The sequence below is a fragment of the Narcine bancroftii genome, chromosome 7, assembly GCF_036971445.1.
Source record: "Narcine bancroftii isolate sNarBan1 chromosome 7, sNarBan1.hap1, whole genome shotgun sequence".
NCBI classification, from domain to species: Eukaryota; Metazoa; Chordata; class Chondrichthyes; order Torpediniformes; family Narcinidae; genus Narcine; species Narcine bancroftii.
In genome coordinates, this window is record NC_091475.1 from 209,960,291 (window position 1) to 210,207,473 (window position 247,183).

The 247,183-nt window shown below is 46.0% G+C and overlaps 2 protein-coding genes across 4 annotated transcripts; both read right to left on the reverse strand.

The window, feature by feature from the left end:
• Nucleotides 1-15,359: 15,359 nt before the first annotated feature.
• Nucleotides 15,360-19,482, reverse strand: LOC138740163 (P2Y purinoceptor 3). The gene has a single exon (XM_069892561.1). It carries the CDS (start codon nt 19,380-19,382, stop codon nt 18,384-18,386), a length of 999 nt encoding a protein of 332 aa, XP_069748662.1. The 5' UTR covers nt 19,383-19,482; the 3' UTR covers nt 15,360-18,383.
• A 65,710-nt stretch (nt 19,483-85,192) lies between these two features.
• On the reverse strand, nt 85,193-204,382 carry rsf1a (remodeling and spacing factor 1a). 3 transcript variants are annotated; one of them, XM_069892158.1, is made up of 16 exons: nt 204,225-204,382; nt 153,880-153,971; nt 153,187-153,279; nt 145,564-145,769; nt 143,998-144,152; nt 140,250-141,589; nt 136,499-136,678; nt 134,705-134,809; nt 131,136-131,215; nt 125,555-125,609; nt 123,827-123,912; nt 123,308-123,375; nt 105,204-105,411; nt 98,399-98,595; nt 95,976-96,161; nt 85,193-85,677 (listed from the first exon to the last, which is right to left on the reverse strand). In XM_069892158.1, the coding sequence occupies exons 1-16, from the start codon at nt 204,352-204,354 to the stop codon at nt 85,208-85,210; spliced, it is 3,651 nt and encodes a 1,216-aa protein (XP_069748259.1). In that variant the 5' UTR covers nt 204,355-204,382; the 3' UTR covers nt 85,193-85,207. The 3 variants fall into 3 exon arrangements, with proteins under 3 accessions (XP_069748259.1, XP_069748258.1, XP_069748260.1); XM_069892157.1 differs by having other exon boundaries at nt 140,250-141,592; XM_069892159.1 differs by lacking the exon at nt 95,976-96,161 and having other exon boundaries at nt 140,250-141,592.
• Nucleotides 204,383-247,183: the final 42,801 nt, after the last annotated feature.

Consider the following 247,183-nt stretch of genomic DNA (forward strand, 5'->3'; position numbering starts at 1 on the left):
AAAACCCCTGTTTTAATCGTCCCTCATTGACTCGTTATGTGCATGGTTTCAGAACTCCAAAGGAAATGGGCCAATGACCATTTTTCTCAAGCGAAATATTTCAGTAACAGCTGGGACTAGAGCAGTGATTCTCAACCTTCCCTTCCCACTCACAACCCACCTTAAGCAATCCCTTACTAATCACAGAGCACCGATGGCATAAGGATTACTTAAAGTGGGATGTGAGTGGAAAGAAAAAGGTTGAGAACCACTGCTCTATTCCCTGCATATTTTCATGTGTCAATCTCGAGGTCTCTGCAACTACCCCTGGCAGCCTGTTTCAGATGCCCACCACTCTGCATTTCTGAACTAAAAACTTGTTCTGGGGATCTCCTTCAAACTTTCATCTCTCACGTTAAATGCATGACCCATAATGTTTTTCACTTTTATTCTGGGGGGAGGGTGGATAGATTTTGGCTGTCAACCTTAGAAACGTCCCTCAAAGTTTACAAACCTCTATCATGTCTCCACTCAGTCCAGAGACAACAATCCCTACTCATTCCTTCTAATCCAAGCAACAACCTGGTAAATCTCTTCTCCACCCTTTGCAAGCCTTCCATAGGATGGGGGGAAAAAAAAAATCAGAATTAGGTCATTTAGCCCATTGAATCTGCTCTCCCATTCAAATCATGGCTGATGCATTTTTCCTCTCAACCCCATCTTCTGCCTTCTCCCCATAGCCTGACTAATTAAAACCAAAGATGGTCTCCACAGCTGTCTGTGGCAACCATTTCCACAAATTCACCTCCCTCTAGCTGAAGAAACTTCTCCTCTGCCCTAAAGGAACGTCCTTTCATTCTGAGGCAATGGCCTCTGGTGCAAACTCTCCCACTGCTCAAAACATCTCCACAACCACTCTATCCAGTCCTTTCAATATACAGTGGGCTTCAATGAGATTACCCGCTCCCCCCCCCCCACCATCTTCCTAAACTCCAGCAAGTTCAGACCCAGACGTAAACCCTCTCATCTGGGATCCTTCTCGTAAACCTCCTCTGTACCCTCTCTCGCACCAGCACATTCTTCCTTAGATATGGGTTCCAAAACTGCTCACAACACTTCAAATAGTCCCTGTTACAGACAGTTTTCGTTTTAGACATACAGTGCAGTAACAGGCCAGTTTGGCCCATGAGCCCGTGCCACCCAATTACACCCAAATGACCTACAACCCCCAATCGCTGGCCCTTCTAACAGCTAATCGCTACCCCGACCATGCCACCTTAATTATTTTATTCCAGATTTATTACATCAATTGACTTTACTGTCTCAGGAAAGCAGCCTCTATCCTCAAAGTGTGAATCTGTGGAATGCTCTGCCACAGAGGGTGGTAGAGGCAGATTCGCTGATTATGTTCAAAAGAGAGTTAGATAAGACTCTAGTGGGCAAAGGAGTTAAGGGTTATGGGGATAAGGCTGGAAAGGGGTACTGATGGTAGTGATCAGCCATGATCTGTAAAATGGCGGTGCTGGCTCGACAGGCCGAAGGGCCTACTCCAGCTCCTATTGTCTATTGTCAAAGACCCTGACCACCCAGGTCATGCCCTCTTTGCCCTGCTACCATGAGGAAGGAGGTACAGGAGCCTGAAGACAAACACCTAGTGGCACAATGACAGCTTCTCCCTTCTCCCATCACATTCCCGAACGGACAATGAACCACAGACTCTGCCTCATGTTTCTTTTGCACCAATTAATTTCTTAAAATGAATTTAAAGCAATTTTTGCACTTGCAATGCTGCCGCAAAACAACAAATATCGCGGCAGGTGATCGTGACAATAAATTCTGGTTCTAAATTTCCAGAGAGCTCTGCTGGGGGATACAACTTGATGCACTTCTGACATCAGCAAAGTGACGACTTTTGAAAAATACTTCACTGGCTGCAAAGTTCTCCGGTGCCTCATGAAAGATGCAAGACGATTCCACCGGTGCCACATTCACAGAGAGAATTAGTGGTCCAGCGACACGCTTCCATGAAAGTGGCAACGTTGGCAAACAGGGTGGTGAAGAAGGGAAGGGAAGGTTGAGAATCACTACTCTAGACCCAACTGTTATTGAAATATTTTGCTTGAGCAAATTGGTCATTGGCCCATTTCCTTTGGAGCTCTGAAACCGTGCACATAACGAGTCAATGAGGGATGATTGAAACATAGTTTTCAAACTTTTTCTTTCCACTCACATCTCACCTTAAGCAATCCCTTACTCATCATAGAGCACCTACGGCATAAGGATTACTTAAAGTGGGATGTGAGTGGAAAGAAAAAGGTTGAGAACCCTTGGGCTAGACACTCTGATTGCAGTTGACACAAAACTGCTGGACTAGTTTAGACCAGCTGCTCTCAATCTTTGTATAAATTACATGCACTTAATTCAAATTATTTGGTCAAATGTTTCAGATGTAACAAAGAAACAGGAAACTTATTACATGCAGTTTGGTCTTGTGAAAAAGTGGGAAAATTTGATGGAACTTGAATATATTATTGGGACAAATACCAAAATATCCCAGAATACTTTTGCTTGGTGATTTATCACTGATCCTAAATTGAAGTTAAACAAATATCAACAAAAAATTTTTTGAGTTTAGCAATAGCGGTGGCACGGAAATGTATGGCAGTAACATGGAAGTCAGATCATTTTATAAGGTTGGATAGATGGCCTATGGAAATTCAAAATTGTATACATTTGGAAAAGATTCCTTATAATTTAAGCAATCAACCTGAGAATCTTTATACGATTTGGAAACCATATATGGATTTCATTAGTAAGAGTCTATCCACATCGTCCATAACACCTGCATCGTCCCAATTAATATGTACAGGATAGAATAATATGTTAGGAATATATGGATAGTGAATGATAAATAAATTCAAGTTTTTTTTCTTTTTTCTCTCTTCTATTTTGGGAGGGAGGGGATAAAAAGAAAAAAATTATACATCATTTTATACAAGTTTTTATTACGTTGTATTGTTATATGATGAAGAATTTATATGTACGTATTGATGCAAATGAAAAATAAAATTTTCAAAAAAGTTTTGGTTTCTTCTCTCCCACCCACGACGTAATAAAAAATCACTTTTAAAAATCTTGATGTTACATGAGGTGAAAGGGAAACGATGCTTTTACTACAATGTGCTATGACCGCAGGGCCCCCATTGAGAATGGTTAATAAGTCTATGGTCTAAGAGTAATAGGGACGAGATTTGGTAGACAGCTGAGATAGCTCAGTGAAACATGATGGGCTGCAGACGCTGTGGTTGTAGTAAACACGGCGAGGAAATGCTGGAGGAACTCAGCCGGTCTCTCCACCATCCATAGGAGGCAGATGTATTGCCAATGTTTCGGGCCTGAGTCTGAAATAGCGGGATTGAGTTCAGGAGTAGAGAGGTCATGTTGCAACTCTACCAATCTCTGGTAAGACCACACTTAATCACAAAGATTTGTAGACACCATGTAAAAACACAAACTCAGCAGTGTCCTTTATGTAGCCAAGGTGAAAGTAAAGATACCATTGCAAGCCCAAAACGTCAGTTCTGTATCTTTACTTTGGCTACATGAAGGACACGGCTTGGCCTGCTGAGCTTCTCCAGCAGTTTGTCTTTTTCGTTTTAACTTAAGAATATTGGTTCTGGTTACCTCGTTATAGGAAGGATGTGGAAGCTGTGAAGAGGGTGCAGAGGAGATTTACCAGGATGTTGCCTGGATTGGGAAACGAGTCTTTGAGGCAAGGTTAGCAGAGCTGGGACATTTTTCTTTGGGGTGTAGAAGGATGAGAGGAGACTTAATAGAGGTCTATAAGAGACTCTTAGACAGGCACATGGATGAAAGAAAAATAATGGGTTATGGGATAGGAGGGTTCAGTACTTTTTTAAGGAATATATGGGTCAGCACGGCATCAAGGGCTGAAAGGCCTGTTCTCTGCTGTAGAGCCTGAGACAACTCTTTGCCTCCATTTTGCATGTTAACCATATAACAATTCCATCATGGAAACAGGCCATCTGCACTGAATTTAGACTCCTCCAGCCACACCTACCTGCACCCTGCCCATAACCCTCCATTCCCCTCCCATCCATATACCTATCCAATTGTCCTTCTGTGACAAAATGGACCCTGCCGCCACTACTTCTCCCAGAAGCTCATTCCAGACTCCCACCATCTCTCTGAGTGAAGAAGTTCCCCCTCATGTTACTTCTTAACTTTTTCCCCTTAGCTTATGACCTCTTGTTTCAATCTCTCCTACTCTCAATGGGTAAAGCCAATCCACATCAACTCTGTATCCCCTTCATAATCTTAATACCTCTATCAAATTCGCCCTGAACCTTCTATGCTCCAAGGAATAAAGGTCTAATCTGCTCAATCTTTCTTTGTAATCTAGATTCTGAAACCCAGATAACACTGTAGTAAATCTTCTCTGCACCCTCTCTACCTTGTTGAAATCCTTCCTATAATTTGGTGACCAGAACTGCACACTCTATTCTAAATTTGGCCTCACCAATGCCTTGAAGAGTCTCAATATCACCTCCCGATTCCTGTATACCTTGACTTATAAAGGCCAGCATACCAAAAGCCTTCTTCGCCACCTTAGCCACATGAGATTCTACCTTCAGGAAATGATGAACCATTATTCCTAGATCTTTCTGCTCCACTGCATTCCTCAATGCCCTCCCATTTACTACACATGTCCTGTTTTGATTATTCCTTCCAAAATGAAGCACTTCACACTTAAACTCCATCTGCCATCTTTCATCCCACTCTTCTAAGCATCCAAATCCCTCTGCAATCTTTGAAAACCTTAATTCCACCAATTTTAGTATCATCCATATATTTACCAACCCATCATTCAGATCATTAATGTAAATGACGAACAGTGAGGGACTCAATACAGATCCCTGAGCCACTCTGCTGGTTACCGGCCTCCAGCCTGACAAACATTTATCCACTGCAACTCTCTGGCATCTCCCTTCCAGCCACTGTTGAATCCATTGACTATCTCAAAGTTAATACCTAGCACCTGAACCTTCCTAACTAACCTTCCATTGTAGAACCTTATCAAAGGCCTTTCTGAAGTCCATATAGACAACATCCACTGCTCTACCCTCATCAACATTCCTAGTCACCTCTTCAAAAAATTCAACAAGATTGGTCAAGCATGACCTTCCCTGCACAAACCCATGTTGAGTGTTCCTGATCAGACCCGGTCTCTCCAGAAACTTATATATATTATCTCTAAGAACACTTTTCATTAATTTACCTGCCACAGACGTCAAACTTACAGGCCAATAATTGCTAGGCTTGCTCCTCGAGCCCTTTTTAAACAAAGGAACCACATGCGCAACACGCCAATCCTCCGGCACGATACCCGTCTCTAATGGCATTTGTAAAATCACTGGCAGAGCCTCCGCTATTTCCTCAGTAACTTCTCTCAAGGTCCTGGGGAAAATCCTATCGGGACCTGGAGACTTATCCACCTTTATATGCTTCAAGAGCTCCAGTATTTCCTCTTTCTTAATCACAACATTTTCCATAATTACCCTCTTTGCTTCCTTTACCCTGTACAATTCAATATCCTTCTCCTTAGTGAATACCAAATAAAATAACTTGTTCAAAATCTTCCCCCATCTCATTTGGCTCCACTTGTCTGTTCTGATTCTCTAATGGACAAATTTTATCCCTCACTCTCCTTTTGCTATTAACATATTTATAGAAACCTTTTGGATTTATTTTCACCCTGTTTGCTATAGCCACCTTTTATCTTCTTTTAGCTTTTCTAATTTCTTTCTTAAGATTCTTTTACATTCAATGTATTCTCCACACATCTCCTTTATTCCTTGTTTCTTATATTTATTGCAGGTCTCCCTCTTTTTTCAAACCAAGTTTCCAATATCCCTTGAAAACCATGGCTCTCTCAAACTTTTGACCCTGTCTTTTAACTTAACAGGAACATAAAGATTTTGTAACCTCAAAATCTCCCCTTTAAAAGACCTCCATTTCTCAACTACATCCTTCCCATAAAACAAATCATCCCAATCCACCCCTTGTATATCCTCTCATCTCCTCAAATCTAGCTCCCCCCCCACCCTGAAAACCTGAACCCTAAGCCCTGAACTATCCCCTTCCATAATTACATTGAAGCTGATGGACTATGATCACTGGATCCAAAATGCTCCCCAATACATACCTCCATCACCTGCCCCATCTCATTCCCCAACAGGAGATCCAACACTGTCCCTTCTCTAGTTGGTACCTTTCCTTATTGCTCTAAAAACCTATCCTGCACACACTTTACAAACCATCCAGCCCTTTCACAGAATGAGTTTCCCAATCTATATTTGGAAAATTAAAATCTCCCACTATCACAACCCTGTGCTTATTACAAATATCTGCCATCTCCCCACAAGTTTGCTCCTCTAGTTCTCGCTCCCCCATTAGATGGTCGATAATACATCCCTACAAGTGTGACTACCCCTTTCCCATTCCTCAATTCCACCCCTCAGCCTCCCTGGATGAGCCCTTTAATCCATCCTGCCCAGGCACTGTGGTTACATCTTCCCTGACCAGCAATGCTACCCCACCCTTTCTTGTCCCTCCAATTCTATCACACCTAAAGCAATGAAATCCAGGAATATTTAGCTCCCAATTACATCCCTCCTGCAACCATGTTTCACTAATCGCTACAACGTCATCCTGCCAAGTGTCTATCCACACCCTCAGCTCATCCACCTTCCTTACAACGCTCCTAGCATTAAAGAATATGCATTTCAGAGATTTCCCACTACTTATGGGAAACCCTCTATTTGCCCTCATCTATTTTGTTCTTTTTCCATCATCTCCCCTCCATCTTCGTACAGAGCATCCCTTCTCTATCACTTGCCTATCCACCCACAAACTTTGCCTACAAGGTTTCTCTGTGCAATCTAACCTTCTCCTTGCTGTTCTCCTTCGCTTGGTTCCCTCCCCCCCAACCATTCTAGTTTAAAGTCTCCTGAGTAGCCTTAGCAAATGTCTCTGCCAGGATCCTGGTCCCTCTGGGATTCAAGTACAGCCCATCCATTCTGTACAGGTCCCACCTCCCCCAAAATAGGTCCCAGTGATCCAGAAAATTGAATCCCTGCCCCTTGCCCCATCCCTTCAGCCACACATTCATCCTCCACCTCATTCTGTTCCTAGTCCCACTGTTGCATGGCACAGGCAATAATCCCCAGATTACTCCCTTCGCGGTCCTTCTCTTCAGCCCTCTACCTAACTCCCTAGACTCACTTTTTGGGACTTCTCCACTCTTCCTCCCTACATCATTGGTACCTACATGTACCACAACCTCTGGCTCATTTTCCTCCCACTTGGACATGAGCAGCAACATCCCGGACCCTGGCATCAGGGAGGCAAACTCCTATCTGGTTCTCCTTACTGTGTCCACAGAATCCCCTATCTGTCCTCCTAATTATTGGGTCATCTATGACTATTGCTTTCCTCTTCCTTTCCCTACACTTCTGAGCCACAGGGCCTGATCCTGTGCCAGAGGTACAGCCAATGTTGCTTTCCCCAGTTAGGCTGCTCCCCTGCCCCCCCACAACAGTACTCAAAGAGGAATACCTATTATTGAGGGTTATAGCCATAGGGGTCCTCTCTAGCACCTTACTCTTCCCCTTCCCCCCTTCTAACTGTGACCCACTTATCCTCCATCCGTGGCCCTGGTGTAACCACCTGGCTGTAACTCAGGTCTATGACTACCTCATTTACCCTGACCAGGGCAAGGCCATCAAGCTCCAATTCCCTAACACGGTCTTCGAGAAGCCGCAGCTCAGCACAACTGGCGCAGATATGGATGTCTGGGAGGCTGGAAGACTCCAGGACCTCGCACATTTGACACTGCTCTCACACTTATTCTTTCTCTCTCCCCTTCCTCAGCAGCAAAAAAAATAAACAAACAACTAAACCAGCCTTACCTTAATGCGAACAAGCTCGACCTCAGCCTCTGCTCGCCGAAGCCTCTCAAGCCAAAGCCTTGAAGTCCATTCCTTCACTAGGCCACTCATTTACTGTGCCGCTCCTTTAGCCAGCCCTCCTTTTTATTGGTTCCTTTTCATTTTCTTAATTTCCCAATTAATCCCTCCCACAATAATCAATTACCAGCTGAAGATTCCACACCAAGTAAACAGCAAGGTGTCTTCCCTTTTTAAATTCTACGGCCCAGCCAACATCACGTGCCTGCGGACTAAGGCCCCCACCTGACTTCTAAAATCAACCCAGAAAATTAAATAAACAAATAAACAGCAATAAATAAATAAACAAATCAACCCTTAGAAATAAATTAATTAATTAACACCAATGACTACTCACGGATAAAGGGGTTTCTCTGTTTAAAAAGGGCTGCAGGTGTAGGCCCAGCAATTATAGGCCAGTAAGTTTGACGATGGTGGTGGGTAAACTAATGGAAAGTATTCTTAGAGATAATATGAATAAGAATCTAGAGAGGGGCATGGTGCTGCAGGATTGGCGTGTTGCAAACGTGGTTCCTCTGTTTGAAAAGGGCTCCAGGTGTAGGCCCAGCAATTATAGGCCAGTAAGTTTGATGTTGGTTGTCAGTAAACTAATGGAAAGTATTCTTAGAGATAATATGTATAAGTATCTAGAGGGGCAGGGACTGATCAGGTACACCCAGCATGGGTTTGTTCAGGGAAGGTCATGTTTGACAAATCTTGTTGAATTTTTTTGAGGAGGTGTCTAGGAAGGTTGATGAGGGTAGAGTAATAGATGTAGTCTACATGGATTTCAGTAAGGCCTTCAATAAGGTTCCACATGGAAAGTTGGTAAGGAAGATTCAAGAGCTAGGTATTAATGTTGAGATAGTCAGATGGGTTCAACAGTGGCTAGAGGGTAGATGCCAGAGAGTCATGGTGGATAACTTTCTGTCAGGATGGAAACCGGTGACGAGCGGTGTGCCTCAGGAATCGGTGTTGGGTCCCTTGTTGTTTGTCATTTACATTAATGATTTGGATGATAGAGTGGTAAATTGGGTTAGTAAATATGTGGTCAAATCAAAAATAAGGGGAGTTGTGGATGTGAAGATGGTTTTCAGAGACTGCAGAAGGATTTGGACTGATCGAAAGGGTGGGCTAAAAGGTGGCAGATGGAGTTTAATACCAATAAGTGTGAGGTGCTTCATTTTGGGAAGATTAATCAAAACAGGATATATACAGTGAAGGGAGGGCATTGAGGAATGCAAAGGAACAGAGAGATCTTGGAATAACGGTTCATCATTCCTTGAAGGTGGATTCCCATTTAGATAGGGTGGTGAAGAAGGCTTTTGGTAGGCTGGCCTTTATAAATCATAGCATAGAATATAAGAGCTGGAAGGTGATGTTGAGACTTTTCAAGACATTGGTGAGGCCAAATTTGGAATACTGTGTGCAGTTCTGGTCTCCAAATGATAGGAATGATATCAATAAGGTAGAGAGGGGGCAGAGAAGATTTTCTAAAAATGTTGCCTGGATTGCAGTGTCTAGAATACAGAGAAAGATTGAGTAGACTGGGTCTTTATTAATTGGAGTGTAGAAGGTTGAGAGGGGATTTGATTGAGGTATTTAAGATTATGAGGGGATAGATAGAGTAGATATGAATAGGCTCTTGAGGGTAGGAGAGATGGGAACGAGGGGTCATGAGTTAAGGATTAGGGGGCAAAAGTTTAGAGGTAACATGAGAGGAAGCTTCTTCACTCAGAGAGCGGTGGCTGAGTGGAATGACCTTCTGGAAGAGGTGGTCGCAGCAGGGTCAATTTTGTCATTTAAGAGAAGGTTGGATGAGTACATGGATGTGAGGGGGTTGGAGGGTTATGGGCAGGGAGCAGGTAGGTGGAACTAGAGGAGATCACTTAAATCAGTGCGGACTAGAGGGGCCGAGATGGCCTGTTTCCGTACTGTAATTATTATATGGTTATAAATAACCAGCGACTCTCGAGGCTGAAGGCTCCTCACCAAGTGCCCATATCTTTCTGTGTTGTGCAAAAACACAAATGCTGGAAAAACTCAGCAGGTCTCACAGTCTGGATAACGTGAGACTCCAGCATTTCTGCGTGTTTTGACAACAATCACAGTGTCCCCAGATTTTGTTTTCACCGGAGGTGCTATGTGAGGATCGCACCACTAGAGAGCCCCCCAATCCCATTGTTAAGCCTCTGTCCTGTAATGAAGCAGGAAAGTCTGCGGATGCTGTGATTGTCATTGAAACATACAGAGGCGCTGGAGGAACTCACCCGGTCTCGCGGTGCCTATAGGAAGTAGAGGTACATTACCGACGTTTCGGGCATGAGCCCTTCTTCAGGGTATAAGCAAAGAACAGGAAGGCGTCTGAATAAAGAGTGAAGACTGGCAGGGGAAGGAGTCCAGACCAACAGGGGGTATTCATTGGAAAGATGAATCATATGAGACTCTGTAATTTTAAAACTCTATTTATATGAGGTATGAAATAATGTTTCTATATGAGCCTTGGAAAAATTTAAATATTTAAAAAAAAGGAAAGATGTTGATTGATTTTGGCTCTGTGAGAGGAGACAGAGGAAAAAAGGGGGAAGAAAGAGAGAGAGAGAGAGAGACATACGCCTTTTACACAGCAATCCAACTTAATTGGCATGTGAACGACCCACATTTGAAACCAGGTCAGGTCGTCACACTGAACCAAGAAAAATCCGGGTCAAAACGCATCAGCTCTGATACTACCTGCCTTAGTGAAGTAATGCACAGGATAAAAATGACACCCTCCCCCCCCCCCACCATCCCGCGTTCATTGCATTCACACAGGTAAATGAAGTGGTTAAAAGGTGATTTATTCCCATCTTTTAATAACCATATAACCCTATAACAATTACAGTACGGAAACAGGCCATCTCAGCCCCTCTAGTCCGCACCGATTTAAGTGATCTCCTCTGGTTCCACCTACCTGCTCCCTGTCCATAACCCCCTCACATCCATGTACTCATCCAACCTCCTCTTAAATGACAGAATTGACCCTGCAGCAACCACCTCTTCCGGAAGGTCATTCCACTCAGCCACCTCTCTCTGAGTGAAGAAGCTTCCTCTCATGTTACTTCTAAAATTTTGCCCCCCTAACCCTTAACTTAAGACCCCTCATTCCAATCTCCCCTCCCCTCAAGGGGAAGAGACTATTCACATCTACTCTATCTTTCCCCCTCATAATTTTAAATACCTCTATCAAATCCCCTCTCAACCTTCTACATTCCAATGCCCTCTTTACCTTATTGATATCCTTCCTATAATTTGGAGACCAGAACTGCACACAATATTCCAAACTTGGCCTCACCAATGCCTTGAACAGTCTCAACATCATCTCCCAACTCCTATATTCTGTGCTTTGATTTATAAAGGCCAGCCTACCAAAAGCCTTCTTCACCACCCTATCTACATGAGAATCCACCTTCAAAGAACACTGAACTGTTATTCCAGTGGCTATGTAAAAGGGGTATTAGAGAGAGAGGGAGAGAAAGAGAGAAAGCTGGGGGAAGGCAACACAGAGAGGTGGGGGGGGCATTGGTTTAATGGAAACTGGAGAAGTTGATGTTAATGCCATCCAGGCAATCTAGGAGGGGGCCAGATGGAAGATGAGTTGTTGTTCCTCCAATTTGCGGGTGGTCTCAGTCTGTCAGCGCACGAGCCCTTGGACAGACATGTTGGCAAGGGAATGGGGTGGGGAATTGAAATGGCTGGCCACTGGGATCCCCACTGTTCCGGCAGACAGAGCCGAGGAGCTCAATTATGCGATCCCCCGGTCTGCACCCAGTCTGTCTGATGTAGAGGAGACCACAGTGGGAACACCAGGTATGGTCGATGACCACCACAGATTCCCAAGTTAAAAAGTTGCTTCACTTGGGGTCCCGAATGGTGGTGAGGGAGGAGGGGTGGGCACAAGTGGAGCATCCCCTGCGCTCACAGGGGGATAGGTGCCAAGGGGACGATTGGTGGGGAGGGAGGAGTGGACGTCACAGAAAGAACGATCCCTGCAGACGGTGGAGAGTAGAGAAGAGGACAATATGTGTCTTGTAGTAATTGGCATATTCTTTGAAGAAGGGCTCAGGCCCAAAACATCGGTAATGTATCTTTACCTCCTATGGACACTGCAAGACCGGCTGAGTTCCTCTAGCATTTCTGTGTCTTTTCTACAGGCAAACCAATTCTGAATATACACAGTCAAGGTTTCTTGGATCCCCTGCTTCATTAGTTTCTATAAGAGCCATAGGGGATGTTGACAAAATGTCTTATGCCATACCCACCACAATTTCTTTTGACACTTTCTCGAACAAACTCAATTAGTCTTGTGAGCCATGAAGCCAATCCTGACAATTTGGGGAGTAAATTTAAGATGGAGGAACTGAATCTGCAGAAAGCAGGAGAGGCCGCCTTATTGACTGTATTTGGGCCTCATATGGATCCATTTTTGAGTAGTGGGGGAATGAAGGTTTATGGGGAAATGGCAGGTAAATGGAGCTGAGTCCACAGCCAGATCAGCTGTGATCTTATTGAATGATGGAGTAGGCTCGATGGACCAAATGGCCTCCTCCTGCTCTATTTGTTATGTCTTCTGTCCTCAGTCACAGGTGCCCGTCTCTAAATGCCACAGAAATAGATACATTTCATTAATTTCCAGTGTATCAAAGATGTTATGCAAGATTTGCCATAATAATTGCTTCCAACGCTAAAGGGAACAGCAAACACCGGAGGACACTGGGGTGGGGCTGTTGGTGCAACAGCCAGTGCAAGGCCTTTACGGTGCCAGCGATCTGGATTGGGGTTCGAATCCCGCGCTGTTCGTGAGGAGTTTGCACGTTCTCCCCATATCTGCGTGGGTTTACCCCGGAGGGGGGCTCTGGATTTCCTCCCACCATTCAAAACGTAACGAAGGGGTATGGGTTAATTGGGTGCAAATTGGGTGGCGCGGACTCGTGGGCCCAAATGGCCTTAAATTTACAAATTTTAAATCTGTACAAAGTGAGGGGAAGGAGAATTAGGGGAGATATCAGGGGTAGATTTTTTTTTGTTGCTTTGCCAGAGGGTAATGGTGGTGCCTGGTAGGGACATTTAAAAGAAGCAAAATAGAGGGTATGAGGTGGGGGTTGTTTTTTATTTGGTAGGTGTACATAGGTCGGCACGACATTGTGGGCCGAAGGGCCTGTACTGTGTTGTAATGTTCTATGCTCCAATCCTGCAAAATGATGTCTAGTATCGCCGATATCTGGGAGTTGTTCTTGTGGGAAGGATCCAGGCTCCGTAAGCCAAGGGCCTTCAAACATGCCCCAGTGTTCAACGTGATCTGTCCCACACCTCATCTCCTCCAAGTGGAGGAGGCAGGGGCATTAGGATCTTCTATAAATGACGAGATGGACAGGAGGGGACTGGAGTGGTAGGGGCCTAGTGCCAGAGGACACGTTGTTCGGGATGGACAAGCTGATGCTATTTCTGTGCTATAGGACTCTCTGATGTCTGTCAAACCTGATTCTCAGGGCCCTTAATGTACTGAATGTGTGTAATAGCCGTAATTTTGTGGACAAATTTTTCGGATAGAATTAAGGGGGGGGGGGGGGAAAACGACTATTACACGCTTTCCACTTTTGGCCGCAACAAGTACACGCATCGATCGAGGTGTCAGGAGCTCGGAAGGGCAGGAAGATGGCTGGGACCGGGGCATAGGGAGCTTGGATGGGCAGGCGGCCAAGGCCAAAAATAGAGGGGTCATCTTTTCCATGGTATCGACTATTACACGCGTATATACGGTAACTCGGGTAGGGAACACCTGGGCTCTGTAAGGGTTCCACTTGTGAGGACTGTCCACAGGCAGTTATTTCTGCAAGTAAGAAACAGACCATTTTAATGATTAACCTTTATTTATTGACTTCACTTACAACCAGAATGTTTAGAAAGCCTGCAGATATCGATAGATTTGGCATCGGTGGATGAAGTTGCCTTGTCAGTTTCCAAAGCAAATGTCTTGAGTGTCCTCCCATCGTTATCTGGCAGGGGCAGCCAAATATCTCAGGTGCAAGTTCAAGTTTATAGTCATCTGATTGCACAAGTCCAACCCGATGAAATGGCGTTCTCCGGTTCTCGGTGCAAAACCATGCAGGCACACCACCAGACATAGCACACATGCAGACAAATGACACATGTGCAGGATATGTATAAAAATAAATAAATATTGATTTATAGTCGAGCCTCGGGGTGGTGGTGGTGGGGAGGGGGGGGAGTTACATGAGCAGTTCAAGACCATTACGTAGATAGGAGCAGAAACAGGCCATTCAGACGGTCAGGTCTGCTCCACCATTCCATCATGAGCTGATTCATTTTTCCACTCTGCCTCATTCGCCTTCACCACCGACTCAACCAAGAGGTGAACCTTGAGGCTGCCCTGCTCAAGGACTCCCAAGTCCCTTTTGCATCTCTGAATTTTGAATTCCACCCCACCCCCCACCCCCAACCATCCAAATGGTAGTCTGCCCCGAAGTGCACGATCTTACACCTGCCAACATTGAGCGGTAAACCCCTCCTCCCCGGAATCTGGCACCTGCGGGTAAATACCTATGGGTATTTTCCGGTTGCTTGAGGTTGTCATACTAACGACAAAGTGCGCCAATTTTAAATATAGGGATTTTCTACCTATCTGGGGGCTTGGATTCCAAATACCGGGAAATTTACTGTATTTCATTTCCCACTTCTCTGCCCTTTCTCCTAATCTATCTGAGTCTCTCCGCAGTCTCTCCACTTTCTCCTCACTGCCTGCCCCTCCACCTACCTTGGCATCTGCAAACATAGCCCCAGAGCCACTTATTCCACAATCTATATGATTGCAATGCAACATCAGAAGAAATGGCCCCCAACACTGAATTCTGTGGAACACCACTGGTAACTGGTAGCCAACCAAAATCGGTCACGCAGGGCAGCCGTTTACACACAAATAACTTTCTGAAGAGCTGCTACTTTAATTCCATTACCCTGGAGGTGTTTGCATCTCTGTAAGTGACATATAAACAGCGTCTTCATTGATGAAGACGCTGTTTACATCCGGTACCGCACGGAGGGCAGTCTCTTCAATCTGAGGCGCCTGCAAGCTCACACCAAGACACAAGAGAAACTTGTCCATGAACTACTCTTTGCAGATGATGCCGCTTTAGTTGCCCATTCAGAGCCAGCTCTTCAGCGCCTGACGTCCTGTTTTGCGGAAACTGCCAAAATATTTGGCCTGGAAGTTAGCCTGAAGAAAACTGAGGTCCTCCATCAGCCAGCTCCCCACCATGACCACCACCCCCCCCCACATCTCCATCGGGCGCACAAAACTCAAAACGGACAACCAGTTTACCTATCTCGGCTGCACCATTTCATCAGATGCAAGGATCGACAACGAGATAGACAACAGACTCGCCAAGGCAAATAGCGCTGAAGATCCAGCTGCGCTGGGTGGGTCACGTCTCCAGAATGGAGGACCATTGCCTTCCCAAGATCGTGTTATATGGCGAGCTCTCCACTGGCCACCGTGACAGAGGTGCACCAAAGAAAAGGTACAAGGACTGCCTAAAGAAATCTCTTGGTGCCTGCCACATTGACCACCGCCAGTGGGCTGATATCGCCTCAAACCATGCATCTTGGCGCCTCACAGTTTGGCGGGCAGCAACCTCCTTTGAAGAAGACCGCAGAGCCCACCTCACTGACAAAAGGCAAAGGAGGAAAAAGCCAACACCCAACCCCAACCAACCAATTTTCCCCTGCAACCGCTGCAACCGTGTCTGCCTGTCCCGCATCGGACTTGTCAGCCACAAACGAGCCTGCAGCTGACATGGACATTTACCCCCTCCATAAATCTTCGTCCGCGAAGCCAAGAAGAAATGACATATGCAGGGAAGGGGAGGGCATTGAGGAATGCAGATGAACAGAGAGATCTTGGAATAACGCTTCATCGTTCTTTGAAAGTGGAATCTCATGTGGATAGAGTGGTAAAGAAGGCTTTTGGTAGGCTGGCCTGTATAAATCAAAGCATAGAATATAGGAGCTGGGAGGTGATGTTGAGACTGATCGAGGCATTGGTGAGGCCAAGTTTGGAATATTGTCTGCAGTTCTGGTCTCCAAATCATAGGAAGGATATAAATAAGGTAGAGAAGGTGCAGAGAAGATTTACTAAAATGTTCCCTGGATTGCAGTATCTGGAATATGGAGAAAGATTGAGTAGACTGGGTCTTTATTCTTTGGGGCGTAGAAGGTTGAGGGGGGATTTGATAGAGGTATTTAAAATTATGAAGGGAATAGATAGAGTAGATGTGAATAGGCTCTTGAGGGTAGGAGAGATTGGAACGAGGGGTCATGAGTTAAAGGTTAGGGGGAAAATCTTTGGAAGTAACATGAGAGGGGGTTTCTTCACTCAGAGAGCGGTGGCTGAGTGGAATGACCTTCCGGAAGAAGTGGTTGCAGCAGGGTCAATTTTGTCATTTAAGAAAAAGTTGGATGAGTGCATGGATGTTAGGGGATTGGAGAGTTATGGTCAGGGAGCAGGTAGGTGGGACTAGAGGAGATCACTTAAATCGGTACGGACTCGAGGGGCCGAGATGGCCTATTTCCACACTGTAATGGTTATTATAGTTACATGTAGTTTGAAAGCCTTAGAGAGGGTTCAGTTGGCAAGAATGGTTCCTGGGCTGAGCGATGGAGTTGCCAAAATACGCAAGTTGAAAACGCCCTGCATAACCGATAGACTGGGGAGGATGGGGGCGAACACTGAGGGTAGAAAACGATGATGGAGTGGAAGTAAAACACAAGGAGAGAGCAGCAGTAGGTACCTCAGATCCTTGCGGGGGCCAGACTGGGTGACCTGGAAGCCACGAGATACAAGATGGTGGCCGAGGCAAGCAGAGAGGAAGGCAACATGGCTGTGGGAGTTAGTTACCTCAGACCTTTGCAAGGGCCAGACTGGGAGATGAAGGAGTGAAGTCTCTTACTGTAGGCGGAAGGGTCAGGGACAAAAGGGTAGAGAATGAATAAGGGCGCAAGATTAAACCTCTTTGCGCAGCTCACTGGCAGAACGAGGAATGCATAAGGTGGAACCAGGTTCCTGTGTGCGCCCCTCCAAGTGGGAATTGGTAGAGAAAAATGGACCAAGAAGCAGGGAAGGAATGAGAGTCTTGTCCGGACTCAGACACAATGGCCAAAAGGCCTCCTCTCGCGTTGTTACCACTGATTCAGAGTCTCTCCTCACACGCTGATTCAGAATTTGAGGGGGGCGGGTCAGGGGGGGGAGGGTGGAACATTAGAATGGGCGTTAATTGGGGTATGTAAAGGTCGCATGCCTGTGACCAGCTCAGAATCACACAGCGTGGAAACAGGCTGTGTAATGTTTCACTTGAAATAAGGGAAACAAAAAAAAAGAACTCTATGGTGACCTGAAAGAAAGAGGTTATCATCTGGAAAACCCTGAGGGGAAAGTTTCTTTGGCAAGGCACTGAAGTGACTGATCAGAAGAAATCAGTTGTAGGTGTCCAATGAGCAACAAATCTCTCTCTGAAAACCAACAAGAACCTACCTGAGGAGTAGGTAACCATTTACCTTTCAAGCACCAAAGTCTGGTGAAGATTCATAAATGTTAAATTCTGTGCATACTATAAGAATTGCCTGCAACCAGTGAACTTGGAGGAGTGAGAAGTGAGATTGGGCTGTGAACCAAAGAACTTTCCTGAACTTATACACACATTATATACACATGCACTTAGAATTAGAAGGAGGTTAAGTTAATGGTAATAAGTTAAAGTTTGATCCTGTTTTCATGTTTAAAGAAAATTAAAAGTAACTTTTGTCTAAGTAACCATTTGTCTTGGTGAATTTCTAATGCTGCTGGGTTTTGGGGTCCTCTGGGCCCATAATACCCTAAATCAGTAGTTTTCAACCTTTTTCTTTCCACTCACATCCCACTTTAAGTAATCCCTATGCCAACAGTGCTCTGTGATTAGTAAGGGATTGCTTAAAGTGGGATGTAAATGGAAAGAAAAAGGTTGAGAACCACTGCTCTTGGCCCATCCTATCCATGTATCTGCCTGAATTCTTCTCAATTATTGATTCAAACACATCCTCCAGCAGCTCATTCCATACACTCACCTCCCTCTCATTTATTTCTCCACATCTCCAGTCCTGCTGACCATTAACCTTCATAAGGAGCATTGGATGGACACTCCTTGTCCAGGCTGAGCAGGGTTGAGATGAGAGTATTAGACCTTGCCCCATTGGTCATTGAGTAGAAGCTGCCACAACTCCTGATTGCAATGACCACTGATCCGCCAGTCAACCCCCCGCCCTCACATGCCTCAATTGAAAGAGCCTTCACGGTGTGGCCTTCTTGTCTACGTCAACCCTCTTATGGCGGTTGACTGTCTGTACCACCCTCCTGGTTCCCAGCCTGAAGTCCTTGTGGGTGAAGTAGAACAGGATGGGGTCCAACACACAATTCATGCTGGCCAGAGGCCTGGTGGACTTGTAGGCCCGAGCAAATCTTTGCAGTGTGTGGCAGGGCACAGAGTGCTGGGCGCGCACGGTGAGGTACATGGTCTTGGTCAGGTGGAAGGGCACGAAACTGACCACAAACACCACGGCCACTATGACCACCATCCTGAGGGCCCTGGTCTTCCTCTGTTGGTTGACGAGGCCCAGGAGCCGGTTTGGCTTGGCCAGCACCACCGCCATGGCGCCGTAGCTGGCCAGCAGGCTGACAAAAGGGATGGTGAACCCCACCACGGTCAGGGTGATGCCATAGGGGAAGTACTGGCGGGAGAACTCCGGGCTGCTCAGGTCGTAGCACACAGTCCGGTTCCTCTGCATGCCAGTGGCGGCGTATCTCCAAGTGGGAACGCACACCACCACCACAAAGGTCCAAACCAGGCTGCAGACCGTCCAAGCAAACCGCGGCCCGTGTTTCTTGTGCCATAGATTGAGCGGGTAGCAGATGCCAATGTAGCGCTGGAGGCTGATGCAGGTGAGGAACAGGATGCTCCCGTGCATGTTGGCATAGAACAGGAATCGTACAGTCTTGCAGGCCACCTCACCAAAGGGCCAGTAGTCCATGTGGATGTAGTTGTAAATGAGAAGGGGCAGGGAGCACACATACAAGATGTCAGCCATGCCAAGGTTGAGCATGTAGATGGTGTTCTTGGTCAGTGCCTTCGGAGAGAGCCAAATGTCAACCACCATGGTCAAGTTCAACACCATCCCAAGGGCCAGCACCACCGTGTAGGTGATGGGGAGCAGGATGTTCTTGAACTTCTCATGAAATGTGCAGCTGCTGTTGCCCAGGATGGGCTGAGGAGCAGTGGTGGAATTCTCCATGTCCCGAAACCAGCTCACATCTTGGGACCGGCACCCACCAACGTAGGACGTCCAAGGATCTGGAGGCCCAGTCGAGGTCTGGTCACCAGCATCTAGGTCCTTCAGCTCACCTCTGTCAAAAGGTAAAGCAAAATTAGCATAGGCCGGGCAGCGGAGTTAGTGTGCTGCCATTACAGCACACTACAACCTGGGTTTGAATTCCATGCTGTCTTGTTCATCTCCCCGTGTCTGCATGGGTTTCCACCGGGTGCGCCAAACTCAAAAATGTAAGAGGTTAATTTGTGTTTTTGGGCAGAATGTGCCTGAGGGATGGAGGGGCCTGTTACCTAAATGTAAAAGTTCCAGACCTCAGGAGCACCCCATGCAATCCCTCCATAATGTTCTCCCCTTTAATGAGAGTATGGTGCTGGTATAGTGGTGACATTACCACACCATAGAATCGTAAAATGTTACAGCGCCAGGGGTGCCAGAGGTCACTGGAGCGCCTCTGTTAAAAAAGGCAAAGTAAACAAGCAAGGAATTTAACTAGTGGGAAATTTAACATTTATCTCCAGCATCTGAAAAATTAGCAGTTCATCGCTGTACAGTACAGAAATGGGCCCCTTTGGCCCTTCTAGTCTGTGCTGAACCACTTTTCTTGCCTAGTCCCCCTGACTTTCCCCTCTCCATACCCCCCCCCCACTCCGTCCATGTACGTGTCCAATATTTTAAATGTTGAAATTGAGCCCGCATTCACCACTGCAGCTGACAGCTCGTTCTGCACTCCCAGTCATCCAGAAATTCCCATTCACAATCCAGAGAACCACGTTGGGGGCGGCACAGTCAGCGCAACACCTTTACAGCACCACCGATTGTGACTGGGGTTCGAATCCCTTGCTGTCTGTGCGGAGTTTGTACATGTCTCCCCGTGTCTGTGTGGGTTTTCCCCAGGGGCTACGGTTTCCTCCCACCATTTGAAACATACCGGGGATGTAGGTTAACTGGGTGTTAATTGGGCGGCACGGACTCGTGGGCTGAAATGGCCTGTTACCGTGTTGTACGTCTAAATTATTTTTTTTAATTAAAATGTAATATTACTGTGGAATATTAACGAAATTGTGTACAGTTTTGGGCCCCCTATCTTAGAAAGGATGTGATGTTGTTGGAGAGGGTGCAGAGGAGATTTATTAGGATGATTCCGGGAATGCAGGAGGTGGCGTATGAGGAGAATTTGACAGCTCTTGGGTTGTACTCGCTGTGGTATCGGAGAATGAGGGGGGTTCGAATATTGAAAGTTTTTGACAGAGTGGATGTGGATAAGATGTTTCCCTGCATGGGTGAATCGAGAACAAGGGGTCACAGTCTTAAAATTAGAAGTTGTCCAGTTAGAACAGAGAGGAGGAAGAACTTCTTTAGTCAGAGGGTCATGGATCTGTGGAACTCACTGCCGCACAAAGCAGTGGAGGCCGGATCACTGGGAGAATTTAAACAGGAAATGGACAAATATCTCATTAGTGAGGGTATCAAGGGATCTGGGAAATTGGAACTAGGTGTGAGCATAATTCAGCTTAGTGTAGAGTCACAGAACAGACTCGATGGGCCTAGCGGCCTGCTTCTGTTCCTTTAACTTGTGGAATCTAGAGAAACTGGTGCATAAATAAGAAAATCTGCAGGTGTTGAGGTTAAGGGAAAGCAGATGGAGGGGTAAGGAAAGAGATGGACACTGGGGAGGGAGTTAACAGAAGCTAGAGAAGTCGATGCTAATGCCGTCTGGTTGGATTCACCCCATCCGTGACCTCCACATTTTCTACACTCCACGCCAGTCTTTGGTCAATGGCAACCCCAATTTAGCAAAGATACGTTTCGGGTTTGAGCCCTTCCATCGAGGTGTGTGTATCTCCGAGGATCTGTCCTGGAGCCTCCATGTCGCTGCAATCACAAAGAAGGCCTGCCAGTGGGAGAGAGGGCGATCTGGCCGCAACATCTGTCACCCCATTGATCGCTAGGCATGATTCGGCTGATCTGGCTGACGGGGTGGGGGGGATGTGTGTGACCCCTCCCTCACAGCTCCATGTGTGTCGCTCCCGAACCTCAGCGCTCGGTCATAGAGGATGGCCCCCTAGAAGAGGACTGCTCTGCCGGTCTAAGGTATATGACATATCTACTCCCCTGGTAACTTAAACCTCAAAGAAGACTCGCCAGTGGCTATACTTTGTGAGATGTCTGAGGAGATTCAGTATGTCACCGCAAACGTCTCGAAAACCTCTCAATCAAGGAAAAGGTACAGGAGCCTGAAGACATGCCCTCAGCGGCACAAGGACAGCTTCTTTCCCACTGCCATCAGATTCCTGAATGATCAATGAACCAAAGTCACTTTGACTTTTCGTCCACTATTTTGAGTGATTGTTGTAAGGTGGTTTATATGAACATTTACCCTGTGATGATAACACAGAACAACAAATTCCGTGACTTATTCGTGACAATAAATTCTGATTCTGATAGGAAGGCTCATAACTTGATGGAGGGCTCAAGCCTGAAACGTTAATTATGTACCTTTCTCTTTGCTACATAAAGTACTCTGTTTGATCCGCTGAGTTTCTCCAGCGTTGTGTTTTTATCCCAATTCCTTCTTCCCACTTGGCTATTTTGTTGATTTGCCTTGAATCCCACAGGAATATTCATTAACAAACCTTTCTGGGACCTACTGGAGAGGCTGTGGGAATGAGAGCTCGGCTGGAGTTCAGCCCTGGGGAATCAAAGAGCAGAGATTTGGCAGCTGAGTTTCCTACTTATAACATGTACACTTGCTTAGATTGCACACATAGTTTTAATTCTGTCTGCAGTGGTGAACCTTTACAGAGCTGACGGCAATCCAGCTGGTTTGAAAGCTTGTCTTCCAATGTTGAGCATTTTTAAAATGATTTCTTTGAGCGTCTGAAGTGCCCGTCATATCAAGCATGATCATCCATCACGTATGCTTAGGCAGTTCAGACACAGCGGCGACTTTGTGACTGCTTATGCCTTGGTAGCCACGGAGTTCTCTTCTGAAGCAAGGTTGACAGAGCTGGGGCATTTCTCTTTGGAGCAACAAAGGGTGGGAGGTGACCATATAAACTTAGGAGGGGCTTAGACAGGGTGGACAGGCAGAACCCTTTTTCATAGAATATCAGAGCATTACACACAGAAAGAGGCCCTTCAGCCCTTCCAGTCAGTGCCAAATTATTATTCTGCCAAGTCCCACTGACCTACTGCCCAAACTTACCATAAATCTCAAAATAGTATGTTACATCACAAGATAGAGGAACAAAAGTAGGCCATTTGGCCCATCAGGTCTTCTCAAATCCACCCTGAGCTAAACTGTTCTCACCTCTAGTTCCAAATTCCGGCCTTTTCCCCATATCCTTTGATTCTCTAATTCGATACCAATGAATCTCTTCCTTAAACTCCCCCAGTGATCAGGCCTCCACAGCTGTATGTGGCAACGAATTCCACAAATCCACGACCCTCTGGCTAAAGATATTTCTCCTCATCTCTGTTTTAAATGGGTTCCTTCTCATTCTAAGACTGTGCCCCCAGGTCCTGGATTCACCCCCAATTCCGATTATCCAAAATGGTCAGGACCAGGCCTATTTTGGATAAACTAATGGTTCTCAACCTTTTTCTTCCCATTCATATCCCACTTTAAGTAATCCCTAGGCCATCGATGCTCTGTGATTAGTAAAGGATTGCTTAAAGTGGATGTGGGTGGAAAGAAAAGGTTTGAAAACTACCGTTTCAATTGTCCCTCATTAACTCGTTATGTGCACGGTTTCAGAACTTCAAAGGAAATGAGCCAACTATTTCAGTAACAATTGGATCTAGAGCACTGGTTCTCAACCTTCCCTTTCCACTCACATCCCACCTTAAGTATTCCCTGTACTCTGTAATTCAAGGCCATTGGTGCACTGATTAGTAAGGGATTGGAGGAAATCAGTTTGTGTGTCCAACGAGCGACAAATTTCTCTAAGAAACCAACAAGATTCTTCCTGAACGGTAACTATTTAACTTTAAGCACCAAAACCTGGTGAAGTTTCATAAATGTTAAATTCTGTGCACAGTCTAAGAATTGCCTGCAACCAGTGAACTTGGAGAAGTGAGAAGTGAGATTGGACTGTGAACCAAAGAACTTTCCTGAACTTATACACATTACACACACGTGCGCTTAGAATTAGAAGGGGGTTAAGTTAAGTTAATAATAAAAAGTTTAAAGTTTGATCTTGTTTTTATGTTTAAAGAAAATTAAAAACAACTTTTGTTTAAGTAACCAATGTCTCGTTGAATTTCTATTGCTGCTGGGTTTTGGGGTCCTCTGGGCCCGTAACGCTAGTCACCTTATTATCTTTTATCTCATTGTTTTGATTTAAATGGATAAATATTCACAGTTGCAGTCAGTACAAAAGAAAGGTGATATTGCAGTTAGTGCAGACAGATCTTTTGGGGATATGGAGTAGTCGATAGTTCAGGTCAGGGTGGTACAGGGAGGTTCAAGAGCCTGATAGCTGTTGGGAAAATCCTGCCCTTGAACTGAGAGGTGCAGGTCGTCAGGCTTCTGTACCTTCTGCCCGAAGGGAGTAGTGAGAAGAGGTTGTGACCAGGGTAACATGGGTGGGGCAGCGCCTCACATCAACATCTGCAGTGGACAAGAGGTTGGAGCCTGTGATTGACTTGGTGTATGAAAATTAACAGTAAAGCCACTGGTATCCGGCCCCTATGGGGATTGGTAGATGCCAGATAAGTTAATTTTCTGGTTGCTTGAGAATGCATGTTGAGTGACTGGCAAACTCGCGGTGAAGTACGCTGATTTTAAACCTATAATTTTTACCTGTTTATTTTCCGTGATATTTTTGCCGGTTGCTTGAGGCTGTAGGTAGCTTGAATTCCGGATAGCAGGGGTTTTCTTGTATTGCAAAGCCACATCTTCCTTTACAAACTTCCCTCTGCCTGGACTGAATAATCCGTGCATGAAGCCCTTCTTTGAAACCTTCTCTCTTCAGTTGCAACAATAGTGTTTGCCAACACATTGGACTTCTTCCAATCTTCCCTTAAGCCCTGACGTGCTCATGTCGGATCTGCAGACGAGACTGACTAAGTTTTCCCTCGAGGTCTGACTGCACACCCACCAGTTGTACATTGACTCTATCTCCTGTTATCTCCCAACTTAGTTTGACCTTTCCTGACCATTTTTTCAGTGTTTTCTATTTTTATTACATATACTTTCCCTTGAGCCATTATCTCCCTGCAGTTCCCTCCTGAAAGTCCTTGGTTGCTCTGGTATTCTGCCAGGAAGCCTGTAGATCACCCCCACTCTGCATGGAACTTTCCCCTTACACTCTCCAATGACTTTTTCCCACACTAATGCAAATGTTTGAAAGCGTACGGAATAGGAGCAGGGGTCGGCTATCCGGACAGTTCAGGTTTGCCATTCAATAAGGTCATGTTTGATCTGGCCGTGGACTCAGGTCCACTTACTTGCCTTTTCAGGTTTCAGGTTTATTGCCAGAGTACATACATGACATCACATATAACCCTGAGATTCTTTTTCCTGCGGGCGAGGCAGAATTACCACTTATTGGTAGTCCAAAATAAAATAGACATGTAAACAAACTGTAAACAGATAACGAATGTCCAAATAGTTATTAAATATCAAGTTGGAGCCTGTATGCAGTTGGCAGCTTGTTCCACACTCTCACCGCTCTCTGCGTGAAGAAGTTCGCCCTAATGTTACCTTTAAACTTTTCCCCTTTCACCCTTAACCCATGACCTCCAGTTTTCCACTAACCTCAGTGCAAAAAGCTCACTTGCATTTACCCTGTCTACCCCCCTCATCATTTTGTATGCCCCCATCAAATCTCCCCTCATTCTCTGACACTCCAGGGAACAAAGTTCTAACCTGTTGAACCTTTCCCTATAACTCAGTCCCTGAAGTTCAGGCAACCTCCTAGTAAATCGTCTCTGCACACTTTCTATCTTATTGATTTATTTCCTCTATTTAGGTGACTAAAACTGCACACAATGCTCCAAATTTGGCCTCACCCATGTCTTATACAATTTTACCATAGCATCCTGTACTCAATACTTTGATTTTTGAAGTTGAAGACAGAGGAGCAGTTGAAGAGGAGAAGTTTGAGAAGTACAGAGTTTGTACGTTCTTGTCAGGATCAAAAGGCAAGGTTAGAAAGCAATGGGAACCTTGTTTTTGAGGGATATTGGGGTATCTGGTTCAGTAGAAAAGAGAGGTGTATAACAGGTATCGGCAACATGGAGGAAATGAGGTTAGTGAGGAGTATAAAAAATGCAAGGAAAACCTCAAGAAAGAAATCAGGAAGGCTAAAAGAAGACACGAGGTTGCTTTGGTGACAATGTGAAGGAAAATCCTCAGGGTTTCTACAGGTATATTAAGAGCAAAAAGACAGTAGGGGACAAAATTGGTCCCCGTGAAGATCAAAGTGGTCGGCTTTGTATGGAGTCAAAAGAGATGGAGGAGATCATAGATGGTTTTTATTCATCCGTATTCACTCAGGAAACAGGCACGGAGTCGTGGGAAGTGAGGAGAACAAGCACTGAGGTCATGGAAACTATACAAATTAAAGAGGAGGAAGTGCTTGCTGTCTTAAAGCAAATAAGCGGGGATAAGTTTGGGTGTGACAAGATATTCCCTCGGACCTTGAGGGAGGCTAGAAATTACAGGGGCTCTGACAAAAATATTCAAAATCTCCTTAGCCACGGGTGAGGTGCCGGAGGATTGGACAGAAGCTCATGTTGTTCCGTTGTTTAAAAAAAGCTCCAAGAGTAACCCTGGAAATTATAGGCCAGTGAGCCTGACATCAGTCATAGGTAAATTATTGGAAGTTGTTCGTTGGAGCGTCGAAGGTTGAGAGGGGATTTGATGGAGGTATTTAAAATTATGAAGGGAATAGATAGAGCAGATGTGAATAGGCTCTTTCCCCTGAGGGTTAGGGAGAATAGAACAAGAGGTCATAAGTTAAAGGTTATGGGGCAAAACTTTAGGAATAATACAAGATGATGCTTCTTCACTCAGAGAGTGGTGGCTGAGTGGATTGATCTATCGGACGAGGTAATTGTGGCAGGGTCAATTCTGTCATTTAAGAGGAGGTTAGATGAGTACATGGATGTGAGGGGGTTGGAGGGTTACGGGCAAGGAGTTTGTAGGTTTCATGTAAATCGGTGCGGACGAGAAGGGCCGATATGGCCTGTTTCCATACTATAAATTGTTATATGGTTATATGGAGATTGGATATACAATTTTTTGGACAGCCATGGACTGATTAGGGATGGTCAACGTGGCTTTGTGCGTGGTAGGTCTTGTTTAACCAATCTTATAGAGTTTTTCGAGGAGGTTACCAGGAAAGTTGACAAGGCCTTGGATGTTGTCACATAGACTTTAGTAACAAGCGCCACCCACATGGGAGGTTAGTCAGAAAGGTTCAAACACTCTGTATTCGTGGTGAAGTAGTGAACTGGATTCGACAATGGCTGGACGGGAGAAGCCAGAGAGTAGTGGTGGATGATGGCTTCTCAGACTGGAGGGCTGTGACGAGAGGTGTGCCTCAGGGATCAGTGCTGGGACCATTGTTGATCTATCTATCAAAGGGGCACCTGCAGTGGTTAGATCGCCGGCACCACGACTAGCTTTGGGGCTTGGGGTGGAAGGGGGAAGTCCGGTAGAGGAATAGTGGGAGAGGATGCGAAGGCTCTGAAGTCAGAGGTAGCAGCTGCAAGCGAGATTCCAGGATGGTGCCCGGCCTTAAAGAAACTCTGCAGGACACCAACATGCTGGAGAAATTCAGCAGGTCACCCAGCATCCATAGGAAGTAAAGCAGACCAACATTTAAGGTATGGAAAGAATAGGAATATGCCTGAATAAAATAATGGGGGAGGGGTTTTTCTCTTTGATCTTCCCACCTGTATCCACCTATTCCGGGTTAGCCTCTGTTCCTTCTTCTTCCCCTTCCTCCCTCCCCACACCTACCACAGAAACTTGCTGCATGGCCAACACAACCACTACCCCCACTTGGAGTCACAAGATGAGACAAATCTCTGTTCAGTCCATATTCAGAGTATCGTGTTCAGCTCTGGTCACCATACTCCAGGAAGGATGTGGAGGCTATGGAGAGGGTACAGAGGAGATTCTCCAGGATGTTGCCTGGATGGGATAGTGTGTCTTACGAGGCAAGGTTAGCAGGGCTTTTCTTGTTGGAGCAAAGGAGGTTGAGAGGTGACTTGATAGAGGTCTACAAGATTATGAGAGGCATGGATAAGGTGGACGGCCAGCACCTTTTTCCCAGGGTGGGAGTAGCAAACACCAGAAGATGTGTGTGCAAAGTGAAGAGAGGGAAGTGTAGGGGAGACATCAGGGGTAAGTTGTGGGTGCCTGGAATGCCTTGCCAGGGGTGGTGGTGGAGGCTGAAACATTAAAAGCATTTAAGAGACTCTTAGACAGGCTCGTGGAAGAAAGAAATATGGAAGGCTATGAGGTAGGAGGTGTTCAGATTTTTTTTTGGGGCGTAGACATTTATAGGTCAGCACTACATCATAGGCCGAAGGGCTGTGCAGTACTGTAGTGTTCTAAAATGAGCCAAGCACTACAAAGATGGAGGTCCCAGATGCTGAAGGGCAGTGTGGAAGAAATCTTATGAAGAAAGGATTGACACTTTCTAATTAACATAATTGGCAAATAGTCTGTTTTAATATCGCATCTGTCCAGTGAGATATTATCTGGAAGGCAAGTTGCAGCCTTAACCATCGTCAAGAACAGTAACAGTGGCCACTGAAGGAGTCTTCTTCAAATGAGGCAAAATTAAGGTTCTAATATATAAAAATTGTACTAAAGGTCTTGATGTAGTTTTCAATAGGTTTATTTCATGATGTAATCCTACTATCTGCAATAGTTTGTCTCTCTGCATAAATATACATGACTGTAGAAGTAGATTTCGGAGTTGGTAAGCAGTGGAGACTGCCGCCGGCTCACCATAATAAAGTAAAACCCCTGTTATCCAGAACCCCTGTTATCCAGAGCTCAAGCAACTGGCAAAAAAAATTGGGGAAAATAAATAATACAAATTAAAATAAATAAGAATAAAATAATAGGTAAAGAATATGCAAGTTTAAGTTGTAAATGTTCTCTAAAGTAACACATCAACCTTTGGCGAAGATGGGAGCAAATCTCCAGCCACCGGAGGGAGTGCCTTGGTCCTAGATTGAATTAAAGTTGTGTGAATCAGCAATGGATGATGGCCATTGGGGTGACTCAGTCTCCTTATTCTTGCTTGGTAAGCCTTGGGTCTTTACCTATAAACTTGGGGGAGGTGGGGTTGATTATCTATGATATCATTGTTCGTCTTTCGGGTGGCTCCATGGAGAGGGGAGGAACCTGCAGATGCAGCAACGGTTAAATGTTTTCACAGAATGTGACTGAAAAGAAAGTAAAATGCTTCGAGGTTTGTATGTTCACGCAAGCGAAGTTTGTTCAGTGTAAATACAGTCTAGTATTTTTGTCTTTTAAACTGTTTCTTCTTAATGCAGGTTTATGAGTGAGGCATCGTAAGAGCAAGTCTCAGGCAACACTTTTTCGGCATCTACCAATCCCCATAGGTGCCAGATACCAGGGGTTTTACTGAAAATCACATGAAATAATGTCTGAGAAACGGTCTCTGATCTGTTAATTTCGTTTCCACCCAGCCACCAGTATCAATTCTCCCTTTGCCCAACAGCCGATCCCTTGAGCTCCACTACATCACTCCCTGGTAGTGCACAGCCCAGCTGGACTTCATTGGGCTGCCACAGCTGTGATAAATAATAAGCAGATTCTTGTGGGTCTGGGTTCTCAATGTTTCATACAAGATAAGGTTTAGGCGAATGTCCCAGGAAACTAAGCTGGCTTTGTGCAATAAAATATTTCTTCCTTAACTTTATACCCTGGAGTGTAGAAGAATGAGGGGAGATTTGATAAAGGTATTTAGAATTATGAGGGGGACAGACAGAGTAAATGTAGGTCGGCTTTTTCCACTGAGGGTCAGTGAGATACAAACCAGAGGACATGGGTTAAGGGTGAAAGGGGAAAAGTTTAGGGGGAACTTCTTCACACAGAGAATGGTGGGGGTGTGGAACAAGCTGAAGTGGTGAATGCGGACTCAATTTTAACACAAGAGGAATTTGGGCAGGTACGTGGATGGGATGGGTACAGGATGCAGGTCAGTGGGACTTGGCAAATAAAAATGGTTCAACACAGACTAGAAGGGCCGAAGGGCCTGTTTCTGTGCTGTAGTGTTCTTTGGTTCACCGCTGAGGAAAAAAGTAACCGACAGAGATTGCTAATAAATCACATCAATTCTCCTTCGATGAAGAATGTGTGTAGTGTTGGTCCCTTATCAAAGGGACGGCATTCTTGTATTGGAGAAGGTGCTGCCACAGGAGGGGGTAAAAGTGGGGACATATTGCAAGATTCCAATATTACATGAAATTGCATTTAGTCTGTGGTAAGGCAGTCAAAGACTCACCATTGATAGAAATTGCCTAGCACCCCTTTTACAGTATGAGAGAGAGAGAGAGAGAGAGAGAGAGAGAGAGAGAGAGAGAGAGAGAGAGAGAGAGAGAGAGAGCCCCCCCCCCCAGAGTCATTGAATGTCCGTCGAGTCACCTCCAGCCCAAAACTATTCATCTTCCCGGACGTGGCCCAAAGCGGCCTCATACCGGCACTTCTTAGCCAGCGACCGCAGATCCAGCAGGAGACGTCAACCAACTCTTCGAGCCATTGGCAGCGTAGGGTGAGCCAGTGCCTCGCTAGGACCTCATTTAGGGCCTTCATGTAGTGGGCCTTCAGCGCTTCGACGGTGGCCTCGTACATCAGGCAGTCTCGGATGACTGTGTACCCCTTCATCCCTACCCTCAGGATGAGTGCCGACCTCCAGAGCTTGTCTGTGTGGAAGACGTATCTAGTTGCATTCAGGTAGGCCTGGAAGCAGTCTAGCCAATATGCGAACTCCTCAGCCGGGTTGGGGGACTGGGGGTCTTTTAGCAGCAAACTGGGCTTCAGTAACAAGCTAATAAAATTGCAGCGTAGATGAAAGCCCACACTCGACTGGAGGGAGAACTAATGCTTTCATTAGCTTACAACACAGGTAAGCTTCAGAGGGGTTCAGAGGGGTTCTGGGTTTAGGCAGGAAACCAGGGGGGGTTAGAGAATCTTGTGATGTCAAGTCTGACAATAAATCTGAAATCTGACCATAACAGCAACAGAGAGGATCAATGGGGTCTCCCTCGCCCCATCAGTGGCATTTTCCGAGATCATTGTTCAAAACAAAAATCAGGGAGGTCCCCTTCCACCCCACATGCAACATCTTCCAGCTGCCTCCGTCGGGGACGCAGGAAGATGAGAGCCAGCACCACCAGGTTGAGGTACGGCTTCTTCCCACGGGCAGGGAGGACGCTGAACGGCTACTGAAACAACTCTCCGAAACTAGTACTTATTTGCGATATTTATTTTACTATGTAATGTGTATATGTATCGTTTGTCTGCGTGTGTTTGCACTGTTTTTGCACCACAATGCCATTTTGTCGGGTTCTACTGGTACAATCGGATGACAAATGAACTGGAACAGGGAAATAAGTGAGGAGCAAAAGGAAATGGCTCTACATGATCCTCCTAGCTGGGAGCCAGACGAGAACTTGGTGTAGTGCCCTGCACACATTCAGATGAGTCGGCCGTTCATCATGTTACTAACTGCAGGTTCTCGCTGTGCACTGACGGGCAGCTGCGTCCATGACAGAGCGCTTCAGTCCAAAAGGGAGTCCTTGGCTGGGGTCCTGACAACCCTTCAATGAAGCCCAGAATTTCAAGAGCATAGGCTTGAGGTAAGAGGGGAGAAAGGACTTAAGGGGAAACCTGAGGAGCTACATTTTTCCCCCTCAGAGGATGGTCCGCATCTGGAATGAGCTGCCGGAGGAAGTGGGGCCACTTCTGACATTCCAAAGGCATTTGGACAAATGAATGGATGGGAAGGGCTTGGAAGGAGATGCACAAGAAAAACATTGGAGTCATACAGGGTAAAGCAGGCCCTTCGGTTCGACTTGCCCATTCTAACCAAAATGTCCCATCCACACTTGTCCCACCTGCCTGCGTTTGGCCCACATCCCTCTAAATCCATCGATAGCCACGTGTCCCTCCTGATAATTCTTGAACATTGCAATAGCACCTGCCTCAACCACCTCCTCCAGCAGCTCATTGCACACCCCCCACTGCCCTCTGTGTGAAAACGTTACCTCTCAGGCTCCTGTTAAATCTCTCCCCCGCCCTCACCTTAAAGCTGTACCCTCTGGTTACTGATTCCCCGACTCTGGGCAGAACACTCTCTGCGTTCACCTGATCTTTTCCTCCCATGATCTTGTCCACCTCTGTGAGATCTTCCCTCACCCTCCTGAGCTCCAAGGAATAAAGCCCCGGCCTGCTCCACCTCTCCCTGTAGCTCAGGCCACCCCGCCCCCCCCCCGAGTCCTGGCAACACCCCCGTAAATCCTCTCTCCCCCCACTCCAGCTCAACAACATCTTTCAGGTAGCACGGTGACCAAATCCTGAGAACAACGCTCCAAATGGGGCCTCACCAACATCTGGTACAACTGCAGCATGACCTCCCAACTTCTACAATCAATATCCGACTGATAAGGGCCAATGTGCTGCAAACCTTTTTAACCACCGTATCTACGTGTGATGCGGTACTATGTACCCATACGTCTGGATGACTCTGTTCTACCACACTCCCCAGATCCCTACCATTAACTGTTGGTGAGGCCACATTTGGAGTATTGTGTGGTCACCTAACTACAGGAAAGATACCAGTAAAATTGAAAGAGTACAGAGAAGATTTACGAGGACGTTGCTGGGACTTGAGGAGCTGAGTTCCAGGTGAGGACTTTATTCCCTGGAGCACTAGAGGATGAGGGGAGGTTTGATAGTTATTTAAAATTATGATGGAGATAGATGGAATAAATGCAAGTAGGCTTTTTCCACTGAGGGTAAGTGAGATACACATAAGGCCTCCCAAAGCATGACACCTCTCATTTCTACAATATGAATTCCATCAACCTGCCCAACTGAAAAAAGAAATAGTGTATATCATGGCTAATGTGATTTATGGTGTGAAAAATAAAAAAATTTAAAAAAAAACAAAAAAAAACCTGCCCAACTGACCAAGATTCTGCTGCAAATTTTGGCAACCCCCTTCGCGAGACCAGACACTTTAGTGTCATCTGCAAACTTGCTAATCACACCCATGTACGTTTTCATCTAAATCATTGATACAGATGGCAAACAGAATTGGGCCCGGCAACGATCCCTGTGGGACAGCACTAATGAAAGGCCTCCAGTCCAAAAAAAAATAACTGTCCGCCATCACCCTCTGCTTCTTTCCACGAGGCCAAGTTCCTGTCCTGTGGACACGGGAACATGCAAGCGACGCCGTTGGAGGAGCTCAGCAGGTCGTGGGGAGAAAAGGGATTATCAGCGTTCCAGGCCAGGCCTCTCCAGGACGAGAAGGAATGTGGACTGACTGCGGGCAGATGGGACAAGCCCAGAACGTCCACTTGGTCATTAGGGGCAGGTTGGGCTAAATGGCCTGTTCCTTACCATCTGACACTATGAGAACAGAAGGTTGGCTGGACGGAGGGGAGAGAGTAAATGTTCAACTTGCACTTCCTTGTAGGGGGTTCTCAGTCCAACGTCAAGCTTCTGGTTTCTGTGTCTTGTTGGCAATAGCAGATCATTGGGAAATTGCTGTCATTTCACTCATAAAGGAGAAGTAACAAAATTTTAGTTCCTTACAAAGTGAAACAAGGGTCAGAGGAAGGAAAAGATTAAATAAAGCAGTCCATTCACGTGGGACTGTGTAATACCCTGCTTGGTGGTGATGCTAAGTTCTCGAAAACATACACTGAAATTCTTCCTTGCTGCAGCTGAACACGTTATCATTACATAACATTACATACAGCACAGAAAGCAGGCTCTTCGACCCTTCTAGTCTGTGCCGCATTATTATTCTTCCTAGTTCCACTGACCTGCACCCAGTCCATTGCCCTCCATACCCCTTCCATCCATGTACCCGCCCAAATTTTTCTGAAATGTTAAAATTGAGCCCGCATTCACAACTTCAATTGGCAGCTCGTTCCGCACCCCCACCCCTCTCTGTGTGAAGAAGTTCCCCCTAAACTTTTCCCCTTTCACCCTTAACCCATGTCCTCTGGTCTGTATCTCACCTGCCCTCAGTGGAAAACATCTACCTACATTGACTCTGTCTCTTTCCCTCATCATTTTAAATATCAAATCTCCCCTCATTCTTCTACGCTCCAGGGAATAAAGTCCTCACCAGTTTAACCTTTCCCTGTAAGTGAGTTGCTCAAGCCCCGGCAACATCCTTGTCAATCTTCTCTGTACTCTTTCAATCTTATTGATACCTTTCCCGTAGTTGGATGACCACAACTACACACAGACCTCCAAATTTGGCCCCACCAATGACCTAGGTTGAGAGGTAATTGCTCAGGCTTGAAGCTGTTCGATTGAGACTGGTACAAGGATAGGAAAGGCTTTGGGGAACATGGGCAAACCTAAGGAAAATGGGATGAGCTCACCTAGGCAACTGGGCTGGCATAGTCAAATTGGGCTGAAAGGCCTGTTTCTATGTTCTATGACTGTTCTGTGCATTCCAAAGATCCGAACGATGTCAACGTAGAACGTTCAAGTCCAAGGGTTTGATTATAGAACATTCCATAACATTACAAGCCCTTCGGCCCATAATGTATACTGACCCATATAAATCTTTTCCAATACAATCTAGCCCTTCCTTACCTCACACCCGTAACCTTCTATTCTTCTTCCATCTAAGAGTCTTTTGAATGTCCCTCTTGTACCACCCTCCATCACCACCCCTAGCAATGCATTCCAGGCCCCTACCCCTCTCTGTGAGAAAAAACATACCTCAGGCATCTCCCCTAAACTTTCCTCTATTCACCTTGAACAGATGTCGTCTGGTATTTGCTATTGTCACCCCAGGTAAAAGCTGTTAGCTGTCCATCCAATCCAAGCCCCTCATAATCTTGTAGACATCTATTAAATCACCTCTTATCCTTCATCGCTCCAAAGAGAGAAGCCCTGGCTCTGTCATCTTTGATTCATGAGACATGTTCTCCAATCCAAACAACATTGCAGTGAATTTCCTCTGCACCCCCTTTATAAGCTTCCACATCCTTCCTGTAATGAGGCCACCAGAACTGAACACAATATTTCTGATTGTGGTCTAAGCAGAGTTTTATAGAGCTGTGACATTACCCTTGGCAATCCAGCACCTGCCACTCTGTGCAAAAAAACCTTTCCTCAGTAAGTTCTCCAATCCAGTAAAGGGTGAATCAAGAAGGTTCACCAAGAAGTCCTTGAGAGGTGTTTGAGGAGATTTGGGACGTCACCAAAAATTTCTACAGGTGTACCATAAAGAGAACTCTGGTGGCATCACTGCCTGATAAATCTCCTCTGCACCCTCTCCAAAGTTTCTACATCCTTCCTGCAATGAATGCAACACTTCATATGTGGCCTAACCAGAGTTTTATAGTTCAAAACACAGCAGGTCAAACAATGTCCTTTACATAGCAAAGGCAAAGATACATACACCGACGTTTTGGGCTGGAGCCCTTCATCGAGGTGTAAGAAAGTGCCGGCAGGTGTCTGAACAAAAGGGTTGGGGTGGGGGGGAATAGGGACGGCGGCAAAGGCAGGAGATGATAGGTGGAGAGAGAGAGGAGGAAGGGGACAGCAGCAATGAGGGGGAGGGGGTGACTGGGTGGGTAGAGGAACTGGAAAGACTGGAAAGGGGGAAGGGAAAGAAAAGACGAGAAAGTTTAATGGAAGACAGTAAAGCCCATGTTCACATCACATGACTTGAGGGCACCCAGAGGGAAAATAAGGTGTTGTTCCTCCAATCTGCGGGTGGTCAGGGTGGGACAGGACATAAGGCCATGGACAAACATGTTGGTGCAGGAGTGTGACCCAGGACAATACATAAGGCCATGGACAAACGTGAGCGTGGGAGTGTGACCTGGAATTGAAATGGCATATAAACATGCATTAATAAAATAAATATATTGTTAAATAAATAGTGGAGTCCCGAAGGGTGTAGATGACCAAATGATTCAGTCCCGCTGCCTGTTCCTCAGCCTGGTGCTTCTGACTCCTAACACTCCTTCATCTCTTTCCTGACAGGAAGAGCTGGAAGATGATGTCTTCTGGATGACAGGGTCATCAACAATTTTGCACACGCTCTTCAGATTCTTCAGAATCCCTGTAGATTATGTTGATGGAGGGGTGTGAAACTCCAGTGATCCTCTCTGCCGCTCTTGTAGTCCTGTGGATTGGCCTCCGATCCATTTCTCTGCAGCAACCATACCACCGGCCAGGATGCCCTCGATAGAGCTCCTGTAGAAAGTCGGCAGGATGGCGGCCGGTAGCCTTGTCCTCTCAGGAAGTGCAGTCGCTGCTGCGCCTTCCTGACAAGTGAGGAGATGTTGAGCGTCCGCAATAGGTCACTTGTTACGTGAACTCCAAGGAACTTGGTGCTTCTGGTAAACCACTGTTATATTGACTTGTCTGGTTGGGCACACCCATTGGCCTGCTGCATCTGTGGCCCCTCTCACAGGCTCCTATACAAAGGTGACTGTTCCACAGCCCCTTTAGTGCAAGACAGTCAAGCAGCATGGATGCGACTTTGTTCTTTAGTGATTATTAGTTCTTCAACCTCAGTCTTTGAGTAATTGAGTACTCAGTGCTCTCTACTCTCTCCACTGCCGCATTATTAATGTAGAGTGGAGGGTCGTCCCTGGTCCTCCTGAAATCCACGATCGTCTCCTTTGTCTTGTCTACATTAAGACTCAGATTGATACTCTCACACCCTTTCACGAGACTTTCCATTTCTTCCCTGAAGGGCGACTCATCGATGTTGCAGATGAGGCCGACGACTGTTGAGTCACCTGCAAACCTGATGACACTGTGGGAGCTGGTGCTGCAGTCATGGGTCAGTAGCGTGGATGGGAGCTTTGCACTACTGTTTACAATGGACATGATGTTAGAACTGCAACATTACCTCACAGCTCTTGAACTCAAGCCCTCGACCAAAGGCAGTCAGCAGACCACGCCTTCTTAGCTACCTATCAATCTGCGCAGCGACCTTGAGCGGTCCATGGACATAATCAACACAGACACACCTCAGGGACGCGTGCTTAGCCCACTGCTCGACACTCTCATCACCCATGACTGTGTGGCCAGCACAATTCAAATGCCATCTACAAATCTCCTGATGACACCACGGTCGTTGGCAGAATTACATACGGAAATGAGGAAGCATATGGGAAAGAGAAAGATCAGCTGGCTTAATGGCATCATGCAACATCCTTGCGCTCAACATTAGCAAAACTAACAAAACCAGGCCAGTCCTCATTGAGGGCTCAGCAGTGGGAAAGGGAAAATAACTTTGAATTCCTGGGTGCCAACATCTCTGAAGATCTGTCATGGGCCCTTTATGTCGATGCAATCAAGAAGGTTCACCAGGAAGTCCTTGAGAGGTGTTTGAGGAGATTTGGGACGTCACCAAAAATTTCTACAGGTGTACCATAAAGAGAACTCTGGTGGCATCACTGTCTGGTATGGAGGTGCAGCAGACAGGAACCAACCGCAGAGAGTTGTGAAATCAGCTAGCGCCGAGAATTGTGAACTCATCTTCTCTCTATCAAGGACATCTACAAAAGACAGTATCTCAAGAAAGCAGACTCTATCCTCACACCACACAGGCCATGCCCTCTTCACTCTGCTGCCATCAGGAAGGAGGTAGAACAGGGGATCAGACAGAGATGGGAGATGGATTTAAATATTAATATTGATGAATGAAATCAGAGTTCTGTCGAGACAGTATGACAAATACAGTAACTGTTAGATATAGAGTATAATTTTCTACCTCAATTATATCTCACGCCACAGAAATTAAATAGATTGAAATCAGATTTATCAGATCAGTGTTTTAGTAGAGGTCAGGAGATGGGTATCTTTCAACACTCTACTTGGTCCTGCCCAATGTGAGAACCTTTTCGATAAACTTGGGAACATTTTTTTAAGAACAGGAACTAAATTTCCACAAAATCCAAATGTTGTTTTTATTAGGTGATATTGTAGGGATAAGACCGAAACTGAAACCAACTATATATCAAAAAATATTTGTAGAGATTGTGTTGGCAGTAAGGAGATGATGCATAATGGTAACATGGGAATCGGACTCTCATCTGGGTATGGAGAGATGGGATGATTAAATGCACAGTTGCCTTCCCCTTGAGAACAATGACATAATTTAAGAAATAAATTTGAGATATTTTTGAAAATTTGGCATCCGTATTTACAAATTGTGGGAATTAATTTACAGATATTTTCCCGAAACTTCGAGAACCTCCTTGGAAGAATTAAAAATATGTAAATGGTTGGAACCGTGTGGTGGGAGGTGTAACAATATTGATATTTGGGGAGAATTTATAAGATTTAGAGTAGGTCACAAACATACACACATTTTAAAACAGATCTTATTTAAAAGACTGAAGAATTCACATTGCAGGATCTCTGGAGAATGGAAGCACCTTTCACAAGTAGGTGTTAATTGAACTGCCAAATCATAAAATGATTGACCATTGTCTTGCTGGAGTCATACTGTCTATCAGTACCCTTTCTACAAAGTGCTCATAGAAAGGTCACTCCTGGGTTTTGTTTATACTTAAGATAACAATAGATGGAGCAAAAGGAAGAACTCCTGTTCGCTGGAGAAGTTGAGGGTTTTGCAAGACATGAGTCACATGCTCTCTTTGGAGTTTCAGTTGGAAAAGAGAGAGAGTTGAGTTAACAGCTCAGTCAGTGTGTGGGACAAACAAGCAACTGAAAAGTGCAATCCAGGGAAAACTGTTTGAAACTGATGAAAGCAAGTTCCAGAGCAGTAGATGGCTAGAAGTGCTATCTGTCTGATGTTTCTTTTGAAATAGAGGAAGGAATGGAACTCTGTGGTAGCTCAAAGAAAGAGGTTACCATCTAGAAGACCCTGATGGGGCAAGTTTCATCAGTGAGACCCTGAGGTGACTAGTGGTGGTACCTCAGTTGTGGAAATCCTGGAGCAACAAATATCTCTTTCTGCAAACCCTACAAGAACTTTCCTGAGCGGTAAACATTTACCTTTCAAGCACCAAGCCTGGTGAACTTTATACATGTTAAATCCTGTGCACAGTATGGTGATTGCCTGCAACCAGCGAACTTGGAAGAAGGAGAAATGAGGTTGAACTGCGAACCAAAGAACTTTTCTTGAATTTACACACACATTACATACACACGTGTGCTTAGAATTAGAAGGGGGTTAAGTATAGAGTTAAGTTCATGTTTAATTCTATTTTTATGTTTGAAGTTAATTAAAAATAACTTTTATTTTAAAAGCCACTTGGTGAATGTCTATTGCTGCTGGGTTTTGGGGTCCTTTGGGCTCGTAACATTTTATGGGGATTCGTCCAGTCGATTGAACATGAGTTTTGTGGGTTATTACTCAATTGGTTGTTTTTCTCATGCTAATTTAAAGCTTGAGTGTGGAAAATAGCGGCAATGGATGTTGATAAGTTTTTTGTCAGAACCGTCACTTGCAGAGCTGAAAAGCAAGAAAAAAGAGGAACTGATGGTTATTTCTGAGGCATTAAAACTGACTGAAGTTAAATATTGGATGAGGAAAATACAAATTCAGAGGATTACAGTGAAATATTATATAGATGAGGGTGATTTTTTTCAGAAGGACTTAGATTTTCCGGAGGATAGATCTGGTGAGTTCCAATTGGAATTGGAGAAATTGAGGATAGAAGCGGCTGAGAAACAAAGACAGTATGAGGCAGACCAAGCTAAAAGGCAAAGAGAAGAGGTTAAAAGACAAAACAGAGGATCTATGACTTAGAGTTAGTTGAAAGACAGTATCAATTAGAGGGAATGAAAATTGAGATGGAGGGGGGTAAGGGAATTGAGGCTGGAACTCCTGGGGAGAGGTTTCTGCCTAGTCGAGAGGTCAATCTAGTCCTTCCTTTTGATGAGGGAGATATAGGTACCTATTTACAGCTTTTTGAAAAGGTTGCTGAGAGCTCAAGTTGGCCAAAAGAGAAGTGGACTTTGATGCTCCGAAGTGTATTGAAGGGAAAAGCACAAATTGCATCCTCTAGCTTGACTGCACAACAAGTGGCCAATTACGCTATAGTTAAAGAAGCTGTTTTGAAAGCTTATGAGTTGTACAGACAAAAATTTAGGAGTTTGATAAAAACATGGAATCAATCTTATATGGATTTTGCTTTGAAGAAATCTGTATGGTTAGACCATTGGTGTACTTCTAAAGGAATAAATAATGATTTTAAAATATTGAGAGAATTGATTTTGATTGAAGAAATTAAAAGGTGTGTTCCGAAGGAGATTAAATTATACCTGGATGAGAAAGATTTGCCTACGTGGCAGGATGCAGCTTGATTCGCAGATCAGTTTGCTTTAATTCATAAAAAATACATTTCAAAATGGTAAATATTTTCAAAAAGTTAATGTAGAGCAAAGTAATAAACCTGAAATTAATTCTGGAGAGAAGGTTAGAAAGGACAGAACTTCTGGATTTGTGTAAAAAACCTGGCCATGTTATCGAAAATTGTCTAGTATTGAAAAACAAAAAAGAAAATAAGGTTTTACCAGAAGCATGTATTCAAACAGTTGAATTTAGGCAGATTCTAAATCTGATAAGGGTGACATGGATGTTTTCAAACCTTTAGTTTGAGTAAAGGAGGGAGAATCACAGGTTCCTGTTAAAATTCTCAGGGATACTGGTTTAACACAATCCTTGTTAGTACAAGGAGTTTTATCTCTGGATCAAACAACTGACACAGGGGAGACAACTTTGATTAAAGGTGTTGGAAATGGAGTCGAGTTCCCTTCACAAAATAGTTAGTTAAAGGACCTGTTGTGGTAGGAGTAATTTCAAAGTTACCTATGCAGGGGGTCTCAATTCTATTAGGGAATGATTTGGCAGAAGATAAAGTTGGGTCAGTTTTGAGATTAACAAGCAGGCCTAGGAAAGATGAGGTAGAAGAGAATTGTGAGATATATCCTGTGTGTGCAGTAACAGCGCTTGACGTCCTGCTTTGCGGAAACTGCCAAAATGTTTGGCCTGGAAGTCAGCCTGAAGAAAACTGAGGTCCTCCATCAGCCAGCTCCCCACCATGACTACCAGCCCCCCCACATCTCCATCGGGCACACAAAACTCAAAACGGTCAACCAGTTTACCTATCTCGGCTGCACCATTTCATCAGATGCAAGGATCGACAACGAGATAGACAACAGACTCGCCAAGGCAAATAGCGCTTTTGGAAGACTACACAAAAGAGTCTGGAAAAACAACCAACTGAAAAACCTCACAAAGATAAGCGTATACAGAGCCGTTGTCATACCCACACTCCTGTTTGGCTCCGAATCATGGGTCCTCTACCGGCATCACCTACGGCTCCTAGAACGCTTCCACCAGCGTTGTCTCCGCTCCATCCTCAACATCCATTGGAGCGCTTTCATCCCTAACGTCGAAGTACTCGAGATGGCAGAGGTCGACAGCATCGAGTCCACGCTGCTGAAGATCCAGCTGCACTGGGTGGGTCACGTCTCCAGAATGGAGGACCATCGCCTTCCCAAGATTGTGTTCTATGGCGAGCTCTCCACTGGCCACCGTGACAGAGGTGCACCAAAGAAAAGGTACAAGGACTGCCTAAAGAAATCTCTTGGTGCCTGCCACATTGACCACCGCCAGTGGGCTGATCTCGCCTCCAACCGTGCATCTTGGCGCCTCACAGTTCGGCGGGCAGCAACCTCCTTTGAAGAAGACCGCAGAGCCCACCTCACTGACAAAAGACAAAGGAGGAAAAACCCAACACCCAACCCCAACCCACCAATTTTCCCCTGCAACCGCTGCAACCGTGTCTGCCTGTCCCGCATCAGACTTGTCAGCCACAAACGAGCCTGCAGCTGACGTGGACTTTTACCCCCTCCATAAATCTTCGTCCGCGAAGCCAAGCCAAAGAAAAGCAGTAACAAGGTCCATGTCTAAGAAATTATGGAGAGATGAAGATCCAGTTGACAGAGATTTGCCAAGTGATTCTGAAATGGTTTTGAAAGAGAAGGGTAATTGTGAGAGCAAGGATGTTTCTTTGTCAAGGAAAGAGTTAATTTGGCAGCAAAAAGCTTGCTGAATTAGCAAACAAAGCAGTAACTGAAAAAAAGAATTTAGAAATGGCTCAGGGTAAAATGAAGTGTTTATTTGACAGGAAAGCTCAAGTGAGGAATTTTAAGGTAGGAAGTAAAGTTTTGATTTTGTTTCCAATACATGACAATCCTTTGAAAGTTAGATTTTCTGGTCCATACACAGTTAAGTCAAAATTGAATGATGTTAATTATGCTGTTAACACTCCAGATAGAAGGAATAAAATTCAGGTTTGTCACATAAATATGTTGAAATTTTATTGTGTTGAATGTCTACCAAGCTGCCTGTCTCCCCTCTGGCAAGCCTTGCTGAACTAACATTGACTGTGCATTATCTCTACCCAAGGACACTCTCCTTGGGTATAACTGCTTATCCACCAATTGTCTTTCATTATTGTACCATGAGTTTCTGATAAAAAAAGCCATGATTATTGTTTGACCACATCGTCTTTGCCTACTTCATCAACTGACACTTCAATTTTATTTGCAGGAATGGATGCAGCCCTCAAGCCAGAGCGGCTGATAATCGACCAGTCTGCCCTGAGGGCCAGAGAAATTTTCAACCACTGGATTGCTTGTTTCGATTACTACATGGCTTGAAACAACGTGGTCGATGAGGCGATACAGTGGGGCCACCTGAATTCCCTCCTGGGTGAGGTTCCTTTCGCCATAACGCAAGGAGCTACCATTCTGGCTATAGCCCGGGAACAACTGACCGCTTACTATGCAGCGCCACGGAACGTGGTGCTTGCTCAATACCAGTTGCTGACTAGACGCCAGAAACCCAGAGAAAGTGATGCTGCCTATGCACTGGTTCTCGACTCACTGGCAAACAATGTGCAACAACACTGCAATGCCTTGAAGCTGGATGCTTTTGTCAACAGGATTGACTCCAGTTACATCCGACAGAGGCTGCTGGAGACAGAGCCCTTAACCTACGACCGGGCAGTCACTCTAGCCAAAACACTGAGAAGTGCCATGCATTCCAGTGAAATGCTAGTTTCCTATTCCCAACAATAAGAAGGCAGTGAGAAGGTTTTTAGGAATGGCAGGGTATTATGGGAAGTTTTGCAGAAATTTTGCTGAGGTTGCTCTTCCTTTAACCAACCTTTCGAAGAAAGGGGAGAAATTTGTGTGGACTAAAGAGTGTCAGTTAGTTTTAGAAAATTTAAAGGAGATGCCATGCCATTATCCTGTGTTAAAATCTCCTGACTTTGATAAACCTTTTTCTGGAGCAGTGTTTGCGAGTGAGGGAGCAGCAGGGTCAGTTTTATTGCAAAAACATAACGAAATCGACCATCCAGTTGCCCACTTTTCAAAGAAATTCAATGTTCATCAAAGGAACTATCTATTCTACTACTGAGAAAGAATTATTGGCAATTGTGTTATCTGTGCAGAGTTTTGATGTGTATCTCAGTACATCTCAAGGACCCATTGTGGTATTTACTGACCACAATCCTCTGGTGTTTTTCAATAAAATGAAGAAAAAGAACAGAAAATTGTTAAACTGGAGTTTGATATGACAAGAATATAATCTGCAAATTGTTCATATCAGAGGGTTCAATAATATAATAGCGGACTGTCTATCAAGAGTTAAATTTTATCTTGTATAAAATGCTCTCAACATTGTTACTTTATCATGACATGTTTATATTGTGAATTGTTATATTTTTAGAGGTTTTAAAGACAGTTTAGTTATTACTGAATTTTAACTCAGAGTTAAACTTCCTTTAAAGAAAGGGAGGTGCAACAATATTGATATTTGGGGAGAATTTATAAGATTTAGAGTAGATCACATACATACACACATTTTAAAACAGATCTTATTTGAAAGACTGAAGAATTCACATTGCAAGATCTCTGGAGAACTTGGGCGGCTGCATTCAGATGGCTGGGGAGGCCACTGTGCTGTGGCGATTATCCCTCTTGGAGGAGGGTTACAAAGTTCGCTTTGCAGGTGCCTCCTGCACATTCACGTGGCCTCCCAACAGCCGCATATTGCCAAAATATGCGGCTTTACAAGCAGGGCAATTGGTCACCTAAAAGTGCCTTCAGATAAAAACAGGTGGGAGCAGAAGGAAGAACTCCTGTTTGCTGGAGAAGGTGGGGGGGGGGGGCGGTTTGCAAGACATGAGTCACATGCTCAGTTGGAAAAGAGAGAGAGTTGAGTTAAGTCAGTCAGTGTGTGGGACACTGACAAGTAACTGAAAAGTGCAATCCAGGGAGAACGTTTGAAACTGATGAAAGCAAGTTACAGAGCAGTAGATGGCTGGAAGTCCTATCTGTCTGATGTTTCTCTTGAAATAGAGGAAGGAATGGAACTCTGTGGTAGCTTGAAGAAAGAGGTTACCACCTTGAAGATCCTGATGGGGCAAGTTTCATCAGTGAGACCCTGAGGTGACTAGTGGTGGTACCTCAGTTGTGGAAATCCTGGAGCAACAAATATCTCTCTCTGCAAACCCTACAAGAACCTTCCTGAGTTGTAAACATTTACCTTTCAAGCACCAAGTCTGGTGAACTTTATACATGTTAAATCCTGTGCACAGTATGGTGATTGCCTGCAACCAGCGAACTTGGAAGAAGAAGTGAGATTGAACTGTGAACCAAAGAACTTTTCTTGAATTTACACACACATTACACACACATGTGGTTAGAATTAGAAGGGGGTTAATTTGGATTAGTTAAGTATAGAGTTAAGTTAAAGCTTGATTCCATTTTCATGTTTGAAGTTGATTAAAAATAATTTTTGTTTTAAAATCCACTTGTCTTGGTGAATGTCTATTGCTGCTGGGTTTTGGGCTCCTTTGGGCTCTGGGAAATCAGGTCTCTTTTTTTTCTTTACTTTTTTTCTTGTTACTTTCTGTAGGTGTACCCACCCTTCGTTCCTCGGCAACTTTGATGGGTGCTCCATTGGCGGGGTGTGCCCCGGCACAGGACGGGAACTGCTCCGCCCAAGGCCACAAGGAACAGCAGAGAGTTGTGAACGGGGCCCAGACCATCACCTGCCCACCCCTCCCCTCCGTCGACTCTGGTTTACACCCCACTGCCTTGGATAAATCAGTCGGCCTGTTCAAAGACTCATTCCACCCTGCAACAAATGCTATAAACAGCTTTTAAAAATAAATAAATAAATAAATTTGTGCAAACAAGAGAAAAGTCAGGTAAAGCTAGGTTTTCTAGTTGGAGTCTCACCACTTCGCTAACTGAACCTTAACGATTCTGTTCTTAATTTTACGCTTCCAGAAGATGCAAGTGAGAATTTTGGAGTAGACGCATGAAGTACATGGTGAGTGGCAATAAACTCTTCGTCGTCATTACAAAAGGTCTCATCCTTCTACCCGCGAGTAGTGTCAGTCATTTCACTGCGCGCCCTTTTCTCACGGCTGCCATCAGGAAGGAGGGGCAGGGGCCTGAAGACGAGTTCCCAGTGGCGCAGAAACAGCTTGTTCCCCCTCCGCCACCAGATTCCTGAATGGGCCATGAACCACAGACATGGCCTCACTTTTTTTTTCACTGATTTATTTAATTTATTTTTAAATATGTGATTTATAGCAAATGATACTGAAAAACAGCAAATTATGTGATGGGCTCATGACAATAAAATTCTGATTCTACCTGTGTTCTTGCCCCTCTATTTTTAACAGCAAGTCATCCGTTCAGAACCAGGCCTAATCTACCCCAGAGGTTCTCAACCTTTTTCTTCCCACTCACATCCCTCTTTAAGTAATCCCTGTGCCATCGGTGCTCTGTGATTAGTAAGGGATGGCTTAAGGTGGGATGTGGGTGGAAAGGGAAGGTGGAGCACCACTGAAATATTGTTACTGAAATATTTGGCTTGAGAAAAATTGTCATTGGTCCCTGTGGTGCGCTGAGGCAGCAGTGAGCAAAGCACTAACTCAGAAATGACTGTACCACAGGCTTCATTCCAGTAAAAAGTCTGAACGCCAGTTCAAGTCTTGATGGCTCCCTGGGTTCAGGAGGGACCGGCTCAGGTCAGCTGATTGGCAGCCAGCGCCTTAGGTGGTCTTCCTGCAGGTATAGAGATCACCCCCTGCAGTAGGCTGGTGGTTGTATCACCACACTTACCCCCCTTCTTAAAAATTGTCTGGGGGTGCTGTGTTAAATGGTGCCGAGTGGTATTTAGAGATTCAGGCTGCCGTTGGAGTCTCTGGGACCGTCGCAGGGTTGGCTCCTGGTCAAAGGTCGGTGTGGATGTAGTTGCTGCCTGAGGGCTGGCTGGGTCCAGTGTAGCCGTGACAGGCATCAGTGTGGGCAGCTTGGTGTCTACCTGTACGTCTGTCCACGGGGTGGGGGGGGGGGGTGGGGGGTGTGGCTGGGTAGATGTGGACCCCCAGGAGTGGGGTTCTCTGGAGGGGCGGAAGGTGGAGGACGGCCCCTGGATCCTGGGTGAGCCAAGGGTACCCAAGGTCAAGATGCTGGTGGGGGGGGGGGGGGGGGGTGGGGCTCCACCTGGTGCCAGATTCCTGGTCAAGATGGTGTCCTCACAGCTACTGGGTTACCTGATGTAGGTGTAGTTCTGGATGGCATGGAGGAGGAGCACCTGGTCGAACAGCAGGCCTTGTGGGCCTGCATATGTTTGCGGAGGAACACCGGTTCCGGGGATGTGAGCCAAGCTGGGAGGGAGACCCCAGTCGCTGATTTCCTGGGCAACGAGAAAAGGCGTTCGTGAGGGGTCTGATTAGTAGCCATGCACAAGAGCGACCGTATGGCATGGAGTGCCTTGGGGAGCGCCTCTTGCCAGTAGTCAGTGGATCAGCCTTTGGACCTCAGGGCCAGGAGGACTGCCTTCCCGATCACCCCGTTTTCACATTCCACCTACCCGTTGCCCCTGAGGTTCGAACTACCTGTACGACTAGTCGCAATGCCTCATGCTACCAGGTACTGGCGCAGCTCCTCACTCATTAAACCGATCACTGTGGATGAAGACTGGGTATTCAAACATAGTGAAGATTTGCGTCAGAGCCCTGATAACGGTGGCTGTGGTAGAAATATTCGACTACGACCACGAGGAAGTAGATGTTCTTATTCATGGAAGGCAGGGGGCTCTTGAAGTCTATGCTAAGCTCTTCAAAGGGCCGAGTGCCCTTGACGACGTGGGTCTCTGGCAGGCAGAAGAAGCACAGTTTGCATTCCCAACAGACCCTACATGACTCGGTCATGGTCCTGACTTCTTGGGCGGTGAAGGGGAGGCTCCGGGATTTGATGAAATGGTACAGGCACGTGACAGCTGGGTGACAAAGGGGGTCGTGCAGTGCCTGCAGTTGGTTGGACTGCACCATGGTGCAGGTCCAGGACAGGGCATTGAGGGAGTCATTGAACTTCCCCGGTCTGCACTGGATGTCATAACTGAGCATGACCAGCTCAACTCTCCAGCACAAGATCTTGTCGTTCTTGATCTTGCCCTTATGGGTGGTGCAGAACATGAACGCCACTATGCGCTGGTCGGTAAGGAGGGTGAACCTCCTGCCTGCCAGGTAGTGGCGCCAGTGGCGGACCACTTCCACAATTGCCTGGGCCTTTTCTTCAATGGTGGAGAGCCCGAGCTCGGAACTGAGGAAGGTCCTGGAGAAGAAGGCCACGGGTCGGTCCCCTTGGTTGAGGGTGGCCGTGAGGGCAACATTTGAGGCATTGCACTCCACTTGGAATGGGGTGTCCTCGTCCACCACATGCATCGTGGCATCAGTGATGTCCTGCCTGATGTGAGTGAAAGCAGCTTGCACCTCGGGGGTGTGGAGGGGGGGGTGTGGGAAAGGTGGTGGCCTGGTCTAGTGGGTGGACCTTGTCTGAAAAATGGGGGTCCCATTGGGAGTAATAGGAGAAAAGCCCAAGGCGCCTGCAGAGGGCCTTGAGCATGTGAGGAAAGGACAGTTCCATTAGTGGACACATTCATTCTGGATCAGCGCCGATGACACCATGTTCCATGATGTACCCCAGGATGGCGAGGCAGGTGGAGCTGAACACACACTTCTCTTTGTTGTAAGTGAGATTCAGCTCCTCAGCCATCCGGAGAAACCTCTCCAGGTTGTCATCACGGTCCTGCAGATGGTGACATTGTCCAGATATGGGAAGGGCGCTCTTAGATTGTGCCGATCTACCATGTGGTCCATCTCCCGCTGGAAAACAGAGACCTGTTAGTGACCCCAAACGGGACCTGACAGAACTGGTAGAGGCGCCCGTCTGCATTGAAGGCAGTATATGGTTTATCCCTGGTGTGAATAGGGAGCTGTTGGTAGGTCAACTTTAGATCAATTGTCGAGAAGGCCTTATAGCAGGCTATCTCATTGACCATGTCAGCTATTCAGGGTAGGGGGTAGGTGTCCAGTTGGGTGTACCGGTTTATGGTCTGGCTATAATCGATGATCATCCTCGGTTTGCTACACCCTTTGACCACCAGGGATTGGTGCTGGGCTCTACGATACCTTGCGCCAGAAGCCGTCTCACTTCTGCCTTAATGAAGGCCCTGTCAGCCTTGCAGTAGTGCCTGCTCCTGGCAGCTATGGGCTAACAATATGACGTAAGGTTGTTGAAGAGAGATGGAGGGGTTACCTGTAGTGTGGAGAGGAGGTCGCTGGGCTGTGTGCTGTGGAGTGTGAGCTGGGGGCGTGGTCCGCCGAAGGTGAGGGTGAGGCTTTGGAGGTGGCAGTGGAAGTCCAGCCCTAAGAGGATTGGGGCACAGAGCTGGGGCATGACCAGCAGCCTGAACCCTTTGTATAATCCCCCCCCCCCCCACTGTCAATTCCACTGAGGAGCGCCTGAGGGCTGTGATGGAGCATTCCTAGGCAGCGAAAGCGATGGAAAAGTTTGTGGGATAGATTTTGAGCTTTAGTGTCTGGGCCACATTCGGGTGCACGAAGCTCAGTACTACTGCTATCGAACAGGCATTTTGTTACCTTCCCTTTGACAGCAATGTCCATTATTGAGCACTCGAGGCCATAGGGAATGTCCCTTTTTAAAGTGGTGGACACAAGGACCATCTCAGGTTCCGAGTCACTGCTTCCCGATGGATGAGGCGAATAGCAGCCAGTGGCTTCCTTCCAGGGTGATTGGGTATGCACCCACGTTAGACACATCGTCCCGTCGATGTGGAGCACGCATTATGGCAGACGGGGGCCGGCTGGCCCAAGATGACGGCACCCGGTGAATACACATGGCGTCGGTGCAGTCAGACAACCCAACCGGCAGTGAAGCCAGAGGTGACATCATCCGTGCGGCCGAGGAAGATGATGGTGCCAGGGGTAGCACACTGCAGTGGTGCGGGTCGCTGGCTGAGCTGCAAGTGATGTCGGCAGTGAGGGGGGAAGTGGCGGATCAAGTAATGGCGTTGCCTAGTTCTTGCACATGGCGCCATTTGGGAGGGCTCCCAGCTGGTCGTGGAGGGCCACAGCATTCCCGATGGGTCTGGAAAGGCACACCTTAGCGAAGTGGCCTTTCTTCCCACTTTGGGAGCACATGAGTTCCTTGCTGGGCAGTCTTGGTGGGATCATCTGTCTGACCCACACTGGACCCGCCAGTGCTTACAGGGACAAGTTGCGCTGGCAGCTGCGATCGTTTCCTCCACATAGGGGCCTTCGGTGACGGCGGTCATCTGCCTACCAGGCCGGGCATTGTAGCCTCCAGGGAGCAGACAACCTCCATTCTCCTGGTAAGTGAGGTCATGTGTTCCTCCAGCAGCTTCTTCCTGGTGCTCCTCAAGTGCAGTCCTCGCAAGCAGGTGTCCTGGATCAGTCACTCCACTTCCCCTTCAGTCACCCCCATCTCGGTCAGGCACAGGCGGGCTAGCTCACACAGGACCCCAGATAGGCATCTGCCGTCCCACCTGGCTGCTGGGACCTGTTGCTGAGCAGGTACTGGGTGTAGATCATGTTTGTCAGGGGCTTGTACATGTTCTCCAGGACGGGCATCGCAGGTTCGTTGTCCATGCAGCCCTTGATGGCCTGGAAAGCTCGGGGGCCCAGCTTGGTGCGAAGCACCATGAGCCGTTTCTGGTTGGTGTTGATCACCTCAATCTTGAGCTTCCAGATCTCGAAGTTTGCCTGGGCATCCGAGTGTTGGGGGTTGATCAACAGGCTCCTGATCGTCAGAAACTTCTCTATGGTCTCTCTTTAACATTTTTACTGGAATAATTGTGGTGCGCTGAGGTAGCAGCGAGCAAGCACAAAACTCAATAGACTGTACCACAGGCTTTATTCCAGGAAAACTCTGAACACCAATTCAAGCCTTGGTGGCTCCCCGTGTGACTGGCACAACAGGGGCTGGCTACGGTTTATATTCAGGTCGGCTGATTGACAGCTGGCCAGGTGGAGTCAGCCCCTTAGGTGGTCTTCCTGCAGGTACAGCGATCGCCCCCTGCAGTCGGCTGGTGGTCATATCACCACAGGCTAATTTCCTTTGGAATTCTGAAACGGTCACATAGTGAGTCAATGAGGGATGATTCAAACAGGGATTTTCAAACTTTTTCTTCCCACCCACATCCCACCTTAAGCAATGCCTTACTAATCACGGAGCACCGATGGCCTTGGGATTACTTAAAATGGAATGAGAGTGGGAAGGGAAAGGCTGAGAATCGCTGCTCTACCTTTTGCCATCCATAGCTCTTCAGAGCCTCTACTTCCTCAGGAACCTGAGGAAATTCGGCATGTCACCTGCGTCCCTCATCAACCTCTGCAGGTGCACCGTGGAAAGCATCTTGCTGGGGTGCGTCATTGCTTGGGACGGGAACTGCTCCGCCCAGGACCGCAGGAAATCGTGGAGGATTGAGACCATCACAAGCCCTCTCTCCTCCATCAACTCCATCCATACCTCATAAGACAAAGGAGTAGAAATAGGCCATTCATCCCATTGAGTCTGCCCCATCATTTAATAGCGAGCTGATTCACTTTTTCCATTCATCCCCACTGCCCGCCTTCTCCCCAGAACTTTTGATGCCCTAGATAATCAAGAACCTATCAATCTCTGTTTCAAATACACACAATGATTTGGCAACAAATTCCACAGATTCACCACCCTCTGGCTGAAGAAATTCCTCTGTTCTAAGTGGACGCTCTTCAACCCTGAAGTTATGCCCTGTTGTCCTAGACTCTCCCACTGTGGGAAACAACCTGCATACATCTACTTTGTCCATGTCTTCCATCACACACCCCTACCTTTCATCCGCACGTCTCAGTGCCTTGGAAAAGCAGCCAACATCCCACCCCAACCCCACTCTCTTCACCACCCCTCTCCTGTGGAAGAGAAGGTACATCAGTTTGAACCCTAACCCTAAAGTTGACCTGCTAGAAGGGTCGCTAAAGAACCACCCTACCGGGTGTGTGATATTAAACTTGAGTGAAATATGAAAGTCTACAGATGCTGTGATTGTAGTACAAATACACGGGAATGTTGGAGGAACTCGTCCCGCCTTGCAGAAGATTAAAATACATTGCCGTCTTTTCGGGCCTGAGCCCTTTTTCAAGGAATAAAGAACAAAAAAGAAATCTCAGAATTCAGAGAATGCCGGCTGGAGGAGGCGCCCAGACCAACAAAGGGTGTTCATTGGATATGATAAGAAGAGAGGTGAGAATTCATTTTGGCTCTGTGAAAGGAGGCAGAGGGAAAAGGGAGAGTCAGAGCTGAGGAAGGTGATGGGGGAAGAAGTGAGGGGGAGGGGTGGTTTAACGAAAGACAGAGAAGTCAATGTTAATGCCAACCGGTTGGAGGGTGCCCGGACGGAAGGTGAGGTGATGTTCCTCCAATTTGCAGATGGTCTCAGTCCAGCAGTGTACGTGACTACGGACAGACAAGGGAACGGGATGGCGATATTGAAATGGGTGGCATCTTGGTCTGGCAGTGCATGAGACATCAATCGTCCCCTTGGCACCTACCCACTGTGACTGCAGGAGATGCTCCACTTACGCCCGCACCTCCTCCCTCTCCATTCAGGGCCCCAAACAGTCCTTCCGAGAGAAGCAACATTTCACTTGTGAATTTGCAGGGGTCATCTACTGCATCCGGTGCTCCCGCTGTGGTCTCCACTACATCTGAGAGACTGGACGCAAACCGGGAGATTGCCTCGTTGAGGGCGCAGACTGGGAGATCGCTTCATTGAGCACTTTAGCTCCGTCTGTCCCAATAGCACGGCTCTCCCAGTGGCCGCTCATTTCAATTTCCAGTCCCATTCCCTTGCTGCCACGTCTGCCCATGGTGTCATGTACTGCCAAACCGAGACCACCCGCACATTGGAGGAACAACTCCTCATTTTCTGGACACCCTCCAACCGGATGCCATTAACATTAACATCTCTGGCTTTCATTAAACCACCCCCCTTCCCTCCCATCTTCTCCCCCCCTCCCTCTGTTTCCTTTCTCACAGCCAAAATCAACTCTCACTTCTCCCCTCATTGCAGACAATTAACACTTTTTGATGGCTTGAACTCATCCACCAGTCAGCACTGAAATTTCCAGTTTTTTGTTTATTCCTTGAAGAAGGGCTCAGGCCCGAAACGTCGACAATCTACCTTATGAATGTTGCAAGACGAGTCGTGTTCCTCCAGCATTTTGGTGTGCTTTTATTTTAAAAATATTAAACTTGAAGTCATGAATGAAAAGACATTTACCTGCTTGCTTTCTGAGCAGCTCAGGGAAGAGGGATCCACTCACCGGCAGCCCGATTTCCACAAGAAAGTTTAGTCAGCCCTCATCTCCCACAGATGCTGTGTGACCGGCCGAGCTTTAGGATTGCTCCCGTTTGCAGACCCTTCTCGGTTTTCTCTTTGAGTCTCTACACTGAGAAAGATCCGGATACAGCAGCCGTCAGAGCGACTTGCCGTTCACCTTTGACCACTTCTGGTCTGGGATGCAGTTTCCATTAACTGTGGAACGTGCTCTCTGCTTGTCTGAAGGGATCTATTAAAAGCTCTCAGATCGAGCCTGGTTCAAAATGAAACATTCTCGAGGCACCGATTCTAATCATTTGGCTGACTTGGTTTCAAATTCCTCCCAGTAACTGCACCAGACTTTCAGGAAAGCTTTGCTCAAATTGCCATATTTAGACCGCACAATGCCCCCTGTTGATTTATTCTTGTAAACTAAGAACAGTCTGGGTATCCTGGGTTTCTTTCACCAGTGCAGTGCAGACCCAGGTCCACTGTCGACAGGATCCCTTCCAGCCACGGAGAGAGGGCAAGAGCCAAAAACAAGTGGGTCTCGACAAGAGGTCTCTGGCTTCAAATCAGTCATGTGAGAGATTGCTGATCACCGGGTTCTCTCCCTTTCCTCTATTTTGACTGCGAGCTCCCCACTCCCTTCAGAGACCGATCCCCCTCCCCATTGCAGTCCGCCAAGGTAGCAGCGAGCAAGGACAAAACTTGAAAGACTGTACACAGGCTTTATTCTGGTAAAAAGTCTGAACACCAGTTCATGCCTTGGTGGCTCCCTGTGCGACTGGCTCAGGAGGGGCCAGCTCAGGTCTGTCTTCGGGTCAGCCAATTGACAGCCGGCCAGGTGAAGTCAGCCCCTTAGGTGGTCTTCACGCAGGTAGAGATTTCCCCCTGCAGTCGGCTGGTGGTCATATCATTTCTCAGCCATTTTGTCATGTGCCCCCCCCCCACCCCCAATGTCCTGTGTTCCAGCCCCCGTCAGGCGCCTGAATGCTTTTAGCTTACACCTTGGCGAAGGGTTCAGGCACGAAATGTTGGTTATGTTCCCTCATCCTTGCCACATAGAAAATGCTGTGTGATCTGCTGAGTTTCTCCAGCAATTTTTTACATTTTTAAATTTGTTTTTTTTTGTAATTCTTTATTTATCGCACTATGAACCATATCAACCAACATATCTAAGATTTATCTCTTTAAATATTCACAGTGACATTTTCTCCTTTTTTTCACCCCATCCCTCCCTTCCCCCTTCCCACCCCCTCCAAAAACAGTAGATATTGGACATATAAAATACAATAAAACAATATCTTTTACAAAAGGAATACAGACAAAAAAGACGTATCATCTACTTATTCACATTAAATCTGATCGTGTTTATCTTCTTATCATTTTAGGTGGTGGTGGTCTGAGGCCTGCTCTTTCCGTTATGTTCCATATCTGGTTCCCACGTTTCCCCAAACATTGTAACTTTGTCTTTTCAATTGTATGTGATTTTTTTTCCCAGTGGGATACACTTAAACTTGGTTATATATTCCATTAATGTTTATCGTCATATAGTCCAACGTGGCCATCTTATATCTTTATTTTCACTTCTTTTCCGCCTCTTCACCACCTCCATCCCTTTAATCCATTACTGTTTTTTAAGTTTTCCTTTTTAATCTCAACCTATGACAACGCATTTAAGACATGAAATACCCCAACAATCCCCACAAGTAATAACCCTTTAACCCCAAATGAACCTCCCCTCCTTGGATTGTCCCTTGTCCCTTGACGGCAACCACAACTCCTCTTTACGTTCGGTTTGCGAACTTACTCGCAAGTGTCAACCGATTTCGCAGTGACCATTATTCTCCCCACAGCCCCCCCCAGAGAAGTATTTTCCTATACTGATAACAAAGCTCTCTCTTTTTTCCCCCTTCTTCCCCTTCTCTCATCCATCTTTAAATCCTTATATATACATTATCTTTAATTTATATTTTTACATATTTTTGTATATTTTCTTGCCAGTCTTCCTTCTTGTCACTTCTCTTCTCTTCTCCTGTCCTGCAAATGTTCAGCAAATTCTTGGGCTTTCTTTGGGTCCGAGAACAGTCTATTCCGTTCCCCAGGAATGAATGCTTTGAGTACTGCTGGATGTCTTAATATAAAGTTATACCCTTTCTTCCATAAGATTGTTTTCACCGTGTTGAATTCCTTCCTCTTCTTTAAAAGTTCCAAGCTTATGTCCGGGTAAAAAAATATTTTTTGTCCCTTATATTCCAACGACTTATTGTCTTCTTTAACCTTCTTTCTTGCCTGCTCCAGTATGTTTTCTCTTGTCGTATATCTTAGAAATTTTACCAATATGGATCTCAGTTTTTGATGTGGTGGCGGTTTCGGTACTAGCGCTCTATGTGCCCTTTCGATTTCTATTTCTTCATGTGAATCTGTCGTTCCCAACACCTTCGGGATCCATCCTTTTATAAATTCCTTCATATCTGACCCTTCTTTGCCTTCTTTCAGGCCCACTATTTTTATGTTGTTTCGCCTACCGTAGTTTTCCAATATGTCAATTTTTTGTGACAATAAATCTTGTGTCTCTAATTTTTTTTCACTCTCTTCCAACTTCCCTCTTAAATCATTTATCTCCATTTCTACAGCAGTTTCTCGTTCCTCCACATTTTCTACTCTTTTCCCTATTTCAGTCATGATCAACTCGAAGCTCTTCAGCTCTTTTCATTTTTCTTTTGATTGAACTAAATTCTAACGATAGCCATTCTTTTAATGACCTCATTTGTTCTTCGAAAAAGTTTCTTCTAAACTTTGTCCTTCTATTTTACCTTCTTTCCTTTGAAATTCTTGGTCTTCTTCCTCCTCTTCGTCTGTGTCTATATCATCTTCTTCTCTTCTCTGTATCTGGGTATCTTCATCCTTCTCTGGTGAGCTGCTTCTGTATCCTTGCTGGGCCTCCAGCTGCTGTCTCCTGTTGTTGGGCCCCCTGCTGCAGGTCAACCCGCTGCTGGGTCTCCTGCCACAGGTCGTCCCCCTGTCAGTCGCCCCATTTCCACTCGCCCTCTTCCAGCCCTTCATTCTCTTTCTCACCACTCTTCTTTCTTGTTTACTTCCCCCAGCCGAATACCCCAATACTGGGTGTCTCTCAGCTGGCCGCTCTGCATCTGGCCTCTCCTCAGCTGAGACCCCCCTCCCATTGGCGTTAACCTTTTCTTTTACTTGCACACCTCTTTTTGGTTCTGAGGGTCATTTTTGAAGTCCGCCGATCGGGAGGACACCGCTCCTCTGGGGACTCACCAACACCAGAGATCGGCCGCTCCTCTCCACGGTGGCTCTGCTCCGATGTGCAGGTAAGGCCTTCTTTCTTCTCCAGTGATTTTCCTTCTTCCCTTTTCTCTGTTATTCTTACATTCTCTCTTTTGAGTGCCATCTTCTGTCTCTTCTCTGTAACTTTATCTTTCTCTTCCTTTATTTTGTTTATTGAGTTCTGCTTTTTCACACATTTTTTTCTTTTCTCTGGAGAGGGCTGTTTCCACCCGACCAGCCACTACTCCATCACGTGATTCCATCTCAAATTTATGGTTTTTTTTAAATGATAAGTTGACCTACAGCGCGGTAACAGGCCCTTTCGGTCCACGAGCCCATGCCGCCCAACTTACACCCAAGCACCCTAGTACGTTTCGAATGGTGGGAGGAAACTGGAGCACCCCCCTCTGGGAAAACCCACGCAGACACGGGGAGATTTGAACCCCAGTCCCGATCGCTGGCGTTGCGCCAACTGTGCCGCCCCATCTCACTATAGTTTCACGGAGAAGTCCCTTCAAGGCAATGTTGGCTTTGAAGTTGACATCTGACTTTTCGATCGGAACTGTCAGAGCCGCTGTAACAGCAGCGTTAGTGTGGATGCGCGGGGAGCGAGGAGTGAAGACAGTGCTCCCACGGGGTCCAACCACCCAGTTAATTACCACCAGGTCCCCACAGGCTTTGAACAGCCGGTTAAAGGACCCGATGCCAAGATGGCAGCACCTCTGATTGGGGTCAGTCACGAGGGGGCTGCAGACTCCAGGGGAGCGGAGGACCGGCGCAGGGCACCAGAAAACGGGGAGACCATCCCCTGTCTGAGAAGGAGAAGCAGAGGAGACGTCCCATGGGACAGTGACCACGGCGGCGGACCAGTGAGGGGACTCCACGGCTGAAAGACCCAAGCATGTGGTGGACCGCTGGCGACGGGGATGAGGAACCCACGGATGCTGGGGACTGTTAGAGATTGGCTGGAAGGGTACAAGGTATCGTAACTGGGATGCGAGGCCGTGTCGAGGGGCTGAAGAGTTCCTGACCGTGTTGGATGTTTGGATCTAGAGGTCAGGTCGCCAATGGTTTAGACTGGACTCTGTGTGGCTGTGGTGGGGGGGTGGGAGAGGCTGGAGGTGAATCCACAGACACGCGGTGACTCTGGGAGGGGCTCTCTTCTGCTTCGCTTTCTCTGACTGTAAGAGGTGCTTCAGACAAATTCTGCTGATGGCGAATCTGTCTGCCCTACAGCAAACAAAAGCAAATTTCATGTAATATGACACTGTTTTTATTACATGGCGATAAATTGAATCTTGAAGTTTCTCTCCTCTCTTTTTTAAAAAAGTGTATAGATAAATCCTGAAAGTAAAAACGCTGATAAAACTACCAACAGTCAATGGTTATATTTAATGCTCTTCCATTTTATTTCAGATTTTATTTATCCATATTTAACTCATGGATGCAGGCAAAACCATCGAGAACATCTACAGGGAACGCTGCCGTCGGAGAGCAGCAGCGATTATCAAGGGTCCACACCACCCGGCACACGCTCTGTTCTTGCTGCTGCCATCAGGAAAGAGGTATTGGGGGCACAAGTCTCGCAACAGCAGGTTCAGGAACACCTGCTACCCCTCCACCATCAGACTCCTCCACGACAAACCCAATCAGAGACTCGTTTAAGAACTCTTTTCACATTATTTATTACTAAATATTTATTTTCTGAATTACACAGTTTGAATACATTTCTTTCTTTGTTTACATTTCTCTCTTTTGCATACAAATCTTTTCTTGAGTAGAGTTTTGTTTGCACTACCAATAAGTAGAAATTCTGCCTGGCCCGCAGGAAAAAAAATCTCAGGGTTGTATGTGATGTCATGTATGTACTCTGAGAATAAATCTGAACTTTAAACTTTCTAATCACATCGAGTATTCAGAGGGCAAGGGCTGAGACCTGGATAATGGTTCTTGAGCACAAGACAATTCCTCTCCTCCATCTGGCTCCATCTCCCCAAAGGGAGTCACAGGTGGACAGGGTTGTAAAGAGAGCTTTTGGCACACAGGCCTTCATAAATCAAAGTACGAGTACAGGAGTTAGGATGTTGTGGTAAAGTTGTATAAGACATTGGTGAGGCCAAATTTGGGGGATTGTGTGCAGTTTTGGTCACTGAACTACAGGAAAGATGTCAATAAGATAGAAAGAGTGCAGAGAAGATTTGCTAGGATGATGCCCGGACTTCAGGATCTGAGTTACAGGGAAAGGTTAAACAGGTTAGGACTTTATTCCCTGAAGCGTAGAAGAATGAGGGGAGATTTGATAGAGGTATACAAACCTGTGGTTCTCAACCTTTTTCTTCCCACTCTCATTCCACTTTAAGTAATCCCTGTGCCATTGGTGCTCTGTGATTAGTAAGGCATTGCTTAAGGTGGGATGTGGGTGAAAGGAAAAAGTTTGAAACCCACTGTTTTAATCGTCCCTCATTGACTTGTTCTGTGCATGGTTTCAGAACTCCAAAGGAAATGGGCCAATGACCATTTTTCTCAAGCAAAATATTTCAGTAACAATTGGGTCTAGAGCAGTGATTCTCAACCTTTTTCCTGACTCACCTATCACCTTAAGTAATCCTTCTGGGAGGATATGGGGGACATTCACGATAAAGGAACAGAAACAGGCCACTAGGCCCATCAAGTCTGTTCCATGATTCTACACTAAGCTAAATTATACTCACAGCTAGTTCCAATTTCCAGTATTTTCCCCATACTCCTTGATACCCTGACTCACTCCATTTCCTGTTTAAATTCTCCCAATGATCTGGCCTCCACCACTGTATGTGGCAGTGAGTTCCACGACCCTCTGACTAATGAAACCTTTCCTCGTCTGTTTTAAATAGACAACTTATAATTGTAAGACATTTTGAAAAAATTTACAAAGGTGGGAATTGTATCTTCTGGGGAGATACTGGGGATGTGTGTTTTAAACTGTCCGAGAATCAAATTCAGAGGGTCACCTCAGTGGTAGCCAGGAAGGGTATAGCGGTGACGTGGAAGTCACCTAAATTCCCCACACGATGAAATATGGAAATATTTTCCCCTGGAGAAAATCACTTATAATCTGTCGAGGAAACATGGACACATTCGTTAAACAGAAATACATGGGCGCGCAGATTGGCTAGTTCCCCCTCCCCTCAAAATACGGACACTATAAAAAGCTGCCCCATTAGGTAAAGGTGTTGAGGCAGTGGGATGCGGCGCAGGCGATGGGCTTTTTTATTTTAGTTTGATTTTTTTGTCTTTTCTGTTTATTCCTTACCTGTGTCATGTAGTTAATGGGGTTGTTTTTTGCTTAGGTGTCGGTGGGGGCTGTGAACCCCACTAGTATTTATATTACCCGAGTTACAGCTGAAGACTTTATTCCCTGAAGCATAGAAGAATGAGGTTTACGAGCTCACGATAGGTATAGACCAGAGTAAAGGCAAGTGGGCTCTTTTCTTTATCCCTTCACTGAGGTTGGGTGAGATAAAAACCAGAGGACATGGGTTCAGGGTGAAAGGGGGAAAGTTTAAAGGGAACATGGGGGGGGGGGGGTTGGGGTGGGGGTTAAATACAGACGCCGTACATTACATGAATGTTGAAGAAGATGGTGTTGGATGTTGGAATTGCTTTTCTGAGTCTATAAAAGCCAAAATAAAAACTTGAATTACTCGTATTTGGCCCCTTCTTATTTGAAAGATTAAAATCCAGGCCAAGCCTTTATTTGTTCACGGCAGTAGTTTGCACACAGGAGACCATGTTCAGCAGTCCGCCGTTCCAACCTGGCTGCATTCTGTGCCAAGGGGAACGTGGGAACACGATCTTCCCAGGACGGAGATTCCAAATCCCAAGGTCCTTGCATAGGGTGGGCATTAAACCTCAAGTCAATGAGCACTCTTGCTCTCAGCAAAATAAATAAAAAAAAATGTTTAAATTGCTGGTCGGAGAGGAGGCAATCCCCCCCCTCAATCTGTAAAATACAGGTAAGGAACGGTTGGCCGGGGTGAGCAACGCACGCTGTTGTGAGCAAAACATGGAACACAGTACAGGCCCTTCAGCCCTTGATATTGTGCCGACCCATATATTCCTTCCTTAAAAAATGTACTAAACCCTCCCTACCCCGTAACCTTCTATTTTTCTTCCATCCATGTGTCTGTCTAAGAGTCACTTAAATGCCCCCAAAGTTTCAGCCTCCACCACCATCCCCGGCAAGGCATTCCAGGCTCCCGCAACTCTCCCTGTGTTTGCGTGAGTTTTCCTCAGGGGCTCTGGTTTCATCCCACCGTTCAAAACGTACCGGGGGTGTCGGTTAATTGGGTGTACAATGAGCAGCATTGACTCATGGACCAAAAAAGCCTGTTAACGTGCTGTATGTGTATGACTAACTAGGTTGTCTACCTGAACTGGTTCCAATTGCCTGTGTTTGGTCCAACCTTTCCAATCCATGTATCAGTCTAAATTTCCTTTTAAGTGTTGTAATTATCCCTGGTCTACCCCTTCCTTGGGCAGCTCATTCCATACACCCACCAACATCTGTGCCAAAGGGTTAGCCCTCAGGTCTGCTTCCTCTCTTATCTTGAATCTTTGCCCTCTAGTTTTGAAGTCCCTACCTTGGCAGGAAAAAAACTGTGAACATTCGCATTATCTATTCCCCCTCATGATTTTATAAACCTCCAGCATTTGACAAGTTCTCTCAAGGGTAGGACATCCATGACTCCCTCGCCCACTCCTCCCTCCCCACCAATTGTACCCTTGGGACCTACCCCTGTGGACGCAGAAGATGATCCACTTACACCCTCACCTCCTCCCTCAGCGCTGTTCGGGGCTCCCAAACTGTCCTTCCAAGGGAAGCAACCTTATAAATATCCAGGGATCACCTACTGCACCTGGGGTTCCTATTATGGCCTGCTCTACACTGGAGAAACTGGACACAGACTGATCATGTCGGCTCTGTCTGCCGCAAGCAGCGAACACCCATTTCAATTCCCTGTCCCATTCCCTTGCTGACGTGTCTGTCCATGGTCTCATGCACTGCATAGACTGAGACCACCCGCAAATTGGAGGAACAACACCTCATCTATCTGGGCAACTGCCAACCAGATGGCCTTAACACTGACTTCTCCATTAGAACTCCCTCCCCTCACCATCCCAATCACCTTTCATCCAGCTCTCTCTCTCTCTCTCTCTCCTTTTTTCCCCGGTTGCCTTTCAGAGTCGAATCAATCTGTCCCTCTGATCATATCCAATTAGCACCTGTTAGTTTGTTCTCCTTCCCTTCCTCAGCCTTCACTTCTGACCCTGCATGTTTTTACTCATACCTTGACGAAGAGGTCAGATCCAAAACATCAGTAACATATCTTTACCTCCAATGGATGCTGCGAGACTGGCTGAGATCTTGTATAAAATACTTGAACTCTGCCCCATGGTAGACAAGTTGGGGCCTCAGAGCCTTTGCAAAAGCTTTGGAGAGTGTTTAAGAGACTTCAGTAACGGATTGTTGTTTACAAAAAGGGAACAGATGAAAGAACTTCTCAGAGCTGCAAATTGTCTGGAGCTGTTCTAAGAAGATCATATAGTTTTTTAATCAGAGAGAGTGTGTGTGAGAGAGAGAGAGAGAGAGAGATCAGTTCTACATTCAGCAGCAGCAGTTGGGACTGGAACAGGACAAGCTGGCAAGCTTGTGGAAAAACCCCATTTTGAAGACGGGTTGTGAGTTCTTAGTTCAGCCTGGTCAAAACCCTTGTGGTAAAATACAAGAGGAGAGGACTGGTTGCCTAATGTTTCACTTGGAATAAGGGAAACAAAAAGGCACTCGGTGGTGACCTGAAAGAAAGAGGTTATCATCTGGAGAACCCTCAAGGGGGCAAGTTTCTTCAGCAAGACACTGAAGTGGCTCATGGAAGTACATCAGTTGTGGGTGGCCCTGGAACAACAAATCTTTCTCTGTGCACAGTATAAGAATTGCCTGCAACCAGTGAACTTGGAGGAATGAGAAGTGAGATTGAACTGTGAACCAAAGAACTTCATGAGGACTCCCAGGTCCCTTTGCATCTGGCATTTTCAATTTTCTCCCCATTTAAAAAAATAGTCTGGCCCGTTTATTTTTCCTGAAAGGGTCGATGAAAAATGAAGAAGAATTTCATTATAAGGAAAAGTTGGATGGGCTGGGACTTTTCATCCTGTAGTGTAGGAGGTTGAGAGTGGACAGTAAAGAAGGCTTACAAAGTCACGATGGGCATGGATAAGATAAACAAAGGACTTTTGCCAGGTAGGAGAATCTAAAATTTGGATGCAGTCAAGATATTTCCCTTGGTGCGTGAATCGAGGACAAGGGGTCATAGTCTGAAAATTAGAGGTTATCCATATAAAGCAGAGATTAGGAAGAACTTCTTTAGCCAGAGGGTCGTGGATCTGTGGAACTCGCTGCCACCTATAGCAGTGGAAGTCAGATCACTGGGAGTATTTAAACCAGAAATAGACAAGTATCTCATTAGTGAGGGCATCAAGGAATATGGGGAAAAGACCGGAAATTGGATCTAGTGTAGAGTAGCTTGGTGTAGATTTACAGAAGAGACTTGATGGGCCTAGTAGCCTGGTTCTTGTCCTTTGTCTTGTGAGCTTGTAAGTAAAACACGAAAATCTGCAGACACCACGATTGAAGTAAAAACACTGAAGAAACTCAACAGGTCAAACAGTGTCCTTTATGTATCAAGGTCTTGGGTCTGAGCCCATCATCAAGGCATGAGAAAAATGTAGGCAGGAGTCCGAACAAAGTGGGGGGGAGGGGGGGAAGAACAGGGAAGCACAGCCCCACAGGCAGGAGGTGGATAAGGGAGAGAGAGCACACCAGCAAGCAGGGGGGGGGGGGGGGGAAATGACTGTGAATGGAGAAGGGAAGGGGTTGGAGAGCTGGAGGAAAGAAGACAGAGGGATGGGGGAAAGAGGCAGAATGGGGAGTGGGCCAGCAGAAACCAGAGAGGTTGATGTTAGTGGAGAGGGCCCAGATGGAATATTAGGTGCTGCTCCTCCCTCCAATTTACATGTGGTCTTGGTTTGACAGCACACGAGGCCGTGGACAGACATGACAGCATGGTGGTGGGGTGCAGAATAGAAATGGTTGGCCACTGGGAGATCCCTGAAGGTACTCAGCAAACTAATCGCCCAGTCTCTCCAATGTAGGGGGGGGGGAAGAGTTTAGAGTGAATGGGTGAAGGTTAAGATGGAGACAGTGGAATCAGATGGGGGGGTGAGTATTGTTAGGTCTGCTTTGTTCATGAATGAGTGAGACAAACACCAGGCTGAGTCGAAATCAGGGTTCTTTGTTCTTTATTACCGGATTGTAACACTTGCGACTAACAAAGTTAGTCGGAGAATGCATTCTGCCGTTATCAGCAAAATGGTGATTTTTTATACCCTTGGATATGTGCTTAGAACATCATCATATCATTACTTGTCCAATGACTAAAACTGTTGCTATCCTTTCCCTGCTAGCTTCCTGCCTCTCAATCCATCAATGTCTCTCTTATCTTGTAAGTACAAGGATGCATTTACATCTTGTTACAGCCCTGTACATTCCCATCTCATGATGTTTTACCTAACAGGAGTACAAGGACACCTCCCCTTCTTGTTACTGCCCTGTACAGGGTAACTCCCTACACATTCCCATCTCATGATGTTTTACCTTACAATATCCACCTACAACTGGAGAAATCAATGCTCAGGCTGTGGAGTTTAGGAACGTCCAGGAGGAATATCAGCTCACACCCAGGCAGGTTTGCTGAAAAACTGTAAACCTTAATGGAATACATCTACCCTCACATCTCATAGGAACATAGGAAGTAGGAACAGGAGTCGGCCAAAAATGGCCCATCGAGCCTGCTCTGCCATTCAATACAATCATGGCTGATCCAATTTTTGACCTAACTCCACCTACCTGCCTTCTCCCCATATCCCCTAATTCCTCTATCATGTAAAAATTTATCTAACCGAATTTTAAATATCTTTAATGAAGCAGCCTCAACCACTTCCCTGGTTAGAGAATTCCAAATGTTCACTACTCTCTGGGAAAAACTACTTTTCCTCATCTCTGTCCTAAATCTACTCCCCCGAATCTTGAGACTGTGTCCTCTCGTTTTAGTTACCCCGGCCAGCTCAAAAAACCTTCCTACATCTATCCTATCCATACCCTTCATAATCCTATATGTTTCTATAAGATCTCCTCTCATTCTTCTGAACTCGAGCGAATACAATCCTAGACGATTTAATCTTTCATCATAAGTCAACCCCTTCATCCCAGGGATCAACCTAGTGAACCTCCTCTGGACCGTCTCCAAAGCCAGTATATCCTTCCTCAAAGATGGAGACCAGAACTGGACACAGTACTCCAGGTGCGGTCTCACCAGTACCTTATACAGTTGCAACATGACCTCCCTACTCCTGAATTCAATTCCTCTAGCGATGAAGGCCAACATTCCATTTGCCTTCTTAATAACCTGCTGCACCTGCAACCTAACATTTTGCGATTCATGCACAAGCCCTCCCAAGTCCCTCTGCACAACAGCATGCTGTAGTTTTCACCCTTTAAATAATATTCAGCTCTTTTATTTTTCTTGCCAAAGTGGATAACCTCACACTGACTAACATTGTACTCCATCTGCCAGCCCTTTGCCCACTCATCCAGCTTAACTCTATCAGTCTGCAGACTCTCCACATCCTCATTACAATTTGCTCTTCCACTCAATTTGGTGTCATCCACAAACTTGGCTCCACCACATTTTGTCCCCTCCTCCAAGTCATCAATGTAAATGATGAACAGTGGTGGGCCTAACACTGACCCCTGCAGCACCCCACTTACCACTCTCTGCCAACCTGAAAAACTCCCACTTCTCCCGACTCTCTGCCTCCTGTCAGACAACCAATTTTCAATCCAGGCCAATAGACTTCCCTGGACTCCACTTTCCTGTAACTTACTGAGAAGTCTTTTGTGTGGCACCTTATCAAATGCTTTCTGGAAATCCAAATATACAACATCAACCTTTTCCCCTCTATCCACCGCACCCATTATATCTCAGTTTCTATACTAACTATACATTCTAGATGAGCCCCACCCCTCCCCCCATCTTTTCCATCCCTCCCTTAATATCACCCCTTCCTACTGTTATCTCGATAAAGGCCCGCCAGGCCTGAAACACTGATGGACCATTTCTACCCCTGATGCTGCCTGACCTGCTGAGTTCCTCCAACCGATTGTGTAAATATGATGCTGTGTCTTTTAATAGAGAACCGGATTCCTTAGAGATGCACAATTCCTGTGCCAAAGATGATGCCCCGATGAACTAAATCTCTTCCACTTGCACATGACCCATATCCCTGTCTTCTGTAGTCACATGTCTACCCAGGAGCCTCAAACGCTACTGTCATATCGGCTTCCACAAGACAAAGGAGCAGAAAGAGGCTATTCAGCCTGTTGATTCTGCCCCACCATTCAATCACAAGCTAATTCACTGCCCCACTCAGTCCCGCTGCCCGGCCTTCATGCCCTGACTAATCATGAATTGATCAATCTCAGCCGTCAATCCACCCAATGACTTTTTCCAATATTTTTATTAACATTGAAATTTCACATCCAAAAATACAGAGTACTTACAGGGCTGTTAAAAGATACATAACATTATATCATTTCATCCAAGGTTCCCCACATTTTAATCCAACAGATTATTTTGTATTGATATTTCTTTATTAAAAAGAAATATCTGAAACCACTACCAAGAAATACACAGTTTGGCCAAAAAAGGAAGGCAGAATTCTTATATAAATTACCTCATTAGTCAATATTTCCACCTTCATAACAAATCAAAGGTTATAACAGTAATTCAAAAAGGGTCCTCACAGTGTTTGAATTAAAATCAGAAATTGAGCATCTCATCGTCTGTAAGTTTAAACATGACGTTACGTAGCCATTGAGCATGAGTAAGTGGGGTAACATTCCTCTGTCTGAGCAACACCGCCCACCTTGCCACGTGAGAAATAGAAGCTAATACGTGGAGCTCAGATACCGATAACGTTACATCACTCTCTCCAACAACAGCAAATAAAGCAGTTAAAGGATTAGGTTTAAAATCAACAGAGAAAGTTTTAAATACTTCATTCCAATATTTCTCAAGACCCGGACTTGTCCAGAACATATGAATTAATGAGAAGCATCTCCATTGTTGCATTTACCACAACGAGGAGATACATCCTCATAAAAACGAAATCATTAATACACCCAGGGATTTGGCCTCCACAAACGCAGGTGGCGACAAATTCCACAGATTTGCCACCTTCTGGCTAAAGAACCTTCTCCGCGTCTCTGTTCTAAGTGGACGGACTTCAATCCTGAAGTTGTGCCCTCTTGTTCTAGACCCTCCCATCGTGGGGAACAACCTTTCTACATCTACTCCGTCCACACCTTTCAACATTTGACATGTTTCAATGAGATTCTTCCCACCCCCCCCCCCCACCGATTCTAATAAATTCCAATGAGTACAGGCCAAAAGCTGTTAAAATTCCTCGTATGATAACCCTTTCATTCCCAGAATCATCCTCTCTCTCTTCCATCATTAAACCAAATTCGAAGCACCCACCACTCTGGTTTAAAAATAAAACTGCCTTGCGAAAACCCTTTTAACTTTGCCACTCTCGACGTAATCCATGCCCTTTACTGCATAACATTTTTACTCTGGGGAAATAAGATCTTGGGGTCATTTATCCATGCCTCTCAATCTTTATAAGCTTCAATCAGGTCTCACCTCGGCCGCTGATACTCCAGGGAGAAAGCCCCAGCCTATTCAACTGCTCAAGGCTGGACCTATCGGCATTAGTATGGGTTTGGATTAGGTCCTGAGCATGTGCACGTGGCAATAAGCAATTCAAGAGGATTCCAGCAGACTCCCCACTGCTTCTGCAAGAGATGCCAGTGAAGCCCGTAGTGAAATATGTGCCCCCTCCCCCCCAAGCCCAATCCAGCACCATACCTCCTACACACTTCCCACTACAACAGCCCCTCATCGCCAAGGATGACCTGCTGCTGAAGGGTCAAGTTAGCACCAACCAGAGCCCAAGCAAGAATCAGGCGATTGAAGGCGAGTCTTTGTGTAACAAACAAAATGTCATAAAGCCAATGGTTCTTCCTCGACTGTCGAACAGTTCTTCTGGTGGTCATTGAACTTCTTTGAGAAGGCTGCCACAGGACGGTCATCCTTGCCACCTTCCTTCTTCTGCCCCAGGGCTTCGTCGCTGATGTCCACAGCTAGAGTGAAAGGTTTCCCCAAGACCAGGTTGGTGGCATAAAATTAAAAGCCGTTAAAAGCAATCCTCCGACCAAACAAACTTCTCACCCTTCCTTCACAGTTTCATGAAAGGGAGTGCAATATCAGCGAGATTTTTTACCAAGTTTTCGGTAATAGCCAAATCATTCCTAAAAGTCTTCGAATGCTCTTTCTGTTTGTTGGAACAGGGAACTTAGAAATTGTTCCACTGGTGCCATTTGTCCCTGTCCTACAATACATGACAGTCGCCTGCCCAAACTCGCACTTGTTCAAATTAACAGGGAGATTTGCTTCTGACAGATGAGTAAATAATTCTTTCAATTCCGCGATATGCTCTTTCCAGGTGTGAATTCCAACAACCATATCATCCAGGTTAGCACCCGTGTACCTCAATCCCTGAATTGCCAAATTCACCATTCTCTGGATAGTCCCTGGAGCATTTTTCACCCCGAAGGCCATCACATTATACTCATACAGCCAGGATGGGGTTACAAACACCAAAACCTCTCTTCCTCTTTCTGTTAACGGCATACACATTTAGCAGATCTATCTTAGTCACAAATTTAGCTCCTTCCACTTTGGAGTTCACCGTGCGTGTTGGTACCCAAGGCAGATGGCATGGTTAGACTATAGAAAGGTTAACACTGTGAGGAAAACAGATGTCTATCCGATTCCTAGAATAGATGACTGCATGGACAAAGTGGAAGGAGCTAAATTTGTGACTAAGATAGATCTGCTAAATGTGTCTAAATCTGAAGTTGACTTTCAGATCATTTCATTCTTTATCAAATAGTCAAGTTCCTGATTTGTTCATTTACTCTTTTCCAGGTTCATCTGATAAGGATGCTGCTTAATAGGCCTAGCATCACCTATGTGCACACTATGGAAGTTCATTGGGGTACATCTGGAAACAAGTTCTTGAATTTTAGAAGTAATTCTTTTATTTCTTCTCTTTCCACAATTTCAAGATGACCCAATTTTGTTTCCAGATCCCGTAAAACTATACAATTCTTCGGTCTCAGACTTGCAATTTTCTCTGTCCCATTACCTTCTTTGAAACTAGGTCTGCATGATCCTTCCTGGTTAATCACCATCACTTCTGGCAAGGGTTTCCTCTCATTGGGAAGTGCCTGCTCGAAATATGGCTTGATCATATTTACACGGCAGATTGGCTCTCCTGTCGGCGGTCAGATGCTTTAATTACATAGATAACTGCAATAATTTTAGATGGAACCTCATATGGTCTGGAAAACCAAACCATAAGGGGATTCAATTGGGTAGGAAACCTGTCACCAGGTTTGAAACTCTTTACGATCATACCAGACTTTCATTCTTTGCAGAGTGGCTTTCAAATTTTCTTTTGCCATTTCACAGACTTACTGTAAATGTTCTTTAAATTTAGAGACATAATCCATTAAGTTCAACTGTACATCCTGACTAATCCATTGCGACTTCATCAACGTTAGAGGTCCTCTCACCTCATGTCTGAAAACTAGCTCAAATGGACTAAAAACAAGTGATTCTTGAACTGATTCTCTTACGGCAAATAAAAGTAAGTGAAATCCTTCATCCCGATCTTTATTGTTTACGGAACAATAAGCTCTCATCAGATTTTTCAGGGTTGAATGAAATCTTTCCAATGCTCCCTGGCTCTCTGGGTGGTAGGCAAAAGACACGACCTGTTGGATCCTCAGCTCATAAAGCAGTTGTTGAGAATATGCCTGTCACGAAATTGCTCCCTTGATCTGATTGGATTTCCCTGGGCAGACCAACTGAGGTGAAAAACCTTAAAAGGCTTCACTATCATCTTGGCTATAATATTCCTCAAAGGAATGGCATCTGGAAACCTTGTAGCAGCAGACACAATTGTCAGTAAATGCTGACTTCCAACATTTGTTCTCGACAATAGGTCCACACAATTACCTTGGAAAATAGTTCCTTAAAAGTGGAGATAGGCTGCAAGGGCATCACTGGGTTTACCAACCATTTGACAGAGGTGACAGACCTTACAAGTCATGCAGTACCCTTCATTACAGTCAGCCAATAAAATTGTTTGGTGATCTTATTTACAGTTTTATTCACCGCAAGGGGGCATACAAAAGAAGTCCTATGAGCCAAAGTCATAACTTTATTTCTGTAGGGTCTAGGTACCACAACCTGTTGCAACACTGCCAAGCCTTCACTGGCAGGAATATCAGGTGATCTCCCTTTTCTCATTAGCACTCCATCCCTAACCTAATATCCTACCGACACCTTCTTTAGTTCTTCCTCGGAGAGGACCCTTCTTCTTTACCTCTGCAAGTTCTAGATCCTCCTTTTCTCAGAAGATCAATTATTATCTGGACAATGACAGCTCGGGACCCTTCAATCTACCATCAGGATCGGGATTGGCGAACAGTGATTTCTCAGTTTGAACCAGGTCAGTTTTACTCTAAACCTGTTCTAAACCACTACCAATTGCATTTTGGTCCACATTCTTTTCCACTGACTTATCTCAGCTCATGATCTCCTTAGATATCACTCTAGTTATCACACAGGCAGGGTAATCCAAGTCCTTCTTGGACACCTCATTGACTGGCTTAGCTAGCAATTGCACTGTGGGAACAGCCTTTCCTTCCACCAAATCATTACCCAGTAACAGTAAAACTCCATCCACTAGCAGGTTTGACCTAACTGCATTGACCATGTCTGATTTTAGCACTATTCATTGTAAAGGTATCACTCCTGGTACCTTGAATTAAGTTTATCTCACCCTGTGTCAGTTTCCTCATCAAAATCTAAGACACTATCCAGCTTGAGTGACGGAGCAACTGCTGTATCTCTCAAAATTCTTAATGGGCACTGAATTCGACTCTTCTCTGATTGACACTGAACCCCTCTGTCACAAAAGGTTTAAATATTTCCTTAACCTCATCAACACTGAAAGCCACAAACTCTGTGATCTCCCAGTCTGCACCTTGTCTCCCCGATGTACTGAAAGCCACAAACTCTGTGATCTCCCAGACTGCGCCCTGTCTCCCTGATGTACTGAAAGCTACAAACTCTGTGATCTCCCAGTCTGCACCTTGTCTCCCCGATGTAATGAAAGCCACAAACTCCGTGATCTCCCAGTCTGCGCCCTGTCTCCCCAATGTACTGAAAGCCACAAACTCTGTGATCTCCCAGTCTGCGCCCTGTCTCCCCGATGTACTGAAAGCCACAAACTCCATGATCTCCCAGACTGCGCCCTGTCTCCCTGATGTACTGAAAGCTACAAACTCTGTGATCTCCCAGTCTGCGCCCTGCCTCCCCGATGTACTGAAAGCCACAAACTCTGTGATCTCCCAGTCTGCGCCCTGTCTCCCCAATGTACTGAAAGCCACAAACTCTGTGATCTCCCAGTCTGCGCCCTGTCTCCCCAATGTACTGAAAGCCACAAACTCTGTGATCTCCCACTATTATACTTTTTGCCATGGTGGAAGTTGATAAATAAAGAACCAGTGCCAAGTTTAAACATTTCCCAAGGTCTAAAACACACAAAAGCTTAAGAAACTGTCATACAGATTATGCAGAATATGTTCATACAGATCATATTTTCATGCGGAGCAAGTACTGGAATGACTCCAGTTAGAGTGCCAGAGGGCACGATACATACAGCAGCTCGTTAGATAGTTCCAATGCAGTTTTAAAATTAGAAAGACCACGACAGTTAATGAACGTAAAAGAGCGACAAAATAACACGGTTGGGGAACTTTTTTGAAGTTAAAGGATTCTGAGGCAGAAAGTCATCATTGGTCAGGGAGGCACAACAATGACTGCATTCCCAAAGATTGAAATGGGCAAGGCAACCTGCTACCCTTATGACAACCATCTTTAGGAGGCTCCATCAGTATGGTACAGTTGCTGCAGAGAAGGGCAATCCACAGCGGCAGAGGTGTTCACTGGGGTCTCCCTCCAACCGCCCCTCCTCAATCGACGTGTTCTAACCAGGATCGTTGTTTGAAAAGGGCGTGCAAGATCTTTGAGGACCCCCTTCCACCCCACACATCTTTCAGGACAGAGATACAGGAGTATCAGAGCCAGCGGGTACCCGGCTGAGAAACACTTCCCACGGGCAGGGAGAAGGTTGAACGATTGATGAACTGCTCATACAAATCCTCCGTGACGCTACTATTTAACAATATTTGTATACGTGCCCTGTGCATATGTATCATTTGTCTGTATATGTGTAGGGTTTTGTGCCGAGGACCAGCCAAAGTTGTTTCATCGGGTTGTACTGGTATAATCGGATGATAAATAAACAAACTATTTTTAATGTTTTACAAATGCACAATAGCACTAACCCATTTTTCAGAAATTTATCTTTTAGGCCACAAGGCAATTCATTGCAGGAGTTGCCATGACAGAAACTCACACACTTGCCGGATTAGGACTGCTAATACACCACAGATCTACTGTCTCAACACTACCAAGGTGAAGACCAACACAAGAAAGGCAGAGAATATGTTGCCTGGGTTAAAGGATGGCTCAAAATGGGGCTCTCAATCTGAGGTGCTATTGATGAAGTACCTTGGAATTTGTGAGGTACTTACCAATGAAGGTGGAAGCAGATACATCATTTCCATGACAAAGCCTGCTACACAGTACATTGACGGTTAATACTCAGTTGTCATCATTTCCGGTTGACTCATTCAACAATTGGACCCTGTACTTTACAGCAGAGGGGCGTGGGAAAATAACAAATAAGCAACATGTTGACTCATGAAACTCCACTACTCCAGTCAGCTGGACAATTCAAGGGAATTACAGGTTATCTTCAGATGCCACCATATATTCTTGGACTCTGCAGATCATTTTCAAGATCAGCTCAAATATTTTAGGGTTAATAGTTGCTCATAGTTACATGACATGCTGAATGTGCCCAGCTTCCAGGGTAGTTCCATCAACCCCATTCGCCATGTCTACTCCCCACTGCCTTTCATGCTCAACTCTCCTGACCCAGCCTTAATTCACAGTAAACATAGAAAATAGGTGGAGGAGAGGGCCATTTGGCCCTTCAAGCCTACACCACCATTCATTTTGATCATGGCTGATCATCCACTCAGTACCCTGTTCCAGCTCTCTCTCCATATCCCCTGATCCCCCTAGTCACGTACTAAACCTAAATCTCTCTTAAATATAGCTATGGAACTCAATCACTTCCTGTGGCAGAGAATTCCATAAATTCACCACCCTCTGAGTGAAAAAATTCTTCCTTATCTCAGTCCTAAAGGACTTCCCCTTTATCCTTAAACTGTGACCCCTGGTTCTAGACTTGCTCAACATTGGGAACAATCTTCCTACATCTACCCTGTCAAATCCCTTAAGAATTTTGAACGTTTCTATTAAATCTCCTCTTAATCGTCTAAACTCCAGCGAGTACAAGCCCAGTCACTCTAGCCTTTCTTCATATGCAAGTCCCGCCATCCCTGGTATCAATCTGGTCAACCTTTTCTGCACTTTCTCCATGGCAATAATGTCCTTCCTCAGATAAGGAGACCAAAACTGAACACAATACTCCAGGTGAGGTCTCACCAAGGGCCTATACAACTGCATCAATACCTCTCTGCCCCTAAAAAGGAGTCACGCGATGGAGTAGTGGCCGGACGGTGAACTCCAGCCCTCTCCAGAAAAGTCGGGAAAAACAAGAGAAAACACAAAGGCACAGAAATAAAAGTTACAGAAAAGTGAGTATAAAGGTGGAAAGAAGATGGCGACAAAAAAAGAAAAATCGAAAGCAACGGTAAGAAGAGAGGAAGAGAAGACAACGGAGGAAGAAGGAGAAGGCCTTACCTGTCCGAAGAGGCCCGCTGCGGAGAGAGAAACCCGCTCCCTCAGGTCGGTAAATAATGGACTACAAAAATGGCTCGCAGAGCCGAGTAAAAGTGCGCAACCGCGCATGCGCGAAGTTTCGCGCATGCGCGATGCGAATGAAAAAAAACACACCGACGGGAGGGGGGACCAGCTGGGGAGTCGATCTCCACAGCCGGCAACGACAGCTGCAGAACACCTGCAGCAAGAAGAGACCACAGAAGACAACAGAAACAAGAAAGAAGAGGAGGAAAGGGCAACAAAGAAACAACAGATGGCCAACCCAGAGGAAGAAGAAGAGGAAGAGTATGGTGAAATAGAAGAAGAAAAGAGAGGCAAGGTAAAGGATATACTTGCTCTTATTAGAGGATACATGGAATCATTTAAAGAATGGCAAACACAGGAATTTAAGGATTTAAGAAAAAGAATAAACAACACAGAAGAGAAAATAAATAAAATGGAGATGACCTTAACAGAAATGGGAAAGAAAATGGACAAGATGGAAGAGCGGGCAGTAGCAGCAGAAATGGAGGTAGAAGACTTAAAAAAGAAATTGGAGAAATCTAATAAAAAAACTAAAGAGACACAAGAACTACTAGCTCAAAAAATAGATACAATGGAAAACCATAACAGAAGAAATAACATAAAGATAGTGGGCCTTAAGGAAGATGAAGAAGGCAAGAATATGAGGGAGTTTATAAAAGAGTGGATCCCTAAGACCCTAGGATGTCCAGAACTACAGCAAGAATTGGAAATAGAAAGGGCACATAGAGTATTGGCCTCTAAACCACAACCACAACAAAAACCAAGATCTATTGTAGTAAAATTCCTAAGATATACTACAAGAGAAAAGGTACTGGAGAAGACAATGGAAAAAGTAAGAGAGGGCAACAAACCACTGGAGTATAAAGGGCAAAAAATCTTCATTTATCCAGATATAAGTTTTGAACTCCTAAAGAAGAGAAAAGAGTTCAATACAGCAAAGGCGATTTTATGGAAGAAAGGGTATAAATTTATACTAAAGCATCCAGCGGTATTGAAAATATTTATTCCAGGACAACAAAACAGACTATTCTCGGATCCAGAAGAAGCACGAAAATTTGCAGAACAATTACAAAAATAGACTGAGGGAGGAAGACGGGTAATGAGAGTTAAGATGATCACAATTGATATGTATGTGGGTAAAGACAAAAATAGACTGAGGGATGAAGACGGGTAATGAGAGTAAAAATGATCACGATTGATATGTATGCGGGTAAAGAGGTATAAGAGTGAATAGAGACAAGGAGCATACGTGAATGTATCTGTACTTAGAGGAAAATATAGATAGTATAGACAAGAATTAATAAGGGAAGGTAATGGAATAGAGAGAATAAGGAGGGAATTAAAAGAGTGACCTTTGTGACATATGAAAAGTGAAATCTTTTCTGGGGGAGGCGGGGTGGGGGGAAATAGCGGTCACTGCAAAATCAGTTGACGCTTGCGAGTGGATTCGCAAATCCAAATGGAGAGGGGAGATGTGGTTGTCCGACAAGGGATAAAGGACAACTCAGGAGGTGAATGGGAGATTGGGAATAAATAAGATAGAAATAGGAGAATAAGGAAAATGTTGGATGTTGTAGGAATGTTGTCTTATAAAGAGTTGAAAATAAGAAAACAGAAATGGAAAAGGAGGAAAGGTAAAGATGGAAAAACGGAAAGAGAAGATAAACAAAATATAAAAGGGCTACGCTGAACTATATGTCTTTAAATATTAATGGAATACATAACCAAATTAAAAGGAATAAACTACCAAATTTAAATGAATAAATGTATTCCATTAGAAAAAATAACATATTGGTTAAGAAATAATATTGAAATATTCGAACAAGTATAGGAGCCTTACATTAAATACAATAGCGAAAACCTACCGGGGACAAACATTACCTAAGTTGATGGAAGGAGAAGGAAAGAAAAGAATGGACTCAGTAGAATTTCTGGTGTAATTTTGTTGAATGACAACATTGTCTGACTGGATTAATGCAACCTAGATTGTATACCTAAAATGGATGAGAGGGGGGGTGGGGGGGTGGTTTGGGAGGAAAGGGGGGGGGGAGAAAAAGTCACTGTATATGTGTGAAAAAGAAATTGTGTATATCATGGCTAATGTGATTTATGGTGTGAAAAATAAAAAAAATTAAAAAAAAAAAAAAAAAAACCTCTCTGCCCCTGAACTCGAATCTTCCTGATATGAACGCCAACATACCATTCGCCTTTTTTACTGCTTGCTGCACCTGCCTGCCCACTTTTAATGACTGATGCACAGCAACACCCAGGTCTCTTTGCATCTCCCCTTTTCCTGATTGGATACCATTAAGATAGTCCTCAGCCCTCCCATTCTTTCCTCCAAAGTGGACAACCACTCACTTATCCACATTATATTGCATTTGCCCACTCACCCAACCTGTCCGAGTCACACTGCACACTCTTAACAGCCTCTACACAGCTGACAACGTCACCCAGCTTCGTGTCGTCTGCAAACTTGGAAATGCTGTTTTCTAATTCCTCATCAAAACATAGAAACACAGAAGATAGGAGCAGGAGTAGGTCATTCGACCCTTCGAGCCTGCTCCGCCATTCAACGAGATCATGGCTGATCTTAAAGTTCAGTACCCCGACCCGCCTTCTCTCCATAACCTTTAATACCCTTATACTGAAGAAATAGATCTAATTCCCTCTTAAATATATTTAATGAACCTGCCTCTACTGCCCTCTGTGGCAATGAATTCCACAGATTCACCACCCTCTGGGTCAAGAAATTCCTCCTCATCTCGGTCCCGGGTTCTGGGTTTTCCCATCCTTGGAAACATCCCATCTGCATCCATTCTGTCCAGTCCTGCCAGAATTTTATGTCTCTATGAGTTCCCCTCTCAATCTTCTAAACTCCAGCGAGTACAATCCCAATTTGACAATAGACAATAGGAGCTGGAGTAGGCCCTTCGGCCCGTCAAGCCAGCACCGCCATTTTACAGATCATGGCTGATCACTACCATCAGTACCCCTTTCCAGCCTTATCCCCATAACCCTTAACTCCTTTTCCCACTAGAGTCTTATCTAACTCTCTTTTGAACATAATCAGTGAATCTGCCTCTACCACCCTCTGTGGCAGAGCATTCCACAGATTCTCCGTCCTAAAGGGCCTACCCTGTATTCTTAAACTATGCCCTCTAGTCCTCGTCTCCCCCATCATTGGGAACAAGTAATCCGACTTCACCCTGTCTATCCCCCTGATGATTTTGTATACCTCAATCATGTCCCCCCTCATCCTTCTAAACTCCATCGGATACGTCCAGTTTTTCTAGCCTTTCAGCATATGTCAACCCCGCCATCCCTGGAACTAACCTTGTAAATCTGCGCTGCACACCCTCTATAGCTAGTATGTCCTTCCTCAAAATTGGAGACCAGAACTGGATGCAATACTCCAGGTGGGGTCTCACCAGGGTCCTGTACAACTGCAGAAGGGCGTCTCTGTTCCTATACTCCAATCCCCTCTTTATGAAAACCAACATGCCATTTGCCTTCTTCACAGCTTTCTGAACCTGCATGCTAGTCTTCAGTGACCGGTGAACAAGTACTCCCAGATCCATTTGCTCCTCCCCACTCCCTAGCTTGTCTCCATTTAAATAATACTCAGCTTTCCTATTATTGCCCCCAAAATGGATAACCTCACATTTGCTTACATAGAACGTCATTTTCCATTCAGCAGGCCACACCCCCAACCTGTCCAAGTCCCTCTGCATTTTCCTGACATCCTCCTCACACCGCCTCCCAGTTTTGTGTCATCTGCAAATTTGCTCAAATTATTAATAATCCCCTCATCCAAATCATTTACATAAATTACAAACAACTGAGGACCCAATACCGATCCCTGCGGCACTCCACTCGTCACATCCTGCCATCCTGAAAAAGACCCGCTTACCCCAACCCTTTGTTTCCTATTTCTTAACCAATTTCCTATCCATGTCAGCACCTTACCTCCAAAACCATGCTCCCTGATCTTGCCCACTAGTCTCCCGTGCAGTACCTTATCAAAGGCCTTCTGGAAGTCCAAATACACCACATCCACTGGCTCTCCCAAGTCCACCCTCTTTGTCACATCCTCGAAAAATTCCAGAAGGTTAGTCAAGCATGACTTACCCTTAAGGAATCCATGCTGACTAGCCCTTATACTATTATTTCTGCCTAAGTGTTCTGCTATTACTCCTTTTATGATAGACTCCAATATCTTCCCCACCACTGACGTCAGGCTGACCGGTCTATAATTTCCCGTTTTCTCCCTCTCTCCCTTCTTAAAAATCGGCACCACATCAGCCACTCTCCAATCCTCAGGGACCTCCCCCGAATCTATGGAACTTTGGAAAATGTCGACCAGTGCTTCCACAATTTCCATAGCAACTTCTTTAAGCACCCTGGGATGCAGCCCATCAGGCCCTGGGGATTTATCAGCCCTCATTCCCAACAATTTACTGACAACCTCCTGTTTCTGGATCCGGATATCCATTAGATCCCCTACTTCCCCAGGAAAGTTCCCCAAGTCTCTTGACACCGCATGACCATTACCCCCTAGCTGACCATAACCTATATCCTCCTTGGTGAAGACAGTTGCAAAGTATTTGTTAAATTCCTCAGCCATCTCCTTGTTTCCGGTAATAATTTCACCCTTTTCCATTCTTAATGGACCAATTTTGGACCGAACCAATTTCTTTCTCTTCACATATTTTTCTCATAAGTCATTCCTGCCATTCCAGGTATCAGCCTGGTGAATCGCCTCTGCACTCCCTCCATTGCAAGAACATCCTTCCTTAGATAAGGTGACCAAAACTGCACACAATACTCCAGGTGGGGTCTCACCAAGGCCCTGTACAGCTGCAGTAAGGTATCCTTGTTCCTAGACTCAAACCCTCTTGATATGAAGGCCAATATACCATTTGCCTTTTTAACCGCCTGCTGTACCTGCATGCTCGCCTTCAGAGACTGGTGTACAAGTACTCCTAGGTCTCTCTGCACTTCCCCATCTCTTAATCTATTGCCATTCAAATAGTAATCTGCCCTCCGGTTTGTATTACCAAAGTGGATAACCTCACATTTATCCACATTGTAGTGCATTTGCCATGCATCTGCCCAGTCCCTCAATTTATCCAAATTACACTGGAGCTTCCTGACCCCCTCTTCCGTGCACACAACCCCTCCTAGCTTAGTGTCATCTGCAAATTTGGGGATATTACATCCAATCCCCTCATCCAGATCATTAATGTAAATCATTAATATATATCGTAAATAACTGGGGATCTAGCTCTGAGCCTTGTGGTACCCCACTAGCAACTGACTGCCATTCCAAAAAGTACCCGTTTATTCCTCTTTGCTTCCTATCTGTCAACCAATTTTCTATCCACCTCAATACCATATCCCCTATACCCTGTGCCTTAAATTTGTATAGTAATCTCCTGTGTGGGACCTTATCAAAAGCCTTCTGAAAATCCAGGTAAACCATATCTACTGATTCTCCCCTATCTACTCTACTAGTTACATCCTCAAAAAATTCAATAAGATTAGTCAGACACAATTTTCCCTTCATAAAACCATGCTGCTCTGACCAATGAATTCACCACTTTTCAGATGTGCCGCAATCACATCTTTACTAACTGACTCTAACATTTTCCCCACTGCCGATGTCAAGCTAACCGGTCTATAATTCCCTGATTTCTCTTTCCCTCCCTTTTTAAAAAGTGGAGTTACATTAGCCACCCTCCAGTCCTCAGGAACTACTCCAGAATCTAAAGAGTTTTGAAAAATTATCAACAATGCATCCACTATTTCATGGGCTACTTCCTTTAGCACTCTGGGATGCAGACCATCTGGCCCTGGGGACTTGTCTGCCTTTAATCCCTTCAATTTATCCAACACAACCTCATAACTTACACTTATTTTCCCCAATCCTTCCGTCACATTAGCCCCATGGTCCCCTATTATTTCCTGAAGATTATTCATATTTTCCCTAGTGAAGACCGAAATAAAGTAGTTATTTAATTGGTCTGCCATGTCCTTCCTGTGCATCTTTAAGGAAGGACCACGTGGAAACTTTACACTAGAAGACTGGAGGTCGTTGGGAGCTTCTCCCTCAGTCTCCCAGTGACAATAAGGTGTGTTGTCCACTTGCAAATATGGTTCAGCAAACGCAATAGAACTGGAGTCCAAGAGGTTTTGCTCCTGGACCTTCCCTTGCCACACTATACTGCTCTGACACCACAAAAGGACTGTGACTTAACTTTCATTTTTGCACCAGGAATACGGTGAATATTATTATATTGTCTCTTTTAATTCAAATAGTTCGCCATTATAGTTTTGCTTTGAAAGTGCCTGTTTGGCTGCACCAAGTAAGAATTTTGGTGCACGTGTACGCTGCACAATGTGTATGACAATAAACTCATTACCATTATCTTGCTGCAAAACAAGAGTGCAGAACAGATTCCAGAGTTTCTGTTAGTAATGTTGGCTGTTGAGACTCAAGTTCAGAGTATTAATAACCACTGATCATGATTTGAAAGACTGGAGAATTACAGACATAATGAGCTCAAGGCTCGAGAACCCATACAAAGCCTGCGCCTTCCACCGAATAACCAGAGAACCACCTGAGTGACACCTGTCCTTTTTATGATGCATCCCATCTCACTCCACCCCCTCCTGTGGAAAAGCACAATACTTTTGAGCCTTCCTCCATCTCTAGCTCTGAGTTTTATCGCGAGTCGGCATGGGGGCCTCATCATTGGAACAGCCCAAAGGTCAATCAGTAGAGAAGTTTAAAGCAATTGGTCAAAGAACCTCAATTAATTGAATGGCTGGGATTCAGAATCCAGAGGTGCAATAGAACGTCAAAGGAAATTGGGGGCAAAAAAAATTGAAAAGTGAGAAGGAAATGAACTCTTTGAAAGAGACCTAATGGGCCAACTGGATTCCCTCTGTCATTAGTACAGCTCACATAACAGCAGCAAACACTGATCAGACTTCTCCTTCATGGATACCAGCTCCCAAACCCCATCCATTACTAAGCAAACATTCAGTCCAGTGGTTCTCAACCTTTTTCTCTCCACTCACATCCCACTTTAAGAAAAAGTTTGAAAACCACTGTTTGAATTGCCCCCTCATGACTTGTTATGTGCACGGTTTCAGAACTCCAAAGGAAATGGCCCAATGACCATTTTTCTCAAGCCAAATATTTCGGTAACAATTGGATCTACAGCAGTGATTCTTAACCTTCCCTCCCCAATCACCTTTAGTGATCCCTTACCAATCACAGAGCATCGATGGCACAGGGAATAATTAAAGTGGGATGTGAGTGGAAAGAAAAGGTTGAGAACCACTGGGTTAGACAAATACAATATTCTCATTACAAAGGGATGAGAACAGTTTTGAACATGGGGTGGGGGGGGGGGGGGGGGTGTCACCCAACTGTTTTCCTGATGCATTAACATTGAATGTGTGTCATCAGTCACATAATCGGCAGAAGATATTTTAGAGGAAAGCAACTAAAACAAGCCACCAGGTGTCCCTTCTGATATGATTGTGGTTAACTTACTGAACATTAAATCCTTGTGAACATCACACAACCCCCCACCCCTCACTCCCTGTCCATCATCTACAAGTCTTGCCTTGGAAAAGCAGACAACGCCTTGAAAGTCTCGTCCGTCTTCACCCCCACTTCTCCCACCCATCAGTTTCTTTCCTGTCGTTATTGTTCGAATCTAGGGGTGAAAACATTATGAAAGAAATGATTAATTAATAATTTTATATTTACTGCATGGTTCAGGGAAAAAGAGGAATGTGATTAAGTGGCAATCACAGCATGGAGCAAAGTTGGCTGAGCAAAATTGTCTGCTCGCAAAATACAGGGAGAGGAAATGCATAAAACGATTTAGGAGGAATGCTCCAACTGAAGGAGGTGGTGAGTAGCACAGGAGACACAGGCCAGACCAGAACAAAGAATGGCCTGCAAGAAACAAAGGGAATGGAAAACCAGACTAGGAGGAAGATTAAGGCAGGAGGAGGTGTTAAAGAGAACAGCAGAAATTGGCCAGACAGGGACAGAATGGTGATTAGAAATATCTGGGGATGAATTAATTTCTGATCAAAACAACAGGATAGTCTGGCCTGGAGGATTAAGATGGGAGCGCTACACCCCAGATATCTGCAAAACAGGAGATGACTTGTGATAACCCTTATGCAAAAAGATCTAGCAAAAGAAGCCAACTTTTGTTCTGTATGATAAGGTTGATCTATATAAACTGAGCCAACTGGACAATAGGGGTCAGTCTTGGGGAATAGCTCACTGTGCAGGTGACCTATGAACTAACGACTGATCCAGAGCTCTGTTAAGTTTTATTCTTGTGCTGTATAATAAACTGATTGTTGAACCGAATACCTTCTCCTATCACTTCATTCAACGAGCACGCTGGACTCAGACAACACATAGACTAAATTGAGGGTAGGGTAAAACCAGAGTCCGACATTATCAGAGTCCTGAATGAAACTCACGGGTAAAAATGACGCTGCCTTTGCTCTGTTCCAAGTGTCACTCCGCACTCGTTTCCCCGCTGGACAATGTTGACGAGCTGGAGTGATCGCAAAACGAGCTGTCGCACTTCAAGGGGCAATAAACTTGCACTGGACTGAAACAGAACAGATACAGGCGTTTGACATCCTACCCCTGGTGGGGGGGGAATCAAATTCGAGCCATTAAACTAATTTCAAGGAGGAAAACATCGAGGAGCCTCACGGTCCAGAAGTAAAACAGAGAATGCTGGAGAAACGATATAGCAAAGATAAAACTACAATTTGGCTTTCAGCCCTTCATCAAGGCATCTGCGATTTTCCCGACATTGAGGTGGAACAACCCTAATCTGGTCCGGCATCCAAGCAACTCCAGAGTTCAAGCGGATTGTCACATTCGGGGTTTTGAGCCTGCTGGCATGTCACAGCGCAATCAAAGAATGTAACCGTCTACAAAGGAATTTGGGGTCCATTCCTGCACCGCCATTCATCCGGCAGAACCCCCTGCAACTTTTATGGGGGGGGGGAGCCTGCAGTGTAAATCGCACTGGTCCAATTCATTGTCAGTTATCGACTCCACTGCACGTCCAACCCCCAGTTGCACTCACAGTGTAAAAAAGGAGCCCAGTGTGAACAGGCAGCCGTGCCGTTATTTTCCCGACATTGCAGTCTAAAAAAGGCGTGCAGAGACACAACAGGATTCGACGCGTGTTAAACCACATGGAAGCAAAAAGGACGTGATCTGAGAGGAGCCTTTGAAGAGACAGCGGAGTGAGAGACGGTCTGAGGCACGCTCACAAGCCGCTGCAGTTTCCTGGGCGAAACGCACCGTGACAGTAAGCCAGCCACCGGTGGGACGTGGGTGGACTAGAGACGCTTAGGAGGATCTTAAAGCTGTTTACCACCTCCTACTCCAGAGACAATATGGTCAAGCCTCAACTGTCTATTAAAATGATTTAGCAAACCCTAAGCTGAAGAACATGAAGTCAGGCAAATGTGGCATGAACAATGACATCCAGATCCCATGATAGTTTTTAATAGATTGACCTTCCACCTTTTTTTTTTCACCTTTCTTCCCTTCTAGGATATCCAAGGTCATCCTTGGAGAATACCGTGGCAATTCTTGCAATGTTTTATCACAAATTGGAATTTAAAACCTCTTTCATTTTGAAATGCAAGGACACATTTAGGCACTGGTGAGGGATGTCAAGTCAGTAAGTGCGTTCAAGATTGAAAGGGAAAGCATATGGGGGAGGTCCAGATCAGAGTAGCCAGGGTAAGTCTGCGTGTCCCTGGTTTTTTGGGGGAGAGCCTTTTCATACCTTGATGAAGGGCTCAAACCTGAAACATTGATAATGCCTCTTTATCTCTGCTCTATCCAAAACACAGTTTGACCTGTTGAGTTTCTCCAGCGTTGTGTTTTCACTTCAACCATAGTCTGCAGACTTTTGAGTTTTACTTGTTTGGAACGACCTCGCGTTAAATCGAGGTCTACAAGATTATGGGGGGGGGGGGGGGGGCTTAGATAGGGTTGGTCAGCTGCCCCTTTTCCCCCAGAGTGACAATAGCAAATACCAGAGGACATCTGTACAAGGTGAGAGCAGGAAAATTTAAAGGCGACATCAGAGGTTTTTTTTCCACTCAGACTGGACAGTGCCTGGAATGCATTGCTAGGGGTGGTGGTGAAGGCTGCTACAATAGGGTCAGTCAAAAGATTCCCAGATAGGCACATGGATGCATGAGAAATGGAGGGTGATGGGTTTGAGGGAGGAAAGGGTTAGTCTACATAGGTCGACCACACTGTGGGCTGAAAGGCCTGTACCGTGCTGTAATATTCTATGAAACGGCCGACACCGAGATCTTCTGCTGGAGAGACAGGCACTGTGGTATCAAAAAAGGTCAGCACCATATGTCTAATGAACACAAGCACCACATGTCTAATGAACACAGAGTCAAGCAAAACGCCAGGGCAAATGGAACTGGGGAGAAGTTACACGAGGACGACTTCCACGTTCTGAAACCAAAATTCAACTTGCACTTTTTTTCTTCAATACAGGGATAATAATTTCATCGAAGAATACAAAGATGGATTAAAGAAGCCTGTATACAGGACAACGGATTTACTGTCACTCCACTAAAAAAAGTCAACTGTTAACAACAAGTAGAATCAACATTCATCGTATTCCTTTTTGGTACCCAGATTAGACAAATGTTTACTCGAAGAGCAGAGTCAAAGGGGACAAACAAAAATCACTTTGATATGGCGGCTTGTATCAGCATTTGATGCTGTCTAAAAATGCTATTCTATATTATATAGTGCACCATTCAGATGATATGCAAGCAAAACCATAAAGAAACGTCCCTGCTTTATGAACTTCAGGGACTGTGGAGGCAGTTACCAGTGAACATACCGTTGACACTCACCTTCTTGGTACAGGGGAAGAAAATTTAAAAAAAGACCAGTGATGCTTTGGTATAAGGGAGAGAGAAGGGTTAAATTGTAACTCAGGTCCTTCAACTCCCACAGGTCCAATGGATTATGCCCCCAACTTCTATTCTTTTATAAGTACCATTGGATGAGGTGGGTAAAATTGAGCTTTAAAAATGAACTGTGATCCAAAACTCCCAGTCGGTTTGATGCACCAGGGCTTCTTAAAATGTTCATACAGAGGCACCAAGGAAGAAACATTCTTGTGTGTGTGTATATATATATATATATATATAATATATATGTGTGTGTGTGTGTGTGTGTGTGTATACATATACATACGTACATATACATACGTATACATATGTGTATATATATGTATGTATATATATACATATACATACATATACACATACGTGTATATATACATATACATACGTGTGTATATAGACATATACATATGTGTATAGAGACATATACATATGTGTATAGACATATACATACGTGTATATATACGTATACATACGTATATACACACACATATATACATACACACACACACACACACACACACACACACACACACACACATATATGTATATAAAAGGAAATTTAAATCTAAAAAGCATATCAGGGATTTTACAGCACAGATAACCAATCATTACACCAGGAAACAGGGTTATTGCAATCAACAGTAGTGCCAACAAGTAGAAAGTGAACGAGTGAGCATCACAGGAGAGTTTGTTGGAGATAGGTCACATTGGGGACTGTCTGCACATGGAACCTGGCGCACTTTTTAAGTTCGAAGCATGATCTGTAGCTTAAATCTGTTGTTCAAAACCAAGTACATAATGAACCGAGTGGTGACAGGACTCTGCACAACATACTTAAAAAGTCTTTTTTTTTTATGTATAGATATATATATATTTTTTTCTTAAAAAAGACAAGACATAGGAGGGTCAAAACAATCTTTCCGGAATGAGGACAAGTTTCTTTCCACAGGCCCACCAACCCACCCCACCCGCTTCGGGAGCATTTTGGGCAAAGAATTCATTGTCAATGTTTTTTTTAAAAAAAGAGGAATCTCACACAATAGAACTATCGTCAACTGAAATTGTACAGGACATAACAACAACAAAAAAAATTACTAAGGCGAAATAAAAACAGGTTAAGGAACCTACCGTGTTAATTGCCTCATAATTAATTGGTCACTTTATGAGAGTGAGGGTCGAAGGGGAAGTGGATGCAAGAGAAGGCTTGCTCTCTGCTGTAGTGAGGTTGGGGAATACAGCCCAAAAAATAGACACAATAACCGGCCTGATGTACAGCTACTATGGAATAAATTATTTAAACTAGTGTAAAAAGTTTTTATACTTGTTCATTATTACAAACATATTCTACAAGGTCAGTTACTCCCAAGAGATCATCTTCTTCTTCCTCCCCTCCTTCAGCAACTCCTCCTGTAGAGGCCGCGCTAGCCTCCCCAGCGCAGGCTCCATTCAGTGCCGGGCTGGGGCTGCTGGCAGTGTCCTTGACCACTTGGCTCTTCTCACTGGTTCTGCTGATCAGGTTCTGTCCATTGGACGAGGGCAGCTCCGCCAGGCCACAGTCCAAAGAGCCGACGTTTTTCTCCACCTCCTGCAGCTCTTCCCCCTCCTCCTCGTCACTCAGCAGCCGGTAGGGGGGCTTCTTGCTGTAATCTCGGCACGGTCTGGAGGAGAGCCTGCTCACCAGCGCCGGCTCTTCCTCGTCTTCCTCGTCCTCGATCCTGTTTGGGCGCTTCCGTTGAGGTCTGTCTTCATCCTCCTCTTCCTCAGAACTTCTGCTCCCGGAGCTCTCTGGAAACACAAGAACATTAACTTTGCCTTTGGTTCAGTTCAGGTGTACAGAGGTGCAGCAAAAAAAAGTCTCATGAGCAGTCCAACCAGTCAATATAGGCAGCAGCGAATGTAGAGATACGAGTCTGATAGAATATTACAGCACAGTACAGCCCCTTCAATCTATGGAAACCTACTCCACAACAATCTAATTTATCCCCATCTCACACCGATAAATTTCTAATTTTAGTACAGTAAGAACACCGCAAAAACAACATTATTTAACTAGTGTGAAGTTCGTTCAGGAATCTGGTAATGATTCCCTCATCTTTTTTAAATTTTTAAAATTTTTCACACTATGAACCATATTAACCAAAATACACACAAACATTTCCCTCTTGAATATACAGTGTCATTTTCTCCCCTTCCCCCCCCCTTCCTTCCCTCCCTCCTTCACCTCCCCTCCCCACCCACTCAATGTTCAACATACATGATACATTATACCCATTAAGCAATTGTCATCACACAATGAAAATAAACAAGAAAATTGTGTCATCTACTGTTACACACTGGCTCATTTCATCTTCTTCTCATTCTATCATTTTAGGGGGTGGAGGTCCAAGGCAAGCCCTCTCTGTTGTGTTCCATGTACGGTTCCCAAATTTGTTCGAATACTGTGACGTTATTTTTTAAATTATATGTTATTTTTTCCAATGGAATACATTTATTCATTTCCATGTACCATTGCTGTATTCTCAAGCTCTCTTCTGATTTCCAGGTTGACATTATAGATTTTTTTGCTACAGCTAAGGCTATCACAATAAATCTTTTTTGTGCTCCATCCAAATCAAGGCCTAGTTCTTTACTTCTTATGTTACTTAGAAGAAAGATCTCTGGATTTTTTGGGATGTTGCTTTTTGTGATTTTATTTAATACCTGGTTTTGATCTTCCCAAAACTTTTCCACTTTCTCACATGTCCAAATTGCATGTCCTGTTGTTCCCGTTTCCTTCTTACAGCGAAAACATCTATCTGATTCTGTTGGGTCCCATTTATTTAACTTTTGTGGCATGGTGTATAGCCTGTGTAACCAATTATATTGTATCATACATAACCTCGTGTTTATTGTATTTCTCATAGTTCCGGAGCATAGCTTTTCCCATGTTTCATTCTTTATCTTTATGTTTAGATCTTGTTCCCACTTTTGTTTGGGTTTACAGCTTATTTCATCGTTTTCTTTCTCTTGCAGCTTAATGTACATGTTGGTTATAAATCTTTTAATTATCATTTTGTCTGTAATCACATATTCAAAGTTGCTTCCTTCTGGTAACCTCAGTCTGCTTCCCAATTTGTCCTTCAAGTAGGTTTTCAGTTGGTGTATGCAAACATTGTACCGTGAGTTATTCCATATTTGTACTTCATTTGTTCAAAAGAAAATAAATTATTTCCCAAAAAACAATTTTCTATTCTTTTGATTCCTTTTCTCTCCCATTCTCTAAAGGAAAGGTTATCTATTGTGAAAGGGATTCGTTGATTTTGCGTCAGTAATAATTTTGGTAGTTGGTCATTTGTTTTTTTTCCTTTCTACATGAATCTTCTTCCAAATGTTGAGCAGATGGTGCAGTACTGGTGAACTTCTAATTTACACCAGCTTTTCATCCCACTTATAAAGTATATGTTCTGGTACCTTCTCCACTATTTTATCTAGCCCTAATCTGGTCCAATCTGGTTTTTCCCTTGTTTGATAAAAATCTGATAGGTATCTTAATTGTGCGGCTCTAAAATAATTCTTAAAGTTTGATAGCTGTAAGCCCCCTTGTTTGTACCATTCTGTTAATTTATCTAGCACTATCCTCGGTTTCCCCCCCTTCCATAGAATTTCCTTATTATTTTCTTTAGCTCATTGAAGAATTTCTCTGTTAAGGGAATTGGTAATGATTGAAATAGGTTTTGTATCCTTGGGAAGATATTTATTTTAACGCAATTTACCCTTCCTATCAGTGTTAGTGGTAAATCTTTCCAATGTTCTAAGTCATCTTGTAATTTCTTCATTAATGGTTGATAATTTAATTTGTATAGATGGCCTAGATTATTATCTAGTCTAATACCTAGGTATCAGATTCCTTGTGTTTGCCATTTAAATGGTGATTCTTTCTTAAACTTTGTGAAATCCGCATTATTCATTGGCATCGCTTCACTTTTATTTGCGTTGATCTTGTACCCCGATACTTCTCCATATTTCTTCAATTTCTTATGTAATTCTTTTATTGATAATTCTGGTTCTGTTAATCTCCACAACAATCTAATTTATCCCTATCTCACACCCATCTGCAAATAGATCAATCATCTGCAAATAGATTGATTTTATATTGCTTTTCTTTTATTTTTATCCCTTTTATTTTATTTTCTGTTTTTATCAGTTCTGCCAAGGGTTGTATAGCTAAAGCGAACAGTGAGGGAGATGGTGGACATCCCTGCCTAGTTGACCTGCTTAATTTAAATTGGTTCGACATATATCCATTTACTGTCACCTTCGCCAATGGTCCCTTATATAATGCTTTAATCCAATTAATATATTTCTCTGGTAGGTTTAACCTCTGTAGTACTTTGAATAAATAATTCCATTCTACCCTGTCAAAGGCTTTCTCTGCGTCTAAAGGAACTGCCACTGTTGACGTCATATTTCCTTGTACTGCATGGATTAAGTTAATGAACTTACAGATATTGTCCGTTGTTCGTCTTTTCTTAATAAATCCAGTTTGATCTAGTTTTACCATTTTTGTTACAGTCGGCCAATCTCTTTGCTAATAGTTTAGCTATTATCTTATAATCTGAGTTAAGTAGAGATATTGGTCTATATGATGCTGATGTTAGTGGATCTTTCCCCGTCTTTGGTATTACTGTAATTATTGCCATTTTACATGAATCTGGCAAGTTTTGTGTTTCTTCAATCTGGTTCATTACTTCCAGGAGAGGAGGAATTAATAAGTCTTTCAATGTTTTATAGAATTCTATTGGGAGTCTGTCCTCTCCAGGCATTTTATTGTTCGGTAGCTTTTTTAATATATCCTGTGTTTCCTCTATTTCAAATGGTTTTATCAATTTGTTTTGCTCCACTTCCTGCAATTTCGCTAGTTCAATTTTAGCTAGAAATTCATCTATTTTGTCTTCTTTCCCTTCATTCTACGTTCGGTATAATTGCTCGTAGAATTCCTTGAAGTTTTCATTGATCTCTGTTGGGTTATATGTAATTTGTTTGTCCTTTTTCCTTGATGCCAATACAGTTCGTTTAGCTTGTTCTGTTTTAAACTGCCAAGCTAGTATTTTGTGTGATTTTTCTCCTAGCTCATAATACTTCTGCTTTGTCTTCATTATGTTCTTCTCCACCTTATACGTTTGTAGTGTTTCGTATTTTATTTTTTTGTCTGCCAATTCTCTTCTTTTTGTTGTATCTTCCCTTGTTGCTCATTCTTTTTCTGTACTTACTATTTCCCTTTCCAGCTGTTCTATTTCCCAATTGTAGTCCTTCTTCATCTTATTTACATAACTTATTATCTGCCCTCTGATGAAGGCTTTCATTGCGTCCCATAATATAAATTTATCTTTCACTGATTCCGCATTTATTTCAAAGTACATTTTAATTTGGCGCTCAATGAATTCTCTAAAATCCTGTACTTTAAGTAGCATGGAGTTTAATCTCCATCTATACGTTCTCGGTGGGATGTCCTCCAGCTCTATTGGTAATAACAGGGGTGAGTGATCCGATAACAATCTAGGTTTATATTCCGTTTTCCTAACTCTCCCTTGGATATGGGCTGACAACAGGAACAGATCAATCCTTGAGTATGTTTTATGTCTACTCGAATAATATGAATATTCCTTCTCCCTTGGGTGTTGCCTCCTCCATATATCCAAAAGTTGCATTTCCTGCATTGATTTAACCATAAATTTGGCTACTTTGTTCTTTCTGCTAGTCTTTTGTCCAGTTTTATCCATCTTTGAATCCAAATTAAGGTTAAAGTCCCCTCCTATCAATATATTCCCCTGCGTATCCACAATCTTCAAAAAGATATCTTGCATAAATTTTTGATCCTCTTCATTAGGTGCATATATATTGAGGAAATTCCAGAATTCTGCATATATCTGACTCTTTATCAGTACATACCTCCCTGCTGGATCTATTATTTTGATTGGTACATTTTTATTGATTAATATAGCTACACCTCTAGCTTTTGAATTATATGACACTGCCGTTACGTGTCTTACCCAGTCCCTCTTTAATTTATTATGTTCCACTTCAGTTCGATGCGTTTCCTACACGAATGCTATATCTATTTTTTCTTTTTTCAGTAAATTTAATAGCCTCTTCCTTTTGATTTGGTTCTATATTCCATTAATATTTATAGTCATATAGTTCAACATGGCCATTTCATACTTTGTTTACATCTCATTTCCGCTTCCTCACCACCACCTTTCCCCTTTTCCATTTCTCAGTTTTCTTTTTATGAACGCACTGTATGACAACACTTCTAAAACATAAAATATTTCAACCATTCCCACATATAAAATTCCCTTAACCCCAAGTGTCCCCCCCCCCCACTCTGAGTCGCCCCTGGTCCCTTGCTGGGCAACCACAACTCCCCTCTCCATTCGGACTGCGTTCGCAAGTGTCAACTGATTTCGCAGTGACTGTTATTCTCTCCCACCCAACCCTCTCCAGAAAAGACTTTTATCTTCCCATTACAACAAAGCTCCCCCTCATTTCTTCTTTTTCTTCTTACGTATTTTTTTTAAAACCCCTCCTCCCCCCCTTCCCATCTTTAGTTCTTACTTATACCTTATTTTTACTTCTTTATATGTAGTTTGTCATCGTTCTTTGTTCTTGTTACATCTCTTCATCTCTCTTTCTGTCTTGCAGGTGTTCTACAAATTCTCGTGCTTTGCTTTGCTTTGCTGTTTTGCTGCCCTGGGATAACTATTTTAAGCACCGCTGGATATCTTAACATAAATTTATAGCCTTTCTTCCTTAGGATCAATTTTGCTACATTAAACTCCTTCCTCTTCTTCAGGAGCTCAAAACTTATGCCTGGGTAGAAATTTTTTTTTTTTTTTACCTTTGTATTCCAGTGGTTTTTTGTCTTCTCTCATTTTATTCATTGCCTTCTCCAATATATTTTCTCTTGTCGTGTATCTCAGGAATTTTACTAAAACAGATCTTGGTTTTTGTTGTGACTGTGGTTTCGGGGCTAATGTTCTGTGTGCCCTTTCTATTTCCATTCCTTCCTGCATTTCTGGCATTCCCAGGACTTTTAGGATACATTCTTTTATAAATTCTTTCATATCTTTGCCTTCTTCATCTTCCTTTAGGCCCACTATCTTTATATTGTTTTACCTACTATAGTTTTCCATTATATCCATCTTCTAACAACTCCTGTGTTTCTTTAACTTTTTTATCACTTTCTTCCAATTTTCTTTTTAAGTCGTTCACTTCCATTTCTACCGCCATTACTCATTCTTCCTTGCATCCGATGAAATGGTGCAGATAGACAACAGACTCGCCAAGGTAAATAGCGCCTTTGGAAGACTACACAAAAGAGTCTGGAAAAACAACCAACTGAAAAACCTCACAAAAATTAGCCTATACAGAGCCGTTGTCATACCCACACTCCTGTTCGGCTCCGAATCATGGGTCCTTTACCGGCATCATCTACGGCTCCTAGAATGCTTCCACCAGTGTTGTCTCCGCTCCATCCTCAACATTCATTGAAGCGACTTCATCTCCAACATCGAAGTACTCGAGATGGCAGAGGCCGACAGCATCGAATCCACGCTGCTGAAGATCCAACTGCGCTGGGTAGGTCACGTCTCCAGAATGAAGGACCATCGCCTTCCCAAGATCGTGTTATATGGTGAGCTGTCCACTGGCCACCGAGACAGAGGTGCACCAAAGAAGAGGTTCAAGGACTGCCTAAAGAAAGCTCTTGGTGCCTGCCACATTGACCACCGCCAGTGGGCTGATATCGCCTCAAACCGTGCATCTTGGCGCCTCACAGTTCGGCGGGCAGCAACCTCCTTTGAAGAAGACCGCAGAGCCCACCTCACTGACAAAAGACAAAGGAGGAAAAACCCAACACCCAACCCCAACCAACCAATTTTCCCCTGCAACCGCTGCAACCGTGCCTGCCTGTCCCGCATCGGACTTGTCAGCCACAAACGAGCCTGCAGCTGACGTGGACCTTACCCCTCCATAAACCTTCGTCCGCGAAGACAAGCCAAAGAAAGAAGACTCATTCTTCCACATTTTCTAATCCTTTCCCTACATCTGTTATGACCAGCTCTATTCTACTCACTTTTTCTTCTGTACTTTTTATTTTACGAAATTCTAGAGTCAGCCATTCTCTTAATGCTTTCATTTGTTCTCGAAAATTTTTTTTATCTATGTATTGTCCATTCATTTTACCTCCTATTCCTCTGTGCAGAGCTTGATCTTCTTCTTCTTCTGTGTCTGCTCTAGGGTTTGTATTTTCTATTTCTCTTCCTTGAATCTGTGTCTCTTCTGACTTTCTTGTTGAGCTGCTTGTCTCCGTTGGTTGGGTATTTTTTTCCATGGTGTCTTGATGTTGGTTCTCTTCTTCTGGGCTGGTTATCTGTTGTCCCTTGCTTCCTTTTTTCTTTCTCACCCCCCTGTTCCCATTGTTTTCTTTATCTTCCAGCTGGGAGCCCTGCTGTCGGGCATCTCTCAGCTGTTCGTGCTGTGTTGTCTTTGTCATGTGCAGTTGCGCACCCCTGTTTGGCTCCGTGAGCCATTTTTGCAGTCCTGCGGTCGGTGGGTCACGACCCTGCAGGGTCTCCACTATCCTCGGGGAGCGGGCTCCTCTTTCCATGGCGGGTCCCTGCTTTTTCGTGCAGGTAAGACCTTCACCTTTCTCTTCCAGCGTCTTTTTTTCTTCCCGTTGTTTTTGGTTTTTCTTTCTTAGGTGCCATTTTCTCCACACCTTTATTTTTTATTGGTTGTGATTTGTGTGTCTGGGGTTTTGCTTTTTCTTCACTTTTTCCTTTTCTGGAGAGGGCTGGTATTCTCCTACCGGCCACTACTCCATCACGTGACTCCTCCCAATCCCTCATCTTCATCAACCTTTCAGTTGCAAGGGGTAAACATCTCCAATGACTTGTCCTAGTCCACTGATGTTGAGGCAATGGCTTAGAGAGCACACTAGTGCCTCGACTTCCTTAGAAGCCAATGAATGTCCAGAATGCAAGAAACTGCAGATAGATGTGAATGTGGCTCAGACTATTACACACACTCTCTGCACCTCCCCCCCACCCCCCCACCCCTCCCATGACTCCATCTGTAACTGGAAAAGCAGCCAACATATTAAAAGACTCATCCCACCACAGTCACACCCTCTCCAGTCAGGAAGACCAGTTTATTTCCTACCATTCTCGGACTCCTGAATGTTCCCCAAAATAGTAAAATTATACTGCCTTTGCACCACGCTAATTAATCTCCTTCTGCCACACTGTACTTTTGAACTTTGCTATTTTGTCCTATCCCCTCTTGTTTTTGATACACAGCATTGCAAGGTGGAAGTAGTTCACAACATGGGCTCTTGATACTATAAGGAAGACCACAGAGAGACAGTGATGGCAGGTAATGCCAAGGAAACTGAAGAGATATTAAAGTGGGAAGGAAACTAAAAGGGGATGTAAAGTGGGCCCTGATGGTGAGATCAAGAGGAGATTAGGTGATCGTGTTGCTGAGCACTTGTCCCCTATCCGCAGTGGCCATTTTCAGCATCCAGTTGCCGGCCATTTTAACGTTCCCAATCCCATGCCCAGTAAGTCTGTCCCTGGCCTCCTCCACTGCTAGAAAGAAGCCCCAAAGTAAACTAGAGTCAGAGGGAAAAAGGAAGAAAGAGAAAGAGATAGAGGAGGAAAGGAGACATAGGGAAAGATGGGGTGAGGGGCTAAAGGAAAAAGGGGAAGTCAATGTGAATGCCATCCCGCTGGAGGGTGCTCAAACAGAATACGAGATACTATTCCTCCAATTTGCAGGTGGTTTTATCCTGGCATTGCATATACTCCTCATCCGCTCTTTAATTCAGGCATCTGCCTACTTTTTGTTCATCCCTTGAAGAAGGGCTCAGGCCTGAAGCGTTGGTGATATTATCAGTAACTCTTATGGATGCTGCACGACCTGCTGAGTTTTAACCTCCAGAACAGATATTCTGGCTATAACTAACATGGTCCCAGATAAACAAATTCCATAATCAATCCAGGATAAATGGCAGGGCCCTGGAGAGAATTGCAAGGCCAAGAGGAACAGGTCCATAATTGCATGAAAGAGGTGACTCAGATGGACAGGGTAGTGAAGATGGGTTTTGGCATATTTGCCTTTATTGGGTGGGATACGGAGTACAACAGCTGGGACCCCGTAATTCAGCAATATAAAGCACTGTACTGCGCAGAGTTCAGGTCATCCAGCTACAGGAATGATAGCAATAAAGTTGAAAGGGCTGCAGAGGATATTCACCAAGATGTTGCCAGGACGGGGCTTCACTTTTAGGAGAAGTTGGTGAAAGTTGGGTCTTTATTCACCAGACCAGCCATTCTCATCCTTTTTTTGGCTATGGCTCCCTTTGGACTCTGCTCAAAGTTTATGGGCCCACTTCCCTGTGAAGCAGTCGTTAAGTTGGCTTCATTCTGTGCCCCCCCCCCCCTTAATGTGGCGCCTCGGGAAAAGGGCTGGGGGTGTACAGCCACCCTTGTGAGTGGATGTCCTAGAATATAGGAAACTAAGGGATGACCTTATACAGATTTATTAAGAATCACAAGGGGAATGGATGACCAGTGGTGTGCCTCAAGGATCTGTATTGGGCCCATTGTTGTTCGTTATATACATTAATGATCTAGATGATGGGGTGGTGAATTGGATTAGTAAATATGCAGACGATACTAAGACAGGTGGAATAGTGGATAATGAAGAAGGTTTTCAAGGATTGCAGAGGGATTTGGGCTGCTTAGAAAAGTGGGCTGAAAAATGGCAGATGGAATTTAATGCTGATAAGTGTGAGGTGCTTCATTTTGGTAAGAAGAATCAGAATAGGACATATGTGGTAAATGGGAGAGCATTGAGGAATACAGAAGAGCAGAAAGATTTAGGAGTGACGGTACATCGTTCCCTGAAGGTAGAAACTCACGTGAATAGGGTGGTGAAGAAGGCTTTTAGTATGCTGGCCTTTATCAATCATTGCATGGAATATAGGAGTTGGGAGGTGATGTTGAGACTGTATAAGACGTTGGTGCGGCCTCATTTGGAGTTCTGTGTGCAGTTCTGGTCGCCTAATTATAGGAAGGATATAAACAGAGTGGAGAGAGTGCAGAGAAGGTTTACCAGAATGTTGCCTGGGTTTAAGCATCTAGAGTCTAGGGAGAGATTGGACAGATTAGGTCTTTATTCTTTGGAGCGTAGAAGGTTGAGAGGGGATTTGATAGAAGTATTTAAGATTATGAAAGGGATAGACAGAGTGGATGTGGATAGACTATTTCCGTTAAGAGGAGGAAAGATTAAAACAAGAGGACATGAGTTAAGAATTAAGGGGCAGAGGTTTAGAGGTAACATGAGGGGGAACTTCTTGACTCAGAGAGTGGTAGCCGTGTGGAATGAGCTTCCGGGAGAAATAGTGGCGGCGGAGTCAATTGTATTATTTAAGAAAAGGTTGGACAGGTCTATGGATGAGAAGAAGATGGAGGGTTATGGGCATTGTGCAGGGAGGTGGGACTAGAAAGGGGTGTTTGGTTCGGTGCGGACTAGAAGGGCCTAATGGCCTGTTTCTGTGCTGTAATTGTTATGTTATTATATATTATATGTTATGAAGTCAAAGCTCAGTTATAGTACTAGAGGAAAACCCAGACACTCAGGAACCCTCTCTCACTTCTCTCTAAGAGCACCAGGTGACTCTTAACAGCAGTCAGAAGACAATTTTGCGTAATATTACACATTCTGTACTATTACATAATAAAGGGATCTTAAGTATTTCCCCCCAGGTACACAAATCTAGAACTGGAGGGCACAGGTTGAAGGTGAGAGGGGAGTGATTTAAGAGAGACCTGAGGGGCAGAGGGTGGTCCGTATCTGGAACAAGCTGCTAGAAATGGGTACAACTGCAATGTCCAAAAGTCATCAGGACAGATACGGTTAGTAAGGCTTGCGAAGGATATGGACAAAATGTAGGCAAGTGGGATAAGTCCAAACGGCCGACTTGAGACAGCACGGATGTGTCAGGTCATGCTGTGCAACTTCACGATTGATCACCTTACCATCGCTCATTGTAATGTACAATCGCCGCTTGTGCCCTCTCAGCCTTTCCTTCCTACTCGCACCACTCTTCATTGATTTCTCCGACTCCGAATCTTCCCTGTAATTGACTTTTTTGGCCTGGTTCCTTTTTGATCGTCGTCTCCTCATGTCCAGCAGGTCACTGTAACAACTGGAAGCATCACTCTCTGCCGAAGGAGAGGGGCACTTTAGTAAACCTAAAGCCTTAAAACACACCAGGAGAACTCAAGTTCATTATCATCCGACGCACAAGTACAAGCCGATGAAACAGCGTTCTCCGGTCCTTGGTGCAAAACCTGCAGATGTAAAACCAGGCATAACACAATATAGACAGGTAATACATATGCAGGACAAGTATTTCCTCTACACCAATAAATACTTATTTTGTACAAACAAAAGTCTCGGATGGTTAGTGTGAGCAGTTCCTTTCTCGTTGAGCATTCTCACTACCTGTGGGAAGAAGTTGCAAAACCTGATTCAAGATGTCAATTAAAAAGAGAAGCCTATAGTTCCTGGAGAACTGGAATTTCACACAAAAGGAGTGGAGGAACTCAGCAGGTCACATAGCATCCATGGAAAACAATAGGCAATTGAGTTTCAGGCCTGAGACCTTCATCAAGGATGCTGACGATTAGGCAAATACCCACCTATGAAGGTGGTGGGGAGGGAGAAGCACATCATGTACAGGTGGACCCCTAATTATGATAAGTTGGGGTCTACATCTACAGGCAGTTTCATGAGGCACTCCTGGCACCAGGCCGATGTCCTTGATCCTGCCGGGAATCACCCGAGATGGTGTCTGGTAACTCGAGGCAGCGATGTTACTTTGCAGCCGATGTTGTGATTTGGAACGCACGTACAGTTTGCCATTGTGCTCTCTCCCTTCCCAGCGATGGCAATCTGCGCGTGCATTCCAAATGACCTTTATTTTAAAAAAAGGGCAATGGGTCTGACAAAGCACGTTTCCTTGACGTCACTACAAAAGGAGCACTGAAATGATGATGTTTGGGGGACGAGGGGGTAGCAGCTGTGGGAGGCAATCTCCCTCATGGACTCATCCCTTCCCACTAATCGCTCCCTTGGTATCCAACATGATGACCACTGTAAACACTTGTGCCCAGGCCTCCTCCCTCATCATCACCACTCTGGGTCCCAAACAGTACTTCGAAGAAAATCAACAATTCACTTGTGAATCTGAGTGGGCCATCTAAAGCATCTGGTGCTCCTGCTGTGGCCTTCTCTACATCAGAGAAGGAAAAAGTAGACCCTGACTTACCTTTATTCAAAAAGGATTCTGATTATCACAACTTCAAAATATCGTAAGTCAGAACATTGTAAGTCGGGATCTACATTTCCAGTCAAAACTCATGGGGATTGGTGGATACCAGATGAGCCAATTTTCTGGTTACTTGAGATTCACTCTAACTAATACACGTGCATTACGAATAAACAGTTTAGAAGACAAAAATACTACACTCTATTTACAATGAACAAACTTTATTGCGTGAATATATAAACCTTAAAGCAACTTACTTTATTTTCAGTCACATTCTCCTCCCCCAGGTTTTATCTCTCACCTGGGCAACTCTTACTAAGCAGGGATAAGGAGACGCTTTAAGAGCCATCCCAATGGCGAGCGGCATCAACCAGCTCCTCATCCCGGGCAACGCAATTGCAGATTCACACAACAGATGCTCCCAGCAAAGCACGACCAAGGCACTCCACTGGCTGAACATTTGCTCCCATCTTCAAAGGTTTGTGTTACTTCAGAGAACATTTACTTTTACAATTTTAAACTTTTATTTTTTATTCCTATTAATTTTAATTTTATTTATTTATTGATTTTCCTCGATTTATTTTGCCAGTTCCTTGAGATGGCCGGTTGCTTGACTTCCGGAGAATGGGGTTTGAGTGCATATTACATTTTTAACGAATTATTTAGTGACTATAAAAGGAATCTTTTAATGCTTGAGAATTCACTCTCTCAGGATTTGGCTGATGTTCGCAGGGAGACGCATTGACCTTGATCAAAAATAAAGACTGAATGCAAGCAAGATCCACAGTTACCTCACTTGACAAGATACACGGTGTCAGTACTCAAGAGAACAGGACAAATCACCAGAGATTTGCAAGGATATTGAATAAGGAATTGTTTGTATTTTAATCTGCAAGAAAAATTGTCTCGGCCTCATTCATCACAACCAAACACTTCAAAGCGAATAAATTGGGTGTAAAGTGTTTCGAGATATTATGCCAAGGGAGACGATACAAAAATTAAGTTCTCTTTTAAATTACCCTTGTGCTTGGTTCCTCTGGATCATAAATGCAGCAGCACTTAGAAGCTGTAAGGAGGAAATTGAAGGGAATGTGGAAGAGAGAAAATAACCAATGGAACATTTTTCACCTGCTCGTTCATCTTCATCCTCTTCATCCTCGTCTGAGTACCGTTTAACTTCTCTTCCTCTTAACCGTCGACTCCGCCTCATCGGCTCCACGTACTTCTGGTGTCTCCCTCGCCGGGGGAAGTCAAAGCCATCTTCGTCGTTTGAGGCAACATCTGCCTCGCTTTCTCGGTCAGAGATCTCAAACTCTTCTTCACTGCTGGATGTAAAAAATATTCAAAGATGAGACTCGTTCTTCAAAAAAAAAACAAACATGGTTTGCCCTCTACCACCATCAACTCAGCCCTTAACAACATCTCCTCCATTTGTGGGGTGGCACCACTAGTGTAGTGAATAGCGCACTGCTATTACAGCACCAGCGACCCAGGTTTGAATCCAGCGGTGTCTGTAAGCAGTTTGTACAATTTCCATCTTTCTGTGTGTTCTTCCTCCAGGTGCTCTGGTTTTCTCCAACTACTCAAGATGTATTGGGGGGGGGGGGGTTGTTGTATTTGGGGTAACACAGGCTTGTGGGCCAGAAGGGCCTTCTACTGTGCTGTATGTCTATATTTAAAATACCCACACATCTGCCCTGGCCCCCTTTATCCCTAGACGCAACAAGCCCAGGATTCCCCTCGTCTTCACCTATCACCCCACCAGCCTCTGCACCCAAGGTACAACATGATCCCATCACCAGACACATCTTCAACTCTTCTTCCCTCTCTGCCTTCCACAGGGACCACTCCCTCATGGACTCATCCCTTCCCACTAATCGCTCCCTTGGTATCCAACATGATGACCGCAGGAAACACTTGTGCCCAGGCCTCCTCCCTCATCATCACCACTCTGGGTCCCAAACAGTACTTCGAAGAAAATCAACAATTCACTTGTGAATTGAGTGGGCCATCTAAAGCATCTGGTGCTCTTGTTGTGGCCTTCTCTACATCAAAGAGATGAGATTTGGATTAGGAGATCATTCCATTGAGCACCTTCGCTCTGACTGCAGCAATGGTGAGGATCTCCCAGTGGCCGATGTAACAGATTTGTGTTAATCTTTAGTTTAATGTTAAACTATATTTCTCATCTATAAAAATGTCTTAGTATAGTCAATTATATAGTTAAAATATTGTATCTGCATTCGTTGTTGTGGACTGGTACAGGGTCACAAACAGGTCACAGCACATTTATAGAGATCTATTGTTTTCAGAGAAGAGAGTTCATTCTCAGAGTCGAAGTGTCTGGGAAAGATTTGAAGTGGAGTTTGATTACTCAATAAGACCTGCCAAGGAAGTCATCTGTTTTTAATCAAAACCACTTCAGCCTCTCAAACAGAGATGAAGTCAGAGGTTGTTACAGATAGGGAATGGTTTTGAAAAAGAAACAGAATTTTGGTCGAAATAAAACTGATGGACACGTGGTTTCCAAGAATTGGGGCTCATCTTGGCGATGATGTAACAGTCTCATGTTTTGGAGAGCTACATTATCGAAAGAGAAACAAAGAGTCCACTCAGTGTGGAGAGTATAGAAGTCAAAACCCTGTGGCACAGGAGTTGAAACCTTGTGAAAGACAGGGTTGAGTTACAGTAACCATAATTGGTGCTGTTAGGTATGACGCCATCATGTGGACGTGATGATGTGGCGACACTTTGATATATGCATGCCTGTTAAAACACCATTTTAGAATGTAGTAAAGTATCAATGAATCAACAGCTTGCTGTCTCTTTTCCTTTTACAAAGTGTGCTAAACGTAACAAGTACTGTTGTGTGTTACTCCTGGGAAAAGGGGAATGCTTCGTAATAGGAAAAGACACGGCAGGCTGTTGATTCATTGATACTTTACATTCAAAAATGATGTTCTAGCAAGCATGCACATATCAATGCGTCTCCACATCTTCATGTTCACAAGATGGCATCATACCTAACACTCTCCTCCCACCCCCCACCCCCACCAAAAATGGTGTTATTGTGTTACTCCTGGGGAAAGTGGAACACAGAATCAGTGGCTTTTGAAACATAGAAAATAGGTGCAGGAGTAGGGCATTAAGCCTACACCACCATTCAATATGATCATGGCTGATCAGTACCTGGTTTCTGCCTTCTCCCCATAACCCCTAATCCCCTTAGCCACAAGGGCCAAATCTAACCTACTCTTAAATATTGACAAGGATCCTGCCTCAACTACTTCCTGTGGCAAAGAATTCCACAGATCCACTAAACTCTGAGAGAAGAAATTTTTCATCTCAGTCCTAAAAATGTTCCCCCTTATCGTTAAACTGTGACCCCTGGTTCTAATTTTTCCCAGCATTGAACACAACCTTCCTGCGTCTAGTCTGTCTAAACCCTTAAGAATTTTATGTTTCTATAAGATTCCCCCCCCCCTCAATCTTCTAAATTCCAGAGAATACAAGCCTAGTCTATCCAACCTATCTTCATATGCGAACACCTCCATCCCCGGTATCAGCCGAGTGAACCTTCTCTGGACCCCCTCCATGGCGAGGATATCCTTCCTCAGATAAGGTGACCAAAAACTCCAGGTCTGGTCTCACCAAGGCCCTGTTCAGCTGCAGCAGGATCTCCCTACTCCTGGACTCAAATCCTCTCACTATGAACTCCAACATACCATTCGCCTTCCTCACCACCTGTTGCATCCGCACACCCACTTTCAATGACTGATACACGACAACACCCAAGTCTCTCTGCATCTCCCCTTTTCCTAAACAGATACCATTTAGATACCATTTTGAAATAAGGAAGACCATTTTGCTGTCTCTTTGGAAAAGAGGACAGATTTCTACTGGGTCTATCTTTGCATGGCTACTTCATTTAACCCTTGTCTGGTTTGTGACTTCATCATGAAAGAAGATAGCCACTTCATTTAACCCTTGTTTGGGTTTGTGAATTCATGGTGGAAAATAGCCACAATGTGAGAAAAGAGGCCTGAAGCTATAATGTTTAAATGTGCTTTATAATTATTTCTGAACTGAGAATTTAAGACCTTCCAACAAAAATGATGCTGAACTTTTAAACAGTGACTTTTCAGAGTGGGACTTTAATTGTACATACACACACGCATTTACATTTGCATATAGTGGGAGTTAAATTAGCTTAAATCGACGTAAGTTTGAAGATGAGTAAGAAATGTTAATAGTTTAATTAAAAATCTATTATTTTGAATTGACCATTGTTTTTTTTTTAAATGTTTTTTTCTTATTTTCACACCCCCCCCTATGATTTGGATATTAGTTTGCATATTACACAGAAATTAATGGTGTTGCCCATGGACAAGAACATAATATCAGGTGACAGTGGATACCAGTTGGTCTCCCACAACATAACAATTTACAGCACGGAAACAGGCCATTAGGCCCTTCTAGTCCGCACTGAACCAAACACCCCTCTCTAGTCCCACCTCCCTGCACAATGCCCATAACCCTCCATCTTCTTCTCATCCATAGACCTGTCCAACCTTTTCTTAAATAATACAATTGACTCCGCCGCCACTATTTCTCCCGGAAGATCATTCCACACAGCTACCACTCTCTGAGTCAAGAAGTTCCCCCTCATGTTACCTCTAAACCTCTGCCCCTTAATTCTTAACTCATGTCCTCTTGTTTTAATCTTTCCTCCTCTTAACGGAAATAGTCTATCCACATCCACTCTGTCTATCCCTTTCATAATCTTAAATACTTCTATCAAATCCCCTCTCAACCTACTACGCTCCAAAGAATAAAGACCTAATCTGTCCAATCTCTCCCTATACTCTAGATGCTTAAACCCAGGTAACATTCTGGTAAACCTTCTCTGCACTCTCTCCACTCTGTTTATATCCTTCCTATAATTAGGCGACCAGAACTGCACACAGAACTCCAAATTAGGCCGCACCAACGTCTTATACAATCTCAACATCACCTCCCAACTCCTATATTCCATGCAATGCATTGTCTGGTGAATTTTCTATTGTTAGTGCTAACAAAGTCCCTTTAGTCCCAAACAAAATTTAAAATGGTTGTTCGTTTGTAACACCAACCATTTCAATTCTCCACTCCACACCCACCCCCCCAACACCGAAATGTCTGTCCATGACCTCATGCACTGTTAAACTGAGTCCACCCTCAAATTGGAGGGACAGCATCTAATTTTCCGTCTGGGCACTCTCCAACCGAATGGCTTTAACATCGACTACTAGACAGCTCCCATCTCCCCCTCTTTCCCCATCGCTGTCTCCTTGCCTCCAGCTCTCCATTCCTTCCCTCTCCATTCAGACAGCTAGCTCTTCCTCCTATCACTTTTCAGATTTTTTTCTCTTGTGTCCTCCCACCCATATCCACCTATGACCTCTTGCCTGTGACCCTGTGCTCCACCCTCTGCCCTTTCCCCACCATTTTATTCAGGCACCTGGCTGCTTTTTGCTCAAATCTTGATAAAGGGCTCAGGCCTGAAACTTGGGTCACGTAGTTTTATTTTGCTACATAAATAATGCTTTGTGACCTGCTGAGTTTCTACAGCATTTCTGTGTAAACTGCAATCACGGTGTATGCAGACTTTCTTGTTTAAATCCCCTTGAACTAACCATTAGCCTCTGAGACCTGGAATAAACCCTTTGAGACACACACAAATATTAAATATCTGTAAATATTAATTGCATCTTAAATTCATTGATTTTTTTAAAAATTCCAGTTAATTATCAGATGCAGTTAATAAAATGACTAGTAAACCAATCTATCATGTCGAAGGGAATCGCTGGTTAGTGGAGTCTAGATCATTTGGGGCAGCACCAACGACCCAAGATCGAATCTAGCGCTGTTTTAAGGAGTTTGTACATTCTGCCCATGTCTGAGTGGGTTTCATCTAGCTGTTCTGGTTTTCTCCCACCCTCTAAAATGTTCAGGGCATAGTTTAATTTGGGTGTAATTGGACAACATGGGTTTAAATGTCTGGAATCGGGTTCTTCTATGCTGTAAAGTTTTACATTTAATTTTTAGAAATTAATTAAATAAGCTGCAGATAGAGAAATACTGTTTTACAAAGATCAACGAATTGAGGACTATGGGGAACTGGGACAGGGGAGGAAGTGAGGCTAGTGTTGATCAATTGTACTGAATAGTGAGGGAGCATTTAGGAGCCTTGGGCCTACTCCTCTCCTATTTCTTGTGAGGGGGTTATATTTGTACTCACTTATTTTTCTTACAAATGTAGCGCAATTGCTCAACGAACACCAAGGGCAGGGGAGTCAAAAACTAGAGAGCATAGATTTAGGAGGAGAGGGGAAAGATTTAAGAGGACCACAGACAATTTTTCACATGGGTGCGTATGAGGAACAAGCTGGGAGAGGAAGCAGTAATAGGTGGGTGTAATTATAATATTTAAAAGACAGCTTAATGGATAGGAAAGGTTTGAAGGGATAGAGACCAAATGCAGGCAAAAGGGACTAGCTCAGGTAGGCAACTTATCTCGCATGGAGGAGTTGGACTGAAGGGCCTGTATGCACACTGAACGAATTGAAGGCTCACACCTGCTTTTATATTACAATCAATGGCCAGTCTTATTTCTTGTTGCAGAGAAACATTTATATGCTTGGTAGCGAGGATATTTCTGTAATGGTATTAAATCCTGAAAAATTATCACTTACAATGTGCACTGGGGAACACCAGTAATTGTGGAGCTATTAAAATTATTGGTAGGAGATTGCAACACAGAAATAGGCCATTCTGCCTGTCTGGGCTAGGATTTAAACTCTAAATGTCCCTGCATTCACAGATTTTCAGAACAGATTTCAATCCAGCTTTATTATCCTCTCTCAGACGAGATGTTTCCTTCAGAAGACATTTGAGAGATTTGCCTGCCTGCTCCATTGCATTTTTCTTTCTTTCACCACAGAATCGGAATCTTTTTCTATGTTTTGTATTTGTTAAACTCTTTTTAATTTAGTTCATGATTGTAGTTTTTTTAAAAAAAAGAAATGAAATTCTTGTTTCGCAGCAGCAAGAAGGAAATTTGGTGCGGATACACCAAAATTCTTGCTTGCTGTAGCTAAACACTCCATGTTTAGAGGTAGCAAATTTTAGAACCATAGCACAGCACAGAAAACAGACCCTTCAAGTCTGTGCTGAACTATTATTCTGCCTTGTTCCGCTGACCTGCACCCAGTCCATATCCCTTCATAGCCCTCCCCTTCGTGTACCTGTCCAAATTTTACTTGAATGCAAATTACTTACATTCACCACGTCAGCTGACAGCTTGGTCCATTCTCCCACTACTCTCTGTGTGAAGAAGTTCTCCCGAAACTTCACCCCCTTTACCCTTGTCCTCCGATTGGGATCTCACCTCACCACCAGGAAAGAGGTAGAGGTTTAGATTCCACAAGACTTGCACCACCAGGTTCAGGAACAGCTGCTTCCCCTCCACCATCAGACTCTTCAATGACAAACTCAATCAGAGACTCATTTAAGGACTCTGACTTGTGCACTTTATTGATCTCTTTTCTCTCTGTATTGCACAGTTTACTTACATTTCTTTATTTGTTTACAAGCGTATGTGGAGTCAGTATTTTTTTTTGCACTGGCAAGAACTGGTAGTTCTGCCTCGCCTGCAGGTAAAAGCCTGCTTGCATTTACTCAATCTATCTCCCTCATAATTTTCTACACCTCTATCAAATCTCCCTCATTCTTCTACATTCTAGGGAATAAAGTCCTGACCTGTAACTCAGTTCAAGTCCCAGTGACATCCTAGTAAATCTTCTCTGCACTCTTTCTGTCTAATTGATATCCATCCATCAGCTGAAGTTCCATCCCGAACTAGGAGGGAACTTTTATGAGAACGGTATTTCACCTTTCACTTATTTTGAACTCCTCCTCACTTTCTTCATCTTCAAGCGTGCTATCGCTGTCAAGGTCATTGAGTCTTCGCCTTTTTTTGCGTCTGCAGGCAGCATCTCGTGATGGTCGCTTGCTCTCTTTTGATTCAGCGAGGATTGTGGAGATGTCTTTCCCAATTGATTGTCCAGTGATGTTTGCCATGTCCTTCCCTCTGCCAGAACCTAGTGAAAAAAAGGTGCAACGAGAAAAAAAATAACTTGTCGGGAAATGAGTTAGGTCTCTGAATGATGGTAGAACAAAGAGTAGCTGCAATACAAGAGCAGGGATGTGATGTTGAGGCTTTATAAGGCACTGGTGAAACCTCACTTGGAGTATTGTGAGCAATTTTGGGCTTCTTATTTCATGAAGGACGTACTGAGGTTGGAGAAGGTCACAAGGATGATTCTGGGATTGAAAGGGTCAACATACGAGGAGTGATTGACGGCTCTGGGCATGTACTCGCTGGAATTTAGGAGAATGAAGGGATCTCATTGAAACGTTTTGAATGTTGAAACGCATGGACAGAGTAGATGCCGAAAGGTTGCTTCCCACGGTGGAAGAAGAGGGCACAACTTCAGGGTTGAAGGGTATCTGCTTAGAACAGAGATATGGAGAAATTTCTTTTGCCAGAGGGTGGTTAATATGTGAAATTTGTTGCTGCATGCGGTTGTGGAGGCCTGCTCATTGGGTGTATTTAAGGCAGAGATTGATAGGTTCTTCATTAGCCAGGGAAGAGGGGGGTGGGTGAAATGAAAGGTTTTTGGGAGAAGGCTGGGTAGAGGGACTGAGTGGGAGAATGGATCAGCTCATTATTGAATAGCAGGGCAGACTCAATGAGCTGAATAGCCTATTTCTGCTCCAAAATTTGATGGCCCAGCAGGTCAGGCAGCATCCGTGGAGAGAAACAGTCAACGCTTCATGTCAGGACCCTATCTTGTGTTTCTCAGGAATTTTCAGATACGTGTAGCATTCAAGAGCTTTCAATTTAGTCCCCATGCAAACAGGAAGTGGATGAATAGGTATCTATCAAGTAAAAGCAGAATTTTGGTATCCTGTTCGGTGCAGATATGTGGGCCTAAAAGCCTGTTCCTACACTGCATTGTTCTATGCTCGTCTTCTTGCATGGCCATGGTAGATTTTCTTTGGATGTTATCACAAGATATATATCCAAATTGGATTAAGAAGTCTGAAATCAAACAATCTTTATTTGTTCAAACACTCGCAATAATTCTAATTCCTAAAGTTATATTCAAAGAAGGGGTGGTGAGATGGCAAATATTTATGGTTAGACAGTACCAAAGCTTGGATTGATGTTTTTTTAAGATGGAGATTAAATCCAAAGGACACAAGTTCACAGTAGGGAAGAAAATAACAAGAATAAAAGCAGTTATGCAGCTTTTTTATCAAGATCCTTTGGGTTTAAATGTGATTCATCTGGTTAAAAAGATTTTAAGAATACAACCCCAATTTTAATGTCTTGTCTCTTTGACTACTTTTTCAGAAAACCTTTTGGTTGACCATATTCAGTGTACTCTGTGGTTGCCCCATTACAGGAGGGCTAAAAAACACAAACCTTCTGTCCATTGATGCAAGGTGCTGCCAAAAGAAGGCAGCCAGTGTCACAAAGGACCCCGTCACCCTGATCACACTCTCTTCTCGATGCTCCCTTCAAGCCTGAAGTCCAGCATCTCTCGTTTCAAGAGCAGTTTGTATCCAACAGCTGTCAGCTTCGAACTTCCCCAAGCATAAACTGCTCTGGGGCTGGCAAAAGATCGATAGAACATTACACCCCAGAAAACAGGCGACACAGCCTTCTAGTCTGTGCCAAATTAGTTTTCTGCCTAGTCCCACTGACCTGCACCTAGTCCAGAGATTGAAACATCACTGTCAATACAATTGAAACAGGGGAGATGCAGTGGATGTTGGGTATTTGGACTTTCAAAGGCCCTTTGACAAGGTGCCACACACAAGGCTGCTGAACAAGACGAGGGCCCATGGAGTAACAGGAAGGATACTAGCATGGGTAGAGCATTGGCTGATGAGCAGGAAACAGAGAGTAGGAATAAAGAAATCCCATTCTGGTTGGCTACTGGTTACCAGTGGTTTTCCGCAGGGTCAGTGTTGCAGCTGCTTCTTTTTACATGTATACAAATGATTTGGACTATGGAATAGATAGCTTTGTGGCAAAATTTGCAGATGACACCAAAATAGGTGGTAGTGGAGGTGGGGCTGAGGATATCGAAAGGCTGCAGAGGGGTTTGGATAGATTAGGAGAATTGGCAAAGAGGTGACAAATGAAATACAATACTGGAAAGTGTACACTCATCACTTTGGAAGAAGAAATAGGAAGAATATTCTTTATCTGGGGAGAAAATTCAAAATTCTGAGGTGCAAAGGGACTTGGGAGTTCTTGTGCAGGATACCCAAAAGGTTGACCTGTAGTCAGTGGAGAAGATGACAAATGCAATGTTGGCATTCATTTCTAGAAGAATTGCATATAACAGCAGGGACGTAATGTTGAGTCTCTATAAAGCACTGGTGAGACCGCATTTGGAACATTGTGCACAGTTTTGGGCACCTTATTTGAGAAAAGATGTGCTGACATTGGAGAGGGGTTAGAGAGACTTATTATAATTATACCAGGAATGAAAGGGTTAGTATTATGAGGATCGACCTCCTCATCCTTCTCAACTCATGGAGACGGGGGAGGGGAAACCTCGGAGGAATTTCAAATGCTGAAAGCCCTGGATAGAGTAGATGTGGCAAGGAGGTTTTCCATGGTAGGGTGATTCTCGAACAAGAGGGCATCATTTCAGGATCAAAGGACGTCAATTTAAAACAGGTGCAGATTTTTTTTTTTAAAAGTCAGAGGCTCGTGAGTCTTGTTGCCAAAGGCGGCTGTGGAAGTGAGGTCGTTGGGTGTATTTTAGATAGAGATTGACAAGCATTTGATTAGTCAGGGCGTCAAGGGTTACAGATAGAAAGCCGGGGAGTGGGAGGATGAATCAGCTCATGATTAGGATGGCGGAGCAGACTTGATGGGCTAATGGGCCTACTTCTGCTCCTATAATCTTGTGATTTTATTTTTCTTGCATTAAGTACAACCGTGACTATTTATTTAGCTATCATTTTATATTTTTGGTTATGGCATATTATGGTCATTTAAATTATGCTAATGTAGTTGTTTTGTCTTTTGTACCCGTTTGGCTACAGAAAGCAAGAATTTCAGTGCATTGACACAATGGATGTGACAATAATATCTCACCATCACTGTAAATTTTATATTAATCAAGTAATTTTGCTTTGAGGTTTTCAAAATGCAAGAACTGTGTATAGCTAGTCGACTGATTGGTCTGCTTTGTTAACATGCTGACTGGTGAGGTGACTGGTTACTCAGGCAGCATAGCACTGGATAACTTTACTGGATAATATTATCATTATCAGTTTAGGTGCAAATTTTGACAAGAATCAGAAAGAGGGTACACTTTTTAAAACAATCACAAATACCTAATTTTGCTCAAAAAATCCCTCAAATTATTCTAAAAATAACAAACAAAAAAAATTTCCACTGACCTTTTGCCTTTCTTCACCTCACTTATCCTGCTACTGAAACATTTATCAGTCTCAGATTTGAATATACTCAATCCAACCCCCCTGAGACCGGGATTCACAATTAACTGATCCCACCTGCCTGTGCAGGTGGTCTGTACCCACCTGCCTGTGCAGGTGGTCTGTACCCACCTGCCTGTGCAGGTGGTCTGTACCCACCTGCCTGTGCAGGTGGTCTGTACCCACCTGCCTGTGCAGGTGGTCTGTACCCACCTGCCTGTGCAGGTGGTCTGTACCCACCTGCCTGTGCAGGTGGTCTGTACCCACCTGCCTGTGCAGGTGGTCTGTACCCACCTGCCTGTGCAGGTGGTCTGTACCCACCTGCCTGTGCAGGTGGTCTGTACCCACCTGCCTGTGCAGGTGGTCTGTACCCACCTGCCTGTGCAGGTGGTCTGTACCCACCTGCCTGTGCAGGTGGTCTGTACCCACCTGCCTGTGCAGGTGGTCTGTACCCACCTGCCTGTGCAGGTGGTCTGTACCCACCTGCCTGTGCAGGTGGTCTGTACCCACCTGCCTGTGCAGGTGGTCTGTACCCACCTGCCTGTGCAGGTGGTCTGTACCCACCTGCCTGTGCAGGTGGTCTGTACCCACCTGCCTGTGCAGGTGGTCTGTACCCACCTGCCTGTGCAGGTGGTCTGTACCCACCTGCCTGTGCAGGTGGTCTGTACCCACCTGCCTGTGCAGGTGGTCTGTACCCACCTGCCTGTGCAGGTGGTCTGTACCCACCTGCCTGTGCAGGTGGTCTGTACCCACCTGCCTGTGCAGGTGGTCTGTACCCACCTGCCTGTGCAGGTGGTCTGTACCCACCTGCCTGTGCAGGTGGTCTGTACCCACCTGCCTGTGCAGGTGGTCTGTACCCACCTGCCTGTGCAGGTGGTCTGTACCCACCTGCCTGTGCAGGTGGTCTGTACCCACCTGCCTGTGCAGGTGGTCTGTACCCACCTGCCTGTGCAGGTGGTCTGTACCCACCTGCCTGTGCAGGTGGTCTGTACCCACCTGCCTGTGCAGGTGGTCTGTACCCACCTGCCTGTGCAGGTGGTCTGTACCCACCTGCCTGTGCAGGTGGTCTGTACCCACCTGCCTGTGCAGGTGGTCTGTACCCACCTGCCTGTGCAGGTGGTCTGTACCCACCTGCCTGTGCAGGTGGTCTGTACCCACCTGCCTGTGCAGGTGGTCTGTACCCACCTGCCTGTGCAGGTGGTCTGTACCCACCTGCCTGTGCAGGTGGTCTGTACCCACCTGCCTGTGCAGGTGGTCTGTACCCACCTGCCTGTGCAGGTGGTCTGTACCCACCTGCCTGTGCAGGTGGTCTGTACCCACCTGCCTGTGCAGGTGGTCTGTACCCACCTGCCTGTGCAGGTGGTCTGTACCCACCTGCCTGTGCAGGTGGTCTGTACCCACCTGCCTGTGCAGGTGGTCTGTACCCACCTGCCTGTGCAGGTGGTCTGTACCCACCTGCCTGTGCAGGTGGTCTGTACCCACCTGCCTGTGCAGGTGGTCTGTACCCACCTGCCTGTGCAGGTGGTCTGTACCCACCTGCCTGTGCAGGTGGTCTGTACCCACCTGCCTGTGCAGGTGGTCTGTACCCACCTGCCTGTGCAGGTGGTCTGTACCCACCTGCCTGTGCAGGTGGTCTGTACCCACCTGCCTGTGCAGGTGGTCTGTACCCACCTGCCTGTGCAGGTGGTCTGTACCCACCTGCCTGTGCAGGTGGTCTGTACCCACCTGCCTGTGCAGGTGGTCTGTACCCACCTGCCTGTGCAGGTGGTCTGTACCCACCTGCCTGTGCAGGTGGTCTGTACCCACCTGCCTGTGCAGGTGGTCTGTACCCACCTGCCTGTGCAGGTGGTCTGTACCCACCTGCCTGTGCAGGTGGTCTGTACCCACCTGCCTGTGCAGGTGGTCTGTACCCACCTGCCTGTGCAGGTGGTCTGTACCCACCTGCCTGTGCAGGTGGTCTGTACCCACCTGCCTGTGCAGGTGGTCTGTACCCACCTGCCTGTGCAGGTGGTCTGTACCCACCTGCCTGTGCAGGTGGTCTGTACCCACCTGCCTGTGCAGGTGGTCTGTACCCACCTGCCTGTGCAGGTGGTCTGTACCCACCTGCCTGTGCAGGTGGTCTGTACCCACCTGCCTGTGCAGGTGGTCTGTACCCACCTGCCTGTGCAGGTGGTCTGTACCCACCTGCCTGTGCAGGTGGTCTGTACCCACCTGCCTGTGCAGGTGGTCTGTACCCACCTGCCTGTGCAGGTGGTCTGTACCCACCTGCCTGTGCAGGTGGTCTGTACCCACCTGCCTGTGCAGGTGGTCTGTACCCACCTGCCTGTGCAGGTGGTCTGTACCCACCTGCCTGTGCAGGTGGTCTGTACCCACCTGCCTGTGCAGGTGGTCTGTACCCACCTGCCTGTGCAGGTGGTCTGTACCCACCTGCCTGTGCAGGTGGTCTGTACCCACCTGCCTGTGCAGGTGGTCTGTACCCACCTGCCTGTGCAGGTGGTCTGTACCCACCTGCCTGTGCAGGTGGTCTGTACCCACCTGCCTGTGCAGGTGGTCTGTACCCACCTGCCTGTGCAGGTGGTCTGTACCCACCTGCCTGTGCAGGTGGTCTGTACCCACCTGCCTGTGCAGGTGGTCTGTACCCACCTGCCTGTGCAGGTGGTCTGTACCCACCTGCCTGTGCAGGTGGTCTGTACCCACCTGCCTGTGCAGGTGGTCTGTACCCACCTGCCTGTGCAGGTGGTCTGTACCCACCTGCCTGTGCAGGTGGTCTGTACCCACCTGCCTGTGCAGGTGGTCTGTACCCACCTGCCTGTGCAGGTGGTCTGTACCCACCTGCCTGTGCAGGTGGTCTGTACCCACCTGCCTGTGCAGGTGGTCTGTACCCACCTGCCTGTGCAGGTGGTCTGTACCCACCTGCCTGTGCAGGTGGTCTGTACCCACCTGCCTGTGCAGGTGGTCTGTACCCACCTGCCTGTGCAGGTGGTCTGTACCCACCTGCCTGTGCAGGTGGTCTGTACCCACCTGCCTGTGCAGGTGGTCTGTACCCACCTGCCTGTGCAGGTGGTCTGTACCCACCTGCCTGTGCAGGTGGTCTGTACCCACCTGCCTGTGCAGGTGGTCTGTACCCACCTGCCTGTGCAGGTGGTCTGTACCCACCTGCCTGTGCAGGTGGTCTGTACCCACCTGCCTGTGCAGGTGGTCTGTACCCACCTGCCTGTGCAGGTGGTCTGTACCCACCTGCCTGTGCAGGTGGTCTGTACCCACCTGCCTGTGCAGGTGGTCTGTACCCACCTGCCTGTGCAGGTGGTCTGTACCCACCTGCCTGTGCAGGTGGTCTGTACCCACCTGCCTGTGCAGGTGGTCTGTACCCACCTGCCTGTGCAGGTGGTCTGTACCCACCTGCCTGTGCAGGTGGTCTGTACCCACCTGCCTGTGCAGGTGGTCTGTACCCACCTGCCTGTGCAGGTGGTCTGTACCCACCTGCCTGTGCAGGTGGTCTGTACCCACCTGCCTGTGCAGGTGGTCTGTACCCACCTGCCTGTGCAGGTGGTCTGTACCCACCTGCCTGTGCAGGTGGTCTGTACCCACCTGCCTGTGCAGGTGGTCTGTACCCACCTGCCTGTGCAGGTGGTCTGTACCCACCTGCCTGTGCAGGTGGTCTGTACCCACCTGCCTGTGCAGGTGGTCTGTACCCACCTGCCTGTGCAGGTGGTCTGTACCCACCTGCCTGTGCAGGTGGTCTGTACCCACCTGCCTGTGCAGGTGGTCTGTACCCACCTGCCTGTGCAGGTGGTCTGTACCCACCTGCCTGTGCAGGTGGTCTGTACCCACCTGCCTGTGCAGGTGGTCTGTACCCACCTGCCTGTGCAGGTGGTCTGTACCCACCTGCCTGTGCAGGTGGTCTGTACCCACCTGCCTGTGCAGGTGGTCTGTACCCACCTGCCTGTGCAGGTGGTCTGTACCCACCTGCCTGTGCAGGTGGTCTGTACCCACCTGCCTGTGCAGGTGGTCTGTACCCACCTGCCTGTGCAGGTGGTCTGTACCCACCTGCCTGTGCAGGTGGTCTGTACCCACCTGCCTGTGCAGGTGGTCTGTACCCACCTGCCTGTGCAGGTGGTCTGTACCCACCTGCCTGTGCAGGTGGTCTGTACCCACCTGCCTGTGCAGGTGGTCTGTACCCACCTGCCTGTGCAGGTGGTCTGTACCCACCTGCCTGTGCAGGTGGTCTGTACCCACCTGCCTGTGCAGGTGGTCTGTACCCACCTGCCTGTGCAGGTGGTCTGTACCCACCTGCCTGTGCAGGTGGTCTGTACCCACCTGCCTGTGCAGGTGGTCTGTACCCACCTGCCTGTGCAGGTGGTCTGTACCCACCTGCCTGTGCAGGTGGTCTGTACCCACCTGCCTGTGCAGGTGGTCTGTACCCACCTGCCTGTGCAGGTGGTCTGTACCCACCTGCCTGTGCAGGTGGTCTGTACCCACCTGCCTGTGCAGGTGGTCTGTACCCACCTGCCTGTGCAGGTGGTCTGTACCCACCTGCCTGTGCAGGTGGTCTGTACCCACCTGCCTGTGCAGGTGGTCTGTACCCACCTGCCTGTGCAGGTGGTCTGTACCCACCTGCCTGTGCAGGTGGTCTGTACCCACCTGCCTGTGCAGGTGGTCTGTACCCACCTGCCTGTGCAGGTGGTCTGTACCCACCTGCCTGTGCAGGTGGTCTGTACCCACCTGCCTGTGCAGGTGGTCTGTACCCACCTGCCTGTGCAGGTGGTCTGTACCCACCTGCCTGTGCAGGTGGTCTGTACCCACCTGCCTGTGCAGGTGGTCTGTACCCACCTGCCTGTGCAGGTGGTCTGTACCCACCTGCCTGTGCAGGTGGTCTGTACCCACCTGCCTGTGCAGGTGGTCTGTACCCACCTGCCTGTGCAGGTGGTCTGTACCCACCTGCCTGTGCAGGTGGTCTGTACCCACCTGCCTGTGCAGGTGGTCTGTACCCACCTGCCTGTGCAGGTGGTCTGTACCCACCTGCCTGTGCAGGTGGTCTGTACCCACCTGCCTGTGCAGGTGGTCTGTACCCACCTGCCTGTGCAGGTGGTCTGTACCCACCTGCCTGTGCAGGTGGTCTGTACCCACCTGCCTGTGCAGGTGGTCTGTACCCACCTGCCTGTGCAGGTGGTCTGTACCCACCTGCCTGTGCAGGTGGTCTGTACCCACCTGCCTGTGCAGGTGGTCTGTACCCACCTGCCTGTGCAGGTGGTCTGTACCCACCTGCCTGTGCAGGTGGTCTGTACCCACCTGCCTGTGCAGGTGGTCTGTACCCACCTGCCTGTGCAGGTGGTCTGTACCCACCTGCCTGTGCAGGTGGTCTGTACCCACCTGCCTGTGCAGGTGGTCTGTACCCACCTGCCTGTGCAGGTGGTCTGTACCCACCTGCCTGTGCAGGTGGTCTGTACCCACCTGCCTGTGCAGGTGGTCTGTACCCACCTGCCTGTGCAGGTGGTCTGTACCCACCTGCCTGTGAATAGATAGTCTGTACCAGCCTGCCTGTGAGTGCAGGTGGTCTGTACCCACCTGCCTGTGCAGGTGGTCTGTACCCACCTGCCTGTGCAGGTGGTCTGTACCCACCTGCCTGTGCAGGTGGTCTGTACCCACCTGCCTGTGCAGGTGGTCTGTACCCACCTGCCTGTGCAGGTGGTCTGTACCCACCTGCCTGTGCAGGGTGGTCTGTACCCACCTGCCTGTGCAGGTGGTCTGTACCCACCTGCCTGTGCAGGTGGTCTGTACCCACCTGCCTGTGCAGGTGGTCTGTACCCACCTGCCTGTGCAGGTGGTCTGTACCCACCTGCCTGTGCAGGTGGTCTGTACCCACCTGCCTGTGCAGGTGGTCTGTACCCACCTGCCTGTGCAGGTGGTCTGTACCCCACCTGCCTGTGCAGGTGGTCTGTACCCACCTGCCTGTGCAGGTGGTCTGTACCCACCTGCCTGTGCAGGTGGTCTGTACCCACCTGCCTGTGCAGGTGGTCTGTACCCACCTGCCTGTGCAGGTGGTCTGTACCCACCTGCCTGTGCAGGTGGTCTGTACCCACCTGCCTGTGCAGGTGGTCTGTACCCACCTGCCTGTGCAGGTGGTCTGTACCCACCTGCCTGTGCAGGTGGTCTGTACCCACCTGCCTGTGCAGGTGGTCTGTACCCACCTGCCTGTGCAGGTGGTCTGTACCCACCTGCCTGTGCAGGTGGTCTGTACCCACCTGCCTGTGCAGGTGGTCTGTACCCACCTGCCTGTGCAGGTGGTCTGTACCCACCTGCCTGTGCAGGTGGTCTGTACCCACCTGCCTGTGCAGGTGGTCTGTACCCACCTGCCTGTGCAGGTGGTCTGTACCCACCTGCCTGTGCAGGTGGTCTGTACCCACCTGCCTGTGCAGGTGGTCTGTACCCACCTGCCTGTGCAGGTGGTCTGTACCCCCTGCCTGTGCAGGTGGTCTGTACCCACCTGCCTGTGCAGGTGGTCTGTACCACCTGCCTGTGCAGGTGGTCTGTACCCACCTGCCTGTGCAGGTGGTCTGTACCACCTGCCTGTGCAGGTGGTCTGTACCCACCTGCCTGTGCAGGTGGTCTGTACCCACCTGCCTGTGCAGGTGGTCTGTACCCACCTGCCTGTGCAGGTGGTCTGTACCCACCTGCCTGTGCAGGTGGTCTGTACCCACCTGCCTGTGCAGGTGGTCTGTACCCACCTGCCTGTGCAGGTGGTCTGTACCCACCTGCCTGTGCAGGTGGTCTGTACCCACCTGCCTGTGCAGGTGGTCTGTACCCACCTGCCTGTGCAGGTGGTCTGTACCCACCTGCCTGTGCAGGTGGTCTGTACCCACCTGCCTGTGCAGGTGGTCTGTACCCACCTGCCTGTGCAGGTGGTCTGTACCCACCTGCCTGTGCAGGTGGTCTGTACCCACCTGCCTGTGCAGGTGGTCTGTACCCACCTGCCTGTGCAGGTGGTCTGTACCCACCTGCCTGTGCAGGTGGTCTGTACCCACCTGCCTGTGCAGGTGGTCTGTACCCACCTGCCTGTGCAGGTGGTCTGTACCCACCTGCCTGTGCAGGTGGTCTGTACCCACCTGCCTGTGCAGGTGGTCTGTACCCACCTGCCTGTGCAGGTGGTCTGTACCCACCTGCCTGTGCAGGTGGTCTGTACCCACCTGCCTGTGCAGGTGGTCTGTACCCACCTGCCTGTGCAGGTGGTCTGTACCCACCTGCCTGTGCAGGTGGTCTGTACCCACCTGCCTGTGCAGGTGGTCTGTACCCACCTGCCTGTGCAGGTGGTCTGTACCCACCTGCCTGTGCAGGTGGTCTGTACCCACCTGCCTGTGCAGGTGGTCTGTACCCACCTGCCTGTGCAGGTGGTCTGTACCCACCTGCCTGTGCAGGTGGTCTGTACCCACCTGCCTGTGCAGGTGGTCTGTACCCACCTGCCTGTGCAGGTGGTCTGTACCCACCTGCCTGTGCAGGTGGTCTGTACCCACCTGCCTGTGCAGGTGGTCTGTACCCACCAGCCTGTGCAGGTGGTCTGTACCCACCTGCCTGTGCAGGTGGTCTGTACCCACCAGCCTGTGCAGGTGGTCTGTACCCACCTGCCTGTGCAGGTGGTCTGTACCCACCTGCCTGTGCAGGTGGTCTGTACCCACCTGCCTGTGCAGGTGGTCTGTACCCACCTGCCTGTGCAGGTGGTCTGTACCCACCTGCCTGTGCAGGTGGTCTGTACCCACCTGCCTGTGCAGGTGGTCTGTACCCACCTGCCTGTGCAGGTGGTCTGTACCCACCTGCCTGTGCAGGTGGTCTGTACCCACCTGCCTGTGCAGGTGGTCTGTACCCACCTGCCTGTGCAGGTGGTCTGTACCCACCTGCCTGTGCAGGTGGTCTGTACCCACCTGCCTGTGCAGGTGGTCTGTACCCACCTGCCTGTGCAGGTGGTCTGTACCCACCTGCCTGTGCAGGTGGTCTGTACCCACCTGCCTGTGCAGGTGGTCTGTACCCACCTGCCTGTGCAGGTGGTCTGTACCCACCTGCCTGTGCAGGTGGTCTGTACCCACCTGCCTGTGCAGGTGGTCTGTACCCACCTGCCTGTGCAGGTGGTCTGTACCCACCTGCCTGTGCAGGTGGTCTGTACCCACCTGCCTGTGCAGGTGGTCTGTACCCACCTGCCTGTGCAGGTGGTCTGTACCCACCTGCCTGTGCAGGTGGTCTGTACCCACCTGCCTGTGCAGGTGGTCTGTACCGACCTGCCTGTGCAGGTGGTCTGTACCCACCTGCCTGTGCAGGTGGTCTGTACCCACCTGCCTGTGCAGGTGGTCTGTACCCACCTGCCTGTGCAGGTGGTCTGTACCCACCTGCCTGTGCAGGTGGTCTGTACCCACCTGCCTGTGCAGGTGGTCTGTACCCACCTGCCTGTGCAGGTGGTCTGTACCCACCTGCCTGTGCAGGTGGTCTGTACCCACCTGCCTGTGCAGGTGGTCTGTACCCACCTGCCTGTGCAGGTGGTCTGTACCCACCTGCCTGTGCAGGTGGTCTGTACCCACCTGCCTGTGCAGGTGGTCTGTACCCACCTGCCTGTGCAGGTGGTCTGTACCCACCTGCCTGTGCAGGTGGTCTGTACCCACCTGCCTGTGCAGGTGGTCTGTACCCACCTGCCTGTGCAGGTGGTCTGTACCCACCTGCCTGTGCAGGTGGTCTGTACCCACCTGCCTGTGCAGGTGGTCTGTACCCACCTGCCTGTGCAGGTGGTCTGTACCCACCTGCCTGTGCAGGTGGTCTGTACCCACCTGCCTGTGCAGGTGGTCTGTACCCACCAGCCTGTGCAGGTGGTCTGTACCCACCTGCCTGTGCAGGTGGTCTGTACCCACCTGCCTGTGCAGGTGGTCTGTACCCACCAGCCTGTGCAGGTGGTCTGTACCCACCTGCCTGTGCAGGTGGTCTGTACCCACCTGCCTGTGCAGGTGGTCTGTACCCACCTGCCTGTGCAGGTGGTCTGTACCCACCTGCCTGTGCAGGTGGTCTGTACCCACCTGCCTGTGCAGGTGGTCTGTACCCACCTGCCTGTGCAGGTGGTCTGTACCCACCTGCCTGTGCAGGTGGTCTGTACCCACCTGCCTGTGCAGGTGGTCTGTACCCACCTGCCTGTGCAGGTGGTCTGTACCCACCTGCCTGTGCAGGTGGTCTGTACCCACCTGCCTGTGCAGGTGGTCTGTACCCACCTGCCTGTGCAGGTGGTCTGTACCCACCTGCCTGTGCAGGTGGTCTGTACCCACCTGCCTGTGCAGGTGGTCTGTACCCACCTGCCTGTGCAGGTGGTCTGTACCCACCTGCCTGTGCAGGTGGTCTGTACCCACCTGCCTGTGCAGGTGGTCTGTACCCACCTGCCTCTGCAGGTGGTCTGTACCCACCTGCCTGTGCAGGTGGTCTGTACCCACCTGCCTCGTGCAGGTGGTCTGTACCCACCTGCCTGTGCAGGTGGTCTGTACCCACCTGCCTCTGCAGGTGGTCTGTACCCACCTGCCTGTGCAGGTGGTCTGTACCCACCTGCCTCTGCAGGTGGTCTGTACCCACCTGCCTGTGCAGGTGGTCTGTACCCACCTGCCTCTGCAGGTGGTCTGTACCCACCTGCCTGTGCAGGTGGTCTGTACCCACCTGCCTCTGCAGTGTGGTCTGTACCCACCTGCCTCTGCAGGTGGTCTGTACCCACCTGCCTGTGCAGGGTGGTCTGTACCCACCTGCCTCTGCAGGTGGTCTGTACCCACCTGCCTGCTGCAGGTGGTCTGTACCACCTGCCTCTGCAGGTGGTCTGTACCCACCTGCCTCTGCAGGTGGTCTGTACCCACCTGCCTCTGCAGGTGGTCTGTACCCACCTGCCTCTGCAGGTGGTCTGTACCCACCTGCCTCTGCAGGTGGTCTGTACCCACCTGCCTCTGCAGGTGGTCTGTACCCACCTGCCTCTGCAGGTGGTCTGTACCCACCTGCCTCTGCAGGTGGTCTGTACCCACCTGCCTCTGCAGGTGGTCTGTACCCAACCTGCCTCTGCAGGTGGTCTGTACCCACCTGCCTCTGCAGGTGGTCTGTACCCACCTGCCTCTGCAGGTGGTCTGTACCCACCTGCCTCTGCAGGTGGTCTGTACCCACCTGCCTCTGCAGGTGGTCTGTACCCCACCTGCCTCTGCAGGTGGTCTGTACCCACCTGCCTCTGCAGGTGGTCTGTACCCACCTGCCTCTGCAGGTGGTCTGTACCCACCTGCCTCTGCAGGTGGTCTGTACCCACCTGCCTCTGCAGGTGGTCTGTACCCACCTGCCTCTGCAGGTGGTCTGTACCCACCTGCCTCTGCAGGTGGTCTGTACCCACCTGCCTCTGCAGGTGGTCTGTACCCACCTGCCTCTGCAGGTGGTCTGTACCCACCTGCCTCTGCAGGTGGTCTGTACCCACCTGCCTCTGCAGGTGGTCTGTACCCACCTGCCTCTGCAGGTGGTCTGTACCCACCTGCCTCTGCAGGTGGTCTGTACCCACCTGCCTCTGCAGGTGGTCTGTACCCACCTGCCTCTGCAGGTGGTCTGTACCCACCTGCCTCTGCAGGTGGTCTGTACCCACCTGCCTCTGCAGGTGGTCTGTACCCACCTGCCTCTGCAGGTGGTCTGTACCCACCTGCCTCTGCAGGTGGTCTGTACCCACCTGCCTCTGCAGGTGGTCTGTACCCACCTGCCTCTGCAGGTGGTCTGTACCCACCTGCCTCTGCAGGTGGTCTGTACCCACCTGCCTCTGCAGGTGGTCTGTACCACCTGCCTCTGCAGGTGGTCTGTACCACCTGCCTCTGCAGGTGGTCTGTACCCACCTGCCTGTGCAGGTGGTCTGTACCCACCTGCCTGTGCAGGTGGTCTGTACCCACCTGCCTGTGCAGGTGGTCTGTACCCACCTGCCTGTGCAGGTGGTCTGTACCCACCTGCCTGTGCAGGTGGTCTGTACCCACCTGCCTGTGCAGGTGGTCTGTACCCACCTGCCTGTGCAGGTGGTCTGTACCCACCTGCCTGTGCAGGTGGTCTGTACCCACCTGCCTGTGCAGGTGGTCTGTACCCACCTGCCTCTGCAGGTGGTCTGTACCCACCTGCCTCTGCAGGTGGTCTGTACCCACCTGCCTCTGCAGGTGGTCTGTACCCACCTGCCTCTGCAGGTGGTCTGTACCCACCTGCCTCTGCAGGTGGTCTGTACCCACCTGCCTCTGCAGGTGGTCTGTACCCACCTGCCTCTGCAGGTGGTCTGTACCCACCTGCCTCTGCAGGTGGTCTGTACCCACCTGCCTCTGCAGGTGGTCTGTACCCACCTGCCTCTGCAGGTGGTCTGTACCCACCTGCCTCTGCAGGTGGTCTGTACCCACCTGCCTCTGCAGGTGGTCTGTACCCACCTGCCTCTGCAGGTGGTCTGTACCCACCTGCCTCTGCAGGTGGTCTGTACCCACCTGCCTCTGCAGGTGGTCTGTACCCACCTGCCTCTGCAGGTGGTCTGTACCCACCTGCCTCTGCAGGTGGTCTGTACCCACCTGCCTCTGCAGGTGGTCTTGTACCCACCTGCCTCTGCAGGTGGTCTGTACCCACCTGCCTCTGCAGGTGGTCTGTACCCACCTGCCTCTGCAGGTGGTCTGTACCCACCTGCCTCTGCAGGTGGTCTGTACCCACCTGCCTCTGCAGGTGGTCTGTACCCACCTGCCTCTGCAGGTGGTCTGTACCCACCTGCCTCTGCAGGTGGTCTGTACCCACCTGCCCTGCAGGTGGTCTGTACCCACCTGCCCCTGCAGGTGGTCTGTACCCACCTGCCCCTGCAGGTGGTCTGTACCCACCTGCCCCTGCAGGTGGTCTGTACCCCACCTGCCCCTGCAGGTGGTCTGTACCCACCTGCCCCTGCAGGTGGTCTGTACCCACCTGCCCCTGCAGGTGGTCTGTACCCACCTGCCCCTGCAGGTGGTCTGTACCCACCTGCCCCTGCAGGTGGTCTGTACCCACCTGCCCCTGCAGGTGGTCTGTACCCACCTGCCCCTGCAGGTGGTCTGTACCCACCTGCCCCTGCAGGTGGTCTGTACCCCACCTGCCCCTGCAGGTGGTCTGTACCCACCTGCCCCTGCAGGTGGTCTGTACCCACCTGCCCCTGCAGGTGGTCTGTACCCACCTGCCCCTGCAGGTGGTCTGTACCCACCTGCCCCTGCAGGTGGGTCTGTACCCACCTGCCCCTGCAGGTGGTCTGTACCCACCTGCCCCTGCAGGTGGTCTGTACCCACCTGCCCCTGCAGGTGGTCTGTACCCACCTGCCCCTGCAGGTGGTCTGTACCCACCTGCCCCTGCAGGTGGTCTGTACCCACCTGCGCCTGCAGGTGGTCTGTACCCACCTGCCCGTGCAGGTGGTCTGTACCCACCTGCCTGTGCAGGTGGTCTGTACCCACCTGCCTGTGCAGGTGGTCTGTACCCACCTGCCTGTGCAGGTGGTCTGTACCCACCTGCCTGTGCAGGTGGTCTGTACCCACCTGCCTGTGCAGGTGGTCTGTACCCACCTGCCTGTGCAGGTGGTCTGTACCCACCTGCCTCTGCAGGTGGTCTGTACCCACCTGCCTCTGCAGGTGGTCTGTACCCACCTGCCTCTGCAGGTGGTCTGTACCCACCTGCCTCTGCAGGTGGTCTGTACCCACCTGCCTCTGCAGGTGGTCTGTACCCACCTGCCTCTGCAGGTGGTCTGTACCCACCTGCCTCTGCAGGTGGTCTGTACCCACCTGCCTCTGCAGGTGGTCTGTACCCACCTGCCTCTGCAGGTGGTCTGTACCCACCTGCCTCTGCAGGTGGTCTGTACCCACCTGCCTCTGCAGGTGGTCTGTACCCACCTGCCTCTGCAGGTGGTCTGTACCCACCTGCCTCTGCAGGTGGTCTGTACCCACCTGCTCTGCAGGTGGTCTGTACCCACCTGCCCCTGCAGGTGGTCTGTACCCACCTGCCCCTGCAGGTGGTCTGTACCCACCTGCCCCTGCAGGTGGTCTGTACCCACCTGCCCCTGCAGGTGGTCTGTACCCACCTGCCCCTGCAGGTGGTCTGTACCCACCTGCCCCTGCAGGTGGTCTGTACCCACCTGCCCCTGCAGGTGGTCTGTACCCACCTGCCCCTGCAGGTGGTCTGTACCCACCTGCCCCTGCAGGTGGTCTGTACCCACCTGCCCCTGCAGGTGGTCTGTACCCACCTGCCCCTGCAGGTGGTCTGTACCCACCTGCCCCTGCAGGTGTCTGTACCACCTCCCTGCAGGTGGTCTGTACCCACCTGCCTGCAGGTGGTCTGTACCCACCTGCCTGCAGGTGGTCTGTACCCACCTGCCTGCATGTTCTTGTGCCTGTTGAAATGACTCTTAAACTTTGCTATTGTATCACCCACCATCATTTTCTCTGGAAACACATGCCAGGCATTCTCTCGGTGTTAAAAAAAAACTTGCTTTGTTTATTCCTTTAAACTCCACCCCCACTCCCACCCACTATCCAACATTTGACATTTTCACTCTGTGGGGAGGAAAAAAAGACAATCTACCTCTGCTCTGATGATTCTGACGCACCAGAAACCAAAATTTGTCAATCTTTCCTGACAGCTAATAGTCTCCGACGAGACGATGTACAAAAAGTGCTGTAATTTCTACATGGTCAAAAAAATGTACACAAATACTGTTTAATAAAATCTGGAATGTGCACTTTAATCACGTGAATTATTTGATTACAAATTTAAAACTGGAGCACAGGGGCTAATAAAATAATGTGTCTTCCAAACATTATGGAGGGCACTGTAGGAGCAGAAATAGGCCATTCAGCCCATTGAATCTGCCCTGCCATTTAATCATGAGTTGATCCATTTCCCCATTCAGCCCCACTGCCCGGCTTTCTCCCCAAAACCTTTGATGTCCTGGCTCATCCAGAACCTGTCAATCTCAGCCTTCAATGGAGATGAGCAGGATCTCCTTTTCCCAGAGAGTAATAAAACGAGGAAGCAGTGGGAGCTGCCTTTTTAAACGTGTTTAAGACACAATTCGATAGATTTTTCTTGATATAGTAGGGGAATTGAGGCTTCTGGGGAAAAGGCAGATCAGTGGAACTGTCCAAAGCCAGATCAGCCAAGATCGGGCTCCTGCTCCATTTTCTTCTGTTCTCAGTATTCAACGCCAATTCCTTGTGGAATATTTTATACTGTTCGTCTCTTTCAAACTCCAGTGAACAAAGAATCATTCTACTCAATATGTTCTCTCATCCCAGGAATTAATCCAATGAATCAACATTTCCAAGGTATTGACAATTGGACCGTGACTTCAGTTTTCTGGATCCCGGATCCTTTTGTAATAAACGGCAATTTGACATTCGCCTCCTAATTGCCTGCTCAAATCTGCACAGTTAGTACAAATGTGAAAAAGATTTAGCCAGTGAACACAGTTCTAACCTTTGCCCTCTGCCTCCTGTATGTCTTCATGTATTGCTTCATCAATTGCATCATCAAATTCATCAAACCTGCAGAAGGAAGGAAGACAGGCACTGAAGCTTACTGGGCTCTTCATAAATCCACAATGTTTCAGGCTGATCAAAACAAGCAAAATCTATCAGGCACCATGCACTCATTAAAATAGTAGTTAAAAAGGACCCCCTCAACCTGTAGCCAGATTTTAGGGGAAGAAAATTGTTATTCCAGACCAGACAGTTGAAGTACCAGCCTTGGAACAATGGCAGAGGCTCTATCACAGCTCTGCAAAATATCTCAAGGTACACACATCACTGTAACTCAAAAGACTCATGTTAATACTCCAAATTCTTGCAAACATTTAATTGACTTGGGGCGGGGGCGGGGGTGAAAATCACTTGTCTTTATGGATAAAGACCACGATACAGAGTGCATTACCAAATGGGAGAGAGGTAGGACTGCTCTTTCAAGCATTGGTCATTATACACTGAAAAATAATAATACCTATAATTGATGGATCTCCGTGTCCTCCCTGACCGTCTTTCCAAGGATTTGAAGTCTTTTATTTCTGGTTCTTCTGGTACTAAATCCTGAGAGAAATAAAAGCATTAAACTGTGAGAGTTTGATGGAAACAAATTGTGACTAACATAAAGATCCATTACATCAGATCACAAGAATCAGGGCCTTTCCAGCTTGGTGTTTCTGCATCTTTCTCCACTGGACGGACAAAAATCAGATCATTTTTGTTTTTGGAGTTTTCCCTCTTCCCTTCACCTCCCTCTCCAATCCATCTCTTCTTTCCACTCTCAACCAGTCTGACCAGCGTGAAAGTAAGTTCTGTCAAGTTTAGACTGATGCTGATTCATACAACTGGATTAATCCTTGTATCAGTCTAAATGAGAGAGACCCTTGTGAGCATCAACAAAATGATGAGCATCTGAGCCATGCCTGATCTTATTCAGACATCCTTCTGCTAAACAACAGACATGACTGACGTTACTTTTATACTCAGTGCCTTGCCCGACCAAACACTCTACCTACTTGCATGGCCACTTTCAATGAACCATGGGCTAAGACCCCCACAAATTGCTCTGCATTTCAATGGTTTTAAGGCCTTCCATCATCTTGTACATGTTCCCTTTATGTTTTATCTTCCAAAGTACAATACATCACACTTATCTAGATTAAACACCATCTGCCACTTCTCTGCCCACATCTGTAACTGATCCAGATCCTGTCATATCATTTGATGGCCCTCAACCCTGCCTACAGCTCCACCGATCTTAGTGTCACAGAACCATGCAAGGCCCTTCAAGTCTGTGCTGAACTATTATTCTGCCTAGCCCCACCGGTCTGCACCCAGATCATAGCTCTTCATACCCCTCCCATTCAGGTAATTGTCCAATTTTTTCTTCAATGTTAAAAATGAGCCTGCATTCACCACTTCATAATTCCCACTACTCTCGGTGAGGCAGCTCCACCAACTGTATTCCAGTGCTCTACTTTTACAGTGAGACGGTTTTCAAATCCTTTGCTTTTTAATGACATACAACATAGACCCTTCTGGTCCATGAGCCCAGGCCCCCAAAATTGACCAATTGGCCTTCAACTTCTGTACACTTTTGAAGGGTAGGAGGAAACCGGAGGAAATCTGCGCAGGCACAGGGAGAAGGTACAAACTCCTTACGGACAGCACCAGGTTCGAACCAGGGTCACTGGTGGTGTAACAGCAGCGTGCTAACCACTACACTAGCCATGACGCCACTCTGGGAGCTACTTTTTTTTGTGTAGGGATGTAGCAATATAATCATCACCTAAAAATTTTGTATGAACTGAGAAAATACAATGGTATAACAGTCAATGTTTAGAAGAAAATAATCCTTTTTTTAAAATTTAGACATAGAGCATGGCAACAGACTCTTCCGGCCCACGAGCCCGGGCTGCCCAAATAACCTACAACTCCTGTATGTTTTGAAGGGTGGGAGGAAACCTGAGCGCCCAGCGTAAACCCAAGCAGACACAGGGAGAACGTCCAAACCCCTTACAGAGCGGGATGAAATCTGGGTTGCTGGAATCGTTACCCTATCCACGATACCCTGTGAACGATACAGGTCAGGGCAAAGTCCCATCAAACAATCTTTCATACAAACCAATCCCCTCACTTTGAAAAAAATAACCACTGGAGTTCGGCTTTGATTCTCGCTCTGTTCCATAGTTAAAATGTAACTTACTTTTGGAGTAATGATATTTTCAACGTTTATTCCTACAAACGCCAACCTCTCTTTCCTGGAAGGGAAAAACATCAGTATTATCATTCTTTACAATTAGAAGGCGCTTCAAATCAATGTTTCATTAAACATGTTTTTCTGAAGGACAACACGAAGCTTGGAAAGACTTCAAGGGAGGGGATGTTTAGTATTTGAATAGGTCTATGGAATGACCACGAAAACTGCCAGCATTTTAATCTGAGACCACAGATTGATTACTTCCTCCTTTAGAGTTACAATACTTCATTTCTTCTAGTATACAAGGAGTGGAATAATTACAAATGTATAATGCTGCTGCTTGTAGATATATGGTCGCGTTTGCTGGGCGAACCCTTTGAAAACATGACCAGTCTTAGAGTTTTTGAAGTGGGAAGTAATATTGGATTTTCTCCACTCTCCTTACTGCAGCAGGAACAAAAATGCCATTAGTGAGCACACTGGGGCAGATCGTTTTCTCCCTCAGCACTGATGCTGGGATTGGCCCACATATCACCAAGGTCATCCCAATTTCAGTGCTGGCATCCAGAGCAGCAAAAGTTTCTGCAGATTTCCAAGCTCTCAGGCTGGAAAACCTTTACTAAGTTGAATCTAATGCAACAAGACATCACCCCCCACCCCCCCCCCATTCAAATGAATGGCAGCCATTGGTTCAAGGGAGAAAGCTAATCTATTATGTTTTCTGCATTTGTTAAATTTTGATTTTTAACACTTTTAGCATTGCTTCAGCCTTTAAAATTCAATGAGTTAAATAAATCGTATTTTATTCTTTAACACTAAGTCATTGTTATTGACTAATACGGGGTAGCTCCTCACTGATCATCAACACAGGCGGACCTCAAGGATGCGTGCTTAACCCACAGCTCCACTCATTATACTCCCATGACTGTGTGGCCAGGCACAATTCCAATGCCATCTAAAAGTTTGACAATGACACCACAGTTTTCGGCAGAATCACAAATGTCATGAGGAAGTGTACAGGAGGGTGATAGATCAGCTCGTTGAATGGTGGAAGACAACAACCTTGCCTCAATGTCAGCAAAACTAAGGAGATGATTGTGGCCTTCAGGAAGAAGTCAGGGGAACATGACTCAATCATCGAGGAATCAGTAGTGGAGAGGGTCAAGATTTCAAATTCCTGGGTGTCAACATCTCTGAGGGTCTGTCCTGGAGCCTCAGGTTGATGCAATCACGAAGGCGGCTCGCCAGCGGCTGTACTTTGTGAGGTGTCTGAGGAGGTTCGATACGTCAAAGGCTCTTGTAAATTTTGTGTACCATGGAGAGTATTCTGGCTGGTTGCATCACTGCCTGGTATGGAGGCGCCAACTCTCAGGACTAGAGTAAACTCCAGAGGGTTGTTAACTCGGCCTGCGACATCACAGGCACCAGACTTCCCTCCATCGAGGACATCTACAAGAGGCGGTGGCTTAAAAAAAAGCAGCCTCTATCCTCAAAGCACCCAGGCCATGCCCTCTTCACTCTGCTACCATCGGGGAAAAGGTCCAGGAGCCTGAAGATGAGCACTCAGCGGCAAAAGGACAGCTTCTTCCCCGCTGCCGTCAGATTCCTAAATAATCAATGAAGCAAAGACACGGCCTTACTTTTTGTGCAGTTATTATTATTTTATTTTTGATAGTTATAAAAATGAATGTTTGCTCTAGGATGCATGACTTAGTCATGAAAAAAAAGTTCTGATTCTAATACAGACTTCCTGTGAACAATAAAGCAATGTGGGAACCATTCAGGATGCAATCATACAGATAATTATTTGAAACATAATGCATTCCTGAACCGAAACTCAAGACACAAACTAACCCACACTCTTGACCTCCCATTCCCTCGGTAGCCTTGTTTTGTCCCTGGCTCCAGCTGCACAATAATTACATATATTTCACAAGACATCCAATGCAATCCATGTCCGACACCACAGGAGAGAGAGAGCATAGAGTTCTACAGCTCAGAAACCAGCCACACTTGTCCATGCAAGCCTGCATCCCTCTAAACCTTTCCTATCTATTATTACAACCTCCTGTTTCATGCAGTAGGTGTTACTTTAAGGGTTAGTACCAGTTGCAAACATTCACAGCTGTGGAGATGCTGGTGGCAACATCTAGGACAGAATATGCCCGAAAGTTGATACTCGCCAGGAAGAGAAGGAACATTTTGTTGCTTTGTCCTGGAACACAGGTGAGGAGAGAGATACACGAGTGGGACACTTAAAGGAAAGGAAGATTTGACCACCAGCCATCTAATGAATAGAGGTGGAATGACTTTGTGTGAAACAGACAATTCAGATGATTCTCCTCTTCTCCTTGACCAAAGAAGAAGTCACTTTGATTGATCCGTATCTGGGTAAAGGAAGCAGTAGAATTCCTGCACTGGATCTTGACCATGTTGTGATGGTCATTTCGACTGTCCTGAGTCTGGATTTTGGAACCATCATGGAAGTCACACATTCCGTTTCCCCTGCGCAAGGAAAAAGGGAGTTGTGACAACCATTTGTAGGAAAGGACATTTCTCAAAAGAAACTCGACCAGGATTCAGGAGCTTCCAGCAGTCCCATCGCTATCTCTCCCACCTCCTTCAAAATTATTTCTGGGCATCAGATGAAAAGCCTGAGTTTCAATACAAAATTTCTAAGACGGAACTGTGAACCAACTTTCCAGAATGGTGCCTAAGCTGTAATGGCTTGGGTATTATACACACGCACACACACTCTATTCGCACATAGTTGAGCTAAGTTTAGATAAGTTGTTATATTATTAATAAATAGAATGTTTTAAAAGAAAACAATCAACAATCCCTTGGTAAATTTTTATTGCTCCTGGTCTGCGATGTAACAGACCACGTACTTGCATAGTCTGCACTCTTCCTCCTCCCGTTCTTCCCCCTTTCTTTCCTCAGCCTTTAATTCAGTCGCTTGACCTTATTCACTCATTCCTTGAGGAAGGGTCCAGGCCCGAAATGTAGGTAATACATCTTTAGCTCCTATGGATGCTGCAAGACTGGCCGAGTTCCTCTGGCTTTTGCCTACATGTCTTCTGAACATTAACAATTGACCCTGCCTCCATCACTTCCTCTGTCAGCTCCACTCTCTTCACACCTATGGCTGTGTGGCTTGGTACAACAATAACACCATGTACCAATTTGCTTACAATACCACAGTAGTGGGTTGAATAAATAAAGGTAATGAGTCAGCATACAGGAAGGAGATTGAAAACTTGGCTAAATGGTGCACCACCAATAACCTTGCACTCAATGTCACCAAAACTAAGAAGCTGATTGTTGACATCAGGAAGGGAAGGCCAGAGGTATACAATTCAGTGACCATTGGTGGATGAGAGATGCAAAGGGTTAAGTTCTTGGGAGTCACCATCTCAGAGGATCTTTCCTGGACCCAATACACCAATAGCATCGTAAAGAAAGCCTCTACTTCCTCAGGAGTTTGTGGAGGTTTGGAATGACACCAGAAACCCTGGCAAATTTCTACAGAGGTGTGGTGGAAAGTGTGCTGACTGCCTGCATCTCAGTCTGGTACAGGAACATCAATATCCTGAGTGTTAAGCTCTCCAAAAGTTAGTGGACACAACACATCGCAGGTAAAACCTTCCCCACTATTGAGAACATCTATAGGGAATGCTGCTGTTGGTCTACGCCACCCAGGACACACTCTATTCTCGCTGCTGCCATAGGGAAAGAGGTCTAGGGGCCACAAGACTTGCACCCCCAGGCTCAGGAACAGCTGCTCCCCCTCCACTATCAGACTCCTCAACAACAAACTCAGTCAAGGACTCATTTAAGGACTCTGACTTGCACACTTTATTGCTTTTTTCCCCTCGGTATTGCACAGTTGGTTTGTTTACATTTGTGATGTTTACATTTCTTTTTTTGTTTACATGAATGCGCTGTGTACACTTTATTTTTGCACTACCAATTAGAGGTCCTTCTGCCTCGCCCACAATAAATCTAAATTTAGGAGCAAACGTAGGCTATTCGGCCCATCGAGTCTGTCCCGCCATTTAATCACGATCTGATCCATTTTCCCGCTCAGCCCCATTGCCCAGTCTTCTCCCCATAAACTTTGATACCCTGACTAATCAAGAACTTGCCAGTCTCTGCCTTTAATGCAACCAATGACCTGGCCTCCACAATCGCCTGCGGCAACAAATTCCATAGATTCACCGCCCCCGGCTGAAGAAATTTCTCCACATCTCTGTTCTAAAGCAGACACCCTTTAATCCTGAAGTTGTTCCCTCTTGGGCTCGACTCCCCCACCGTGGGAAACAACCTTTCAACATCTTCTTTGTCCATGCCTTTCAACGTTCCAAATGATTCAATGAGATCTCTCTCCCCACCCCGCCCCACTCATCCTCCCAAATTCTGAGTACAAGCCAAGAGCCGTCATATGTTTCTCATATGATACATACTTTCATTCCCGGTTTCATCCCTATCAAGTGGTGCTGAGTCAGCAGGCCCAGATCAACCATGACTTCACTCAAATGGCGGAGCAGATGTCCAACTCCTGCTCCTGTTTCTCGTGTTCTTTTATCCTGTTTGCTGTCTTTTAAAAAAAAATCACTGGCATGAAAAGTTTATTGATGGTGATGTAGCTTCCTGCTCCCTTGACCTGTCTGGCAAGGAACTGCCAGGGTGAAAGGGTCAGATGCTCCAAGATCGTATCTCAAGATGAATTGAATTCCAGGTCCCCTCCGCCCCCATTCTCATAAATTTCCCTACCTTGAGAACAATCCAATGACTACCTTAAGTCCACCCCTTATATAATCAATGAAGGAGTCTGCCTCTTGTAATACATGACAAGCCTGCCGATCCATGCATTGAGATCTTGAGTACATGACCATCAATGGCACCAAGATTTCTGAGAGCTTCTGGGTGTGGGACCGCTGTCAAAGGGGTTCTGAGAATGCATCTGGCTCCGTGTCAATAGAGACTCCCGCCACAATGATAGTTGGGAGGCAGATGGCCGGCACACACCTGCAAGGGAAGTCACTCTGGAACAAACAAACTGGTACAGGTTGGTGAATTTGAAGCAAGCGAAGATTTGCCCATGGACTTTAGGTGGAAAGGAAGAGGAAGGGATTCTAGAAGAACAGGAAAACACTGCAGGCAGCAGATTGCAAATACATTCAAACACAAATGTATAAGGCAAAGGAATGCATGATCCAAACAGCAAGGATGCAGCACAGTTTTAACCCAATACCGAGGGTAATATCGAGCAAAGTGAGGCAGGATTGGAGAAGCGGCGAAAGGAAATTCAAAACAGAAAAAAAGAACGTTAAATGCAGATGTGGGAATCTTGAGCAGTCAATAAGAAGCTGGAGGATCAGCCTTGGTTAGTCAATGTCTCAGATCTGACGCTAAATGTGGCCTGACGAATTCTGTACTTGGTTGCGGCTCAACACGTAGAATCCCTACAGCTACTCTTTGTAAATTCAAAACAGGCCCTGGTAAATCGTCCACCCAATTTGGATTTGTACCAACATTAGAAGTTGCAGGTGTCTCGAAAAATTCCCAGATTTTCTTTTATTACCTTCTCTCGGCTCTTTCCTTCTTTTTTATCATCACGTCTATGCTTTGCAACTGTTCTTCTAGTTTTTCGCACAGAAATTTCTGCAGAAAAGGGGAATGGATTAAAAAAGGAGCAACTTTTATATGCAATCACACATTCACCCCATCCAGAAATTAATACCAATTGCACACTTTCGAGTTTGGAACAAGGGAATTGTCTTTGTTGGTGATCGAAAATGTTTATTCAAACCATCCCTGTGGTGGCTGTCATTGCACCAATACCAATATCCTAGCAACTTTCCCAAACACTTCCCAAATTTCAAATCCATGCTTGTCAGACCGTAGAACAACTTCTTCATTTTTGTGACTGATCTGAAACAGAGCTTGAATGTCTTTTCTTTTTCAAAATTAAAAAAAAATATTTTAGATACAGTGCAATAACAGGGCCTTCCAGGCCACACCACTCAAAATCACCCGATTAACCTAATAGCTCTTTGGAACATGGAAGGAAGCTGGAGGAGCTGGACGAAAACCCACGCAGACATGGGGAGGACAAAGAAACTCTTTAGAGACAGTGGCAAATTCAAAACTGGAATTCCATTTTTCACTCATCTCTCTTTGCTAGGTATTCAATAATTCAATTTAACGTAGTCCATTGAGCACACTTTCTTTAGGTTCATTTAGCTAAATTTTATCCTAATATTTCCTCTAAATATGATAAATGCAAAACTGAGGAAGGCATGTTGTATCGTATGTTTTGGCTATGTCCTCTCTCTAATTTTTGGCAAGGGGCATTTTGCATCTTATCATTAGTTCTTAAAATTAATTTGACTCCTAACCCTTTCATTGCTATTTTTGGAGTGGCCTTTGTTTCCCTCATGGCTCAAAGGGCTATTTTGCTGAGATGGAGAGATGCTGTCCATCCCGCTCCTACTCAATGGATGTCGGATGTGATGGCATGTCAATCTTTAGAAATAATAAGGTGATCTGCTACTGCAGTGGATCTCAACTTTCTTTCTCTTTGGGGTCCTTTTCTCAATTCTTTCAACATTTGTAGATTATTAATTTCTGATTTTTTTTAAATGACCGCATAGTTATTATTTGTAATGGCTTTCTTAACTTGGCTAGCAACCCTCATAAGGTGGGGTTTGATTATTAGTTTAGGAATATATGGGATTTTTTTCCCATTTAATAACATGGGTTCATATTTAACTTGTTTATTGGTACTTGATAGTAACTTATTTTATTATTATTTTGCATACATGTATTTTGCATATATGAAAACCAATAAAAAGACTGAAGAAGAAGAAACTGGAATGTTTGCCTTTTCAAAGTATGAAATTCCTCTCATGTTACAACTGTTGTCATTTTTTTTAAGGGGGAAAATCGGTGTTATAACTGGAGGTGCATTTTGTCACCCATTGAAGTAAAATATGTTCAAAAGATTTGAGCTCTTCTGGATAAATTCTCCAGACCTCTGGAAAAAGTGGCCTTAATGCTGTCTCCACCACCTTACCAATCCTAATGTGAAAATTAATGGAATAAATCTGGGGGGGGGGAGAGAATAAAACCAGCTGAAGACAACAAATATACAGTTAAAACTCCTGGTTAAGACAGAGATGAGGAGAAACTGCTTCTCCCAAAGGGTACGAAACTGTGAAATTCTCTGCGCGAGGAAGTAGTTGTGGCTGCATCATTAAATATACTGAGGAGAAAGATTTTTGCAGAGTAGGGGAATTAAGGTGGGTAAGTGGAGCTTAGTCCAGGTCCATATCAGCCACGATCTTGTGAATGTTGGAGTAGACGCCACGGGCCAGATGGCCGTCTCTTGCTCCTTACGTTCCCTATCCTTCAAGTACCTGAAATGAGCTACTCAGCGATACTGTCTTGCCCTCACACAGGACAACAGATAGAATTGCTCAATGGTCTGGAAAGCTACTCGGTTGGAAAATAATTACTCCAAATACAATAATGTCCTTGGGGCACCAAGAAAACAAAAAATAACATACTTATAAAGGCACGGTTAACATAGCAGTTTGCACAATGCTGTTCCAGGGCCAGCAACCAGGGTTTGAATCTGGTGCTGTCTGTAAGGAGTTTGTATGTTCTCCCAGAGTCTGCATTGGTTTCTTCCAGGCACTCCCATTTCCTCCCACCGTTCAAAACACACCGACCGGGGTTGTAGATTAATTGGGTGTAAATGGGGAGCACGAGATCATGGGTTGCAAGGGCCTGTGTAAATCTTTTTTTGTTTGGACTGCTTAGACTATTTACACTTTTATGTTTATTGTATTTTACTTCTCTCCATAAGACCATTAGGAGCAGAAACAGGCTATTCAGCCACGTAATCAAGAGCTGATCCATTTCCCTATTCAGTCCCACTGCCCGGCCTTCTCCCCGTAACCTCTGATGCCCTGGCTAATCAAGAACCTGTCAATCTTGGATGGGGGGGGGGGGGGTGGCTTGGGAGGAGGGAGGGGGGAGAAAAAGTCACTGTAAAAAAATATGTGTGAAAAAGAAAAAGTGTGTATCATGGCTAATGTGATTTATGGTGTGAAAAATAAAAAATTTAAAAAAAAAAGAACCTGTCAATCTCGGCCTTAAATACACCCAATGACCCGGCCTCCACGACCGCAAATTCCACAGATTCTCCACCCTCTGGCTACAGAAATTCCTTTGCATCTCTGTTCTAAGAGGACACACTTCAATCCTGAAATTATGGCCTTGAATCTCCCACTGGAGGAAACCACCTTTCTGCACCTTCTCTGCCTTCAATCCTGAAATTATGGCCTCTTGTCCTTGAATCTCCCACTGGAGGAAACCACCTTTCTGCACCTTCTCTGCCTTCAATCCTGAAATTATGGCCTCTTGTCCTTGAATCTCCCACTGGAGGAAACCACCTTTCTGCACCTTCTCTGCCTTCAATCCTGAAATCATGGCCTCTTGTCCTTGAATCTCCCACTGGAGGAAACCACCTTTCTGCACCTTCTCTGCCTTCAATCCTGAAATCATGGCCTCTTGTCCTTGAATCTCCCACTGGAGGAAACCACCTTTCTGCACCTTCTCTGCCTTCAATCCTGAAATCATGGCCTCTTGTCCTTGAATCTCCCACTGGAGGAAACCACCTTTCTGCACCTTCTCTGCCTTCAATCCTGAAATTATGGCCTCTTGTCCTTGAATCTTCCACTGGAGGAAACCACCTTTCTGCACCTTCTCTGCCTTCAATCCTGAAATCATGGCCTCTTGTCCTTGAATCTCCCACTGGAGGAAACCACCTTTCTGCACGCACCTTCTCTGTCCATGTCTGGCAACGGTCTAAATGTTGCAGTGAGGTTCCCCTCGTTGATTTTTTTTTTTTGCGGGTGTATTTTATGTACCTGCATAGCTGTAGCATGCAAGAAATTTAGTGGATTTGTACATTGTAGTTAAATGCCTGACAAATTCATGTGCATCATTGTTGTCAACCGATATCACTTGGCAGGTATTACTCACGCTCAGAGAGCAAGTGCATGGGGACGGGAGAGAACAGGTGGCTATGGAGACATCGGCCAACGTTAATCTTCATTGCAGAGGAAGTGGGAAAGTGCTTACATGTTGGCAAGGAGGGCAGAACCATTCACCATCTGGGATGGTCATCAGCGGAGGTCTCAGGCAAGCTGTATGATAACCACTGTCACAGCAGTCACACAACAGAATCTTGGGAAAAGAACATTTTGCATTATTTATCAGCCAACAGCTCCCAAGCCCAGAAACTCCAGCGTCGTTGATAAGTGCAGCAGGAACATGGTCACACATGCCCTGACAGTTCGTACGCGTCCAGACTTGCTATCAATCACCCCATGCCAGCCACGTTCTTCATCATCCCCCCCACCTCAGCAAGTGAAGAAAATCCGTGAGTGCGAGATCCTACGCCTCCAGTTTATTTCCTGCTATTGTCAGACTCCTGAATGAACCTCACCCAAGTAAAATAATATTACCTGTGCTCGGTACTAACTGATGTCCCTGCTTCTGCACTCCCTACTGTGTATTTCTTGCTTTACTACATATGGAGTGTCTCGCTGGACTGCTTGCAAAGTAAACCTGCTCACGTTAAATGCGAGCTTGGCGACGCAAGTATAAAACTGCGAGAGCAAGACATCAAAGCAAATAATCTTTATAGGGCTACGTAAAGATTATTACTTGAAGAGAACCAGACAGCAATCAGAAGGAAGCCATTATACCCTCTCGATGTTGGTCTAGTGCAGTAGATCCACTTGAGAAAGTTCACCTTTACCTCAGTATATTGGAAACTTGTTAAAACTTTGCAAGCTCTACCCAGAATTGAGAACGTGGAGACCTACTTCCTGCAAGGACTTAAGAACTCTTGAAACTGCTGATTGAGCTGGATGTCAGGGCATCTCATTCAACAACACAGATTACATATGATCATGGAAGTTAGAAGCAACTTGCCCAACGTGCTCAGTCCCGATTTTAACCTCAACGTATTTCTGCTTCCCCCTGATAACCTTCTTATCAAGATTTTATCTACCTCTGCCTCAAAATCATTTCAAGTCCCTGCTTTCTCAGCTCAATGAAGTTCTAATAACAGACAAAACACCCCACTTCATCTGCCTTAAACAGGCAATCTCTTATTTTGTAAATGGTGGCCATTAGTTCTAGATTCTCCCACAAAAGGAAAGCCATCCAAGCTTGCCTGGTATTAGTTTATCCAAACGCCGTACACAAATACTCTCACTGTGATCGTGCCAATGGGACCCTCTAAAAATATTAGATTTAATTCCCCTTTCAATAAATGCTAACATACTAGTAGGTTTCTTAATTACTTCTTATAACTACATACAGTAAAACCCCTGGTATCCGACACCCAAGGCGATTGGTAGATGCCGAATAAGTGAATTCTCTACTTGCTTGAGGTTGCACGTTGTGTGGATTGGTGAACTAACATCAAGGTTCGCCAATTTTAAGATAACGTATTTTTTAACCTATTTATTTTCTGCATTTTTTTTTAACCAGTTGCTTGAATTCCAGATGTCAAGGTATTAGCATCATTGTTCATTTCCGGACACATTTAACAGTTTCTCTCTCTGCAGATGCTGCTCGACCTCCTGTGTATGGCGAGCATTTTCTGTTTCTATTTCAGAATCTAGCCTGTGTATTTTTTTTTTGTTTTATATTCGATTTCTTTTACAATTCGCATGTTAAATATGCACGGTATTTATAACAGATCATCCCCCTACTACTGCAATTATTAAACTGAAGAACGAGTGTTCCTCTTCTCATGAATCACAAATATTCACTACGTTGCTCCGGGATACTTTTTGAAAATACAATCTTCAAAGAACAGCAAGAGACACATGAGAAAATAGCCCAGATGCTAACACCTACCAGTTCAGGATGATTAGACAAGCCACATTTTTTACAGGGCTCGTCATCTTCTGCCTCCTCCTCCTCCTCTTCATCCGCTTCACCTTCCTGGTCACTTTCACTCTCTTCGCTTGATTCGTCCTGTCTACGTCTGCCCCTCGACTTGGTCCATCTAGCTCTTCTACTGGCTTTTGCCTTGCGCTGCAACATTAATAACGAGCGGCAGAAGTAAAGGCAATTCTCCAATGAACCAGCACACGAATGACCACATGAATCACCAAAAGAAAACATGAACAGGAAGTTCAGTCAGAATCGGTGACGAACCCTCTCTCTCTCTCTCTCCCCCCTCCCCTGCAACTTCTTGAGGACCACAGCATAGTGGCAAAACTTGCATAACGCAAGAGCCACATTTGTGAGAGCCGCAATAATCACACGATCACAAGCCACAAAATTAAAACTACCATTGTGAGCAGTGGCCTCTACAATTCCTGTCTTAGCCAACATAACGTATACATCGTTGTATACGATGACCTGCAATTTCCACCCAAAATGTTGGTTTTGATTGAAACCCTTTGAATAAGACGACCCCACCTAAAATCTAGCACTTATTGCTGACCAGTGGATGCTGTTAAAAGCCAATCACGATGTTTTAATAACAAGTGATCATTTAAGGGTTTAAATTTTATTTGGATATTGTGAAATAAACCACTGGCAGGTCCTGCAACAGGCTGTTTAAAGCCTGCACCAAGCCAAGAGCAATTGGACTGGGCAGATGGACCGAGCGGAGGAGTGCTGAGACTTTGCAAATAACTTTCGAGGCACGCACAAGATTGCTTCGAAGCTGGCAGGAAGATGGCGGCGGTGTTGCGACTTCGTCAAGGTAAGAATTTTTAGATTCTTTGTATGGGACTACCCGATTTTAAGGTAAAATTTTAAGTTTCGAGGATCATCCTATACAATGGCATTTCCACAAGCTGCGGTTTGGCCTCCCCGACATAGTGTGTGGCTACAGACAATATCATTCATTTGGTAAGATGATGGAACAGAGCTGTTGGAATTTAATCCTAATTGGCAGGTGATGAACTAGAAGAGTTCTAACAATACACAATGCAGGGCAAGACCTTAGGCAATATTGAGGAACAGAAAGACCTTGCTATACGAATCCAAGGACCCTGGTAGCAGCACAAGTAGCTAAGATGGCATACAAAATTCTTGTCTTCTTTAACTAGGAATGGAATATAGGATCATAGTGTGTGCTACAGGCTCTTCAGCGCAACAGGGGTAGTCCTATTTGCCTGCATTTGGTTTAAACTTTTCCTGTCCATAGATCTGTCCAAATGTCTTTTGAATGTTCTAATTGTATCTGCTTCTATCTTTTCCTCCACCTGCCCATTCCAGATACGATCACCCAGATGAAAAAAAAATTATCACTCAGGTCACCCCTTAAATCGCTCTCCTCTCACCTTAAACCTATGTCCTTTTGTTCTAAAATGATCTACCCTGGAAGATTATGGAACAAGTTTAAGTCAGATGGCTTAGGCTACAGCTGTAGAACAGTGAGGTCACACGACAGAATGGACATCGTTGTACGGGAAATGATGCAGAGGATCTATCGGGGTGTTGCCCGTGATGGAGAGTTTCATTTACAAAGAGAAAGTGAACATGGTGAATTTGCTTTCCTTGGAGCAGATGAAGCAAAGGGAAGCTTGATATATGTAAACAAAATTAAAAGGGCACACATGTATAAGACGCTGCTGAGGCCAAATTCGAAGTACAGGTAGTCCTTGAATTCTGACCTACGTGAGTTACGTCCACCCACACATACGACTGAATTTTTTTTTTTAAAAAAGAGAATCTTTATTAAAACTACTGAACAAGTACGTTTGTATTAAAAGTATTGTATACAGCGGTTCCCGCTCCTGGCGGCAGCCCGCGGTCCCTGTATTACGACTGATTCGAGTTACGACAAACTTGTCGATCTCGATTACAGTCGCAAGTCGGGGACTCCCTGTATTGTGTGCAAGAAAGGCATCTATACGACTGAAAGAGGACAGAGAAAGTTTAGAAGGATGTTGCCAGGACTTGAAGATTAGTTATAGGGAAAGGTTGAACAGGTTACGATTTTATTCCTTGAAGAATCTGGAGCTCAGGTTGTTGACGGTTTGGAGTGAAGGATGTGTGGCTGCAGGAGTTCTGGAAGTGAATCCATCGACACTCTGGGAAGACTCTCTTTTGCTTCTCTTTCTCTGACTGTAATGGGCACCGGGCAATTTTCACTGATGGAGAATCTTATGGTTTTTACAGAGCCAATGTGAAATGGGAAATTTTCAAAAATTTCCCACAAAGCAGGTTGTGTAAAAAGTTCAGAACAAAATGAGACTCATTCCCATTACAAAATTTTTCCTGTGGCAGCCCAAGATATTTTTGCGGATTGCCTGCAGTCTAAACTGAATTGCAGCGTGTCCGCAACAATGGGCTGAATGAATAGGATGATGTCGACGTTGTGACGATGTCATACATTGCTCACAGGGTCTACGTCACCATTGAGACCGACCCTCGTCCAGCCAGCAACTCAGGTATTCAGTGTAAACGTTCTTCCTGTGTGAACAGCCACTACGGAGGGTAAGTGTGAAAATTATCGATGGGAAATTATCACAACAGCTGTGTAAAAACCGTATTTGTCTACCTTATGGCAGGCTAAAGTCTATTCTGTGCAATTTTACATGACATTAAAAGAATCCTAATGAGGGGATATTTGATGGTGGTATCCAAAATTATGAAGGGTATAGATAGCATAAACAGGCTTTTGCCACTCCTGTTGGGCGAGACAAGAACGAGAGGACGTGAGTTAAGGATGAATGGTGAAATGGGGGAGGGGGGTGGGGGAGAGACACTTCTTCACTCAATGGGTGGTGAGAATGTGGAACAAGCTTCCAGCAGAGATGGTGGATGTGGGTTCAATTTCAACATTTAATAGAAGATTGGATAGTTACATGGATGGGAGGGATATTGTGCGAGTGCAAGTCAATGGGATTAGGCAGAACAAACAAATTTGGCCTGAACTAGATGGTCCAAAGAGTGGATGTATTCCATGCTTTACAAACAGGATTGATGGTAAGGAAGTTTTCCTGCAGAAGAGGTACTTAAAACAAGAGAGCACAGATTAGGAGCAGGATTGTTGGGATAGCAGTTAGCGCAACGCTGTTACAGTACCAGCGATCTGGACTGGGGTTCGAATCCCGCGCTGTTTGTAAGGAGTTTGCACTTTATCCCCGTGTCTGCATGGGTTTCCTCCCAGTGTTTGAAACGTACTTGGGGTGTAAGTTAATTGGATATAAATTGGGCAGCACGGACTCGTGGGCCGAAATGGCCTGTTACTGTGCTGTAGGTCTAAATTTGAATGTGAAATTTAACTTGAAATGAGAGGGATTTAAGTAGATCAGAGAGAATATTTCCTTGCAGAAGATGGCTGGAATCTGGAGGAGTGCCCGAGGTAGATACTCTCATAACATTTCAGGAACATCTCAATTAGTACTTGAATTGCCAAGGCAAAAGACGGCTAATGAGCAACTACCCCCAAATGGGATAATGTAAACGTTTACTTGAAAGTCAGCATGGACATGAAAATTCTGTGTTCAATGCTTCCCAGTCTGGCAACAGCTTTCTGTAAGATCGATTAAGACCTGAGTTTCAGATCAAATTGCTGGCTCTCTGTTCACTTATCAATACAAGACAACAATGTTGGAATTTTGAGAAAAAAAAGCCACGATACCTTTGTTCCTCTTGACAGAGAGGAATCTTTCTCCACTTTTCTCTGGTTATCATCCTGATTTGGACTCTGGGGTGCAGGCACATCTTCTTTCTTGCTTGCTCTTTTCTCCTGATTCTCAGTCACTTTCATGGTGGGTTTGGATATTCTCAATGACCTTCTTAAGCACCTGGCTCCACTTTGTTCAGTCTCTTGCTTTTTCTCCTCCACTGGTTCTACTTTCTGTGGTGTTTCTTCCACCACAGCCTTCTCTGATACCTGCTGTCTCATAGATGACCTTGTTCTTCTCAATGGAGCCTTATCTTTACAATCCTCCTCTGTACCTTTGGCACAATCTGCCTGTTTTTTGTCAGGTAGTGTCTTATCAGAGAGATTAGTGTCGATGGAGCATTTTGAAGAATTTTCATCCTCATACTTTGCTCTTCTTTCCTCTGCAGACGTCCTGACTTCTAGGAGGTCAGGATCTGTCCCCTTCTCCTTCGTCACACAGTTCTGATTAACCTCAGCATTTATTGTGCTAGTATGATTCTCCCTGGTAATACCCGCTGCCAACTCAGAACCTTTTGTGCCAGGGCCATCAATCCCATTTTCTTCCTCCTTCACTGGGCGCGTGTCTTCGGGTTCCTGTTTGTTCTTGGGCTCCTCAGTCTTTCCTGGAGCAGAAGCCTCTGCGTTTCCCTCCTCAACTTTGTGCTGGCTCGCCTGCGATCCAGTGGTTACCTCCCCATTTACTAGCTGTTTTCCGACCTCCTCTGCGATTACTTGCTTCACTGCCTCGCCCTCTACTTTCATTCCTTCTTTCAATAGCTCTTTGACAGGGGTCACAGGTTTGCTTACGGGGCCTTTGTCATAATCTTCGGCTAGTTTTATTTCACGCTTTTTCACAGGGAGCTTCGCCTGCTTAACATTTCTCAGTGCCCTCTCAAGCTCTTCTGAGGATTTCTCCTTGATGCTGTCCGTTGGTTCCACCTTGATACTGATTTCCAGCTTTTCACACTCCACAGCCGTCAACCTACCAACACAAGCCTTCCCCTCACCCGAACTTTTCAGATTCATGAGATCCACCTTACTGGCTCTGCCTTCTCCGCCAGCGCTCGTTTTCTCAAGGCTGCTCTCTTTGGTTAGTTTGGTTGCATCAGCTTTCTCATTATTGTTCTCTGATGCAGCTTCCTCGACCTTCACCGTCTGCTCCTGCTTGATCCCATTTTTGTCCTGCTGATTTTTGACTGGACGTGCTTCCTCCTGGTCTTCTGGAGAGGTAGATGCGAGAGATGACACTGGGTTTGACATTCCGACCGCTTCGGTTTCCTTCTGTTGTCCTAACACCTTCTCCATTTTCATTTCTTCTGTTCAAAAATTAAAATGATGCTCAATTTTACCCAGAGAATAAAACCTTCAGCCATTAAGCTCCTCACTTTTCTATGTCAAAGTGGTACACGTAAAACAAATTACTTTTCAAATAGTACGGCCAAAAAAAGTTGCAAAACTTCACTCCGTTAATTGCCTTTAGTGTCTTCGTCTTCAAAATAGTTACTCACCTCGGCTACTTCAACAGCAACTCCCAAACCCACAACCTTTACCATCTCAAAAGGTCAAGGAGCAGCAGTGCGAAAAAAAAACAGGTATTTGGGTACACGTCGGCCCCTAACTTTATACCTGGCCACCACAAAAGTTGGCCTCATCCGTTACAATGATGTCGCACTACAGAGAAGCAACAACTAGAGTCTCAATGTGGACAAAATGAAGGAGATGATCGTGGACTTCAGGAGGACCAGGAATGACCACCTTCTACTGCAGTGGAGAGAGCAGAGAGCACCAAGCTCCTTGGAGTTCACTTAACTAGTGATCTATCGTGGACACACGACATCTCCTCCCTTGTCAGGGAGGCGCATCAGCAACTGCATTTCCTGAAAAGACTGAAGCGGGCAAGGCTACTGACCTCCATCATGTGAACATTCTACAGGAGCTCTATCGAGAGGATACAGTGTGGTATGATGGCTGCAGGGAAATGGAATGGAGGTCAATTGACAGGACCATAAGAATGGCAGAGAGGATCACCACCCCCCAATCGATGTGATCTATTGGGGTAGTTGTCTGAAGAGGGTGCATAAAATCATCGAGGACCCCATCACCTTTCAGCTGCTCCCATGGAGATAGAAGTATTTAAAATTATGACGTGGATAGACAGAGTAAATGTAGATAAGCTTTTTCCACTGAGGATAGGTGAGATATAAACCAGAGGACATTGGTTAAGGATTTAAGTTTAAGGGGAACTTCTTCACATAGAGAGTGGTAGGAGTATGGAACGAGCTGCCAGCTGAAGTAGTAAATGCAGTCTCAATTAGGGGGAAAAAATGGTTTGGCACAGACTAGAGGGGCCGAGGTTGCCTTTTTCTGTGCTGTAATTGTTCTGTGGTTCTAAAAGAGATCCAGGAGGATCAGAGCCAGCGCCACCAGGCTGAGGAACAGCTTCTTCTTTGTTCTTCTCATGGGAAGTGAGAATGCTGAACGACCAAAGGAACTGCTACACATGGAACAGTGTTGTTGTTGGTTTCAATTGCACATATCTTATCGTAATGGATAAATCTTCCAGTCGATGCTGATTGTATTTCATTTGGCTGGTTTTACTGGTCCAATGACAATAAAGTGAATCATTATCGTAACCTTCCGAGACTCTCATGAGACAAAATCCCCATTATCTGACAAACAATCAACTGGAAACTCAAACAACCAGCAAGAAAAATAAAGAAATAAATAAATGTTTTTAGAAAATAATTAAGAATAAATAAAAAAAATTTTAAATTAAAATTGTAGAAGTAACTGTTCTCCGAAGCAACACACAACACCTTGGGAGCAAACATTGTCAGCGGAATTCGTCGATTGTTCCCACCCACAGCAGCTATTTGAATAAAGTTGTGTTTGAATAAAATGGCAGCGCCTATGAGTCCCCAGTCGTTGCCACTCGCCACTGGGGCGACTCTCCCAAAGTGTCTTGCTAACCTTGCCCAGTTAGTCTTTACCCTTATTAGTATATTATTAGGAATATTAGTAAGGCACAGTGATGGTGGTGCAACACTGTTGTCTGAAGAGGGTGGATAAAAAGAGGGTGAGGAGGTGAGATGGGTGGTCAACATGGGGAAGGTACGCAGAGGGCCTGATCGGGACACATGCATGGAGGTGATTTGGGGTGAGCAAAGGGCCTGACTAGGACATTGGTGTGGAGGTGAGCCGGGTTGTCAGCGCAAGGAAGGTGCACAGAGGACTGACCAGAAACACTTGCGTGGAGGTGAGCTGGGTTGTCAGTGTGAGGAAGGTGTGCTGAGGGCCTGACCAGGACACTGGCATGGAGGTGAGCTGGGTTGTGTGGAGGGCCTGACCGGGATGCCAGGATGAAGAACTGGTTGATGCTGCTCGCCTCTGCGGCGACTCTCCCAAAGTGTCTCCCTATGCCTGCTTAGTAAGAGTCTTTGTTAGTATTAGGTACATTAGTAAGACTATCTATAAACCAGGTTGGGGGTGGGGGGGGGGGGGGAAATTAATTATGACAACGGAGTAGCGGCTTCAGCAACACTGTTACATGACAATGATAGAACCTTTACCTAATGATCCTCAGCAGTAAGCTTGTGCACATGCATTCGTGGAAGGAAAGAATCTATCCCCCCCCCCCCCCATTACATATCAAACAATCAGTTCCAAGAGCCCGCATAAATGTTCACCAAGATTAACACCTGCAGAGGAAAATAAACAGTACCTTCTAGGTGTTCTTCAAGTTCTTTCTTACTCTCTTCTTCTTCTGGTGTAGGGCTTGTCCGAGAGGACCCATCTTCCTGGATGAATTTGCTTAGCAACGCTGGATCTATCTGAGCCTTCAACAGCTCTAAGGTTTCAGCCAATTCATTGCGGTCCCTGAGAAAGAGAGAGATACAGGTAGTCCCTGACTTACGACCGTAATCAGGACTGACGAGTTGGTCGTAACTCAGGGACCTCGGGCTTTTGCGGGGACCACTGTAGATTTTTAATACAAAATATATACTTGAACAGTAGTTTTAATAATGATTTTTTTAAAATTGGTTGTACGTGCAGGTGGACGTAATTCGCATAGGTTGGAAGTCGAGGACTACCTGTATTTATCGGTGTACATAATAACCACATCTCTTGGATTCAACAGTCTGACACAACTACAGTACATTCCCCAAAACACCAAGGGATCTGGGTGTTAGTGTGGGGAAGGTAATGTACCATTCCTGCTATTTGTTCTTCTCACTTTCCCACCAGCCAAATGAAAAAAGATCCCATCATAGTTAAAAGCGAGGGTATCCTATTATAATTACACATCCAACTAACTCAATTGTTTAGAAAAAACAAAGCAGCTTTTGTTCACGTGCATCAAAATTTGTTCCACCTTGAGCTGGTGGTCCTCAACAGTCTGAAACTAGGAGTTCTAATCCAAATGATTCTATAGTCTCCTGAGCCATCTATCATCTTTCAATTACCATTTTTTTTTTAAAAATTCATTACTTTCACAGCATGGTAGAAGCTGATTCAGGCCATTTAAACTCGTGTTGGGTTCATCAAAATGTCTTCAGGCAAAGCCCCATCTAATCACAATTTATGCATTGAAGCAAACTGACTCCAGGTCCAACAATCCTCATCTTTCCTTGAAATCCCATTGTGGCTATTTCTTCTCCTCAACTCCAGAACCTCTTCCATCCCATGCTTAACTCCTCAGAATTTTCTTCAATCTTCATTTTAATAGCTCTGCCAATGGGAGACTGGTCTTCAGCAGCCTGTGTACCAAAATCTGGAATTCACTCATGAAACCTCTCCCCACTTCTGCTTTTACATCAATCTAAAAAAAAAAGTCTTCTTTGACCAATCTTTTCATCATTTACTGCTGTGGTTCCTGGCAGTCCAGTACCTGGGGTGCAGATACTGGAGGTGTAGGTTAATGGGTGTAAACTGGGCTGCACAGGCTCATGGGCCAAAGAGGCCTGTTACTATGCTGTATGTCTAAATTTAAATTAAAAATATTAATTTTGCTTAATAATTCACCCTTTGTTTCCCAAATGACTAAATTAACTACAAGTTTTAGATACAGCCCAGTAACAGGTCTTTCCAGCCCACAGGTCTGTCCTGCCCAAATACACCATTTAACCTACAAACCCCAGTTATCTTTAGAGGACGGGAGGAAACTAGAGCACTGGAAGAAACCCATATAGACAATGCTCAATTTGAACCTGGGTCACTGGCGCTGTAAGTGTTACGCTAACTGTGCAGACCCAAACTGAAACCGACAATTTACTCTTCCCAAATGTACCTTACAATGAGTTTCCATGAAGTGCCATCTTGATCATCTTGTTCCTCCGTGTATAATCGAACATTCAGTTCTTGGTCCAACTGGTACCAGTACATGAGGCCATCCTTATCACAGCCAATCGGATGGATGCGCATAGCATCTGGCTCCTCTTCATTCAGCACATTCTTGAATTTTAAATTGTCATCAAACTGACATTCACAAAGGTACTGAAACAAAAAGGGGCCTCTTAGTAAGGTGCCTTTAGGAAATCACAGATCATGTTCATACACAAGGAACTGATATTATGCAAAGATTGATAAGCCGAAATGGTGGAGAAATAAATAAGGTGCATATGCTAGAGTCATGAGCAAAGGATGTTGCCTGGATTGGAGAACAAGTCCTACGAAGCAAGGTTGACAGAGCTTGGGCCTTTCTCTTTGGAGCGACAAAGGATGAGAGTGTTAATAGACATATAGAGGATCTGGAGGCCCAGATAGGCTGAACAACCAGCAGCTTTTTCCTGGGGCGACAATAGCAAATACCATCTTTTTAAGGTGAGTGGAGGAAAGTTTAGGGGAGATGTCAGACACGTTTTGTTTTTTAGACAAAGTGGTAGGTCTTTGGAATGCATTACCAGGGGTAATGGTGGTGGAGACTGGTACAATAGCCTCTTAGATGTTTGGTTCTGAGACCTTTTATCTCAACTAAGACAAAGTCGGTAAAATTACATCTAAAAAAAAGGAGAAAAATTTCATAGATTCTTTTTATAATCCTGGAAGAAGGGCCCAGGCCCAAAACGTTGGTTATCCTTTACTTATAATAGATGCTGCATGACTTCAGCACGTATGTGTAAGGCCGAAGTTACAGAAATGATTTAGTAGCCCTGACTTAAAGAATATTGGGGAATGAATGTGGAGAGGAAGAGAAATAGGGCCAGGAATGAAGGGAAGGAGGAGAACTATTTTGGCTCCTTGTCATATGAAATGCACATCCCTATTCCTTAAGGATGCCAGGACCTCGGCAGAGGGTGTGGCACGTGCTTTACTTCAACCAAATGGCCCTCAGTCTATAAAAGCACCAAAGATCAGGTTGCTTTGTCAGCACAGTCAATAAAAAATGTATTTACATCAGTGGGACAGCAAGGAGGGACCCAGATAGGCATTGGCCAGACATTGTAAACTCAACAATAAAAATAGACGAGCACTGTTGATCCAGCTCAACCAATAATAAGGATACCAAAGCTGGGCAACTGCTCACCGCTGCCTCCGACGACCATTAACTGTATATGGATAGTCATTAGAAACGAACAGTAGAAATCTGTGCTATGATAAGCCGTTTTTCCACAGAAATCCAACAATACGGCTGTAAAAAGAAGACCCATCATTAAGTCGGCTTTGCTTTTTTCTTTACACTGACCAAACAATGCTGGCATAATGTGATTCTGCTCTGTGACTACCTCCTCTGCCGGCTTAAAGGTGGGTCTACAATTACCCCCCATTCCGTGTTCATATCTTTTACACAGAATGCTGCAGAGCAATAAAGGCGCAATATTTCTGGCTTGAACAGACTGTGTAAAAGGGGCTATAGATTCCCAATCAGGGAAGATCAGATACAAATACTTGCCCTCACTATTACCACCTCCTGAAAGACCACAAGATACAAGGGCAGAATTAGGCTATTCAGCCCATCAAGTCCGCTCTACCATTCCATCACGAACTGATCAATTCTCCCACTCCCCTGCCTCCTCTCCATTATCTTTAATAACCCTGACTATTCGGATACCTAGCAATATCTGTCTTAAGTACACCTAGCGACCTAGCCTCCACAGCCTCCTGTGGCAGCAAATTCCAAAGGTTCATCACACTCTGGCTATAGCAATTCCATTGCATCTCTGTTTTAAATGGACACCCTTCAATCCTGAAGTGCCCCTCTTGATATGTTGCTGACCTAGAAAGAATAGGAAATGCAATCGATCAGCTGGGGACAGGCTATAACCGGGAAATGAGACAAGTTTCAGAAAAAAGGAAGCAGGGTAAATCGCCAGCTCACACCGATCTTTCCATATGAAGTGAAAAAAAAACCCACACGACTCAGAGGACAACTAAAAGCACGTCTGCATGGGTATTTCGGTTTGATTATGACCACTGGAAGAATATGGAAGAACAACAAATCTCTGAAAACTGACAAGAACCTTCCTAAGTGGTAACCACTTACCTTTCAAGCACCAAAGCCTGGTGAAATTCATAAATGTTAAATTTTGTGCACAGTACAAAAACTGCCTGCAACCAGTGAACTTGGAGGAATGAGAAGTGAGATTGGACTGTGAACCAATGAACTTTTCTGAACTTGCATGTTACATACACATGCGCTTAGAATTAGAAGGGGGTTAAGTTAAGTTAGTTAAGTTAATAGTTTGCTCCTGTTTTTATGTTTAAAGATAATTAAAAGCAACTTTTGTTTAAGTAACCATTTGTCTTGGTGAATATCTATTGCTGCTTGGTTTTGGGGTCCTCTGGCCTCGTAACACCACAATTTCTCATGCATTTTTATTTTCTATTTATATTTAACAAAACAGGTTTAATCCTATACAAGCTATATTCAACATTTTCTTCTTTGGCTTGGCTTCACGGACGAAGATTTATGGAGGGGTAAATGTCCACGTCAGCTGCAGGCTCGTTTGTGGCTGACAAGTCCGATGTGGGACAGGCAGACACGGTTGCAGCGGCTGCAGGGGAAAATTGGTGGGTTGGGGTTGGGTGTTGGGTTTTTCCTCCTTTGCCTTTTGTCAGTGAGGTGGGCTCTGCGGTCTTCTTCAAAGGAGGTTGCTGCCCGCCAAACTGTGAGGCGCCAAGATGCACGGTTTGAGGCGTTATCAGCCCACTGGCGGTGGTCAATGTGGCAGGCACCAAGAGATTTCTTTAGGCAGTCCTTGTACCTTTTCTTTGGTGCACCTCTGTCACGGTGGCCAGTGGAGAGCTCGCCATATAACACGATCTTGGGAAGGCTATGGTCCTCCATTCTGGAGACGTGACCCATCCAGCGCAGCTGGATCTTCAGCAGCGTGGACTCGATGCTGTCGACCTCTGCCATCTCGAGTACTTCGACGTTAGGGATGACAGCGCTCCAATGGATGTTGAGGATGGAGCGGAGACAACGCTGGTGGAAGCGTTCTAGGAGCCGTAGATGGTGCCGGTAGAGGACCCATGATTCGGAGCCGAACAGGAGTGTGGGTATGACAACGGCTCTGTATACGCTTATCTTTGTGAGGTTTTTCAGTTGGTTGTTTTTCCAGACTCTTTTGTGTAGTCTTCCAAAGGCGCTATTTGCCTTGGCGAGTCTGTTGTCTATCTCATTGTCGATCCTTGCATCTGATGAAATGGTGCAGCCGAGATAGGTAAACTGGTTGACCGTTTTGAGTTTTGTGTGCCCGATGGAGATGTGGGGGGGCTGGTAGTCATGGTGGGGAGCTGGCTGATGGAGGACCTCAGTTTTCTTCAGGCTGACTTCCAGGCCAAACATTTTGGCAGTTTACGCAAAGAAGGACGTCAAGCGCTGAAGAGTTGGCTATGAATGGGCAACTAAAGCGGCATCGTCTGCAAAGAGTAGTTCACGGACAAGTTTCTCTTGTGTAGGTATTGTAAAAGTAAGTCTCAAGCAACCAGAAAATACACATCAGACATCTACCAATCCCCAGAGGTGCCAGATATCAGAGTTGAATGAGTGCAAACTGGGAGTAAAACAATTACAATACAGTAGTGTCCTGCAGATATTTAAAAGGTCACAATGGCCATTGCAATTTAAGGGAGACTTGAATTTTTCCATCATGTTTATGGTCCATCTCCTCCCTGTTTTTGCTTTGTCAAATGATATTTCCCAACTGCATTGACCAAATTAGTACAAAAGATGTTAAAACTATATATATCTTACAGCACACATGTCAAACTCTGGCCCGCGATATAATTATATTTGGCCCGCAAGATCATTTCAAAAATGTATTAGAGGTGGCCCGCTGGCCGCCGCGCCAGTATAGCGCATGCACAGCTAATACTATAAATCCCAGAATGCATTGGCGTCAGCCCGCTAATCGCCCCCACCTCCTCTGTTTACATTGCAGGGTCTCACCGTGGACTCTGGTTTTGGGGCCTGGCCGGTGTCAGGGGAAGCCAAGGCCGTTTCCCAGCGCCCGGAACCGGAGGCCTCGGGCCTGACCTCGCCAGGACCGTTGCCCACTCCCCCTCCCTGCCGCAGGCCGACCCGCGACTCACGGTGACGGGGCCTCTGATCCGCCGAGATGCTGCCCTGCAGCGAGAGCCGATGCCCCCGCACTGTCGTTGTCCAACCCGATCGCCCGCAAACCCCGCCCTCCCGCACACAGGCCTGAGTAAGGATTATGAACTTTAATCTCAGGATAAAACGATCTTCCAATAGTTTCATGTCAGTGATAAATATATTCCTGGTTAAAAATGGTCCTGCACCTAGATACAAGCTCATTAGGCATAAAACTTGAAAAGTGTGTAAATAAAAGGATATCTGTACCAATGGAAAAAGGGCATGGCAAATAACCCTGCTAGAGTTCATGCCCACAATCAGTCACCCATTTGATTGTTTCAGGAATCATGTTATTCTCCCACATTCTCAATAGCCCTCAGATTTTACTATTCAACAGCACACTAGCAACATTTGACAAATCCTCTATAGAGAAATATTATTTATTGAATATTTTATTTCTTATTTGTTAATGCTTCTGGAAAGAGTTTATCCAAAACTATTATTAAAAATTTATTTTAATAAGAAAAAGTTTAACATTACATACGTTGAAAGAAGAGAAAACATGCAGATGTTGTTGAAAATTTTCAATAAATATTTAGTTCGGCCCTCGACTTAGTCCAAGTTTTTGATTTTGGCCCTCCATGAATTTGAGTTTGACACCCCTGTCTTACAGCAATAAAAAGAACAATCCCACATGTAAAACATAGGACACCAATAAAATTGGAAGAATGGGGTCTTGGAGACCAAACCTCTACATCTCTGAAGGAGGTAGAATAGGTAGATAATGGCATTTTGAACCTAGCCATTATTGGCTGAATAGAAATACCACTCTATAGATGGAACACTGTCTTTAAGTCAATTTTAAGGAAATCTTGGGATTAAAGAGGGAATTTACAAGGATATTTTGAAAAGAGATGAGATAAATTGACAGAAAATTATGTGTGGCATAGATAGGGTAGACATAATTATTTTTCCAGGGTAAAATGTCGCACAATAGCGGCGGGGGAGAGGTGGGTTGGGAGGACTTAAAATAGATGTGCAAGGTAACTTTGCTTCCTTGTATAGAGTGACTGGAACCTGGAATGAGATGCATGGGATAGTGACAGAAGCAGAGAGTGCCTTTTGAGGCTTCTAGATAAGACACATATACATGTTATGGAGGGATATGGATCACTCCGGTATGCACCAGAGTTAGTTTAATTTGGTCCCATGTTCAGAGAAAACATCAAAGGGCCTTTTCCTGTGCTGGGAAACAAAGTCTGCATACACTTTTATTGTTGCAAATCCACAAAAGAATGTAATAAATTCAGAAGCACTCATAATAAAACATAGGAACAAGAGTTGGCCATTCAGCCCGTCGAGCCTGGTCCACCATTCAATGAGGTCGTAGACGATCTGATGATCTCCACTGATCTGCTTTCTCTCCACATATCCCTTAATTGCTCCATTATGTAAAAAATCTAGCCAACCTTTTCTTGAATATATTTGCTGAGGTAGCCTCCACTGCTTCAATGGGCAGCAAATTCTATAGATTCAACATGCTCGGGGAAATCTCCTCATCTCAGCCCTAAATCTACTACTCTGAATCAAGGCAATGCCCCTAGTTTTAGTCTCCCCCACCAATGGATACAACTTGAGTACCTCGATGCCTTTCATAATTTTATACATATCTATACAAGATCCCCTCTCATTCTTCTAAATTCCAGCAAGTATAGTCCCAGATGACTCAATCTCACCTCATTGGTTAACCCCTCATCTCTGGAATCATCTGGTGAACCTCCTTTGCACCCCCTCCAAAGCCAGTACATCCTTCCTTGAGAAAGGAGACCACAATACCCCCAGACGCATCTCACCAGTACCTTGTACAATTGCAGCATAGCCTCCCTGCTCCTAAATTCAATGCCTCTAGTAATGAAGGCCAACACTCCATTTGACTTCTTGATAACCTGCTGCATCTGTAAACTAACCTTCTGCATTTCATGCACAAGCACTCCCAGGTCCTTCTGCGCATCAGCACGCTGCAATTGCTTGCCATTTAAATAATTAGATCTTCCATTTTTCCTTCCAAAATCACATTTACCAACATTGCACTCTATCTGCAAGACTCTTGCCCACTCACTTATTTTTACCTTTCAGAATTATATATCTTTACCTCTCAAAGAAGGCAAAGATAATATAACAAACCTTTCAGGCCTAATCCCTTCGTCAAGATATGAGCAAAATGCAGGTAAGCACCAAAATAAAAAGGAGGGGGGGGGGGGAGAGCAGGAAGAAGGGGCAGGGGGACTACCACAGACTACAAACCAAGAGGTGAACGTGGATAGGAGGGCAGGAGTGAAAAACAGAGCTGATGGGTGGGATAGCTGTCCAAACGCAGTGCTGGAGAAAAGGAGAGAGTGAGCAAGAGAAGGGGTGGGGAGCTGGAGGATTAGCATTAGGTATAGGGAAAGAGAGAGATGGTGGAGGGGTGGCTAACAGAAACAGGTGAAGTTGATGTCAATTGACCTTTTCCTATGCTGGACTGTTCTTCGTTCTATGTTCTAAACTGGTTGCTTTCTTTGAGGGGGGAAAAAAACTAGCTTGGAAGTGAATTATTTACTTAATGTCAGCTCAGAAATGGATTAGAAAGTGCAGGTAGTCCTCATATTTTAAAAAAAAACACTGAACATTAGATACCTCGCAGCAGAGACAGCTATGGGCTAAGAACAGTGGTGAAATGGGCTACATAGATCTTTTCCAGTTTTATGCCATAAATTTCTCTAATTCTACACCTGACAAGAAGCTGCGGTGGTTCTCCTAGATGGCTAGCGTGGGGAAAGGATCCATAGCATGGATGAAACTTGACCAGGACAGAAAAACATATTGCTGACAGAGTAATTGCACGACCCTGAGGGTAAAGGACAAACCGAGATTGCCCAGACCAGATTCCTGCCCACTGATCCTTGCTGAACAGTGGGCACACATGTACCGATAGTTCCAAGAGCCAGTTTAGATAAAGCTGTAAATTCCACCCATTGTTCAATAACCTAAAATAAACACTTTTAAGTTACAACACAACTCATGACCAGATACTGTGTCTCTGGAGGACCATCCTTTGGCAAAAAAATATTTACGAAAAAGAAAATAACTAGGAAGTTTAGGATGGCTAAAAATGGGTGAGTTCATTGAATGGACAAAATCAGGAGATTGGAGATAAAAATTAAGGATACAATGCAAGATATGGTGTTGGTGAAGGAATTCTGGAAGCTTGTGGGGAATACTCTTTTGGGTCCAGGTGCTCAAAACTAATTCCAGATGACACCACCTTCATTTTTAGAAGTTTTGCAACTTGGATTAAATCAGGAAGTTCTTGCAAACAAGCTTTTGAGAGATTACCTTCAAGAGGCCAAGTTTGCATTCTGCATCCATCTCGGTGTATCCAATTTTTTCCATCTCCCAGGCCCAAGTACTGTTGTATTCCAAGCATATCTATTTAAAAGCCAATCAATTTAAAGTGAGAAATATAATAACTTTCTGAAATAAAAACAGGGGAAAACAATGATTAGAAATTCGATTGATAAAAGCTTTCACATTATGACCCAGTATATAAAGACCAGGTACAATCAATCCATGCATACAAGATGTTGGGATAAGTTTCAAACCTACGTTGTTGCACAGGGAGGTGTTTTTAGCTGCCCTGCCATATACATAATGTGAGAAAATCAGATGTGCCAGTAATTGTTTTGTTACATGCTTTACTGATCTATGGACTCTAAAGAATTTTTTTTAATTCAAATTTAGACATACAGCACAGTAAACGGGCAATTCAGCCCTACAAGTCCATGCCGCCCAATTTACACTCCATTAACCTATGCCTATGGGCAGGTGGAAGCCAGAGCCCTCAGGGAAAACCACACAAACACTGGGACAACATACAAACTTACAGACAGCGCAGGATTCAAACCAAGGTCTGGTCCCAATTGCTGGAGCTATAAAGGGCATTGCGCTAACCGCTATGCCAATTGTAGAGGTTGGGTGACCAAAGAAACAAAAGCCATTTTTATCAGATCCCATGTGAAGTTAGTTTACCCTGAGAAGGTACTTCTCCCATCGATCAAAGCTGACAGACTTTCCAATCTTTCTCATTAACTTCAAATGAAGATCGACCAATGGCTGGGGAACTGTAGGGAACAAGAGCATAATGAGTTAATGGTTTGCTTTACATTAATGAAGCAATTCAATTACAATTTTCACACAAAGCTCTCTATAATCCACACATATTAATCTTCTTAATCTATTATCATTATACAGCATTGAAAATGACCCGACCAACAAAGGTTCCATTATTGGATAATTGTCACATAATACTACATTTAGAATGTAACATATGAAATTCTTTTGACTTTTTTCGACTGTAAGACAGACAGTGAGTCACCACTTTGTCCAGCGCCCCTCACAGATATCTACAGCACCTGGTGTTCCTAGGAAGTATCCCTTCCAAGTACTGACCAGTCCTGAGCCTGCTTAGCTTCCGAGATCAGACAATTCCAAGCATATTCAAGCTATTAGCTGATAAGTTATTTGATGTCAGGATTTACTGTGGAGGAGAATTGGGTGAGTTGTACGCTGTTAGTTTAGAACGTGTGTGCATCAAGAAAGAGAAAGTATTACAAATTATGTAATTTAAGTTAGACAAATCGGCAGAGCCTGGTGACATCTATCCAGGGTGCAATGGGAAGACAAAGCATTGTCTTCAGCCATACATGAGATTCTGGAAGACTGGAGGGGAGCTAATGCTATTCCTATTTTCACCAAGTGTGGTGTGGGCAAGCCAGGGCTGGTGAGACTTATGGCAGTATTTGGGAATTTATTGGAAAAATTTTTGGGATAGAATTTATAAATTTAAATTTAGATATACAGAATGATAACAGGCCATTTTGGCCCACGAGTCCGTGCCACCCAATTAACCTACACCACTGGTATGTTTTGAATGATGAGAGGAAACCTGAGCCCCCCGGGGAAAACCCACGCAGACACAGAGAGAATGTACAAACTGCTTACAGTCAGCGTGGGATTCGAACCCCAGTCCCAATCGCTGAAACTGTAAAGGCGTTGCGCTAACCACTACACCAACTGTGCCGCCCAAGATTACTTGGAAAGGCAGGCACTGATTAAGGATAATTAGCAAGGCTTAGAAAGTTAGGGCATGTTCCTTTGAGTTCCTAGGAATCCACATGGTGGAGGATCTCTCCTGGCTCCAGCATAATGAGGCATTTGGACAGAAGTATGGATAGATATGGACCAAATGCAGACCACTGGGCTTACTCTAGAATGCCAAATTGGATGATATGGACTAGTTTGGTCGACGGCCTTGTTCTATGCTGCATGACACTATACCAGGAAGAATGCACACCCGTGGTGCTATTTTCTAACAAGTCTGAGGAAATTAGGAATATTATTAAGTTTCTGCAGGTGTACTGTGGAAACTATACTGACTAATGCATCATGGCTTGCTTGGAAACTCAAGTGCCCAGGAATACAGATGCCTGCAAAAAGTGGCAAACCTCGCCAAGTCAATCACAGGCACGGACCTCCATCCATTGAAAGCATCTAGTATCTATATGAGGTATAGCCTCAAAAGGCAGCCAATCTCATGAAGGGCCACCATCACTACATCATTACAATCTCTTCAGAAACCTAAAGTTCAGCACCTCCAAATTCAAGAACAGTTTTTATCCAACAGCTATCAGGCTCTTGGACCTCCCTGTGCTACCCTAATCCTAACCATAAGCTACTGTGGAACCAACAAAAGATCTCTCTGCACTACTGAAACATCACTTTTTTCCTTGCACAAAATAATGTGAATATGTGGCGGCACACATCGAGATGCAGGCGAGCTGGCTCCGCAATGTTTCGGCCCCGGAGCAGCCGCATCAAGATGGCGCAGACAAGCGCATCTTCTCTCATGCTCCAACGGGCCGCGCACACGCACTTGGCTGTGCCGTGACGTCACAGCCCATGCATGGGCAGGACTTGTGGGCCACCTTATAAGGCACAGTGCGGGCTTTTCAAAATAAAACTGTTGGAAGTGCATGCAACTCACAGTGTGTAGTCTTTATTTCTCTTCCCTCAGTAGCTATCGCTACATTGGTGACTGACGAGCCCAGACGATTTTGGACTCTACACCATGGACACTGCAGCAGTCGATGCAGTGGCCATGAAATTGCCAACTTTCCGGACGCTTCACCCACACACTTGGTTCGGGCAAGCTGAAGCGCAATTTCACCTCCGACTCGACAATGTTTTACCACGTCGTCAGCTCCCTAGACCAAGAGACTGCAGCCAGAGTGGACGACATATACGCGACCTGCTGGAGGAAGGTAAATACCCAGCTCCCAAGAAACTTCTGAGTACTTTCGGCCCATCCAGACAACAGTGCGCTGCCGGGCTCATGCACCTAGATGGCTTAAGCGATAGAGCACCACCTACCCTTATGGACGAAATGCTCGGACTCGCAGAGGGCTGCAAGCAGTTTCTCATGTTTGAGCAGGCTTTCCTGGAACAGATACCAGACGACATACAACTGCTGTTGGCAGACAAAGATTTCTCAGACACGTGTAAGGTCACAGCCAGAGCAGATGTGCTGTGGCGTACAAAACGCAAAAACGAATCTGCCATAAACTAGTTGACTCGGCCCCACGCAGGTCAGCAGACCGGATGGACCCCGTCCGAACAGAGCACAAACGCACCCCAGCAAGCCAGCAGAGGCACTGAACACTTTTTTTTTTTTAAATCACCAACGCTGGGGGGTACAAGCACGAAGATGCAAGTAGCCCTGCTCGTTCTCGGAAAATGCCCAGGCCAGCCACTGCTAATGGCTACGATATTTGGCCATACAAATAGCCTATTGCATGTCACCAACAAGGCTAGTGGCCGACGGTTCCTGGTCGACACAGGCGCTGAACTCCATCATCTCACCAAACGCCCTGCAAACACGAGCGCACCCACGAGGTCCCACTCTCCGGGTGGCAAACAACACCACCATCAAGACCTTTGGCACACACAACGTTCAAATACAATTCGGCAGAGAAAAGTTCCAGTGGAATTTCACACTAGCCGCCATCACTCCTCAGTGCAGGCTTTCTACGAGCGCACAGCCTGCTGGTGGACATGAAGCCCAAATGTCTGGTCCATGCCCAGCCATTCCAGACCATCCAACTTAAAGCAACCAACGCCTGCAACGCAAGCTTGGCCTCAGTGAGCGCCCAAAAGGACGAGTGCAGCTGCATCCTGGACGAAATCCCATCCATCCTCAGGCTGTAGTTTACTTCCACCATGCCACAGCAAGGGGTGCAACACCACATCCCAATCCAAGGCTCTCCTCTCCATGCCAAAGCCAGAAGGCTTCACCTGGATAAATTGCAGTTGGCCAAAGAAGAATTTTCTCGGATGCAGGAGTTGGGCATAATCCAAAGGTCCAACAGTCTGTGGACTTCCCCACTTCACATGGTCCACAAGTTCTCAGGCGGGTGGCGGCCCTGAGGGGATTACTGCTGCCTTAACGACTTCGCCACACGAATCCCACATTTACAAGACTTCATGGCCTACCTGCATGGCATGAAAGTTTTCTTAAAGGTTGATCTAGTGTGTGGTTATCGCTAGATTCCTGTCCACCCAGACAACATTGGAAAGATGGCCATCATCACCCCATTTGGACATTTTGAATTCCTCCGCATGCCATTTGGCCCCAAGAAAATGGCACAAACCTTCCAGCATTTGATGGACATGGTGAGCAGAGATTTGGACTTTGCGTTCATCTATTTGGATGGCAAACACTTTGGAAGCAAGGACCTCAAAGAGCACAAGGATCACCTCCACAGACTCTACACATGCCTGTCCGACTTCGACCTCATGGACAACTTGACAAAGTCTCCACGCTATTCCTTGGCTACACTATCACCGCAAAAGGGGCTTCACCATCAACAGGAAAAAGTCGCAACCATACACCAGTTTGCCCACTTAACACCCTCAAAGGCCTCCAGGAATTCAATGGGATGGTTAATTTCCACAACCGCTTCATTCCAGGGGCAGCCTGCATCATGTGGCCACTGTTCACCATGATGTCGGCCAAATGCAAGATTCTAGCTTGGACAGAGGAGGCCAACACGGCTTTCACCGCAACTAAGAAAGCCCTGACCAACACCACCTTGCCGTGCTCACAGCCCTCACCGTTAACGCATCAGCAACAGCCATCGGGGAAGTCCTCGAACAGTTTGTTGACGCTCAGCGGAAGCCATTAGCCTTTATCAGTCGGCATCTATGCCCCCCGGAACTTAAATACACCGCATTTGACAGGGAGCTCCTGGCAGTCTACCTTGCCACTAGATATTTCCGCTACTTGCTGGAGGGCAGGCCGTTTACTGATCACAAACCCTTCACGCACGCCTTCTCTATGGTAAAGGATCCCTGGTCAGCTCGCCAGCAATGCCACCTATCATACATATCAGCGTTCACCACCGCCATCCAGCACCTCTTCAGCAAGGACAATGTCGCGGCAGACACTCTCTCTTGACCCACCATCCAAATTTTGTTCCCCGGGCTGGACTATTCCCAACTAGTACAGGCCCAAAGAGGACGTGGAAACACAGGCCTTCCGCACAGCCATCACTGGCCTCCGCTTTGAAGGCGTCAACTCGCTGTGTGACGTTTCCACTGGCTCACTGCGCCTGGTCATACCACAGCAATGGAGGCGCCAGGTTTTCCAGGCGGTCCATAACCTCGCCCATCCGTCCATAAAGACCACAACCCGCATTGTGGCGGAGAGGTTCTTATGGCATGGCCTGAGACAGCAAGTTGCCCAACTAGCCCACAATTGTACCCAGTGCCAGACCTCCAAGGTCCACCGACACATCAAGACCCCCATCCAGCTGTTCGACCCTCCGAAGAAGCGGTTCGAACATATACACGTCAACATCGTGGGCCCACTACCTCTCTCCTGAGACACTCATACCTGCTAATGGTGGTAGATCGCACCACAAGGCGGCCAGAAGCCATCCCATTAAAAGATACTTCAACTGATTCCTGCTCCAGGGCACTATTCACGCATTGGATTGCGAGGTTTGGGATACCAGCTCATATTACCACCGACAGAGGGGAAGAATTTACATCAGCACCGTGGACACAGCTTGCAACTTTACTGTGCATTAAGCTGCACCACACTGCCGCCTACCACCCGCAATCCAACGGCCTCTAATGCTTCCACCGCCACCTTCTCATAGCACGTTTAACCAGCCTCAGCTGGGTGGACAAGCTCCCCTGAGTCTTACTGGGCATCCAAACTGCACCCAAAGAGAACCTGCAGGCCTCCTCCGTGGAATTAGTGTATGGTGCCCCATTAATCCTGCCAGGTAAATTCTTCCCACTGTCCCAAGACCCAGGTACCAAGGGGAAAGCAGAGTTGCAGAAACTATGGGACAGGTTAGCCTACTTCGCACCCCCAAACCCACCCTCACCCTACATGCATTCCTCAGGACTTTTTAATCACAGACTGTTTTTGTCCGCCGTGGACTGCAATCAGCCACCTTCCAATAACCCTATGAGGGCCCCTACAAAATCCTACGCACCACGGCAAAACTTTCACACGGGACATTTGGGGGAGAGAAGAACTGTCCACAGCCAACCGGCTGAAGCCCGCACATCTCGACCTCAGCTAGCTGGTCATGCCAGTGCAACCAAGCACCAGGGACGACCTTCCAAAGGTCCAGCCACTACGCTCAAGGATAATGGAATGCTAGAGCCAGTTCTGGGGGGTGGGGTGGGGTTGTGTGGTGGCGCACAGAGACGCAGGCGAACCGGTTCCACAATGTTACGGTCGCGGCAGTGGAGCAGCCACGTCAAGATGGCGCCACCAAGCGCATCTTCTCCTGTGCTCATACTCAGCTGCGTCGTGACGTCACTGCCCACACATGGGCAGGACTTGTAAGGCGCAGCATGGGCTTTTCAAAATAAAACCATTGGAAGGGCAAGCAACTCAGTGTGTAGTCTTTATTTCACTTTCCTCAGTAGCTACTGCTACAAATATTTATTTATCCCTCAATAGTTATCTTTTTATTCTGTCTTGGCATTTGTGGCAACTTAAATCTTTACCATTGTTTTTAATATATCTGTCTGACTGCAGCATGTAAGAATTTTGGTGCATCTGCACACTGTCCTTGCATTTATGATAATAAATTCCCTCCACATGTACGTCCACTGTGTTTTTAGCAAACCTTGTTTGGTGAGAAGAAGCAGAGGGTAGTGTGGTGGAAGTCTGTAACCAGTGGTGTGCATCAGAGGTCAGTGGTAGTTAGACAGAATCTCCCCTTAAAGGCATGTTAACTATGCCTAGCTGATGAAGAGCAGAATAAGCCTGTCCATAGAACCATAAAACCATAGAACATTACAGCACAGAAACAAGGCCCTTTGACCCTTCTAGTCTGTGCCAAACCTTTTTTGCCTAGTCCCACTGACCTGAATCCAGTCCAATAGCCCTCCACATCTCTCCCAACCATGTACATCCAAATTCTTCTTAAATGTTAAAATTGAGCCACATTCGACACTCAGAATTTTTCCAATAATTTTCGTATAATTGATATTAGCTCACTGGCTTGTATTACCTAGCTTATCCTTGCTGCTCTTGGATGAAAGGTATTTGCTGGCCTTCAGTCATCTGGAACTTCTGCTGTGCCCAGAGGAGATTTGAAAAGTTCAGTCAGAGCCACTGCAGTCTCTTTCCTTGTCACAATCACATTGTATACAGTACAATTCCAATTATCCAAAATGATTGGGACTGCACCCATGTCCGATATTCAGTTTTTTCGGAGAACCGGTCATTTTTAAAAAAAGCCCAGTAGCAACAGCAAATCACTCTTTAAACAACAACAAACAACAAGGGAAGGCTTTTTAAGCAGTAAAATAATGTTTAATTCTCACCAAAAAAAATGGTGGCTGCCGCCAATCCCCGAGATCTCCCCTCCGAAGTTCCTGCTCCTGTCCAGCAGCCGACGTCCCCAGTCAGTTTAGCTCCGAAAATTTTTTTGATAAATGAGAATTTTGGAGAATCCGGTTTTGGATAATGAGTGTTGCTGTACTTCCTTTTATTTTCTCCAAAACCTTTGATTGAATCCCCATTTTGAAACTCTTCATACAGTTCCACTAAGACTTGCACAACCATGTTCAAAATAAATTGGGAGATCTGTCTTATAATTACACTAAGTTGGTCTTGGTGGCATTGCAGTATTTTAATTTAGAGGATTGTGCAACTGCAGCTTGACGGATTATATACTACCTCAACACAAGGAAGGAGAAGCTCGTAAATGAAAATCAGTGAGGGGAACAAAGTGCTGTCACAAAACTTTAAACCATCAATCTCCACTGCCGTTACATAGAGTCTGAAATCTAGGGAAGTTTCAAGGACAGTTTCTTTCCTGCTGTTATCAGACTCCTGAATTTTCCCAATAGGAAAATTACTTGGTCTTTGCTCTGTAATGTCTGATCTCGCTCTGCACCTCTGTACTACATCTAACTTGCTGCACGATGTACGAGATGTCTAATTGTTCAAAAAACTGTCATAGCATCTTTGGACGTGACATCAAGTTTTAACTGGATCCCCCAAAGCAATAATAATACACTCAGACAATCAAAACTTGTAACAAGTCGCCAAAACAAATGGAGTTAGGCCAGGAATTTTGTTTGTTCTAGATGTCAGACTAATGAGCAATTTGACTAACAAATAAAACTACGTAATACAGTCATTCATGGCCATGATGACTGGAGCATAACTAGATAAATCAAGTCAATTAATACATTAAAAACCAACAGTCAATGCATTAAAAAGGGGCCTCTACGACTGAATAAATTCAAAGTGCAACAGCAGGCAGTGGAAATGGACACCACAAATTTAAATTGACAAAGATTACAAGAGGAATAAAAATCAATAAATTTTGTTGCAGGCTGTAGAAATTAATACATCAATGATCCCAAGCTCACCAATGGGTAAATTAATTGAGAATGTCTTGTATGGATTTGTGTACGTTCTGTGAACAAACAAGTTAGAACTTGCACAAACAGGATGAGGTGGAGTTACAATGTCTTTTTTCTCAATATCCTTTCATATTTTTTTCCACCATCTTAAACCCCCATGACCAATCTCCAAATTTGTAATCTTCTCATGTGCTGAGAAATTGCTCAACTGTCCACCTCCTCCTCCTCACCACCACCTCATATTCTGTGAGGCACCCTTGAACCAGGATAGCATTAACAGCGACTTCTCCAATTTCCATACCCCCCCTCACTTCCCATTTCCTCCAATACTGTCTATCCCTTCCTCTCTCTCTCTCTCCCCCCCCCCTTTTCCCCTCTGTCTCCTTTCAGTGCCAAAAACAACTCCCCTCCCCCCCAGCAATTCTGTCTTCCTATCATATCCAATAAACACCTTTTGTCTGTTAGTCTGTACTTCTCCCCCTCCCATTCTTCCATTTCCCCCAGCCTGTCAATACAGACACCTGCCTGATTTTTACCCATAAAAGTCGGTGGCGTATCTTTACCTCCTGCTGAATTTCTGCTGCATTTCTGAAAGGAACCGATCTTTCAGAATAGGGGATTCAATCTGTGGTATTATTTTTGGCTTAAAAATAAAGGGAGAAAAAGCTATTGAATGCGGAATATCAATGAGATAATGGGAAAAGCTGAGACTAGAGAGTAAAAGGTTATTCGTTAACCAAGTAGTCTTTTGCATCTTGTACAGACCTATGAAAAATTAAACTTCGACTATATGCCAATACAGATATTTACAGATACCACAGTCCAATAAAACAAAATAAAGCTGCTTTCTACAGGGAAGCTGATGCCATTTCATCTTCCCCAGGGAAGAAGAAACCTTTGTATTATTCATTGACAACAGCTTGCAACTAAACAGCCCAAAGGCTGGAACAGATTTTCTATCCAGTCCTTCAGAGTTACAAGTTCTTCGTGGATGTAGTGAGAAGCTAACCTTCAAAATACACAGCTACTCCACCGAACTAGTGAAATTAGTGAATTATGATGTCAAACGAGTTTTCCACTTTTGCAACACATTCAGTGCTCCTCTATAAATAACCATCTTTGGAATTACAAAAAAATAATGGAAACTCTAAGTAGGTCAAACACAATCTTGGCAAGCTACATAGCTAACATTTCAGAATGAAGCCCTTTACTAGAGGGTTTTGTGATAAGAACAAGACCGACTTCAAACTTGACTTGAAAACAAATAATAAATCCATGGGTTAACAAGAAAGCTGATCCAATTAAAATGCATAGAAAATGGTAATTTAACATACCTGATTAAATTAACCAAGATCTTATTCAACCACAGTTTTGATCATGAACCCTCAAGTTATAAATGAGAATATCAACACCATTTAAAGGTGCAGGTAAGAGCTCAACCAAGGCATTAGGAAAGTCACAAGGAGCCATGAAATGTCTTTGGTGGACAGGGTTAAAGATAATCCCAAGACATTTTATATTTACATTAAAAACAAGATGATTAACTAGAACTATTCACAGATAAAGGATAGAATTTGTGCTTGGAGTCAGAGGAAGTGGGTGAGGTACTAAATGAGTACTTTGCAAGGTTGAAAGGCATGGCCAGTGTTTCCCCCTGGGGTCGAGGGAAACTTCAGGATTGAAAAGTGGAGTTTGTTGCCACAGTCATCTGTGGAGGGCAAATTATTGATTGTGTATAAAACAGAGATTTTCCAGGGCATCAAATGTTATATGGAGAAGGCTGGGGAGTTGGGTTTAAGTAGAAGAATGGATCAGCTCATGATTGAATCGCAGGGCACATTTGATGGGGTAAATACCCTATTCCTGCACCTATATCTTTTGGTATTCACCAAGAATGAGAAGGGCAGTGATAGAGAGTATCGTGTGTTAGGGCATTTTGAGATCAGGAAAGAGATAATGCCAGGTTCTTTGAAGAGCATTAATGTGGATGTGCCTGGGGTCTGATGGGATAAATCCCAGATTATTGAAAGAAGGAAGTGAGATTGCTGGGGCTTTGAGGAAGATCTTTGTTTTCTCACTAGGACACTAGCAAAAGGCGAGGTCATGAAAGACAATAGAGCAGCGAATGCTGCCTTGTGTACGCATGATGAGCTCATTGACTTCATTCACTTTGCTGCCAACTTCCACCCCAACCTCAAATTCACTTGGTCCATCTCTAGCTACACTCTCCCTTTTCTCCATCTCCGAAGACAAACTCTCGACAGACATCTTCTATAAACCCACCAACTCCCACAGCTACACCTCTTTCCACCCTGCCCCTGGAAGGATTCCATTCCATTCTCTCAATTCCTCCATCTCCACTGTTACACCTCACCAGCAGGCAATCGAGAGATGCATAAACAGATGGGTTAAGTTTGAAACAAAATTTATTAACAAATTAACAATAATAGAATTACCTCAATAAACTTAACATCTGAACATAAGCCTTTATGGCAACTCTACATTAACAAGCTATTTAGTTCAAAGGTGCACATGGGGGGGAAAAAACCCAGACCATTACAGTCCAAGCTCAAAATGCCCCAAAAGAAAACTCGCAAAACAAAACCTCAAGTCTGTCACATCAAGTCCGTCAGTGAGAAAGAAACAGCTCAGAGTCCATCTCCAGGCTTGGGATTCTTAGTTTGGTTGCACACTGGTCGTTGGGTATGGAGACAGATGGCCATGATCACTGTAGACTTACAACTTTCCTGAATTTCCAAGGAGGCAACGACCACGTTTGATTTCTTCACACAGGAATTTTTCACCCAGTAACCTCCTAGTCATTAAACGAAGTTCACGCCTCCAAAGCCCACTTTAAGGTTAACAAGTGACCTTGTGTCACACAAGTCTTCCCCTCTAAACACCCTGTCTTGGGTTGTCCAGTGACTCCCATCACATGAAGTCCTCCTCTTGGAAGGAGTCTGGGGAAGTCCAGGTCAGACAGACAGACAGACAACCCCTCCCCCCCCCCCCCCCCACACAAGCACACACACACACCCACACAATTAGAGTGGCCTTAAAAACCACTGGGTAACCACATTGACAGACAGTTACGGACATCAGTGCTAGCACCCGTGAATGAAGCAACTCAGCATCTTGCTTGCTGAAGCTGCCAAGTGAGCGCACACATACACAGACTCACAGTCAGACTGACCGACCTCCTTCCAACCTGTTCAAAACTCAGCGCACTAGGCTCTTCAACTGCCCCAGCGCATGCCTTCAGCACACCCGAATGGTGGAGAGAGATTTGACTACAGCAAGCACGCTCTCTATGAGCCCATTGCTTCCACCATATGGCTCTCGTGCTTCCGACAGCTGTCATTTCCCAGCGCTGCTTCAGCACTTCACACGCAGTTGGTAGTTTTCACAGCAGGGCCCGATCCTCCCTCTCCTACCGTAGGTTCAGTCCTGTCCCTGGATCGAAAATAAAATTGTCCAAGGTCCATAACACCGTCACAGCTGTACCCAGGAAGAGGACTTCCATGCTAGATCATCAGAGAGGTCCTCCTTCTTCAAACAATGTGACTTTTCCTCTACCATCAACTCAGCACTCACCCGCATATCTTCCATTACCCACACATCCGCCCTGGCCCCCTCCACCCCCACACACAAGGACAGAATTCCCCTCGTCCTCACCTACCACCCCACCAGCCACCGCATCCAACACATCCTCCTTTGCCACTTCCGCCACCTACTATGTGATCCCACCTCTACACACATATTCCCCTCTCCTCCCTCCAAAGGAACTGCTCCCTCCATGGTTCCCTTGTCCACTCCTCCTTCCCCACCAATCGTCCCCTTGGGACCTACCCCTGTGACTGCAGGAAATGCTCCACTTGCACCCACATCTCCTCCCTCAGCACCATTCAAATCCTCCAACAGTCCTTCCAAATGAAGCAACATTTCACGTGAATCTGCAGGGGTTATCTACTGAATCCGTTGCTCCCACTGTGGCCTCCTCTACTTTGGAGAGACTGGATGCAGACTGGTATATCGCTTTGTTGAGCACCTCGCTCTGTCCGCCACAGTAGCATGGATCTCCCAGTGGCCACCCATTCCCTTGCTGACACATCTGTCCATAGTCTCATGTACTGCCACCCGAAAATTGGGAGGAATACACTTCATCTTCCAACTGAACATCCTCTAGCCCAGGGGTTCCCAACCTTTTTGTTCCTCTGTACCCCTTGGGCATTTTTATAGGTTCCTGTGTACCCCTATAAATTAAGGATAAAAAACATGACATTGTGCAATCTGATTGCAGATTACAGCACCATGTATTGTACAGTAGTGGTTATTCTCTCAGACCCAATGTACCCCCTGAAAAGTGCAAATGTACCACTGGGGGTACATGTACTCAGGTTGGGAACCCCTGCTCTAACCAGATGGCATTAATATAGACTTCTCTGAGTTTCATTAAATCACTCACCCTTCTTCCCCTGTCGTCTCTTCTTTCCCTGTCTCAATTTGCACAGACGTGATAAATTCTCACGTAGTCCCTTATCATAGTCAATCAACACCTTTTGTTGGTCTGGATTCCTCCCCCATTGTTTGAATTGCCTTTTCTGACATTTCCTTGAAGAAGGGCTCAGGCCCGAAACATCGGCAATATAGCTTTGTCTCCTTTAGATATTGAAAAGACTGGTTGAGGTCCTTCAGCATTTCAGTGTATTTATTACAATCAGAGCACCTGGAGCCTATCATGTTTCACTCAATGGTATACTTTTGTTCAAAAAAGGAAACAAGGAAATATTCCACAAAGTTCTGGGACAGCGAACCTCACATCAGTGGTAGGGAAGCCAGTGGAACAGACACTATGCGATAGAATTTACACACATTTGGAAAGGCGTGGTCAGATTGGAGACTGTCAGCATGGCATTGCGCAGGGCAGGTAATATCTTACAAAACTGATGTAATTTTTTTTGGAAGAGGAGACAAGGGTAAGATAGTGGAAGTTATCTACAGGAATTTTAGTGAGACTTTTGACATTTGTGGTAGGCTGATCCAGAAGGTACAGACACGTGGGATCTACAGTGAATTGATATAGTTTAGATTCAGAATGGATGGCCATAGAAGCCAGAGAGTGGTGGTAGAAGGGTACATTTCTGTCTGGAAGTCCGTGCCAGCAGTGTTTGGGAAGGATTGGTCTTGGGGCACCTGTTGGTTGTGACATAGATATACAACTGGAAAAAGCAGGTGGGTGGATTGATAGGTTTGCAGATTAAATGAAGATTGGAGACGCTGTGGACTGTGTAGAGAGCCATCAAAGATTATACAAGAGAATTTAGATTTACAAATATGTACAGAGAAAGAACAACTGGAGTTTAATCCAGACATGAGCTGTAGGGAGAGGTTGAGCATCCTGGGGGATTCATTCCTTGGAGTGCAGGAGAAGGGGTGATCTCAGAAAGATGAACAAGCTCAGGAGAGGAATAGCTTGGATGAACGCAGAGAATCTTTGGTGCAGAAGAGGGGAATCAGTAACCAGAAGTTATTGGTTTAAGGTGGTGGGAGAAAGAGATTTAACAGGAACCTGAGGGGTAACTCATATATCAGTGTTGTGTGCCCGTGTGTAGTGGCTGAAGCAGGTACAATTGCAATATTTAATTAAGAAAGAGGCCGATACATAGATTAGATGGGTTTCGAAGGATATAGGCGAAATGCTGGCAGGAAAGGGCCTGTTTCCATGCTGCATGGCTCTATTACACAGGTACAATTTCTTTTAGGCATATAGCTCGGTAACAGGCCCTTTCGGCCAATGAATCTGTGCCACCCAAATTACACCCAATTAACCTACAATTCACGAAACGTTTTGAAGGGTGGGAGGAAACCCATATAGACATGAAGAGAACGTATAAACTCCTTACAAACAGTGTGAGATTCAAACCTTGGCCCTGATCGCTGGTGCTGTAAAGCCACTAACCACTATGGCAACAGTACCATCCATTTTGGGAGGGGAACACATCTAGTTAATGGCAGGACTGAAAAGATTTGATGGTGAGGGGGATCTGAGGGTTCGGCTTAGAGGGTGGTAAAGATTATATGGTTGCCTTCATTGGACATTAATGAAAAGAAATCAAGCTGCAGCTACAAAAAAACTTTAGTTTGGTCTCACTTGGATTATTGTGATGTGGTTTCGATACAGCCATTCCAAACCTTTATTTGGCTATGGTCCCCTAAGACATTGCTCATAGTTTATGGGCCCCCCCCCCCCTTTCCCTGTGATGCAGTCGTTTAGTTGGTTTCTTCTGTATTTCTCCCCTACTGACTACATAAAAAATGAAAAATTTATGATTTCAGTTTGTTACCTCACATAAATGCTGTGCCTCCCCCACCCCTGTCATATGGCCCCTGTTGAGAATTGTTGAATTAGAGGGTATGAACAATGCGGAGAGATGAGACAAATCGGGTTGGTTTCTCTAAAATGAATGCTGAAGGGAGACCTGAAAGATTATAAAATTATGAGACATTTTTTCGGTTAACAATCAGAATCATTTACTTTGGATAAAACGTCATACACTAGAGTACTTGCATTTTTGTTGGTGCGGGGTGGGGGGGGGGGTATGGGGGAGTTCAGATCGGGAATCTCTGCCTCAGTGCCCTGCTCAGAGTGGTGGATGCCTGGAATGGGCTGCCAGGGGAAGTGGTGGAATCAAAAACAATAGTAGTGTTTAAGAGGCTTCCAGAAAGACACATGAATATGTAGAGAATACAGGGATATATATCATGCAGTTTAATTTGGCCATCAGACATTGTCGGCTGAATCGCCTGTTCATGTGCTGTACTGTGCTAAAAATACACATTTTGGCATTGGGTTTAGTTTTCACCACTCCTAATCCACCGAATGCTTCCAAACTCTATGAGAAATGATTACCAAGAGCAACTTTTATGGCCAGTGCCAAGACTGCAACAATTTGTAATGGTTACAGTAGAGAGAATTTAAAAAACACATGGCAAGTTAAGGCTTGTGAGCAAACCCTACAGAGATACAAATAACATTTCAATCACCCAACCTATCATATTTTTAACATTTTGATGAAAGACTATAGCAAAATAGATTTTTTTTTTTAAAAAGTATTCATTTTTGTCAAAATTCTTGATTTGAACCAATATTCTACACTGCACCTTTCCCATTTTATTCGTATATACTGCAGAATAAAGATCTTGTTTAAACTATTTTTTTTTAATTTAGACATACAGCATTGCAACAGGCCCTTCCGGTGCGGACTCGAAAGGCCAACATGGCCTGTTTCCGCTCCGTAAATGGTTATATGGTTATATGAGCAAGGGCCACCTAAATACTCCAATTAACATACAACCCCCGTATATTTTGAAGGGTTGGAGGAAACCAGAGTGTCTCGAGGAAACTCAAGCAGACATGGGGAGAAAGTACAATCTCCTTACAGACAGCGGCAGGTTCAAACCCAGATTGCTGGTACTGTAATCAAGTTAAATAACAACTCTAAAATGTATATGAAACTATTAGAATCTAGCAATTTACCCATCTCACTAGAGTTTGTCCTGGAAAGCACCCATCAATTATGTTTCCCCACAACTGCCTGCCAAAGTTGATCGATCAACATTGCCCACATGCTTCAATTATAAATACTGCATTATAAATACACTCGGCACAAGATTATAATAATGAATGAAACCCTTCCTGGCACGAGAGCAGTCTTATGGCAGAGATGGAGCCAAATAAACACAGCCAGCTAGAATATTCCCAAGACTTAATCACCAACTAAAATAAGACCAACATAAGTAGATTTTTTGACTTTGAGCCAGGTTTAAATTTAAAGCAATGTAGCAGAAACATGCAAGAGCTTAGAACCAAATCTCCTAGGAATGATTTTTAATTACTCAATAGCTAGCTATTTTTTTTTAAAAAAGGGTGATCGACTGTTGGCAACACACGGGATTTCAGATTAATTAAGAAGCTGAAGTGCCAAAATAGCATAAATATGCACTGAGTTGTTACTAAAGAGGTGCTTTTTTTCCCCACCCACATACACATCTCAAAAATGTTTGAAACAGGTAGAGGAAGCAAAAAGCATTTCAAAGCAGCTTGGGATCTATTAAGAGTGTGAAATCAAACACGCAACTTTTAAAGTGACTCAATCTTCCCTCTTTCTAAATAAAAATGAATGGACCAGACTAAATAAGTACATCTAATTTAAAACAATAAAGCAACCAAGAGGGAATAACGCCATCAGCAGCAGGGAAACCGGTCTGAGAATCAGACATTCAACAATTTAATTTTTAATTTAGAGATACAATGTGGTAGCAGGCCCTTCCGACCTACAAGTCTGCTCCACTCAAAAACACCCGGGTGACCAATTAACCTACTAACCCCATATGGCTTTGGAATGTGGGAGGAAACCACGCAGATAAAGGCGAGAATGTACAAAGTCCTTACAGACAGCACGGGATTCAAACTTGGGGGTTGCTGGCATTGTAATAGTGCCGTGCTAACCACTTTGCTAACCGTGCTGCCCCTCTGGGAGTTGTCCTGATGAAGGATCGTCAACTCGAACCATTAACTTCATTTCTCTCAAGTCGCATTATATGTGATATAGTGAGAAGGTCTATTTTGCAAAACGTCCATCAAATTAACTCCAACACAAACACAGCCAAACAAATTAGAAGAGTAAAGGTGTACCACAGTGTGTAGTCTTAGAATGAAATGATCAATTAGTACATGGGAATGGCAGCATGAGATCATTCAGGACCATCATGGCTGCAGGAAAGAAACTGTTAAGCCGCTTTCAGGTGGAATAGCTGGGAGAATGTGGCTCCGCAGCCGGCTGCAGGTGTGTGCGAAGGTACATTCAGGTGGCAGCGCTGAAGGTGCTGTTCTGGCACCTGAAAGGTCCGCAGCGGGGAGAGGCGCCGTGGACAAATGCCGGGTCCTGTCGACTGTGGTCGAAGACCCGCCCGCTTTCAGGTGCCTAGGGCAAGCGCTCGGAAGCGGACAATATAACAACCCGAGGAGGGTTGGGTAAGTGCTCCTCGGGTCAGGATTCTCCACTCTCAAGTGGCCTCCCAACAGCCGCATTCGGGTATTTTAGGTGGCTTTATGTTGGGGTATTCTGGCCACCTGAAAGAGGGTTTAGAGTGCATCCTTACTCTTCAACCTTCTCCATAATGGGAGTGTGGTCAGGGTGGGAAGGGTCCTTTGGTATGTTAGTTGCCTTACTGAGGCACCAGGAAGTGCAGATGGAATTGATGTAAGGGAGGGAAGGTGGTTTGTGTTCAGCTGGATTCACCACCTTCTACAGCTTCTTTATATCTTGAATACTTTGGCTCTTGTACCTCATTGTGATGCATCCTGCATTGGTGCAGCTGAAAGGCCTGGTGGATATACTGAACTTTCTTACTCTTCTATGGACGTAGAGGAATTGGCACGATTTCTCGACTGTCACATTGATGAGATTGGTTTAAGTTAGGTCACTAGAAATATTTGCAAGTATTTGAAGCTATCTATTGTCTCCACTTCAGCACCATTGATATGAACAGGGAAATGGGCTCCATTCACCCTCCTGAAGTTCATGATCAGCTCCACTGTCTTGCTGATCAAGAGACCATAAGACATTGATGCTGAAATAGGCCATTCAGTCCATCAAGTCCGTCCCACCATTCAATCATGAGCTGATCCATTTTCTCACTCCGCCCCACTGCCCGGCCTTCTCCCCAAAACCTTTGGTTAATCAAGAACCTCTCAATCTCTCCCTTATATTTTCCCCACAACCACCTGTGCAACAAATCTCACAGATTTGCTACCATCTGGCTAAAGAAATCCCTCTGTATCTCTGTGGACACCCTTTAATTCTGAAGTTGTGCCCCCTTGTCCTAGACTCTCCCACCGTGAGAAACCACCTTTCTTCATCCACTCTGTTCATGTCCTTCAACATTTGAGAGAAGGGTTACTTAAAGATGGGGTTGGAGTAGTCTTTGGCCATACAGTCATATGGATAGAGGAAATATAGTCGGAGAATGAGTGCACATCCTTGGAGGGCAGTGGTCTTGATAAGTGTTCATGGAGGAGAAATTGATTCCCATCTTTACAAATTGCAATCTGTTACAGAGGAACTCAAGGATCAAAGTCGAAAAGTGTAGGGATGAGTATACAATGGTACCGAAGGGGGCTGTAGCCGACGAACATAGATGCCCTAGGTCTCCAGGGTCAAGTGGAGGCCAGGGAGAATGCATCTGCTGTGGATCGGTTTAGACGATTGGCAAATTGAAGTGGGTCAAGCTCAGCTGGGAGGATAGGGTTGATGTGAGGCCATGACTACTGTCTCAAAGCAGTTCACAATGGTTGATATCAGACCCATCAGTCAACAGTCATTTAGGCCTGCTTGTGTGCTTTTCTTTGGCAGGCTCTGGAAGCAGAAGGAAAAATGTCTGTAGAGGGAGAGATTAAGAAAACTGCATACACCCATCAGTTGATCTAGGCAGGCTCTCAGGAAACATCCAGGGATTCGATCTGGGGAAAGTTAATTTCCTTAGCTTTACTTTCTCAAAGGCTGATCTAATGTTTGCAGCGGTGACCACTGTGCACTGGTGCATGAAGTCGTTGAATTGGCTCTCTCTCTCTATATGCTGCCTGGCTTGCTGAGTATCTCCATTTATTCCAGATAATTGGAGATCCTTTTGCAGCTTCCAGCTTGATCTAACCAAACTAAAACTAAACCACTATCCCAACAAAAAAAACAAATATCTTTATTTTTACTTCAAACTCAAATGGAGTTACTAGCCATTCACTTGCTGTCCTACACGGAGAGGCTTGCTGCAAAGATTCAACCAAATTGTAGCCAATCACAAGTAGGCTAGAGAGATTCCCTGCCACACCAGGTCACTGGGGTAGGGTAACCCGTGCACATTTTAGAATTATTGTCATGCAGCACAGAAACAGGCCCTTCAGCCCTTCCAACCATCTGTTTAATTCCCATTTACAGCCCTTGGTCTGTAACCTTTTATGCCTTGGCAAATCAAGTGCTTATCTGATACTTCATTAAAAAGAGTGGCACGGTGGGCATAGTGTGATTAGTGCAATGCCATTACATTTTTAGCAATCGGGACTGGTGTTTGAATCCTGCACTGCTTGTAGGAATTTGTACCTTCAGCCTGGCGGATCTAGTTTCCTCACACTGTTCAAAATGTACCGGGGTTGGGTGTAATTGGGCGGCACAGGCTCATGGACTGAAATGGCCCGTTACTGTGCTGTTTGTCTAAATTTAAATTTGAAATGTCGGAAAGAAACTGCTCTTTTGCAAGGTATAATCCGGACATGTTAACCAGATCAAAATTAATAGGGTCTCAATCCAAAAATTGACTCTCTATTTCCCTCCATGGATGCTGAGTTCTTCTAGCAATTTTTTTTCTTTTCCATCACATATTACAGTATAACTTTAAAATTAAAAAATGCAATATGAAAAAATAAATTTCCAGTTCATTGAAAAGAACATTGGCCAGGAAAACATGAGAATACTCAAAAAGATTGGAAAGGCAGAAGGAACCTTGGATTCAGGTCTCAACTGTAAATTATATCAAGAAACTCTATAATGCTTCAGTCCAACACAGCAACGAAGGCTGTGCTCGTCTGCAGCAGTGTTTCAACCTTCTTATGGGTTGCCCCTCAGGACTGAGTATGACTTCTATGGATTCACACTGAAATGGGCCCTTTGCCCTACCACTTCCATGCCAACTTTTGTACATATTTATATTGATCTCATTTGCCTATACCAGGTCCATGCTTTTACCCATGCCCTCATTTTCGATATCTCTATCATGGGAAAAAGATTCAATATACAGTATATCCCCTGGTATCCACCACCTATGGGGATTGGTAGATGCCGGATAAGTGTATTTTCGTTAATCTTACGATGCCTAACTAATACACCTGCATTAAAAATAATCATTTTAAAATACAAAAATACTATGCTGCACTTACAATGAACACACTTCACCTACATGAATATATACAGCATTTAACTCTATTTTCAGTCACATTCTTAGAAAACATTTAATCGGTGCTGCACCTGCAGGTTCCTCCCCCTCCACGGAGCCAAACAAACCAAAAGATGAACAATAGATAATTAACGTGCAGCTCCCCCATTTTATAAATAAAGCCTCTGTCAGAGACAACCTTAATAAGGAGACACTTTAAGAAAGTCACGCCAACAGCGAGCAGCATCAACCAGCTCTTCATTCTAGGCAACCCCATTGCTGTTTCACACTTTATTCCAACAACTGCTCCGATCAAAGCACAATCAAAGCATGCCATTGGCAAAATATTTGCTCCCATTTTCACCAAAGGTTTGCACGTTATACTTCAGAGAACATTTACTTTTACAATTTCAAACTTGCGCATTTTATTATTTGTAGCAACGGCTTCTCTGCTTACTGAATAACTCCACAACCAAACGGGTTGAGTTCAGTGAGCAAAACTGATTTATTGAGGTCTGACTGGTTGGTCTTATGCTCCCAGCCTGGACTTGGCTGAGAACCGCGCCGTGGGCCCTGATGCCGCCAGGGCCTGGTGCCAAGGTCGGGAAGAAACCCCCGACGGCGCCATTTTGGCCGGCTGCCCCGCCACTTGCGTGACATGCCTGCCTCATGGCATGCCGTCACACAGCCCCCCATAGACCAGTGCCAATGTCCTTCTTTGCCAGGCGGCCTCGCTTCTTGGGCTGAGCCGCGACCACTGGCTCATTGGGGTCGAGGTGTGCTGGCTTTAATCTGTCCACAGTAAACTTCCCTCTTACCACCGATGTCCAGTGTGAATGTGGATCTTGAATGCTGGAGGACTCTGTATGGCCCTTCGTACAATCTTTGAAGGGGTGCTGTGGATCGGCGTCACCTGATAAAAGCACATTCTGCAGAATACAGCTCGCTAGGGGCATAGGAGGCCAGTGTGCCACGTCTGGGTATACTGGGCGGGGGTGTGAACGAGTCCAACTGGGCCCAGAGATGGGGAAGTAAACTGTGCGGTGACTGTTGAGGGCTGTGAGGTGCATTGATAAATTCACCGGGCAGGGCTAGCGGTGTCCGTAGACCAGCTCGGCCGATGACGCCTGCAGGTCTTCTTTGGGTGTTGAGTGGATGCCCAGGAGTACCCAAGGAAGCTCATCCACCCAGTCGGTGCCGGTGAGGCGGGCCATAAGTGCTCACTTAAAGTAGCGGTGCAATCGCTCGACCAGTCGATTGGCCTGTGGGTGATAGGCCATTGTGTGATGCAGCTCGATTCCCGGCCTATTGGCGAGCTGAAAATGGACTGTCTTTTTACCATATGTTCGGATCTCCATCGAATTGGCTGCACAGAGTGGAGGTCCTGGAGGCCAGATCCGAGACTCAATGGCTGTGGCCAGGATGACGCTGATCTGGGCCCTGGTGTCAATGAGGAAGCATCAGTTGCTCATTGCATCTCGCAGGTAGAGAGGCTGTGTTCTTGGCCAGCTACTGCAGCCATTAACAGCGGCCGGCCTGCTCGTTTCCCTGGAACGAATCATTCAAGCCATAGCTCCTGAGCTTTTTGAGCGACCTTCCTGGGATCGTCAAAGCTCTTCTGGAATAGTAAAGGCCGGATGTTTTCAGGAATATGGTCGAGGAAGATGCGCTCGAAGAGTGGGCAGTCTGTGTGATCACCCATGAGCACAAGCATCTCATCCATCAATACGACTGGAGTTCTGTCTTCCAAGGTGTCGAGGTGAAGCATCCGAGCGGCATGCTGGGGCATGGAAACGCCGAAGGAGCCAGTGAGCACCTGCTCGATGGTCCCATACTTATCTTCCACGGGAGAGTGCTGAACGAGGTGCAGCACTCGCTTGCAGTGGCCTGATCCAGGGCGGTAACCACATGATAAAACTTGGTTGTATCTGATGAAATCTAGCGGAGGTGAAACTGAGCCTCTGCGTGGCTGAACCAGGCCTCAGGCTCCTGAACCCAGAAGTCAGGAAGCTTGATGGCTATAGCGTTGATCGAAGAGTCATTCATATCGAGTTCAAAGGGGGTTTGAACCTGCTGGGGTCACCAATGTGGCGACGGCTATTCTGTTTACTGAATAACTCCACAACCAAACAGGTTGAGTTCAGTGAGCAAAACTGATTTATTGAGGCATGCCTGGCTGATCTTGTGCTCCCAGCCCGGACCTGGCTGAGAACTGTGCCGTGGGTCCTGACCCCGCCAGGGCGTCACGTGGGCCGCAGAGCCCGGGGTTCTAAGCTTGGTGCCGAGGTCAGGAAAAAACCCCCGACAGCGCCATTTTGGCCGGCTGCCCCGCCGCATGCGTGACATGCGGAGCCGGTTCGGCTGCCTAATGGCGTGCCACCACATATTCTAATTTTTTTTACATTTTTTTTGCCTGTTTCTTGAATTTCAGATTCCATGGGTTTTACTGTACCTCTTTGTAAAACTCCATCAGGTCATCCCTAAGCCTCCTTTGCCACAGGAAACCAACCCAGCCTATTAGGCTGATACCATAATGTGAGGACCACAGACTCTTCCACAAATGGAATAGGAAGCTGGATGGTTTATAAGGTGTGTACTCTTGCCACTTGCCCAAGACTTTCTATGTGCTCCCAATCCATGGAGAAGCCACTGACATTGGTTTTCTTCTCCATTACATAGAGAGTTTTAGAGAATCTAATATGTTAAATTGATTGTTTATTGGCATAAGATAGAGGAGCAGAAATAGGATATTCAATCTATCAAGTCTGTCCTGCTATTTAATCATGAGCTGATCAAATGGTGGGGCATTCCCCACCATTCCCTGGCCTTCTCCCCATAACCTTTGATGCCCTGGCTAATCAAGAACCTATCAATCTCTGCCTTAAATATACCCAAAGACTTGGCCTCCAAAACTGCCTGTGGCAACAAATTCCACAGATTTACCACCCTCTGGCTGAAGAAATTCCTATGAATCTCTGTTCTAAGCAGATACCCTTCAATCCTGAAGTTGTGCCCTCTTGCCCTTGACTCTCCCACTGGGCGAAACAACCTTTTTACATCTACTCTGTCCTTACCTTTCAACAGTTCAAATGATTCAATGCGATCCCTCCTCATTCTCCTAAATTCCAATGAGCATGTGCACTGAACTACATTGAAAAGCTCAGTTTTGTGTGCTATCCAACCAAGTCAACCCACTAGTGTGGCTTGTTTATGCAAGAATGAAATAAGAGTGCAGGATGTAGAGAAAATTACAGATAAAATAGTGCAAGGGCATCATCTTTTACCAACAAGAATTCTATTTAAGGGTTTGATAGCAGTAGGGAAAATAATCTTTACATCAAGAGGTTCATGTTTTTCAGCTCATGCAAGATGAGCAGCCCAACAGAAGCAGGGAGAAGAACATGTGGTTGGGGTAGTGTCAATCCTTTAACAGATGTATAGGAGGTGTTGACAGAGGGGAGGTTGGTCTGTGCGATGGCCTTGGCTGCATTCCGAACTCTCTGCCTTGAAGATCTTCTGATGGTAAACTATGCATCAGAAACAGGCATACGGGGGGGAGTCACGTGATGGAGTAGTGGCCGGACGGTGAACTCCAGCCCTCTCCAGAAAAGTCGGGAAAAACAAAAGAAAACACAAAGGCACAGAAATAAAAGTTACAGAAAAGTGAGTATAAAGGTGGAAAGAAGATGGCGACAAAAAAAGAAAAATCGAAAGCAACGGTAAGAAGAGAGGAAGAGAAGACAACGGAGGAAGAAGGAGAAGGCCTTACCTGTCCGAAGAGGCCCGCTGTGGAGAGAGAAGCCCGCTTCCTCAGGTCGGTAGAAAAAGAACTACAACAATGGCTCGCAGAGCCGAATAAAAGTGCGCAACCGCGCATGCGCGAGGAGTCGCGCATGCGCGATGCACTTGAAAAAAAAACACACCGACGGGAGGGGGGACCAGCTGGGGAGTCGATCTCCACAGCGGCAACGACAGCTGCAGAACACCTGCAGCAAGAAGAGACCACAGAAGACAATGAAAACAAGAAAGAAGAAAAGGAAAGGGCAACAAAGAAACAACAGATGGTCAACCCAGAGGAAGAAGAAGAGGAAGAGTACAGTGAAATAGAAGAAGGGAAAGGCAAGGTAAAGGATATACTTGCTCTTGTTAGAGGATACATGGAGTCATTTAAAGAATGGCAAACACAGGAATTCAATGATTTAAGAAGAAGAATAAACAACACAGAAGAGAAAATGAATAAAATAGATATGACCTTAACAGAAATGGGAAAAAGAATGGACAAGATGGAAGAACGAGAAGCAGCAGTAGAAATGGAGGTAGAGGACTTAAAAAAGAAATTAGAGGAATCTAATAAAAAAGTTATAGAGACACAAGAACTGTTGGCTCAGAAAATAGATATAATGGAAAATTATAACAGAAGAAATAACATAAAGATAGTGGGCCTTAAGGAAGATGAAGAAGGCAAGAATATGAGAGAGTTTATAAAAGAGTGGATCCCTAAGACCCTAGGATGTCCAGAACTACAGCAAGAAATGGAAATAGAAAGGGCACATAGAGTATTGGCCTCTAAACCACAACCACAACAAAAACCAAGATCTATTGTAGTAAAATTCCTAAGATATACTACAAGAGAAAAGGTACTGGAGAAGACAATGGAAAAAGTAAGAGAGGGCAACAAACCACTGGAGTATAAAGGGCAAAAAATCTTCATTTATCCAGATATAAGTTTTGAACTCCTAAAGAAGAGAAAAGAGTTCAATACAGCAAAAGCGATTTTATGGAAGAAAGGAAATAAATTTACACTGAAGCATCCAGCGGTATTGAAAATATTTATTCCAGGACAACAAAACAGACTGTTCTCGGATCCAGAAGAAGCACGAAAATTTGCAGAACAATTACAAAAATAGACTGAGGGAGGAAGACGGGTAATGAGAGTAAAAATGATCACGATTGATATGTATGTGGGTAAAGACAAAAATAGACTGAGGGATGAAGACGGGTAATGAGAGTAAAAATGACCACGATTGATATGTATGCGGGTAAAGAGGTATAAGAGTGAATAGAGACAATGTGCATACGTGAAGGTATCTGTACTTAGAGGAAAATATAGATAGTATAGACAAGAATTAATAAGGGAAGGTAATGGAATAGAGAGAATAAGGAGGGAATTAAAAGAGTGACCTTTGTGACATATGAAAAGTGAAATCTTTTCTGGGGGGGCTGGGTGGGGGAAAATAGCGGTCACTGCAAAATCAGTTGACGCTTGCGAGTGGATTCGCAAATCCAAATGGAGAGGGGAGATGTGGTTGTCCGACAAGGGATAAAGGACAACTCAGGAGGGGAAGGGGAGATTGGGGATAAATAAGATAAAAATAGGAGAATAAGGAAAATGTTGGATGTTGTAGGAATGTTGTCTTATAAAGAGTTGAAAATAAGAAAACAGAAATGGAAAAGGAGGAAAGTTTGTTGAATGACAACATTGTCTGATTGTCTGACTGGCTTAATGCAACCTAGATTGTATACCTAAAATGGATGAGAGGGGGAGGGTGGGGGGGTGGTTTGGGAGGAAAGGGGGGGGGGGTGGAGAAAAAGTCACTGTATATGTGTGAAAAAGAAATAGTGTATATCATGGCTAATGTGATTTATGGTGTGAAAAATAAAAAATTTTAAAAAAAAAGATAGCTCTAGCCGTAGCAAAAAAATGTATTATGTCAACCTGGAAATCGGAAGATAATTTGAAAATACAACAATGGTATATAGAAATGAATAAATGTATTCCATTAGAAAAAATAACATATAGTTTAAGAAATAATATTGAAATATTTGAACAAATATGGGAGCCTTACATGAAACACAATAGAGAAAACCTACCGGGGACATTCACTACCTAAATTAACGAAAGGAGAAGGAAATGAAAAGAATTGACTCAGTGGAATTTCTTGTTTATTTTTATTGAATGACAACATTGTTTGACTGGTTTAATGTATCTTAGATTTTGTACTTTAAATGGACGGGAGGGGGGAGGTAGGGAGGGTGGGATGGGAGGAGGGAGGGGGGGGAGAAAATGACACTGTATATATTTGAAAAGGAAAAAGTATGTATCATGGTTAATGTGGTTTATGGTGTGAAAAATAAAAAATTTAAAAAAAAAAAGAAACAGGCATACAGCTGCATGATAAACTACAAGTTTTGCATCTGGTCTCATTTTTAAACAGACAGTTAATTTGGCCCTTTTAAATAATCTTCACATTGGTTAGGAGTCACGGTAAAAATGTTGGACCAAATAGACTCCTGCAGGATGGAGTCCAGGGATCTCGCATCAAAGACAGTATCACCATTGGTCTTCAAACGGTTCCTGCCAGTAGGGGCTGACGGGGTCGCTCACCTTGGAAAATTAATTTTATTCTTTGATTTCATTAAGATGGGGCCTTGGTTGTGGGCCTCAACTGGTCATAGTAGCATTGAAGAACATACACCTCAGAGATTTGCTGAACCTCTTCTGGTCTATATAATACTGAGGTCCTGGTTTCTGCTTGATCGTTCAAGCTGGATCTCTCTTCAAGTGGTATGGCATGAGAGAAACAACCTGAACTCAATGTGGACAAGACGAAGGAGATGATCGAGGACCAGAAAAGACCACCCTCCACTACACATCATCTCTGTTCCTTGGAATTCACTTAACTAATGACCTATTGTGGACACACATCTCCTCAGCTGTCAAGAAGACAGCAGCGACTGCATTTCCTGAAGCGGGAAAGGCTACCAGCCACTATTATGTCAACCTTCTACAGGAGCTCTATTGAAAGCACCCTAGCCTGCCTCATCACAGTGTGGTATGGTTGCTGCAGAGAAATGGATCAGAGATCAATCCACAAGATCATAAGAGCAGCAGAGAAGATCACTGGAGTCTCCCTCCCCTCCCATCAAAGTGATCTGAAGAAGGTGTGCAAAATCGTTGAGGACCCTTTCCACCCTGCGCACAGCATCTTTCTGCAGGTCCCATTGGGAAAAGAAATACAGGAGGATCAGAGCCAGCACCACCAGGCTGAGGAGCAGCTTCTCCCCACAGGCAGTGAGAACGCTGAACGACCAAAGGAACTGTTCACACTAACCCTCCAAGATGCTCCAGTTGATGAAAAGATATTTATTTATTTATGTCTGTTGTGTGTCTGCATGTTTTGCACTGAGAACTGGAGAACACGGTTTCGTCAGGTTGCACTTGTGCAATCGAATGATAATCAACTTGATTTGGTCGTGAAGCAGAGTATTTACAAAAATGACTTCAGGGCAGCCCATAAGCTGTGGACACTCAGTGACTCCTTGTGGCGAAGACGTGTAGTCCAACAGAGTTCCTTCTATGTCCTTGAGAGACATAGAAAACATTTGCTGATGTTTTAAAGAGTCAGGGTTGGAGGTAGAGATTAGATAGTCAGTCTGGAGTATTTGAAATGGCATGGCTGATATTGGCATCTTTACAGACCTCTCACTGCACCACTGCAAGGACCAGGGGAGTTGCCATGAGGCCTTGAGCTTTATCCCTCTGACGAATTGATGCATCTTTCCAAGGCCATCCCAACCTTGCATATTGGATAGTTTATTTTAACATTGGGTAGTCATTGTACAATAACACTGACGTCAAAGGGAAAGTCTTAATCCAGTGCCAAAGGGGCCGAAAATGACAGGAAACTAGGCCCTGGTGGATCTCAATGTTGAACAAGTGGAAAACAGGCATAGTTTCCATCTGGCAGACCAGGAATGTACGGTATGAGCCATGGGCCGGGTATGAAACCAGCTCCAGGAACATAGATCAGCCTGCGCCAAAGGGCAGTAAGACTAGCCAGGTTCAAGGCCAGAGCAGGGCTAAGTAAGAAGGTGGAACTGTGGGACAACATTGGCTAGGTGCTTGGTGCGAACAGAAGTGACTTATAGGTTCACTGCTAGGATCCGTATTTCTGTCAGTTTTTATAAACTGATGACTTCAATATAAACCTATATTCATAGGTTGTAAAAGTTGAGATGCAGGTCGGCCACATATAATCAAATAATGAAACAAGCTTGAAGGTTTAAGAGTTATCTTCCATAAAGTGGAAATTGAATTCAACAGGTTGGATTGTTACAATAAACAAAGCAGAACATGCCTGAAATGCACTGGAACATTCACCTCACCTTGCAACTTAGGTCCATCAACAACTTATTCACTCCTTCACCTAACAGACACCAAACACCACAGGGTCAGGCATTTTTGCCAGCATGAAGTTCTCTGCAACTAAATTCACATGTAGTTGAGATTCTGAAATGCATGACATAGAATGCTGACTGTGGGGGAAAACTGGATTAGTACAGACAGATCATTGATAGTTGTCATGGAAACAGTGGTCCACAGGAGCCATTTCAGTGTGCAACTAATAAAGTTATTACGACGCAACTCGTTTCCTGCAAGGAATTGTTTTGCCCTATTCCCCTACCCCTTGCAACAACAAAAAAAGAATCAGACACTACTTCACTCACCATCAAAAAAAATCTCCAGAGTTTCAATGCTTTTATTAAAAAACAAAGAGCATTGAGTCGAAGAAAACGTTTCCGTTCCAAACAATTCGCTACTAGAACATTGCCATCTTCTATTTTCCAGATTCAGCTATTAAGCTTTTATTTGACAACTAGAACTGGAGGCCTGTGACTGGTGGTGACAGGGTTCAGTGCAAGGCCCACTGCTATTTGTCATCTAGATCAATGGTTTAGATGAAATCATACATGGTGTGATTAGCAAGTTTGCAAATGACACTAAAGTGTCTGGTATTGTAGAGTGAAAACAGTTTCCAAAAACTGCAGCAGAATCTTGATCATGTGGGGAGAGAAACTGTTGAGAGATTTAATACAGAGAAATGTGAGGTGTTGCATCTTGTGAGGTCTTACATGTGTAGGACCTGTACAGTGAACGGTACGGATCTGGTGAGTGTTGTCCAGCAAAGGGATTTTGGAGTACAGGTACATAGTACCATAAAAGTTGCATCACAGGTAGTAAAAAAACACAAAAATGCTGGAGGAACTCAGTAGGTGTCACAAAGTACATAGGATGTAAAGGTATATTGCCAATATTTTGGACTTGAACTCTTCAAGGTATATCCTCCAGCATTTTTTGAGTTGCAGAGGTCAAGGGAAAGATGGAAGTTCGATTTGGGTGTGGTCAGACTGGTGTAAGGACAGCATGACATCAATTATAAATGCAAGATATGGATTGGTTCAGCATAATTTTTTTTACACCAATTATATCTTACCGAACAAAAGTCACACAGATCAAAAGCTGAACTTTCAGAGACGTGATTCAGATTTGGGACTGAGACAGGAACTTTTCTACATGCCATGTGGCCCTGCGTGAAAGTGAGGCCATCTTGGCAAGAAATTGCAGAAAAATTAAACAGGGTAACAGGAGTGGCCTTCACAGCCGACCCAGAGCTCTATCTATTGGGTAATTTTGTGGAACTAAGTGTCAAATTGATCAAATATCAAATTCCATTTATAAAAATAGCACTGGGGGTAGCGAAAAAAGTATCGCGATCTCTTGGAAGTCCGACTCCCCTCGACTTATTGGACAATAGACTGTGGGGAAAAAAAAAATCACATATAACTTAAAGAATAAATATGACACTTTTGTAAAGATCTGGCAGCCGGTCCTGGACCATATAGGGGGCCAGATATAGTAATAAAAAGGAACAAAAAGTGTATAAAAGTAAACGTAGTTTCCACAACTGTACCCTATATACTTAAAATATCTGTAAGCTCTGATGGGGAATGGATCTGTATGTATGGAAGGGAGAAAGGGAGGGAGGGTCTGTTTTTGTTTTTGCTTGTTGTTTGTTTAATATATTGTTAATTTAAAATGTTACTATGTATAATTTTGGAAAAATTTTTTTTTAAAGAATATAGATTATAGAAGTCGGGAGGTCACGTTGCAGTTATAGAGGGAATTGGTGAAGTCCCATTTGGAGTATTGTATATAGTTTAGGTAACTGTACTGCAGGAAAGATATTATCAAGATGGAGAGGATGCAGAGAGGTTTGCCAGGACCCGAGGACCTGAACTATAGGGAGAGACTGAGCGGGCTGGGGCTTTATTCCTCTGAGTGCAGGATGTTCTCATGGAGGTATAAAAAAAATCATGAGGGAAGAAATTGGGTGAACACAGAGAGTCTTTTGTAAATGTTCCATTACTGTCACGTAACACTACATGTAGAATGTAGCATACATGAAATTCTTTAACTTTTGTCTACCTTAAGGCAGAGAGTCACCCCTTTGTCCATTTACCCTGTGACAGGCCCCCCCCCCCCCGCCCACCGCGCAAGGTGGCAGTAGGCAGAGCAGCACGAGCAGGGTGGGGCAGTGCGAGTTAGTGCAGCCTGACAGCTCCACTGGCCGCTCTGTGACAGCGCAGTGGGGTGACAGGGCTGTCAGCTCGATGTCAATCATCCTGCCTTCCTGTTTTGAGCCACTTTTAGCGGCAATCCTTTTATGCAGGAAGTGGTGGCATGACTTCACTCCATTTCTGACACTACAACCTTGGCAGAGGGAACCAGAATTGTGCTGGACTCACCAATCTAACTTTGGACCTTTTATGCAGGTAAGTGGAAGGTCTTGAAGGCAGAGAAAACCTAACTTTATAAATCGCTAATTTTCACTATAAAAGGGGTTTTAGTGTCATCTGCAAACTTGTTGACTCGATTTACCACATTATCATCCAGATCACTGTTAGAGATGACAAACTATAATGGTCCCAGCACTGATCCCTGAAGCACATCACTAGTCATTGGCCTCCAGTCTGAGCTTCTCCCGTCCAGCCATTGTCAAATCCAGTTCACTACTTCACCATGAATACCTAGAATACTTCTCCAAGATGATCACATCTAACTTTAAATACTGTGCCATGCGATCAGTAATGTTGTCGCACCGACTACATATTTTGTGTCCTGACTTTTTCTGAGTTTGGTTCTTATGGGTTAGGTTTCCAAAGAATCTGTCATTAGGTTTTGGTCATTAAAAGAGAAAACACGTTTAAAGTTAGTGGAGGAAAGTCATCCAGCTGGCATGGTTAGCACAACACTGTTACAGCACCAGCGATCAAGACCAGGGTTCGAATTCCACACTGACTCCAAGAATTTTGTATGTTCTCCCTGTGTTTCCTCAGGGTGCTCCAGTTTCCCACTCTTCAAAACTTACCTGGGCTATAGCTCATTTGGGTGTAATTCGGCGGCACGGGCTTGTAGGCCGAAAGGGCCTGTTGCCGTGCTGTAGGTTGAAACCTAACTGAATCCTCAGCTGCAATCAAATAATCACCCAATCTGTATAAGGTACTGATGGTACAGACTTCATACTTTTAGGTCATTATGGTTGGTAGATGAAGGGAAACCCTCAGGAATTAAGATAGTTTTAACTTGTAACCTATACCAATTTAGATTACTTCAGTCTGATGACAGGAATCAAATAAATGGATACGGAAGGAAAGAAAAGGGCTAAAGGTGGTGCATCAGCTAAAGTAACCACCTGTAAATGATTCTAAGCTCTCCATAGAATTTTACAGGGCAGAGAAGAGGTATTGGATTCACCAGAACACTCCCAACATGTTAAATAATGTGGTACAGTTAGTGTAGTGATTAGCGCAACGCTGTTACAGCGCCAGCGATCGGCACCGGGTTTGAATCCCCGCTGTCTGTAAGGAGTTTGTTTGATCTCCCCGTGTCTGCATGGGTTTTCCCTGGGGGCTCAGATTTCCTCCCACCGTTCAAAACATATCAGGGGTTATAGATCCATTGGAGCAGCACAGGCTCATGGGCTGAAAGGGCCTCTTGCCACGCTGTATGTCTGAATTTTAAAATATATGCTTCAGCCTCCTCTAATCCACGTGATAACAATTCACATTCTCACCACGCTAGTGTTCAAAGTATAAATGAATGCTGGACCAAATTTGGCTGTGATGATCATCTGGTTCAACAAGCATAAACTGGCAGAGAAAGTTTTACGCAAGCAGTACGGCTTCAATAAAAATGAGAAATAAATTAAAGCAGGATTTCTCAACACGTTGATCAATTTATAATTTTTAGACCACGTTCTGCAAAAAAGACTATCCATTCTAAAAAGATGTTATTTGCTGAGGGTCCTACAAAGAGTTCACCTATCACCCCAACCTTCAGTTTACTGAATAACAGATCACACTGGCACTGATCACAATGGCTGTATGTTAGATTAGAGGAGAAGAAATGTAATAACAGAAGTAGATGACATGTTTGCAAGTAGTCCTTGCAGACTACTGTACTATTGTAATTGTATAAAACCAATGAGGAGGTGGCTGAAAAAGCTTAGTGAAATGGTTTGGGTTTGAATTTCAAATTGTCTTTGATGTAATATTAAGATTAAATGCAGTGAATATGACTAATTTATCTTAAATAGAATTTATAAAAGTGTGCTACAGAATTATTATATCCCGTTACACCACCAAAAGTTGTATTGCACTCCAATTCAAGGTTTTTATCTTTTTACACCTAGATGACAGAAGACAGAAAAATATCTGAACTCCTTTGCTATAACTACACTACAGAGCATGTCTTTGAGAAAGGAGCTTTGTTCTAAGAACTATGAAGGGGGTTACAGAAATTAACATCCACTTTTTTACATTCTCTGCTTAATTACCTGGAAATTCCTAGAATTTTTAAATTCACATCCTTTGCACTTTATCAAAAGTACAGCCCAAATTATAGATTATTCCTGCATAAAATGCAAACCAAATAACACCAATAATATTTACAGTTCTTAATTTACAAATTCTCACCTCAGAAACGCTATAATCTATTGCTACCGAATTATCATGAGTGCTGGATTCGAACCCGGGTCACTGGTGTAGTAATAGCACTGCAGTCACCACTAAGCTAAATTATCCTGCCCTATACTGGCCACCTTCTTAAGGCAGTGCCTCACACTGATGTCATCTGTTACAAATTGATGGAAGGCATCTTTTTCTTTAGGTCTCAAAAGATGAATTAGCACAAGCTCCCCTCAAACCATTAAAACCTAACTTCAGGTTTTACCCATAAGTAACTTTACTACAAAGAACATCCACATCATACCCTGTCAAAAGGGGACTTTATTAATCTGATCTGGAAGTTCCAACCATCAGTTTTGATGGTCTGATTCTCCCATCCATCAACAAATGTTAGAGGTAGACAAGGAGTATGCAGATGCTGTGGATAAATGCGCTGGAGTAACTCAGCAGGGCATGCAGCAACCATGGAAAGCAATAGCCAGTTGGCATTTCAGGCCTGAGCTCTTATCCATGTATACTGAAAATCACACAGACACTCAAATGGGGTGGTGGGGTGGGGTAAGAAGGGGAAGAGCACAGGCTAACAGATGAAACTTACTGTTTTAAGCGGCTGCCTTTTGCCTGCACATGTTCAATTTATATAGACCGTCTATGATTTTTTTTCTTAAAACTTAATTACCGGTACTCTTTTGGTGAGATTTACATTGTCTGAAGACACTATAAAAACTGCTGTACTTCCTCTTGAAATGTCATGGGCCTTTGACCACAATTTGAAAAGCTGTTTTGAAAGGAATTCGGTTTTTTTGCTTTATACACATGACTAGGCAAGACTTTTGAGGCTGATATAATAATCCCCAAACCCCACAAAATATGGTAGATTGTGACTTTCCTGAGCTTTCACATCATATGCAGGATCACGTTTGGAATTGTTAAAATTAATCCATTTCTGTTTCTACTCAATACAAGGGAAGTGAATTTAAGATACAACAATTGAATTTCCCAGAATGGTTCCAGCTGCATGGGGGATTATGGATAGGGTAGACAGCCATTGCTCTTCCACACATTGAGCCACTGGCACTGAAGACCAAAACAGCCCAGGGAGGTACTGGAAGCCAGAGCGGCCAGAGGGGCTGTCACAGCCCACCCAGCCACCCCTTGATGGCCCAGTCCCTACTGCCCTGATGGCCCCTATCGGCTGCCCCTGCCCTGAGGGGGTCACGAAGGGAGAGGGGTGAGATGGGTCGCTGGCTGACGAAAGCACCACAACGTCGTCACCATGATGTCATCAGCCCACCCCTAGCCAGCCGCTTGCAGCTCCGCCGCTGACCCTTTCCCTGAGAGCGATTGTAGTCGGCACGTTGCAGCCAGCCAGGGCGCATTCATAAAGTCTCCCAACGTAAAAGCGGAGAATCTCTGCCTTTATACGGGCTTTTTGACTGTATGAAAGGGCCTAATGACTCAGTAAATGATCCATCCACAACATCCTCTCTTTCTACAGCTGCCACACTATTCCTGATTAGCAATGCCATTGCCCCCACCCTTACATCAGCCAAGACTCTGTAATGGCCACACATCATAATTCAATGTACTGATCCAAGGTCATCATCCTTTATTGTCACACAATAGCACAGAACATACAAAATTACACAAAATTGCCTTCTGCCTGCCATAAGGCAAAGAGTTGCCATTAGTGCCCCTTAGTACTTCTCATTAAAATACAGGTACACACATTTTAACCCGACCGACTACATTTATGTTCCATCGACTGCCTCTCCTTTCTCACAGTCTCACTGCAAATAGCATCTTACCTTTTCACCAAATGCTCCATCTTTTAACCCAACAGTGCCATTCCCATCCCTCTGCCTAGCTAGTTTAAATTCAAAGGGCTCAGCCAAATGATGGCACTCCTGATCACTGGAGTGCTACATACCCTGATTGCACCATTCAATCCTCAAACAGGACTCTAAAGCCATCTAAGAGGCAAAAGTGTCACCAATGAGCCAAGCTGACACCTGCATTTTCTCAGATGATAAACTGAATCCCTGAAAAGTGGTTTCTGTGGCAGAAGCTTTACCATCAACTGAAAACAGAAGAACTGCTTGAATGGAAAAATATCAATACATGAAAAAGGTTGGGAAAATAAAAGATAGATTAAGACCATTTGAAGAGTGAACAATGATGCAATCTTGAATTATATTTTAATTAATTTTGTAATATAAAATAAAGATATCTCAGTAAACAAAAATGCTGAAGAAACTGAGCAGGTCACAGCATCCATACGATGTAAAAAGCAATTGACATTTCAGGCCTGAGCCCTTCCTCAGGCAGATGCCTGAATAAAAAAGGTGAAGGGGGGAGGGAGCAGTGCAGGCTAACAAGAGGTAATTGGCGGATACAGGTGGGAGGGTGCATGACCTGCTGAGTTTCTCCATACCCCCGCCTTTTTCATTCAGATGCCTGCATGAATTGCAGCATCCTAACAAAGGTCTCAGGCCCGAAACGTCAACATCCTTTTACTTCCAACGGATGCTGCATGACCTGCTGGGTTTCTCCCAGCATCTGCAGGTATCTCAATGTTCTCTTTTAGCAATGTTCTTTTTTTGTATAGAGTATAGGAAGAAAATCTTTTGAAAAATGGTGTTCAAACCTTGGAAACCACATAGTTACAAGAGATTTACTGTGACGGAGGTGACTGCTGGGCCATCAGGTCTGGAGTGGCTTAATACATTAATCAATAAACTGCTTCTACTCCAAACCATCCAAGTTCTTTATCTGCTTCCACTTTCAACATGTCCATTCTTCCAATTGAAAGCAGCAGACTGTGTGGCCTATGCAAAGGACATTAGGTTTTCTGATGTCTATCCAATATTCAGCAAGAACAAAATGTGCTTATTCGGAGACTATGTTTGCCATCAGGACTCTCTATTATATATAATTCACGATACATTATGTGGAATGTGATCAGGAAACCATTTCTTAACTCTGAACTGCATATTATTGTGTTTCCTGGAACATCCCCTGCCTCCCCCACATAGGGCAGCATGGTTGGCATAGGAGTTAGCACCAATGATCAAGACCGATGTTCAAATCCAACGCTGCTTGCAAGGAGTTTGTACCTTCTCCCCATGTCCGTGTGGGTTTTCCCCAGGGGCTCCGGTTTCCTCCCACTCTTTGAAATGTACTGGGGGGTGTAAATTGGGCAGCATGGACATGTGGGCTGAAATGGCTTGTTACCATGCTGAGGGTCTAATTTTTTTTAAATTAAATTTAAATTTTGCAGTATTCTGGAGTGGAGAAAATAGAGAACTTCAAATTCCTGGGTGTCAATATCTTTCAAGATCTATCTAGCGGCCATCACGTCAATGAAATCATGAAGAAAGCTCGCCAGAGGCTAGATTTTGTTTGGAGTTTGAGGAGATTTGATGGAGGTTTACAGGATTATGAGAGGTATAGACAGAGTGGATGTGAGGAGGCTTTTTCCACTTAGATTGGGGGAGATAAATACGAGAGGTCATAGTTTTAAGCTGAAAGGGGAAAGGTTTAGGGGGAACATTAGGGGGAAGTTCTTCACTCAGAGAGTGATGGGAGTGTGGAATGAGCTGCCATCTGATGGGGTGAATGAGGATTCAATCTTGTGTTTTAAGAATAAATTGGATAGATACATGGATGGGAAAGGTCTGGAGGGTTATGGAATGGGAGGCCAGTGGGACTAGTGAGATGATGGCCAGCACAGACTAGAGGGGCCGAAAAGCCCGTTTTCTGTGCTGTATGTTCTATGATATATCACCAAAGACTCTTAAAAATTTCTATAGGTGTACCACGGGGAGCATTCTGACAGGTTCCACCATTGTCTGGTACGGAGATGCCAACGCGCAGGATAGGAAAAGGCTACGGAGAGTTGTGAACTCGCCCAGCGCTGTCATGAGCATTAGTCTTCACTTCATTAAGGATATCTTTAAGAGGTAATGCCTCAAGAAAGCAGCCTCTATCCTCAAGTACCCTCACCACCCAGCCCGTGCCCTCTTGACACTGCTACCATCAGGAAGGAGATACAGGAGCCTGACAACACACACCCAACGTTACAAAAACAGCTTCTTCCCCTCTGTCATCAGATTTCTGAATGGACACCGAACCACAAAAACTACCTCGCTTTTTTTTCCTTTTGCACTAATTATTTTTAAGTATCAGATTTATGGAATTGCAATTTATAACAATTTTGCACCTGTAATGCACAATCCTTCTGGTGCAGAACAAAATATTCCACGGCAAGTTCACGAAATGGACAAAATATTCCACGACAAGTTCACGAAATGGACAAAATATTCCACGACAAGTTCACGAAATGGACAAAATATTCCACGACAAGTTCACGAAATGGACAAAATATTCCACGACAAGTTCACGAAATGGACAAAATATTCCACGACAAGTTCACGAAATGGACAAAATATTCCAATGACAAGTTCATGAAATGGACAAAATATTCCAAAGACAAGTTCATGAAATGATCTTGATTCGGATTCAGAGTAAAATATAATATTTTGAGCCCAAGAATATAAATAAGAGGACAATCCATTTTAATCCAAAAGTAGATCTCAAAACCTTCTGTGTCAAGATCTAGGATACCCAAGAAACTCAAATATTTGCAGTAATTTAAAGGTAGTTCCTCAAAAAACTCCCTCCTTTAGATGGAATGTGACCTGAAAGAATTCCATGTTGCCCTTTGTCATATACAAGAGTGACATTAAACAAGAACATTAATCATTGCCCCTGGTAAAACTGGACGGTAAAAGGATTTGAGAGGAAAGGAGCTTATTAAAGAGGTTTTTTTAAAAAACAAATGAAGCAGTTGTTGCAACAACTCAGCACCTGGTAGCATTTTTGCAGCTCTCCACGTGTAAACAATTAATCAGATCTACTCCCGATTATTGCTCAATTTGACTCAGACAAAATGGAATTTTAATGATAACCATTGAATGTTACCTTTAGACTGATGGGAGAGACACAGAAAACATAACATAAAACATAACAATTACAGCACGGAAACAGGCCATTAGGCCCTTCTAGTCCGCACCGAACCAAACACCCCTCTCTAGTCCCACCTCCCTGCACAATGCCCATAACCCTCCATCTTCTTCTCATCCATAGACCTGTCCAACCTTTTCTTAAATAATACAATTGACTCCGCCGCCACTATTTCTCCCGGAAGATCATTCCACACGGCTACCACTCTCTGAGTAAAGAAGTTCCCCCTCATGTTACCTCTAGATGAAATTCAATTTAATTTGGTGCAATTTTTTGACATCAGACCAAAGCTCTATCTCTCACAAATGGTAAATGTCAAACAGGAGTGAATAAATCAAATCATACATTAGATCAAAGCAAAAATCACAATCAGTTTATGTGTAAAGGTTCATAATCACTGGTTTATTCACGATTTAGAAAATTTTGTCATGCAACTTCTATTTAAATGAAGTTTGGTCATGATCTAATGCAGCATACACCATTACAAATAATACACCCTCCTAAATGAACAAATTACTAAAGTTTTGAGCTCCACCATTTCTCGTCACCAAGTCATGGACTATTAGGATGTTCAATTCTTTATGGGTCACTTTTGAGTGTTCAATGAATTTTACTTGAAAGTACTAATATTGAGGTCAAAGAAGAAAGTTTGCAGATGCTGTCATGGTAGTTAAATACAGTACACAAAAGTGCTCGAGAAACTGAACAAGTCACATAGTGTCCCTTACGTAGCAAAGATATGTAACCAATGTTTTGGGTCTGAGCCCTTTATAAGATATGACAAAAAGCAGGCAAGTGTGTGAATATAAAGATATACAAAATTATGTTTGTTATAGACGAGTAAGACGAGTAAGTGCAAACAGTCTTTTGGCACTTAGGGTGGATGAGACAAGAACTTGAACACATGGGATGAGTGTGAAAGATGAAATGTTTAAGGGGAATATTACAGGGAATGTCTTAGAAACACAGAAGATAGGAGCAGGAGTAGGTCATTCGGCCCTTCGAGCCTGCTCCGCCATTCAACGAGATCATGGCTGATCTTAAAGTTCAGTACCCCGTCCCCGCCTTCTCTCCGTAACCTGGTGAAAGTGTGGAATGAATTGCAAAGGTGATGGATGCAGGTTAGATTTCAACACGATTGAATCACCTCATGGATGGGAGGGGTGTGGAGGGCAATGGCACCAATTAGAGAAAATATTTCAGCATGGACGAGATGGGCCGATTTCTCTGCCGTGGTGTTCTGTGGTTCTATGGTCCTGCAATATGCAATCAAAACTATTAATAACCAAGTGGTAGAACAGTTCCAGCATTTCTTCTTCAAACAGCCATGTGTTACGACACCTGCAAAGTGACATGAACACACCTTTTACTTCAGTAAATTGGACTGGCTCTAAAATGACGAGGTCACTGCATTAGAATTAATGAAACTGACAACTCACAATAAAGCATTAGACCTTCCGAACTAAGCAGGAATGGAATGTCACAATCAAAACAATTCTTTTTTCGGACTGCTCGGCAAACAAGTATCACATACCTGTAGAGCCAGACATCATATTTTCCTTTCTCCATTAAGTACATTAAAAAGATTTTCCACATTCCCATTAAAAGCATTGATGCTTCATTTTTTTTGTCAACAGCTTCATGTGCTGCCTTTTCACATCCCTCATTACCCAATTTTCCTCAAGCACCCACCCCGTTGAAAAGATTTTGAATCAGTGGCTGCGAGATGACACCTTTCTGAAACTACAAAGTGAAGAAAATTCTTGCCAACACAATGCCCATATTCTAGATTTCCCTCTTAGAAGGGTTGTTCAACATTTACCCTACCAATTCACATTATTGTCAGTATGTTAAAAAGTTAATTTCAACAGGGTAGTAGAGGCAGGCCCTGCTTTATGCAAAGCTTTCATTCCTGAGAAACATCATAAATTGATTTCTCTGCCAGTTAGAAATATCTATTTCTATAGCTACCATTATTGTATCAATCTAAATACACTTGCTATAATTCTTTATGTTATTGAATATTCATTCTAATGTGCCCATAATTAAACTAATGAAATACAAACTCCATGCAGAGTGAACTCAGGAAGTCAGACAGACCTCATGCATGGTCAGTCAACCTTTAGGGTCAGGAGTGGGAAAGGAAATAGGGTGCAAAATAAATGGGGGCGGTAGTCTGAGGAGGAGCCAAGAGGTGATAAGATACTGAACAATGAAAGTAGGAGAGACTGGTGGAAGAGACTACAGAGGTTTTTTTTAAGGGTTGGGGAGGGAAGTAAAGGGAAAAGTTAGGGGGGGGGGAGGGAAGGGAAGGGGGAAGTGGAGGGGACAGGTAAAGGACAGATGGAAAGGGTAGAACCAGATCAGGAAGGGGTTATCTGTTTATGTGGGAAGGATCTGACTACCCAGGAGAAATGTAAAACTGTACATTGTTCCTCATGTTTACATTTGGCCTCACCCTGAGCATTGGAGGAGGCAGAGGAGAAAACAGTTTTAAATGCTTTAAAAATGTATGGGAAAATTTGCATAAAGTTGGACTGTTGCAAGTCAAGCTCGGTCTCAGATGGAAAACAAACTTGTATAAATATGACGTAAAGGTACCATTATTGACACTCAAGTATGTTACAATGTAACATACATGAAATTCTTTAACTTTTGTCTACCACAAGGCAGAGAGTCGCCACTTTGTCCAGCACCCCTCACAGAAACCCACAGCACCTGATGTTCCTAGGAGGTCCCCCCTCCAAGAACCAACCAGTCCTGAGTCTGCTTAGCTTCTGGGGTCAGACTGCTTAGGAACACCAGATGCCGCAGAGCCTCCACATTATTCTAGCTCCTAACCCCCTTCCTTCTCCATTTAGAGAGCTACCCCCTCCCTCTACCACTTCCCAACATATTTCTCTTCCCCTAACCTCTTGCCTGTGCCTCTTCCACCCCTCCCCCTATTTTATTCAAGCATCTGCCTGCTTTTTGGTTATTCCTTGATGAAGGGCTCAGGCTCAAAATGTTGGATCTATATTTGCTACACAAGGAATGTTGCATGACTTGCTGAGTTTCTCCAGCACTTTTGTGTTTAATGATAGAAGTAATGTTCATATCCCCGTTCCACTGGTTCTCAATCCTTCTTTCCCCCACTTACATTCCACCTTAAGTAATCCCTTGTATCCACAGATCACCTATGGCATAGGATGCTATAGATGCTGTGGTTAGTAAGGGATTACTTAAAGTCATATGTGAGTGGGGGAAAAAGTTTGAAAACCACTGCAATACTCGCTCAACTCTAGGAACAACATCTGTTTATCCAATTGCTCCATAATTATTTTCCCCTTCAAAGGCAGTATGACATTCATATAATGTGCTATTATATCACAAGATAATCCATCTAACACAAAAGATCGTAGACTATCTGAAATAATGCACAATTTTGTCTGCAAATGTAAAGTAATAGAGCAATTGTGATGTTTCGGATGGTGTATCTCTGTTACACGGTAACTTGCCTTTGCTTCTTGACTGACCAGAATGATATATTTGCCTTTTGCTGTGTCAAGGAGAGGTCTGACTTCCTGTAAATAATGTAGAAACATTTCCATATTCTAAATCTGTTAGAAATTCCACCATTCCGCAGTATTTTGATGCTTTGTGGATCACTTTTATAGCACGCAACTGGAACCTTCAATTGTTCAGCCCACTTGTTTCCTTTGCTCTTCAACATGAATTCCTCAGATTCAGTTGGGCACTACAAGCACCAACTTCAACAGTTCATTGTTATTTTGCATGTACTTAACCACAATTCTGTCCTCAAGTACACTTTTCCAGAGCACTGGCTGATTTTGTTTTCCATTCTTACCCTAACTAAAGTCAGTTAACTCAATCCAGACGGGGGAATAAAACATCTATCCCAGCAGTCTGCCTTGCGTAGAATCAAACCTTGGAACTCATTCCAGATCTAGGATGCCTAGAACAGGAAGTCAGCCATTTTATACCTAAATGAGGCAACTTCTTTTTACAAGTTTGTGAATCTTATGGTTGAACTCTAACACAGCCATGCTCAACGGAGGGTCACAGCACATTTCAGTAAGTCTCATTTTATTTTTGCCTCACTTGGCATAAATATTTATTTTGTTTTATGTAGTCAGTAGGAGAGAAGTGTGGAAGAAATCAAAAAAGCATCTTAAATATTTCTTTACTTGACTACCTTTAACTAGCCCCTCAACCAACCAATATTGGGGAGGGGGCTGATGAGCTCAAGCAGCAAGAGAATTTTGGCTTAGTGGGAACATTTTAAGAATTTTCTTGTCAAATTTACAACCTTGTTTTTACACATGAAAACAATAAGCTGCTGTAGGAGCACAGCAGGTCAGGCAGCACCCATGGATAGATGTCAATGCTTCAGGTTGGGGGACCCTTTATCAAGACTAAAGTAAAAAGTTGGTTTATATATATATCTGGGAAATGATCAAAGGATATTAGAAAAAAGGTGGGAGAGGCAGAGCAGAGATACAGGAAGGAGGAGACCCCATTAGGGAGTAAAAAATTAGAGAGAAAAGTACCACCTGGAATGCATTGCTGGGTGTGGCGATAAGAGGTTGACACAATAGTCATTGATAAGACTTGGATAAGCACATGAATGTTAGAAAAATGGAGGTTGTGAGAGTGAGAGAGGGAAGGGGTGATTGATGTGAAGTAGATTTATACAGGTTAGCAAAACATCATGGGGCAAAGGGCCCATACTCTTCTGTACTGTTCCATGTTAACAGCAGTAAGTAAAGCAGTGGAACCAGAGAGAGGGGGTATTAATTAAAATTGGAACATTTGATGTTCATGTTGTAAGGTTTCAAGACAGTCCAGGAGAAGTATGATGTGTTGTTCCTCAAGTTCAAGATTCGTCTCATCCTGATAACGGATGAGGCTGAAAACAGGTGTGGGAATGCTGCAAAGAATGAAAATGGTTGGGAAGATCAAGCTTCGACTCTGAGCGCAGGTGTTCAGCAAAGAGGTTACCCACTACTTGTTTCTTGAATCAGAAATATTTGTCTTCACTGCAGACCACCCAATAACCCACCAACAACAAATAATCTGTGAACAAAAGGTTGCAAAATACTCGTCTTTTACACATCTGTGGATGCTTCAAGTCAAATTTATTGTCATCTGATTGTAAAAGTACAACCCAACGTAACGCAGACACACCATCAGAAACAACACACTTACAGACCAACAATACACATGCAGGACGGCTATTTTAGCCATAAAAATATTGTTTCGTGAATAGGAATGGTGAGCGCGAACAGCTTTGTGGCTGTGATGGACAAAGTTTTAGACACAAAAAAAATATGGCATACTCCCATTTTTATTTCTGCCCAGAATATTCATTTTACAGTCATTCCACACCATGCATGCATTACTCAAACATAATCAAGAGAACGTTTCCTGCAGCATTCTCATTCAAGTGGAATTATTAACATGTAAAAGCATCATCAGTAATTAACACTTCACAAGACTGAAATCGTATCAACAGGTTTGCATTAAGGAGAGGTCGCTACAGAGTGAACTTAATAAGTAACGCAAAAATGGGGGTGGGGGTGGGGGGCATTTATTTCATTAAGAAGCTTTTGGTGGGATGGGGGTCCGTGCCTCAGGTAAGGGGGGTCCGTGCCTCAGGTAAGGGGGGTCCGTGCCTCAGGTAAGGGGGGTCCGTGCCTCAGGTAAGGGGGGTCCGTGCCTCAGGTAAGGGGGGTCCGTGCCTCAGGTAAGGGGGGTCCGTGCCTCAGGTAAGGGGGGTCCGTGCCTCAGGTAAGGGGGGTCCGTGCCTCAGGTAAGGGGGGTCCGTGCCTCAGGTAAGGGGGGTCCGTGCCTCAGGTAAGGGGGGTCCGTGCCTCAGGTAAGGGGGGTCCGTGCCTCAGGTAAGGGGGGTCCGTGCCTCAGGTAAGGGGGGTCCGTGCCTCAGGTAAGGGGGGTCCGTGCCTCAGGTAAGGGGGGTCCGTGCCTCAGGTAAGGGGGGTCCGTGCCTCAGGTAAGGGGGGTCCGTGCCTCAGGTAAGGGGGGTCCGTGCCTCAGGTAAGGGGGGTCCGTGCCTCAGGTAAGGGGGGTCCGTGCCTCAGGTAAGGGGGGTCCGTGCCTCAGGTAAGGGGGGTCCGTGCCTCAGGTAAGGGGGGTCCGTGCCTCAGGTAAGGGGGGTCCGTGCCTCAGGTAAGGGGGGTCCGTGCCTCAGGTAAGGGGGGTCCGTGCCTCAGGTAAGGGGGGTCCGTGCCTCAGGTAAGGGGGGTCCGTGCCTCAGGTAAGGGGGGTCCGTGCCTCAGGTAAGGGGGGTCCGTGCCTCAGGTAAGGGGGGTCCGTGCCTCAGGTAAGGGGGGTCCGTGCCTCAGGTAAGGGGGGTCCGTGCCTCAGGTAAGGGGGGTCCGTGCCTCAGGTAAGGGGGGTCCGTGCCTCAGGTAAGGGGGGTCCGTGCCTCAGGTAAGGGGGGTCCGTGCCTCAGGTAAGGGGGGTCCGTGCCTCAGGTAAGGGGGGTCCGTGCCTCAGGTAAGGGGGGTCCGTGCCTCAGGTAAGGGGGGTCCGTGCCTCAGGTAAGGGGGGTCCGTGCCTCAGGTAAGGGGGGTCCGTGCCTCAGGTAAGGGGGGTCCGTGCCTCAGGTAAGGGGGGTCCGTGCCTCAGGTAAGGGGGGTCCGTGCCTCAGGTAAGGGGGGTCCGTGCCTCAGGTAAGGGGGGTCCGTGCCTCAGGTAAGGGGGGTCCGTGCCTCAGGTAAGGGGGGTCCGTGCCTCAGGTAAGGGGGGTCCGTGCCTCAGGTAAGGGGGGTCCGTGCCTCAGGTAAGGGGGGTCCGTGCCTCAGGTAAGGGGGGTCCGTGCCTCAGGTAAGGGGGGTCCGTGCCTCAGGTAAGGGGGGTCCGTGCCTCAGGTAAGGGGGGTCCGTGCCTCAGGTAAGGGGGGTCCGTGCCTCAGGTAAGGGGGGTCCGTGCCTCAGGTAAGGGGGGTCCGTGCCTCAGGTAAGGGGGGTCCGTGCCTCAGGTAAGGGGGGTCCGTGCCTCAGGTAAGGGGGGTCCGTGCCTCAGGTAAGGGGGGTCCGTGCCTCAGGTAAGGGGGGTCCGTGCCTCAGGTAAGGGGGGTCCGTGCCTCAGGTAAGGGGGGTCCGTGCCTCAGGTAAGGGGGGTCCGTGCCTCAGGTAAGGGGGGTCCGTGCCTCAGGTAAGGGGGGTCCGTGCCTCAGGTAAGGGGGGTCCGTGCCTCAGGTAAGGGGGGTCCGTGCCTCAGGTAAGGGGGGTCCGTGCCTCAGGTAAGGGGGGTCCGTGCCTCAGGTAAGGGGGGTCCGTGCCTCAGGTAAGGGGGGTCCGTGCCTCAGGTAAGGGGGGTCCGTGCCTCAGGTAAGGGGGGTCCGTGCCTCAGGTAAGGGGGGTCCGTGCCTCAGGTAAGGGGGGTCCGTGCCTCAGGTAAGGGGGGTCCGTGCCTCAGGTAAGGGGGGTCCGTGCCTCAGGTAAGGGGGGTCCGTGCCTCAGGTAAGGGGGGTCCGTGCCTCAGGTAAGGGGGGTCCGTGCCTCAGGTAAGGGGGGGTCCGTGCCTCAGGTAAGGGGGGGTCCGTGCCTCAGGTAAGGGGGGGTCCGTGCCTCAGGTAAGGGGGGGTCCGTGCCTCAGGTAAGGGGGGGTCCGTGCCTCAGGTAAGGGGGGGTCCGTGCCTCAGGTAAGGGGGGGTCCGTGCCTCAGGTAAGGGGGGGTCCGTGCCTCAGGTAAGGGGGGGTCCGTGCCTCAGGTAAGGGGGGGTCCGTGCCTCAGGTAAGGGGGGGTCCGTGCCTCAGGTAAGGGGGGGTCCGTGCCTCAGGTAAGGGGGGGTCCGTGCCTCAGGTAAGGGGGGGTCCGTGCCTCAGGTAAGGGGGGGTCCGTGCCTCAGGTAAGGGGGGGTCCGTGCCTCAGGTAAGGGGGGGTCCGTGCCTCAGGTAAGGGGGGGTCCGTGCCTCAGGTAAGGGGGGGTCCGTGCCTCAGGTAAGGGGGGGTCCGTGCCTCAGGTAAGGGGGGGTCCGTGCCTCAGGTAAGGGGGGGTCCGTGCCTCAGGTAAGGGGGGGTCCGTGCCTCAGGTAAGGGGGGGTCCGTGCCTCAGGTAAGGGGGGGTCCGTGCCTCAGGTAAGGGGGGGTCCGTGCCTCAGGTAAGGGGGGGTCCGTGCCTCAGGTAAGGGGGGGTCCGTGCCTCAGGTAAGGGGGGGTCCGTGCCTCAGGTAAGGGGGGGTCCGTGCCTCAGGTAAGGGGGGGTCCGTGCCTCAGGTAAGGGGGGGTCCGTGCCTCAGGTAAGGGGGGGTCCGTGCCTCAGGTAAGGGGGGGTCCGTGCCTCAGGTAAGGGGGGGTCCGTGCCTCAGGTAAGGGGGGGTCCGTGCCTCAGGTAAGGGGGGGTCCGTGCCTCAGGTAAGGGGGGGTCCGTGCCTCAGGTAAGGGGGGGTCCGTGCCTCAGGTAAGGGGGGGTCCGTGCCTCAGGTAAGGGGGGGTCCGTGCCTCAGGTAAGGGGGGGTCCGTGCCTCAGGTAAGGGGGGGTCCGTGCCTCAGGTAAGGGGGGGTCCGTGCCTCAGGTAAGGGGGGGTCCGTGCCTCAGGTAAGGGGGGGTCCGTGCCTCAGGTAAGGGGGGGTCCGTGCCTCAGGTAAGGGGGGGTCCGTGCCTCAGGTAAGGGGGGGTCCGTGCCTCAGGTAAGGGGGGGTCCGTGCCTCAGGTAAGGGGGGGTCCGTGCCTCAGGTAAGGGGGGGTCCGTGCCTCAGGTAAGGGGGGGTCCGTGCCTCAGGTAAGGGGGGGTCCGTGCCTCAGGTAAGGGGGGGTCCGTGCCTCAGGTAAGGGGGGGTCCGTGCCTCAGGTAAGGGGGGGTCCGTGCCTCAGGTAAGGGGGGGTCCGTGCCTCAGGTAAGGGGGGGTCCGTGCCTCAGGTAAGGGGGGGTCCGTGCCTCAGGTAAGGGGGGGTCCGTGCCTCAGGTAAGGGGGGGTCCGTGCCTCAGGTAAGGGGGGGTCCGTGCCTCAGGTAAGGGGGGGTCCGTGCCTCAGGTAAGGGGGGGTCCGTGCCTCAGGTAAGGGGGGGTCCGTGCCTCAGGTAAGGGGGGGTCCGTGCCTCAGGTAAGGGGGGGTCCGTGCCTCAGGTAAGGGGGGGTCCGTGCCTCAGGTAAGGGGGGGTCCGTGCCTCAGGTAAGGGGGGGTCCGTGCCTCAGGTAAGGGGGGGTCCGTGCCTCAGGTAAGGGGGGGTCCGTGCCTCAGGTAAGGGGGGGTCCGTGCCTCAGGTAAGGGGGGGTCCGTGCCTCAGGTAAGGGGGGGTCCGTGCCTCAGGTAAGGGGGGGTCCGTGCCTCAGGTAAGGGGGGGTCCGTGCCTCAGGTAAGGGGGGGTCCGTGCCTCAGGTAAGGGGGGGTCCGTGCCTCAGGTAAGGGGGGGTCCGTGCCTCAGGTAAGGGGGGGTCCGTGCCTCAGGTAAGGGGGGGTCCGTGCCTCAGGTAAGGGGGGGTCCGTGCCTCAGGTAAGGGGGGGTCCGTGCCTCAGGTAAGGGGGGGTCCGTGCCTCAGGTAAGGGGGGGTCCGTGCCTCAGGTAAGGGGGGGTCCGTGCCTCAGGTAAGGGGGGGTCCGTGCCTCAGGTAAGGGGGGGTCCGTGCCTCAGGTAAGGGGGGGTCCGTGCCTCAGGTAAGGGGGGGTCCGTGCCTCAGGTAAGGGGGGGTCCGTGCCTCAGGTAAGGGGGGGTCCGTGCCTCAGGTAAGGGGGGGTCCGTGCCTCAGGTAAGGGGGGGTCCGTGCCTCAGGTAAGGGGGGGTCCGTGCCTCAGGTAAGGGGGGGTCCGTGCCTCAGGTAAGGGGGGGTCCGTGCCTCAGGTAAGGGGGGGTCCGTGCCTCAGGTAAGGGGGGGTCCGTGCCTCAGGTAAGGGGGGGTCCGTGCCTCAGGTAAGGGGGGGTCCGTGCCTCAGGTAAGGGGGGGTCCGTGCCTCAGGTAAGGGGGGGTCCGTGCCTCAGGTAAGGGGGGGTCCGTGCCTCAGGTAAGGGGGGGTCCGTGCCTCAGGTAAGGGGGGGTCCGTGCCTCAGGTAAGGGGGGGTCCGTGCCTCAGGTAAGGGGGGGTCCGTGCCTCAGGTAAGGGGGGGTCCGTGCCTCAGGTAAGGGGGGGTCCGTGCCTCAGGTAAGGGGGGGTCCGTGCCTCAGGTAAGGGGGGGTCCGTGCCTCAGGTAAGGGGGGGTCCGTGCCTCAGGTAAGGGGGGGTCCGTGCCTCAGGTAAGGGGGGGTCCGTGCCTCAGGTAAGGGGGGGTCCGTGCCTCAGGTAAGGGGGGGTCCGTGCCTCAGGTAAGGGGGGGTCCGTGCCTCAGGTAAGGGGGGGTCCGTGCCTCAGGTAAGGGGGGGTCCGTGCCTCAGGTAAGGGGGGGTCCGTGCCTCAGGTAAGGGGGGGTCCGTGCCTCAGGTAAGGGGGGGTCCGTGCCTCAGGTAAGGGGGGGTCCGTGCCTCAGGTAAGGGGGGGTCCGTGCCTCAGGTAAGGGGGGGTCCGTGCCTCAGGTAAGGGGGGGTCCGTGCCTCAGGTAAGGGGGGGTCCGTGCCTCAGGTAAGGGGGGGTCCGTGCCTCAGGTAAGGGGGGGTCCGTGCCTCAGGTAAGGGGGGGTCCGTGCCTCAGGTAAGGGGGGGTCCGTGCCTCAGGTAAGGGGGGGTCCGTGCCTCAGGTAAGGGGGGGTCCGTGCCTCAGGTAAGGGGGGGTCCGTGCCTCAGGTAAGGGGGGGTCCGTGCCTCAGGTAAGGGGGGGTCCGTGCCTCAGGTAAGGGGGGGTCCGTGCCTCAGGTAAGGGGGGGTCCGTGCCTCAGGTAAGGGGGGGTCCGTGCCTCAGGTAAGGGGGGGTCCGTGCCTCAGGTAAGGGGGGGTCCGTGCCTCAGGTAAGGGGGGGTCCGTGCCTCAGGTAAGGGGGGGTCCGTGCCTCAGGTAAGGGGGGGTCCGTGCCTCAGGTAAGGGGGGGTCCGTGCCTCAGGTAAGGGGGGGTCCGTGCCTCAGGTAAGGGGGGGTCCGTGCCTCAGGTAAGGGGGGGTCCGTGCCTCAGGTAAGGGGGGGTCCGTGCCTCAGGTAAGGGGGGGTCCGTGCCTCAGGTAAGGGGGGGTCCGTGCCTCAGGTAAGGGGGGGTCCGTGCCTCAGGTAAGGGGGGGTCCGTGCCTCAGGTAAGGGGGGGTCCGTGCCTCAGGTAAGGGGGGGTCCGTGCCTCAGGTAAGGGGGGGTCCGTGCCTCAGGTAAGGGGGGGTCCGTGCCTCAGGTAAGGGGGGGTCCGTGCCTCAGGTAAGGGGGGGTCCGTGCCTCAGGTAAGGGGGGGTCCGTGCCTCAGGTAAGGGGGGGTCCGTGCCTCAGGTAAGGGGGGGTCCGTGCCTCAGGTAAGGGGGGGTCCGTGCCTCAGGTAAGGGGGGGTCCGTGCCTCAGGTAAGGGGGGGTCCGTGCCTCAGGTAAGGGGGGGTCCGTGCCTCAGGTAAGGGGGGGTCCGTGCCTCAGGTAAGGGGGGGTCCGTGCCTCAGGTAAGGGGGGGTCCGTGCCTCAGGTAAGGGGGGGTCCGTGCCTCAGGTAAGGGGGGGTCCGTGCCTCAGGTAAGGGGGGGTCCGTGCCTCAGGTAAGGGGGGGTCCGTGCCTCAGGTAAGGGGGGGTCCGTGCCTCAGGTAAGGGGGGGTCCGTGCCTCAGGTAAGGGGGGGTCCGTGCCTCAGGTAAGGGGGGGTCCGTGCCTCAGGTAAGGGGGGGTCCGTGCCTCAGGTAAGGGGGGGTCCGTGCCTCAGGTAAGGGGGGGTCCGTGCCTCAGGTAAGGGGGGGTCCGTGCCTCAGGTAAGGGGGGGTCCGTGCCTCAGGTAAGGGGGGGTCCGTGCCTCAGGTAAGGGGGGGTCCGTGCCTCAGGTAAGGGGGGGTCCGTGCCTCAGGTAAGGGGGGGTCCGTGCCTCAGGTAAGGGGGGGTCCGTGCCTCAGGTAAGGGGGGGTCCGTGCCTCAGGTAAGGGGGGGTCCGTGCCTCAGGTAAGGGGGGGTCCGTGCCTCAGGTAAGGGGGGGTCCGTGCCTCAGGTAAGGGGGGGTCCGTGCCTCAGGTAAGGGGGGGTCCGTGCCTCAGGTAAGGGGGGGTCCGTGCCTCAGGTAAGGGGGGGTCCGTGCCTCAGGTAAGGGGGGGTCCGTGCCTCAGGTAAGGGGGGGGTCCGTGCCTCAGGTAAGGGGGGGTCCGTGCCTCAGGTAAGGGGGGGTCCGTGCCTCAGGTAAGGGGGGGTCCGTGCCTCAGGTAAGGGAGGCGAAGAGAAGCAAAATGTAGCCAGTGGGCAGGGAGGACTGAATAAAAGCACAAATCAGAGATCGGGGGGGGATGTTTCATGATTTTTAATGATTGCATTACTTGTAACAGGAAGTCTCCGGTGGTGTCTGCGCATGCGCGGTGTTACAAGGCGCCTGGAAAAAAAATGGCCATTGGTTTTCGATTCATTTGTAATCGGTTGAGCAAAGAAACTGCTTTTATGAGTTTGCACCGAAGTGAAGCGGAGGGGAGTTCGGAGTCCGACGTTTGTGCAAACAATGCAGTCACCACACATAATGGGCATGGGGGGGGGGGGGGGGGGGGTCTCTTTACCCCGCAATGACCCTATCGTGGCGTCTTTCTTGGAAACACTTGTTTTTAATCCTTACCCGATTTTTTATTTTCCAGCGCTTCCTCCAGCTCGGGGAAGGTGAATTCGGGCAGCTCCAGCGAGGCGCCATAGCGCTCCAGGAAAGAGCAGACAACGGCGAAATTGGGCTTGGAGGCGACGGCCGCCATCTTAATATCGGAGGACCAACCCGCCTCCTCCGCTATCCCGGCGTGCAACGCTGGCGTTCGTCCCAACGACGGCGAGGACCGAGCGGGGCGGGAGGAGTCCGCCACCGTCCCGCCCTGCACCGCGCGGCCGTTGCCAGGGGCAACCCCACTTTTCCTTTTGAAACACTGACTCTGGATCTTTTGCTGAAAGTTAGCAAATCAGAACACCGGCCCCTATCTCCAGAAAAGTCACTTGGGGGGGGGTTTCAAAAGTAGAAAAATAGGGTTTTTTTTAAACAAATTGAGGCTTGCAAATGAAGAGATTGAGGCCTATTGAATTCAGGCCGTGGTCAAGGTCATAAAGCCGAGCTTTTTTAATGATTGAGATCAAGTGTCTACTCTCCTTTCAGAAGTTCGGTGCAGACTGAGACGAGGAGATCGCTTCTCTGGGCTCCTTGGCTCTACCTGCTTCCATTCCCCATCCCATTTTCCCCTGCTGGCGCGTGGACGTCATGTGGGCCGGTTCGATGCCGCCTGGGAGTTGTCGTGCCCCCCCCCCCCAGAACTGGGAGAAAGGTTTGACTGTTGTTTTAGGTGGTCAACCTCTGCGACGGACTGTTGGCCGCTGCATTGGGGAAGACTCGTCCACGTGAGCTGGCTAAAGCCCGTCATTGGTGAAAGGCTGTGGCTACCCTCCAGAGTCCAAAACTAGGTGGACCTGGTTTGTCTGAGCATCCTATAAGGTCCTTTGTAAGGCGGTCTGCAAAGGTTCCTCTATGGGTGAATAGATTCGCAGTTTTCAGACTTCTCCATGTATACTGTCTCTCTTCGCCTGCTCAACAGTTTCTTAGGATTATGGTTGGAGTTGGAATGGTGGGGGACGAACTCCCCTGGGACCACCCAAGTACACGAGCTCAGCAGAGGAAGCTTGGAGGTCCTCCTTTGGAGTTGTTTTAATGCCCAGTAATACCCAGGAGAGCTCATCAGCCCAGTTTGGGTCTTCTAACTGAGCCATCAAGGCTAACATGAGATGTCGACGAAATCTTTCTACCATTCCATTGGCCTGGGGATGATAGGGATTTGTACCATAAATTGAGCAAGCGAGGAAGTAAATTTTGGTATTCTATCTAAAGTAACATGTGCCAGTAAACCAAAACAAGACATCCAGGAACTGAGGAGTGCCTGAGCACAAATGTCTGCAGTAGCATCCTCGGGCCACCACGTAAACTTGTCTATTAATGTAAAAAAATAACGATATCCTCCTGAAACAGGAAGCGGACCAACAATATCCATGTGGACATGAGCAAAGCGACGAGTAACTGCTGGGAAGGACTCCAGTGGTGCCTTAGTATGCCGCTGAACTTCTGCTTTCTGGCAGGCAATGCAGAACCTCGTCATTTGTGTAACATCTTTTTTAAGACTGTGCCACTCGAACCTGTCAGAAACCATACGAACTGTCGATCTCATCGATGGATGTGAGAGACCATGCACAGAGTCGAATACTCGACGTTTCCATGATGTCGGAACTACTGGGTGTGGGTGACCTGTTGATATATCACAGAGGAGTAGTTTGCCATCAACTCCAAACTGGACATCCTTCAATTGCGGGTTTGTGATTGCAGTTTGATAAGCATTTGCCTCATGGTCAGGTTCTTGGGCTGCGGCCAAAGTTGTGCAGTCAATACCTTGATCTGCAGAGAAAATCTCAAGTGGAGCAGAGTGGTTCCATACATCAGCTACTACATTGTCTTTTCCGGAAATATGTAGAATTTTTGTGGAAAATTCTGAAATGAATGATAATTGCTGTTGTCGCGCTGACCAGGGCTCTGCAACCTTGGAAAACACAAATGTTAAGGGCTTATGGTTGGTGTACATGGTAAAATCTCTGCCCTCCAAAAAATAACTGAAATGTCAAGTGAATGACCAAAAGCTCCTTATCAAAAGCACTGTATTTCTTCTCAGCTTCATAAAGATGGCAGCTGAAGAATGCTAACAGTTTGACATATTGACATATTGATGAAGTGCACCTCCTACGGCCATATTGGAAGCATCTGTAGAAAGAGCAGTGGTTGTATTTAAAACTGGGTAGCTGGGCGTAGTGGCATGAATCAGCAAATCTTTAATCTTCAAGAAGGCCTCGTTTCCCTCTTCAGTTCCAATGGATGGTTCTGGCATTTCCAGACAGTGAATCAAAAAGAGGCTTCATGATATGAGCTGTTCTCAGAAGAAACCAACAGTAAAAATGTACCATTCTGCAGAAAGAATTCTGCAGGTTTTTAACTGTAGCAGGTCTTGAGTATTTGGTAATGGCCCATCTTTGGAGGGCAGCAGAGTCATGCCTTCCTGAGTAATCCTATGCCCCAAGAAATCAATTGTTTTTTGTCCAAAAATGCATTTAGCTGGATTAATGGTCAATCCAAAGTCATGAAGACGAATAAGAAAATGTACAAAGATGTTCCAAATGTTCTTCCTTGGTTCTCTCGAAGTAAATGAAGACATTGGTCATACCACATCCTAAAGCATCCATCACCTGTTGAAATGATTGAGCAGCATTCTTTAATCCAAATGGCATTTGTTAAAATTCAAACAACCCAAATGGAGTAATTATTGCTGGTTTTGGAATGTCTTCTGGCTCTACCGGTATTTGGTGATGGCCACGCGCCAAGTCTATTTTGGAGAAGATCTTCGCTCCATGCAAATTAGCCGAGAAATCCTGAATATGAGGTATTGGATAATGGTCCAGAATGATGGTATAATTAAGCCACCTGTAATTTCCACATGGTCACCAACCTCCATTGTGTTTCGGGACCATGTGTAATGGAGAAGCACGGGGACTGTTGGACCTACGAATTATGGCTAGTTCCTCCATCTTGGAAAACTCTTCCTTAGCTAAACACAGCTTCTCTGGAGGCAAGCGACACGGTTGCATGGATAGGAGCATGGATAGGAGGGGCCTTAGTACAAATGCGGTGAGTAACACTTTGCTTTGCAGTGGAGGTAGAAAATTGTTGTAATCTCAGAAAAATCTTCTAACAGCTTGGAGAATTCATCTACTGGTTTACTTAATGTTTGAGGGTGCCGATCAGGGGCATAAGGCATTTGCCAGAGGAATAGTCTGAAAAGTAGTTCTGTCTATAAGATGACGAGAAATGAATGAGCCTGAAGAAAACCTGCACCAAGTAAAGGTCGCGATACTGCTGCTATAATGAATTGCCAAGTGTAAAGATGATTCTTTAACCTGACTATCATCTTCCTGGTGGAAAATATTGGAACTGTTAACTGGTCGTAGATGAAGGTCCGGGGTAGGATGGCATGTGTCAAAACCAGTGGGTGAAAGTACATTAACTTCCGAACCCATGTCCACCAGACATTTTCACTGGGACAACTGGTCCATACATACAGTAGGTGACCAGGCCTGAGGCTGCTCAGCTTCTGAGATCAGACAATCTCAGGTGTATTAAGGCTATTAGGTGAAGGAGAAATTAATTTGAGATTTTAGAGAATTCTCTGTTTGTTTATTATCAAATTAGGGCATTAGTGAAAGATAATTTTGGAAGAGAAATGAAAATTTCTAAGTTAACTAAATTTGAATGTGGTTTTATATTTTTCAGATAAAGGTTTGATATCAGAAATGTATGCATTATTACAAGATAGTATGGTTGAAAATTTTTTAGATCCATCTAGGATTAAATGGGAGGATGATTTAATTTGTGAGATTAGTCAGGTGGAATGGGAAAATAGGTGTTATTAAATTAATTAATGTAAGATATAGTATGGTTAATTATAATTTTTTGCATCAGTTATATTTAACACCTGAAAAATTGAAAAACTATGGATTTAGTAATTCAGATTGTGTTTGAGGTGTGGATGATGATGTGTTGGAACATTTCTACCTTCTGTTTGGTTTTGTGAGAAAGTTCATCCTTTTCTGGTTTAAAATTAGGGGATTTCTTCAAACTTTGTTTAAAATTCAATTTCCTTTAGATCCAAACATTTGTTTGTGAGGTTATTTTACTCCGTTAGTGGACTTGGGGTTGGATAAGTTTCAGACACCGTTTATTCGTCTAACATCGTAAATGTATCGCTATGTCTTGCGTAAATGTATCGCTATGTCTTGGAAAGATGAAGCGGAGTTAAATGTAGTTCGATGGCAGAATGAGTTGAAGTCGTGTATCTATATGGAGAAAATCACATACATTTATGATTTTTTTTGTTAAGATGTGGACACCATATATGAAGAATATGAATTTAGTAATAATGTAAATTACTGAATGTTTTTGTTTATTTTTAATGCTTCCCTTTAGGGATCTGTTGTGGGAGGGGAGAGGGGATGGGTTTGTTTTACTGTTTTATTATTAGACTACTTATTCTGGAAAAGTCTGTTTATTTTTATTGAGAAAATACTAAATAAAGTTTAAAAAAAAGTGAAGGAGAAATTGATAACCAAAGGACATAGTTTAAATGTGTTGAAGGAAGGATTTAGCAAGAACCGGAGAGAAGTTTTTTTTTAAAAACACGCACACACTCTGCCGGAGGAGGTACTTAAGGCAGGTAGTATTGCAATGTTTAAGAAAGAATTGCACAGATACAGAGATGGGATGGGTTTTGAGGGATGTGCGCCAATCAGAGGAAGGTGGGACATTTTGGTTGGTGTGGGCCAAATTGGCTGAAAGGCCTGTTTCCATTTGGTATGACTCTATAACTGATCCACTCTCAATTATATTGTATGAATCTTAACTGAGAACCATGGAACATTACAGCACAGAAACAGGCACCTTGAGCCCTTCTGGTCTGTGCTGAACTATTTTTTTTGCCTAGTCCCACTGACCTGCACCCAGTTCACATCCCTCATATCTCTCCCATCCATGTACCTGTCCAAGTTCCTCTTAGTTGCATTCACCACTTCATCTAGAAGCTCACTCCACACCCCTACCACTCTGTGAAGAAGTTCCCCTTCATATTCCCCCTAAACTTTCCCCTTTCACTCTTTCACCAGCGCCCCTCACAGAAACTTACAGCACCTGGTGTTCCTAGACGGTCTCCCCTCAAAGACTGACCAGGCCTGAGCCTGCTTAGCTTCTGAGATCAGATCATCTCAGGCTTATTCAGGCTATTAATAATAAGGGGAGAGGTAAACATTTATCATGTCTGTGAAAGAGAGAGAGACGGCGATGGGGGAAGTGGGGGGGTGGGGGTAGGTCTAACAGAAACCAGAGGTCAATATATTAATATATATTAATCCAGTTGGAGGGTGCCCAGACGGAAGATGAGGTTGTAGTGGCACTATGGCAGCATTACAGCTCGCAGATGACATCAGTGACGTCAGTGCGGGTCGAGCACGTGATTCTGGCTTTTAAAAGGTTGCCCGGGTCATGAAGAGTAAATCAGTTTGATTCACTCTAAAAACACCTTGTGTGATTATTTCATTATGTCCGTGATTCCAGTGGTGACCCCGATGTGTTCAAAAACTTATTTTTAGACAAACATGGACTCTGCAGCCATTGCTGGGAAGCTACCAGCTTTCTGGACAGCTGAGCCTGAACTGTGGATCCAACAGGCTGAAGCACAATTTCATCTTTGCGAATTCATATTGGATACCACTCGTTATTACTTGTCAATGCCCTAGATCAGGGGTGTCAAACTCAAATTCACGTAGGGCCAAAATTAAAAACTTGGACTAAGTCGAGGGCCAAACTAAATATTTATTGAAAATTTTCAACAACATCTGCATGTTTTCTCTTCTTTCAACGTATGTAATGTTAAACTTTTTCTTATTAAAATAAATGTTTAATAATAGTTTTGGATAAACTCTTTCAGAAGTATTAACAAATAAGAAATAAAATATTCAATAAATAATATTTCTCTATAGAGGATTTGTCAAATGTTGCTAGTGTGCTGTCGAATAGTAAAATCTGAGGGCTATTGAGAATGTGGGAGAATAACATGATTCCTGAAACAATCAAATGGGTGACTGATTGTGGGCATGAACTCTAGCAGGGTTATTTGCCATGCCCTTTTTCCATTGGTACAGATATCCTTTGATTTACACACTTTTCAAGTTTTATGCCTAATGAGCTTGTATCCAGGTGCAGGACCATTTTTAACCAGGAATATATTTATCACTGTGACATGAAACTATTGGAAGATCGTTTTATCCTGAGATTAAAGTTCATAATCCTTACTCAGGCCTGTGTGCGGGAGGGCGGGGTTTGCGGGCGATCGGGTTGGACAACGACAGTGCGGGGGCATCGGCTCTCGCTGCAGGGCGGCATCTCGGCGGATCAGCGGCCCCGTCACCGTGAGTCGCGGGTCGGCCTGCGGCAGGGAAGGGGAGTGGGCAACGGTCCTGGCGAGGTCAGGCCCGAGGCCTCCGGTTCCGGGCGCTGGGAAACGGCCTTGGCTTCCCCTGACACCGGCCAGGCCCCAAAACCAGAGTCCACGGTGAGACCCTGCAACGTAAACAGAGGAGGTGGGGGTGATTAGCGGGCTGACGCCAATGCATTCTGGGATTTGTTGTATTACTGTGCATGCGCTATACTGGCGCGGCGGCCAGCGGGCCACCTCTAATACATTTTTGAAATGATCTTGCGGGCCAAATATAATTATATCGCGGGCCAAATTTGGCCCGCGGGCCAGAGTTTGACATGTGTGCCCTAGATCATGGCGTCGCTAAGAGGGTCAGCGACTTCCTACGGGATCCACTACGTACCAGCAAATACGATGGTTTAAAAGCACTTGTATATGGTATGTCCCATAGGGAAAGGGAAGCCAAACTACAACATCTCAATGGGTTAAGAGCCTATGCCCCTTCAGAACTAATGGATGAAATGCTGTTCATGGCAGCTGGCGAAAGTCCCAATATGTTATTCGAGCAGCTCTTTTTGGAGTGAATGCCAGATGATATTAGGCTCTTGTTATCCATGTGTTCATTTGAAGACCCAAGGGCTGTAGCAGCAGAGGCAGACATTCTATGGCTGGTTAAAAAGCACAGCAAGGAAAGACAAGTCTGTGCAACCAACCCCTCTGAGATTGATCCAGAGTCACACTCTAGTGCTCTTAGCATATCACTCCCTACAAGCAGCAATGCCCCAAGTCAAGCAAGCAGCTTGTGGACACCTCGTCTTGGTGTTATTATTAAAGGCGTTGGGGAGTAAATGCTCGTTTGCAGGAAACGCCTTGGCCAACCGCAAGCAAGTTTTCTATGAGGGGCTCTGGACAAAATGACGACTCACTATCTGCCTTATGGTAGACAAAAGTTAAAGAATTTCCTGTATGTTACATTCTAAATGTAGTGTTATGTGACAATTATGGAACCTTTACCATTATCGGATCCAATTAATACCTTTTGTTGGTCTGGACTCCTCCCCCAGCCAGCACTGTCTCTATTCTGAGATTTTCCGTTTGTGTTTTTTTTACTCATTCTGTTTATTCTTTGCTTATTCTTTGAAGAAGGGCTCTGGCCTGAAATGTCGGCAATATATGGTGGCACAGTTAATGTAGCAGTTAGTTCAATGCTGTTATAGTGCCAGCAATCAGGACCAGGTTCAAATCCTGTGCTGTCTGTAAGGAGTTTGTATGTCCTCCCTGTATCTTCATGGGTTTCCTCCGTGTGCGGTGTTTTCCTCCCACCAAAATACCTACAGTACAAGAGAAAGAGAAGCAAAGGAGAGTCCCTTCAGTCACTGAGTCTCTGTGGATTTGCCTTCAGGTCTCCCACAGTCTCTGCAGCCATACAGACCAGTCCAAACCATTAACAACCTGAGCTCCAGATCCAAACCTCTGACGCGATTAGGAAGCCTCTCAGGAGCCCCTCTCACCCTCTGCACCCTCTTGCATCCCACTACTGATACCTGGTTCCCCTTCAGTCAGTCTTGAGCCAGTTTCAAGCTGTCTGGAGCTTGGTGTGTCCTTTGACCGAAGTCGCCAGCAACCCAGAGCTTTCATGGGTTACTCACCTTGAGTCACCAACAGACTGCCGCCTATGTGTTCTTCAGCCTCAGAGCCCGCCACTGTGGTTACCGGCCCAAAGGATCGTCTCCTCTGCTTCTCCTTACGAGACGGGGTATTTTCCCCATTTTCGGATGCTCTGCACCAGTCAAGAATAAACTTGAAGATGGCGGCGCTGCCAGTTGGTGTGGACCTGTGGGGAGTGAGGAGCTGAGATTCAGTGCCTCTGTGGGTTCCAACCACCCAGTCAACTGCTGTCAGCTCCACTCAGGCTTTGAAGGAGCCAACGGTGGTCTTAGTTGAAATCCCACAACAGCAGGGTCTGCACCCAAGATGGTGATGCCTATTAATCGGCAGCAGGCCACAAGGGGCTGTGGACTCTGGGGAAGCAGAGGACTGAAGCAGGGCCCCAAAGATCAGGAAGATCAACCCCTGTCTGAGAAGGTGAAGTGGAAAAGATGACCCACAGGCTGTGACCACGGAGATGGACCAGTGAGGGGGCTCTGTGGCTGGCTGCTGGTGACTCGAGGTGAGGTACCCACAGAAGCTGTGGGCTGCTGGAGACTGGCCCGAACTGGCTGGAGGGGGTACCAGGTATCGGAACCGGGATGCGAGGAGGTCCTAAAAGGTCCCTGACCGTGTCTGAGGTTCGGATCTGGAGCTCAGGTCACCAATTGTTTGGACTGGACGCTGGGTGGCTGTGGAGGCTGCAGAAGCACTGGTGGCGAATCTATGGACACTCGATGACTCCGGGGAACTCTCTTTTGCTTTTCTTTCTCTGATTGTAAGAAATGTAAGAAGCGCCTAGGCAATTTCTGCTGGTGGCGAATTTGTTTGCCTTGCAGCAAGCAAAAGGAAATTTCATGTAACGGGACACTGTTTTATTACTATGACACTAAATTGAATCTTGAATCTTTGCTTCCCCGGAGTCTGCAACTCCTCTTGCGGTCTTGAACAGAGATAGAAATGGTAACTAATCTTTGCATGGTGAGATCCCACTAAAAGCAATAAAGAGCAGTGCCAGATAATCTCTTTTGTTGATATCAATTGAATGATAAATATTGGCTCCTGATACTGAGAAGAAGTCCCCTCCTGCATTTTGAGATTGTATCTGCAGGATATTTTACAATTTGATGAGGGTATTGTTTAATGTCTCATCTGAATAATGGAGTGATCTCATTTCACCAGTGCTTGTTGATAATGAAATGTCATGCTTGAACATCTGAAAATATAGGTAAACATAGTCGAGGGGGGAAAAAGAGACTGCAGCGTGTGCTCTACAGTGAGTGTGGAAGGAAGACACACACACGAGGAGTCGAAGACTGATATATTGCTTATATGAGGCTTTGGCTCCACCAGACTTCCTAGTCTTCCTGCTGTGCGGAGGTCACTTGTGACTACAGCTGGTGTCAACCCCCAAGTCTGCGTGGTCACCACGTTCGTGGGCCATTTTGCAGGCCAGTCTGTGTCTCCGTGCATGGGCTGCTGGATGACACCCCCCCCCCCCAGAACCAGTGACTGGGCCACTGTCCACAGCCTTTGGTGGCCTGCCCCAGCATCGCAAGGGTGAAGTGGAGTCTGACTCATTACTGTCCAAATATGCTGGTTTCAGGTGATCAACGGTAAAGGTCTCCTCCTTACTGTCGAGGACAAAGATGGAACCATTGTCTCTAATGACCTTGTAGGGCCCCTTGTAGGGTTGTTTTAATGGTGGTCTGTGTGTGCCCCTCCTCATAAACATGTACTGGCAAGTCTTTAGATCCTTCAGGACGCTGTGCTTGGGCTGGCCATGTGGTGGGGGTTGTCACGGGACTAAGGACCCCCAGCTTTCGCAGCAGGCTCTTGAGGGTCGCCATGGGGTCTTCCGGGCATTTATCAGGGACCAGGAACTCCCTGGGGATGATTAAAGGCATGCCATAGACCATCTCCACCAGCGAGGCATTGAAATCCTCCTTTGGCACGATACAGATTCCCAGCAGGACCTAAGGCAGTTTGTCCACCCATTTGGGACCCTTGAGCCAGGCCATTAAGGCTGCCTTGAAATGCCTGTGGAAGTGTTCCACCAACCCTTTGGCCTGCGAGTGATATGGTGGAGCTGTGTTCCCAGAAAGTTAGCCAGCGCCACCCAGAGTCCAGAGGTGAATTGTCCCCCCCTGTCTGAGGTGAGGTGATCTGAGATCCCAAATCAGGACACCCATGGCGCAGGTTTCTGTGGTGGTATCAGCCAGTGGGACCACCTCCAGCCAACTCGTGGAGTGGTCTGCCATGGTCAAGAGGTATTTCGCTCCACGGGAAACTGGTAATGGCCCCACTAAATCAATGTGCACGTGGCTGAACTTGCGCCGCACCAGCTCAAAAGTCTGTTTGGGTGCTCTGGTGTGAACCTGCACTTTGGAGGACTGACAGTTCATGCAGGTCTTGGCCCACTGGCCGACCTGTTTATGGATGCCATCACAGATGGCAGGGTGTGCCAGGTTGTGAATGGCCTCAAACCTGGCACCTTCATGCAGCCAGGACGATGGGATGTGGGCTGCCAATAGAAACCGCAATGTCAGATTACCTAGGGTGTCCAGGACCTCCTCCATCCTAAGACCAGAGATGGCTTTCCAGTAAGCGAGGATCTCAGGGTCCTGCTGCTGCGCTTTGACAAGGGCCACGTAAATAATCCCTTGGGACAGGGTGTGTATTGGCTCGATCATGGGGTGTGACATTGTCAGCTACCATGTTTTTTTCCCCACGATATGTTGAATGTCTGTGGTAAACTCGGACACATAGTGCTCTGTTGTCGGGCCAACCACGAGTTGGAAGGCAAAAGTCAGTGGCTTGTGGTCAGTGAACACCCTGAATTGCCGCACTTCCAAAAAGTAAAGGAAATGTCTTACAGCCAAGTACAGTGCTAACAATTCCTGGTCGAAAGCACTGTATTTGAGCTCTGGGGCTGGGGGGGGGGGGGGGGGGGTGGGGGGAGGGGGGAGCACAGGTGCCTACTGATAAAGGCCAGGAGTTGCCACTGGCCCTTGATAAGTTGTTTCAGCAAAAATTGTTTAATGCAGTACAATTGTTGACAAACTCCTTGTTTTCTTTATAGAAACAGAATTCATAGTGGCCATTTTGTTCAGCTTACCTGTGCCAGGAAAAGAAACCTATTTTTTCTAATCTTCCATTTAATTACAATGCTATTTTAAAGTACAATAAAGGTTACTGCCTAAATCAGGTTTTCAGACACTGAGTCACAGATCATCTAAACCATCTGACTCTTTGGTGAAAAAAAAGCTTCCTTACAATTCAATACCAATTGATTTAAATCTACTTCCCTAACTGAGACCCATAAATGTGGTCAGCAGAGAAAAAGACCCTTTGGCCCGTTACATCCAGGTTGACCATTTTACCCATCTATACTAATTCTGTTTAACTGCATTATCGACCCTTCAAAGAAAAGAATTTCTATTTATAAAGTTTATAAAATTATGAGAAGGACAGTAGATGGTCATTTTTTCCCAAAGTCAAATACTAGAGGCACAGATTTAAACTGAGAGGGGAACATTTTAAAGATGTAGAAGGCAAGCTATTTGGCAGATGCCTGGAACATGGTGCCCATGGGATGGTGGAAGCAGGTAAGAGTGATATTTAAGAGGCATTCAGAGAGAAGAATGTGCAGAGAATGGAGGGGTATAGATCATGAGGAGGGAAAAAGGATTCGTTTAATTTGGTCAGCCAAACATTGTGAGCCGAAGGGCCTGTTTGCGTGCATCCTATCCCATTCACACTCTTCATAATTTTTTGTACTACTTTGTTAAATCTCCGTGGCCTTCTCAGAAACCAAGCCAACCCAATCTCTTTTTATAACTAAGGTCTCTAGTCCTGGCAACATTCTTGGAAAACTCTCCATCCTCTCTAGTGATAACACATTCTTTTTATACATTGTGGATTTTTTGTTGGGCAATATTTCTTAGCTACTTCACAATGATAGCTGCAAATTATTCATGAGTTGAGATGGCAGGTAACAGACTTGTCCCCAGCAGCAGTCTAGCTTCACTTCTATATTTATAATCAAATGAATTTCCATTGTATTTCCTGACAGCAAAATAGGAAAACAAATACATTTGTACAGAAGTTTGTAACTTAAGACCTTCTCAAAAGATTTTATTACCAATTAAATAACTTTAAATATCAATTAAGTGTTGATTGACACTCTGTGGCAGTGATGTGGTTAAATAAAGTTAAGCCAGTTAATGGAGCTGCCATAATGGCAACATTGCCACCGTGTGGGGTGGGGGGGCACTGGAAGCAAATTCACAGACACTCAATTAGCCATTTCCAGATAGCCCAAAAGTTGAGATGTAAAGGTGGAGAAACTCTGCCAAAACGCATAATCACCTACCTTTCTGAATGTGCGGAGGCCGTCTCCGAGTGCATATCCCAACCCCTCTCTGAGAGGAATCATCTCCACAGCGCAGCCCTCTGCCGATCAATCTGAATGTACAACCGCGCTAAGCAGCTGTTTAGGGGCAGGTTAATGGTGCTGTCAGCCCGCGACCCATCTCCCCACTCACCCCCTCCCTCCGTTGGGCAGCGGGGGCTGTCAGCGGGTGCAGTTGGGGCAGCGGGGACTGTTCTGGGAAACATAAGAGCGGTTTCAGCTGCATGGGGGATCATGGGTAGGGAAGACGGCCATTGGTCTGCCGCGTATTGATGACAGGTGGTGCTACGGCACCAGTCGCCCCACCTCCGTCGGATCCGGAGGGCGCTACGAGGTGCTTCTGGATATGAATGGGATGCTGGAGCAGCCTTTTAGGGCTGCTGTCTGAAAGGTAAGTTCCCATTTTTCTCTCCGCTCCGTAGCCAGTCTCGAGGCGGAGGCCTGACGTGAAATAGCCTAATGACTCTGAAGGGACTCTTTTGATTATCTTTTGTACTGAAAAACTCCAGGTGACACTAATGGCAATTCTTTGTCTGCTTTACCTGCAGGCAGAAGGCAGGCAGGCAAAAGGCAAATTTATTTAACATTACACAACAATAAAGATCTTGAACCTTGGGAAGTACTCATTTGCACTTCAAAGTATTCCAGCTGAGTGATGGATAATTACCAATTCAACATTTCCTCTGAAACTACTGTAGGGCTGGTCCAGATTATGTGCTCAGATGTCTGGACTTTTGTTCCAATCTTTCTGATATGGAAGCAATGCTCCTCACAGAACGACAAATGGTATTTTGGCTGATTTGCCTTCCTTCGCATATTTAGGTTAATTGTACAGTGGTATTATGGCGTTGTCTCTGCTCCATCCTCAACATTCATTGGAGGGCTTTCATCCCTAACGTCGAAGTACTCGAGATGGCAGAGGTCGACAGCATCGAGTCCACGCTGCTGAAGATCCAGCTGCGCTGGGTGGGTCACGTCTCCAGAATGGAGGACCATCGCCTTCCCAAGATCGTGTTATATGGCGAGCTCTCCACTGGCCACCGTGACAGAGGTGCACCAAAGAAGAGATACAAGGACTGCCTAAAGAAATCTCTTGGTGCCTGCCACATTGACCACCGCCAGTGGGCTGATCTCGCCCCAAACTGTGCATCTTGGCGCCTCACAGTTTGGCGGGCAGCAACCTCCTTTGAAGAAGACCGCAGAGCCCACCTCACTGACAAAAGGCAAAGGAGGAAAAACCCAACACCCAACCCCAACCCACCAATTTTCCCCTGCAGCCGCTGCAACCGTGTCTGCCTGTCCCGCATCGGACTTGTCAGCCACAAACGAGCCTGCAGCTGACGTGGACTTTTACCCCCTCCATAAATCTTCGTCCGCGAAGCCAAGCCAAAGAAAAGAAAAAGCAAAGATTATGGCCACATTTACATGAACAAAATATTGTGCCTGGGATCATTCCTAGAAGGATTGAACCTTTGTCTTTCTGCACCAATGTGCCTTCTTGTTTAAAATGTGTGCATTCAGATAAAGAGCTCTCTTTACTGTTCTTCACATCTCTGACTCTCCCAGTGTGTGTCAATGCTATTTATCATTGCCCATTTTTACACACACACACACACAACATGCCAACCCTGCAGTTGGCAATAAGCACATGGTTACATCAACCCCCTCATCCCTTGGAGCCCGGACCAGAAGGGATATAAAAGGAGCAGGCAAATTCAAATAAACAGTCTTTACTGACTAATCTTGTGTATGTGCATTTATTTAGTAGCTCTACCGGAGTAGTTGCTACAATTGGTGACACCAACTGGAAGATTCAGCCAAAGCTTGAATCTACAGTCACCATGGATGCAACAACAGTGACAGCTGCCACCACGGCAGCAGTTAACACAGTGGGAGTTCACTTGCCTCCTTTTTGGACCCACCATCCTTGGGTATGGCTTAATCAGCCTGAAACCAGTTTTGTCTGTGGCATAACAGCTGAAAATGCAAAGTTTTGGCACGTGTCGGGGCATTGGACGCAGCTAAAATGAGTGAATTTATTGCACACCCCCCTAGCAGACAACCAATATGCCAGGTTCCCCCAGTTCCTCCTGGACGCACTGGAATCAACCAGGCATGAGTGTGGCATCCGGCTTTTGAATCTGGAAGGACTAGGCAACAGGAACCCATCCGATCTGATGAATGAAATGGTCGTGTTAGCACACGGTCATTCTCATTGCTTACTTTTTGAGACTCTATTCCTGTTGAAACTCGCGGGACGTGTCTCAATACCAATAGCTAACGTGGATTTCCGCTGTCCCCATGTCGTGGCCTGGAAGGCTGGCAGACTCTACCATATGCTAATGTAAGAGTCTGCTCACATACAACCTGTATTCTCAGCTGATCCATCTCCAGTGCCCTGTGTACCTCCTGTGTCCATGATTCAAACAAAAAAGAAGGAACGTACTGATGGGCACAGAGAATGGTGTTTTTACCATCACCGGTGGGGGGAGAAATGCCCGTAGATGTGTGCCCCTATGTAGTTACCACAAAAAGATATCGGGAAACGATAGTGGCCTTGGCAGCTGGCACAAGTATTGGCCTTCTCTATCTTCAAGATGACGCTTGTAAATGCAAGTTTCTCTTAGACACAGGCGCCGAGGTCAGCTTGCTCCCACCAACATACTTTGAGAGGACGCATAAGTGACAAGGCCTTGCTCTTTAAGCGCAAACAGGACTTCTATTCCCAGCTTTGGCACGAAATGTGTTATGATTAGGATAGGAGGAGCATTCCATTGAGATTGTGATTTGGCTTCCGTCGCGCAGCCCATTTTGAGCGCAGATTTCTTATGATCCCATGACTTGCTGGTCGACGTGAAGCAGAGGAAATGACTCATTTCCACCACTTTCCAAACGTACCTGTTGATAAGTAGCAAAAGGTGAGTTTCCCAGCTTGGGGTTCACACCCTACACAAAGACACCTATTCTTCCCTGCTCAACGAATTTCCTGGCATGCTCTCTCTTAATTTCAGTTCCTCCAAAATGTCCCATTGTGTGTCCCAATTCATCGACACTTCAGGCCCACCAACTTACGTCGGCCTCATTGTCTCCCACCAGATAAAATAACATAACATAACATAACAATTTACAGCACGGAAACAGGCCATTAGGCCCTTCTAGTCCGCACCGAACCAAACACCCCTCTCTAGTCCCACCTCCCTGCACAATGCCCATAACCCTCCATCTTCTTCTCATCCATATACCTGTCCAACCTTTTCTTAAATAATACAATTGACTCCGCCGCCACTATTTCTCCCGGAAGCTCATTCCACACGTCTACCACTCTCTGAGTAAAGAAGTTCCCCCTCATGTTACCTCTAAACCTCTGCCCCTTAATTCTTAACTCATGTCCTCTTGTTTTAATCTTTCCTCCTCTTAACGGAAATAGTCTATCCACATCCACTCTGTCTATCCCTTTCATAATCTTAAATACTTCTATCAAATCCCCTCTCAACCTTCTACGCTCCAAAGAATAAAGACCTAATCTGTCCAATCTCTCCCTATACTCTAGATGCTTAAACCCAGGTAGCATTCTGGTAAACCTTCTCTGCAGACAAAGGCAGAATTTATTGCCATAGAGGAATTGGGTATCATTCGGCATTCCAACAGTCCTTGGACATCGCCATTACACATGGTACCCAAGAACACCATTGGATGGAGGACCTGTGGCGATTGCCGCAGGCTCAAAAATATAACTACGCCTGACAGATACCCCATTCCTCAATAAACAAGATTTTGCTGCCCATCTGCACAATTGCTGTATTTTCTCCAAAGTCGATCTCGTCAGGGGATATCATCAAATCCCAGTCCAAGCGGATGACATTCCCAAGACAGCAATTATTACTCCTTTTTGAATTCTTTAGGATGCCTTTTGAGTTGAAGAATGCCACTCAAACATTCCAGTGGCTTATGTAGGCTTTGAGCAGGGATTTAGAATTCGTTTACATCTACTTCGATGACATCTTTATCGCCATTCAGAATGAGCAAGATCACCACCTGCACTTATGCCGCCAGTTCCAATGGCTGGATGAATTTGGACTTACCATCAACCCTAGCAAATGCCAATTTGTCAAGTCAAGATCATGGCCAAAAGTATCTTTCCCTTAACCGCCAAAGTGGATGCCGTCCGTATCTTTCCAAAACCTACCACAGTTAAGGGACTGCAGAGGTTCTTGGGCATGGTGAATTTCTATCACCGCTTCATTCCGTCAGCCACTGATATTCTTTGACCACTGTTTCAGCTTCTCACCACGAAGTGCAAGGAAGTTAATTGAACCACTGAGGCAGAGCTTTCATTCACAATTGCCAAAGACACTTTGCCCAACACAGCGATGCTTGCGCATCCTAATCCCAGTGCTGCCCTGGATGCCATTGACACCTCAGATATGGTGGTGGGTGCAGTTCTTGAACAGTCCATCAATGGCCATTGCCAACCCCTGGCTTTCTTTAGCTGCCACCTGCGGCCATTGGAAACAAAATACAGCACATTTAATCGTGAGCTGTTGGCACTGTATCAAGCCACATGGCATTTCCGATATGTTTTGGAGGGTTGTAATTTCACCGTTTTTACAGATCATAAGCCGGTCACTTTTGCCTTCAGCAAAATATCAAACCCATGGTCAGTCAGGCAGCAATGCTACTTGTCGTACATTTCTGAATTCACAATGGATGTGCATCATGTCTCAGGGAAAAACAATCTGGTCGCTGATGTGTTATCCAAACTGACAGTGCATCGTATCCAGGGTGGCGTCGATATCTCTGACTTGGCCAGTGCACAGGCCGTGGATCCCAATGATCAGACTTACAGAAGTGCCATTACGAGACTGGACTTAGAGCAGGTGGCACCACAAGTAGGCGGCCCAACTCTGCTTTGTGACATACCTTTGGGCTACCCTAGAACGATGCTTCTGGCGTCTTGGAGGCAATGTCTTTTTGACCAAGTTCATAACTTGTCTCAACCCTCCATCAGAGCAAACGTCAAGCTCATGACAACTAAATACATTTGGCATAGACTTAAGAAAGATGTTGCGCAATGGGCCCGGACATGTACCCCCTGCCAGTCTTCAAAAATTCAGTGGCACACCGAGGCGCTTCTCCAACCTTTCCCAGCGGTACACTGGCATTCTGAATATGTGCATATAGACCTAGTCGGACCATTGCCAGTATCTCAGAACATGAGATACATCCTGACGGTCATAGACCAATTCACACTCTGGCCAGAGGTCATCTCATTGCCATCCAGCGACACTGAGACATGCGCCAATTGGATCTCGAGATTTGGAGTTCCCACACATATCACTTCAGACTGTGGAGGGCAATTCACCTCTGCATTATGGACTGCCCTTGCGTGTTTCTGTGGCACACAATTGCATCACACCACCTGCAGTCCAACAGTCTTGAGGAACATTTCCACTGACAACTCAAATCTGTACTCAAAGCCCGACCCACCAGGCCAAATTAGATTGATCAGTTGCCCAATTGGATGGATGGGTTCTGCTAGGAGTGCGCACTGCCTTGAAGACATGCTGGCATCATCTGCAGAGATGGTTTATGGTTCGGTTGTCTCTGTTCCAGGTGACATTCACTTCTCATCCAATTCCTGTTTCTCTGACCTGGATGTTCCTCAGCAACTTCGACGCAGTGTTGCACTTTGGAATAGGTAACCTATTCCAAACAACTGGCATGGTACCCCCAATCAGCAGGTGCCCCAGGAGCACCATTGCAACAGCCATATGATGTGGTTAAGAGGGACGGGGTTGTGTACACTTTAGACTTTGGGGGTCATTCACAATTGTTTAGTATGGACAGACTCAAACCTGCACATATGGATCCTACTTCCCCTATTCACTGCCCCCAGCCTAGGCAACGAAGGCGTTCGCCCAAGGCGCGTGCGGCCAGTTCATTAGTTTTGGGCGACGATTCTGGGAGGGGTAGTGTAGCGGGCCGAGCAGGCGCATAACACAGTATTCTGAACCATCGCTGGTGCGGCTCACCAGAGGACGCGTGGAGCTGTGGGCCGGGTCACTGTGTACTCACCTGGGCAATGGACCATGTACACGTGGTGCTGCGTGCTGAGTATTGGCACACTGGACTTCTATGCCTCTTTCTAGAGGGCGCAGGGCTTCTACCATGTTTACTTTAAACACGCCAGCCCCGCAGATTGGCGGCAAGCACAGTGACGTCATCCCCCCGCCCCCCACTCCCATGGAGCCCGGACCAGGAGGAATATAAAAGGAGGCAAACTGAAATAAACAGTCTTTGCTGACTAACCTTGTTTATATGCGTTCATTTAGTAGCTCAACCGGAATAGTCGCTACAGTCTTTCATAACACTATTGGTTTAGGGCAGTTTTAGTCCTTCCCTAATGACTTTGCCATGGTATCATGTCATAGTATCAATGTGGATTTTTCTTGCGATTCCCCAACTGTGTACCCTTTGTTGACTTGCATTATTACATAAGAGCATAAGTAATACAGTAGAAATACTAAAATCCAGACTGTTCAGGCATTGGTCGGTCTGGATTTTAAGACGTTGCCGATTCTGGGGCAGTACTTTTAAAATTCAAATTTAAGGAGGAATGAAGAGATGAACAGGTAAATTTTGATAGTTTATTCATTAACAGATACAGCATGCTTTATTTATCAAACTGAACAGTTTAAAGAAAAGAATAAAGTCAACATCTAACAAAAATGTAAACAGAATTTTTTTAACTACAAAAAAGGCATGAAACACGAAATTATGTTTAAAAATGAGCATTGTAAAAGAAAAATACATGTATGTACATGAATTTCTTTGTGAAAAAATTACCTGTATTCAGCGTGGTTGCTTGTTGGCCACTGTGCATCTGTGTCACACACACACACACACACACACACACACACACACACACACACACACACACACACACACACACACACACACACACACACACACACACACACACACACACACACACACACACACACAAAAGCCCGCTAAATTTTAAAAGTGTGAGTTTTTGAAAAGACTGGATTCTCAGGCCGTCTGAATTACTGGCATCTGGATTTTTGGACTTCTACTGTATGAACAGGAATCGACCATTTGGCTTGTTGCATCTTAATAAGATCATGAATATCAGAATTTATTGTCATGAACAAGTCATGAAATTCTGTGTTTTGCGGCAGCGTCACAGTGTAAAGATTCATATTATAACCATCTTACAACATTACTATATTAAAAATTAAAATACTAGTGCACAAAAAGTAAGGCAGTGGCTTTGGTTCATTGATTATGCAGGAATCTGATGGCAGCGGGGAAGAAACTGTCTTTGTGCCATTGAGTGCTCAATGGTAGCAGAGTGAAGAGGGCATGTCTTTGAGGATAGAGGCTGCTTTTTTTTAAAGACACCACCTCATGTCGATGTCCTCGATGGAGTGAAGTCTGGTGCCTGTGATGTTGCAGGCCAAGTTAACAACCCTCTGGAGTTTAATCTTGTACTGAGAGTTTGCGCCTCCGTACCAGGCAGAGATGCCACCAGCCAGAATGCTCTCCACGGTCCACCTGTAGAAGTTTACGAGAGTCTTCGGTGACCTACCCAGTCTCCTCAGTCTAGCCTCTGGAGAGCATTCTTTGTGATTGCATCAACATGGAGGCTCCAGGACAGATCTTCAGAGATGTTGACACCCAGGAATTTGAAGTTCTTGACCCTCTCCACTACTGAGCCCTCGATCCCCTGACTTCTTCCTGAAGACCACTATCATCCCAAAGTTAAGCGTGTCGTCGTCACATCCTTCAACGAGCTGCTCTATCTCCCTCCTGAACACATCCTCATTGCCGTTTGTGATTCTGCCGACATCTGTGGTGTCGTCAGCAAACTTCTAGATAGCATTGGAGTTGTGTCTGGCCAAACAGTCATGGGTGTATAATGAGTAGAGCAGTGGGCTAAGCTCACATCCTTGGAGTGCACCTGTGATTCCAATTCGTACAGACTCGTCTTCCAATGAGAAAAGTCAAAGACCCAGTTGCAGAGTGGGGTACAACACATAGAGTTTGAAGCTTCTTGACCAGCACTGAGGGAATGATGGTGTTGAAGGCCGACTTGTAGTCAATGAAGAGAAGCTGTGTGTGTGAGTTACTGTTTTCGAGGTGATGCAGAGCTAAGTGGAGAGTCAGCGATATGGCATCTGCTGTGGAGCGATTATGACGATAGGTGAATTGCAGCGGGTCCAGATCTTTGCTTAGGTACGTGTTTATTCTGGCCATGACTAGCCTATCAAAGCATTTCATCACAGTAGAAGTTAGTGCTTCTGGGTGATAGTGGTTGGGGCAGCTCGCACTACTCTTCTTGGGTACCTGGATGATTGATGCCCTTTTGAAAGCAGGTGGGAACCTCTGACAGCAGCAATGAGAGGTTGAAAATGTCCGTGAACACTCTGGATAGTTGGTTGGTGCAGACTTTCAGTAGCCTGCCTGGTATGCCATCAGGGCCTGATGCCTTGCGAGGGTTCACCCTCTTGAATGATGTTCAAGAGGGTGATGATCTGATCTTGGACTCAGCTCCACTCACCTACCTTTTCTCCATAACCCTTAATTCCTTTACTATGCAGAAATCTATCTATCTGTGGATTAAATATATTTAATGAACCAGCTTCTTCAGGCAGAGTTCCACAAATTAAGTCCTCTTCGGGAGAAGCAGGTCCTCCTCACCTCTTTCTTACATCTATTTCCCTGAATCTTGAGCTTCTGTCCCCTAGTTCTCGCCACACCTATCAGTGGAAACATTTTTCCTGCCTCTATGTTATCCATTCTATTCACAATTTTATATGTTCTTGAACGAACCCTTGTTAAACTAATAAAGGGACTACTCTGGCACTACAAAGGGACTACTCGGGCACTACAAAGGGACTACTCCGGCACTACAAAGGGACTACTCCGGCACTACAAAGGGACTACTCCGGCAGTACAAAGGGACTACTCCGGCACTACAAAGGGACTACTCCGGCAGTACAAAGGGACTACTCCGGCACTACAAAGGGACTACTCCGGCACTACAAAGGGACTACTCCGGCACTACAAAGGGACTACTCCGGCACTACAAAGGGACTACTCCGGCACTACAAAGGGACTACTCCGGCACTACAAAGGGACTACTCCGGCACTACAAAGGGACTACTCCGGCACTACAAAGGGACTACTCCGGCACTACAAAGGGACTACTCCGGCACTACAAAGGGACTACTCCGGCACTACAAAGGGACTACTCCGGCACTACAAAGGGACTACTCCGGCACTACAAAGGGACTACTCCGGCACTACAAAGGGACTACTCCGGCACTACAAAGGGACTACTCCGGCACTACAAAGGGACTACTCCGGCACTACAAAGGGACTACTCCGGCACTACAAAGGGACTACTCCGGCACTACAAAGGGACTACTCCGGCACTACAAAGGGACTACTCCGGCACTACAAAGGGACTACTCCGGCACTACAAAGGGACTACTCCGGCACTACAAAGGGACTACTCCGGCACTACAAAGGGACTGTCATCACTGCTGCTCTCTTTGTTTCACTAGGACAACTGAATATTTATTATCTACCTTTTCTTTGTATTGTCTCTTTAATTCAATTATGTGTCCTCTTACAGTTGTATTTTAGTGCTTTTTGCAGTTGTTTTCTCTCTAAAAAGTACTTGTTTAGTTGGTGAATATTGTACAATAGTTATCACAGTAAACATACTCATTCTATAAGATCCTCTGTTATTCTTTTAATCTTCAGCAAGTTTAACCTCATTTTTCATAACCCCCCTCATCTCCAGAATCAATTTGGCAAACCTCCTCTGCATCACCTCCAAAGCCAGCGTATCGCTTCTCATCTAAGGAGACCAGAACTATAAACTACCCCAGATGCGGCCTCACATTTGAGTAGCTGCGCCCTGGCCCTGCTTTTAATTTCAGTCCTTCCACCAATGAACCGTGAAACACTACAGCACAGTCTACACTGAACTATTTACTCCACCTGGACCCATTGACCTGCATCCGGACAATAGACTTCCATACCCTCCCATCCATGAACCTATCCAATCTTACCTTCGATGTTGAAATTGAGCCTGCATTCACCACCACTGCTGGCAGTTCAATCCACACTCTCACCACTTCCTATGTGAAGAAGTCCCCCTTAACGTTCCCCATGAATATTTCATCTTTGACCTTAATCCATGTCTTCTAGGGTGTTCACCAACTTCCGTGGAAAAAGCCTGCTTGCATTTACCCTATCTATCACCATAGAACTATAGAACATTACAGCACAGTAACAGGCCTCTAAGACCCTTCTAGCTTTTGCTGAACAATTTTTCTGCCTAGCTCATAGCCCTCCATACCTCTCCCATCCATGTACCTATTTCTAGTCTTCTTAAGTGTTAAAATTGAGTCTGCATTCATCACTTCACAGGCAGCTCATTCCACATTCCCAATGCTCTCTGTGTGAAGATGTTTCCCTGTATTTTCCCCCTATATTTTTCCCCTTTCACCCTTAACCCATGTCCTCTGGTTTGTATCTCACCTATCCTCAATGGAAAATGCCTACCTATATTTACACTGTCATATTTTAAATACCTCTATCAAATCTCCCTCATTCTTCGACAATTCGGTGACTGAAACTGCACATAACCCTCCAAATTTGGCCCCACCAATGTCTTATACAATTTACCAGAACATCCAACTCCTCGACTCAATACGTTGACTTACAAAGACCAAAATGCCAAAGCTCCCTTTCCTCATAACTTTGTAAACGTCACTCTCCCCTCATTCTCTGATGCTCCAATTTACCACATGTTCATCCAGCTTGTTGATAGAGATGACACATAATAATGGACCCAGCACTGATCCCTAAGGCATACCTCTTCTCACAGGCCTCCAGTCAGAGGGATAAATCACCCACTACCACTACTGGATTCTCCCGCAAAGCTAGTGTCGAAGACAATTAATACCTCATCCTGAATATTGAGCAATCAAACCTTCTTGACCAACTTCCCATGCAAGACCTTTTCGATGGCCTGACTGAAGTCAATGTACACAACATCCACTACCTTTCCTTCATCAACTTTCCTGGTAATCTCTTTGATGAGACGTGCTCAAAGCCACGTCGACTGTCCCTAACTGTCCTTGCCTATCTATGTGTAAAGCGACTGATTGCATTCATAGACTTGAAAGGAGTACAAACACGCTTTTAATAGCTTACAATCAATGGCTGGTACACACAATAGTCCTCAGGTGCATCTGAGGTCAGGTGGGAAAACCAGGGTTTATATTGGGGTAGGTGAGGGTGAAGCCAAGAGAGGAGCCAGCCATCTGAACAACACACAGGCAGTGAATTCCAGTTCACCACCCTATGTTCTTTTACGTATATTTGGTCTCCTAGAATACCTAGATGTCAGGCTCACTGGCCTATAATTTCCTGGATTAATCTTGGAATCTTTCTTAAACAACGGAATAATATTAGCTATCCTCTAACCCTCCAGCACCTCACACATGGCTGAGGACATTTTAAATACCTCTGCTAGAGCCCCTGCAATATCTGCACTAGCCTCCCTTAAGGTCGAAAAGAATAGCTTGTCAGGCCCTGGGGATTTATCCATCCTTATTTGCCTTACGACAACAAGTTCCTCCTCCCCTGTAATCTGTATAGGGCCTATATCCTCATCATTCTTTGCATCACTTTTATAGATTCTGTGACCATTTAAAAAATCCATTTAAGATCTCCTCATCTCTTGGTTCCATGCATAGATGACCACTCTGATCAGTTTTGTTCCTTGCTATCCTTTTTCTCTTTCTATATCTGTAGAAGCCCTTGAGATTTTCCTTCACTTTGTCTGCCAGAGCCATCTCCTTTTTCTTAGCCCTCTTAATTTCTTTCTTTGGTGTTTTCTTGCATTTCTTTTATTCGTCGAGTACCTCATTTGTTGCCTGCTCCCCATACCTGCCACGCAACTCCTTCTTCTTAACCAGAGCCTCACTATTCACTATCTCTAAGACACCAATGTTCCCAATGCCTGTTAACTTCGCCTTTAATCCTGACAGGAACACAAAACACTGAACTCTTAAAATTTCACCTTTGAAGGTCTCCCACGTACCAAGCAAGCACCTTTGCCAGAAAACAACCTGTCTCAATTTACAACGGTCCTTTTTCAGGCCTTAACAATTGGCCTTTCTCCAATTTAGAATCTCACCTCAAGGACCAGACCTTGATGAACAGCTCAAGCCCAAAATGTTGGTTATGTATCTACTTGTATTTGCTAGATAAAGTACACTGTGTGACCAGCTGAGTTTCTCCACCATTGTGTTTTTAGCCCAAGGTCCAGACCTATACTTTTCCATAATTACCTTGAAACTAATGGCATTATCATTAACAGTGTTGTCTTACACACTCCTCTGTCACCTGCCCTATCCCGTTCCCTAATAGGAGATCGGGCATTGCACCCTCTCACTTCTGTCACCTGCCCTATCCCGTTCCCTCATAGGAGATCCAGCATTGCACCCTCTCACTTCTGTCACCTGCCCTGTCTCGTTCCCTAATAGGAGATCCAGCATTGCACCCTCTCACTTCTGTCACCTGCCCTATCCCGTTCCCTAATAGGAGATCCGGCATTGCACCCTCTCACTTCTGTCACCTGCCCTATCCCGTTCCCTAATAGGAGATCCGGCATTGCACCCTCTCACTTCTGTCACCTGCCCTATCTCGTTCCCTAATAGGAGATCCGGCATTGCACCCTCTCACTTCTGTCACCTGCCCTATCCCGTTCCCTAATAGGAGATCGGGCATTGCACCCTCTCACTTCTGTCACCTGCCCTATCCCGTTCCCTCATAGGAGATCCAGCATTGCACCCTCTCACTTCTGTCACCTGCCCTGTCTCGTTCCCTAATAGGAGATCCGGCATTGCACCCTCTCACTTCTGTCACCTGCCCTATCCCGTTCCCTAATAGGAGATCCGGCATTGCACCCTCTCACTTCTGTCACCTGCCCTATCCCGTTCCCTAATAGGAGATCCGGCATTGCACCCTCTCACTTCTGTCACCTGCCCTATCCCGTTCCCTCATAGGAGATCCGGCAATGCACCCTCTCACTTCTGTCACCTGCCCTATCTCGTTCCCTAATAGGAGATCCAGCATTGCACCCTCTCACTTCTGTCACCTGCCCTATCCCGTTCCCTCATAGGAGATCCGGCATTGCACCCTCTCACTTCTGTCACCTGCCCTATCCCGTTCCCTCATAGGAGATCCGGCATTGCACCCTCTCACTTCAGTCACCTGCCCTATCTCGTTCCCTAATAGGAGATCCAGCATTGCACCCTCTCACTTCTGTCACCTGCCCTATCCCGTTCCCTAATAGGAGATCCAGCATTGCACCCTCTCACTTCTGTCACCTGCCCTATCTCGTTCCCTCATAGGAGATCCAGCATTGCACCCTCTCACTTCTGTCACCTGCCCTATCTTGTTCCCTAATGGGAGATCCGGCATTGCACCCTCTCACTTCTGTCACCTGCCCTATCCCGTTCCCTCATAGGAGATCCAGCATTGCACCCTCTCACTTCTGTCACCTGCCCTATCTCGTTCCCTCATAGGAGATCCAGCATTGCACCCTCTCACTTCTGTCACCTGCCCTATCCCGTTCCCTAATAGGAGATCCGGCATTGCACCCTCTCACTTCTGTCATCTGCCCTATCCCGTTCCATAATAGGAGATCTGGCATTGCACCCTCTCACTTCTGTCACCTGCCCTATCCCATTCCCTAATAGGAGATCCGGCATTGCACCCTCTCACTTCTGTCACCTGCCCTATCTTGTTCCCTAATGGGAGATCCGGCATTGCACCCTCTCACTTCTGTCACCTGCCCTATCCCGTTCCCTCATAGGAGATCCAGCATTGCACCCTCTCACTTCTGTTACCTGCCCTATCGCGTTCCCTAATAGGAGATCCTCTCACTCACTCAAGGTGGGATCTCTATTAATTTAAGAAATTTTCCTGAGCACATGTGACAAACTCTAACCGATCCAGCCCTTTTACAGTTTGGCAGTCCTAGTCAATATGTGGAATGTTAAAATTGCCCATATACAATTTTATGTTTCTTGCAGCTGTTTTGCAGCGGGGTAGCCAAACATGGTGAAGATCTGCCCCAGGGGCCAGACCTTGATGAACAGCTCAAGCCCAAAATGTTGGTTATGTATCTACTTGTATTTGCTAGATAAAGTACACTGTGTGACCAGCTGAGTTTCTCCACCATTGTGTTTTTAGCCCAAGGTCCAGACCTATACTTTTCCATAATTACCTTGAAACTAATGGCATTATCATTAACAGTGTTGTCTTACACACTCCTCTGTCACCTGCCCTATCCCGTTCCCTAATAGGAGATCGGGCATTGCACCCTCTCACTTCTGTCACCTGCCCTATCCCATTCCCTCATAGGAGATCCAGCATTGCACCCTCTCACTTCTGTTACCTGCCCTATCGCGTTCCCTAATAGGAGATCCTCTCACTCACTCAAGGTGGGATCTCTATTAATTTAAGAAATTTTCCTGAGCACATGTGACAAACTCTAACCGATCCAGGCAAGTGATAGCGAAAGGGAAGCATGAGTACTCGTCTACTACCGTGAGGAAGTAGACGTTTCGGTTTGTGGAAAGCAGGGGCCCTTTGAAGTCCATGCCGAGACGCTCGAAAGGCAGAGTAGCCTTTACGACATGGGCCTGGGGCGGGTGGAAGAAATGGGGTTTAGACTCCGCGCAGACCCGACAGACCTCGGTCATGTCCCTGACGTCCCTGATGGTGTACGGCAGGTTCCGGGACTTAATGAAGTGGTACAACCTAGTGTCACCCGGATGGCAGAGGGACTCATGCAATGCCTGCAGCCTGTCGTCGTGCATAGATGCGCAGGTGCGAGACAGGGCATCGGGGGAGTCGGACACAAACTGGAAAGGCTGGTTATCTGAAATGGTTGCTTTCGGCGCTGAGCCTGAAGGATAGAGGGCCTTCTAAACAAGAGATGAGATGCAGTTTCTCAGGCTTATGTTGGCATCATTGAAGTTCCTTTCCTCGTTATGGTCAACTAATTAGCAGGCTCTTACCTAAGTCGTGCTGAGGTCTGTGCTTGTTCCCACCAAATTTAGATTTCGTGCTCCTGAAATAGAAAGAATATTTCAGTAGTGACATTAAGAGGTAAGGATTCTCTCACGTGCGACAAAACAGATTTGTACGCAACTAACTCCTTCCCACAGACCAAAGTTTGAAGAAAGCAAACAACCAGGGTTCTGCACAGGTAAATCTCCGCTGAATTTTAGCTGCTTTTGAATCCAACAGTGCATAAATCTTCTGGAGGAGCTCATAGCGGTTCAGGCAACTCCTGTGGAGGGAAATGGAGAGTTGATGTTTCAGGTGGAAACCCTTCATCCCAAATGAAGGGATTCGACAGGAAGCATTGATTCACCGCTTTCCTCCACAGAAGTTGCCTGAACTGCTTCGTTCCTCCAATAGTTTGTTTTATGTTTCAGATTTCAGTATATGCAGTCTCTTGCATAAAAGTGTTTTGATTAAGATATGACTGGTTTTACACAGTTTGCTCGTCATTCTCTCACTATTTTCTGCGTGAAGTTTACCCTTTTCACCTTTAACCCATTCCTCTGATTTGTAACCTGAGTGAAAAAAGCCTACTTGCACTTACTCAACCAATAATTTTGTATATCCCTCATTCTTCTATGCTTAAGGGAATAAAGTCATGACCTGTTTAACCTTTCCCTTAACTCAGTTTATGAAGTCTCCATAACATCCTAGTAAATCTTCTCTGCACTCTTTATATCTTATTGATATTTCCTGTAGTTCAGTGACCAAAACTACACACAATGATGACAAATTTGGCCTCACTAAACCTTACCAGAACGTTCCAACTCCTGTACTCGATACTTTGATTTATGAAGGCCAATGTGCCAAAAGCTCTCTTTACAACCTGTCCACCTGCGACACTACACTTGCTATAGGAAGTACCATTAAGCTAAAAAGGGTGCAATAAAGATTCACAAGGATGATGTCAGGACTGGGGCCTTGAGTTATAAGGGTAGGCAGGAAATTCACTCTCCAGACCAGAGGACTGAATGATGACCTTGTGTATGGGGATACCAGTATGCCTGGGCATAAAGCCCTGCAAAAGGTAGTGGACACAACCCAGAATGTCACAGGCAAACCCCCCACTATCAAGAACATCTACAGGGAATGCTGTAGACATCTGTGCTGCCCAGAGTATTTGGGGAGTTTCAAGAGCCTGATAGCTGTTGGGGATGTTACGAGCCCAAAGGACCCCAATAGACATTCACCAAGACAAACAGTTACTTAAGCAAAAGTTGTTTTTAATTATCTTTAAACATTAAAACAGAATCAAACTTTAACTTGACTCTTTTAACTTAACTACCCAACTTAACCCCCTTCTAATTTTAAGCACATGTGTACGTGTGTGTAAATGTAAGAAAAGTTCTTTGGTTCACAGTTCAATCTCACTTCTCATTCTTCCAAGTTCTCTGGTTGCAGGCAATTCTTATACTGTGCACAGAATTGAACATGTATAAAGTTCACCAGGCTTTGGTGCTTGAAAGGTAAATATTTACCGCTCAGGAAGGTTCTCGTAGGGTTTGCAGAGAGAGATTTGTTGTTCCAGGATTCCCACAACTGAGGTACCACCATTAGTCACCTCAATGTCTCGCTGATGAAACTTGCCCCATCAGGTTTTCCAGATGATAACCTCTTTCTTTCAGGCTATCACAGAGTTCCTTTCTGTTCTACTTATTCCAAGAGAAACATCAGACAGATAGCACTTCCACACCACTCTGGAGTTTGTTTCCATTCCAACCAGCTTCTCCTGCTTGTTTCAGCTGTCTATTCAGTCTCTCCCCCCCCCCCTCTCTCTCTCTCTCCAACTGCCAGAAAGCCCATGTGACTCTCTCGCTTGCAAATCCCCTGACCTTCTCCAACAAACAATAGGAGTTAGTCTTTTGGTCAAGCTGTTGTCTTTAGGTAAAGTGACCTTTCTATGCACGCTGTCAAAACCCTTGCAAAGAGCTTTTGACAGCTAGAGCGTCTCCTGCTTGTTGCTTTTATGACATCATTTCAATTCTACTTGTGAAATGTGCACAGCATTCTCCATAGTTTCTGTCAATGAATATGAATTCTTCAATATTTCAAATAAGATCTATTTTAAAGTGTGTGTATGTATGAAACCTATTCTAATTTTACCAATTTATCTCCAAAATATTCCATTACATGGAAAAACACTGCTCATCAGTGGATCTTTTAATAATTTTGCTGCCTTTCAAGGCAGTGAGAAGTATAACGTATTACAACTCTGGGACTGTACTTCTTTGAGTTCAGAAGAATGAGGGGACCTCTTAGCAGCATTTTGAATGTTGAAAGGCCTGGACAGAATAGATGTGGCATAGTTGTTTCCCATGGTACAGGAGTCTTGGACAAGAGGGCACAATTTTATGATTGAAGGGCACCCATTTAAAACAGAGATGTGGAGGAATTTATTTAACCAGAGAGTGGTGAACCTCTAGAATTTACTACCATGGGTAGTCATTGGGTGTATTTAAGGCAGAGATTGATAGGTCTCTGAATAGTGAGGGTATCAAGGGTTATGGGAAAAGGCAGGGGAGTACGGTTGTGTGGGAGAATGGATCAGCTCAAAATGGAATGTTGGGACAGACTTAATGGGCCGAAGGGCCTACTTCTGCTCCTACAGTATTGTGGTGTGCTGAGATAGCTGTGAGCAAGCAGAAAATTCAAAAGACTGTCCAACAGCCTTTATTCAGATAAACGTCTGAACACCAGTTCATGCTTTGGTGGCTTCCGTGTGACTGGCTCAGGAGGGGCTGGCTCAGGTCTATATTTGGGTTGGCTGATTGATAGCCGACCAGGTGGAGTCAGCCCTTAGTTGGTCTTCCTGTAGGTACAGAGATGGCTCCCTGCAGTAGGCTTGTGATCGATTCACCACAAGTATATTTTATGGCCTTATAAATGACAAAAGGCAAAGGAGGAAAAACCCAACACCCAACCCCAACCAACCAATTTTCCCCTGCAACCGCTGCAACCGTGTCTGCCTGTCCCGCATTGGACTTGTCAGCCACAAACGAGCCTGCAGCTGACGTGGACTTTTACCCCCTCCATAAATCTTCGTCCGCGAAGCCAAGCCAAAGAAGAAAGATAAATGATGGAGTGGAGGAAAGTGTGCTATTTTCCATGCAAAAGCACAAAGAGAAACGAGTTATTGTTTTCAGACATAGACCTTCCTCAGGTGCTTCCAATGTTTAAAAATGCATTTAGATAGGTTCTTGGATATGAAAGGCACCTGGACTTCGAGCAGTCAGATGTGATTTGCAATATAAGTACAGTATCATGGTGGACCAATAGGACTTGATTCTGTGCTGTAAAATTCTATGATTTTCTATATTAATAACCAACTGGGCTTTATTAGAACTTGACAACTATTAAAAGATGTTCTGGACATAGATGTTCAGACTGATTGAGTACAATTTTACTAATTGCCAGTGTATTTTTTATCTGTGGAGGTCAAATATCAAAACCCCTTCATTCATTCCCCTGCATTTTTCTCACTGATAATTGCAGACATTTTGCAAAATGAATATTACCTGCAAGTGCTACAGGTTGGTTGTTTCTTCAATGGAAATGAAGCACGATAGGATGTTCTGAGGGTCGTGGTTCAATTGAAAGGAAAGTTTCTATTTATCATCTTTGATTGAGGCCAATTTAACAAAATATTGATGATAACCCAAAGGTTGGAAATGTGAAAATCAAGACACATCTGTGAAGAGAGGACCAGTGCAGAACCGACTGTTCCGATGAAAGGTTAGAAATGTTATCTCATTTCCTCTCTGCTTGGAAACTGCCTGTCTGGCTGATTATTACCAACCTCCGTCTGTTCTGATTTTAGCAATCCCGTATCCACAAAATCTTATTTTAGTCTTGATGAATGTTTATTGAAAAAACAATGCAGGTATGATGTAGGATTAATTGAAAGGTATTGCCATAGAATCCTTTGAGTGGCTCAATTAGGCATGAGGCTGCAGACTAAACATGAAGATATATTGAATAAGATAAGATTTTTACATTGACCGTTAAAATTAGACATGAGTCTATCAAGAGTAAAGTTAGGAAGCAGTTCAAGATAGACAACAGTGATAGAAATTAGGAACTCTCTTATTTAGATGGCAGTTGATGCTAAGTCATTCATTGGCTTGAACAAATTGATTGGCTTGAACAAGATTGAGAGTGGAAGGAATCAACAAGATTGATTGGCTTGAACAAAAGCATTCAAAGTGATGGGTACAGGCATATTAGGACATAAGTTAGCCAAGATCTCAATCAATGTCAGTACAGGGTTGGAGGATCAATGGTCTCCTATCCCATGTCGTGCTTTGCGTTAGCTCAGATTTGCTGTCAGAGCACATACAGCCCTGTGATTCTTTTTCCTGTGGATAAAGGCAGAATGACCACTTATTGGCGGTGCAAAAAACTGTACTCGAGTAACAAATAAAGAAATGTAAACAAACTGCAATACAGAGAGAAAAAAATCAATTAAGTACAAAAGTAGAATCTCTGATTGAGTTTGTTGTTGAGGAGTCTGATGGAGGAGGGGAAGCAGCTGTTCCTCAACCTGGTGGCACCTTTACCTCTTTCATAATGTGAGAACAGGGTGTGTACTGGGTGGTGTGGATCCTTGATAATTGCTCGCCCTATAGATGTTCTCAATGATGTGGAGAGTTTTGCCTGTGATGTCCTGGGCTGTGTCCACTACCTTGTGCAGGGCTATTCGCTCAGGGCCATTAGTGTCCCCATACCAGACCGTGATGCAGCTGGTCAACAGACTTTCCATCATACATTTGTAGAAATTTGCCAGGGTTTACAATGTTATACCGAACCTCTGCAAACTCCTGAGGAAGTAGAGGCACTGATGTTAGGTCTTCGTAGGCCATTCAGTGTGTTGCGTCCAGGAAAGATCTTCCGAGATAGTGACTCCCAAGAACTTAAATTTGTTCACAGTAGTGCTGTAGATAATTTAAATTATTATTTATTAGTACACAGGATGTAGATGTCACTGTCAAAGTCAACCTTTATTATTCATCCTTCTGTGCTCCAGTTTTCTAAATTGTATTGGAGGAAAGTTAAAAATCAACCAGTGTATAAGAATTGATTGTACAATACTGCAACAAAATTGTGCAGTTTCTTTCCATCATGTGATACTTTAACATCAGATTGAGAATCTCTTCCAGGTTTTTCCTCAGGGAACATCATGAGGTCTCCACAAATAGCTTCAGTGTCTTGGGGTCACATGAAGGACCAGGACTCTCCCACTGCTGACAAGGACTGCAAGGTTTGGCCAGGAAGAAGTCGCCCCTGGGACTGGAGAGAGACAGGAACCGATGGAAGTCAGAGCAGGTGCACCTTGAGAGTGGAAGGAATTGATGAAGCACGGGGAGGGGTGGGGTCACGCCCCTTCTCTTATCATATCCAATTAACACCTTTTGTTGGTCTGGATTCCTCCCCCATTCTGAGATTTCCTGCTCTTGGCTCATTCTGTTTATTCCTTGAAGAAGGGCTCAGGGCCGAAACATCAGCAATGGATCTTCGTCAAATTCTACGGACGCTGAAAGACCTGCTGAGTTCCTCCAGGATTTTGGTGTATTTTACTCTCTTTACCCAGTAGTTGGAATCTAGCCAGTGAAGTGAGATGAAATTCAGTGAATGGGTGCAGCACAGCATTAACTCTTTGCCCACAGGGTCAAGGCCAGAGTGAAAGTACCATTCAAACTCCCTTCCACCCATCCTGCTCCAACCTTGTCAGCACATCCTTTCTTCCTCATGAACATCTCTGGTTTCCACTTCCATCCCTCCCTCTTAGTTTCATACCATCCCTGCTGATAGATAATTCAAAGGTTTTACTCATTCATTTATTTCCAGTTACTTTTGTTCAATTCTAGAGCATTAAACAGACTCCATGCAGGCTTAAGAATAAAAAACCACAGGCAGCATGCATTTGAATATTTGTACTGAGATGTCTGTTAGGAAAATTAGGCTCCAGCAGGGAGTTGCTGTTACATGGAAAATAGGACAGTACAGCACAGTACAAGCCGTTAGGCCCACAATGTTGTGTCATAAGGCTATTCAGCCCATCAAGTCTGCTCTGCTATTCATATCATGACTGATGTATTTTTATTCTTGACTTCTACCCATAACCGTTGAAATCAAAAGGCCTTGTACGAGGTGCCACACATAAGGGTGCTAAACAAGATGAGGGCCCATGGAGTTAAAGCATGGGTAGAGCATTGGCTGATTGGCAGGAAATGGAGATTAGGAATAAAGGGATCCTATTCTGGTTGGCTACCAGTTACCAGAGGTATTCTGCAGGGGTTGGTGTTAGGACCGCTTCTTGGGACTTGAGAATCTTCATGCAAGATACCTTAAAGGTTAACCTCCAAATTGAGTCGGAAGCGAAGAAGGCAAATGTAATGTTGGCATTCTATAAAGCACTGGCAAGTCCTCACTTGGAATACTGTTTTGGGTGCCTTATTTAAGAAAAGACATGATGGCCCTGGAGAGGGTTCAGAGAAGATTTACTGGAATGATACCAGGAATGAAAATGTTAGTTAATGAGGAACGAACTGTCGACTCTTGGACTGGACTCGTGGGAGAACAGAAGGATGAGGGGGGACCTATGAGAGAGATTTCCTGGACAGAGTAAATGCGGCAAGGATGTTTTCCGTGGTTGGGGATTCTAGGATAAGAGGGCATAACTTCAGGATAAAAGGGCATCAATTTAAAACAGAGATGAATAAAAATTTCTTTAGTCAGTGGATCATGAGTCTATGGAAACTTGTTCCTGTGTAAGTGAGGCTGTTTGATGTATTTAAGGCAGAGATTGACAGGAATTTGATTAGTCAGTGCATCAAGGGTTACAGAGAGAAAGCCGGAGAGTGGGGCTGAGTGGGAGGATGGATCAGCTCATGACAGAGCAGATCAACTCATGGAAGAGCAGACTCATTGAAGCGACTTCTGCTCCTATATCTTGCAACACCCATACTAATCAAGAACCTTTCCACCTCTGCCTGATGACTTGGCCTCCACTGCTGTCTGTGACAAAGATTTCCAAGATTCGCTACCCCCTGGCTGAAGAAATTTCTCCTCATTTCAGAATAAAAGGGAAGTCCTTTTATTCTGGCACTGTACCCTCTGGACCCGGACTCTCCCACTACTGAAAACATGTCCATTCTATTTAGCCTTTTCAACATTTGTTAAGTGTCAGTAAGATTCCCTCCTCATCGTTCTAAACTCCAGTGAGTGGTGACCTATATAATTTTACTCCACGATTAATCTAACCCTCCCTCACAAACATCATACATCTATGTGCCTACCCGAGAATCTTCTAAGCCTCAGCCACCTTCCCTGGCAATGTATTCCAGTTACCCACCTCTCTTCAGTGTAAAAAAAAACTACCTCTGGCAGCTCCCTTAAATTTTCTTCCAAATATCCTCTGATATTGTTCATTTCCAAAAGGCGAAAGGTGCTGGCCCTCGTAATCTGTGGGTTCGCCTCTCATCCTCTGTCGCTCAATTATACATGGACATCACAAGCTTTCGTTGCTTGTCCCTAACAGCCTTTGAAGTAATCCTTCATTCCCAGCACTTAGAGCAGTTATTAAAAAAAATAACAAATGTGCAGAGTCTAATATGTCAGAGGAAAACACGGTTTAAGAGTGTTTAAATCTTTTTTTGCCATGGCAGTTTTCCACAGCCACAGGTGACAAGCAAATAGTAAAGGTTTTGGCAATTGTGTTGATGGCTGTTCACTCTCCCACATAGCACTCCCCTGGAGTGCAGGCAGCTAACCAAGAGGAAATCACTACCAAGGGCATTCAGACGCTGGTTATTGGCTGCAGAATGAGTGAGGCTTTGCAGGTTTTATGTTTCACTGAAAAGGTTGTGACTGCACATAATTGTCCCTGTTTACATGCGACTGAATGGGGGTAATGGAACTGAGGTGGGGGAGCGCTGGAAATTACTGTCTTCTCAGCATCAGCTTAATTAGATGTAGAAAACAAGGATGTCCTGGAGTTGTAGTGTACAGACAACACAAGATCCTGGATTTCTGTAGAAGGGCGGGGTGCAGGTGAATGTGTACACAGTGGCCTGGGTGGAGGTATAAAGGGAGAGACAGACAGCAACTGACCAATGTTAATCCACAGCCGTATATTTACCCTAAAGGTGATCCTACTGATCCCGTAGAGTGGTGTATGCACATGAAACTACAACACAATATAGCACCTTAAATTATACAAAGAGCATATCAAATCCTTCACGACAGAGATCATTAATCAGAGGTTACTGTACAGTGGTTACGTGGCAGGATTGGTGGGCAGACATCAAAACAATTGATCCAAAGCCCTGGATTAAAAATCTCACCACGGCAACAGGAGAACTTAAATTCAAGTAGTTAACCAAATAAAGAGTTTGGAATGAAAGGGTTATTATGAGGAGTGTTGACAGCTTTTGGCCTGTACTCACTGGAATTTAGGAGAATGAGGGGCGATCTTACATTTACATTTTTTTTTAAAGTTTAGGCATGTAGCACAGTAACAGGCCCTTTTGGCCCGAGTCCATGCCACCCAAATACACCCAATTGACCTACACCCCCCAGTACGTGTTGGAGGGTGGGAGGAAACTGAAGCACCTGGGAGTACGTACAAACTCCTTACAGATAGCGCAGGATGCAAATCATAAAGGTACTGGAGAAACTCAGCAGGTCATGCAGCATCCATAGGAAGTAAAAGGACAATTAATGTTTCAGGCCTGGCCCCTTCATAAGCTGTCTCCCTTATGAAGGGCTCAGGCCTGAAATGTTGACTGCTTTTTACTTTATGTGAATACTGTGCTAAGTTTCTCCAGCACTGTTGTATATTGCACTCGATCTTAGCTTCTATAGATTTTCTTGTTTAATCTCATCGTTTGACCAAACATTTAATCATAATGAGTTTATAGTCATCCACGTTATACAATGTACATATGCCTGAATTTCCTTCTTACTGCAGGTACTTGTAAAGAAAAGCTATAGTCGTAAATTAATTGGATTAAAAGAGACAATAAATAAATAAAGTAGATAAATATTCACAGTAACTCGAGAGCAAAAAAGGAACATACCTTAAAGAAGGGTTCAAGCCTGAAATGTCGGTATATCTTTACCTGCTCTGGGTGCTGCAAGACATGGCCAAGTTCCTTCACCATTGTTGTATTTTTACTTCTCTTTCTTTGGCTTGGCTTCGCGGACGAAGATTTATGGAGGGGGTAAAAAGTCCACGTCAGCTGCAGGCTCGTTTGTGGCTGACAAGTCCAATGCGGGACAGGCAGACACGATTGCAGCAGTTGCAGGGGAAAATTGGTTGGTTGGGGTTGGGTGTTGGGTTTTTCCTCCTTTGCCTTTTGTCAGTGAGTTGGGCTCTGCGGTCTTCTTCAAAGGAGGTTGCTGCCCGCCAAACTGTGAGGCGCCAAGATGCACGGTTTGAGGCGTTATCAGCCCACTGGCGGTGGTCAATGTGGCAGGCACCAAGAGATTTCTTTAGGCAGTCCTTGTACCTTTTCTTTGGTGCACCTCTGCACGGTGGCCAGTGGAGAGCTCGCCATATAACACGATCTTGGGAAGGCGATGGTCCTCCATTCTGGAGACGTGACCCATCCAGCGCAGCTGGATCTTCAGCAGCGTGGACTCGATGCTGTCGACCTCTGCCATCTCGAGTACTTCGACGTTAGGGATGTAAGCGCTCCAATGGATGTTGAGGATGGAGCGGAGACAACGCTGGTGGAAGCGTTCTAGGAGCCGTAGGTGATGCCGGTAGAGGACCCATGATTCGGAGCCGAACAGGAGTGTGGGTATGACAACGGCTCTGTATACGCTTATCTTTGTGAGGTTTTTCAGTTGGTTGTTTTTCCAGACTCTTTGTGTAGTCTTCCAAAGGCGCTATTTGCCTTGGCGAGTCTGTTGTCTATCTCATTGTCGATCCTTGCATCTGATGAAATGGTGCAGCCGAGATAGGTAAACTGGTTGACCGTTTTAAGTTTTGTGTGCCCAATGGAGATGTGGGGGGGCTGGTAGTCATGGTGGGGAGCTGGCTGATGGAGGACCTCAGTTTTCTTCAGGCTTTTTACTACAATCACAGTGTCTGCTGTCGGACTCTGGCTTTCCCTTACTCTTAATTTAGTCTGTATGTGGTCTGAGTCCAGCGTGTTCTTTGAATGAAGTGATAGGAGAAGGTATTCGGTTCAACAGTCAATTTATTACACAGCACAAGAATAAAACTTAACAGAGCTCTGGATCAGTCGTTAGTTCATAGGTCACCTGCACAGTGAGCTACTCCCCAAGACTGACCCCTATTGTCCAGTTGGCTCAGTTTATATAGATCAACCTTATCATACAGAACAAAAGTTGGCTTCCTTTGCTAGATCTTTTTACATAAGGGTTATCACAAGTCATCTCCTGTTTTGCAGATATCTGGGGTGTAGCGCTCCCATCTTAATCCTCCAGGCCAGACTATCCTGTTGTTTTGATCAGAAATTAATTCATCCCCAGATATTTCTAATCACCATTCTGTTCCTGTCTGGCCATTTTCCTGTTCTCTTTAACACCTCCTCATGCCTTAATCTTCCTCCTAGACTGGTTTTCCATTCCCTTTGTTTCTTGCAGGCCATTCTTTGTTCTGGTCTGGCCTGTGTCTCCTGTGCTACTCACCACCTCCTTCAGTTGGAGCATTCCTTCTAAATCGCTTTATGCATTTCCTCTCCCTGTATTTTGCGAGCAGACAATTTTGCTCAGCCAACTTTGCTCCATGCTGTGATTGCCACTTAATCACATTCCTCTTTTTCCCTGAACCATGCAGTAAATATAAAATTATTAATTAATCATTTCTTTCATAATGTCTTAACCTCTAGATTCCAACACTGCAAACCTTTGTGCTTCACTGCAAAAATAAAAGGAGTGTGTTAAAGTTGTCACTGCTAGTTTACTTTTGCCAGTTCACATCATTTAGCATTGCTTTGTAATGCTGGGATAATAGAGTAGAAGATATTAGTGGAGCCCAGGGATGTGCATTAACCCTCTGAACTCCGTGTCCCAGTTTTCAGGCACGACCAACAAGCGCATATACTCCATCTCCCGGTTTTCCGGGACTACCAACAAATGCATATACTTTGTATTTTCTGGGACTGGTTTTATATCCAACCACTAGCTGGTTCATACTGGTGATCTGTGATGCACTGCAGTGCGAACAAACAAGCTCAAACTACGAAGGCTGTCCTACAGGCTTTAATTAGCTTAAAACCTGTACACAAGGTTCAGTCTCCCTTCTGGCTCCATGTGCTCTACTGCCTGTACAAGGGCTGGCGTGAGCCTTACCATGGGGCTGGTGAATGGCAGGGAGTAGGTGGAGGCAGCCTCCCAGGTGACCTCCCTGCAGGTACAGTAGGTTTCCCCCTGCAGTAGGCAGGTAGGAATGCAAACAGGCACAGGCAGTCACAGACAGTCCGGTGGTTGTATCACCACCTGTTTGTACTGTAGTTTACCCATGGATCCAGTCCAGAATATATATTATGAGAGGTTAAAAATGGCCAGAGTCCAAGGGTTAAAGTTAGTTGTAATAAGTTCCAGCTCTGTGTGTCCCTGACAGTCCCAGAAGTGAAGGCAAAAATAATCTGCTGGAAGGACTCAGCAGGTCTCGCACAGCACCCAGAGGAGGTAAAGATAACTGATGTTTCAATCAGTGGGAGTAAAAAGCAGGCAGATGCCTGAATTAAAAGAAAGCGCAGAGGGATATAGACCAACAGACAAAAGGTGTTAATTAGATATGGAGAGGAGGTCAGGAGAGAGGAAGGGTGAGTAAAACACAATGCTGGAGAAACTCAGCAGTCAAACCGTGTACCTTATCTAGCAAAGATAAAGATACATAATCAACGTTTCGGGCTTGAGCCCTTATAATTATCAAGGTATGATCAAGGTATTTCTTGAGAAGATGAGAGTTGTTTGGGAAAGGGGGGGTGGGGGGTTGGCTCTGTGAATGCTGAGCGAAAAGGAAAGAGCCAAAACCCTTTATCAAGACCGGTTAAATGACAGTAAATTGCGTTTGTCTTCAGATTCCAATATCTCATGTAGGTCCGCAAGAGTACGTTTTTGAGCCAAAATTTGGTGTTGTGGTGAAGGGAATTGCAATTGTACAGCTGCACCACATGGTGGTAGCATTAGCTGGCTGCCTTCCGCTCAAAATAAACACCAGAACTGGAGATGCTGGGATCTGGAGCAAATAATAAGAACTTGGAGAGACTCAAAGGGTCAGGCAGGGTCCGTGGAGAGTTAATGGAGAGCCAAAAAGGTCACGAGGTGAAACTTCTCATTGATTGCTGTGAGAGATCAGTATCACTGATCTAAAAGAGAAGTGAGGATTGTGAGAGATGAGGAAACTTGACATAAAAATATGAAAGATGGGGAAACTAGTGCAGACATGTGGAGTGATGGATTAAACCAGTATGAACAGGCTAAGCATGGAAATTAGAATGCAGAAAGCAGAGTCAGCCTCTGTGAGATAAGAATCTTCTAGTCTTTTTGACAGGATCAGTGAGCCCACCGTATGAATAAGATAAGGAGAGGTAGAATGTAGGAAGTTGAGATAGTCTGGATGAGATAAGGGTCTCCTAGCCCTAGACAGAAGTACCAAGTTCTACATATATAATTAGTAAGCCATACACAGATTTATCAAGTTAGGCATATTTAATTAGTAAACCCTAGACAGGATTAGCGAATGGGGACAAGGGCAAGATTGTGAATAAGGACAATGGGGATAATGACATGAGAGGACACCGACAGGATACCCCCTGGTGTTCCAAGTCCACTGAAACTGCACGTAGGCAGGAAGGATTGCCTATGCCAAATCCCATCCAGGGGGCAGAAGAATGTAAGGGGGAGGGTATTCTGATACTGAAATTCACTGTATAAAAGTTGGGTGAGCCCCAGTGTATGTGTGTATTCCCCGGGTAAGGGGAAGCACCCAACTTTGCATTGTTGTTGTAATAAATGTTCTTTGTTCTCAATTTTTGTCTCGAGCAATTTCTGTTAAGGTACTTCTATTTCTAACAATTGCCATTCTCTTAGTGACCCAGTTGCTCCGGGGTTAACATTTTAAATTAAATCTCCACACAATGTATTGGGTGTATAATTGCCCACGTGCTAAGTTCCTAATCTATTGTGTGGTGGGAGAAGAAGGCACGCTCATGTCAAATTTCAGCATTTAAGACAAATTTGGATAGGTGCATGAATGGAAGGGGTACGGAGGGCATGGATTGGGTGCAGGTTAATGGGATAAGGCAGAATAATGTATCAGCATCGACTAGATGGGGTGGGGCCTGCTTCTGTGCTTTCATGTTCTATGATTCTAATGCAAGCAAGTGGGACGAAAGCAGGAGGTCACATGGCTTGGCCTGGAGAACCCGGGCCTGTGGGCATGTTTCTTTGCTGTAGGCTCTGACTCTAGATGGGTACAGTGAAAGGGGGTGATTTAAATGTAAATTTTTGAAAATTACATGTTTAATTTTTTAAAGTGTTGATGCACAGTAACAGGCCCTTCTGGCCCACGAGCCCATGCCACCCAAATACCCCAACTACGACCGTATGTATGTGGAAGGTAGGAGGGAACCAGAGCACCCGAGGAAACCCGTGTGGGAACAAGGAGAACATACAAATTCCTTACAGACAGCGGCGGTTCAAAACCGGGTGGCTGGCGCTGTACGAGCATAGCGCTAACCTCTACACTAACTGTTCCACCCACCGGGGGGGGGGGGTGGTGGGGGGGGGTGACGTTTTCACATACAGATTGGTAGGTATATGGAATGAGTTACCAGAGAAACCTGAGGAGCTGGGGTCAATTCTGTGAGCACTTTGCAGAAGGGGTACTTGTAGTCAGCCTGACTCCAGCAAGACAATGGTCAAGCATTTTATGAGGCCATTTCCATTAACACCTACTTGTGAAATGTGCAAAACATTTTCCAGAGATCCTGCAGTGTGAATTCTTCAGTCTTTCAAATAAGACCTGTTTTAAAATGTGTGTATGTATGTGATCTACTCTAAATTTTACCAAATTCTCCCCAAATAGCATCTCTCAGGATTTTCCAAAACATAAAGGGTTCACACCCAAAATGATGACTGGCCATTTCTACCTATGGATGTTGTCTGAATGCTAAGTTCCTCCAGCAATTCAAGATTCCTTTATTGTCATGTAATAATGCTGAACATGTAATATTACACAAAATTTCCTTCTGCCTCCGCAAAGCAAAGAGTCATCATTAATGTTGCCTGGTGTTCCTTACAGAATGCGAGACAGAGAAGCAAAAGAGAGTCCCTTCTGAGTCACTGATTCACCTCCAGTGCCCCTGTTTGATCCATTAGCAACCCAAACTCCAGATCCAAACTTCCAACACGATCAGGATGCCTTGAAAGCCTGAGGCGCTTCAGGAGCCCTTCTTGACCACAACACCCTTGCAAATCCTAGTTCCGATTAGCCAGTCTCCAGCATGCTGTTCCACCGACCGTAAGTTGACCGCAGCCTGTGTGGGTCCCTCGGTAGTTGAGCCCCTCTCTGGTTCACCACCTTGGTACCCGTCCTGTAGGATCTTCTCCTCTGCTTCTCCTTCTCGATGGGGGAGTGTTCTTCCCGTTTCTGGTGCCTTGCACCAGTCCATTGCTCCTCGGAGTCTTCAACACATCATAGCAGCTACTGAGCACAGACCATCTTGGGCACAGATCCGTGGTTGCCGGATTTAGTTTAAAAACAACGTCGGCTCCTTTAACAGACCATTTAATGACTGTACAGAGCAGCCAGCATTAGGACTGGGCAGTTGAAACCTTTGGAGCAGTGCTGTGACTCCACTCTCTGTTCTCCTGGACAAGATCTCAGCTTCAGCAGCTTTTGTTTTTCTCTATTCAATAGCATGGTTGCCTTTGAACTGTTCAACTCACAAACTTGCAGAAACCCAGCAGGTCATGCAACATCCACAAGAAGTAAAAGGTAACCAGCAATTGGGCCTGGTCCCTCTGCTTCCTTTGGATGCCATGTGACCTGCGAAGCTTTTTCAGCACATTTGCTTATCGCACTCGACCCCAGCATCTGCAGACTTTCTTGCTTAGCTGCTCTTAAACTGTTATAACTCAACTTCAACCTTATTATCATTTGATTGTACAAGTTCTTTTTTTTTTTTCTTTGGCTTGGCTTCGCGGACGAAGATTTATGGAGGGGGTAAAAAGTCCACGTCAGCTGCAGGCTCGTTTGTGGCTGACAAGTCCGATGCGGGACAGGCAGACACGGTTGCAGCGGCTGCAGGGGAAAAT

What these genes read in the sequence shown, in the direction of transcription:
- LOC138740163 (XM_069892561.1), bottom strand. Translation starts at nt 19,382, where the DNA reads ATGGAGAATTCCACCACTGCTCCTCAGCCCATCCTGGGCAACAGCAGC.
- rsf1a (XM_069892157.1), bottom strand. Translation starts at nt 204,354, where the DNA reads ATGGCGGCCGTCGCCTCCAAGCCCAATTTCGCCGTTGTCTGCTCTTTC. An exon ending in ACTTGAAGAACACCTAGAAG is followed by an intron (nt 141,593 to 143,997) that starts GTACTGTTTATT and finishes ATTTTTGAACAG; the next exon opens with AAGAAATGAAAATGGAGAAG. An exon ending in GGATGAAGATGAACGAGCAG is followed by an intron (nt 96,162 to 98,398) that starts GTGAAAAATGTT and finishes CTCCTTCGGCAG; the next exon opens with AGAGTGATGCTTCCAGTTGT.